Genomic DNA, 288358 nt, shown 5'->3' with positions numbered 1-288358 from the left:
CTGGTTAGATTAGCATCTGTTGTCATGTGCTTACCTGGAAGTAATGCACCAGTCGAGAGAGTGTTCTCCCAAATGAATGATATATGGACAGCAGCAGGAAATAGGTTTACTGTTCCATCCATCAAGGCCATGCTTATTGTGAAGACAAACTTCAACCTCCCCTGCCAGGAGTTCATGGAGAAACTGGCCAAAGACAGCGCAATCCTGAAGAAAATACATTCTTCTGAGAAATATACATATTAGGTTGGTATAAGTATATTATGTAGTTACCAATCTCATCAGCATCTTATTTCTTTATTACGTTGTTAAGTATTTCACAGAGACTATTGTCTGTTTTTTCACGTTCTCTTCTGTTCTTATTCTACCCAGACTACCAGGACCACTGAATGGCTGTCCAGATCAGACAGTTCTGTCTTGTCTGTAGTGTTTCTGTAATATAGTTATTTTCTCTGTCTATCACAGTGTGCCTGTTAGACTAAATACATGAAACTGGAATTGTCCCCCTTTTTTATTTCATGGATAATAACATTGGATATTTCAATTATATATTGACCGCTGAACTGGAAATGTCGCAGGTTTTCATTTCAGAAATCTGGTCACCTTATAATAACATGAGTTGTGATTATGGTCCATTGTTTAGCTAGATAGCTACATGTCTTAACAAAACTCTCCACTCTAATTTTGACAAAGTATTTTCATTTCAAGTTAAACTTTCTAGGGCAGGCGTTCCGCTAGCGGAACCACTCGACAACATTCCGCTGAAAATGCAGCACGCAAAATCTAAAATATTTTGTAGAAATATGTAACTTTCACACATTAACAAGTCCCATACAGCAAATGAAAGATCTTGTTAATCTACCCATCGTGTCCGATTTCAAAAAATACTTTACAGCAAAAGCACAACATATGATTAAGTTAGGTCATAGCCAAGTCCAAAAAAACACACCGCCATTTAAATGACTGATTTGTTCCATAAAGACCATCATTTATGTCCAAATAGCCACTTGTTGTTAGCGTGTCCAGCCCAGTAAATCCATCTTCATGAGACGCAGGCACTTCGTCCAGACAAAAACTCGAAAAGTTCCGTTACAGGTCGTAGAAACAAGTCAAATGATGTATGGAATCAATCTTTAGGATATTTTTCACATAAAACATCAATAATGTTCCAACCGGAGAATTCCTATGTCTGAAGAAAAGCACTGGAACGAGAGGTAACTCTGTCGGGAGCGCGTCACGAGCCTGAGACACTCTGCCAGACCACTGACTCAAACAGGTCTCATGAGCCCCTCCTTTATAGTATAATCCTCATTCAAGTTTCTAAAGACAGTTGACATCAAGTGGAAGCCGTAGGAAGTGCAACTTTATCCATATCCCACTGTGTATTCGGTAGGCTAAGCTTTGAAAAACTACAAACCTCAGATTTCCCACTTCCTGGTTGGATGTTTCTCAGGTTTTTGCCTGCCATATAAGTTCTGTTATACTCAGGCATCATTCAAACACTTTTAGACATTTCAGAGTGTTTTCTATCCAATACTAATATGCATACATTAGCATCTGGGACAGAGTAGGAGGCAGTTAACTCTGGGCACGCTATTCATCCAAAAGTGAAAATGCAGCCCCCTCTCCCAAAAGAGTTTTAAAGTGTACTGTTAGCTAGCTAGCTAACATTAGCTGGCTGGCTCGCTAACTAATGTTACGTCAAGCGTTGGGATTCATTGTTTACCTAGCTAGCTATCTAGCTACATTTCTTAGCAAAAGACTCATCTTAGTGTGCCAGAGCGCAGAATAACTTATTACAAAGTTGCTATATAAGACGAAATCCAGGTGGTGAGTCACAAATCTGGTTACTGTAGATAACACAGCCAGGCACTCACAGTACTTCCATGTTGTTTTTATTCAATGTTCTATAGTCATCAATCAGGATATGGTGGTGTGTTTATGACATTTTCTCATTCCATAGCTTATCTTTGCTGACTTTTTATTTATTTGTTATTTTACTAGGTACATTGACTGAGAACACATTCTCACTTGCAGCAACAACCTGGGGAATAGTTCCAGGGGAGAGGAGGGGGATGAATGAGCCAATTGTAAACTAGGGATTTTTAGGTGACTGTGACAGTTTGAGGGCCAGGGTAATTTAGCCTGGACACCGGGTTAACACCCCTACTCTTACGATAAGTGCCATGGGATCTTTAATGACCTCAGAGAGTCAGGAAACCCATTTAACATCACAGCTGAAAGACAGCACCCTACACAGGGAAGTGTCCCCAATCACTGCCCTGGGGCATTGGGATATTATTTTTAGACCAGAGGAAAGAGTGCATCCTACTGGCCCTCCAACACCTCTTCCAGCAGCATATGGTCTCCCATCCAGGAACTGACCAGTACCAACCCTGCTTAGCTTCAGATGCAAGCCAGCAGTATTATGCAGGGTGGTATGCTGCTGGCTGATAATTAATATGTAACATTTACATATTTTAGGTGAAAGAAATTCACACAGGCTTAATTTAGCCTTGTCACCAGGTTGCTTTTATTCTCTAACTGGTATTGAATTAATTTATAGTTCCTATTTTTTTGTGGGTGAAATGTAACTTTCTCGAATTCTGCCAGGATCATAACCTGCCAAATACTAGGCAGGGCTTTGTGTGAGAGGGCTGGGAATGATTTCCCTACTCTTTCTATTGGCCACGTAAGCAAGGCGAACCCGTGCCTATGGCTGTTAAACAAGGCCCACTTGCTCCCAGCCCGCTCGTAAATAACAAACCTGGACACGCAGAGGAGTTAGTTAGCCACAGAGGAGTCATAGTAGTCTCAGTGCACAGGATCCAGCCTCCTAGAGGAAGTTGCTTCTCTTGAAAAGTGTGTTGACTGGGTCCGTTCATTTCTTGATCGCCCCCCTTATGCTGCTCAAGGCGCTGTTTGTTAAACCATGCATAGGCCCTACGTAAGATCACAGATTCCAGCACTGCTACAGCTTTCTCTTTCCCTATAATAATTCATTATTGGGTTAACAGAATGCACAGATTGTCCTGTTGAAAAATAGTCCCACTAAGTGCAAACCAGATGGGATGGCGTATTGCTGCAGAATTCTGTGGTAGCCATGCTAGTTAAGTGTCCCTTGAATTCTAAATAAATCACTGACAGTGTCAACAGAAAAGCACCCCCAAACCCTCAGACCTCCTCCTCCATGCTTCACGGTGGGAACCACACATGCGGTGATCATCCGTTCTCCTACTCTGCGTCTCACAAAGACACGGCGGTTGGAACCAAAAATCGACTCATCAGACCAAAAGACAGATTTCCACGGGTTGCTCGTGTTTCTTGGCCCAAGCAAGTCTCTTCTTCTTATTGATGTCCGTTAGTAGTGTTTTCTTTGCAGCAATTTGACCATGAAGGCCTAATTCAGACAGTCTCCTCTGTTATTTAAAAACAGATTTAAAAAAACCTTGAGGAACAGCGAGGACTGTGAAGCAACACAAACACTGACACACACACACACACACACGTACTATACATACACGTGGGTTTAGTACTGTTGATATGTGGTAATGGTGGAGTAGGGGCCTGAGGGCACACAGTGTGTTGTGAAATCTGTGAATCTATTGTAATGTTTTTAAAATTGTATAAACTGCCTTAATAATTTTGCTGGACCCCAGGAAGAGTAGCTGCTGATTTGGCAGCAGCTAATGGGGATCCATAATAAACTCTCTGAAGCATTTATTCGGGCTGCATTTTCTGGGGCTGGTAACTGTAATGAACTTATCTTCTGCAGCAGAGGAAACTCTGGTGACTTCCTTTCCTGTGGCGGTCCACATTGAAAGCCAGTTTCATCATAGCGCTTGATGGTTTCTGCGACTGCACTTGATGAAACTTTCAAAGTTCTTTAAATTTTCCGAAATGACTGACCTTCATGTCTTGAAGTAATGATGGACAGTCTTTCTCTTTGCTTATTTGAGCTGTTCTTGCCATGATATAGACTTGGTCTTTTACCAAATAGGGCTAACTTGTCACAACACAACTGGTTGGCTCAAAAGCATTAAGAAGGAAATCATTTCCACAAATTAACTTTTATATGAATACATGTATGTTTTTTCATAGTTTTGATGTATTCTATTATTCTACAATGTAGAAATAAAGAAAAATAAAGAAAAACCCTGGAATGAGTACATTTGTCCAAACTTTTGACCTGTACTGTAATTGCTTAAAATGTTGTCATTCAAATCATTCAATCCACTTTATTATTATGCATTTTATTGTTATGAGAACTATTGTTATGTCTGGGCATCGGCCCTGCAACATGGTGCCATTGCATGATCCTCAACATTCTGTAACTGCCGCTGATTGCTTTTCTTTCCCTGCATGTGTAGATGCCTGACAGAGACTGTCAAGTCTTAAATGTGCTGTTCTTTGTCTGGGAATACGATTTTACTCTCCTATATCCAAAGGAATAAGACAATAAAACAGATCTATTGCTATTGTTGTTCTTACCACCCTACTTTTTTGAGTTGCACATTTGGAAGTATGCATTTAATTCAGTCTAAATCTGTAACTGCACAGTCATTTCCTCCAAGCCAGCATTCAAAACCTTTTATGGAAATTGGATACTATACCAATTGTCCTCTTGCCCTTTGGTTAGAAAGATTCCAGAGTGGCTTAATCTGAAAAGGTTAACTGACTATAGAAAGTGGAAGATGCCATGGCAAAAATAATATTATTGTGGCAGTCAGATCTCATCAACACCTCGGTGGCCTAGTAGGCTTTAGGATAGACTGGATGGACTAGCTGCAGTGCTAAAAAAAACAAATGGGTGAGAAGTAGTCATTTTCAGCATGCTTTGTTTCGGGTGGAACCTAGCTGAATTCAGCTAGGTGAACCAAAGGAGTGTGCCCGCATACTCCCTTAGAAGACCTTCATTTTAAAAACAAGAAAAAGCGTCAATAGTACCATTTGTAAATCTTGAGATGCCGTAGCCAGTATACACTTCCTCAAAATAGTCTGAATGAATCTAAGGTAACTTAAGAAATATGTTATACATTTTTATGTTTTTGCATAGGAGATCTTAGTCGCGCTAATGATGTTTGATGCAGTATTTCTCAAATGAAGAAACATGCATGAAAACGAGTCATCTCTCATTGAATGACAACAAACACTTAATTGAAGAATCCCTACTGTTGACCAATCACTGAAGAAGGGGCTACTGACATCAGGCTTGCTTCGAGAAGATGTTCTGTGTGCACGAACAGCATGTTGTTGTTGCTGGAGACCAAAATCAACAAAAACGTCACAAAATATCGTAACAATATATGCACAAACTGTTCCGAACTGTTTCAGATGTAGACGCCTTTAGCCTACATCTTTGTTTACCTGATGATGTGGTCCCCATGATACATTTCCATAGTAATTTGTCATAAGTGGGCCCCAGTTGCCCCTGCCATGCAGTGACCAATTCAGGCAATCCTCTTGTTAGGCATCACATCTTCTCTCCCTAATCATTAACACCAACATTGAGGAGAAAGACCTGAAATAAATGGTGGGCTCTGATGGTATGACTTAATTAGCGTTCAATGTAAGCTGCCATTCCCTTACCTATGGAAGGCTACCCGTGTTACCAAGGCTATCCATGTTAATGAGCAATATCAGATCCAAGATCCTATAGAAGTGTTTGTGGTGAGAAAACCAAAGCTTTGGGAATGGTCGTCAACCAACAAGCCTAGAGTGCATTGATCTGAGCAGCATAAGATGATATGATTTTCACATTTTCGAGAGGCCTTTCGCTCTTTGCTCAGTATCTTTCATCTCGTCCTGCTCTTTTTAATCAAAGAAAACCACAGTGATTATTGTATTGCCTAGTTTTCATATCTACCTCATTAGAGACCATACAATCACAGTTATGTTGACTGTCTGGAAGTTTGTTATGTGCACCACTTTAGTCTACATTATGTTTTCAGAGCCATTGTTTCATGTCCGTTTGAGTGTGTATTACCATTGAGACTGTTCCAATGTCTCTTATCAACTCAATGACCTTCTCTTTTCATGTAATGATGCTTCTCACTTTAATTCGCAATTCGTATTTGTTAAGATTAGTCTCACATTACTGGTCGGTTGCTTGCTCGTCCCTCTAACCGCTATGCAACCTGTTGCGCTGTGTCCATACTGTAGCAAACAACCAGAAATGGCAGCGTGGTCTTGAGTGCAGTGACTGTGTCCCCCCAGAGCGATATGCACAATATATACCAAACATTTGGAACACCTTCCTATTATTGAGTTGCACTCTCTCCCGCCTCCCCCCCTCTTTTGCCCTCAGAACAGCCTCAATTCGTCGGGGCATTCCACATGGATGCTGGACCATGTTGACTCCAATGCTTCCCACAGTTGTCAAGTTGGCTGGGTGACCATTGGGTGAATGTTGAACGTGAAAACCCCAGCAGCTCTTGGCACAAACCGGTGCGCCTGGCATCTACTACCATACCCCGTTCAAAGTCACTTACATTTTTTGTCTTGCCAATTCACCCTCTGAATGGAACACACACACACACAATCCATGTCTCAATTGTCTCAAGGCTTAGAAATCCTTCTTTAACCTGTCTCCTCCCCTTCATCGACACTGATTTCAAATGGATTTAACAAGTGACATCAATAAGGGATCATAGCTATCACATGGATTCACCTGGTCAGTCTAATTCTAGACATTCAGTTACATAGCATTGCTTAAATACCCCTATTTAATGTTAACGGAGCGCTAACATGGCTGTCATAGAATGTTGAACTGTCATGTAAATGCATCATGAAGCAGAAATCTGTCCCAACTCTAAATTCATGGCTCTGGTTCTCCCCATCACATAGGGATAATAATGGCAACAATTAATGCAATATCTAACAGTGTAATAAGGATCATGCTTCCTCCCACAAGCCGCTTCCCAAGTCCTAAACACACAATGCTTTTTGTGCATTAGCAGTGTATGTGCTTTTCTATAGTGTTAAACTGATACCAATCCCCAGTCACGCTTTAGTCCTAGAGTATTCTATTGTTATGAATAATGTTAGGAGTTCTGAATCGCAACAAATAGCCCATTTCTGTTTTTACATTGGACACACAATGCGAGGCATGCAGCATGCTTTTGTATAAATCCCCTGCTAAACAATATTCAAATGTGGCATCTGCCCTTATCTCTGCTGCAGCGAAACGGTTGCCATGACAGAGACATATTGAGGATAATAACCTTTGTAAAAAAAGCCATTTGGATTGCTCATCCACTTCAGCGACTAGACACCTGGAAATTCTGCTCGGTTAACCCCAACAGTGAACAACAGAAGGGAAAAGGTCATATAAGGGCTGGGCGATATGGCCAAAATATCACATCAAGGTATTTAACATTTTTGAGGACGGTAGTATGACTGTATTTTATGATATTTATGTTTTTGAATATTACAATTTCTTTATTTACTTTTAATTGTGTGTGCCCCTAGGGTGGCAATACTTTGAAAGTATTTCATTGGGTCTTTCTTCATTCTGATTGTTTTATACTGCTCAATTCAACTAAAAATAATTGTGGGGCATTTTTCAGCAATTTCTGCATTTCCTGCAGTCATTTGAGATAATTTCCACACTGCCACGTATTGCTGCACAATATGGGCAAACAATCTAGGACTTATTTTTAACCAAATGTTGCGATTCAGAGCAAAACACTTGGGTGAACTGTTGGAATCAGGAAATATAATGATTATTCTTATATAATAGTGGGCACTTTGAATACAGTGTTTGACATGACAACGAATGAAAATGCCAGAGAGAGGTTATTATGACAGGGTAGGAACCAATGTGTGCATGAGTGTTTCCTATGGAACCCTATAATCTTTGGCTACATTTGTTTTCTCTTAGCTACTTCATGTAGAGAATTTGTGTATTCCTTTTTGATTTAGAAGATACTGTTGCACAAACAACATGCTGATTTAGGTCTATACCATCACTGGTATTATCATGTTGTATAGCTAATTATGTTTGCTCTCACTCAGTACATGTCTTAGCTAGCTAGCCAGCTAACTAGTGATTAGCATTAGCTGCTAACAAGATTTAGTCCCAACTTGCTAAGAGAATACAAACTAACTGTTTGCAGATGTAAGAAACACAAACTAATAGTGTAATTATAGAACACTAGTGTATTTACAGTGCATTCGGAAAGTATTCAGACCCCTTGACTCTTTCCACATTTTGTTATGTTACAGCTTTATTCTGAAATGTATGAAATAAATAAAAATTATAAATCCTTATTTACAAGTTTGTGAGGGTTTTCGGTGCCAAGCCAAATTTCTTCAGCCTCCTGAGGTTGAAGAGGCACTGTTGCACCTTTGTCACCACACTGTCTGTGTGGGTGGACCATTTCAGTTTGTCAGTAATGTGTACACCGAGGAACTTGAAGCTTTCCACCTTCTCCACTGCGATCCTGTCGATGTGGATAGGGGGGAGCTCCCTCTGCTGTTTCCTGAAGTCCACGATCATCTCCTTTGTTTTGTTGACGTTGAGTGAGAGGTTATTTTCCTGGCACGACACTCCCAGAGCCCTCACCTCCTCCCTGTAGGCTATATTGTCATTGTTGGTAATCAAGCCTGCTATTGTGTCATCTGCAAACTTGATGATTGAGTTGGAGGCATGCTTGGCCACACAGTCATGGGTGAACAGGGAGTACAGTACTGTATTTGTGCAGTCTGGTTCAGCCTACACTAAAGTTTAATATTTTCTCAGTATTTTATGCGATTCTGGGGCAGCACATGAGGCCTACAAAGTTACAAGTATAGGCTAGCAAATTGGATTTGAATTTTTAAATATAATAGGGCCTGTTTGTATAATTACTAGGCTGATGCATATATAGGCCTACCTTTCATAATATTTACCTCAGTGTTATTAGATTACCTTCTCTTTCTCTCTATTTTTTTTTTGCTTCATTCCTTCCTCTCAGTTAAATGAAATATGTTTCGTTGTCCTTATCTTAATCATTCCAATGACATCCTTGAGTAATATAGGACTAGAATTAGATGCAGAATAGGGTTGCATATTTTCCCAATATTTTACAAATGTTCTATCACAAGAATAAATCTCTTTTCTCCCGGGTAACCCGATATTTCAACGCCCAAACTGGAAGTATCAATCAAGAGCATTATAAAGTCTCACATCCGGATCTGTTTTACCTGTCCTTTTGTGTGTCTCCACCCCCTCCAGGTGTCACCCATCTTCCCCATTATCCCCTGGGTACCTGTGTTTTCTGTCTGTCTGTGCCAGGTCGTCTTGTTTGCCAAGTCAATCAGCATTTTTCTCTCAGCTCCTGTTTTTTTCCCCAGTCTCTCTTTTTCTCGTCCTCCTGGTTGAGACCCTTGCCTGTCCTGACTCTGAGCCCACCTGCCTGACCACTGCCTGCTCCTGACCTTGAGCCTGCCTGTTGCCCTGTACCGTTTAGGACTCTGCCCTGGCTATGAACTCTTGCCTGTCCCCGACCTGCCTTTTGTCTATCCCTCGGATTATAATAGATACCAGAGCTCAAACCATCTTCCTCCTGTGTTAGCATCTTGGTCTCGCCTTGTGTCATTATAATAAAGCATACAAATATGTCTGGAATTGATTAAAGCTTTGATCAGCATGAAAATTCAAACCTGATGCTACTTGAGCCTGATGAGCCATATATTAAAATACATTTTATGAGCCATACATTATTGACATTCAATGAGCCAAGCCCCAAAAAAACAAATGATTTTGCCTTTATCCAATACATACAGTTGAAGTCGGAAGTTTACCTTAGCCAAATACATTTAAACTCAGTTTTTCACAATTCCTGACATTTAATCCTAGTAAAAATGTCGTGTCTTAGGCCAGTTAAGATCACCACTTTTTCAGAATGTGAAATGTCAGAATAAAAGTAGAGAGAATTATTTATTTCAGCTTTTATTTCTTTCATCACATTCCCAGTGGGTCAGAAGTTTACATACACACAATTAGTATTTGGTAGCATTACCTTTAAATTGTTTAACTTGGGTCAAACGTTTCGGGTTGCCTTCCACAAGCTTCCCATTATAAGTTGTGTGAATTTTTGCCCATTCCTCCTGACAGAGCTGGTGTAACTGAGTCAGGTTTGTAGGCCTTCTTGCTCGCACACACTTTTTCAGTTCTGCCCACAAATCTTCTATGGGATTGAGGTCAGGGCTTTGTGATGGCCACTCCAATACCTTAACTTTGTTGTCCTTAAACCATTTAGCCATTTTGAAGTATGCTTTGGGTCAATGTCCATTTGGAAGACCCATTTGCGACCAAGCTTTAACTTCCTGACTGATGTCTTGAGATGTTGCTTCAATATATCAACATAATTGTCCCACCTCATGAAGCCATCTATTTTGTGAAGTGCACCAGTCCCTCCTGCAGCAAAGCACCACCACAACATGATGCTGCCACCCCCGTGATTCACGGTTGGGATGGTGTTCTTCGGCTTGCAAGCCTCCCCCTTTTTCCTCCAAACATAACGATGTTCATGATGGCCAAAGAGTTCTATTTTTGTTTCACCAGACCTGTAGACATTTCTGCAGAAAGAACGATCTATGTCCCCATGTGCAGTTGCAAACCGTAGTCTGTTTTTTTATGGAGGTTTTGGAGCAGTGGCTTCTTCCTTGCTTAACGGCATTTCAGGTTATGTCGATATACGACTCGTTTTACTGTGGATATAGATACCTTTGTACATGTTCCCTCCAGCATCTTCATACAGTCCTTTGCTGTTGTTCTGGGATTGATTTGCATTTTTCGCACCAAAGTGCGTTCATCTCTAGGAGACAGAACGCGTCTCCTTCCTGAGCAGTATGACGGCTGCATGGTCCCATGCTGTTTATACTTGCGTACTATTGTTTGTACAGATGAATGTGGTACCTTCCGGCGTTTGGGAAATTGCTCCCAAGGATGAACCAGACTTGTGGAGTACTATCATTTTTGTTTCTGAGGTCTTGGCTGATTTCTTTAGGTTTTCCCATGATGTCAAGCAAAAAGCCACTGAGTTTGAAGGTAGGCCTTGAAAAACATCCACAGGTACACCTCCAATTGCCTAAAATTATGTAAATTAGCCTATCAGAAGCTTCTAAATCTATGACATCCTTTTCTGGAATTTTCCAAGCTGTTCAAAGGCACAGTCAACTTAGTGTATGTAAACCTCTGACCCACTGGAATTGTGATACAGTGAATGATAAGTGAAATAATATGTATGTAAACAATTGTTGGAAAAAATACTTGTGTCATGCACATTGTAGATGTCTTAACCGACTTGCCAAGACTATAATTTGTTAACAAGAAATTTGTGGTTGAAAAACTAGTTTTAATGACTCCAACCTAAGTGTATGTAAACCTCCAACTTCAACTGCATATGATACTGGCTACTGCACATTACGCACGACAGAACAACATAGAAGCCAATAGATGTAGCTAGCTGCTCTCTTGGGTAAATAAATGAAACTAGCTCCAGTAGGAAAATCTTTTTGAGTGTGAACTGTACTGTAGCCTATTATACTGTATTATATGGATTGGAATTACACACATTGTTCAAACTATGATAAAGCAGAAGAGAACATGTGATTCTGGTGCAACACATGCGGCCTACAACGTTACAAGTATAGGCTAGCGAATTTGATTTGAATTATTTGTAAATATAATAGGGCCTATTTGCTTTAGTAGGCTGACGCATATATAGGTGTACCTTTCATAATATTTCCCCTAATGTTATTAGCTTGCCTCCTCTTTCTCTCTCTCTCTTGTTGCTTCATTCCTTCCTCGCTTTCAACAGTTAAATGAAATAAGTTTTGTCCTTGTCTTCATCATTCTGTTGACATCCTTAAGTAGGTGCAGATGGCTTTCACTTATCTTCACAAAGATTGAATGGTTATGGGTCAGAATAAATAACTGCTATAGCCTCCCGCCATCGCTTGTACGCTCTTTCAAACTACCCATGGGTTCTATTGGATGCGTCCCTGTTCAATTTGGTTGGTATAAGAAATGCTAAAATGCTATTCTAGTCTAGCTTTTCATGAATGGGACTCCATTTTTTGCCAGGTCGCAATTGTAAATGACAACTTGTTCTCAACTTGCCTACCTGGTTAAATAAAGGTGAAATAACTAAAATAAATAAAGGAGAGAGGATGCAGAGCACAGGTGCGTGCATATTGCGTAAGAGACATAGGCTATAAGTTAGCTTTTTATGCATAACCCATCATTAATTAGCTAAATATAAGGCTAATACTGCATTGAATACAGTGAGGGAAACAAGTATTTGATCCCCTGCTGATTTTGTACGTTTGCCCACTGACAAAGAAATGATCAGTCTGTAATTTTAATGGTGGGTTTATTTGAACAGTGAGAGACAGAATAACAACAACAAAATCCAGAAAAACGCATGTCAAAAATTTTATAAATTGATTTGCATTTTAATGAGGGAAATACGTATCTGACCCCTCCGCAAAACATGACTTAGTACTTGGTGGCAAAACCCTTGTTGGCAATCACAGAGGTCAGATGTTTCTTGTAGTTGGCCACCAGGTTTGCACACATCTCAGGAGGGATTATGTCCCACTCCTCTTTGCAGATCTTCTCCAAGTCATTAAGATTTTGAGGCTGACGTTTGGCAAATCGAACTTTCAGTCCCCTCCACAGCTTTTCAATGGGATTAAGGTCTGGAGACTGGCTAGGCCACTCCAGGACCTGAACTTTTTATGGCTGCAGGGGCAGTATTGAGGAGCTTGGATGAACAGGTGCCCATATCAAACGACCTGCTCCTCGGTCATAGTTGCGAATATTTGCATATTATTCGTAGTAATGGATAGAAAACACTCTGAAGTTTCAAAAACGTTTTGAATGATGTCTGTGAGTATAACAGAACTCATATTGGCAGGCAAAATTCTGAGTTGAAATCAAAACAGGAAGTCAGAAATCTGAGCTTGTATGTATTCACCAGAGTCCCCTATGAAATCCCCTTGAGATATGAATGATGTTGCACTGACTAGGGGTTCCAATAGATGTCAACCATCAATATGAATTATAATGAGGCTTCTATGTTGTTGTGGGAGTGAATGAGAGCAGAATACATCAGCTGTCCATCAAGCAGCCATTTTCTGATCCCAATTTTTCCTCATGGTAGTCACTAGCGTTCCATTGCTCATGAAGACAAGAAAGAATTGGTTGGAACTTTATTGAAGCTATAACAAAAGAAGGTATTTGGACATAAATAACAGACATTTTCGAACAAAACAAACATTTATTGTGGACCTGGGATTCCTCGGGTGCTTTCTGATGTTGATCATCAAAGGTAAGGGAATATTTATCATGTAATTTCTTGTTTATGTTGACGCGATCTTTGTGGCTGTGGTGTTTTTAAATTGAGCGCCTTCTCAGATTATTGCATGCATTTCTTTTTCCGTTAAGTTTTTTAAAAATCTGACACAGCGGTTGCATTAAGGAGAGGTATAACTATAATTCCATGTGTATAAGTATATTATCATCTACATTTATGATGAGTATTTCTGTTGAATGATGTGGCTATGCAAAATCACTTGATGTTTTGGGAACTAGTGAATCTAACACGCCAATGTAAACTCAGATTTTTTAAATATTTTATATAAATATGAACTTTATCAAACAAAAGATGCATGTATTGTGTAACATGAAGTCCTATGAGTGTCATCTGATGAAGATAATTCAAGGTTAGTGATTAATTTTATCTTGATTTCTGTTTTTTTGTGAAGGCTATACTTTGCATACATTCCTCCTCCTCCAAACACGGCGAGTTGAGTTGATGCCAAAGAGTTCCATTTTGGTCTCATCTGACCACAACACTTTCACCCAGTTGTTCTCTGAATCATTCAGATGTTCATTGGCAAACTTCAGACGGCATGTATATGTGCTTTCTTGAGTAGGGGGACCTTGCAGGCGCTGCAGGATTTCAGTCCTTCACAGTGTAATGTGTTACCAATTGTTTTCTTGGTGACTATGGTCCCAGCTGCCTTGAGATCATTGATCATTGACAAGATCCTCCCGTGTTCTGGGCTGATTCTTCACCGTTCTCATGATCATTGCAACTCCACGAGGTGAGATCTTGCATGGTGCCCCATGCCGAGGGAGATTGACAGTTCTTTTGTGTTTCTTCCATTTGCGAATAATCGCACCAACTGTTGTCCCATTCTCACCAAGCTGCTTGGTGATGGTCTTGTAGCCCATTCCAGCTTTGTGTAGGTCTACAATCTTGTCCCTGACATCCTTGGAGAGCTCTTTGGTCTTGGCCATGGTGGAGAGTTTGGAATCGGATTCATTGATTGCTTCTGTGGACAGGTGTCGTTTATACAGGCAACAAACTGAGATTAGAAGCACTCCCTTTAAGAGTGTGCTCCTAATCTCAGCTCGTTACCTCTATAAAAGACACCTGGGAGACAGAAATCTTTCTGATTGAGAGGGGGTCAAATACTTATTTCCCTAATTAAAATGCAAATCAATTTCTAACATTTTTGACATGTGTTTTCCTGGATTGTGTTGTTGTTATTCTGTCTCTCACTGTTCAAATAAACCTACCATTAAAATTATAGACTGATAATTTCTTTGTCAGTGGGAAAACGTACAAAATCAGCAGGGGATCAAATACTTATTTCCCTCACTGGTATATAGCTGAAAGAGGCTAGGACATCTATATATAGGGCTATATATCAATCCAGAACAGGATTATCTTTTTTGGGTGCAATTTGAATGGAGTTGATGGAGAGAGAAAAAGAGAGAGAAAGACTGCAAAAGATTGCTCACTGGTTTAAAGCAACAATATTTAAGTGATAGACTGTTTTAAAACACTGTAACTTCAATTTAAAAAATTATAATCTTTACAATTCAAAAATTTGACATGCATTCAGTCTTTATATTACTGTAGCTTAGGCTATGCTGCAGCAAATGTAGGCCAACCTGTCACAAGAAAAAAAGTTACCATGATGAGATGATAGGTCTACTACATGCATTGTGAACTGCGCTCCATACTGAGATGGGCTGCCTGTCCCCACCCTGAGCATTGATTCATCATGAAGAGGGGGTAGAGAAGCCAGATTTAGACATCTATTAAAATGTACCGTTTTTTCCCAGTTATTCATCCCGGGAAAAGGGAGAGGTTTTTGGCGGTAAATCTCGGTAACCTGGTTCCTGCCATTCAAGCCTAGTTTACCCCGATGCCTCTTGTTTAATTTTGTCCTCGAGCCCAAAATGTATGTTACATTTACATTTACATTTAAGTCATTTAGCAGACGCTCTTATCCAGAGCGACTTACAAATTGGTGCATTCACCTTATGGCATCCAGTAGAATAGTCACTTTACAATAGTGCATCTAAATCTTAAAGGGGGGGGGGGGTGAGAAGGATTACTTATCCTATCCTAGGTATTCCTTAAAGAGGTGGGGTTTCAGGTGTCTCCGGAAGGTGGTGATTGACTCCGCTGTCCTGGCGTCGTGAGGGAGTTTGTTCCACCATTGGGGGGCCAGAGCAGCGAACAGTTTTGACTGGGCTGAGCGGGAACTGTACTTCCTCAGTGGTAGGGAGGCGAGCAGGCCAGAGGTGGATGAACGCAGTGCCCTTGTTTGGGTGTAGGGCCTGATCAGAGCCTGGAGGTACTGAGGTGCCGTTCCCCTCACAGCTCCGTAGGCAAGCACCATGGTCTTGTAGCGGATGCGAGCTTCAACTGGAAGCCAGTGGAGAGAGCGGAGGAGCAGGGTGACGTGAGAGAACTTGGGAAGGTTGAACACCAGACGAGCTGCGGCGTTCTGGATGAGTTGTAGGGGTTTAATGGCACAGGCAGGGAGCCCAGCCAACAGCGAGTTGCAGTAGTCCAGACGGGAGATGACAAGTGCCTGGATTAGGACCTGCGCCGCTTCCTGTGTGAGGCAGGGTCGTACTCTGCAGATGTTGTAGAGCATGAACCTACAGGAACGGGCCACCGCCTTGATGTTAGTTGAGAACGACAGGGTGTTGTCCAGGATCACGCCAAGGTTCTTAGCGCTCTGGGAGGAGGACAAAATGGAGTTGTCAACCGTGATGGCGAGATCATGGAACGGGCAGTCCTTCCCGGGAGGAAGAGCAGCTCCGTCTTGCCGAGGTTCAGCTTGAGGTGGTGATCCGTCATCCACACTGATATGTCTGCCAGACATGCAGAGATGCGATTCGCCACCTGGTCATCAGAAGGGGGAAAGGAGAAGATTAATTGTGTGTCGTCTGCATAGCAATGATAGGAGAGACCATGTGAGGTTATGACAGAGCCAAGTGACTTGGTGTATAGCGAGAATAGGAGAGGGCCTAGAACAGAGCCCTGGGGACACCAGTGGTGAGAGCGCGTGGTGAGGAGACAGATTCTCGCCACGCCACCTGGTAGGAGCGACCTGTCAGGTAGGACGCAATCAAGCGTGGGCCGCGCCGGAGATGCCCAACTCGGAGAGGGTGGAGAGGAGGATCTGATGGTTCACAGTATCGAAGGCAGCCGATAGGTCTAGAAGGATGAGAGCAGAGGAGAGAGAGTTAGCTTTAGCGGTGCGGAGCGCCTCCGTGATACAGAGAAGAGCAGTCTCAGTTGAATGACTAGTCTTGAAACCTGACTGATTTGGATCAAGAAGGTCATTCAGAGAGAGATAGCGGGAGAGCTGGCCAAGGACGGCACGTTCAAGAGTTTTGGAGAGAAAAGAAAGAAGGGATACTGGTCTGTAGTTGTTGACATCGGAGGGATTGAGTGTAGGTTTTTTCAGAAGGGGTGCAACTCTCGCTCTCTTGAGGACGGAAGGGACGTAGCCAGCGGTCAGGGATGAGTTGATGAGCGAGGTGAGGTAAGGGAGAAGGTCTCCGGAAATGGTCTGGAGAAGAGAGGAGGGGATAGGGTCAAGCGGACAGGTTGTTGGGCGGCCGGCCGTCACAAGACGCAAGATTTCATCTGGAGAGAGAGGGGAGAAAGAGGTCAGAGCACAGGGTAGGGCAGTGTGAGCAGAACCAGCGGTGCCGTTTGACTTAGCAAACGAGGATCAGATGTCGTCGACCTTCTTTTCAAAATGGTTGACGAAGTCATCTGCAGAGAGGGAGGAGGGGGAGGGGAGGAGGATTCAGGAGTGAGGAGAAGGTGGCAAAGAGCTTCCTAGGGTTAGAGGCAGATGCTTGGAATTTAGAGTGGTAGAAAATGGCTTTAGCAGCAGAGACAGAGGAGGAAAATGTAGAGAGGAGGGAGTGAAAGGATGCCAGGTCCGCAGGGAGGCGAGTTTTCCTCCATTTCCGCTCAGCTGCCCGGAGCCCTATTCTGTGAGCACGCAATGAGTCGTCGAGCCACGGGGCGGGAGGGGAGGACCGCGCCGGCCTGGAGGATAGGGGACATAGAGAGTCAAAGGATGCAGAAAGGGAGGAGAGGAGGGTTGAGGAGGCAGAATCAGGAGATAGGTTGGAGAAGGTATGAGCAGAGGGAAGAGATGATAGGATGGAAGAGGAGAGAGTAGCGGGGAGAGAGAGCGAAGGTTGGGACGGCGCGATACCATCCGAGTAGGGGCAGCGTGGGAGGTGTTAGATGAGAGCGAGAGGGAAAAGGATACAAGGTAGTGGTCGGAGACTTGGAGGGGAGTTACCATGTTCAGGTGTAGTAGTGTTATCAATTGAAACCACTCTATATTATTAGTCTATATGAATCTGTGTCTAAGTAGCATAGGTCTAGGGAGTATACCAAACCTGTTAGAACTCTAGGGGCAGTATTTCATTTTTGGAAAAAAGACGTGCCCGTTTTTAGCGCGATATTTTGTCAAAAAGATGCTAGACTATGCTTGGAATTGATAGTTTTGGAAAGAAGACACCAGACTTTCCAGAACTGCAAAGATTTTCACTGTGAGTGCCATAGAACAATATCTACAGGCAAAACCAAGATGTTTGAGTGACCAGGAAATCAACAGGATTTCTGAAGGCATGTTTTCCATGATCTCCTTATATGGCTGTGAATGGCACAGGAATCAACGGACACTTCCTATCGTTTCCCCCAGGTGAGGGGAGAAAGAGAGAATGACCACTTGGGAGAGATGAGGATCAGCATTGTGACCATTTGTAGGCATATCATTGGAAGATTGGCCATAAGAGCCTACAATTACGGACGAAGTGTCCCGCATGGTGTCTGCGTGGAAATTTGTGCTGCAAAAGTCAGGTCCCAGTATTTTTCCATCCGAATCAGAGAAGAATGCACGGTCTAGGACTGGCATTTCAATGAAGAGATATATGACCAAACACCTTGAGGATTGATTCAAACAACGTTTTCCATGTTTCAGGCGATATTATGGAGTTAATTGGAAAAAAGTTCGACGTTTAGGTGACTGAATTTTCTGGGACCAGTTTAGGTAGCCAAATGCATAGTAACAAAACGGAACGTTGTGGTCTGTGCAGAAGCATCTTTCAGGAAAAACTGACATCTGCTATGTAACTGAGAGTCTCCTCATTGAAACATCTGAAGTTCTTCAAAGGTAAATTATTTTATTTGATCCCTTTGCTGGTTTTTGTGAATGTTCAGAAATGCTAACGCTAAATGCTACGCTAGCTATCACCACTCTTACACAAATTATTGATTTTCTGGTTCTAAAGCATATTTTGAAAATCTGAGACAGACAGGATTGTTAAGAAAAGGATAAGCTTGAGGACAGGCATATTTATTTCATTTATTTTGCAATTTTCAGAAATCGCTAATGTTATTATGGTAATGAGCTTGAGGCTGTAGTCACAATCCCGGTCCGGGATGGGGCCAACAGGTTAAAACACAAATTAGAGCTGCAAGTGGAGCTACCATGACAATAATATGTTAAAGGCCTTGAACCTGGATATGTTTCTATATTTCAAGGCCAAGGGCGTTGGAGTACAGTTAAGCACTGTTTTACAATGTGCAGGTAAGATAATCAAGATTGCAAATACAGCAAATGGAGGCCTGAGCATGCCCCCATTTACGGGGCTGTAGGGGAGCAGGTTGAGAGCTTCAGATTCCTCAGTGTCCACATCACTAAGGATCATTGTCCACACACACCAACACAGTTGTGAAGAAGGCACGACAATGCCTCTTCCCCGTCAGGAGGCTTAACATTTAGATATGGGCCCTCAGATCCTCAAAAAGTTGTAGCTAGCTGCCCATCAAGCTAGATGCAGCAAGCGACGCAGTTAGCCATAGTGTCTAGGACCACGGATTGTCAAGATCACTGTGGTCTGTTGTTGTTTTCAATATTCCCTGTGACCTGCCCTGTCTGGAACTTTGTGAAGTAACAGCATAACCTCCATTGCTGCCATGACAGACCAAAGCCGGCGGGAGTACCCTTGAGGACAGTGGTGTCACTCTATCACGGATGAAGATTCTTTTTTTTATTTCTTTTATAATTTTACTACCTTTTTCTCTCCAATTTCGTGATATCCAATTGCGATCTTGTCTCCCTAACAGGCTCGGGAGAGGCAAGGGTCGTGTCATGCGTCCGCCAAAACATGACCTACCAGGCTGTTTCTTAACACCCACTCGCTTAACACGGAAGCCAGCTGCACCAATGTGTCGGTGAAAACAATGTTCAACTGATGACCGAAAGTCAGTTTGCAGGCACCAGGCCAGCGACAAAGAGTCGCTAGGCCATGATGAGCCAAGTAAAGCCCCCCAGGCCAGGCCTCCCCGGTGGCGCAGTGGTTAAGGGCGCTGTACTGCAGCGCCAGCTACGTCACCAGAGACTCTGGGTTCATGCACAGGCTCTGTCGTAACCGGCCGCGACCGGGAGGTCCGTGGGGCGACACACAATTGGCCTAGCGTTGTCCGGGTTAGGGAGGGTTTGGCCGGTAAGGAAATCCTTGTCTCATCGCGCACCAGCGACTCCTGTGGCGGGCCGGGCGCAGTGCGTGCTAACCAAGGTTGCCAGGTGCACGGTGTTTCCTCCGACACAGTGGTGCGGCTGGCTTCCGGGTTGGATGGCGCTGTGTTAAGAAGAAGTGCGGCTTGGTTGTGTATCGGAGGACGCATGACTTTCAACCTTCGTCTCTCCCGAGCCCGTACGGGAGTTGTAGCGATGAGACAAGATAGTATCTACAAAAAAAAATGATTGGATACCACAAAATTGGGGAGAAAAATTGGTAAAATTCAAAAGAGAAAGAAAAAAAAGCCCCCCAGGCCAAAGTTACACTCTCAAATGGAACATTTGGATAACGATCAAACAAATGATCTTATCCTATTGATAATTTGTTTTCTCAATCTTGGAACATGACGTGGATGTGGGGAACGCTGCTCCTATTCATCAGAATCCGTACCGGGTTAACGCTATGAGAGGTAATGAAAAGTGAGGTAGCATATTTATTACAGAATGACATGTCAAAACCCAGTAACAGCTCCTGGAGTTCCCCATGTGTTCTCATTCCTAAGCCTGACTGTATGTCCCGGTGACTTACGTACGGACTATCGTCGCAAAAATTCGGTAAAAAATTTGGATTATTTTCTTTTACCTCGCTTAGATGACTGCAATGATAGAATTGTCTCTGCTGCTTAAGTTAGTAAGTTAGATTTGCTAAAAGGTTATTGGTAGGTGCCTCTGACCTCTCTAGCTTCTGATATCTCGGCTTTCGTTACGCCTGATAACTTCGTACAATATACAGATTCACTATGTGAAGGGTTCGGTGAACGTGGTCGCCAATTTCCTAGCATGGGTTTAGTAACTAGGGATGCGTGTTGGTTTTTGTCATTTCAAACTGGGAGTTTGCAGGTTTTGGGGAGGGCGTGTTACGCTCCCCAGTTTCTGTGTTGTGGGTTTGTATGTGTGTGTATTTCAGGAAATGGCTTCCTGGATTCCTGAAGCAGCTGATTGAATGGCCCAATTGAGATTGAAGCTTTGACCCCTCCCCCTCGTCAGGGGATAGGGCTGTTCTTCATTTTCAACTCCTTCTCCAGCTTGATAAAAGCCAGTGTTCCTTTGCCAGAAGAGATCTTCTTTTTATGTCCCGTGTTGGTTATTGGTCAGTGAAAGTTTTGTTGATATTATTTTGTAGCCACTCCTTCCGGGGTATGTGTATGCCAAAAGGACTTAGTGTTTTTGATTATTGAAATTGTTCACTAAAAGTATTAGTAATTATTCCATTTGTTCCCAGGGGTGGAAGGGGAATGCACCTTAGGAGGCAAGAGGCCTGCGGGCATACATAACCATTTAATCTGTCTATCGTCTTACCGTGTTATGGAATAATGAATTCCCTGTAAACTGTATTTTTCTCTGCCTCTGTTGTCCTTCCCTGCACCTACGATCACATGCTTTTTCACTCCACGGGGAGTTGAGATGTAGCAGGGTGTTGCGTTCCCTCCTCCAAGAGGTGTACATAACGCAAACAAAAAGAGTTCTACAAGCAGTTAATAAAACAGGAAAATAGCTTCATGCCGTTTGTCTAAATACCGGTGGAGCCAACTTGTAAAAGAATGCACGACCTGACCGTGACCTCAAGAAAAATGAGCAGTTGCAGCAATTTGCAGATCAATGGGTTTAATCAGGAGAATGGCAAGATGACAGCAATCTGTAAGTAATTGAGGACATCAGTTCTGTATGTGAATTCATAATAACAATGACGGAGAAATCAGATTATCTCGAGGGACAATCAAGGCGGAACAATATGGTTGTGGACAGAATTGAGACCTGGACGGAGTCTAAGGACAAGGTGAGGGAAATGATCTCAGAGAAACTGAGATGGACCACACAAAGATTGAGGTGGAGCGCGCCCACAGAACTGGGAACCCCACCACCAGCCCAGGTGACAGGCCCAGACCGATAGTGGTCAAGTTCCTGAAGTTAGCCATTCTGGAAAAAGCCAAGAACTTGAGAGGCATGTATATATTCCTCAACGAGGACTATCGGAAGCTCTGCGCCGGAAGAGGAAAGAACTGATCCCAGCCAGGAAAGTTGCCAGAGCGTGTGGGGACATTGCTTACATCCACTATGTTAAGCTCATTGTCCTCCCTTCCTCCCAAAAGCCTGGAAGAGATGAGAGAGCCAAACCTATGGGTCCGTTGCTTCAATCCTTCAGCACACACACACACTTACAAACACCAACTGATGAATGGCCTGCTGAATGTATATAAAAAAGTGATCTTGCTTTGTTTGCTCTTTTCCGTATTATGTCTTTCTCTGATAAGCTATCCAGGAAAGGGCTAAATATAGCCCATATTAATATATGTAGCCTTAGAAATAAGGCTAATGAAATCAATAATTTTCTAACATCAGAAAACATTCATATATTCGCAATTTCTGAGACTCACTTAGATAATCCATTTGATGATACAGCAGTAGCAAAACAAGGATATAACATCTATAGAAGAGATAGGAATTCTTATGGTGGAGGTGTTGCTGTATATATTCAGAGGCTTATCAATTTAATGCTTAAAGAATATCTTATGTCAAGTGTTATTGAAGTGTTGTGGTTGCAGGTTCACTTGGCACATCTAAAGCCTTTTCTTTTGGGGGTGTTGCTATAGGCCACAATGTGCTAACAGTCAGTATCTAAATCATATGTGTGAAATGCTTGATAGTAACCATATGTGTGAAATGCTTCCCATAGTAACCAGTGCCTGTAATCTGGTTCAGGGTTTTGATCAAGGGCGTAAACTAACAAGATCTTCGACATGTACTGATCACATTTTTTCTAATACTGTAGAACTTTGTTTTGAAGATGCAGTGATCACAATATATTGGCTATATCCAGGAAAGCCAAAGTTCTGAAAGCTGGGCCTTAAATAGTGTATAAGAGATCATGCAAGATTTTGCTGTGACTCTTATGTGAATGATGTTGAAAGTATTTGTACGTCTGGTGTGATTAATAAGGAGCATCCAGGCGCTGCACTTGATGCATTTATGAAATTGCTGCTTTCAATTATTGATAAACATGCACCTGTTTAGAAACTTACTGTTAGAACCGTTAAGACTTCATGGATTGATGAGGAATAGAAAAACAGTATGGTTGAAAGAGATGGGGAAAGGAGTGGCTAATAAGTCTGACTGCACATCTGACTGGCTTACTTACTGCAAATTGAGAAATTATGTGACTAAACTCAACAAAAAGAAAAAGCTGTATTGTGAAGCCAAGATCAGTGATGGAAAAAACTTTGGAGTACTTTAAATGTAAATTATGGGCAGAAAGAATAATTCAAATATATCTTTCTTCAAATCAGATGGCTTATTCATCACAAAACCATTTGATGTTTGTCACGCCCTGAACTTAGACATCCTTTATATGTCTCTATTTTGGTTTGGTCAAGGCGTGAGTTGGGGTGGGCATTCTATGTTTTGTGTTCTATGGTTTCTATTTCTGTGTGTTTGGCCGGGTGTGGTTCTCAATCAGAGGCAGCTGTCTATCGTTGTCTCTGATTGGTTCTCAAACTTTGGTAGCCTTTTCCCACCTGTGTTTTGTGGGTAGTTATTTTCTGTTTTGTGTGTCTGCACCAGACCGAACCGCTTTGTTATTTTTGTTCTAGTGGTCAGTTTTATTAAAAATCATGAACACGTTGCGCTTTGGTCCTCTTCTTCAAACAGCCGTTACAATGTTGCATATTATTTTAATGATTACTTCATTGACAAAGTGTGCAAATTGTCCAGGTAGCCATTTGATTAATTGTTCAGCAGTTTTATGGTAGCAGCTGCTATGGAGCCTTTTGGACCTAGACTTGGAGCTCCGGTACCACTTGTCATGTGGTATACTTTGACTTGGCTAACTAGAGTTTTTGACAATTATTCGGACCTTCCTCTGACACCACCTAGTATATAGGTCCTGGATGGTAGGAAGCTTGGTGATGTACTGGGCTATACTACCCTCTGTAGTGCTTTACGCTCAGAAGCCGAGCAGTTGCCATACCAGGCGGGGATGCAACCAGTCAGGATGCTCTCGATGGTGCAGCTGTATAACTTTTTGAGGAACTGGGGACCCATTCTAAATCTTTTCAGTCTCCTGAGGGGGAAAGGGTGTTGTCGTGCCCTCTTTGGACCATGATAGCTTGTTGGTGATGTGGATACCAAGGAACTGGAAACTCTAGACCCGCTCCACTACAGCCCCATCGATGTGAATGGGGGCATGCTTGGCCCTCCTTTCCCTATAGTCCACAATCATCTCCTTTGTCTTGGTCACGTTGAGGGAGAGGTTGTCATCCTGGCACCACACAGCCAGGTCTCTGACCCCCTCCTTATAGGCTGTCTCATCATTGTCGGTGATCAGGCCTACCACCGTTGTGTCATCAGCTAACTTAATGATGGTGCTGCAGTTGTGCTTGGCCACACAGTCGAGGATGAACAGGTAGTACAGGAGGGGAGTAAGCACGCACCCCTGAGGGGCCCTCATGTTGAGAATCAGCATGGCAGTTGTGTTGCTGACTTCCCTTACTATCTGGGGGCGGCCCATCAGGAAGTCTACTAATTATATGCATATTCTAGCTGCTGGGCCTGAGTAACAGGCAGTTTACTTTGGGAATGCTTTTCATCCGGATGTGAAAATACTGCCCCCTAGCATGAGGTTTTAAAGGTCTTTTCATATCGGCTACGGAGAGAGTGATCACACAGCCGTCCCAAACTGCTGGGGCTCTCATGCATGCTTCAGTGTTGCTTGCCTAGAAGCAAGCATGAAAGGCATTTAGCCAATCAGTTAGGCTCATATCACTGAGCAGTTCGCAGCTATCTTTCCCTTTGCAGTCCGTAATAGTTTGCATGCCCTGCCAAGCCAATCTGACAAGCGTAAGAGCCGGTGTAGTGGGATTCAATCATAGTCCTGTATTGACGCTTTACCTGTTTGATGGTTTGCCTGAGGGCATAGCGGGATTTCTTATAAGCGTCCGAATTGGTGTCCCGCTACTTGAAAGCAGCAGCTCTAACCTTTAGCTCGGTGTGGATGTGGCCAGTAATCAATGGCTTCTGGTTGGGATATGTACTTACGGTCACTGTTGGGACGACGTCGTCAATGCACTTATTGATGAAGCCAGGGAAGCCAGTATACTCCTCATTGTAATTGGATGAATCCCAGAACATATTCCAGTTTGTGCTAGCAAAACAGTCCTGTAGTGTAGCTACCGCATCATCTGACCGCTTACATATTGAGTGTGTAACTGGTACTTCCTGCTTTAGTTTTTGCTTGTAAGCATGAATCAGGAGGATAGTATTATGGTCAGATTTGACAAACGGAGGGAGAGCTTTGTTTGCGTCTCTGTGTGACTCGGGCAGGGATAAGTTAAAAATGTCAGTGAAGACATTCATGCGCATGCTCTGAGTACACGTCCTGATTATCCGTCTGGCTGTTGCAAAAAATTGTTTGACCAAATACAATGTTATTTCTCTGTAAAGAAATTAACAACAGACTTTCAGCATGCTTAGAAAGGAGGGCACTCAACATGTACTGCTCTGACACAAATATCTGATGATTGGTTGAAAGAAATTGATAATAAGAAGATTGTGGGAGCTGTACTGTTAGATTTCTGTGCAGCCTTTGACATTGTAGACTGTAATCTGTTGTTGAGAAAAGGTAAGTGTTATGGCTTTTCAACCACTGCTATATCATGGATTCGGAGCTATCTATCTAATAGAACTGGGGGGTTTCTTTAATGGAAGAATATCTAATGTCAAATATGTAAAGTGCGGTGTACCTCTTGGCAGCTCTCTAGGCCCTCTCGGCCCCCTTAATGCCACTGGCATTAAACTAAGAATTTGTGTCCATATATGCTGATGATTCAAGCATATAAGCATCAGAAACCACAGCTAATGAAGTCACTGAAACCCTTAAGAGAGTTGCAGTCTGTTTTGGAATGGGTGATGAGTAATAAACTGGTCCTGAACATTTCTTAAACTAAGGGCATTGTATTTGGTACAAATCATTCCCGGAGTTCTAGACCTCAGCTGAATCTGGTAAGGAATGACGTGGCTGTCAAACAAGTTGAGGAGACTGAATTCCTTGGTGATACCTTAGATTGTAAACTGTCATGGTCAAAACCATATAGATTCAATGGTTGTAAAGATGGGGAGAGGTTTGTCCGTAATAAAGAGATGCTCTGCTTTTATGACACCCACTCCAATAAGCAAGTTCTGCAGGCTTTAGTTTTGTCTTATCTTGATTATTGTCCAATCGTGTGGTCGAATGCTGCAAGGAATAAAATACCAAGCATGCTGGAGACAGTTTGGTGCAGTGTGAAGAGAAGACCGTATTTCATCCATGACATTGACATTTATGAGAGGGCATAAAAAGAGAACAACATTCAGGTAGGTGGATGGTGCCAGAAGGAACAGATAAGGTCTTGTGGTTTGTAATTGAGTCAGAGGGTCCTCGGAGGGTTACCAGTGTGTGAAATTAAATTATTGTTAAGGCTCTCAGCAGCACTGTCATATGGTCAACAATGTTATCGCAATACTTCGGTGCCGAACAATATGTATTGCGATTCTCACGATTCTATATTGTTTCACAATCTATTGTGATTTGTTGTTCCAAACATATTGCTCACTATATGTCTGCTGCAGAGACGAGAGAGGTTTGGTTATAAAAAAAAATATTAAAAAATCACAACGGTTTAGAGGGTACAATATAGCTTGTTTTGAAACAGACTGAAATTAGGCAAACTATTCGATTTTTAGCAACTAGGAAATGGAGGAGAGATTTCCGCATATTGTACCTTTTTAAAAAGAAGAGGCTGAACAATATATATTTGAAGCTTATAGGCAAGTCAGTTAGGAACAAATTATTATTTTCAATGACAGCCTAGGAACAGTGGGTTAACTGCCTGTTCAGGGGCAGAAAGACAGATTTGTACCTTGTCAGGTCGGGGATTTGAGGATGCAACCTTCCGGTTGCTAGTCCAATGCTCTAACCACTATAGGCTACCCTGCCACCCCATTTTATATATATATATATATATATATATAGAGAGAGAGATTTGAAACTACCAATTTATTCAAATAAAATAAAATTTTATTGGTCACATAACATTTTTAGCAGATGGTATTGCGGGTGTAGCAGATGTTCTTTCCCGTGTAGCAAAATGATCCCCCCCCTAATCACTAGTCAGCCCTGAACTGACTTTACCTCTTTGCCTCCTTGCAGTGGCTTTTATGAGTACTAATAATAGGCTATTTGCTTGTCTTTACAAAGTGTATGAAGCATACCTCTATCATATCTCTACTACCTCTATCATTGGCGCAGTCAGTAGAGCATGGCTCTTGCAAAGTCCAAGGTTTTGGGTTTGATTCCCGCAAGGGCCACCCATATGTAAAATGGTTGCATGCATGACTAAGTTGCTTTGGATAAAAATGGCTGTCAAATGGCATATGAGCACACGATGTTGCCTTTTACTGTATCTTTTATTAAGTTTGGGTAACTAAAAAAATGGATAAACGAGAACACCTGTTTCTGTCCTGTTGGCTATATTATTCACCATGACACATGAGGTAGTGTTAATGAACAGCTCTGGACCAGTGTTGGAACTGGACGTGGAACTCTCCCGTCTAAAGACGAATAGAGGATAGTTACAAATCAAAGATCCCCATGTCACCAGCTGTCACTGGGTATCAAAGGTAGTGGATGAGCAGATCTCTGAAGCTACGGGGTGGGAAGAGTGATGAAAGGAAGGAGTGGGAAGGGGGACAGAGGGAGCAGGTGAGAAGAATGGAGGGAGGGATGGAGTGGGAGAGGGGAGTGGAATAGGCAGGTAAGAGGGATGAGGGAGGGGATAGAAGAGCTGGTCAGAGAGATAAAGGGTGGGAGGAGTGATGCAGGAGGGAGTGGGAAGAGGAGTGGAGGGAGCAAGAGGTGGAAGGGGTGATGGAAATAGAGGGGTAGAAGGAGCAGGTCAGAAGTGAATTGACAGATGATTGGGTTTCACGCACCTCTGTGTGTTGTATCATCCTGAAGGAAACAAAATGCCTGGTGTTTCAAGTAGCAGGAAAAGAAAAACCAATCTTCCGCAGTCTGGTAACTAGCTGTCAAGATCACATCTAGGTCAAAAGTCCATCACAATACATGGTCACAATACTCGTTAAGACGTCTTAGGTCCAATTTCCATGACTGCACTTGCACTACATTAGATTCAAGCCAAGGGTATGCACAAGCATTCAATATAAAGTCAGACATACACAGAAAAACAAGGGGAACAGGCAGGAGAAATTCACCCAAAGCCTTTGTTTTTGTGTCTTCATGGAGAGTTCAGGAGCAATCGAGAGGAGTAGGGAGCTTTCTTTGACCTTTTACAGTGGCCTGAGTGTGTTGGCATTTTGGCCTGACTGATGCAGACTATCATAGCAGGAGAAAGCCAATTACTCTGGTCATCGCAGCACCCTCAGGGCCTCTTTCAATTTAATATAGTACATCACAGTACTCTGTGCTTCGGTATCTGTGTTTTGTCATTTCCCCCATCTTATTCCCCAAGTCTGAGTGTAAATGATACAGTCAATGGGACCCTCCTGATCCACAAAGCTCTTTTGGGCTGAGATGAGCATCTTCTCCACAAAGCAGGAGGGCCATGCCTCTCAGAGAAGTATAATTACATCATCTTTTTTATTGTGGCCTTCATTACCCAGTTCATTTGGCGTCCTTTTTTATTTAACCTTTATTTAATTAGGCAAGAGTTAAGAAATTCTTATTTACAAGGACGGCCTAACCCGGCCAAACTCGGACGACGCTGGGCCAATTGTGTGCCGACTTATGGGACTCCCAATCACGGTCGGATGTGATGCAGCCTGGATACGAACCAGGTACTGCAGTGACACCTCTTGCACTGAGATTAAACCAGCCATAGAAGTGGTGAGTTGATATCCCAGTATTGCATAGCGGTGTTCTCTTGAACAGCATAGTTCTAAAGAGAAGGAACAGAGAATCATGGGGCCATTGTTGTTGATGCTGTTGCTTCTTCACAGGAGACTTGATGAGAGACCAGTGGGGCTGAGATCAGAGGCAGCGCCACCAATAAATACTCCATAATTTACATGGTAAGAGCTGTTTGTTTGTTTTGTCTGTGTCTGTGTTTTCATGTGGAAAGAGGGTCAGGAGGGATACATACCACAGCCCCGGAGATGTTTTCAGGTGGAATGCTTAGATTTCACGGCACAAAGGGGGATTTAATGTCAGGATTTCTGCTTCACACCTGATAAGGCTGTCTTTGTCCCCTAGAGGAGGTGTTTCCTTCTATCCTATCCAATAGAACCTCCTCTTTTCTGACCAAACACTCCTGGAGCAAACCCTTCTATTACACTGGCATGACACCATCTCAGGGGCTACCATCTTATCTCTTTCATATTTTTTTATGTTTTCCATGTTTCATTTCGTTTGATTGTGTGCAGAGGCGATGGAACCTGCGGTGCTCTTTTTATTTGTTTTGTCAGTCACGGTTTACGATTCGAGCAGCATTCAGCTCATCCAAGCTTACAGGGATAGATGACTCAGACAGCACTAAGACATGGATAGCAGAGACATGCAGACACCTCTACTCAATGACACAAACCTCACTGCAAAGTGAAGGCTCATTTCCTCTGGAAAAGACTATATGCAAATATGTGAAACAGAGCTCTATTGTTTTAGAAAATGCAATCACGAGACAAATATTTTAAGCACAAATGTGGGATGTGAAGTATATATATATAATTATTACTTCACCTACAGGTTTGGAAAAGTTAGTAGTGACACACAATCATGAAGCTGAGGTAGTTGACACGCAATCATGGGCTTTTGTTTCAGAGACTCAGAAGCGTGGGCTCAGGAGAGGGAGACGGAGAGCGAGAAAGTAAGGGATTTACAACCAGGATGGAACATGGGGTGGTGTGTGAGATGGAGGCAGTGTATGGGGGAAAGGGAATGAAAGCATCTCGTCTCTCGCTGGGCTTTGGCAGATGAGAGTGTCCACTTCTATTACAGTCACTTATTGTGGTTCTCAGGTTGGTGAGGTGATAATGAATGTATACTCTGGTGTCTGGCCTCTCTCTCTCTCTCTCTCTCTCTCTCTCTCTCTCTCTCTCTGGCCTCTCCCATCTTATCTATGGCTTTCTCTGGCCTCGAAAGGCTCTCTATCTTTGGCCTCTGGTGGTTTTCTCTTTTGCCTCTTTCTTTCGCTCGCCGTTCTCTACACTGTCTTTGGCGTCTCAGCCTGCAGCAGTCTAGTCTGGTGTCTACTCTCTATTTCCCACTCCCATCCTCTATCCCTCCTTTGCTCTTCTTTCTGTCCTCTCTACACCATTCTATAAGCCTGTACCAGCATGAGGCTTCTTGCCTCCTCTGTCTGTGTGGTAGTATACCTTCCCTCGGCACTGCTACTCTGAGATCTACTTCATCTATAAATGGCCTCTGTCTGTGTGTCTCAAAGTCACGTCTCTCTCTGTGCTGACTAATTGGAGCTTGAGAACCTTGTCCTCTCTGTGGCCTTTGACAGTACGACCACAGACATTAAAGGAAGGAAATAGCATTTATGAAGTTCAGGGCTACCACACCCTCTTAATTGGTGACTGTATGAGATGCAGGACAGGGCAAAGGGTGGTGTGCTGGATCAGAAATTACTGAGTAGTTTCCTCTCAAGTTGTGACTGGAATCGGAATGCTCTGACATGATGATAAGTGATGATAATGAATGTCGTGTGATGCATAACGACTATTAAATTGACAGGCTCAGCTGCAGGCAGAGAAGGTGTTGTGGGTTTCAATGGGTCTCTTATTAAGATGGGTGTGATGTTTCCATCTTGTTAAAGCCTCCGGAACTGTAACCTGAGGGGTTCTGAGGGTGTTTCCTTAACCTGTCAACGCCACATTGACCAGCTTCTGTCATTTCTGCTGAGAGTTTAAGACCTGACCTTGAGTCTGATTCACCAAGCTTGTCAGGCAGGCCTCTGTTAATGTTGAATAGGGGCCAGAGTTTTCGATGCTCACCTGGGAAGATGCCACATTTGGTCCCGATCACAGCTAGCTGCAAAAACGCATTAGAATACCCACTTGCAATGATGGACTACTTGTGATTGTGTAATAGAGGACAGTTTGCATACTGTGTTGAGCAAATACAAACATTTCATTTCCCTTCCCATCCCTTCTCTTTTTGGGGTAATGGTATGTTTGGATGGTGAATTTGAGCACAGTGACCTGTGGGTTCTGACTGATGGTGGGGAGCCCCTGCTGTTAAAACAGGGTTTCAGCTGAAGACTGAGGTTGAGGTATTCTGTACTCCTTATGAGAACCGGTTCATCAATATTCATGCTGGGGGAAAAATCCCTGGAGATCAGCTCGCATTCGTAACTTAATCCAATTTACCGAATGAATCCAAGGCTTCCAGCTCACCCCGAAAAAAAAAGTTAATTCAGTAGAAGGTTCTCGAACACCAAAACACCACAGCCCCAGTTGCTTTTCCATGGTCCCTCTCTACCCCCAGAGCACATATACCAAGTATCCCACCAGGATTAACACAATCTGCCCACTGGGGCAATGGGGAGTTCAGTTAATGAGGTATGACCCTGATAGACTGGGGACCCTGTCCAGATGAGAATGTACTAACCTTCACTCAACGAAAGGGAAAAGGTGAGGTTGGGAAAGAGATGGGGAGGAAAAAGTGAAAGTGTGACATACAGGGTTCGAAGATTTGTACATTTACATTTTTTTTTTTACCTTTATTCAACTGGGCAGCCAGTTAAGAACAAATTCTTATTTACAATGACGGCCTACCTGGACAAACCCGGACGATGCTGGGCCAATTGTGTGCTGCCCTATGGGACTCCCAATCACGGCCAGATGTGATTCAGCCTGGATAAGAGGGATAGTGAAAAAGAAATGCTGGGAGAGAGTAAGCGGTGAAAGGAGGGCTCTCTCCTGAGCTCTGAATCAGATCTACGGGCAGTCTCTTTATCCACAGAGGGCTGTGGAGCTAATGAAACACTATGGACCGTTAGATCTGACATTTTCACCTCCCGGTCTGAGGTACGTTTCATTGATCCCAAAATGGATGACACCAAATACCAGCACCCTCCTTTAAATTCTGACAGGTTTTCCGTTGAGCAGAACCTTTAAATATACGATCTCAAACGCTGAAAGCTTGGCAGAGCAGTGATCTGACACCTCTGTTTGATTGGAAAGGGCATATTTGTATCGCATTCTACACTATATTTACTCTTCTAATCCCAATGTGTGTCAGGGAAATCATACATTTTATAATCTGTAACTGCAGCACAGATAATAGAACGCAATGCATCAATCAATCTACTGAGAAGGGGGTATAAAGGCCTGTAGAAAGACGGACCCATCGCTAATTTACAGCTTATCTTTCAGTGTTATTGTTCAACATTTCCAGAGGGAGCATGTTATATATTGGAGACATATTTGAATCCATTGTCCAGGAACCCTTTTCTCTCAGTAAGTAGCTTTTTTAGAATAAGATGTGTCAAAAGAAGGAAACAGTGAAGATGTTGAATCAGAATACTTGCTCACAACACAAGAACACTGTTAAAAATTCATCACAACCTTTTCAGATGTCAGTGAGGTCTAGTTCCTCTTTATTATGCTATGAATAACTTCAATAATTAACGAGACAAAATATCTCTCCCATAAAATGTTCAGCAGGTGTCTCTTGGACTGGAGGTGATAAACTCTGCCTGATATTTCAGCTCAAAGATGAAGTACAGGAATGGACTGCCTGAAATCCATTTGCACACTCCGATTCCTAATTAAAAAGAATCATGAATTGAAGAGTTGGCTCCCACAATATTTTCTGTGATGGCAGTGAGTATGTTTACATGCACACTAATAATTCAATATTAAACCAATTTATGGCTGTAGGCCGAGTATGGAAATAGTAATATAAATACCTTATTCTGCTTATCTTAATCGGCCGAAGGTCAAAATCGAAGCATAAACTGACTAAAACACCTGTTTTTCTGAGTAATCTTTAAAATTATTAGGACATAAACAAATTAAATCGGCATTCCAGCACTATATCTGAAATGTGGAAATGTTACTAATTTATCATACCCTTTTTTCAAACCTGTCACACCCTGATCTGTTTCACCTATCTTTGTGATTGTCTCCACCTCCCTCCAGGTGTCGCCCATCTTCCCAATTATCCCCTGTGTATTTATACCTGTGTTCTCTGTTTGTCTGTTGCCAGTTCATTTTGTTTCGTCAAATCTACCAGCGGTTTCCCTCTGTTCCTGTCTCTCGATTGTTCCTGTCCTCTAGTTTTCCCGGTGTTGACATTTTCTGCCCACCCTGTCCCTGAACCTGCCGTGCTGTACCTTTGCCCCACCTATCTGGATTACTGACCCCTGCTTGCCCTTGACCTGTCTTTTGCATGGCCCTGTTGGATTAATAAACTGTTGTTAGTTGTCTGCATCTGGGTCTTACCTGAAACATGACAAGCCACCCAGTTCATTTGGCAGAAGAGAACTGCTAATGTATAATGTTAATCAGAAAAAAACAATTAAGGTTTATTTCATCTGTTGTACTACAAAGGCAAATTACTACTTGATTTTAAATGCACTCTTCAAGCAAAAAATCTATAGAAAGAACATCATTGTCTGGGAAAAGGATAAATGCAAACACTGTCCCCTAGGGAGACACAAATTGAATAAGAGCACAGACTCACTTTTATGCATTTTCTATTCAGTGACGGAAGTAATTGAATTTAGTCTGGGAAGCATTGTGTTTATTTATGACCATTCTCTTCTGGCGAGAAACGAGGTACTATATGAAGAAGTGTTTCAGCAGCTCCATCATATGGAACTATTGGATGCCTTTTTTAGTTATCATACTTTGTCCTGCCATAAAACAGTTTCAATGTAACGAATCTCCTCTTCATCTGAGGAAGGGTAAAAAGGATTGGACCAATATGCAGCGTGGTAAGTGTCCGTCATAATTTATTGACTGAACGCACAAAATAACAAAGTGAAATGGATGAAACAAAACAGTTCTGTAAGGTGACACACACTAAACAGAAAACAACCACCCACAAACAGGAGTGGGAAAACAGGCTCCCCAAGTATGGTTCTCAATCAGAGACTGCGATTGACAGCTGCCTCTGATTGGGAACCATACCAGGCCAAACACATCGAAATACCAAACATAGAACAAGAACATCGAATACCCACCCCAACTCATGCCCTGACCAACCTAAAATAGAAACATACAAAAGGAACTAAGGTCAGGACGTGACATTCAATACCACACCTGATGATTGAGTCCAAATAGAGGGCTTCTCTTTGAAGATCCAATGAGGTCCTGGACCATCAGACAAAACTAGTTAATGTCAGCTGTAAAAAAGTGTCTGCTCAACAGATTTGTCTATCCTGAACTCGAAACCAAACATCTTCCTTTGTATTCAACATGCTCCTTACGTCTGAGTGCATAATAAGATCTATTATAGTCATATTACTTTACACCCTCTAATATGGATGAATCAATTGCCATGCACCAATTTGACTCTCCCCAAATGTAACGCTTTTTCTATTTTATACATCAAGTTTCGGTTCTAATCGCTACTTTTTTGTTGTTGCTATGACGTACAACCATACTGAAAGCTCTACAGACCTTAACCATGCAATTTTAATCATATATTTGCATTGTTGGAAACAACCCGTAAGTAAGCATTTCACTGTTAGTATACACCTGTTGTTAGGGTTAGAAGTGCAGACAGTCTGACCCATCAAGCATTTCTCAGTCACTTGTTTTTCGTGTCCAAAACTTCTGGACCAGGATTGTCAAACTAGTTTTGCATAGGGTCCACATTTGTTGTTCACCAAGGGCTGCACTGAAAATTGGATATACAGTATTGCTTCGCCGTCAAAATCTGCAAACAATTGTCCTCTATCCATTTTGGGGGAATTAGCTTTCGTTAGTCAATGTTAGCGAGCCAGTGAAGAGATTATATAAATGTAGGTCCATTATCATTTCGACGTGGATTTAGGCCATGGTTGACACCCCAGTTCTCATATATTGCCTCCACACTCCAATTTTATTTGAGGTGTTGTGATGTTTACTACATTTTGGAAAATGTTGGTAAAAATGAACCAGTTTCACTTTCAGAGGTCATAAGCTGGGCTCTCAGATGTTGGCCAATCAATATGTTCAATTATACTCTCTCTCTGATCCTCTTTACGATCATCACATTCTTTCTGCTGATTTCAGTGGACTTTTATAGAGTGACAGTCACAGAGGGGGCCAGGCTGAGGAGTGTTAACGAGGTCAGAGATAAAAAAAAAGCCCAGCTGCCTCGTGCCATGACACATTCCACAGGCTCCTCATACTCACTCAACATACGTTTACTACAACGTCAAACCATCCATGTCATGACGGAAAAGGCTACGTGTGGAACCCTGATACCTTCACTCTTCACTTTGTCCATCCTACAGTACATCACTAATGAGTTTTTATGGTTTTACTCATGTACAGGAATGGAATATGGGTGTATGATTCCACTCTAGGTTCTGAGGAGAATAGCATTCACAGACATACTAAAGAGGTCTGGCTTATTTTTGAACTGGCTAACTCGATTGAAATGGACTTGAAAAGGGTTGCATTTACTAATTTCCTTCAGTGTACTTAATTTTCCTTTCTGAGTGTAAGGATTTTCAGGCCAGATTAAATCATCATGCTTGCTATAGAAAGAGTGTGCATTTTAGCATTTTAATCAGGCCTTGAGTTCTGCACTGGGAAAGTTCACTGTTATAGGCGCTGCATGGTCAATCAGACGTCCACATTGGCAACACACTCTCACACTCGATTCATGCAAATATGTAAAAAAAAAAACACATTTCAGCAGATTGTGTGTTTTTGTGTGGCTTAATTAGGAAAACACACTCATTTTTGTGCAACTTCCTTATGAGAATACACACTTTTGTGCGACTTCATTTATAGGAAAATACAACTTCGGAACAATATTTTGAAAGTTATTGGAGCAATGCATTTTGGGCAATGGTGTTATACGCTGTCTTTTTGTGTTCCACAATTATCTCTATAAAAAATGCATAATAATCAACCAGGATGTCACCGAAATACTTATAATACAATAGTAGTCTTACGTTTTTTTACGTATCTTAAAAGTGTTATTACAACCGTGGCATTATTTTGTTACTGAAGCTTATATATCAAATAACCCATATCTACCCATATCATATGGGTAGACAAAAATGTGTGTTATGCAGGCAAACACAACGGTCCTTTTTAAGGATGCAAACCGGTAATATGAATCACTGTTCTGATCTAACGAGATGGATGTAGGACTTTCTACGGCCTAGAATCGAGGCCTTTCCTAGTCATGAAGGACCAAGCTAGGCCCCTCTTGGTTCTCATTGGTGAAAACTGAACTCAAGTTTGAGGTTATATGTCAGACTCGCCTATAAAACTATGCCCAACATCTTATACCCTATAGGTTGTAAATAAACCCTTTTTAAGATGATCAGTCGTGTGGTCAGGTGCCACAAAAAAAACATAGGAAAATTGTAAAGGTTGAGAACAGGGCAACACAGCTGGTCCTTGGATGTACACAGAGAGCTAATATTAATAATATGTATGTTCTCTCCTGTGTATCTCTCCTGGCTCAAAGTGGAGGAGAGATCGACTTAATCGCTGCTTGTATTTATGAGAGGCATTGACATGTTGAATGTCTGTCTAAAATACTGGCACACAGCTCTGACACCCATGCATACCACACAAGACATGCCACAAGAGTTCTCTTCACAGTCCCCAAGTTCATAACAGACTATGGAAGGCGCACAGTACTAAATAGAGCCAAGACTACATGAAACTCTATTCCACATCAAGTCACTCATGCCAGCAGTATAATTACATTTAAAAAAACAGATAAAAAAACACCTTATGGAACAGCGGGGACTGTGAAGCAACACACACACATACATACATACATACATACATACATACATACATACATACATACATACATACATACATACATACATACATACATACATACACACACACACACACACACACACACACACACACACACACACACACACACACACACACACACACACAGTACAAGTCAGTTTGTGCTGTTCTGTGAAGGGAGTAGTACAGCGTTGTACGAGATCTTCAGTTTCTTGACAGTTTCTCACATGGAATAGCCTTCATTTCTCAGAACAAGAATAAAATTTGAGGAGGAGAGGCGAAAAGGATCGGAGGACCAATATGCGGCGTGGTAAGTGTCCATGGTTCTTTTAATACGAAAATGTACACATGAACAAACTAACAAAACAAGAAACGTGAAAACCCAAAACAGCCCTATCTGGTGCAAACACAGAGACAGGAACAAACACCTACAAACACACAGTGAAACCCAGGCTACCCAGGCTAAGTATGATTCTCAATCAGAGACAACTAATGACACCTGCCTCTGATTGAGAACCATACTAGGCCGAAACATAGAAATACCCAAATCATAGAAAAACACACATAGACTGCCCACCCCAACTCACGCCCTGACCATACTAAATAATGACAAAACAAAGGAAATAAAGGTCAGAACGTGACAAGTACGAGTCAAAGGTTTGGACACACATACTCATTCAAGGGCTTTTCTTTATTTGTACTATTTTCAACATTGTAAAATAATAGTGAGGACATCAAATTATGAAACAACACAAGGAATCATGTAGTAACCAAAAAAGTGTAAAACAAATCCAAATATATATATTTTTGAGATTCTTCAAAGTAGCCACCCTTTGCCTTGATGACAGCTTTGCACACTTTTGGCATTCTCTCAACCAGCTTCACCTGGAATGCTTTTCCAACAATCTTAAAGGAGTTCCCACATATGCTGAGCACTTGTTGGCTGTTTTTCCTTCACGCTGCGGTCCAACTCATCCCGAACCATCTCAATTGGGTTGAGGTTGCGTCATCTGATGCAGTACACCATCGCTCTCCTTCTTGGTCAAATAGCCCTTATACAGCTTGGTGTGTTGGGTCATTGTCCTGTCGAAAAAAAATTATAGTATCGATAAACGCAAACCAGATGAGATGTGTGAGGGAATGTTATAATACGTTTATTGCATAAAATGGTTGTTTTATGCAACAGAATAGAGGGTTCTTGTAACTCTATTGTGTCAGTGTGAACTGAAAGTGGGCCGATGGGGGATTTAACACTGACAGGTGATTTACAATGTATTTTGGGCGAAAAAAACTAGTGACTGCATTTCATAGCATGAGTCAATGTTTATGTTCTATAAGGTACCAGGGAGAGATGACTTGGTCTCTACATAATGAGAACTGTTTTTACAGCAGATACTGTCTGCTGTGAATTATAAAGTATCTTTCATACAAATCTTAACCTTGTAACCCATTCCATACATCTGTTGTTTGTAATGTAGACTGAAGGGGTTGTAGCTTGGCTATAGATGTACCTTTGTCTCGGGGCTCTCAAATAATCATCTGAGGGTGATTTGTCGACCAGCCATCATTATTGTAGAGCACTCAATCGATTCACTTTATGTGTGTGTGTTGTATTGACCTGCTCCCTTATTAATTTATTATTAATTTATTCACTAATAAAGATTTAGTTTAAGTATAACTCTGACTTGTGTGATAAGTTTATCTCTCCTCATTTGATAGTAAAGAAATTAACCACCCCAGATGGCGTATCGCTGCAGGATGCTGTGGTAGACATGCTGGTTGAGTGTGCCTTGAATTCTAAATAAATCACTGACAGTGTCACTCGCAAAGCACCATCACACCTCATCATCCATGCCTCACAGTGGGAACCATACATGTGGAGATAATCCGTTAACCTACTCTGCGTCTCACAAAGACACTGTTTGGAACCAAAAATCTCGAATTAGGACTCATCAGACCAAAGGAAAGATTTCCACTGGTCTAATGTCCATTGCTCATGTTTTTTGGCCCAAGCAAGTCTCTTTGTCTCTTCTTATTGGTGTCCTTTAGATGTGGTTTCTTTGCAGCAATTCAACAATGAAGGCCTGATTCACACAGTCTCCTCTGAACAGTTGATGTTGAGATGTGTCTGTTACTTGAACTCTGTGAAGGCTGCAATTTCTAAGGCTGGTAACTCTCTTTAGCAGAGGTAACTCTGGGTCTTCCCTTCCTGTGGCAGTCCTCAGGAGAGACAGTTTCATCATAGCGCTTGGTTTTTGCGACTGCACTTGAAGACATTGTTTAAGTTCTTGAAATGTTCCAGATTGACTGACTCATGTCTTAAAGTAATGGACTGTCATTTCTCTTTGCATATTTGAGCTGTTCTTTGAAGAATCTCAAATATAAATTATATTTTCATTTGTTTAATACATTTTTGGTTACTACATGATTTAATGTGTTATTTCATGGTTTTGATGTCTTCACTATTCTACAAAGTATAAAATAGTACACAAAAAAAAGGAAAAACCCTGGAATGAGTAGGTGTCCAAACTATGGACTGGTACTGTACATCAAATTTTAAAAAATTAGTCAGATACATAACCTAACCCTAACCCTAACCCTACATACAGATATTATTGCAGGTGTAGCGAAATGCTTGTGTTCCTAGCTCCAACAGTGCAGTAGTATCTAACAATTCACAACAACACAAATCTAAAAGTAAAATAATGGAATTAAGAAATACATAAATAAAATATATTTCTTGTAAAAACGGTCCGACTCTAAGTCAAAACGTGATTAGGAGTGACAGTGGAATCAAACAAAATTTTCCCAAATACAGCTGAATTGCAGATGCCATTATCTAGCCTATTATGGCATAGGCAATGACTGACTTAACTAGGTAGATTTATCACCACAGCAAATAAAAAACTGAAGAGATTAAATCAGAACATAATTGAAAATAATTATCATTATTGTTATAATCATTATTTTATAAATCCTTAGCCCTTCTCGGAAGGTGTAGAAGGCCCATTGTTGCCCACTGTGTTTGGGCTCATAATCATTTGTAGAGTGTCTTTATTTTACCTCAGCATGCATTGTTTCACTATTTGGAAATACTGGATATTTTGAACTCTTTTTATGGTGGTGATTTGACCAAATTATAATCATAGTCTTGAATTGTACTTGCATGTTTTCAGGTCTTGGTCTTGACTCAGCCTCAATTTGCTCAGTTCTTGGATCAGTCTCTTTTTAGGTGGTCTCGAACACAACACTGTTGGCGAGTAAGATGTCTATTTCACTAGCCACGTTGGCGGGTAGTCAGGGCTCCACAGAGCGAGCATTTCAATCACATTTGTGAATAAAAAGTCAAGTATGATCACATTTATAGTAAAATAAATGCTAGGTGAGTGCCCTGACTTAATGCCCCCGAAAGTGCCCTGAAATAATCACACAAAGTCAAAGAACTATGAATCGTAAATAGCCTATTCCACATTGTGAGGCAACAGTGCCTGGCTGGGGGCTGTGTGCACCTGAAGAGCTGAGTGAAAGATACATTTTTAGATGCACTACTCACAGGCATAAAAGTAGGTCTAATTTACATGAAAGTCGAATGACTTTCTAATGTGTTTCGTGGCTATTTAAAAAAAATATATATATTTTTTTTATTTCACCTTTATTTAACCAGGTAGGCCAATTGAGAACAAGTTGTCACTTACAACTGCATCCTGGCCAAGATAACCTCTTGGAACTACCCATCCCGGATCCAGGAGAATTGTCATCAACTACACTAATTAGCATAGCGCAACGGTCAAAACATTATACTAGAAAGTATTCATATTCATGAAATCACAATTGAAATATAGTGAAACACAGCTTAGCCTTTTGTTAATCACCCTGTCATCTCAGATTTTGAAATTATGCTTTACAGGCAAAGCAAGACGAGCGTTTGTGTAAGTTTATCGATAGCCTAGCATAGCATTATGTCCAGCTAGCAGCAGGAAGCTTGATCACGAAAATCAGAAAAGCAATCAAATTAAATAGTTTACTTTTGATCTTCGGATGTTTTCAATGATGAGACTCCCAGTTAGACAGCAAATGTTCCTTTTGTTCCATAAAGATTATTTTTATACCCAAAATTCCTCTGTTTGCTTGTCACGTTATGTTCAGAAATCCACCAGAAATAGCGGTCACGACAATGCCGAAAAAAACATTCAAATTATGTCCATAATATCGGCAGAAACATGGCAAACGTTTTTTATAATCAACCCTCAAGGTGTTTTTCAAATATCTATTTGATAATATATCAACTGGGACAATTGGCTTTTCAGTAGGAGCGAGAGGAAAAATGACTACCTCTGGCTTTTATGCAAGAATCACTCTGAGAGCCCTCAGCTGGCCACTGATGCAATTTTATTTTTTTACATTTTATTTCTCCTTTATTTAACCAGGTAGGCTAGTTGAGAACAAGTTCTCATTTACAACTGCGACCTGGCCAAGATAAAGCATAGCAGTGTGAACAGACAGCAACACAGAGTTACACATGGAGTAAACAATAAACAAGTCAATAACACAGTAGAATTTATTATTTTTATTTTGTATTTTTTTATTAAAAAAAGAGTCTATATACATTGTGTGCAAAAGGCATGAGGGGGTATGCGGACTTGTAGATGACCTGGAGCCAGTGGATCTGGCGACGAATATGTAGTGAGGGCCAGCCGACTAGAGCATACAGGTCGCAGTGGTGGGTGGTATAAGGTGCTTTAGTAACAAAGCGGATGGCACTGTGATAAACTGCATCCAGTTTGCTAAGTAGAGTATTGGAAGCCATTTTGTAGATGACATCGCCGAAGTCGAGGATCGGTAGGATAGTCAGTTTTACTACGGTAAGTTTGGCGGCGTGAGTGAAGGAGGCTTTGTTGCGACATAGAAAGCCGATTCTAGATTTGATTTTGGATTGGAGATGTTTGATATGAGTCTGGAAGGAGAGTTTACAGTCTAGCCAGACACCTAGGTACGTATAGATGTCCACATATTCTAGGTCGGTACCATCCAGGGTGGTGATGCTAGTCGGGCGTGTGGGTGCAGGCAGCGAACGGTTGAAAAGCATGCATTTGGTTTTACTAGCGTTTAAGAGCAGTTGGAGGCCTTGGAAGAAGTGTTGTATGGCATTGAAGCTCGTTTGGAGGTTAGATAGCACAATGTCCAAGGAAGGGCCAGAAGTATACAGAATGGTGTCGTCTGCGTAGAGGTGGATAAGGGAATCAATCGCCCGCAGCAAGAGCAACATCATTGATATATACAGAGAAAAGAGTCGGCCCGAGAATTGAACCCTGTGTGCCCTCCGATTTGACACACTGAACTCTGTCTGTAAAGTAGTTGGAGAACCAGGCAAGGCAGTCATTAGAAAAACCGAGGCTACTGAGTCTGCCGATAAGAATATGGTGATTGACAGAGTCGAAAGCCTTGGCCAGGTCGATGAAGATGGCTGCACAGTATTGTCTTTTATCGATGGCGGTTGTGATGTCGTTTAGGACCTTGTGCGTGGTTGAGGTACACCCATGACCAGCTTGGAAACCAGATTGCATAGTGGAGAAGGTACGGTGGGATTCGAAATGGTCGGTGATATGTTTGTTAACTTGGCTTTCGAAGATTTTAGAAAAGCAGGGCAGGATGTATATAGGTGCTACAGGATGCACATTTCTGTTTGAAAAAGCTAGCCTTCACTTTCCTAAATGACTGTGTATATTGGTGTCCTTAAAAAGTTGCATATTGTGGGGGCTATTAGATGCTAATGCAGAATGCAACAGGATGTTTTTGTGCTGGTCACATCCAACCTGACAGAGCTTAAGAGGATCTGCACAGAAGAATGGGATAAACTCTACAAATATTGGTCTGCTAAGCTTGTAGCGTCACACCCAAGAAGACTCAATGCTGTAATTGCTGCCAAAGGTGCATCAACAAAGTACTGAGTAAAGGTTCTGAAGTTTTTAAATATAGATTTGCTAAAAAAAAAAAACATTTTTTGTTTTGTCATTATGGGGTGTTGTGTGTAGATTAATAATAATATTTTAATCCATTTTGGAATAAGGCTGTAACAAAATGTGGGAAAAGTCAAGGTGCCCGAAAAATGTATAGTGCATTCAGACAGTTAAATCAAATCAAATCAAATTTTATTTGTCACATGCACATGTTAATGCGAGTGTAGTGAAATGCTTGTGCTTCTAGTTCCGACAATGCAGGAATAACCAACAAGTAATCAAACTAACAATTCCAAAACTACTGTCTTATACACAGTGTAAGGGGATAAAGAATATGTACATAAAGATATATGAATGAGTGATGGTACAGAGCAGCATAGGCAAGATACAGTAGATGGTATCGAGTACAGTATATACATATGAGATGAGTATGTAAACAAAGTGGCATAGTTAAAGTGGCTAGTGATACATGTATTACATAAGGATGCAGTAGATGATATAGAGTACAGTATATACTTATGCATATAAGATGAATAATGTAGGGTATGTAAACATTATATTAGGTAGCATTGTTTAAAGTGGCTAGTGATATATTTTACAACCTAGCTTGTGAACAAAACAATGTTTGCATTTCAACTGCTTGGGAAGAGAAGACACTGCTTCTACTAGTCAGACTCAATCTCACAGGCACAAATGTGACTCGAGTGTCGTTAACACGATAGTGTTTTAAATAAGTTTTGTTTAGCTTCATAACATACAACGTGTGTGAGGAATCGGCACAATAGTCCTTATACACAGAGGATCCTGAAATGATGTTCAGTTCAAAGATTCTTATTAGGAAACAAATACTTGAATAGCCTATGATGCTCAGCAATTATTTGTTTTAGATAACCATACCCTGTGTTAATTCTGGAGAAATCAGAACATTCACAAACTGTAGTAGAAACAGTAGCAGTTGTCGGTATTTATCATCATTCTGAACCAAATCACCAAATATCAATGGCATATTGCAGAGAAGACACCAATATATACAGTCCAAAGCATTGCTTGCATCATCCAAATTGACTGCAAGGTGGACGATTCCTTCTTCCTGTGTAACCATAGTAAATCACTGTGTTCTATCAAAAATGTATTTGGCATTCACAAAGTTAACTTGTTACAGTATGTACAAGCTGTGCAACTCATGCATAATATCAACAGGTCAAATTGTCAACTGTGTTAAAGTACTGCAGAGAGTTTAATAAACAAGAATGTTTCACACCCGAAAACATGATTTGACTGTATTGTTCACAGAACACGGTTTGAAAATCCCCCTTCTCAGTGAGGCAAAATCAACATCAATACCAGGCACCTAAATGATTCTACAAAACCAAAAAGAGGCAATGTATAACGAGATTATCACCAGTAACTTCGACAATACTGCCTTGAACACGACCATTAAACATAGAAACTTAAATTCACTCAGTTTCAAGCACTTTCAGTATGGCATCAAATCTAGCAATGCACAATATAAATCGGTGAACATATCGGAATCGGATGTCTAGTTTAACGCCGATGTGCAAAACCATTGTCAAAGCAGACGTGTATACCTAAATAACGTAGGTACATGACGTAACGACGGCAGGTAAAATTTTGCACAACACGTGTAACACCGCATTCCTAACCTTGCCCATAATATCTGCTGTGTGGATCGAGCAGTCAACAAGTCGAGCAGTCATTTGAAAGTAAGAACATTTCAGCGTGACAACTCAAAGGCGAAATCCATAAACGCCAAGATAATGGAATTCATTGCCCTTGACAGTCAACCGTTCTCTGTCGTGGGTGATGTTGGCTTTCACAACTGGTCGAGCACTGGTACACGCTAACGTTACCAAGTGCGCTATTTTTCAGATGTTGCTCTACCGGAGTTACAAAGTAATAGCATCACTGCTATTAGCTTCATGACATACTATGGAATGCCGTTTGGGTCTTTGCGTGTCAAAAACGATACATACAATAACCACTATTTGACGTGTTAATAACAGTAAGCTTATAATTTCACACATCAAATAACACAGTTCTATTATAGAACGCTGTGTTTTCTGAATTTGCACATGCAAGCCAAGCTCCACCACTACTACCAGTAGCACTGTCAAAGCTGTACAAAAAAAAGTCTGCAAACAAGCAAACACCGGCCACGGACAATGTGTTTACAATACCGCGTTGGTAATAAAGCACTATTTGTTCGACCGCAACTTCTGGGGTAGCTAGTTCATTTTAGCTTGGCATCTAGCTAGCACCAATGCAACCAGCCTGAAAACAATGACCAGTAGAAACTGCAGTCATTTTCATTTTTCTTAGCAATGATTTAGGAATCCTTGTGAGTAAGTATAAGCTAGGTAGGCACTTGTTGTTTGCCTAATGAAATTGAACTTCAGTTCATGAAAATAAATAGCTAGCCAGCTCCTTAACACTGTTACCCTAAGCTAACATTGTAAGGAGCCAGCTGGCTTCATCTGGCTAGTGACGTTCGACCGGACCAGACGATGTGTTGTGAAGCTAGCCATAATAAGGATTAGGCACAATAGTGGAAGTTGCGGTTTGTCTTCAAAATAAAAGTACCTCATTGAAAGTGATGCAATAGGTTACAATTGGTGGAATCATGCCATATTTAGACTAGATAATGTTAAACAAGGTGGGAATGGGAAGCAATGAAATTGGGTATCAGTCTACTCAGTGACACCCACAGAACACAACTGTGAAGAGTTTACGCAAATATTAGATTTGTAGCTCTTATCGCGGGACTGTGACTGTGTGAAATCACCTCCCCAGTCAGTCTGTTGTGTATATTGACATTCATATTGCACTGTACAGCTTTATTTAAGGATTGGGGATCAATGAAATGGGTTATCAGTCTACTCAATACCCAAGATATTTTTTACCAACGTCCTCCTCATGTTTGTCCTCAGACTCAAACATCCACGCAGTATTGTTTTCCTCGCGAATTGTGTTCACTACACATAGGTTGACAATAAATGTGGTTCAATTCAGTTGTTTCAGAGTCCTGCAATAAGAGCTACGACACTAATGTTCTCTGGGTGTCACTGAGTAGACTGATAGCCCATGTCATTGATCCACAATCCATAACGTATGCCCCCGATGCAATTCTAAAGTATAATACATTCAGTGTGATTTTAGAATGGCCTTTTATTGCCCCCAGCACAAGGTGCACCTGTGTAATGACCGTGCTGTTTAATCGGGCTTCTTGATATGCCACACCTGTCAGATGGATGGATTAACTTGGCAAAGGAGAAATTATCACTAACAGGAATGTAAACTAATTTGTGCACAACATTTGTGAGAAATAAGCTTTTTGTGTGTATTAACTGTCACTTCCGAGTTGACACACACACACACACCTATTTCATATCATACCTCTAACAGAGAGGAATAGGCTACAAAATAAAATAAATAATGCATATGAAGTGAAAAATATTGCCACCCTAAATTCAAATGGGTGAAGTTCCCATTTAACATTAACATTAGGATGGCTGTGAAACTCACAATCATATGAAACTGACAAAATCCACTTTAACTGAGAAATTAATATTTTATAACGACAGTGGTAAAAGACAATTCAATTTGAATGTCCAACTTCAAAGCTTACCTTCAGTTTGACATTTTTGTGCACCCTTCAACTTCACTTTGATCAGCATTGTTGGATCTGAGAAGCGATAAAGAAAGATACATTGATTCAATTATTCAAACAAGTCAAGTTCTGGTGATGAGTTTTGGAAGACAGGCTAACATGAACATGTAATCCATAACCATAACTATATGAGATTAACTCTACAGCACAACACTACTCAACCTGATTTTTGATTCACAAATTGGCCTCCCGCCAATTTCACTCAAACAGACAAATTAGTTCAGTACTGTGAACCGAATTAAATTTACAAGAATAACTAAAATAGTCGAAACAACTCATTTCAAATAAAGCAGCAATGAGGGTCCATATATGTGACCTTGTTTCAAAACTCCATCCCCTGGCAGAATCCATCGAACCCCCTTCTAGGAATTAGTCTAGGTCTACCATTAATTTAAATGCTTTGATTCTCGTTGGTGAATTGACTAATGTTTATGTCAGGCTATTACCACCCTACTGCATGACTATAGAAAGTGGACGGATTAAGAACTGATTAAGTAACATAGCTAGGCAACAAATCTTTAAGTCTAACAACTTTATATGAAGGAGCGGAGCAGCTCTGCCAAAGTCTGTTTCCATCCATGCAGCAACACGCACTGATCTACCGCAACAAAGCAATATTGTCAACAAAAGCAGTGGAGAGCTGCCAACTCGGAGCAATACAGTAATTAAACTACGAGGGTGAGGCGGAGAGGAGAAGAGCATCGTTTTTCCCCCCCTCTGCACACGGCTCAAATGATCACATTAGAAAGAAGATATATATTTTTGGGCATGGCTCCATTTCCCTCCAATTGATTTCCTAATGTTTCCTCGTCGCTAGCTAATGGTACAGGTAACGAACGCTAACCCCATTCCGTACAAATGTGCGCAACCGTGACATTCAAACGAGGCTGCAAAGAAAACTAATGGGACTGTGGTGACATCAAAATCTGGGGTGTGAACTAGGTTTCTATTCAAGCGTTGATTGACATGGTAATGGCTCTATAGTATTGGAGAAAGTTGAAAAACCTGACCCCTCCGACACTGTACGTTACATCGTGACGTGTCATGGCATAAAGTACAGCACGCATAAAGCAACTAATTCTGTCTTACTGCCTCTCTCCACCAGGTGCAGCACTTCTCTCACCGTTTAAAAACAAGAGAGGGACAGGGACAGGGTAAGGGGGATACCAAATAATTTTTTGCGTCATCACTGCAAGCTATTATGACTCTCAAAAGCCGCTGTTTTCTTCGGGAGATCACTTTAGCACCGCCCTATAAACCTGATTCAAATTTGACACAAACCTTCAAATAGGTTTGTAATGACACATTATACAAACTCTTTAATGTTTTATTTACATTTTACAGGTGACAAGGTGATATGTTGGACAGATCGAGTGAAAAAAGCAGTTTCCCCACACGACATCTCTCCTTCTCACTATCACGCAATAGGTTTCTCTTCCCCACCCGCCATTTTTAAAAAGACCCGACGGGGCTCATTGCCTTCTTGAATCATGCAGACATGGGCATTATGAAGGTCTTGTCATTGATTTTGTTGGAAAGGGGAGAAATTGTGCTTTACAATGGTATTGATATTACAGTTGATCTCGAAGTATTACGTTTTTGTGTGCGCTCAAATAAGGTCATTTGTACAGACCAGCGTGATGTACAAAAGTTAATTACTTCCCGTTACTGTTATGGCTTTCTCTTCAAACGGGACAGCCACCAACGGCTGTTCCAACACCCCCATGCAATCAATACCCACGAGTTCACCATCAAAGTCCTAACTTTACTGGCTAATGACTAATGACTCAAACAATGAAATGCAAGCAATGTACACTTCCTCACAGCCCCCCACTGAATGATTAGTTAACATTGTAAATGGAACACAAGTATGCCATATGGGTAGGCAATGAAGTCTACCCCATGGCAAGGCACTACAAGTCCTTACACAATGGTAACCCTGCCACCCTACAAGCTATGGGTATTAGAAAAGGGGACCATGACAGTTAAACCAAAGGGAAAGTTTTGGGATTTACAAACTACAGGCGACTACATACCATGGTTTAAATGAAGGTATGGATTTCTCACCCTTCCTGTAGGTTCGTGATAGGTCCATTTGCTGTCATCTAGTGGACAATTTGCTCAATTGTTGTTCATGTTTTGCTGTGTTCTAGTGTACTATGGAATATATAATATGCTTTCTTTTTCTTGACACTTCTCCCAGTCATATTTAAGGTTAGAACTACCTTTCTAAGGGTTATAATATTTCTAGCTTGGAGTTGTATTTTTATGATAACATTGCTACAGTATTTCACTTTTTAATATGTATAGTATTGCTTACTAGGTCTGTCCAATCAATGTTGTAACCACTCCCTCTTCTAATTAGGGCTAATTGGAAAAGCTTTTCAAAAGAGGACATTGTATTATTTCTTTGTACTCCCTGACGAAAGCCATGCAGCCGAAACGTGTCGGATTTTTAAAACTTTCTATTGAACATGCCATACAAATAAAGGCATTTTAATTAATTATATGAAGAGTGCCTTGGTCCTCCATTCTGTTTGATAAAAGGCACGTTTGTTTGAAAATGCAGTAAGATTTGATAAAATAAAAAAATAAGATAATTTTACACCTTATGGGACTCTGAAGGAGCACAGACACATGCGTACACGCTTCTTCTTCTATGAGTTTGCAATTTGTTGCATTACTGCCACCTACTAGACCGGAGTACTACTCCCTTATACTTTACTTGAAAAAGAAAAATTTACTAAATAAATACCCTTCCATCTAATACTAAACTCACTCATTTCAAAATGATATCAAATAAAATTAACACCACCCTACTCCACTAATTAAATATATTTTTTCATACAACATGCCATCACCCTGAAAGGATGGGACATCACCAATTAACACATCCTGTAACTCTTCTGCTGTCAAGTCCCGAACACCCAAATACCTCTCTGCAACTGCCACCAGAACGTCAATCTTCTGACACTTCCATTCCTGCAGTACAATTAATAACCATTTCTATAAATCCAATCTTAGTGAAACTTATTTAACTTTTTGGCCTCTCCCTCAGTACTGGTATGTCTCTACTACTCTCACCACTCCTCCCCCTTAACCCATATTCATCTACTTTCTTCACTGCCTCAGAATATGACAACTTCTGCTCTACACTAACCCAGGAAACCCCAATCTGCCTCTCTCGCAATGGACATTTCTGATCCTCAGCTCCATGGGCACCACTACAATTAGTATTATTATTATACAATTATTATTATTTACATACACTAGGTTGACTGTACCTTTTTTGTGCCTTTTTTGGAAAATTCCAGAAAATGATGTCAGGGCTTTAGAAGCTTCTGATAGGATAATTTAAGTCATTTGAGTCAATTGGAGGTGTACTGTGGATGTATTTCAAGGCCTAACTTCAAACTCAGTGGCTCTTTGTTTTGACATCATGGGAAATCTAAAGTAATGAGTGAAGAACTCAGAAAATAAATTGTAGACCTCCACCTCTGGTTCCTCCTTGGGAGCAATTTCCAAACACCCGAAGGTGCCACGTTCATCTGTACAAACAATTGTACGCAAGTATAAACACCATGGGACCACGCAGCCGTCATACCGCTCAGGAAGGAGACGCGTTTTTTCTCCTAGAAATTGAACGTACTTTGGTGCGAAAAGTGCAAATCAATCCCAGAACAACAGCAAAGGACTTTGTGAAGATGCTGGAGGAAACAGGTACAAAAGTATATATATCAACAGTAAAACGAGTCCTATATTGACATAACCTGAAAGACCGCTCAGCAAGAAAAGGCCGCTCAGTTCTATTTATGCTCCAAAACTGCCATAAAAAAGCCAGACTATGGTTTGCAACTGCACATGGGGGCAAAGATCATACTTTTTGGAGAAATGTCCTCTGGTCTGATGAAGCAAAAATAGAACTGTTTGGCCATAATGACCATCGTTATGTTTGAAGGAAAAAGGGGGAGGCTTGCAAGCCGAAGAACACCATCCCGACCGTGAATCACGGTGGTGGCAGCATCATGTTGCCACCACTTTGGTGCTTTGTTGCAGGAGGGACTGGTGCACTTCACAAAATAGATGGCTTCATGAGGGAGGAAAATTATGTGGATATATTGAAGCAAATCAGTCTCAATACATCAGTCAGGAAGTTACATCTTGGTTGCAAATGGGTCTTCCAAATGGACAATGACCCCAAGCAAACTTCCAAAGTTTTGGCAAAATGGCTTAAGGACAACAAAGTCAAGGTATTGGAGTGGCCATCACAAAGCCCTGACCTCAATCCTATTGAATATTTGTGGGCAGAACTGAAAAAGTGTACGCGAGCATGGAGGCCTTTGGCTGAGACTGCCGAATATCAGCACCACCAGCTTGCACCTACACCGAGGCTGGAATTTTTACTAGGATTAAATGTCAGAAATTGTGAAAAACTGAGTTTAAATGTATTTGGCTAAGGTGTATGTAAACTTCTGACTTCAACTATATATATATATATCCTAACTTCATGCATACACACACGATAACATACGCACTATGTACTCATGTATTAGATATTGTGTAACAGCCTTCATTTTGCTGGACCCCAGGACGAGTAGATGCTGCCTTGGCAGCAGCTGAGGGAAATCCATAATAAATACAAATAGCATCGATGAGAAAGGAAATCTTGAAGGCATCAAATCAAATGTATGGGCGGAGTTATGTTTCTTACACTAATTAAAGTAAAAAATACACCTAGCACTTGACTACAGTAATCAACTGCTACACTAGGGGTCGTTTGGCACTTGCATGTTGTTCCATCAAATCTAAGGTCCTTTGACACTGCACATTTAACACAGGTGATTTTACGGTGAATGCTCATCCGTTGTTTTGTAGGTGTAATTTATTTTATTTTTTTGAATTTTACCCTTTTTACTCCCCAATTTCGTGGTATCCAATTTTTTTGTAGCTACTATTTTGTCTCATCGCTACAACTTCCGTACGGGCTCGGGAGAGACTGAAAGGTTGAAAGTCATGCGTCCTCCGATACACAACCCAACCAAGCCACACTGCTTTTTAACACAGCGCCATCCAACCTGGAAGCCAGCCGCACCAATGTGTCGGAGGAAACACCGTGCACCTTGCAAACTTGATTAGAGTGCACTGCGCCCGGCCCGCCACAGGAGTCGCTGGTGCGCAATGAGACAAGGATTTCCCTACCGGACTAACCCAGACGACACAAGTCCAATTGTGCGAAGCCCCACGGACCTCCCGGTCGCGACAGAGCCTGGGCCCGAAGGGTGGATGGTGGACCAAAAAGTTAATTTTATGTCCTGATCACAACACTCGCATGCACACCTACACCATAATGAAAATGGATCCAACAACAAAACCTATCCATATCAGAACCTATGATGATTATTCAGTGGCCCTGCATAGTCCCTTTCACTGGTTTGCGGACACCGACAAAGTGTACAGTAGTTTGTCAGCTGTGGGTAATCGGGACTGACACATTCTTGAGCAAATCACTGAATTCCGTTGCAACTCTGAGTACTACTTTACTCCCTTGCACGTCGCGACTGGCAGGCTATGCTTTCTTCACTTGTAAACATCGGCTACATGTATTCGGGCATGTAGTTCATGTGAACGCGAGGCTCCTCCAGCTTCAAGACCCTCCTTCATTCTCGCACCGCAGCCCAACCGAGCAGACTGAAGAACAAACTCCCTTTCTCTCAATCCAACGGATTTGTATTCTTTAAATTCGCGTACTGTAGGCGACGAGCGCTCACCATCCTCTGCTGTACGGGACCGTGGACAATGTTTCTCTTGCAGTATAGAGGTAAGGTCTAACTTGTATTGATTTTGTAACAGTATTACATTAAGCTACCTCTTGCCTGCTCTGCTCTCACCGTTATGTACTAGGCTATGTCTGGAGCGTTTTACGACTTTCTGTATTTATGGCTATATTCTCAATAAGAATGAATGAATGCACGTTGTTTCATACTCATTTCGAGGACGACTTGATTACAGCAGGTACAGTATATTACTGACAGAAACAACATGTGAAAATCTCAACGACAGTGACCGACAGTGACCAAGCAGATGTGTCCGCGTCACTTGTATTTTATTCACAAATGTATGTAGATTCAATGGTGTAGCCATTATTGTACAATGACTATTGATATAATGTAGCATATGTTTTACAATGCATTTGAGTACAGTTGACAAGCGTCCTCCCAAACGCCTTATTATATTTGGAACTTTCATGAAATATAATACGGGGTGAGCTTTATCTGCTCGGTTCCGTTATTGTTTTTCCTAATACTATGTTTTCTTGTTTCATTAGTTAATGACCATGGCTGCTTTTTAAATCCTGTAAATAATGTCACCAGTAGCTAACTAAAAATGTGATATTTGGAGAATATTGATGCCATTGCGCACAATGTAGTCGAATCAACGACATTGTGCATGCTATTATGACATTTTCGTCATGAAATCCAATTTGGTAGCTATTTCATCTCATCTGTCACAAAAAAATGGAATGTTCCCCTGTTCTCAGATATGGGGTGTAGGGCTTTCATGAAGGAAATTGGCTCACATCATGTATGCAGTCTGACCTTTCAGATCTTCTTCTCATTTATTCACAAATGTATCTGTGATACATAATGGCTCTGAGTAAAATTGACATTTTCTCACATTCACATTACCGGGCAGGATATTGAGACTTCAAATGAACCTGGTTAATCTGCTTTACTCCTGCACTCTGACTCTGCTGCTCATCTTTTTTTGGGATTTTTTTCAAAACCACTTTTTCTCCCCAGTTTTGTGGTTTCCAATTGGTAGTTACAGTCTTGTCCCATCGTTGCATACTCGGGAGAGGCAAAGGTCGAGAACCGTGCGCCCTCTGAAACACAATCAGCCGAGCCGCACTGCCCGCTTAACCCGAAAGCCAGCTACACCAATGTGTTGGAGGAAACGGCATACACCCACCCCAGGAAACGCTAGAGCGCGATGGGACAAGAACATCCCTGCCGAACAAACCCTCCCCGAACCTGGACAACGCTGGGCCAATTTTCCGCCACCCAATGGGTCTTCTGCTCAGGTGCCGGATGCGATCTCTAGTGGCACAGCTAACACTGCGATGCAGTGCCTTAGACCGCTGCGCCACTTGGGAGGCCTTGCTCTCATCTTCTTAGTGTCTGTTATTTTTGACCATGGAGAATTTGCCCCCAAATCAGAAATGAGTGTTAAGCCTACAGTATGAATTATGAAAAGGAAACACAGCTATGTATTTTCTGTAGGGGAATTTAGTGGACTTATACTGTGCATTAGGTATGAGGTTACCCCCCCCATGATAATGGCAAGATACAAGCATTTAAAAAATTAATAGATTTGGTAAATAGTTTTTCATTATTTTGACCTCCTCACAAGATATACTGAACAGAAATATAAGCTGCTACATACAACAATTTCAAGATTTTACTGAGTTACAGTTCACACAAGAAAATCAGTCAATTGAAATAAATTCATTAGGCCCTAATCTATAGATTTCACATGACTGGGCAGGGGCACACCCACTGGGGAGCCAGGCCCAGCCAATCAGAATGAGTTTTTCCCAACTAAAGGGCTTTATTACAGACCGAAATACTCCTCAGTTTTTCCTCAGAAATTAACATACAATTCTCTATCAACAGCTCTGGTGGACATTCCTGCCATCAGCATGCCAGTTGCATGCTCCCTCAAAACTTGAGACATCTGTGGCATTGTGTTGTGCCTTTTTAGAGTGCCTTTTATTGACCCCAGCACAAGGTGCACCTGTGCAATGATCATGTTGTTTAATCGGTCTTCTTGATATGCCACACCTGTCAGATGGATGCATTATCTGGCAAAGGAGTAATTCTCAATAACAGGAATGTAAACTAATTTGGGCACAAAATTTGAGAGAAATACTATTTTTTTGTGTATTAACTGTCACTTCCGAGTCAATGCACACACACACACCTATTTCATGCCTCACCTCTAACAGCGGTCTTTTATTTTGTATTTTTTGTGCTATCGTATGTCACAGTGCTTCATCAGTACTTTATCTCGATAGGAGAAAGGTTGACATCACCCAACCCTAATTGGAAGAAATGTAAACTCTAACAGAGCCTATTCACTAGAAAGGTAACTCAGAACTAGGACTGTGATGTTGAAAGAATTTTGGGTAAAGATTGTCATTTAAATGGCCACATTTGCTTAATGCTTTGAGTCATCTTGGGGATATCAGTATCAGCTTTGTACATCTGGATTTGGGGATTTTCTCCCATTCTTGCTTTCAGTCTTTACACAGATTTTCAATGGGATTCAAGTCTGGATCACTAGAGGTGGCCCAACCACTAGAGGACTTTCACATTCTTGTTCTGAAGATTTTCCAGCCTTGCTTTGGCTGAATGCTTGTGGTCATTATCCTGTTGGAACGTAAATCTTTGCCCCAGTCTAAGGTCTTTTGCACTCTGAAGCAGGTTGAAATTGAGTGGAAAACATGGTCATTGTGGATATTGTTTCAAAGCCAAAAAAACGAAATTAAAATAATCATTTTGCCGTAAAAAAAAAACAGATTTAAGATGACTTTGGTATAACTTGTTTAGCCTATACTCTACAACTTGAGTGTGGACTGTATTATTATGTATACTGCATGGACAACTAACTATCTGTTACACTCCAAATGTATTATACATTAATCTGGGAGTGAACGTATAGGCCTAGGTGATGCTGTTGGTTTATTGATTGTTCAGGGCGGCTTACAGTTTTTATTTATATATTTTCATAATTATTAAATAGGCCGACGTTACCTTTTTAGCTACAAAATATTTCACCAATGTGCATTTCCATCTCCTCTCTCTCCTTCATTCCTTTCTCAAGTGCGGGTTGGAGAGCCCATGGCATACAGAGTTTGGGTGGAATATCACCTGTTTAGCAGTGAGAGGCTGAAATGCTCCTCAAACAGTGGTTGATGCGTGAAGTGAAACAAGTGCTCTTATAAGCCCAGACATTTTTATATGCAATCCGGTGTGAAAGCTTAGGTTTTGATTGTTGCAACTAAAAAGAAGAGGATCCCAGCTGCTACTATATTTATTTGTCATCTGCTCTGCTATAAAGCCGGAGTAGCCAACCATGCATGATTTAAGAACAAACTGCGGGAAAGAGGCCTCCATTCGCTATTCGAGTGCATAAACGGATGATACAGTTGAAGTCAGAAGTTTACATACACCGAATACATTTATACTCAGTTTATTTTAAGAATGTGAAATGTCAGAATAATAGTAGAGAGAATTATTTATTTCAGCTTTTATTTCTTTCTTCACAATCCCAGTGGGTCAGAAGTTTACATACAACCAATTCGTATTTGGTAGCATTGCCTTTTAAATTGTTTAACTTGGGTCAAACGTTTTGGGTAGCTTTCAACAAGCTTCCCATAATAAGTTGGGTGAATTGGTGCCCATTCCTCCTGAAAGAGCTGGTGTAACTGGTCAGGTTTGTAGGCCTCCTTGCTCGCACACGCTTTTTCAGTTATAGGTTATAGGATTGAGGTCAGGGCTTTGTGATGGTCACTCCAATACCTTGACTTGGTTGTCCTTAAGCCATTTTGCCACAACTTTGGAAGTATGTTTGGGGTCATTATCCATTTGGATGACCCATTTGCGACCAAGCTACAACTTCCTGACTGATGTCTTGAGATGTTGCTTCAAAATAGCCACTTAGTTCTAGTTTGTGAAATGCACCAGTCCCTCCTGCAGCAAAGCACCCCCACAACATGATGAAGCCACTCCGGTGCTTCACGGTTGGGATGGTGTTCTTCGGATTGTTCTCCAAACATAACAATGGTCATTATCGCCAAACAGTTCTATTTTTGTTTCATCTGACCAGAGGACATTTCTCCAAAAAGTACAATCTTTGTACCCATGTGCAGTTGTAAACCGTAGTATGGCTTTTATAGGGCAGTTTTGGAGCAGTGGCTTCTTCCTTGCTGAACTGCCTTTCAGGTTATGTTGATATAGAACTTGTTTTACTGTGGATATAGATAATTTTGTACCTGTTTCCTACAGCATCTTCACAAGGTCCTTTGCTGTTGTTCTGGGATTAATTTTCACTTTCACACCAAAGTACGTTCATCTCTAGGAGACAGAACGTGTCGCCTTCCTGAGCGGTATGACGGCTGTGTGGTCCCATGGTGTTTATACTTGCGTTCTAATGTTTGTACAGATGAAGGTGGTACCTTCAGGTGTTTGGAAATTTCTCCCAAGGTTGAACCAGACTTGTGGAGGTCTACAATTTTTTTTCTGAGTTCTTGACTGATTTCTTTAGATTTCCCATGATATAAAGCAAAGAGGCACTGTGTTTGAAGGTAGGCCTTGAAATGCATCCACAGGTACACCTCCAATTGACTCAAATGATGTCAATTAGCCTATCAGAAGCTTCTAAAGCCATTACATTATTTTCTGGAATTTCCAAGCTGTTTAAAGGCACAGTCAACTTGGTGTATGTAAACTTCTGACCCATTAGAATTGTGATACAGTGAAATAATCTGTCTGTAAACAGTTATTGGACAAATCTCTTGTGTCATGCACAAAGTAGATGTCCTAACCGACTTGTCAAAACTATAGTTTGTTAACAAGAAATTTGTGGAGTGGTTGAAAAAACAGTTTTAATGACTCCACCTTAAGTGTATGTTTTTTCCCCAGTCCTGTTCCTGCCCATTTCATAATGGGACATTATACATCGAAACATATTTGACATTTTATTGAAGACAAAATTAATTTGAGAATAGTCTGATGTGTTTAAATATGATAAGAGTACAGCGTGTGTAGCTTGAAGCAAGGAACAGAGTGCAAGTTTTTTTTAAACTTTCAAATAGCCTATAGTCACATCATGCAGTCCGTAATGGTTTGATTTCTAAGATATTCTAAGGTTTGTATCATTCACAACTAAATTTGCCAAATAACTCTAAATCTAACATATAGAATCTGTTTCAAATGATCACTTTGACGCTCAACATAGCCACTTCATTTGCGGACTCGCTCCAGAGTAGGAAAAAGATGCTTTCTATTTTATTCAGCTAGGTACAATTATATTCTTACTTTAAAATCATATACAATAAAATAATGGCGCAGGATTTATTAGCATATCTTGTCTGCTAAATGAACTAACCTACAACCTAAGGCATGGCGCATAGCCAGATAATATACAGTAGGCCGTTTCATATTCAGTTCTTCTGAAATACATTTTCTTAATGTTTCTTTTGACCTGCCTAAAATAATGGATTTAATGGGATGTAATGGATTTATTAGACTTTTTAAAATGTAGATATTCCAAACGCGCACACCAGAGGCTTTTAGCCTATGCATGGAGGCCTGTAGAAGCTAACATGTTTATGTTAATATAAGGTCAATTACCGTGAGAATGACAAATAACCGGCTGACAAAATGTAATGTCCGCCACATTCCCTCAGAATGGATTGCGCTTTTACATATGACTTGTGTCTGATACAGGTGAGAAAGGTCATTTAAGTTCACACCAATGATCCTGCTAATTTGTTTCACAATGTTACCCAGCCTCTTCTTACTCTTTAAGTTTAGATTTCCAAAACACTGAATGTTAAAATGGATTCAATGTCCACCCTTAAACCGCAGAGTTTCCACAACAAGAACAAGCGCTGATTTCCCTTAGTACAGATAACATACACATAGTCCAAAAAACTCAGTGCCAAGATATTTATATCGATCAGACTGGCTCACCATCTATCAGAGTCTGCATTGTTGGCAGTGAGCCAATCTCAACCTCAAAAACCTTTCCTGCCTGGCTTTATGTTACATTTTTTACTGGACCATGACCACAGTGTGCATAAAGGAGAAACATTTGCTGGTGTCAAATCTCATATGAAAACATTATACACATTTTAAAAGCTGAGAAACAGCTGGGCTCCAGAGTGGCGCTGTGGTCTAAGGCACTTTGTCTCACTGCTAGAGGCGTCTCTACAGACAGCCTGGTTTGCATCCAGGCTTTATCACAACTGGGTGTGATTGGGAGTCCCAAAAGGTAGCGCACAGTAAGCCCAGTGTCATCCGGTGTTGGCCCTCATTGTAAATAATAATTGGTTCATTACTGACTTGCCTCGTTAAGTAATTAAATTCCTGGAACAAAAGGTAACTGTTGACAACTGCATTGTCAACACAGTGGAAAGAAAGTGTTTTCCACCACTTCTAGGTCTTCTGCAAAACATTGTGGGAGTTGATCAACTGATCAGACATGTCAACCACACCCATGTGTCTTTTGTAATCGTGGATTACACCAGGCTGGTTGATCACTTTCCTATTCCAAACACCATCATTTGTGGAATCATTTGCATTGTGTCTCTCCACTGTATGGCCAATACATTGCCCCCTATCCTACACCAACGCATATCCCACTTTTTAAAGTCCTTAAATGCACCAGAAAACTGTTTCCGGCTTACCCTACAAGTTCCACATGCATTGAACCCCTGTTCTCTGTCTACCTACGAACGCACGTGATGTATAAAAGTTGTCAAACCAATATATATATATATATATATATAAGCGTCAAATACAGGGACGTCGCTAGGCCTATTTTAGGGAGGCTTTAGCGATGATGGGAGTTGGCATCCTCTCTCACATAAAAACATATCTGCAGATGAGAGACAGATGGAGAGAGAGAGAGCATGTTTAAGCCTTGTTTCTATTTTTTATTCTAACATTGTTAGTCATCATAATAATCAGGTGAAAAGAAAAACTGACCTTGGATCATTAACTCTGGGACTACTGCATCTCTATCTGTATTTCAATGTAAAGCATCTCTATAATAATACTTCCTGTTGACCTGACCAAGTTCCCTCTGTGTAGCCAGTTCAGATGTGGGAGGGGATGTGTGAGTTCTTGCAGTCAAAACAGGGTGTTTGTGAGAAAGCACCTAAAGGCTAAAAGAGATTCATAGACACAGATCCCTGCAGGGGAGTGAAAGAGATAAGAGACTAGTCAGACATACCATTATAAATCAACTTGGGGAGTGTACATTTACTGCTGAGCCTTTAGATATTGTTTGTATAGCTGTGTATGCATGGGCTTTGTCTCATGAGTAGAAGGTAATGATGTAGGCAGTGACATCACTTGGGGTTGACTGCAAGCATAATGAAATAACTTGGACCCTTTAATATTTTGCAGAACTTACTCGGAAACATTCGTGTTATGTTCCCGTTGTCAACTTCTGTCTGCAATTGCATTAATAAATTAATGATTGATTTACTTAAAGATATTGTCTGAATGCTAATTTCACCAATAAGCAAATGATTGACAAGGAACAAGGAACGAACCCCAACATTAGCTAATAATACTTTTTTTTGTTTTTACATTTTCGAAAGGTATTTACTTACTTGAATAGGTTCTCCCAGCCATGTGGACAATTGGAAACAGGGCAGCAAAGTTTGTTTGTCACCAGAGTGTTTTAGAGTATAGTTAAATAGTTATATGTACCCAATTAATAACCAGACCTTCATACAAACTTGCTATGCTGAATTCTTGACACACAATTGAATGTGATGCTATATGCTGCCATATGTTGCCAGCACGCCCACAAGCGAGTCACAATGGGCGGCCTAAGGGGCACGCAGAAATTTACCGCTATCCTGTGTACATGCACCGTTAGGCCTACTTGAAGCTAATATTTTGGTTCACGTTAGCTAGCAGTCTCAAGCCACAGAAGTAGCCAACAGTAAATGGACAGGAGGGAGTATGCCAGACCCCCCTAAAAGAGGCTTAGCCCCCCTATCCATGAATCTCTAATGACGTCCCTGGTCAAATATATATAAGCTTCAATACAGGATTAAAATTGACACACCAGCTCCGACGCTTGTCAACATAAAGGCGTGAAACTACGTCAAAATGCTGTAGACACCTTACGTAGAAAAAGGAATCTGGTTGATATCCCTTTCAATGGCCAATAGGGGTGCATAGGAACACAACGGTTTCAAAACATGAGTCACTTCCTGATTGGATTTGTTTTAGGCATTTACCTGCAATATCAGTTATGTTATACTCACAGACAATATTTTTACAGTTTTGGAAACTTTAGAGTGTTTTCTAACCTAAGCTGTCAATTATATGCATATTCTAGCATCTGGTCCTGAGAAATAGGCCATTTTACTTTGGGCACGTTATTTTTCCAAAATTGAAAATAGTGCACCCTAGCTTCAAGAGGTTAAAACGGCATTGTTGGTTAAGCGCTTGTAAGCAAGCATTTCACTGTAAGGTCTACACCTGTAAAGTTTGATTTTACTTATGTTATATATAAAACATTAGTCACATCATATATAATATAAGTCAAATCAAACCTTACAGGTGTATATATATAGGTGAAGTCGGAAGTTTACATACACCTTAGCCAAATACATTTAAACTCAGTTTTTCACAATTCCTGACATTTAATCCTAGTAAAACATCCCTGTTTTAGGTCAGTTAGGATCACCACTTTATGTTAAGAATGTGAAATATCAGAATACTAGAAGAGAGAATGATTTATATAAGCTTTTATTTCTTTCATCACATTCCCAGTGGGTCAGAAGTTTACATACAACCATTTAGTATTTGGTAGCATTGCCTTTTAAATTGTTTAACTTGGGTCAAATGTTTTGGGTAGCCTTCCACTAGCTTCCCACAATAAGTTGGGTGAATTGGTGCCCATTCCTCCTGAAAGAGCTGGTGTAACTGGTCAGATTTGTAGGCCTCCTTGCTCGCGAACAGTTTTTTAGTTCTGCCCACAAATGTTCTATAAGCTTGAGGGCAGGGCTTTGTGATGGCCACTCCAATACCTTGACTTTGCTGTCCTTGGAAAATTGTCCATTTGGAAGACCCATTTGCGACCAAGATTTAACTTCCTGACTGATGTCTTGAGATGTTGCTTCATTATATCCATATAATTTTCCTCCCTAATGATGCCATCAATTTTGTGAAGTGCACCAGTCCCTCCTGCAGCAAAGCACTTCCACAACATGATGCTTCCACCCCCGTGCTTCACGGTCGGGATGGTGTTCTTCGGCATTCAAGCCTCTCCCTTTTTCCTCCAAACATAACAATGGTCATTATAGCCAAACAGTTATATTTTTCTCCAAAATGTACGATATTTGTCCACATGTGCAGTTGCACACCGTAGTCTGGCTTTTTTATAGTGGTTTTGGAGCAGTGGCATCTTCCTTGCTGAGCGGCCTTTCAGGTTATGTCGATATAGGACTAGTTTTTACTGTGGATACAGATACTTTTGTACCTGTTTCCTCCAGCATCTTCACAAGGTCCTTTGCTGTTGTTCTGGGATTGATTGGCACTTCTCGCACCAAAGTAAATTCATCTCTAGGAGACAGAGCGCGTCTCCTTCCTGAGCGGTATGACGGCTGCGTGGTCCCATGATATTTATACTTGCGTTCTAATGTTTGTACAGATGAACATGGTACCTTCAGCCGTTTGGAAATTGCTCCCAAGGATGAACTAGACTTGTGGAGGTCTACATGTTTTTTCTGAAGTCTTGGCTGATTTCTTTTGATTTTCCAATGATGTCAAGCAAAGAGGCACTGAGTTTGAAGGTAGGCCTTGAAACACATCCACAGCTACACCTCCAGTTGACTCAAAGGATGTCAATTAGCCTATTAGAAGATTCTGAAGCCATGACATTTTCTGGAACTTAGTGTATGTAAACTTCTGACCCACTGGAATTGTGATTCAGTGAATGATAAGTGGAATAATTACTTGTGTCATGCACAAAGTAGATGTCCTAACCGACTTGCCAAAACTAGTTTGTTAACAAGAAATTTGTGGAGTGGTTGAAAAACGAGTCTTGCTGACTCCAACCTAAGTGTATGTAACCTTCCAACTTCAACTGTATATATATACATGCATATCCAATCAAATGTTATGTATATTCATACTGTGGATTCCACCAAAAGGTGGTCGGAGGCATGCTGAGGCCAAATCGAGCTCTGTTACTGCATCGCCATGCGTCTCCCAAATGTTGTAACAATGCGGAGGGTCTGTATAGCTCCACAATCGCATGATTGGTTGACGGTAGGTGAGGGTGGTACAATCTGTATAAATACAAACTCGCTTCCTTGACATCAACTCTGCATTGCTCCTTGAAGCGCAAGAAGTATGAATGCCCTGACTTCTGCAGAGGCATTTCTTGCCCTAACTTCTGGTGAGGCTTAAATGCTGCATGGCCAGAGGTCGGATTTACCATGCACCCAGATGCACAATGCACTTCTCTTTCCAGAATGCGCTCTTTCCCAGCGCATTCTTGTGTTTACTATTTGCCTTTGATTGTTAGTGTATATCAATTCCCCATTACATATATCACCAGTAATACATTTACCATTAATTCTTACAATTTTTTATCTACATGTTTGTTACTTTGGTTACAGTCATTTCTTTCGTTCAATATTATTATCCCAGTCTTCCTGTTTTCATTGTCGGAGTGGTCACATTGTTTGCAGAGTGCACAGCCTATGCTACACTTGCGAGAAACACGTTTTGGTTAATTGAATTCCATTTACAAGTTCTGTTTAGTCATTATCTTTTGTTTTGAGCGCTCCTGTCAATGTTGAGTAAGGACAAGCACGCATAGAAGTTGGCCTATAGGCTACCTGGATTGTACGCAAATGTAGGAATATACATGTGTTCATTTGGGTGTCTGATAGTATTTATGATTGATTTAATACACCACCACTAATGACCTGTGGAGATTCTCAAAATAATGTTTTCTTGACCTCAAACAGCAAGCAAGTCTTCAAGTCTGTTTTTACGTCCATTGAGAATTACAATAGTTCCTCAATGTATTTTTTAAATCTTTCCAGCTCTCTCCCTTTCGATAACCACTCAGAGTGAAAGGGAAAAATGTCATGCTCTCTTCCAGTGGAAACGTCATAAAATAGGCTTCTTATCAGTGCTAGACTTTGACTGAAATAGGTTCTGGTACTCATTTTGGGTGCAGGTACTGTTTATATTTATTTACAATACTTTTTATCTAATATTCTATAAGAGGAACAGGAGCTCAAGCAGTAGTAAATTTGAGGTGCCGGTACTCAGCTCCGGTGAGCTCCTGCCCAAGTCAAGCACTGTGTCTTATCCCTTATGCAAATAGCCTACAGCTGTGTTTGTCTCACTGGCACGGGAAACTCTGAGGGTCCAGAATATTTTATACAATGTTGCAAGTTTGCTAGGGCAAGCTTCAGGCCAGACCCAAGTTAATTAATAGTTGATATAATGTTCGAAGTCTGTTGCAGACAGGCAATGTGTTATTTTTATCAGGATATTTTCTACCTGCAGGCTGCAATGTTTCTATTTGTTGGCTTTATGTAGGCTATTTTTACATAGTTGGCCATGGCAATTGAAGTTACTTTTTCATTTTGTACCATTTTCATTTAGATTTGGATAGAATTTTGATTTAACCACCTGACAATGATTTTGAGATATGAAGACGTTATAGCCAACAGAGCTTTGAAGTGATTACGTGACATGAAAGCACAAGAACCCTGAAGAGACTTTGTACTCCAGTATCGATGGAGGTCAGGCAGTTCGGTAAATCCCATGTAAATGAGCAGTCCAAGATACCAGTAGGATACTGTAGGTGTAACTTCAAGCCACGCTCTGAGGGAATCACCATACGACGGGCACTCCAAAACAAGACCCCGACCCTGACTGTTTGTGAAATGACAAACCTCTACCACCAATGCTTGCATGAAAAACAAAAATAAGAAGTTTGTCTCCCTTAGTCTTTCCTGTGCGGGCGACCGAACGGCCTGACATGCACTGCCAAGTTCTTGGGCAAAACAGAACGTTTACGCTTACGGGGACGTGGTGCATAAACAGAAAGACTTGGAGACAAGATGAGAAAAAAATTATAATTGTTAGTATATGGTTTAAAAAAACCAAAATGTTTTTACATTACAGCCATTCTAAAATGGATTCAATTGTTTTTTCCCCTCAATCTACACACAATACCTCACAATTACCAATACAAATGTTTTTTCTACCTTTTTAAAAAATGTATTAAAAATATAAAACTGATATCACATTTACATAATTATTCAGACCCTTTACTCAGTACTTTGTTGAAGCACCTTTGGCAGTGATTACAGCCTCGAGTCTTCTTGGGTAGGATACTACAAGCTTGGCACACCAGTATTTGGGGAGTTTCTCCCATTCTTCTCTGCAGATCCTCTCAATCTCTGTCAGGTTGGATGTGGAGCGTTGCTGCATAGTTATTTTCAGGTTTCTCCAGAGATGTTTGATCGGCTTGAAGTCCGGGCTCTGGATGGGCCATTCAAGGACATTCAGAGCCACTCCTGCATTGCCTTGGGTGTGTGCTTTGGGTTGTTGTCCTGTTGGAAGGCACAACTTCGCCCCAGTCTGAGATCCTGAGAACTCTGGAGCAGGCTTTCATCAAGGTTCTCTCTGTACTTTGCTCCATTCATGTGTCCCTCAATCCCGAGTAGTCTCCCAGTCCCTGCTGCTGAAAAATATCAGATCTTGATTTCATCAGACCAGAGAATCTTGTTTCTCATGTGCTGAGTATTCTTTAGGTGCCCTTTGGCAAAATCCAAGCGGGCTGTCATGTGCCATTTACTGAGGAGTGGCTTCCGTCTGGCCACTCTACCATGAAGGCATCGTTGGTGGAGTGCTGCAGAGATGGTCCGTCTCCCCAGATTGCTCAGTTTGGTCAGGCGGCTAGCTCGAGGAAGTGTCTTGGTGGTTCCAAACCTCTTCCATTTAAGAATGATGAAGGCCACTGTGTTCTTGGGGACCTTCAATGCTGCAGACATTTTTTGGTACCCTTCCCCAGATCGAACACAATCCTATCTCGAAGCTCTACGAACAATTCCTTCGACGTCATGACTTGGTTTTTGCTCTGACATGCCATGTCAACTGTGAGAATTTATATCTATAGATAGGTTTGTGCCTTTCCAAAGCATGTCCATCCAATTGAATCTACAACAGGTGTACTCCAATCCAGTTGAAGAAACATCTCAAGGACGATCCGTGGATATAGGATGCACCTGAGTTTAATTTTCAAGTCTCATAGCAAAGCGTCTTTCTGTTTTTATTTATAATGAATTTGAAAAAATGGCAAAAAAATATTTTTTGTTTAGTCATTAAGGGGTATTGTATGTAGATTGATGAAAAATATATATTTGATCTATTTTAGAATAAGGTTCGAAATGCGGAAAAGGGGAAGGGGTCTGAATACTTTGCTAATGCACTGTATATAAAAAGTCCTGATAATACATAACAATAACACATCATTTCCAGTTCAAGAAATTGGCTGAGAGGCCTCAGCTGGTGGCTCCTCAACTTCCTCTGGCTCCTTGATCTCATTCTCTTCATTCTCGTCTTCTCCGATTCTCCCCGAGTAGCTCAGCATCAAGGGCATCTTCCTCGAAGAAAGCAATGCCTTCATGGTCCTCCTCATCCTGCAAGCCTTCTGCAGCAATGTCCCTCAGCTCTTCTGCCGTCAGTGTCCTCCTCCTCATAGACAGGGACTGCATTATGCGCCAGTAATGGTCCTCTATCCATTTCTAAACATATAGACAAACAGTGAAAATTAACATTTAAAATGTAGATACAACCCCTCCAAAGAACACGCTAAGTTTGAAAAACAGTTACGTCCAGAATACACTTCAGTAGATTAATTGCATTTCGATAGCCTAGGTACTGATGCATGCATCTATCTATAGTATTATATCTGCAACATAAATTAATTTACAAGAAAGAATATGTTCATTGTCAACTGGCTACTGTAGGAAAGTCACAAAGTAATTGAACAATTGTTACATATATTAGCCTTTTAGCCCATATGTGGCATCGTATGAAGTGGACATTATGTTGTACAATCACTAGTCTTTCACTCACATTTTATTAGATATATTTTACCATAATGGTCGGATCACATCATGTTACGACTGATGTAGCCTTGACTGTAGGCTACATCAGTGGTAACATGATGTGATCCGACCAGGAAGATGGAAGGAAGATGGACCATGCTGATTGGCAGGTCAAATGATGTCCAATGCGGTTGCAAAGTAAAAGGGTTAGGATTAGGTCAGCTCCTTTTCTCCTTGCTTGTCAGATCTCAGAAAAGGTCAAATTGTGAACCTGCCACATAAATTAATCACAGAAAATGTATATGCCATATCTCACAATCCATTGGACTTCCACAATTTAGTATTTTCACTGTGACATAACCTTTGTTTTTCGTAGATTTACGTTATTACATAATGTTCTATATAGCGCTGCAGTGAATGGGGGGAGGCTGTATAACATTTACATTTAAGTCATTTAGCAGACGCTCTTATCCAGAGCGACTTACAACTTATAACCCTGTGACGTAGCTCTAGCTCTACCTCACGCTCCCTGAGAGAGTTGCGCAGTTTGACAGACAGCCCAACGAGTCAGAGGGGTTTAGGAACAAACACACATTTTTGAATTGTTCCGTTATTCCCCTTTAAGTTTATGATTGCAGTAAAGTTCAATAACTCATCAACCAAATACTGTGTGTGACAAATGAAGAACAGAGGCTGAAACTGCTGCCGGATGCTACAGGTGCCGTGCCCAATATGTCAGATACTCAAGTGAGTGTTATTAGCTCCAATAAGTGTATTTTGCTCAATAGTAGAGAGTGAGATTCAGGTTTGCTAACTATTCATCTGTAAGTGGGCTTGTTGTTGCCATGCCTTTGGGGGAAAAAGAAGCAGCATAATGAAATTAAATCTGAGTCAGAGATAAAGAAAGCTCTTTCTCTGTGGATACCACTAGCAGTGTGGGAATGGGGAATTCATGGGTGTACTCTACTGAAGGGGCGTAAAGCACACTTCTACTAACCTGGTTATGGTTCATTCATAATGAGTTGCTTTGGATGAACATCTCATTCCTTGTCATATTTCAGTCCAGGTTTGTGGCTACCGGCTATTTGCCAGTTTTGCCACCATGTTGCAGAGGCAGTAGTATAATTAATGGTCTTGCCCCACTGTAAGTAGTTCACTAAACTTTTATGTTGTTCCATTACCTCTATTTTGTGGGTTTCCACTCTAGAAAGAACCCCAGCTTTGTTCAGTAATCAAATCAGTGATCATTATTTAAAAATTGATTGTCGGTAGCAATTCCTCCTTTCTCCATCAAAATCTTCATTCTGTCCACCTGTCCACAGAAGCAATCAATCAATCAGATTCCAAACTCTCCACCATGGCCAAGACCAAAGAGCTCTCCAAGGATGTCAGGGACAAGATTGTAGACCTACACAAGGCTGGAATGGGCTACAATACAATCGCCAAGCAGCTTGGTGAGAAGGTGACAACAGTTGGTGCGATTATTCACAAATGGAAGAAACACAAAAGAACTGTCAATCTCCCTCGGCCTGGGGCTCCATGCAAGATCTCACCTCGTGGAGTTGCAATGATCATGAGAACGGTGAGGAATCAGCCCAAAACTACATGGGAGGATCTTGTCAAGGCAGTTGGGACCATAGTCACCAAGAAAACAATTGGTAACACACTACGCCTTGAAGGACTGAAATCCTGCAGCTCCTGCAAGGTCCCCCTGCTCAAGAAAGCACATATACATGCCGTCTGAAGTTTGCCAATGAACATCTGAATGATTCAGAGGACAACTGGGTGAAAGTGTTGTGGTCAGATGAGACCAAAATTGATCTCTTTGGCATCAACTCAAATCGCCGTGTTTGGAGGAGGAATGCTGCCTATGACCCCATGAACACCATCCCCACCGTCAAACATGGAAGTGGAAACATTATGCTTTGGGGGTGTTTTTCTGCTTACGGGACAGGACAACTTCACCGCATCAAAGGGACGATGGACAGGGCCATGTACCATCAGATCTTGGGTATTCTAGCATGACAATGACCCAAAACACACGGCCAAGGCAACAAAGGAGTGGCTCAAGAAGAAGCACTTTAAGGTCCTGGAGTGGAGTAGCCAGTCTCCAAACCTTAATCGCATAGAAAATCTGTGGAGGGAGCTGAAGGGACGAGTTGCCAAACGTCAGCCTCGAAACCTTAATGACTTAGAGAAGAGGAGTGGGACAAAATCCCTCCTGAGATGTGTGCAAATCTGGTGCCCAACTACAATAAACATCTGACTTCTGTGATTGCCAATAAGGGTTTTGCAGAGGGATCAAATACTTATTTCCCCCATTAAAATGCAAATCAATTTATACGAATTTTGACATGCGTTTTTCTGGATTTTTTTGTTGTTATTCCGTCTCTCACTGTTCAAATAATCCTACCATTAAAATTATAGACTGATCATTTCTTCGTCAGTGAGCAAATGTACAACATCAGCAGGGGATCAAATACTTTTCCCCCTCACTGTACCTATATCTCTGCACATGTAAATATGGTATTGGAACTGAGTTTTCAAATATTTCCTCTATATTGTATGCATAATTACTTACCTTACTGTGTATGTCATATTTCGTATTCTTATTGCTATTTTTTTCTAGTAATAGACTGTTATTTATTGTTGCATTGTTGGGTTTTGAGTTTGCAAGAAAGGCATTTCACTGTACTTGTGCATACAACATCAACTGGAGCGTGTTTGAGATTCTCTGGATTGATGTGTATGACAGCATGTTCCAGTGTCTGACTTCTGCAGTTTTCAAATAGCATCACAATCCATCACACAGCAGTTTGAAAGTACCCAATGGGAGTTATGTGTGGTGGGTTCAGTAACACATTTGCTTTTCAAGTTCTTGTCTCACTTGACAGGCGCCAGACCGTATAGTATTGTGGCGATATCACCCCATTGAACCCTTCCCATCTGTTGAGCCAATGTTTTGTTGTAATGGAGTTTGTTGTAATAACGTAATTAAGATTCTGTCAATGTCTCACCACTCTTGATTTAATCTCAGTTGCTGTAATAGTTGTTGTTTTACTTCCTTTGTTCCAATGTCTGTGTCGGGTAGAAAACCAATTTGGGTCGGCCTGATTGTTCCACCGTATGGCCAGGCTATTCCAGATGAGTGATTCAGGAGATAACTGGGTTTTTGTGTGACTGCACTTGGTTCTGTGTGTGTAGGAAGGTGTGGCAGTCAGAGCCCCGAGAGCAGCTTGGCTGCCTGGGGGCGTCAGGATCAACTCCAGGGCTCTGTGGAGCTCAAACCACCTGATTTGAGGGAGGCCTTTGTTCTCAAGCACTTTGAAGATAAGGAGCCATGCAGGATTTGTGCTCAGGTCTCTGTAGGAAACGGTTGGAGGGTTAGAACGACTTATTCCTAGATCTCAATGTAAAAACATTGAATAAGGCAGGATTCATGCTCTGAAAGTGTATAACCTTGATGGTCTCACTGAGGAGAGGAGGATAGAGGAAGCTGGACTTTAAAACCAGGGAGTTCAATCTTCTCTGATGTAATGGAACTGTTCTACTTTCACTCTCAGATTGACAGGAAGGGGCTTTCACTCTTCCACATCAGTCACAGCGTTTTCCTCTGCCTGATATTTTAACCCTCTAGAGGGAGGTGTGACAGGCTCAGCCACAGAAAGATGGATCTGCTCTGTGTTCCAGTGACACCAACATGATACATAAGGAACCCAACAAAACATGAGTGTTCACGATACTGTTTTAGTAATTGTACTCCCATCAAAGCCTACTGTTAACGGTAGTGTGCTCCAGTAAGGGTCTTGTAGCAGCCCCTGTACAGCTTCCCTGCAACACTCTGGATGGAGGAGGAGTGAACTCTCTGGGTGAACCAGTAGCAGTGATCTTGTTTATCACCTTCTCTGCACAGTGGTCTCTCCAGAGATAAAGTGAACTAGAGTTTTTGTTGTTGATCTGGCATTTCTTCCCTTCCCAACACTGCCAGGAAAAACAATTGGAAGGAGCACAGCACATGCCATGATGGATCTCCAGAGGCGTGCAGGACACTACATCTCTGAGTGGGCCTGTGTCTGGCGCTGACTCTAAGAAGAAACCCAAATATATCTGCTGGCTAAGCACAGTAATAAAAACATATATATATATATATATATATACGGTTGAAGTCAGTAGTTTACATATACAGTGCCTTGCAAAAGTATTCGGCCCCCTTGAACTTTGCGACCTTTTGCCACATTTCAGGCTTCAAACATAAAGATATAAAACTGTAGAAAAAAAGAGAGAGAAAGAGAAAATGAAAAAGAAAGAGAAAATCAATCCCAGAACAACAGCAAAGGACCTTGTGAAGATGCTTGAGGAAACACGTACAAAAGTATCTATATTTACATTTACATTTAAGTCATTTAGCAGACGCTCTTATCCAGAGCGACTTACAATATCCACAGTAAAACAAGTCCTATATCGTCGTAACCGCTCAGCAAGGAAGAAGCCACTGCTCCAAAACCGCCATAAAAAAAGCCATACTGTGGTTTGCAACTGTACATGGGGATAAGATCGTACTTTTTGGAGAAATGTCCTCAGGACTGATGAAACAAAAATAGAACTGTTTGGCCATAATGACCATCGTTATGTTTGGAGGAAAAAGGGGAGGCTTGCAAGCCGAAGAACACCATCCCAACCGTGAACTACGGGAGTGGCAGCATCATGTTGTGGGGGTGCTTTGCTGCAGGAGGGACTGGTGCACTTCACAAAATAGATGGCATCATGAGGTAGGAAAATTATGTGGATATATTGAAGCAACATCTCAATATGTCAGTCAGGAAGTTAAATCTTGGTCGCAAATGACCCCATGCACACTTCCAAAATTTTGGCAAAATTACTTAAGGACAACAAAGTCAAGGTATTGGAGTGGCCATCACAAAGCCCTGACCTCAATCGCATAGAATATTTGTGGGCAGAACTGAGAAAGCTTGTGCGAGCAAGGAGGTCTACAAACCTGACTCAGTTACAGCATCTCTGTCAGGAGGAATGGGCCAAAATTCACCCAACTTACTGTGGGAAGCTTTTGGAAGGCTACCCGAAATGTTTGACCCAAGTTAATTTGGCTAAGGTGTATGTAAACGTCCGACTTCAACTGTATATATTTTTTACCAATGTGTTTTTGGAACCAAGTCACATTTTTGCATGTTGCATTTTGCATGAGTTTTTTATCCGTCTGTTTTATAGGAATGAATAAATACCATATTTCATATATTTTTAGTAGTGGGTAATATATTGTGGGGCGTAGCACAGATGTAACCCTCTTGAGCACCACTTGTCTCATCACATTGACAAGTTGAACATGTTCCTGGAGAGGCAGAAAGAGCAGGAAGCTGAGGGTGTGGTTCAGTGATTATGCCCAGAGAGCTGAGTTGTCCATAGAGATTGCTTGTCTGGAAAGCAGCCATCATTCTACAGTAATCAAGATGGAGATCCTAGATCTCTATGGCCCCTGGTTTAGAAGAGAGAAAAATCTCTCAGGAAAAAAAGGAACGTAATGAAAAACAAAATGGCTCTGGAAAAGATGGATGCATCATAAACTATAATGCATTATTAATAGAATAGAAGCAAAGAAGCTCTCAGTATATGTTCAGTCTACAGGGACACTGTGGCATTGAATGAAGGACATATCTCTCTCATTGAAGGAATGTTCATCTTTTTTTTCCTCTGGGAAATCATTTCAATCAAGATGAGCTAAAGTCCACAAGACTTGGAACACATTTACATCAAGAGTTCTGTTTACCTCACTGCTCAGTGAATGTTCAGAGTAGAGTGAACCACAGATCGCCGGTTCCCAGTAGCTTTCAGTTTGCTTCAGAATGTATTTGCTGTGCATCTGATTAGGGTTTTTCAAAATGTTGGGCATAAATACACACCACTACAGACTCACACTGTGAAGAGGCTTTAATGAACCCTGAAAGAGTCCAAATCCAGCAAATCATTTAGAGACGGTATGCAGGCCTTAAAGGCAACAGGAACTCAAAGGAAGGCCTGTATCTGCCTGTATACTGCACCCTGCTTAGTTAATGAACCAAAGTCAGACTTCTTTTGTTTGATAACTGGGCCGCCAGATTCAGCACATTTTACAGACCAACATTTTGTTCAGCTACTTTATTCTCTCATGGAAGAATGAGAGGTCAGCGGCATTTATGGGGAAGTGATACAACACAGGTGTAAGATTTCAAGAGATGAGGGATACAGTGCCTTCAGAAAGTATTCACTTTTTCCACATGTTGTTGTGTTACAGCCTGAATTTAAAATGGATTCAATTGGATATTGTGTCACTGGACTACACACAATGCCCCATAATGTCAAAGTGGAATTATGTTTAAAAAAATGTTTACAAAGTAATTACAAAACATGGATCCTGTTTGCAATAAGGCACTAAAGTAAAACTGCTAAAAATGTGGCAAAGAAATTAACTTTATGGCCTGAATACAAAGCGTTATGTTTGGGTCAAATCACTGAGTACCACTCTTCGAGCATGGACGTGGCTGCATAATGATGTGGGTATGCCTGTCATCTGCAAAATCCCAGAAAAAAACCTGGTTCTGTCTGCTTTCCAACAGACACTGGCAGACAAATTCACCTTTCAGCAAAACTTAAGCACAAGACCAAAGAGTTGCTTACCAAGACGACATTGAACGTTCCTGAGTGGCCTAGTTACTGTTTTGATTTAAATTGGCTTGGAAAGCTATGGCAAGACTTGAAAAGGGCTGTGTAGCAATGATCAACAACCAACTTGACAGAGCTTGAAGAATAAAAAAATAAAAGAAATATCCAAATACTGTACAATCCAGGTGTGCAAAACTCTTACAGACATACCCAGAACGACTCTCAGCTGTAATCGCTGTCAAAAGTGATTCTAACATGTATTGACTCAGGGGTTTAAATACTCATGTCAATTAGATATTTTTGTATTTCATTTTCAATACGTTTGCTACAATTTCTAAAAACATGTTTTCACTTGTGGGATATTGGGATATTCACTTGTGGGATATAATGGGATATTTTGTGTAGGTGGATGAGGGGAAAGAATACATTTTGAAATCAGGCTGTAACGCAACAAAATTAAGGCACTGTGGCTTTCATTTAGATGCCCGATGTAGTTTTTTTTGTTGCCCATATCTCTTTTAGACCAGTGGAATCAAGTTGAGGTCAACTTACAAACTACCCTGGTCTATTGCTGACGGAAGAGTTGAACTGAACACAACTCCTTAGTTCAGAACCAGAGTCTGATCTTGTCTCTTACCATTAATAATCAGTTGCGCAATACATAGATATTATACAGTTAAGATTAGGGACAGCCCATTAATTCAGTTCTAAAATGCCATCGTTGATCTCTCTCTATGTATGTGGTTCAGATGTTATCTGTTCTGCACAATACTTACTATACCAGGGGTATTCAACTCTTACCCGGACAGCGGAGTCAATCACCACCTTCCGGAGACACCTGAAACCCCACCTCTTTAAGGAATACCTAGGATAGGATAAGTAATCCTTCTCACCCCTCCCCCCCTTTAAGATTTAGATGCACTATTGTAAAGTGACTGTTCTACTGGATGTCATAAGGTGAATGCACCAATTTGTAAGTCGCTCTGGATAAGAGCGTCTGCTAAATGACTTAAATGTAAATGTAATGTTACCCTACGAGGTCCGCAGCCTGCTGGTTTTCGTTTCTACTTGATCATTAATGGCACCCACCTGATGTGCCAGGTCTAAATCAGTCCCTGATTTGAAGGGAAGAGTGAAAAAAAGCAATGGATAAATAAAACTGCCAGTGAAGTTCTCATGTTTATCATCGTTAGTGGTTCAATCTCTCCACATAGATTGAATGTTTAGGTCTTGTGTAGACTAGGGCTTTGCATTTTGTTCACCTTGTACACAACTCTCTCGGCTCAGTTGTCATTGCTAATGTCATCATTGGTTTACCTTGTATACAAGTCTCTCAGCACAGTTCACATTGCTATGTCATCATTTGTTTACCTTGTATACAAGTCTCTCAACACAGTTCACATTGCTATGTCATCATTTGTTTACCTTGTATACAACACAGTTCACATTGCTATGTCAACATTTGTTTACCTTGTATACAACTCTCTCAGCACAGTTGTCATTGCGATGTCAACATTTCTTTATCTTGAATTCAACTCTCTCAGCACAGTTGTCATTGCGATGTCAACATTTCTTTACCTTGTATACAACTCTCTCAGGACAGTTGTCATTGCTATGTCAACATTTGTTTACCTTGTATACAAGTCTCTCAGCACAGTTGACATTGCTATGTCATCATTTGTTTACCTTGTATACAAGTCTCTCAGGACAGTTGTCATTGCTATGTCAACATACAGTCTCTCAGCACAGTTGTCATTGCGATGTCAACATTTCTTTACCTTGTATACAACTCTCTCAGGACAGTTGTCATTGCTATGTCAACATTTGTTTACCTTGTATACAAGTCTCTCAGCACAGTTGACATTGCTATGTCATCATTTGTTTACCTTGTATACAAGTCTCTCAGCACAGTTGACATTGCTATGTCATCATTTGTTTACCTTGTATACAAGTCTCTCAGCACAGTTGTCATTGTGATGTCAACATGTGTTCACCTTGTATACAACTCTCTCAGCATAGTTGTCATTGCTATGTCATCATTTGTTTACCTTGTATACAACTCTCTCAGCACAGTTGTCATTGCGATGTCATCATTTGTTTATACAAGTCTCTCAGCACAGTTGACATTGCTATGTCATCATTTGTTTACCTTGTATACAAGTCTCTCAGCACAGTTGTCATTGCTATGTCAACATTTGTTTACCTTGTATACAACTCTCTCAGCACAGTTGTCATTGCGATGTCAACATTTCTTTACCTTGTATACAACTCTCTCAGCACAGTTGTCATTGCTATGTCAACATTTGTTTACCTTGTATACAAGTCTCTCAGCACAGTTGTCATTGCTATGTCATCATTTGTTTACCTTGTATACAAGTCTCTCAGCACAGTTGACATTGCTATGTCATCATTTGTTTCTCTCATTCATTTGTTTAGTATACAAGTCTCTCAGCACAGTCTCTCAGCACAGTTGTCATTGCTTGTCATTGCGATGTCATCATTTGTTTACCTTGTATACAAGTCTCTCAGCACAGTTTGTTTATTGCTATGTCAACATTTCTTTACCTTGTCCTTGTATACAAGTCTCTCAGCACAGTTGTCATTGCTATGTCATCATTTGTTTACCTTGTATACTCTCTCAGCACAGTTGTCATTGCGATGTCAACATGTGTTTATCTTGAATTCAACTCTCTCAGCACAGTTGTCACTGCTATGTCATCATTTGTTTACCTTGTATACAAGTCTCTCAGCACAGTTGTCATTGCTATGTCAACATTTCTTTACCTTGTATACAACTCTCTCAGGACAGTTGTCATTGCCAACATGTGTTTATCTTGAATTCAACTCTCTCAGCACAGTTGTCATTGCTATGTCAAGTGTATACAACTCTCTCAGACAGTTGTCATTGCTATGTCAACATTTGTTTACCTTCTATACAACTCTCTCAGGACAGTTGTCATTGTCATTGCGATGTCAACATTTCTTTACCTTGTATATGTCAAATTTTGTTCATTTGTTGTCATTGCGATGTCAACATTTCTTTACTTGTATACAACTCTCTCAGGACAGTTGTCATTGCGATGTCAACATTTCTTTACCTTGTATACAACTCTCTCAGCACAGTTGTCATTGCGATGTCAACATTTCTTTACCTTGTATACAACTCTCTCAGGACAGTTGTCATTGCATGTCAACATTTCTTTACCTTGTTGGACAGTTGTCATTGCTGTCATCATTAGTTTACCTTGTATCCAAGTCTCTCAGCACAGCTCTTTGTTATGCCATCATTAGTTCAACCTCTCTAGTAGTTGTGGTCCCAGTACTCTTTTAAAATATGTGATATGTCTTTAGAGAGCCTATTCGTTGTGTTCTGTATTGTATCTGTTAGGCTACCATCTGTTGTCAGGGCTAGTCAAATAGTATGACACAGATGTCCACAGTGTTTGGATCTGCACCCACTTAGAGCTAGCTACCTGCATCCTGAGGGTTTAGTACCAAGGCTTTTAGTACCACAGGCAATGAGGAGGTTGAAGGATTGGAGGTGGAGGTTGAATGATGGCTGGAGCAAAACCCATTGAAATCATATTACAGAGCACTGCTTCATTTGTGCTTTTGTCAGATATCAGAAGTACGAAAGCTCTGCCTTCAAATCACTCCCCACAGACTTCAGACACTTTAGAAAATAAGGACTTTGTTGCTGTTATGCAACATCTATGGAGTGATTTCAGTGCCAACAAACTATTTGAAAAACAACATTTTTGCATTTGTATTTAGATATTGAATTTTTATGTAATATTTTTGAATTTTTTTAATTAATATATATTAATTCATCAATTGAACTTGTTTCTATGTTTAGCGGAGATCTCCAGTGTATAAAGGGAGGGCAAAAAAGCACCTAACAACGCACTCAATATCTAAATACGAGTGGTCTGGGGCAGGCGTGGCATTGCGCACATTTTCAGGTGCATTGTTAATAACAGTGGTTTTGGGAAACAGCTCTGAGATTTAACGATGCTCCTATGAAGATTCTAACGAAGAACTTGGCCTTAAGGTGCTTTTGGGAAACCAGGCCCTGGTTCGAATCCAGTAAGTTACAACAGCAAGGTTAAATAGGGAGTGGAAAAGCTATCCTTAGAATGAGTGTGATGGGCTATTCAACTATATTGTTATGTGGGCCAAAATGCTGTTTTTGTCACACTTCTGCGTGACATGTAAACATCATAGAGGTGAACAGAAGGCATGAGCATGTTCCAGAGTCTTTCACAGGAATGGGGTCATAATAGCTTCTAGCCCAAACGATTCAACATGCCACATTGGCTTCAGAAACTGCCAGAAACCTGTTTAACATAGAGTGCATCTGAGAAGTTGAATATATGAAACTTTGGTCAACTTGAAACTATAGTTTGTAAACATGATACAGATACAATGAATTCCAAAAACGACCATATTGAAACTGAATATATAAATATTGAATTTGAATATTCAATTAAATTGAGATTTTATATGAAAACAAATTCATTCAATTCAGTTTCAAATCATTAAATTAAAATGCGTAAAATTGTTACGTGTGCTCCCTCTCCGGCCTCTAGGTCACCAGGCTGCTCTTTATGGCGCACACTTGTCACCATTGTTACGCGCATCAGCGCATTATGACAGTCACACTGACTCCCTCACCTCTTTGATTACCTGCCATATGTCACTCCCTTTGGTTCCTTCCCCAGGCGCCATTCTTTCTGTGTCTTGTCTGTGAGTCATTTGTGTTTTGTATTATGTTACGTTTATTTATTAAAACACTCACTCCCTGAACTTGCTTCCCGACTCTCAGCGCACAACATTACAGAATGACGCCTCACCAAGGGAAGCATCAGAGAGTGTTTTTTTTTGTTGTTTTTGTTTTGGAGGTGATGTCAGGTCCAGGTTTTTAATTTTTTCTTTATTTTACTCGGCAAGTCAGTTAAAAACAAATTCTTATTTTCAATGATGGCCTAGGAACAGTGGGTTAACTGCCTGTTCAAGTGCAGAACGACAGATTTGTACCTTGTCAGCTCGGGGATTCGAACTTGCAACCTTTCAGTTACTAGTCCAACGCTCTAACCACTAGGCTACCCTGCCGCCCCAGAACCGGAGCTACCTGGGAGGCCTGAGCGGGTTTGTCCCATGCCTTGGCGGGTTCAACGGGTTCCCCTGCTTCAGCTGGCTCAACGGGTTCCCAAACCTCGACCGAGGCAACCGGGGAGGTCTCAGCTGGCTCATCAGGCTCTCACTCCTCAGCTGGTTCATTAGGTTTAAGCGCCTCAGCGGAGACGACCGGTCCACTCCTGATCCCCGGGATCGTCCCTGTGGTTGGCGTCCTGCGGCTGGGGCCGAACGCACCGGGGAGGGGGTACTGTCACATATGCACTCTCTCCGGTGCTCTAGGTCGCCATGCACCCGCGCCTCAGCTGGATCAACAGGTTCCAGGCGCCTTAGCAGAGGGGACCAGTCCACTCCTGATCCCCGGGATCGTCATCCTGGTCAGCGTCCTGTGGCTGGAGCCGTGTGTCTGGGAGGGGGTACTGTCATGTGTGCTCCCTCTCCGGCCTCTAGGTCACCAGGCTGCTTGTTATGGTGCATACCTGTCAGCATCGTTACACGGAACCCAAACCGGCAGTATTATGTTATGTTTATTTATTAAAAAACACTCCCTGAACTTGCTTCCCGACTCTCAGCGCACAACGTTACAAAATGTATGAATTCAGTTATTCAATATCTGAATACAAATGCAAAAATATTGAATTAAATATTGGTTTGCAATTTTCCCACGTATGGAAATAGAGCCTGCAAATAGAGCCTGCAAGAAGAGCTTGGAGAGTGGAAAATTGTGGAGGTAGTCTACGCGTACAGTACCAGTCAAAATTCTGGACACACCTACTCATTCAAGGGTTTTTCTTTATTTTTACTATTTAGTTAATATTTTTGATTATTCAAAGTAGCCACCCTTTGCCTTGATGACAGCTTTGCACACTCCACTGACATTACAAAAAATGTATTCCATTGCATGAGCCACACCAGGTGGTGTACATTACCATGGAAATTATTGCATCACAATATCAAGCAGCCATTGCGAGTGTAACCATGAGTCTACCAGTCAAATTGCCAGGGTTAGAGATTCCAAGCCCATTCTATTTGTTTGCTACAACAGCTTACTTGTTCCAGCAATGGGGAAACAGTTTCACATTGTTAAGAGTCCATGTTATTGCAGAAAATGTCTCAACCACACAAGTACCAGGCCGTCCCTTCTTTAGTCAGATATTTTATTTTCATGCCAGCCCTACCTCAGACTGCATAGAGCAGAACGTGCTGAAGTTCAGAACACTTCAGCACGTGCTCTTCTGTCAGTTAGCCCTCCACACAGGCTCTAAAAGGTCCCTCAGCGTCACTCCATCTGTCCTGTAGTTTTCGATGTGAAGAGCTTCTCTCTCTGTGTTGATGGGCTGTTGGTAGTTGTTATGGGTGTAATGGTCCTCCCCTGGGGTGCTGTACTGTACAGAGGGGTTGTAATAGGAACGTCCTGGATCCTGCTGTTCTCTGTGGAGGTGAAAGTTTGTGGGACAGATGCTCACAACAGCTGACTTAACAGCATTGCACTGAACACAGCCATAAAGTAATTGGATCCACAAATCAGCTGACGGCTCCTGGTTTATAGTGGCCCATGGCTTTTTGGGCCGTATTTCATGGCCGAGTGGGAAGGCTGTCAGGGGCATTTTGAGGTAGCAAGGGTCCTCAGAAGTGCTGGTAGAGAGGAAACGCTGCTGGTTATGAATGAACCTCACTGGAACCCAACCCAACGTATCAATCTCTACTCTTCAGCTGTCAATAATGACTGCACATGACCTCAGTAAACTAAGTCTTCCTATTAGAAGTGTTTGGCTCATCTGGAATTAGGAGACACAGTCATTTTCAGTAGTTCCTGAATTGTATTTCTGTCAGATTCTCTAGGTTGTAGGCCCACTTCAAACGCTAGTTCATTTTGGATCACCTCGTCACTTCATTTGAGCTGAAAGTCATTCATGACAGTGACAAGAAGTACAGACATGTATTGCAAGCTTGTAACAAAGAGATGGAAAGGACAGGACCCTGCTGTTCTAGTTATCTGTTACACCCTGCTTCCTTATGGACTGAATTAATAGGTCAGAGTGTCTGAGGCAGCTCAGTGGGAGAGAATCAGCTCTCTTGACCTCTGCCCCTCCTCTTCTCTTCTTTTCCTGGAAACAGACAACACTAGCATGCACCACTCTCCTTTGTGAACTCTGTATTTTCTCCATTCTCTCTTTCCTTACCTTCTCTCTTTTCCACTTTGTGTGCATCTCATGTCTCTCTCTCTATAACCACCGATGCTGTGTCTGTCCTCTTTTTATAACAGTATGCTTTGTGATTCCCACCAAATAGAAACAAATCTTCCAGGGTCATGAACAGGTCACTGGAGAATAGTGCGGGGACAGGGTGAAAAGCCAAAAAACATAGCTTTTTCTTTTCAGTTGTACATAACTCCTCCCTCTCTCTGGTAAGAGCAACATCAAATTAAACTGTATTTGTCAACAAGTGTAGACAATAAGAAGTAACACAATAAGAATAAAAATAGCGAGGCTATATACAGGGAGCACTGGTACCGAGTCAGTGTGCAGGGGTACGGGTTAGTTGAGGTAATTTGTACATGTAGGTGAGGGTGAAGTGACTATACATAGATAATAAACAGTGAGTAGCAGCAGTGTACAATGTTAACATTGACAAAGCAAGTGAAGTAGATAATATACAAAGTAAGTAAAATAACAGTAACCATTACACTCACAGAAGTTCCAAAAGAATAAAGACATTACAAATGTCATATTATGTATATATACAGTTTTGTAACAATGTACAAATGGTTAAAGTACAAAAGGGAAAATAAATAGGTTATATTGGGTTATATTTACAATGTGTTTGTTCTTCACTGGTTGACCTTTTCTTGTGGCAACAGGTCACAAATCTTGCTGCTGTGTTGGCACACTGGTATTTCACCCAGTAGATATCGTATTTGTTTTCTAATTCCTTGTGGATCTGTGTAATCTGAGGGCAATATGTGTCTCCAATATGGTCATACATTGGGTAGGAGATTAGGAAGTGCAGCTCAGTTTCCACCTCATTTTGTGGGCAGTGTGCACATAGCCTGTCTTCTCTTGAGAGCCAGGTCTGCCTTCAGCGGCCTTTCTCAATAGCAAGGCTATGCTCACTGAGTCTGTACATCGTCAAAGCTTTCCATAAGTTTGGGTCAGTCACAGTGGTCAGGTATTCTGCCACGGTGTACTCTCTGTTTAGTGCCAAATAGCATTCTAGTTTGCTCAGTTTTTTTGTTAATTCTTTCCAATGTGTCAAGTAATTATCTTTTTGTTTTCTCATAATTTGATTGGGTCTAATTGTGTTGCTGTCCTAGGGCTCTTTTTGAAATCAACAATGCATGAGAAGATTTTGCCTTTGTTTTGGTTTGTTTGTTTGTCAATTAGGGTGTGCAGGGTGAATACGTGGTCTGTCGTACGATAATTTGGTAAAAAGCCAATTTGACATTTGCTCAGTACATTGTTTTCACTGAGTAAATGTACTAGTCTGCTGTTAATGATCATGCAGAGGATTTTCCCAAGGTTTCTGTTGACACATACCCCATGGTAGCTTTCCTCTGACATCGCCAATTGTATAGGTCCTGGATGGCAGGAAGCTTGGCCCCAGTGATGTACTGGGTCGTTCGCACTACCCTCTGTAGCGCCTTATGGTCAGATGCCGAACAGTTGACATACCAGGCAGTGATGCAACCGGTCAGGATGCTCTCAATGGTGCAGCTATAGAACCTTCTGAGGATCTGGGGACCCATGCCAAATCTTTTCGGTCTCCTGAGGGGGAAAAAGTTTTGTCCTGCCCTCTTCACGACTATTTTGGTATGTTTGGACTATGATGTGATGTGACACCAAGGAACTTGAAACTCTCGACCCGCTCCACTACAGCCCTGTCGATGTTCTTGGCGGCCTGTTTGGCCCGCCTTTTCCTGTAGTCCATGATCAGCTCCTTTGTCTTGCTCACATTGAGGGAGAGGTTTTTTCCATTAGACTACTAAATCTCTCCAATCAGATGTCTCTGTTCCCCCCAGAGTGCACCAAACAGCACCAAACATCTGTCTGCGCCGCCCGTCTCCAGTCTGAAGACTCCATCCTGCCCCCACTCGTACCAGACAGTAATCAGTGAGGCAGAGAACCGTAAGGATTCATTGTTCTCTGCCGGTACAGAGGGCACAAGCAGCGGCCTGCTTAATTTGAGCCTCCATATGCTGGGTGAAATTTGTTCCTCCTCTCCTGGTGTGTTATTTTTAGTGTGTTAGCATGTGCGCTGGCCCGCAACAGCAGTGAGACTGACCGGACTGGGCCAGGCTCCAGGACTACCACAGAGCGATGCAGTTAAGCTCTGTTCAGCCCAGCCAGCAGAACCAACAGGCAACCCCCTGTTCCCATACCACACCCCCACAACCTAACGAAATATTCTGGGAACCTTTAGCGGAGCCCATTCTGTTTGCATGGAAGCAGCAGCGCCACCAGGCAGCCCTTCAGCATTCAGGGCCATTATAGTCTTGGCTTTGGTGCCGTTGTTTGAAATTGCCTCTGACTCTCTGAGAAACACAGCCCTGCAGGGTCCTCTCCTCTTATCATTAAAGGAGTCCCCAGACCCTTGTGTTTTAAAATGATTCCTTGAGGTCTTTATACAGTGCTGGCACTTCTCTTAACATCTAAGATGTAAAGTTGCCTGTATGACATGTCCCCCTGCTCTTGATAGAATCACTGCTCTTTAATAAACTTTACGTGTCAGCCTCAAGGCCTTCGTCAGAGCTTTTAGATATGTCCTCTTAAAACTGCTTATAACACATTCTGTTAAATTCTAACAACATATGTGTGTTTAGGCTTATTTCGTTAAAGCCAAGGACTGAGAGGGGCATAACTTTATAAAAATAGTGGCGATATTTCAATTTAGAATAATTATATACAACTATGCAGTCAAAATGACAGAGTGCCTCATCGTGTCTAGTGTTAAACTTACCAATACACCGTAATCAGAGAAATGGCTTTTTCTAAGAGCTCTTTCTAAATTCTTTCGAAGAGCTTTGTGTCTAATAAGTTAATGTTTTCAGATTTCAGATACAGTTGAAGTCGGAAGTTTACATACACTTAGGTTGGAGTCATTAAAACTTGTTTTTCAACCAACCACAAATTTCTTACTATAGTTTTGGCAAGTCGGTTAGGACATCTATTTTGTGCATGACACAAGTAATTTTTCCAACAATTGTTTACAGACAGATTATTTCACTTATAATTCACTATTAGCTATTTTGTTTTTCCTTTGTGTCCAGCGCATTAGTTTAACCAGGGGACATGAGAACTCAACTAAAAGTACTACTAAAATAAAAGGCCTATTTACTAGTGTGTCCTCTGCATCATTTGCACACTAAAGATAGGCTTCAAGATATGGACTCCTGTAAAACTGAGTGATATACTTGATTTTGGTACCTCCAGTAAATCTTCCTAATAATGTGTGGAGCCTGCAGGTGTGTGTCTGCGATTACCTCACATACTCTACTATCTTTGCTGGACCAGATTTGGGGGGGGGGGCAGAGGAAGAGTCTTCTGACTGGAGACGGACGGCGCAGACAGATGTTTGGTGCTGTTTGGTGCACTCTGGGAGGAACAGAGACATCTGATTGGAGAGATTTAGTAGTTTAATGGAAAAAACATTCAGAGTCGGCAGAAAACAAAGCCACGCCCGAATTGGACACTCTAGGAGGATTTGATACTCCTTGCAAAACTGTCATAGTCCATAAAGAGGGTCAAACAATCTTGCTAATCATACAAACTTATTCTCCACCTCACTCATCCTCACTGTTTCATAACAGTACTTATTCCTGGATTAAATCCCTCAGCCATGGTTGAACATTGAACATGTATGAAATTACAACATTCATACAGTAGGCCTCATGGGAATAGTACTCAGAGTTACTCTAGTCTTAACAAGAGCCATAGAGATCTCTAGCCTATATATTAATGGTACAGACACACTGAGAAATCTGACTGCCACAAATTAAAGTAGTGGTTTTGACACCTGACATGGACAAATGTGGATTGGCAGCGATTTTATCAGGCGGACATGTAGCCTGTAGGTATAAAGACCAGTGTGGAGATGTGAGTGACGTTACAGGGCAGTACTGCTCCTCTGGGCAGCCTGCTGTTCAAATACCCCGTTGGGCCAAAACATGACACGGCCTTTGAATAGCAGGCATTCTCAGGCACAGAGCCAGGCCATTAGCCCACAACAGAGCAGAGAGAAGAGGTTCACACCTCTCACAGAAAGTGTATGAGAAATGCAGTGACAAGCACAAAAAAAGTATAGTGGAGTGTTCAAATGTGTGTCTATGGAAGAGAGGCAATAGCATGACAATTCTGATCTTTACCTGGGGGAGGATCCATTTAAGATGCATTAGCCTATTGTGCTTTCCCTCCCTATCTTGCCCTGGGCTAAACTACATGTTTGGTTCTCTTGTGTCAGCCAACTGCACTGGAGTCTTAATGAGTAGAGAGCAAAGCCTCATTGATTGGCTGATATTTAAGACCTGACACAGTGATTGGCTGATGTGACTTCTGGGTAATGGGCTCCCCGGGGCACTGCTGCTGTTCGGTCCTGGGGATCTTCAGAGCTTCAAACATCTGAATCAGACAGTTTGCCAGTTTTCCTCCACCCTATTGAAAGCATAGCCTTGGCAACAGCTCTGCTGCAATCATCGGTCTTATTCATCCAGACTTTAGCCTCTATATCACTTTAAATGTGTTTTGTCGCTGGTCAGAGAACATGGCCTTGATGCCTCTTGCACTGGCTTGATGTGAGTGGCTCTGTCTGTGTTTGGCCTGGTATGGTTCTCAATCAGAGGCAGCTGTCAATCATTGTCCCTGATTGAGAACCATATTCAGGTAGCCTGTTTTCCATTGTGTTTTGTGGGTGGGTGTTTTCAGTCTTTGTGTGTCTGCACCAGACAGAACTGTTCCGGTTGTTTCTTTGTTGTTTTGTTATTCAGTGTTCAGTTTTCATTAAATAAGATGAACACTTACCACGCTGCGCTTTGGTCCTCTCCTTCTTCCCACGACAGCCGTTACAGGCTCATCAAGGGGGTAAGCAGGCTTTGGAGAATATAACTCTATGAGGTAAAGTCTGTGCAGACCTGACAGCCCTTCGTGCCATCTCCTTATTTAGCAGTGTTTTTGTCACTATTAATTATCTTTAGTTTTTACCTCAGTGCCACTTGCTAAAAACAACAAGAGCTTGATTCCAACTGCCACTGTTCCTTTCTTTTCTTGAGGCAGCCTGAAGGGCCAAAGGCAGACTTTTGTCAACTGAGTTTACCCTCAAAGTGAGTTATCTCAAACAAACCAGGCCACTGAGTAGTCAAGAAGATAATGGCAAAACTTCATAGGCTTGAAGGTCTTTAATCTATTCAGCCCTTGTTAACCAAAGTCAACAAGACTGTTTTCATATTATTTTGTTATTACGTCAAACATTTTGCATCACTTTTGTTCAGCGACAGCATTATCAATATTCAATTTCCTTTGCTTCAGAACTCTGTGTAGCCTAGGTTTCAAATGGCCTATGTTTCAATCAAGTCTTCAATCAAATCAAATGACTGGAACAAATGGCAAAAATCACTGAAGTTGGAGACATATCTCCCTCACTAACTTTAAGCATCAGCTATCTGAGCAGCTTATCGATCGCTGAAGATTTACACAGCCCCTCTAAATAGCCCATCCAACTGCCTACCTCATCCCCATATTGTTTTTATTTACTTTTTTTTGCTCTTTTGCACACCAGCATTTCTACTTGCACATCTTCATCTGCATATCTATCACTCCAGTGTTAATTTCGGAAGCATCTTATTCGGTGCACTTCATGTCTGTAGGTGTAGCCTTCATGCGCCAGGATATTTTTTTACACAAACCGAGGATAAAATCTGGTTCCATTGCAGTTCGTTCTGACCTCCTCTAAGAATAATGAATGATGAGGGTAACTGTGCAAAATATTTTTAAGCAGAATATTTGGATTATTAGCATATGAACGACTTGCAATCCATCCATCCCAATCCATTTATTCAGATCTGGCAGTTCAAAGAGGATAGTTTCAAAGATAATCAATTGGGCCTGCTTCTTGTTTATTAGCATCTTACATTTACCCTTTTTGTTCCTTGTATCAGTACCAGTGTTTGCCTATTAATATAATAAGCGTTTGTCTGTGAAATTAGACATTGAACTTGAACCCTGTTTCAACAATCAGCTGACATGTTTTTTCTCAAATCAACATGAAGTGAACAGCTCTTGTGACATATAGCATTGTTAAGGGGTGGCAGGTAGCCTAGTGGTTTCAGCGATCGACTTGTAACCCGAAAGGTTGCAAGATCGAAGCCCCGAGCTGACAAGGTAAAAATCTGTCGTTCTGCCCCTGAACAAGGCAGTTAACCACCTGTTCCTAGGCCGTCATTGAAAATAAGAATTTGTTCTTAACTGACTTGCCTAGTTAAAAAAAGAAGTAATTGTTAGGTTATGGATATCAGAGTAAGAACTTGATGGACACTGTAAAAGCTTCAACCAAGTTTATTCAACCCAATGGATCAAACAGCTGAACAGACAAAGACATGGTTCCACCAGTGGTAGTAAATATACCCCAATTTAGGGTGGAATCTCTTCCTTCTCTCTAAGTGACTCTAATAAACTGTTCCTTCTCCTTTAACGTGACCTGCCCTCTGCCCCCTTTCTCACCAATCCACAGCTCTCAACCCTTATCAGTGCCTGCCAAGATGTGGTCGTCTTTCCTTCACTCAGTACATTCCAAGCTTAATTGCCTGTACCATATACGTCCCTCCTACAGATAACCATTAACTTCTGGTGTAGACCCTAGACTATGGCACCCCTCATGTCTCTTATATAACTAATGACTAATAATATTCAAAGTTTAGAAATCCGAACCCATTAGCACGCAAGGTATTCTGTTCTTTTTAAATAGCTCACATTTTTTTGTTCACACTAAATAAAATGGCATATGCCATATGGATTTTGTGATGTTGTTGTCCTTATTAGACTTGTAAAAATGTAGCATAAAAAGCAGAAATATAAACATTGGATTTCAGTGGTCCGAATTTGATTTAAAAAAACAAAAATCAGACTGTTTCCATTGTTAGGCCTACCCATGTGTCTCCTCATTCAGAAAGCCTGCTCACTGATGGCAATACCCAAGCGGATAATCTTGACTTGATTGAGTTGGAATGATGTGAATAAAGTTAAATATGATAATGGGGGATTTTGGTGATCAGCATTGAGCATTCTCTATGCCTTTTATCCTTTGTTTTCATCCATTTGATGAACTTTGCCAATGGCTTGTGTGTGAATACTACATATCCAACGGTAGGTACCATAATGGGTGTCCAGCAATAATTTGCATACATTTAGAATCACCCATGGGCTCAAACCACCCAGTTTATAATGTCACATGAATTGCCCACTGCATTAATTTGCAAGGAATGGGCTAGAAAGCATATTTAATTACAGGTAAGAATGTCATCCCCTCCCCATAGAAATTATTAGAAGTGAGTTCTCGAGATAATCTAGTATCTGAATTTCCTATCTAAAAAACAAGAAAGGGACTTGCGGTAAGTATCCATGGTTCTAAATCAATAGTTTAGTAGTCTGGAGATGTCTGAAACATTACTTTGCTTGACCATGATGTAGGTCATGTTAACTGTTTGTAACATGCAATATGTTTTGTGGACTTCACCGGACAGATGTTGCTCTCCGGTTTTGTAATCAAACAAATGTGTTTATTTTGCCACTGCGTTTTCTGATTGTCTCAGCCTTAGGCCTATATATCACGGTGTCAAGGCATACGAACTAACAGGTTATAGGGCAAACAATGCCATTTTCACAACACATAGGTTGTAATGTGCCTTTTTGGGGGGAGGGAGATTGGCTTCTCCGGTGATTTTACCCCCACACCGCTACTGATAGCTAGACTGTTGTTTTATTTTTCAATTTCAGAAATTAGTTTGTGTTTCTTAACCCGGCTACAGATACAGTAAATAGTAGGCTGGTGACTGATGTGTAGCCTATGATTGGATGCGGAGCCATAACGGAGTCTGCCTTTCTGTCTGCCCACACTCATCGCTTCTTTCACCGCTGTTCACCAACTGATAGGCTTTGTGTGCCGGTGTGGCGCTTCCTTCCCACTACTAGCTTGAGAACAGAAACATTGCTGCTCTGTGCACCCAGTGCTGCTAATGTTCTGCTTATCTGCTTATCATGGAAGCCTATCCAGTCCAAGTGAAAATACAAGTCACGGAAAGGCGAGTCCGAGTCACCAATGGTCGAGAAGGTGAGTCCAAATTAGTCGCTAATGGCTGAGTCCTGGATTAGAGTATTACAGCACTGCTCATGTAGGCCATGATGAAAAAGTACCAAATAATACCACAGTGCAGTCATAATCATATGATTTCTTACAATTCTATTGTGGAATAGTTATAAAATATAATATATTACCTACTTCTTCAAAATCTGTGTTAAATATAGCTGGAAAGTGTGGTTGTGGGGTTGGGTTGTAATTCAGACAGGATTACCATTCCCCAATGGTCAAACACATAAATAGCACAGGACATCTATAATAGTATTGTGGAGCTACATAGGGACTTTAAGGAATTTTAGAAGCCTGTCTTTCAGAGGAGTCTTCCCCTTATATACCCCCTCTCCCCCTCTCTGTAATGTCTTATCATAATGCCTACACAAACTCAGCAATTCTGTTCTGTTGCACAACTTCATTAGCCTTTGTAGTTTGGCAGGTCATAATCTTAATCCACAGTACACTCACAATCAGCATTGCTTAAAAATGTCTTCAAAGTGTGTGTGTTTGCGTCTGGCTTGCCGTCTAGCTGTCTCCGTGTATCTTTGTCTATTTTCACCAGTAAACACCGCCTAGATCTGTCTTTAGATATTTTTCCTTCCCGACCCCTTTCCTTTTGAGATCGTCTGACAATAATCAGCATCAGACACCGGTGACCATCCTCTGTTTGGATTCAAACAGAAAAAAACTGTCCGAGATCAAAATATTCACAGTTTCTAGCATCTGGTATTTTACTTCCATCTTTTGACCACTTCATTCTGAATTCAAGGCTTTCAGCTCTTGTTATACAGTCCACTGTAATAAACCATAAATGTGACTCATCACCTGGATTCGGTCTTATGTAGCAAAATTTGAAATGGTGTTTTTTACATGATATAGAAGTAGACACAGAGCTACAAAATCGTATTTCATACACTGCATTTGAGGAACAATGGGGAGGTAATTCTGCTTTGAAAGTTGATCAACTTGTAAACTCACTTGAGAGGAAATGGCCTTTGAATGTTTTGCTATCTAGTGAAGAGCTCTTCGTCTACACCCATTCAGCATCATTCACACCCTCACCCTAAGCTTTAGCCCCACCCATCTCGTTTCGCTCTCAAAGCGCAAACTTGGCGCTCTGGCCGATGGTTTGTTTACCTCTGAATAACATGAAACAGCTCTGCTGGCAACAATTTCATTACACTTTTTTGCAAATCTTTACTGACAACCGCCATATTCAATGAGTCGGCAGGCCAGCCAACGTTAGCTAGTTATACAATAAACAGTGCCAGCAATGCCACAGTGCTGGGAGCTAACCAACCATGTTCAATGTTAGATCAACTGTAATGTCAATACCATTGTAAAGCACAATTTCTCCCCTTTCCAACAAAATCCATGCCGAGACCTCCACACTGCCCGTTTCTGCATGATTCAAGGAGGCAATGAGCTCCGTCTGGTCTTTTTTTAAATGGCGTGTGGGGAAGCGAAATTAATGCGTGATAGTGAGAAGGAGAGATGTCATGTGGGGAAACTGCTTTTTTTCACTCGATCTGTCCAATTTATCGCCTTATCGCCTCTAAAATGTAAATAAAACACTATAAAGAGTTTATATAATGTGTCATTACATACGTATTTGAAGGTTTGTGTCGAATTTGAATCGGGTTTTAGGGCGGTGCTAAAGCAGTCAACACAGTCACTACAGTCCCATTAGTTTTCTTTGCAGCCTCGTTTGAATGTCATGGTTGCACACATTAGTACGGAATGGGTTGAGTTTACATTAATAATAAAATCAGTTAGGGAGCCAGCTAACTTTAGCTTGAAATGAAACCACTTTCTGTCAAAATTTGAAAACGTGTAATATCTGGAAATGTAACGTTAGTCTAGCGTCAGCTAGCTATCTTACATCATCATGCATGGATGCTTCTCCTTGTCAGGAATGCCATGCCACGGTTGCCCTTAGTTTGAAGATGAAATCCGGAGACAGGTGTTTTCTCCATCTCTTTAGCTATCATACTCTAATTCCACTGATTCCAATTCCAATTTCTTGATCCTCCAGAAAGTGGCGAGCCACACTTATGTAGCTCCACTACACAATACATTTTTTTAAAGGCTGCGTTCGACAGGATTACCAACACAGACTGGCGAGCTTCTATGGCAGACCAATCCGAACTCCTCTCTACATGTCCAACCCACTCATTATCTCAGCCAATCATGGCTAGTGGGAAGGTTGCTCACTTTTTCTGTGGCTTAACCAACAAGGCTCATAATTTTAGCAATGTTATTCGTATTTTCAGATGGCATACAAGTTTGTTATTATGGCACATGAAAGTTCACATGTTCAAGAAGGCATTTCTGCCAAAAAGGCTCTCCTGTTTAATCATGACTTGCCACATCCCTGAATCAGGTCACAAATCTTCACCTCTATTAAAAATGCTTAATCAATCTCTTGTTTTTGGTACTATCCATGTGCTTCTTGTAAAACCCTGTGCATGGCTTGATCAAAATGGGACTGAGGATTTATTTGAGTACTGTACTATTGTTATTATTATTATTATTATAGAATCATACAGTTTGTTCAAGAGTTCTGTTAACATTCCTGGAAACTTGATTTAAGCATCTTACTTTGAGCGCAAATGAGCAAATCATGAGGTGCAGCAGTGCTCTCATCAACTCCTCTTTGTTGGGTTTCTGTCCTATGATGATGTTTATATCAGAAGAGCACAACATAGTTCAGTCTATATCACTCTATATTATGTGGGCTGAATGGGCTCTGCTGGCTTGGTTCCTCCTCACAGAGCTGCTACATTGTGATCTATGAACAGGCTAATTGTCATTGATCTTTACTACTGTAATGGCCTCTGTGACCTGTCCGTTTCCTGTCTCTAAAGATTGTTTCCCGTCCTGGTTCAATCGTTTCCATCATCACGACTCATAAACCCAATGAGAGGAGCTGGTGGGAAAATATTTAATGTGTTTCACTGTGTTATTTGTTTGAATTATTTTCCTCTCTTTAACCAGACTCTCTAGCAGAAACAAGAAAGTGCAAACAGCTGTGAATGCATAACTTGCTTCATTCAAGCCTTCAGATGGTTATCTGACCTCCCAATGCTGTCAGGCCACATTTTTAGAATGGACTGGTCAAGCTGAAAGATCTGAGAATCCATCCTCTTGTGTGTTTGTTGGTGTTCACTGCAGCACTGCAGGGTCCCTGTGTTTTGGATCTCATTTAGGACCTCAGTAGTCTAGCTCTGCTTTCAGAACAAGTGACTTTTGGGTTCTCTGTAGGGTGACTGGATATTTTTGTGTAGCGATGGAATCTCTCTCTGAATTATTGAAGTTCAAATGGGCAAAGAACTGCTACTGCTTCTTTGTTCTGCTACAGAGCTGAGTCACCATCTCAAACCTGACACAAGACTCCCTTGCAGTTCCTGTCAGGTTGGCACCAGGGGTCACATTAGAATGAGGATTCAATCTGCCTGTTCTTCTTACTCTCTCTCTCTCTCCCAGATGCCTCAGAGCTTTGTTTCTTCCGGAAGCTTTGGTGGAAGCCCAAGACCTCTGAATAAATCGTCATCATCATTGAGTGTTCAGTGTGGTATCCACTTGACTAAAGGCCAATCTGCCATGACCTCTACAGCTCTTCCATTTCCCATTTCCCAACCCGCCTGAAATGGAGAGAAGATGTTGCTCTTCACTTGCCCTACTCTGAAACATTTGCTTAATTGATGCCCTGGATATCAAAGTGGCAGTCTTGGAAACGGTACTGTGATTTCATCTTTGGGTCGTTCCTTGTCATTTCAGCAAGCCATGACACACACCATTTCAGATTCTTCTGAAATAGTTTCTGTAGTTAGAAACAGATAAGATGAGCATTCCTGCAACATTATTGGATCTCTGAGAAATAAAGCATTAGGATTCCCCCAAAAATGTTCAAAAGCTATCAACGGACCCCTCACACACCACTCCAATCCCAACCCAACAACTACATTTACATTACATTTAAGTCATTTAGCAGACGCTCTTATCCAGAGTATACAGTATCAGTTCTCTATTGACAAGTAGGATGGCGCTGTGACTCAGAATATTGTTTCTTTATCCCGTGTAATGCATTTTCAGTGATTTTTTTTTGTTTGTTTTTTTCCCTCATTCAGACAAATTCATCATTGAAGTTGTAAGGTTTATGTCCCATCCTACATCTTGATATTACCATTTTCTGGCCACTAGGTTCGTGCTATTAGGTGATTAAACCAAAAAAAGTAAGCCCCTCCCCTGAATGTTAGAGATTGGTTTCCTTACACTTTAAGCAGTCTATGCCCAATGTTTCAAATGCTAGCTTTTTTGTATTTGTTGCACACATACAATGCAAATCAATGGTGCCTACAGTGCTTCCGGAAAGTATTCAGACCCCTTGACTTTTTCCACATTTTGTTACATTACAGCCTTATTCTAAAATCGAATTTAAAAAAACATCCTCAGCAATCTACACACAATACCCCATAATGACAAAGCGAAAACAGGTTTTTGAGCTGAGGTGCACCCTGTTTCCATTGATCATCCGTGAGCTGTTTCTACAAGTTGATTGGAGTCCACCTGTGGTAAATTCAATTGATTGGACATTTTTGAAAGGCACACAGTTTATATAAGTCTCGACACAGTCTATATAAGGTCCCATAGTTGACAGTGCATGTCAGAGCAAAAACCAAGCCCCAGGTCGAAGGAATTGTATGTAGAGATCCGAGACAGGATTGTGTCGAGGCACAGATCTGGGGAAAGGTACCAAAAAATGTCTGCAGCATTGAAGGTCCCCAAGAACACAGTAGCCTCCATCATTATGAAATGGAAGATGTTTGGAACCACAAAGACTCTTCCTAGAGCTGGCTGCCTGGCAAAACTGAGCAATCGGGGGAGAAGGGCCTTGGTTAAGGAGGTGACCAAGAACCTGATGGTCACTCTGACAGAGCTCTAGAGTTCCTCTATGGAGATGGGAGAACCTTCCAGAAGAACAGCCATCTCTGCAGCATGACAGCCCACTTGGAGTTTGCCAAAAGGTACCTAAACATGTGTACATGATATAGAGATCTCTGAATCTTTTAATACCGAGACTAGACCAGGTTGAGAAAGCACCATCAACCATAGATGGGGGGGGGAACTGGGTTTGAGGCTTCCCGGAGCAAAATAAGAGGTTTTCTGAAACCCAAGGTGGCGCCTAAATTGATTCCAGATCTTCAATGTTGTTTTGACACATATTTTTGGTGAAGGAGGAGTAAGGGCCTGTAACGGAGGAGTGACGGACGGAAGACAATGATGCCGGTATAGATGAGGCAGCCTCCATCTCTAGCCAAATTGGGGGTGGGAATATCTGAATGATCCTTAGGTTAGCAACCCAGTAATAGAATCTGAAATCCGGTAGAGCTAGACCGCCGTCTGGTTTGGGCCTCTTCAAAAAATGTTTTTGAATCCTTGGGGGCTTTTTGTCCCATTTATAAAGTAGAATTAGGCCATCGATCTTTTTGAAAAATGTATTGGGAAGAAAAATCAGTAGGCACTGATAGAGATATAGGAATTTAGGTTAGAGAGTATTCATTTGAATAGAATTAATTATTGCGACTAAGCAGAGGTGTAGCAAAGACCAGAGTTCCAAATTGTCCTTAGTACGGGTTAAAAGAGTAGCAAAGTTAGCTTGAAAAGGGGTTTCAAGTCTGATTGTGACATGTACCCCGAGATAAATAAAACTACTGTGAGCAATTTTAAATGGCAAGTTATGTAAAGGGGATTTTTTTGCGGCATCAATTCGCTTTTACTGAGACTCGGTTTATACCCTGATAAGTGACCGAAGAATGTGAAAGTGGCAAGGGCAGCAGGAATAGAAACAGAAAGGTTGGATGTGTATAATAATAAATCTGCATATAAAGACAGTTTGTCTTCGTATCTGACTATTCCTTTGATGAGGGGGTTGGAGCGAAGTGCTATTGCAAGGGGATCTATGGCGAGGGCAAAGAGTAAGGGACTTCTGGAAACCCTGGTGTGTCGATCGTTACAAAGGGAGGAAATCTGATCGAGTGTTATTAGTCCTGACAGAGGCTTGAGGGGATGAGTACAGAAGTCTTATCCAAGTCATGAATTTGGAGCCAAATCCAAATGTATTTAGAGTGTAAAAAATGTATTTTCATTCCACCCGGTCAAATATTTTCAATCCGGGAGAAGCTCAGAGCCTGACGGTTACTCAGCAGAGTTTTATAAAAAGTTTAGAGATATAGGATTTGTTTTAATGTGTATATAGATACTTTTGCACCTGTTTCCTCCAGCATCTTCACAAGGTCCTTTGCTGTTGTTCTGGGATTGATTTAAATATTTTTCACACCAAAGTACGTTCATCTCTAGGAGACAGAACGCGTCTCCTTCCTGAGCGGTATGACGCCTGCATGGTCCCATGGTGTTTATACTTGCGTATATTGTTTGTAGAGATGAACGTGGCACCTTCAGGCTTTTTTAAATTTCTCGCATGGATGAACCAGACTTGTGGAGGTCTACAATTATTCTAAGGTCTTGGCTGATTTCTTTAGATTTTCCCATGATATCAAGCAATAAGGCAATGAGTTTCAAGGTAGGCCTTGAAAAACTTCCACAGGTGCACCTCCAATTGACTCACATTTTGTAAATTAGCCTATCAGAAGCTTCTAAAGCTTTGACAATTTTCTGGAATTTTCCAAGCTGTTTAAAGGCACAGTCAATTTTGTGTATGGAAACTTCTGACCCACTGGAATTGTGATACAGTGAATTATAAGTGAATTAATCTGTCTGTAAACAATTGTTGCAAAAATCACTTGTGTCATGCACAAATTAGATGTCCCAACCGACTTGCCAAAACTATAGTTTATTAAGAAGACATTTGTGGAGTGGTTGAAAAACGAGTTTTAATGACTCCAACCTAAGTGTATGTAAACCTCCGACTTAAACTGTATATGTATTTATATATATACACACACACATGCATATTTGCATTGTATCACATTATATCGGGGAGTCAACTGTATACTCACCAACATGGGTTGGAAATTTAAAAAAATAATAATAATAATAATGATTCAAGTGTCGATGAACCCAGCAAAGTTGGCTTTGTATGCCAACCTGCTAACTAGCCTGCTAAGAAGACCAGCTAACCTACCATTTGTTCCACACCATGCGATACAAGAGCTTCGTTCACGTTTTTGTTAATGAAATTGTCCGCTAAAGCCGGCTCCCCGAATCTGTGCGTGGAGACGTCTGGTAAAGTCAGTCTCAGAACCGCAGGGTAGATGAGGCCGAACTTCACGCCCGGGCAGGTGCGTAGCTGGCGCTTCACAGCTCCAAAGCTAGCCCGCTTCTTTGCCACAGCTGTGGTGTAGTACGCAAATATCGAGACTCGTTTACTCTTGTAGAGGAGAGGAGATGCTTCTCCCGATCTCATCAGTAACTCATTGCGGACGTGAAAGAAATGCACCCTGAGTCTCAGTCAATTTTGTGGGGTCAGCTACACAGGGTGCAGTGGGCCCGGTCTAGCAGCGGCTTCTCCTCCAGACTAAGCAGCTCCTGAAGCAGCTGGGCCGTGAACTCCCATCGGTCTTGGGCCCTCCACTTCCTCCTGCATACCCAGTAGACTAATGTTGTTCCTCCGCATTCTACTTTCCATATCTTTACATCTATTGACGAGGTATGCCACCCTAGTTGTTAATGAGACAACTTTAGCCTCTAGCTCGCTAATGCGAGTACTGTGGTATGTAGCACTGTGCTCCAGCTCCGATAAGAGCTTCTTCTGCATACTCTCAATATATTTTTTTAAGCTCGTCTTTGACTATGGGATATCTCTGACCTGAGATTGGTAGAGAGAATAGAGTGAATTTCACAGAAAATATAAGTTTTGAGGGTGCCCATCACGTAGTGTAGTAACTCCACAGTCAGTGTTCCCATGGGGCCGGCATTAGCAGCATGCGGTGGCGGGGGTGAATCAAGAGAGGGCGCAGGCTTGCCTGCTCTTGCAGACTCCGATTTTGGCCAGGTAGACGACATTACAAAGTTACATTTCTCAAACTTGATCTGAATTGTTTAGGGGTCTCTTCAGACGCCTGGCCTAACGGAAATGCATACAATTTTACAAGGTTAAATATATACATTTCGTCACTAACTCAGGAGCGATAGGGAAACGCGTTCTACATCATTGGCTTCCAACACCTCCGCCCCAGTGACCCCAAACTTTTGAACGGTAGTGTAGGTCTTTTGTCCAGGTGGGAGAGGGAACTGTGGAGTGAGATTGAGATTGCGTCATCTGTGGATCTGTTGGGGTGGTATGCAAATTGGAGTGGTTCTAGGGTATCCAGGAGGTTGCTGTTGATGTGAGCCATGACCAGCCTTTCAAAGCACTTCATGGCTACCAACGTGAGTGCTACGGGGCGGTATTCATTTAGGCAGGTTAACTTTGCCTTCCTTGGACACAGGGACTATGGTGGTCTCTTGAAACATGTAGTTATTAAAGACTCAGTCAGATAGGTTGAAAATATCAGTGAAGACACTTGCCAGTGTCCATTCTGGAATGTTCTCACAGAATAGATGTTTCGGCTGTTGTCTGTATTCTCGTCATAGGTTTACGAAATTTCTAGCTGCAGACTAGTAATTTGTGTCTAAGATTTTATATTATTCTGCAAGACTCGATAGTCTCAGAGTCTAACCATTTCCAGCCAACACTCTGAGTACACTTCCTGGTAATCCATCTGGCTCCGCGGCTTTGTGAAAGTTGACCTGTTTAAAGGTGTTGCTCACATTGGCTAAAGAGCGTTATCACACAGTCATCCAGAACAGCTGGTGCTCTCGTGCATGCTTCAGTGTTGCTTGCCTCGAAGCGAACATAAAAGGCATTTAGCTCGTCTGGTAGGCTTGCGTCACTGGGCAGCTCGCGTCTGGGTTTCCCTTTGTAGTCTGTAATGGTTTTCAAGCCCTGCCTCAGGTAGCCAGAGAGCCACTATTTCAAAGTATTCATGAACTCACTGGTGAGTATGGCTTTTCAGCAGATCCTCTTTTTAAAATATTTGAATATATGACAACTAGTGGGACATAACAAGAGCAACTGCAGTTTGTATCATGTTGTAGGTGTTATCTGAGTAAATTATGTGTGGTTGACTGATGTTTTTAGCTTTAGATTGTTTGAGTTTGTATTTTTTAGTCCTCTCCAATCTGACATCTTTAGACTATGCAATCAATATTGTGTCAGGGTTCAGGTTACCTAATTAATTGGTTGTTTTTCTGAAGGTGAAACCTCCTTGCCTGTCTCCCTGATTTGTTTTGAGGTAAGTAATTTAATTGTTTTAAACTCTCATTCAATCCTCTTAGAGCTACCCCCCCTACTTTTTTTCAATTTCCGCCTTGAGACATACCCAAATCTAAAAGCCTGTAGCTCAGGCACAGAACCATGGATATGTATATTCTTGGTACCATTTGAAAGAAAACACTCTGAAGTTTGTGTAAATGTGAATTGAATGTAGGAGAATACAACACAATAGATCTGGTTTAGATAATACAATGAAAAAAAAAACATACATTTATTTTTTATTGTTGTATCTTTAAAATGAACAAGATAAAAGAAACATTCAGATAAGATGATGGGGACAATTTCAGTGAAAAACATAAGAGGGCAACAGTACAAAGTGTCAGAATGAAAACTTCCAAAATGAGTGTTCTACATGACATTTATCATGAAGTGGCCAAATTGGTGAAGTTATACATTTTGAATGGAATAACTATATACAAAATGGTATTCTAACACCCCCCGCCCCACAAAAAAAAAAAAAAATGGAGAAGAAAACATGAAGAAAAAAATATATACATTTACAAAATAACACTTTCAATATTTGGAAGACTGTCAGTCCTCGACACAATATTATGCTGCTGATGCCAGGTGCCATAGCACATCCATGCCTGCAGAAATACATTTGGGCAGATGAACAAAATCTTGTAGCAGGAGCTGGATGAACCAGCTTCAGTGGGGGATGGACACCTTGGGACTGGGGACTCCCATTCGGAGTCAGTGTCACTGTGAAAGAAAATGTTCAGTTAGAATAGTTTCACATATGAGCCCTGTATCAATAGGTATAATAAACAGATATATATAGAGTACAGGGAACATAAGGTTGAATATATTATTATAGACCTGCTAGATCTACTGTCTCATTTATATTATGACATTTCAGCTAGAGCTACAGTCTTTATTATATTACAACAGACCAGCTGTATCTACTGTCTCCGTTTCACTTTGGCCATTGTTGTGGGCCTGCCCTCCCCTCAACAGCCTCAAATAGGCTATTTCATTTCACAAATAATATTTTATATTATTAATTTCAAACAACGGCATTAGCATGAGAAGAACTCCATTTGGGAATCGCTAAATGAATCGTCCTCGATCAATTTCTTCTAAAATTATGTGTACATCTATATATCTAGATTGCAATGAAACCAAACATGACTGGAAAAGTCACGTTCTGTGTGTGTATTTACCTCGAGTGTGTCGTCGAAAATGGAATGAGACGGAATTGTTTCGTGTTAGGCTATAAAAATGGATTTTATCAAACAATAGACCATTCATTGTGTAACAATGAGCATTGGGATTGCAGACAGAGGAAGATCGTCAAAGGTAAACTATTTATTTTATTGCAGTTTGTGATTTTGTTACACCTGTGCTGGTTGAAATAGGTGTTTTTTATGGGTCTCTATCCTCATATAATCACATTGTATTATTTCCCAGTAAATCCTTTTAAATCTGACACAGTTGGATTAGCAAGATTCTATGCTTTCAAAGCATGTGAGGCACTTGTATTTTCATGAATATTTAACATGACTATTTATGTAGCGATCACCGTATGTTGTCGAATTTCATCCCGCCACCGGGTTCCATGCGCAGAGAGGTTAAACAATATAGTCCCTTACAATCTCTTACATATGCACACATGCATTCACACACGCACACCCTTCTGTGGGATAAGCACCCACACTGTGTAACTGGAAACAAGATAGTCACTTGAATTACTTCTCTCACTTTTTGAAACCATGGGTTCAGTCCAGTCAACCAGCTTCCTTTACGACACATCCGCCCGTCTTCCCACTCACGTGGATTACATGGAGATTACTTTGAATTAGAATAGATGCTAATCATTTTCCACCGGCAATGGGGAAACAACATCACAGATGTGGAGGAAATCTAGGGTAGGCATTAGCTTTTCAAGCCTTCGTCAAAGGCAAAAAACATGCATTTTGTAAACAAATCAATGGAGTAAATAGACTGTGAAATCTACAGAGCAAAAAAAAACTGTTTCTTTCTGTGTGTGTGTGTGTGTTGACTTCTTCGATGAGCAGTAAACAGGTTAAGGCAAAAGCGATGCAACATAATGGATTAGAGGCTGGAAAAGGAGAGGGTGTATAGAAAAAAGTCTAGGGCGATGAAAAATTGAGAACTCTGAAATTGTGTTACATATGAAAAGCTGGTTTTATGTGCCAGCTAGGCCTAAGCGTTATGCAATCTTGGAAGCTGTGTATTGGAAAGGAAGTTCCTCATCTTAAATGTTGAATGCAAATGGCTCCGTTAGTATATATTTTCTACTACTAATGCCAGTCTATTTTTGAGTGTGTAATGTTCTAGTAACAGTTTTGACAATACACGGCATTGTGCTAGCTGGGCTGCAAGCCAGGATACCTGTTGACTATTGAACTTCTCTAAATTAGTCTGGCAGCTTTTAATCAAAAACTGTCATAGCTTATATGTCTTTCTGGCCTCCTCCACTACTATGATTTGAGAAAGCAATACCACCGAATGTGCCTAAAGCAAAAAATGTAGGAACATTACTCTGAGAGCTGTGTTTACCTCTGGATCTTCTCCAAAGACACATTTCTTACCAGCTGAGGGAAAGCGAGATGAATGAGAGAGAGTGTTGGGTCTGTCTCTAAAAGGCTCACAGTTCAGCTCGGTCTAAATCAGGATAGCATTTCCTGACCCAACAAAGCACTTGGCACTTCCAGCACCCACCTTTCCCTTAAATACTGTCCGTCACAGGCTATAGAGCGCCATGCCTCAATCCCCCAGCTGTTTTTGGACTGCTCATCGTAAATTACCGCACCATCTGCCAAGGGACGTTTGTGGCTGGCAATGCTCAAATTGACCGTAAATATCACAGTAGCCAGTAAGTACACTGAACATAAATATAAATACAACAATTTCAAAGATTTTATTGAGTTACAGTCCATGTAAGGAAATCAGTCAGTTGAAATGAATTAATTAGGCCCTAATCTATGGATTTCTGTGTAATGGCCATGCTGTTTAATCAGCTTCTTGATATGCCACACCTGTCAGGTGGATGGATTATCTTGGCGAAGGATAAATACTCACTAACGGGGATGTTTGATTTGAGAGAGATATGTGTTTCGTGCCCCTAGAACATTTCTTGAATATTTTGTTTCTGCTCATGAAACTTACACTTTACAATCCTAGCAACGTTTCTTCTAAAACATATTACAATATTGAATAATGCAACCAAACCATATTACACTCTTAAATAATGCAACAATCCACAAGCATGTGCAGGCAATTAATGGTTTATTTCCTTGTCTGTTGTCATTAAATAAGCTGACAATACACTGCTAACTAACTAACACCATGCTTCATGATCAGGTAGCAGTAGCATATCTAACAAATCTAAAACATGAGGAAATGTCTAATTTCAGCTGTTTCAAAAACACTACTAAGATATTAAATGTTTTACTGTAAGATTGTTGGCTCAATGAGACAATTCTGTTTACACTGCCCTGCTTAGAGATGGGCAACTGTCAGGCGTGTCTTGCGCCACCTCCAGAGGGAGCGGTTGAGATGTGACAAGTTTGCACGTTTACATTGCAGTATACGTTAGCCAAGGGTATATTTGTGAAAAGTCTAGTAAGTGTGAAGACCCTCTTATTAGCTATGGGTTCTGTGGGAGCGCTATCAAACTCCACACACACCTACAGTGTTCCTGGTGAGCTGATGCAGGCCTTTTGACAGTAAAAGCTGATTAGACCGCAAAGCAAAGATTCATTAGTTTAGTTTAATGGAATTGAGACGAGTGGATGGGAGATTTAAATAAATTAACCTTCAGCGAATCCCTAGGCCATGTAGAAATGACAGAGGGATCTGAGGTTGAATTCTCCCCTTGTCACTGATATAATTAATACTGATTACATTATTTTGGCACAGAGTCTGTTGTCATTTAACCCTGGACACCAACCTGAGCATGTTGGAGAAACAGCAGGAGAGAGAGCTGGCGGAATGAACTGGCTTTAATGTTTTCCTCAGGAACCAACACGAGATAAGCGAGTTTCTGACAGCTTAACAGTGACAACTTGCTCTCAGTCTGCTAACTGTGTCTTCGCTTGTCGATTAGTTTACTTACTTTGCCTTCATTCCTCATTTTCCTCTCCTTCTTCTACCATTTCAGTCACCCACCATTCGTGTGTGTGTGTGTGTGTGTGTGTGTTTTTGTTTGTGTGTGTGTGTGTGTGTGTGTGTGTGTGTGTGTGTGTGTGTGTGTGTGTGTGTGTGTGTGTGTGTGTGTGTGTGTGTGTGTGTGTGTGTGTGTGTGTGTGTGTGTGTGTGTGTGTGTGTGTTGACTTAGAACGTTAAGCAGAAGGGGGTTTAGAAAAATGCACAAAGATGTTCAAAGAATTTAGCATAATTTGAAAATGTCACATCTTCAGCCGTGAATAGATTACATTTTACCAGACCCCAGCAGGGGACATTTTTTGTCATGTTTACTCCTCACTGCATAAATGTAACCTTCATTAGTGTCTTCTTGTGAAATGTGGTTAATACCCTCTGTGGTTTGAGTTCAGGCTATTAGTCATCTTTATTTTACATATTTGAGTTGTTGGCAAATATTTTAAATTTGACTTCCCACCTGATAGAACACATTCTGAAGATGTTCTGTTTTTTATTTATTTTACATTTCTCCGAAGTATCTGAGCAGAGGGCTACATTTGGCTTTATACCTAAAGTGAGAAGTATTTTTTTCTTGAGTGACTTGTGCGTCTCTCTTGTGCGTCTCTTGTGCGTCTCTACAAAGAGACAGTCTCACCCCAGCAATCACATTCATCACGCCCTATATGTATTTAACATGTGTGTATTTGTGCCTATGTCTGTAACCAACAGATACCTGTCGCCACGGACTACAGTGACGCCACAGATTCAAGCGACCAACTTAGTCAGTCCTCTCAAAGCCTAGGTGTCACACACACTTAACCGCGCTCCGCATAGTGACCCACTTTAACAGCTCACAATAAACACTCGCACAGTTTGCCAATCACTACATCTCACATCACTTACAGATGTTAATTATCACCCTGTTCTTGCAGGATATGCAAACGTGTAGTGTATTCAAGGCTTAAAAAGGCTTCTTAGTTTAACATTTCACACTTGATTTGCCCTAACTAAAAATGTATCAACCCCTACAAAAAATGTCCCTTAATTATAATATACACAATAATTCAGATTTCCTGTTGCTGCATGATTATTTTCCTGCTGTGAGAAACTGCTTACATTTCTTTCATCAAGGCTGTAATCAAAGAAGCCTGTGCTTTCTTAGTCAGTGGAATGCATGAAGTCAGAAGGAGAAACCCTGTAATCAGACCGGAGTCAGGCCATCTTACATTGGATCCTGGTTGTTTAATACTTCTCAGTCAACACACAGGCCCCTACTTGCATCGTTTCTCTTTATAGTACAGTATATAGGCCTTGTCTTTGCGAGTGTGGGTGTGTGCATATTTGTGGTTTGTGTAGTCTGGACTAGTAGCTCCTTTCATGTCCTCACCGGACCAGAGGCAGGTGTAGACAGAGAGCCATTGATTGCTTTTTTCTTTTAGGTTCCTATTCTATTTTTTCTTTCTTTTTTTTTCATCCATAAAGAGACTGCTGGGATTGACCAAAGGAAGCTGTGCCATCCCATCAACCAACAGTGTTTGTGCATCTGGGGCCAAAAGGCCTGATTCATTAGAGGTTTTTCTCTGAAACAGAGCTCATGCGTTAATGCTTCACCGGCTTGAGGCCTTTTGAAGCCTGCAGCTCAGGAACCAAAAACAATCCTTCAAACCCGCCTTTAAGTTTTCCCTTGGAAAACAGGGCCAATTAGAAAAAAGCACCATTAAGTTTGTTCAACCATTTACAGTATTTATGATTTGTGAAAAGAGAAGGAGGAATAACCTCTGAGAAAGAGGCTGAGATAATGACATCTTGGTGACTTTCACTTTTGATTCCCTGCCTGTCTCTCTCTAGTCTCAAGTGCTATAAATACACTTCTCGCTGTTTGTTATCTATGCATAGTCACTTTACCCCGACCTACAGTTGAAGTCCGAAGTTTACATACACCTAAGACAAATATATTTAAACTCAGTTTTTCACAATTCCTGACATTTAATCCTAGTAAAAATTCCCTGTCTAAGGTCAGTTAGGATCACAACTTTATTTTAAGAATGTGAAATGTCAGAATAATAGTAGAGAGAATGATTAATTTCAGCTTTTATTTCTTCCATCACATTCCCAGTGGGTCAGAAGTTTACATACACTCAATTTGTATTTGGTAGCGTTGCCTTTAAATTGTTTAACTTGGGTCAATCGTTTCTTCAACCAGATTCCAACAATAAGTTGGGTGAATTTTGGCCATTGCTCCTGACAGAGCTGGTGTAACTGAGTTAGGTTTGTAAGCCTCCTTGCTCGCACACGTTTTTTCAGATCTGCCCACAAATACTCTATAGGATTGAGGTCAGGGCTTTGTGATGGCCACTCCAATACCTTGATCTGCTCCCCTCTCCCTCCCCCTTTTCCTTGACTTTGTTGTCCTTAAGCCGTTTTGCCACAACTTTAGAGTTTGGGGTCATTGTCCATTTGGAAGACCCATTTGCGACCAAGCTTTAACTTCCTGGCTGAAATCTTGAGATTTTGCTTGAATATATTCACAGAATATTCCATAATGATGCCATCTATTTTGTGTTCACCGGTCCAATTGCACCAGTCCCTCCTGCAGCAAAGCACCCCCACAACATGATGCTGCCACCCCCTTTCTTCACGGTTTGGATGGTGATCTTCGGCATGCAAGCGTCCCCCTTTTTCCTCCAAACATAACGATGGTCATTATGGCCAAACAGTTCTATTTTTGTTTCATCAGACCTGAGGACATTTCTCCAAAGTACCATCTTTGTCCCCATGTGCAGTTAAAAACCTTCATCTGACTTTTTTATGGCAGTTTTGGAGCAATGGCTTCTTCCTTGCTGAGCGGCCTTTCAGGTTATGTCGATATATAGGACTCGTTTTACTGTGGACATAGATACTTGTGTTCCTGTTTCCTCCAGCATCTTCACAAGGTCCTTTGCTGTTGTTCAGGGATTGGTTTGCACTTTTCTCACCGAAGTATGTTTATCTCTAGGAGACAGAACACATCTCCTTCCTGAGCAGTATGATCCCCCCCAAGATGTTTATACTTGCGTACTATTGTTTGTACATATGAACATGGTACCTTCAGGCATTTGGAAATTGTCTATGGGTATCTGTGTTGGTCCGAATGTGACCTTGGTCCAACATCAGTAAAGAGCTTCTGGGTAGAGACTGTGACCCTTATCAGAAAGGAAGAGGCAATGCGAGAGCATTTACACTGCCCAAAATCTGTCTGCGTTTGCATGGAGGTCTATGAGATAGTGTCAAATTACGTGAGGCTTATTTTGATCAAGAGTACGTTTTGTGATGTTTAGGCTGTTACACACATATATAAGTGGATATAAGTGATATAAGTGGATGCATGTGGCATTCTGGCAACTTTTGATAAAAACAACTTAGTTGTGTATTTACCCTCTCATTTGCAATGGTCCCACCTGATCTCACATCCTCCCACCTGCCTTCCATCTTTGAGGAAATGACTTTACATTGTTAGAGCATTCACTTGACTATTTTGTCAATATAATAGAACATCTTTGTCCTTATTTACTATCTGACAATCAGACAGGAAATCACTGTTCTCTGAGCAGGGGCCAGCTGACTCAAATGTGACATTTTACATGACATAGTCAAACAGGGCAGTGTTGTAATCCACAATCATAGAAGTCACAGTGTGCTGGGACTTTGGTTTTGCTTTCACTGGTAAAAGGAATGATCCCAAAAAGGTAGACTATTCTTCTAAATACTGTTGGTTTAGTTCAATCCTGTGGTCGACAGGACAAATCTGTTGTGTTGCTGGTCATCATCAATTTTTTTATTTTTTATTTAACTAGGCAAGTCAGTTAAGAACAAATTCTTATTTACAATGATGGCCTACTCCGGCAAAACTCTAATCCAGATAACGCTGGGCCAATTGTGCACCGCCCTATGCGACTCCCAATCACGACCGGATGTGCTACAGCCTGGATTTGAACCAGGGACTGTAGTGATGCCTCTTGCACTGATATGCAGTGCCTAAGACCGCTGCGCCAATCGGGAGCAGCATCTTATAAGCAATCTCTTGCCAATGTGACCTTTAGCAAGGCATTTAACCGCCAAGTAATAATTGAATGAAAACTGAAAACGTTGAGGGACCGTGTGTTTTGTCATAGTGGAATGTACTTGAACTTCCACTCAGAGACTAATGTTCTTCTGGTCCGAGGTGGAGAGTCGGAGCCCCCCTTCCTCTTGTCTCCTAATTGGACAACAGAAAATGGATTTTCTGCACCCTGGTCACCCTTTACGAAGCTTTCACTAATAATAGCAGCCTGAATGTTTTCATTTGCCAACATTAATTCATTAGAAATGGGGAAATGGCTCTTCCGAGAATAAGAGTTAGAAGTAGAATGAGGCATGTTTGTGTGACTTTTTACACCTATCAATGTGCTATACGGAAGGAAAATATGAAACTTAGTTCAGAGCAGATTTGCTTTGACTGTTCTTCTTCTTAATGCAATTTCTGGGAAATATTTGATTTCTTCCTGAATTGTTTTCATATTAAACCATCTTAGTCCCAACTTCCGTTGTCAAATCAGACATTATTTATTAGATAAGGTTATAGAATGTGTTTCAGAGTTTGTCTTTCAGAGTTTGAGGGAGCGGAAACCTCTACAGACATAATTGTTCTGATAAGTGGCTCTGTCAACCAGCCACAGCGTTTGGTAAGACGAACCCATGGAGCTAAATATGCAGAACACAGGTCTTTGGGGACAGACAGCTTTGACTTGGTAATGGAGTGTAAAACCTAAAAGAAAAGCAGAATAGTATTCATGAGGTCACGTGTTCCTTTCTCTCTCTCATATGGATGAACAGGCTTTAAACCTTCCTGTTCACTTGTTCTTCATGCAGTAGTAAGATGGATGGTCTGCTCCCTCACCTCATGCCACCCACATTGTTACCACACAAAAACACACACAGACAAATGGTCAGCAATATGTTTGGAACATCGATTCGCAATAAAATTCCAGAGTCTAATCGCAATACATAGAATCGCAATTACATATCTTATTGACCCCAGCGCATCGTGATAATATCATATCGTGAGGTCCCTTGGAATTCTCAGCCCTAGAAACCACCTATATATCTCAGCCAGTTCAGTTCTGTATTTAATAGGAAAATACTGGTCTTGTCTATTTGTCTCTGTGGGTTTACAGCCTTTCTTATCTGGTTTTAGCTGTAAAGGCTCAGGTTTGATCTAACATTCCTCTCAAACATGGGAAATTTCACAGTGGTCTGTCTGTCCCCTCAGGTGTTTCTGGGTGTTAACTCAATTTAGCTGGATGTCGTGTTGACCAGAGTGACAAATACGAACACACTCTACCTGTCTGCCACACACACTCTAGCTGGCAGACACAACCTGCCACACACACTCTTCCTACCACACATACAGTATTAGCCTGTCTGCTATCTCTCTCCTAAGCGCTCTTTTTTCCTCTCTGTGACAGTGTCACGCTCTACCTTTCTCTCCCTCTTTCTCTCTCTCTCTGTCTCGGTCAGCATCTCTCACTCTCTCTGCCTCTCTTTGTCTCGGTCAGCATCTCTCACTCTCTTTGCCTCTCTTTTTCTTTATCTCTCCTGCTGGTATTTGTCAGTGCTATTATCCTGTCTCATTTCTCCAGCTGAGAGTGCTTCAGCCTTTTTCCTCAGGCTGTCATCACGGAGCAGCTCTGAACCGTCTCAGAGACACGGCCTGCAGCCCTCCACCCCGCCCCTCACAGGGTCCTCTGTGCAGGGAGGAACCTGCAGAATGACACTGAAGGAGAGAGAAGCGAAAAACCTTACCTGCTCTCAGTTAGCTCTTTGATATTTGTGTGTGTGCAGGGAAGCAGTGTTCTTCCCAGCATCCCAAATGCTCTCATGTAGTTACAGATAGTCGTAGCAGATTATTGACCGTGTTAGAAATAGCATTGGGTATCATTTTCACGAGGGACATTAGCGATAGCATCAGTTTTTCTAAAATTGTGTTTGCATCAGTAGTTCAGAGATGTTGGGCTATTAGATGGCCTTTTAATGTTTTACAGCTTTGCTGCTGGTCTACTCTCTACCATCTCACGTCACTCCTTCCCCCAAACTGGTTGTGTCTGCATTATGTATCTTGTACATTGTGTCCTATTAATACCACATTCATATTTGTCCTCTACGTATATCCTCTCTATATCCTGTGTAGCCTATCCTTCCTGTCTGTGTATCCTTTGCCTGCTCACTGTACTCCTCTTAAATCAGATTTTAATTCCTGGTTCCTCCCTCCAGCCCCCCATATTTTTATTTATTTAACCTTTATTTATTTTCTTTTTTTTTACCCCTTTTTCTCCCCAATTTTGTGGTAGTAGTAGTTACTGTCTTGTCTCATCGCTGCAACTCCCGTATGGACTGGGAGAGGCGAAGGTCGAGAGCCATAAGTCCTCCGAAACACAACCCAACCAAGTCGCACTACTTCTTGACACAGTGCACATCCAACCCAGAAGCCAGCCGCACCAATGTGTCAGAGGAAACACCGTACACCTAATGACCTGCCTGGTCAGCATGCACTGCGCCCAGCCCGCCACAGGAGGCTAAACCCTTCCTAACCTGTGCGTCTCCCAATAATGCGGCAGAGCCTGGGCTCGAACCCAGAATCTCTAGACCACTGTGCCACCCGGGAGGCCCCAATTTCACCTTTATTTAACCAGGTAGGCCAGTTAAGAACAAGTTCTCATTTTCAACTGCGACCTGGCCAAGATAAAGCAAAGACGCTCCTCTCATTCCTGCTGCCCAGACCCACATCCCCTGACTTCCTATTTACCTTGTGTTATTTATTGTCTCCGTTGGCCTTGGGACTGATACTTCCCCCTCTTCTCCTTGTAGCGTGAGCTGTGGTTATGGCCAGATAGTTTTTCCCAAACAGACCATCCACCAGTGTCCCTGTGGGGTAGAGGGTAGTGACTCAGCAGTTCTCCAGGGTCACTAGAGCACAACGAGGCTGTGTGTGTGTGCATGTGCGCATGCATGTGTGGTAGAGGCGCGTGTGTGCCTGTGTGGTGGCCACGTGTTTCCACAACACAGAGAGAGATCTACAGCACATTAGAGAGAGAGAGACCAGGCAGTGACTCAGCCTCAATAGCCAATTTACAGTGAATTCAGTGTAGGCCATCATTCTAAATAAGAATTTGTTCTTAACTGACTTAAATAAAGGTTAAATAAAATAACCCCTTTGCTTTTTCCACATTTTGCCATATTCTAAAAATGATTAAATGACCTTTTTCCCTCATCAATCTACACACGATACCCCATAATGAAAAAGTGAGAACCAGTTTTTAAAAATGTTAGAAAATGTATTAAAAATAAATAAGTAATCAGACCCTTCGCTATGAGATTCGAAATTGAGCTCAGGTTCATACTGTTTATCCATTGATCAGGCGCATCCATTGATCATCCTTGAGATATTTATACAACTTGATTGGAGTCCAGCTGTGGTAAATGCAATTAATTGGACATGATTTTGAAATGCACACACCTGTCTACAGTGCTTTTGGAAAGTATTCAGACTTTTTCCACATTTTGTTACGGCCTTATTTTAAAATAGTTTTTTCCCCTCATCAATCTACGCACAATGCCCCATAATTACAAAGCAAAAACCTTTCTTTTTTTTTAAATGGAAGAATTTTGGAACCTAGAGCTGGCTGCCAGGCCAGACTGAGGGAGAAGGGCTTTGGTCAGGGAGGTTATCAAGAAACCGATGGTAACTTTGACAGAGCTCCAGAGTTCCTCTGAGGAGATGGGAGAACCTTCCAGAAGGACAACCATTTCTGCAGCACTCCACCAATCAGGCCATTATGGTAGAGTGGCCAGATGAAAGCCACTCCTCAGTAAAAGGCACATGACAGCCCGCTTGGAGTTTGCCAAAAGGCACCTAAAGGACTCTCCGACCATGAGAAACAAGATTCTCTGGTCTGATGAAACCAAGATTGAATACTTTGGCCTGAATGCCAAGTGTCATGTCTGGAGGAAATTTGGTGAAGCATGGTGTTTGCAGCATCATGCTGTGTGGATGTTTTTCAGCAGCAGGGATTGGGAATCTATTCAGGATCAAGGGAAAGATGAACAGAGCAAAGTACAGAGAGATCCTTGATGAAAACCTGCTCCAGAGTGCTCAGGACTTCAGACCGGGGCGACGGTTCACCTTCAAACAGGACAACGACCCAAAGCACACAGCCAAGACAACACAGGAGTGGCTTCAGGACAAGTCTCTGAATGGTCCTTTAGTGGCCCAGCCAGAGCCCGTACTTGAACCCGATCTCTGGAGAGACCTGCAAATAGCTGTGCAGCGACGCTCCCCATCCAACCTGACAGAGCTTGGGAGGATCTACAGAAAATAATGGGAGAAACTCCCCAAGTACAGATGTGCCAAGCTTGTAGCGTCATACCCAAGAAGACTCAGGGCTGTAATTGCTGCCAAAGGTGCTTCAACAAAGTACTGAGTAAAGGGTCAGAATACTTGTGAAATTGTGATATTTCAGATTTTTTTAAATTCATTTGTTTAAATAAAATAATAAAATGGGTTTTGCTTTGTCATTATGGGGTATTGTGTGTAGATTGATCATGGAAAAAACGATTGAATCATTTTTGAGAATTAGGCTGTAAACGTTACAAAATGTGGAATCAAGGGGTCTGAATACTTTTCAAATGCAATATACCCCAAAGAGGCCATCAATGTATCTGGTTGGCCACTTTCCTTCAATTGTTCTGTTTATCCTGTCTCTCTCTCTATCTAGCTCTCTTTCTCTCTGTATTTCCCCTTTTATCTCCTGTTATTTCCTCTTGAACCTCTTAATAAACTCTGAGAATGAAAAGCTGGCTTTATTAAACTTTTACACTTACAGTGAAACTCTAGTGTGTTTATAAGATGAACTGAAGCATTTGACATCTGAGAGAATTTTGTGGACTGTTTTTTTTTTCTGGGAAAAGAGCGAGAGGAAGAGAGAGGCTGCCAGATGGAGGTTGACAGACAGACAGAGCAGAGAGAGGTAGGGAGATGGAGGGTGCGTGGGTGGATTTGTAAGCAGTGAGCACTAGGTGTACCGTGTGATGTCCCACAAACAGACAAACAGACAGCCAGTCAGTCGAGAGGAGTTCCATCACTGATGGAGCCCACTTCCTTTTCATTCGATAAAACATTTGACTTTCTACATAATGTTTACAGGGCAGATTTCCCTGCTCGTTTCTCTTGGTTTGAGGGAAGGCAATTCTGCTCTTTTCTTCAACAGATTGTTGTCTGTTTATTAGCCTGTTGTTTACCCATCTTCTCTCTTCATGTGGAAAGCCCTGATGACACAGAGAGAGAACAGGATGGTTGGTTCTCATTGTGATGGAAATGTGGTTAAATAAAGAACACAAAACAGAGAGAGCGAAACAGGAAGGAGAGACTGAGAAGAAAAAAAAGAGAGGGAGAGAAGTAAACAGATTGGAGAAGGGCCTGATGTGGAGAGGTTCTATCAAGCTCTCTCTAATAGAAAATGGGGTAGAAGGTGCAACATTTGAACGGAGTGTGACCTTTAAAATCCCCCTTTTTTTCACCTTTATTTAACCAGGTAGGCAAGTTGAGAACAAGTTCTCATTTACAATTGCGACCTGGCCAAGATAAAGCAAAGCAGTTCGACAGATACAACGACACAGAGTTACACATGGAGTAAAACAAACATACAGTATAAACAAGTCTATATACAATGTGAGCAAATGAGGTGAGAAGGGAGGTAAAGGCAAAAAAGGCCGTGGTGGCAAAGTAAATACAATATAGCATTAAGGATGGTTTTGTGTTGTGGAGAAGAGCTCGAGAAACTTCCATAAAAATCCTGCTACCCATAATTGTATGAGGGTGTTGGAGTCCATTGCTAACTTTCTGAGCCCCCGATGCAGATCGGAAAGAGAGAAATACATAGATGGAGAGAAAGAGAGCTTTCTATTTCCATGCTGAAAGAATGCCTGATCAGTCACACTCACTTCACGGCTCCAAGTGATGTGATCTACGTGCTTCACTACTTCACCAGTCTGTACTTAATTGGTACTCAACTTATGGCCATCAAAAATGTATGTGATGCAACACATAGGCCTGCTGTACTTCCGTTTTCAGGGGTTGAGCAGAGGTTCAGCAAATCACTTTACCACAGGTTTTCAGGACTTCAACAGTATGGGGCTGTGGTTTGTATTTTGTCTGTAGCTTGTCCCTCCCTGTATGTCCTGCTTACAGCTGCGGTCACTTGCTTGTCCCGAGCACTTAAAAACACACAAAGATGAATAGTAATACCTAATTCTTCATATGGTTGGAAGCCAGTGACCAATTCTCCACCTCAGCTCATCCTCCGTACCCTCAAATATGTTTTTGTTTCAAAGACCATATAAGGCCTCCTTTCACCATAACATAAGCTTTGGGCATGAGCGTTCACACGCATACAACTGCTTTTAATCAATAACCGTAGCAGAGTGGAAATTCTCTAGAAATGATTCTAGTAAATGATGCACATGAACACACACACATCAAGTAATTGAAGGATATAAGGGATCTGATGGTGTCCTGCGATATATGTCTGTCTTCTGAGCCCTGTGTGTTTCTACTCAGGGGTTGCAACCGGTTCAGGGAATAGAACTGAAAACGGAACTAAACAGAAACGGAACCGAAAACGAAAGTGATCCATACTGTTCCGGAACAAAACCGTTATATTAAATGCATGGAAAACCTGTCCCACAAAAAAATGCAATAGAGTGCCTGTGCAAAGCCCTCACTCTGTCACTCAGAAATGTATCCCAGCATCTGCCTGCAAGCTGAAAATATTTGCCAGTGCGTGTTTAGGCTATCTGATAAGGAGAGAGGTTTTTAATTAGCTAGCAAAGAATAGATCAACTTTTTCAATGATCGTTAATGATACGATAGGCCTAGTTATTCTGGTGGCGCTCTGAACACACAAGCTTGTTAGCTAGCTCGCTCAAAGGACATTTAAGCTGCTCCTCCTAGGTATAATTCTGTGGACCTAATTCAGATAATGCATGTCATAACAAAATGCCTAGCGCTTTAAGCCTGTTCCTCAACCGTCTCTCGCTCTCTCCACACATAGGCTACACTTTTCTGTCCATCACGCATGTAAACAACAAGCTTTCCTGCTCTAAGCGCACTGATTGGGGAAGTAATTTAATGAACTAAATGTAAAAAACTGTTCACAGGTCGAAAAAGGAACGAAAAGGAATGATATAAACGGATACTTATTTGGGGGTTCGAACCAGTTCAGAACTTTATTTTAACTGTTGGAATTCATTTAGGTTCCAACCCGTTTCTACTGCAGAGCAGATATGGACTCTCTGTTAAAGACACGTTTGCTATTCTCCATCTTCAGAGATTCCGTTTTCTGACTACAACAAGGCCTAGCAAAACAAGTGTAAACCGAGAGAAGTGATACATTTTTCATGAGCATAGGCCTTGTCTCTCCCAGACCCTGTTCTGAATTATAAATAACACAAATCCAATTTTGGAACAGGAAATCACTGATATCTTAGGGTCGGAACACAAGTTAACGTGTTTGTTTCCTGGGATTTTGGGGCAATATTCACATTATTATTGTTTCCATAATTTATCAGCCTCTACTCTCCTTATTGCTTTTATCCTTTGGAAGACGTTATCGGTCAGAAAAGTAGAAGGACTGGTTTTGGAAAATAATTGTCTGCTTGTAGCTGTTGGACAGATTGGCCCATTTCTATATCGGCGCCTGCACTCACTTTAGATAATTTAATATAATTATGTGTGTGTCTTAGGTTCTTAACTAATGGTGGTCTTTGTGTTTTAATCCTGTCGTTGTTACTCTCAGGACAGAAATATGCTGGAATGGAAATTAAACTTCTGGATTAGTTTGGAGATGCTACCTAGTGTCCTCACTGTCTTAAGACCAGTGGCTTCAATTATAAACTGTGCATACGTACAGTACCCCAAAATGTGCGTGCACCAGTTTTCATGCAAAAGTGAGCATTTTTTTGTATTTTTATATTTGAGTTGAGAAGGCTCACATCCCCACAAACTTTAGACTATAAGTACGCACATCTGCTGAAATATTGAAATATTGTATTGCAAGCTGGCAAGTAAACATTTTGTGCAAATTATGACTCGCTTATTCATTAAAACTGAAAACATAAACAAAAATGCAGCCATTTGCCATAATGAAAAGAGTAAAAACCTATGCATTTTAATTTTAGAATCTAAAATAGTTAGACATAGGAATCTATTTCCTATTTATTTTATTTTCCTAACCATTACAGAATACATTCTTCACCTTTTCTGGCTGTGATGGGTGCATATTCCCAAAATAGCCATACAACAAATTACCATGTGCATCTCTCATTTAATTGTACCTATAGCCAAATCAATCTGAGAGAGTTCTAGAGTGCCTCCGGAAAGTAATTCAGACCGCTTAACTTTTTCCAAATTTTGTTACAATACACCCTTTAAAAAAATACATTTTAGAATAAAAAATGCTCAGCTATCTACACACAATACCCCATAATGACACAGCTAAAACAACCTAATTGGAGTCCACCTGTGGTAAATTCAATTGATTAGACATTATTTGGAAAGGCACACACCTGTCTATATAAGGTCCCACAGTTGCCAGTGCATGTTAGACAAAAACCAAACCATCAGGTGGAAGGAATTGTCCAGAGAGCTCTGAGACAGGATTGTGTCAATGCACAGATCTGGAGAATGGTACCAAAACATTTCTGCAGCATTGAAGGTCCCCAAGAACACAGTGGCCTCCATCATTCTTAAATGGAAGAAGTGTGGAACCACCAATACTCTTCCTAGAGCTGGCTTCCCAGGCAAGCTGAGCAATTGGGGGAGAAGGGACTTGGTCAGGGAGGTGACCAAGAACCCGATGGTCACTCTGACAGAGCTCCGGAGTTGCTCTGTGGAGATGGGAGAACCTTCCAGAAGGACATCCGTCTCTGCAGCATTCTACCAATCAGGCCTTTATAGTAAAGTCGCCAGACGGAAGCCACTCCTCAGTCAAATGCACATGATAGCACCTAAAGGACTAAAAGGCACCTAAAGGACTCTCTGACAATGAGAAATAGTCTGATGAAACCAAGATTGAACTCTTTGGTCTGAATGCCTAGCGTCACATCTGGAGGAAACCTGGCCCTTCTGGGAGGATGTTTTTCAGTGGCAGGGACTGGGAGACTATTCAAGATCGAGGGAAAGATGAACAGAGCAAAGTACGTAGACATCCTTGATGAAAACCTGCTGCAGAGTGCTCCAGACCTCAGACTGAGGAGAAGGTTCACATTCCAACAGGACAATAACCCTAAGCATACAACCACGACAAAGCAGAAGTGGCTTCTTGAGTGGTCCTTGAGTGGCCCAGCTTGTAAGCGTCATATCCAAAAATAATCAATACTGTATTCGCTGCCAAAGGTGCTTCAACTAAGTACTGAGTAAATGCTCTGAATACTTATGTAAATGTGATATTTCAGTGGTTTACTTTTTATAAATTAGCAAACATTTCTAACATTTCTGTTTTTGCTTTGTCACTATGGGGTATTGTGTGTAGATTGATGAGGGGTGAAAAAACAATTTGAGCAATTTTAGAATAAGGCTGTAATGTAACAAAATGTGGAAAAAGTAATGTGGTCTGAATACTTTCCCGAAGGTATTTAAGGTTTTTTAATCCCATTGGCAGTATGGTTTGTAATATTCAGTCAAATTTAACAGGTGAACAGTTGATATGTGATGTTGCGGTAGGCCTGTGCTACTGTAAGTAGGCCTACTGTAATAATACAACAAAAAAATAGTAGCATGGCCTAGACAATCCAGCATATTTGGGTTGGGGGAAAAGTCAATGCAAAGCATTGCTGAATTTAAATTTTCTGCTGACAGCTCCACAACACTTTCAAAAACTGACACAGTCCTTTGCTAGATACAACATAAATTACTGCAAAAGATTATAACATTCTGCCAACTACAGTAAATTGACAGTATGGGTAGGCTACAGTATTGCTGTTTAATATGAGCGTGACATCATTGCCTAGTTTTAATCTCAGAGCCTATACCAAAGCAGGAGATAGAAACACAATCATTTATTGATTTAACGAAAGATTGAACCACAATTCATATTTTGCATAGATGTGTGGGTTGTAGCATTTCGTCTACTTTTAAATTGTTTCGAATATACAATCAATCTTGCTATAGGCAGAATGCACGTTTAGTTTGAGAAAATCACTGCCAAATATTCTGCTCGCGGCTATACAGAAATGTGATCAAATTTGCCATTGCTCTTTCATATAAAAACTGATGAAACCTATTTCGAATAGTTCCAAATTATACATCAAATAAAATACATTATTGTCACCATAAATGGTGAATGGAGGGCGTTTTCCAAATGGAGTTATAATGCTTGTTCACATGAACACAATTTAAGGGCAGGTCTAATTTATAATGGGAAACATGTGTACATGACGTGTGGCAAGTTCAGAAATCTCTATGTTTTTGCCTGTGCAGTTTTCAAAAATGGCGCACACAGACAATTCATTTGAAACGCACCAGTTATAAATTGGGCCCCTGAACAGAAAGACACAACAATCTGTAGATTCTGACATACACTTGAAGTCGGAAGTTTACATACACTTAGGTTGGACTGTTTACAGACAGATTATTTCACTGTATCACAATTCCAGTGGGTCAGAAGTGTACATACAAGCTGACTTGTGCCCTTAAACAGCTTTGAAAATGCCATAAAATGATATGGCTTTAGAAGTTTCTGATAGGCTAATTGACATCATTTGAGTCAATTGGCGGTACCTGTGGATGTATTTCAAGGCCTACCTTCAAACTCAGTGCCTCATTGCTTGACATCATGGGAAAATCTAAAGAAATCAGGCAAAAATTGTATACCTCCACAAGTCAGGTTCATCCTTGGGAGCAATTTCCAAATGCCTGAAGGTACCAAGTTCATCTGTACAAACAATAGGAAGCAAGTATAAACACCATGGGACCACGCAGCCATCATACCGCTAAGGAAGGAAGCGCGTTCTGTCTTCTAGAGATTAACGTACTTTGGTGTGAAAAGTGCAAATCAATCCCAGAACAACAGCAAAGGACCTTGTGAAGATGTGGAGGAAACCGGTACAAAATAAACTGTATCCACAGTAAAACGAGTCCTATATCGACATAACCTGAAAGGCCGCTCAACAAGGAAGAAGACACTGCTCCAAAACCGCCATAAAAAAGCCAGACTATGATTTGCAACTGCACATGGGGACAAAGATCATTATTTTGGAGAAATGTCCTCATCAGGTCTGATGAAACAAAAATGGAACTGTTTGGCCATAATAAGAATCATTATGTTTGGAGGAAAAAGGCTTGCAAGCCGAAGAACACCATCCCAACCGAGAAGCACGGGTGTGGCAGCATCGTGTTGTGGGGGTGCTTTGCTGCAGGAGGGACTGGTGCATTTCACAAAATGGATGGCATCATGAGGTAGGAAAAGTATGTGGATATTTTGAAGCAACATCTCAAGACATCAGTTAAAGTGGGAAGCGTGTGGAAGGCTACCCAAATGTTTGAAGCAAGTCAAACAATTTTAAGGCAATGCTACCAAATACTAATTGAGTGAATGTAAACTAATTGAGTGAATGTAAACTTCAGACCCACTGGGAATGTGATGAAAGAAATAAAAGCTGAAATGAATCATTCTCTCTACTATTATTCTGACATTTCACATGCTTAAAATAAATTGGTGATCCTAACTGACCTAAAACAGGGATTTTTTACTAGAAGTAAATGTCAGGAATTGTGAAAAACTGATTATAAATGTATTTGGCTAAGGTGTATGTAAACTTCCAACTTCAACTGTAGTACTGTCACTTGTAGGGGTCTCTAATGTGTGTCCTTGAAGAAGTGAAACAACGTTAAAAGGGGATAATTATTATTCTTTAGTTTGAACTCCTGGCTGTTAAATAGGCAACATTTGTTTTACTTATGGTTGAATATAATTGTATTTCCACTGTCTTTGGGGGTCTTGCCTGTTTTTATTTAGTTTAGACTTCCCCAGTGGAAGTCAAACACTGTATGGTATACATTTTTCTCTCCTTGTGCTCTCTCCTTCACATATTAAATAGTTTGTAGCCAACATGTACTCTGCACTGAATTGGATATATTGTGAATGAGTTACACAATAGTATCTATAACTGATGGCCCATCAGGTCTAACATGGCTGCTTGTTGTGTTTCTGTCGTGGTTTGTAGAGCTATGGTCCATCTGGTTTAACATGGCTGCTTGTTGTGTTTCTGTGTGTTTCAGGACTGAATCCGCTATCCTTTGACCCGTCCTCCAACAACGAGCCCCTGCAGTTCAGCAACTCCAACGGGCCACTGGTGTCAGACTGTCCTCTGGAAAACGGAGCTGAGAACCGCAATAAGAGGAAGAGACCCAGCCTACCTCCAGGTACAATAAACTATGATAATTGACATGGTGTACATCAGTAGTACCAATACATTTTATACTGTGAGCCTGTGACTGGGGGAGTAATTTAAAGTGAGGTAGAGACTTGGTAGAGGCACTTGGTAGAGGCACTTGGTAGAGGCGCTTTCATGTTTTCCATCCTGAGGGGCTTATTGCCAGTTCGTCCTGTGGAGGTCAGGGCCATCTGTCTAAAGCCACAGGATTCTGCGCTGCTATGATTGCCGCTCTCACACCTTAGGCTGGCTGCTACCATGCCACAGCACCTGCCAATCAAAGCACAGAAGTGCCTTCAGCTTTCTGTCACGGAGTGAGTGACCTGTCGCACGGAAAACAATGTTCTGTGTGTGTGTGTGTGTGTGTGTGTGTGTGTGTGTGTGTGTGTGTGTGTGTGTGTGTGTGTGTGTGTGTGTGTGTGTGTGTGTGTGTGTGTGTGCGTGTGCGCGCGCGTGCCCTCATTCGCTTGTTGACTTCTCATTACTAAATGACACTTCATTTTAAATCTGTGACTGTGTGCATTCTAATTAAGGAACGCATCTCTAATTAATGGCATTAGGCCACTTAGAATGAAGAGGGCCTTAAGACAGAGGTGTTGCTGTATGTGCTCTGCTGTCTTGAATGACCTTAATTAGTCGGGATTAATTGTCAGTGTTATGAACCACTCTTTTTACCATTCGTCTTTGTGCACAATTTTAAACAAATGACCTTAGTGAGTTTGAGTTCTCACTCATTCATGTCTGTTCATTTCATCTCATTATTATGTCATTACCAACTCAGAACTAGACCTGAAGACCTTGAGGAGGTTTAGATTGCAGGTACAACGGACATGTTAGATGTGTACATAATAGACGTTGAGTGTTAATGCAGAACAATGTTACAATGTCGATTAACAGATGCACTTAAATTGAATAGAGCCACAGAGCAAATACCCTGAGTAGAAGGAATACACTTCAATGATCTTTTATTTAATTTTACCTTTATTTTACCAGGTTAGTCTCATTGAGATTAACACTCTCTTTTACGAGAGCTGGCCAAAATAGCAGCACACAAAGTTGCAGACATTTGCAATTTAAAATCAAAGCAAAAAAGTTTAAAAACATTTTCACTCTTGCCTCAGTATATGCTCTTTAGTGTGCTGCATGTCAATGCATGTTTAGGTCTTAATTGTGTAATTCATAGACCGGTTGACCCGACCATAGAAATATCATTTATTTCTATGGACTGGACATTGTGTGAGTCCCCATAAATTGGTAATTTTGAGATTTTGAAGCGGTAAGTTTATCCGAAGTTCACTTACAAAGAATCAGATGTTATGGTTATGTATCTAAGGTCTAACAGACCTTGAAGACCTCCGTTGGATTTCAGTGGGATTTCAGTGGGTGTACTGTATAGGCTATAGGCCTATTGAGTGAGGGAATAACAGAGAGTGTTAGTATTGTCCTGTATATATACCCAAACCAGAGAGAGAGACACAATACAATATCAGCTCACATTAAGTACTGGTCATAGTGAAAACCTGTGTGAATGGTCGTTTCCAAATACCGGTAATTGCGTTTTAAATAGTAGGCTGATTGGCTATGCTAAAAATAGAATGTAAACCTGTCTGACTGTTTGAGTACAGCCAGTCAGAGATTTAGATCAAAGACTCTGCACACAAATCTAAAATGACCACTCATTCTTTTACAGAATCTTAGCAGTAGAGAGAGTCATATACGGAGAGTGACTAATCAGAGTATGGTGTTTTTAAGAACAGACTTATCACACTAAAACCTTGCGCTGTGTGCTGGTTTAGACAGCAGTCACACCTCACTAAACCTCAGAAGTGGCTCTATGTGCCCCTGCTTAGCAACAGAACATTAAATAATGATGACATACAATTAACGACAGCTCTAGTCTTCAACAGCCTTTCATAACATTGGCATTATGTATATTATTGCGGTGTGACATGATTCTGCTCTCTGATGGAAAACCTGCACAATGGTGACAATCTGCAGCATCTGGAGCTGGGTATATTTTGTGGCGTTAATGTTCACTAGCATCACGAGACACAGTCAAGTCTTCCAGCTCTCTGAGGAGAGAAGATGCAGCTCGGAAAAGTTACCAGCCATGTGGGTTTACAGTCGTTAATGGCAATTCATTAGACCCAGAAACACATACATTCAGGAACACTGTTCCTCTGGTGATGGGGGGGAGGGAGGGGGGTGTGTGGTGATCATTTAGGGAGCAAGAAGTTCCCAACACTCAAACAGTGTTGATAAGAGAATGTTTACTCCATGTGTTGGTTTAAACCACACAACTTCTAAATGGCTCAAACAGGCAGCAGAATGGCTCAAACAGGCAGCAGAATGGCTATCTCAGAGCGCTAATGGGGGTCCATTTGACTTAACAGATACTGCAACTGTTTATCAAAGTAAATGAATAATGAAGTCTTTAGTTTGAATGGCTTTGCCACTGTATTAGTAGCCACAGCTAGAAAGAAAACTGAATTCATGTCCATTCAACACCTTGTAATTAATGTAATTTAACCAAATACTTTTAGTTGTTATGATGACGATATTAATAAGTCAGCCCTCGAAACGTCTGGAAAGTTAAAGTGCAAAGGGGAGTCTGCCCACTCAGCACTTTGTTAGAGAACACCCAGCACAGCGTTGGCTTATTGTGACCTATTTAGGAAGGTATAAAAGGAAATGCAGTGAATTCAGTATTATGTCTTTGCCTTGGGCCAGGTAGAATGGAGTCACTGAATATTTCAGCACATTAGCTTGCTTTCATTAGCAAACACGCTAAGATTAGTTTTACAGTCCTCCATACACGCACCATGACTATTCTTAATGCTGTCTTTTATATAACCAACCAGCCCACAAAAGACCAAAATAACATACTTATATTGTATAGCTGTTGGGGATGCAGAGGATAAGCTAGAATGGTGTTGGTTAATTGTGAAGCATTCTTTTCATACAATCAAAATGAACAGTAGTTCACTGCATTTTATTGTAGCTGGGGATTTTAACAAAGCAAATTTGAGAACAAGGCTACCTAAATTCTATCAGCATATTGATTGCACTACGCACATGGGCAATACCCTCGACCACTACTACTCTAACTTCCGCGATGCATGCAAAGCCCTCCCAGACCCTTCCTTCGGCAAGTCCTACCACAACGCCATCTTGCTCCTACCGTCTTATAGGCAGAAACTCTAACAGGATGTACAAGTGACGAGAACCATTCAATGCTGGTCTAACCAATCGGAATCCACACGTCAAGATTGTTTTGATCATGCGGACTGGGATATGTTCCGGTCAGGCTCAGAGAATAACATTGACCCATACGCTGACTCGGTGAGTGAATTTAAAAAGAAGTGCATTGAAGATGCCGCAGATGGATGGCGGCATTCGCGCAAAACTCAATGCGCGAGCCACCGCATATAACCAAGGAAAGAGATCTGGGAATATGGATCAATATGAACAATGTAGTTATTCCCTCCGCAAGGCAATCAAACAAGCAAAATGCCGCTATAGGGACAAAGTGGAGTTGCAATTCAACGGCTCAGACATGAGACATATGAGGCAGGGTCTACAGGGAATCACAGACTACAAAAAGAAAATCAGCCACGTCAAGGACATCGACTTCACGCTTCCAGACAAACTAAACACCTTCTTTGCCCGCTTTGATAATAATACAGTGCCACCGTCGCGGCCCGCTAACAAGACCTGCTCCCCCCCAACCTCCATCTCCGTGGCCGATGTGAGTAAAACATTTGAACCTTTCTAACCCTCGCAAGGCTACTGCCCCAGACACCATCCCTAGCCGCATCCTCAGAGTATGCGCAAATCAGCTGGCTGGTATGTTTATGGACAAATTCAATCACTCCCTATCCCAGTCTGCTGTCCCCACATGCTTCAAGATGGCCACCATTGTTCCTGTACCTAAAGAAGGCAAATATAACTGAACTAAATGACTACCGCCCCATAGCACTCACTTCTGTCATCATGAAGTGCGTTGAGAGGCTAGTCAAGTATCATATCACCTCTACCTTACCTGACACCCTAGGCCCACTTCAGTTTGCATACCGCCCTAACAGGTCCACAGAGATGCAATCGCCATCACACTACACACTGCCTTATCCCATCTGGACAAGAGACAAGAGAATGCTGTTCATTGACTACACCTCAGCATTCAACACCATAGTACCCTCCAAGCTCGTCATCAAGCTGTAGGCCCTGGGCCTCAACCCCGCCCTATGCAATTGGGTCCTGGACTTTCTGATGGGTCAACACCTCCACCTCGAGGACCCGCAACACTGGGGCCCCACAACCCCCTCTTGTACTCCCTGTTCACCCACGACTGCGTGGCCATGCACGCCTCCCAACTCAATCATCAAGTTTGCAGGCGACACAACAGTAGTGGGCTTGATTACCAACAACTACAAGACAGCCTACAGGGAGGAGGTGAGGGCACTGGGTGTGTTATGTCAGTAAAATAACCTCACTCAACGTCAACAAAAAAAAGGAGATGATCGTGGACTTCAGGAAACAGCAGAGGGAGCATCCCCCTATCCACATCGAAGAGACAGCAGTGGAGAAAGTGGAAAGAGTTAAGTTCCTCGGCGTACACATCAACGACCAACTGAAATGGTCCACCCACACAGACAGCATGGTGAAGAAGGTGCAACCGTGCCTCTTCAACCTCAGGAGGCTAAAGAAATTGGCTTGTCACCCAAAACCCTGACTAACTTTTACAGATGCACAATTGAGAGTATCCTATATCATAGCCTGGTATGGCAACTGCTCCACCCTCAACTGCAAGGCTATCCAGAGGGTGGTGCGGTCTGCACAACGCCTCACCGAGGGCAAATTACCTGCCCTCCGTGACACCTATAGCACCAGATGTCACAGGAAGGCAAAAAAAGATCATCAAAGGCAACAAGCACCTGAGCCACTGCCTGTTAACCCCGCTATCATCCAGAAGGCGTAGTCAGCACAGGTGCATCAAAGCTTGGACCGAGAGACTGAAAATCGGCTTCTATCTCAAGGCCATCAGACTGCTAAACAGCAATCACTAACTCAGTGAGCCTGCTGCCTACATTGAGACCCAATCACTGGCTACTTTAACAAAGGGATGACTAGTCACTTTATACAATGCCACTAAATAATGTTTACATATCTTACATTACTCATTATTTGTATTTGTTTTTATTATGGGTCCCCATGCTGCCAACGCAGCAGCTACTCTGCCTGGGGTCCAACAAAATTAAGGCACTTTATACAATTCTAAAAACATTACAATACATTCACAGATTACACAACACACCGTGTGCCCTCAGGCCCCTACTCCACCATTACCACATATCTATAATTGTGTGTGTGTGTGTGTGTGTGTGTGTGTGTGTGTGTGTGTGTGTGTGTGTGTGTGTGTGTGTGTGTGTGTGTGTGTGTGTGTGTGTGTGCCAATATTTGTGTTGCTTCACATTCTCCGCTGTTCCATAAGGTGTTTTTTTTTATCTGTTTTTAAAAATCTAATTTTACTTGCTTGCGTCAGTTACTTGATGTGGAATAAAGTTCCATGTAGTCATGGCTCTATGTAGTACTGTGTGCCTCCCATAGTCTGTTCTGGACTTGGGGACTGTGAAGAGACCTCTTGTGGCATGTCTTGTGGGGTATGCATGGGTGTCCGAGCTGTGTGCCTGTAGTTTATACAGACAGCTCTGTGTATTCAACATGCATTCAACCTCTCATAAATTAAAGTAGTGATGAAGTTAATCTCTCCTCCACTTTCTGCCAGGAGAGATTGACATGCATATTATTAATTTTAGCTCTCTGTTTACATCCAAGGGTCAGCTGTGCTGCCCTGTTCTAAGCCAATTGCAATTTCCTAAGTCCTTTTTTGTGGCACCTGACCACACGACTGAACAGTAGTCAAGGTGTAACAAAACTAGGGCCTGTAGGACCTGCCTTGTTGATAGTGCTGTTAAGAAGACAGACCTCTCCCAATCTTAGCTAGTACGGCATCAATGTTTTGACCATGACAGTTTACAATCTAGGGTTACTCCAAGAAGTAGTCATCTCAACTTGCTCGATTTCCACATTATTTATTACAAGATTTAGTTGAGGTTTAGGGTTTAGTGAGTGTTTTGTTCCAAATACTATGCTTTTAGTTTTAGAAATATTTAGGACTAACTTATTCCTTGCCACCCACTCTGAAAGTTACTGCAGCTCTTTGTTGAGTGTTGCAGTCATTTCAGTCGCTGTAGTAGCTGATGTGTAAAGTGATTAGTCATCCACATACATAGACACTGTGGCTTTACTCAAAGTCAGTGGCATGTTGTTAGTAAAACATTTAAAAACCAAGGGGCCTAGGGAATTCCTGATTGTAACTGGATTACATTTGAGGCTTCCATGAAAGAACACCCTCTGTGTTCTGTTAGACAAGTAACTCTTTATTCACATTATAGCAGGGGGTGTAAAGCCATGAAACATAATTTTTTCCAGCAGACTATGATCGATAATGTCAAAAGCTGCACTGTAGTCTAACAAGACAGCCCCCACAATCAATTTCTCTCAGCCAATCATCAGTCATTTGAGTAAGTGCTGTGCTAGTTGAGTGTCCTTCCCTATAAGCATGCTGAAATTCTGTTGTCATTTTGTTTACTGTGAAACAGCATTGTATCTGGTCGAACACCATTTTTTCCAGAAGTTTCCTAAGGGTTGGTAACAGGCTGATTGGTCGGCTATTTGTGCCAGTAAAGGGGGCTTTACTATTCTTGGGTAGTGCAATGACTTTAGCTTCCCTCCAGACCTGAGGGAACACTTTCTCTTGTAGGCTTAAATTGAAAATGTGGCAAATAGGAGTGGCAATATCTTCTGCTATTATCCTCAGTCATTTTCCAACCAGATTGTCAGACCCCTGTGGCTTGTCATTGTTGATGGACAACAATATTTATTTCACCTCTTCCACACTGACTTTACAGAATTCAAAAGTACAATTATTGTCCTTCATAATTTTGTCCGATATACAGTACTTGGATGTGTAGAGTAGTGTAAGCGTTTGTTGCGTTTGTTATCTTGCCAATGAAAAAGTAATTAAAGTAGTTTGCAATCAGTGAGCCATCTGATTCTATGAATGAAGGAGCCATGTTGGCTTTTTTTTCCTCAAATTTTATTTATGGTGCCCCAGAGCTTTTGACTATTTTACGAGGCAAGTCAGTTAAGAACAAATTCCTATTTTCAATGACAGCTGAGGAACAGTGGGTTAACTTCCTTGTTCAGGGGCAGAACAACATATTTGTATCTTGTCAGCTCAGTGATGAGCTCAGGGATGGACTAGTAATCTTCCGGTTACTCTAACCACTAGGCTACGCTGCCGCCCCTGTCATTCTTAATATCATTCATCTTTGTTTCTTTTTCTTTTCATTTTTTGTTTAGTCACTTTGATTTCTTAATTTGCAGTGCATTTGCCAATCGGTTGTGCAGCCAGACTTATTTGCCATACCTTTTGCCTCATCCCTCTCAACCATACCATTTTTCAATTCCTCATCAATCTGAGGGGATTTCATGAATCGATCAAGTGCAGCGTCTGGTTGCTCCTCATTACACACCACAGACCAGCAAATATTCTTTACATCATCAACATATGAATCACTTCAAAACTTATTGTATGACCTCTCATACACTATTAGGCCCAGCCTTTGGAACTTTGGTTTTCCTATATATGGCTATTATATTGTGATCACTAACATCCTATGGATTTGGATACTATTTTAAAGCAAATATCTGCAGCGTTAGTAAAGATGTGATCAATACATGTTGATGATTTAAAATTGTGTGCTGTTTGTAACTACCCTGGTAGGTTGACTGACAACCTGATCCAGGTTGCAGGCACTGGTTACAGTTTGATGTTTATTCCTGAGTGGGCAGCTTGATGATAGCCAGTCAATATTTAAATCACCCAGTAAATATACTTCTCTGTTGATATCGCATACATTATCAAGCATTTCACACATACAGCATTATCCAGATACTGACTGTTAGCACTTGGTCTATAGCAGCTTCCCCCAAAAATGGGCTTTAGGTGAGGCAGATGAACCTGTAGCTATATTACTTCGTAAGTATTTAACATTAGATCGTCTCTAAGCTTCACAGGAATGTGGTTCTGAATATAGACATTAACACCGCCTCCGTTGGCATTTCTGTCTTTTCGGTAGATGTTATAACCATGTATTGCTACCACTATACCATCGAAGGTATTATCTAGGTGAGTTTCAGAGAATATGCATGTCATCTCTTACAAGCAAGTTACTGACTTCATGAACCTTGTTTATTAGGCTACATATGTTAATATGGGCTATTTTTAGCACTTTTCTGGGTTGCTTGATTGTTTTTAACGCTTTATTGGGAAGCTTATTATTGGGAAGCTTATCAGGGGTAGACTTACTCATGTTATTTACATTGGAGCTGGTTGCAGGGTGAGCTGGTGCATTGGAGCTGGTGCAGGGTGAGCTGCATAAAGTGGTCTTCCTACTATTGCACACCGCCTCAGTGCCATGAGTGTAACTCTGGTTTATTGGCTCATGATTACTGCTTACAATAGCTGTAGGATAAACAGATGTATTCGGTGCAATTAGGGGTACATAAATTAAATGACATACATTGTGTTTGCCAATGCCCCTAAGATCATGTATATTTGATGCAGCATTGTGACGACTCATTGTAACAATGTTAGGGATTAACTGAGCTGGTCTTGGTTCATTTACCAGTCATTGTTTCAACGCAGCCTTGAAATGTGTGGACAGAGTCCAGGAGCCAAGATGATTTGGATGGACTCCATCAGTATCTTCTGTTTCAGAAGGTGTCAAAGTTATCCATAAAAATGACTCCAGCAGAGCTGCAGTAGTCTTTTAGCCAGATGTGTAATGCCAGCAGTCTGCTGAATCTTTTACGCCCGCAGCCCAACGATGGTACTGGACCTGAAATTATCGGCTGTTTTTTGGAGTCTTTTAATGCTAATATCTATTTTCATAGACTACGGCAGTGTCAGCTCCCGGCATCTGTGGTAGAACAGTTGGAAGCAGCCTTGTTATGTCATGTCCTCATGTTCCTGGGTAGCACAGGGTTTTTGACTTGGGGACCGAGATGTTTCTTACCATAGAGCTGCCTATGATGACAGCTGGTGATGTTGAATGGGCCGGTGTCTCAGGCAGCCTCACGGTCTGGTGAGGCTGGGAGCTCCGAGGAGCTGAACCCGAGGTAGAAGCCACCGGAGAGGGAGACCGAACCGAGGACGAAGACGCACGTACCTCCGGATCCGATCTTAATTGGGAAGCCACCAAGGACAAAGGCGCCGGAACCTCTGGATCCAGGGCGGCAAAGCTGTTTCTGGTCTGTCAGTTCCAGGCTCAACATCTCCATGGAGAACCCCGCTGCCAGAATATGCCTTCTTCGACTTCCACGGCGAGTGACGTACCTCCATTCATAATCAAATAAAAGCCTGAATACAGTATATACTGTATTTTGTACCATCTATTGCACCTTGCCTAGGCCTCTCGGCCATCGCTCATCCATATATTTATATGTACATATTCTCATTCAACCCTTTTTAGAATTGTGTGTATTAGGTAGTTGTTGGGGAATTGTTAGATCACTTGTTAGATATTACTGCACTGTCGGAACCAGAAGCACAAGCATTTCGCTACACTCGCATTAACATCTGCTAGCCATGTGTATGTGACCAATAAAATTTGATTTGACACCTACTGTATTTTCATCATCAATGAGCTTCGCTCCTTCACAGGTACACTCAGGCTTCCTGTAACTTTTGGGAGTAACTTTTGACATGGGATAAATCAAACTGTTGGTGACTTTTGTTGATTGTGTTTCAACCACCTTCTATATCAAGGCTTTTGCCCTGACAACAGTATTGAATTGAATCAAAAAACATCTGTGTGGTCCTTCTGTAGCTCAGTTGGTAGAGCATGGCGCTTGTAACGCCAGGGTAGTGGGTTCGATTCCCGGGACCACCCATACGTAGAATGTATGCACACATGACTGTAAGTCGCTTTGGATAAAAGCGTCTGCTAAATGGCATATTTTTTATTTTTATTTTATCTGCTCCTCAAAGGCCATGTCTCTGTCAGGCCTTTTACAACAGCAATAAATCACATTACTATCATATTTGTGGAATGAATTGAATCCATAAAATGTTAATGTGTGAAAAAAGGCACTGATACTGCAAATAGCAGATGTGAATTTAGCCTTCTCCAATCCAATCCCGTGTGCATTAACCTTTATCGAGTATTAGCAGAGCAGTGCTGAATACATTTGGATTCCCAGGGTGTGGAAGGTACGTGCAGAGGAGCTGAGCAGTAGAATGATACAGCAGCAGGGTGGTCCTCTCCTCCTGGTATTGAGGCAGCTCACAACAGACTGGTGTTGGTGTGAAGGGTAGCAAGGAGCAAAGGATCACAGCGGTGTCTGCATGGATGACAATAGTTTGGGAGATTTAACAGAAAAAAGTTGTTTGTTTGGGTGGTCTATTTTATGTACACAATATTGCATGTGTGTGGCTATGAATTTGTGTTTGAATGAGTGCTTCCATCCTTGTTGTCTGTGGAAACATTGTTGCTTGAATACATTAGTGTTTGTCAGTGCTGCAAACACATGTTCCGTGTGTGTCCCTGTCTGCTGTGCTCTAATGTGAGACCTCGAGTGGCTGAGCTGCTGTGTAAAGCTGCTATTTTCTTTAAAAGATCACCTGTTTTCGCTTAAATGGCCAATGTAGATGTTTTTATATCAATCTCAAATCATTTCTGGATAACAATTGAAGTAGCTTTTTAGAAAAAACTATTTATTAAACAAGAATTTTGATAGGACTGTCTGGGAGTGAGTGGTCTGAGTGGGGAGGGGAGAACTAGGTGTTCTTAGAAGAGAGGCTTGGAACTCTCTTTGTTATTGATCTATTAAGCAATTCACTTCATAGTGATTGATGTCTGTCGATATGATGTCTGTCCTGCGTAGATAGTTTCTGATTGAAAATACAATCTGCAAATAACACTTCTTTTTTTTTCTCAAACATTTACAATGTTGGTTTCATGTTGCAATAAAACACGGGGAAAACTGCATTTTGACTGCGCTGGGCCTTTATGTACATTCTCTAAAGATCAGTAGCCTGCTTCTCCATACAATCTTCACACAGTGTCATGGATCTGCTGAGGGCTGTCTGCCATTGTTCGTTGGGGTGTGTGAGACCCAGGTCCCGTTCTCTCCGCTTGCCTCCCTGTGACCGATCTCCTCTGCTCCAGTTCTGCTGACACACTGGTCACTATGCCATAGCCTTAAGAAACTTAAGATCCTCTGTGTTACTCAGACCTCCACGCACTCATGTTAGAGGCATTTGCATGAACTTTCGAGTTACGGCTCTGTGTTCACTTGGGTCACTCTCTTTATACGAATGTTGGCAGGGGATGTGCTGTTTTTAAAAGGAGATACATAAGGTGTGGCTACCTTCCCTGTCAGAGCTGATCTGTGTTTAAAGTAGGCCTACACGAAGATACATTGCTATGTAAAGATAATAGAGAATGATATGGCTGGCTTAGCTAAAGCCAGGCCCTAAGCACTTCTCTCAGATCTACAGCAGGATATCATTTACATTTACATTTACATTTAAGTCATTTAGCAGACGCTCTTATCCAGAGCGACTTACAAATTGGTGCATTCACCTTATGACATCCAGTAGAACAGTCACTTTACAATAGTGCATCTAAATCTTAAAGGGGGGGAGGGGGGTGAGAAGGATTACTTATCCTATCCTAGGTATTCCTTAAAGAGGTGGGGTTTCAGGTGTCTCCGGAAGGTGGTGATTGACTCCGCTGTCCTGGCGTCGTGAGGGAGTTTGTTCCACCATTGGGGGGCCAATGGTGGAACATGGTCTCTGTGACAGTGAAGGCTTCGAGTCACATTCAGGATTATTGGACTAACACTGGCTGATGGCTGGAGATAAGACATGGTTCTGTTTAGCCTACATGGTATATACTCAGACACACACCAGGGTACTACTTTATAGTCTGACACAGTCTCTTTATTGAAATAACCTACCCAGCCACAGTGGGCACCATTGTATGTGACAGCATAAACCAATGTCTTTCATGGCCCGTAATCGAGAGACTGTATGTGGAACTAATATATGACACCTTGTAAATCCAGTTCAATGATCCAGTTCGGATTGATGTCATCTGCACCCTATTCCCTTTAGTGCACTACTTTTGATTTAGCCCATAGGGCTCGTGTCAAAGTTAGTGCACTAAATAGGGAATAGGATGCCATTTGGGACGGACACATTCAGTACTGGCGAGTAAACTAACGTGTTTCTACAGAGGAAGACTAAGCCTGTCCTGGTCAATGCCCTTTCATATTCAATACTGCAGCTTAACATTCCCCCCTCATTTATAAAACATTCAAACAACATTTGCAACAGAAAGGTAATTCCTTTGATCGGGGAACTCTCCAACACCAGCCTTCTTCTCCTCCACCTGTACCAGTGATGGATTCATTAGAGGAGGAGGGAACCAGGTCTCCTTCCCCCTCCTCTTTTATCTTTCTCTCTCCTTCCATCTCCTGTCCAAGTCCCATCAGTGCTTTCTTCTTCCTCTCAGCACATGCCATCCCTCCTCTGGACTGCCAGGGCTCGGTGCAGCATGCAGCATTTCTCTCCGTCCTGAATACATAAAGTATGGGACCTGAGGAAGTGGAATTGCCAGAGGATACGGACTTCAGTCTAAATGAACAAAATGGCTTCTGTCCTTTCTAAAGGTAGCAGTCATTTCAGTACTTTGTGTACAGAATGTCTTTCTAAAGATTGAGGCTAACGCTAGCTGCTGTGCGTTGTCACCTATCTGAAGGTAAAGGGAGAGTCTCGTATCCCAACTTGTTTTCTACTAGAACAGAGGAAACAGCTGCCAGTGTTTTCAGCCAACCAGACACAACACACTTGAGGGAAGATGAACAATTAGCTCTTTGTGATGAGTTTCTCCTCGATTTATCAGCCTGGGGAACATAGCAGCCCCACAGGAATAGACTGGATTCTAGTAGCTCAGATAGAGTTCATGCTGTCTCCCTGCAGTTCTGTTGTAGGAGAGACATGTTATTTTTGATTTGATTCAAAACTTTTTTTAGTTTGTACATGCTGCACCACTTTGCGCTAAGTGAAGTTATTTAATCATTTCACATGCCTCTGTATGGAAGACCATATCTGTCACAGATTAAAAGATATGTTTCTTACTTGAGGCAGCTCATGCTTTTAGCTTTACGGAAGTGGTAAAATGGGTTGTACTTAAATCATAATTGCATAACAAGCAAAACATTTTGAACCATTGAAGAAGTCTGTTGGAAGGCAATTTGAGTTACAAATCAAATCAATGTTTCATTGTCACATACACATGGTTAGCAGATGTTAATGTGGGTGTAGCAAAATGCTTGTGTTTCTAGTTCTGACAGTGCAGTAATATCCCCAACAACTACCTAATACACACAAATCTAAAGGAGTGAAAGAATATGTACATGTAAGTATATGGATGAGCGATGGCCAAGCAGCATAGGCAAGGTAGATGGTTTAAATAAATGGTATAAAATACAGTATATCCATGTGATATGAGTAATGTAAGATATGTAAACATCATTACTAAACATTAATTAGAGTGGCATTGTATAAAGTGACTAGTGATCAATTTATTAAGTGGCCAGTGATTGGGTCTCAATGTAGGCAGCAGCCTTTATGAGTTAGTGATTGCTGTTTAGCAGTCTGATGGCCTTGAGATAGAAGCTGTTTTTCAGTCTCTCGGTCCCAGCGTTGATGCACCTGTACTGACCTCACCTTCTGGATGGTAGCGCTGTGAACAGGCAGTGGCTCGGGTGGTTGATGTCCTTGATGATCTTTTGGGCCTTCCTGTGACAATGGGTTTTGTAGGTGTCATGGAGGGCAGGTAGTTTGCCACCGGTGATGCATTGTGCAGGCTGTTTTTGGTTTAAAAAGAGTAAAGAAAGGAAGAGAAAAAAGGGAGCTGTAAGCAAGAAGCAAGAAACTGAGCTGAAAGAAACTGAGAAATGCTATAGTCTGACTGTAATGAAAGGTTTATAATGTTTATCCACATCCTTCTGTCAGTGGGCTTTCATTTTATCATAATATCTAATTCCCTCTCTGCTCTCCAGCAATAATTCAGACCCCCTCCTTTGGGGTGAAATGCAATCTGCCACTTCCTCCTAGCGAGGGACTATTCCTGTTACCCAGAAAGCAGTCTGAGATTTGAGGGATCACAGAGTTCAATTTACAAACAAAAGGTTGTTGAGGTGTTTTATCCCAACCTTCTTCATTAAAGACAGCCGATGTAGGATTTACACCTCTGTCTGAGACGCCATCCAAATACAAGAGGAATAACAGTCTCTCTGATAAGCCAGCTGGTAATAACACTCTCTGATAGGCCGCCTGGCCAGCCTGTTGAATAATGCATCTCCCGTCTCTCGCTTTGTGCCTAAGTGGGCCAAACTATGGCTCCAGAGTCTCAGTACAACAGGAAGGACCCCAGGCTTTCTGTGGCCTCGTTTAATCAAAGTCCAGAGCTATCTGAGGTCCAGCGCTGGCTCCATTGTCACCTCCACTATGATATCAGCTCTTGTTGGAGACATTTAAAAAAGGAAGCCTTTAACTGGTACAGGAAAAAGGCAGGGCTACACTGAACTATAGACTGTGTCTGGCGGATGAAGACATGTGGAAGACCTGACTCAGGAATATTTCAACATCTCTTTCTTACGCTATCTCATTCTGCCCTCCCCTCTCTCCCACCACATCAATCATCTCCGTAATATGTGATATAGGAAATATAATATAGGAAATAATAATAAATAATCAAAATAATAAAGGCATTACAAATGTCATATTATGTATGTATATATATATATATATATATATATATATATATATATATATATATACAGTGTTGTAACAATGTATAAATGGTTAAAGTACACAAGGGAAAATAAATAAGCATAAATATGGGTTACAATGGTGTTTGTTCTTCACTGGTTGCACAATTCTTTCTGCTGTGATGGCACACTGGAATTTCACCCAGTAGATATGGGAGTTTATCAAAATTGGGTTTGTTTTCAAATTCTTTGTGGGTCTGTGTAACCTGAGGGAAAGATGTGTCTCTAATATGGTCATACATTGGTCAGGAGGTTAGGAAGTGCAGCTCAGTTTCCACCTCATTTTGTGGGCAGTGTGCACATAGCCTGTCTTCTCTTGAGAGCCATGTCTGCCTGCGGTGGCCTTTCTCAATAGCAAGGCTATGCTCACTGAGTCTGTACATAGTCAAAGCTTTCCTTACATTTGGGTCAGTCACAGTGGTCAGTCTGCCACTGTGTACTCTCTGTTTAGGGCCAAATAGCGTTCTAGTTTGCTCTGTTTCTTTGTTAATTATTTCCAATGTGTCAAGTAATTATCTTTTTGTTTTCTCATGATTTGGTTGGGTCTAATTGTGTTGCTCTCCTGGGGCTCTGTGGGGTCTGGTTGTGAACAGAGCCCCAGGACCAGCTTGCTTAGGGGACTCTTCTCCAGGTTCATCTCCCTGTAGGTGATGGCTTTGTTATGGAAGGTTTGGGAATCGTTTCTTTTTAGGTGGTTGTATAATTTAACGGCTCTTTTCTAGATTTTGATCATTAGTGGGTATCGGCCTAATTCTGCTCTGCGTGCATTATTTGGTCTTCTGCGTCGTACGCGAAGGATCTTTTTGCAGAATTCTGCATGTAGAGTCTCAATTTGGTTGATTGAGTCTGAGGCTTTTTTGAAATCAACAAAGCATGAGAAGACTTTGGTTTGTTTTGATTTGTTTGTTTGTCCTTTAGGGTGTGCAGGGTGAATACGTGGTCTGTTGCACGGTAATTTGGTAGAAAGCCAATTTGACATTTGCTCAGTACATTGAGGAAATGTACAAGTCTGCTGTTAATGATAATGCAGAGGATTTTCCCACGGTTGCTGTTGACGCATATACCACGGTAGTTATTGGGGTCAAATTTGTCTCCATTTTTGTGGATTGGGGTGATCAGTCCTTGGTTCCAAATATTGGGGAAGATGCCAGAGCTAAGAATGATGTGAAAGAGTTTTGGTATAGCCATTTGGAATTTGTTGTCTGTATATTTGATGATTTCATTGAGGATACCATCAACTCCACATGCTTTTCTGGGTTGGAGGGTTTTTTATTTTGTCCTGTAGCTCATTCAAGGTAATTGCAGAATCTAGTGGGTTCTTGTAGTCTTTAATAGTTGATTGTAAGATGTGTATTTTATCATGCATATTTTTTTGTTATATAGCCAAAAAGATTGGAGAAATTGTTTACCCATACATCTCCATTTTGGATAGATAATTCTTTGTGTTGTTTAGTGTTTTCCTATTTTCCCAGAAGTGGTTAGAGTCTATGGATTCTTCAATTACATTGAGCTGATTTCTGACGTGCTGTTCATTTACATTTAAATGTTCCTTCTTTTTCCGTATTTTTCCATGTATTTCTGTATTGTTTTAGTGACTCACCATAGCGAAGGCGTAGACTCAGGTTTTCCGGGTCTCTATGTTTTTGGTTGGACACGTTTCTCAATTTCTTTCTTAGATTTTTGCATTCTTCATCAAACCATTTGTCATTGTTAATTTTCTTCGGGTTTTCTATTTGAGATTTTTAGATTTGATAGAGAAGCTGAGAGGTCAAATATACTGTTAAGATGTTCTACTGCCAAGGTTCACCTTCACTATTACAGTGGAACATTTTACCCAGGAAATTGTCTAAAAGGGAGAATTGGAGTTTTTTGTTGTTGAATTCGTTGCCTAATTGTTTTTTGGTAGGTTTCCAAACTGCATTCATTCCATATATAGCATTTCTTAATGCTACTCAGTTCCTTTGGCTTTGATGCCTCATGATTGAGTATTGCTCTGTTCAAGTAGACTGTGATTTTGCTGTGGTCTGATAGGGGTGTCAGTGGGCTGACTGTTAACTGTGGTCTGATAGGGGTGTCAGTGGGCTGACTGTTAACTGTGGTCTGATAGGGGTGTCAGTGGACTGACTGAACGCTCTGAGAGACTCTGGGTTGAGGTCAGTGATAAAGTGGTCTACAGTACTACTGCCAAGAGATGAGCTATAGGTGTACCTACCATAGGAGTCCCCTCGAAGCCTACCATTGACTATGTACATACCCAGTATGCGACAGAGCTGCAGGAGTTGTGACCCGTTTTTGTTGTCATAGTTGTGCCTAGGGGGGCATATGGGGGAGGGAATGCTGTCACCTGCAGGCAGGTGTTTGTCCCCCTGTGTGCTGAGGGTGTCAGGTTCTTGTCCTGTAATGGCATTTAGGTCGCCACAGACTAGTACATGTCCCTGGGCCTGGAAATGATTGATTTCCCCCTCCAGGATGGAGAAGCTGTCTTCATTAAAGTATGGGGATTCTAGTGGGGGGGGATATAGGTAGCACACAGGAGGACATTTCTCTGTTATTAAGATAATTTCCTTTTGAATTTCTAGCCAAATCTCTCTCTCTCTCTGTCTCTCTCTCTGTCATCTTCCACCTACAGCCATCTTCACTGACCCACAGCATCTCTCTCTGTCACAGCGAGGCTTTTAACGAGGTGCTGCACTCCTCCACCCCTCCTTATCACACCATTGAGGCTTTTAAATAACTTTTAAAAACCCACATTTTTAGCTAGGCTTTTTAGAAGTGATTGTTTTACATTTCCTCTGTTTTTTGTTATTTTCTTGTTGTTCCAATGTAAATTTGATTTCATCACAATCATCCTTCATCCCTCTTTTCTTCCCCTCTCTATATCTTTCCTCCTCTCTTTCTCAATGAGGAATGACTGCACAGCCACCACAGGAAAGGAGGGGAAAGTGATTAAAGATGGAGGCCACCATAGTGTGAAGTCCTCAGTCATCTATTGGCCATCTTCACCTCAGACACACACAAACCAGGGTTTCTGTAAGGAAAATGTGGTCGCCGCGCATGTGGACGTTTGACCGGCAGCATTTATAATTTACCAGACATCTGAGAAATTTACCAGACCCATAAGCATTGGGTGCGTAACCTGATTATGGCGTCCACCCACGGTGCTCAGATTGACAGAAATCACATTTAGATTAAAGTCATTCATCTTAACACAACATGCAACTCGACGATGCAACGGTGTATGTCCTTACCGAATTAAGACGCACACTTTGTATGTAACAGCTGTCGTCTGTGGAAGAAGGAGAGGACCAAAGCGCAGAGTGGTTAGTGTTCATCTTTTTAATAAGAAACTGAACACTTCAAAAATACAAAACAACAAAGTGACAACCGAAACAGTTCTATCTAGTGCAGGCACACAAAGACTGAAAATAACCACCCGCAAAACACAAAGGAAAACAGGCTACCTAAATATGGTTCTCAATCAGGGACAACGATAGACAGCTGCCTCTGATTGGGAACCATATCAGGCCAAACACAGAAATAGAAAAATAGAAAAATTAACAGACTGCCCACAACAACTCACGCCCTGACCATACCATATAACTTTTCACATTTACTTTTCCTCAGCCAACATGACGAGTAAGGAATAGCGAACACATCACTGACATACTGAAATGGACCACCCACACAGACAGTGTGGTGAAGAAGGCGCAACAGAGTCTCTTTAACCTCAAGACGCTAAAGAAATTTGGCTTGGCAACTAAAACCCTCACAAACTTTTACAGATGCACAATTGAAAGCATCCTGTCTGGCTGTATCAAACTACCTGCCCTCCAGGACACCTACAGCACCCGATGTCACCGGAAGGCCAAAAAGATCATAAAGGACATGAACCACCCGAGCCACTGCCTGTTCACCCCCCTATCATCCAGAAGGTGAAGTCAGTACAGGTGCATCAAAGCTGGGACAGAGAGATTGAAAAACAGCTTCTATCTCAAAGCCATCAGACTATTAAACAGCACATTAGAGGCTGTAGGCATAGACTAGAAATCACTGGCCACTAGAATGGGGACACGAGTCACTTAAATAATGTTTACATATCTGGCATTACTCATCTCATATGTATATACTGTTTTCTATACTATTCTACTGTATCTTAGTCCGTTCCTCTCTGACATCGCTCGTCCATATGTACAGTATATAGTCTTAATTCATTCTGACTTAGATTTGTGTGTATTTGGTATATGCTTTGTAATTTGTTAGATATTACTTGTTAGATATTACTGCACTGCCGGAGCTAGAAGCATAAGCATTTCGCTACACCCGCAATAACATCTAATCACGTGTATGTGACCAATAAAATTTGATTTGAATATCCCTAGCCTATGTCAATCTTCTATCCCCATAATAGAAAAGTTAACCTACTATATTCTATTGGTCAGCTTGTCATTCTGTGTGAGAAAGAAAGTGCCCATTCTAAACAGACTCTGGGACAGTTTGTGGATCCCAAATTCATACAACCAGTACATCAAAAATAGTTGTAAAAAGCATTGAGGCTGATGCAACAGATCACATTATAGCTGCGCAGCAATGCCCACACGCAGTAGGCTATGAGCAAATGTTTATTCCATTATGCAATTAGCAGGAAAACACCATTGTCAAAAGCGCACTGCACATGCAAGCGGTTTCATGTGACAGAGATGAAAATATCCATTAGAAATGTAAAGATGAGAGATCTAAAGATGCAACAAATAGCATGGATGACTAGGATTGTGCCTTTGGTTACTGGAAAATGAAAGAAAGTTGATCTGAAAAATAAAATGAGAGATATATGCTACTTGTTTCAATGGCACGTGAAAGTCTATTACATATTTGCCTCCACATTTATAGAAACAGATTTTGGCTCTGCTAATTCGAAGCAAGGTAAGTATATGTTTTCAAAATGCATATTGCAAAATGCTTACATTTCAAAGTGGCGTGTGTGACACGCTGAAGCCTGCCTACTGCTTCCTAAGCACTTGAATGGGAAGTGCGCTTTAATTACCACTTGAGAAAAAAAAAGTTATTTTTAATCGTGGCCATCAAAGCTATTGGTTGCATGTTTCATGAGCTGAAATAAAATATCCCAAAAATATTCCATACGCACAAAAATAAATGTATTTCTCTCAAATGTTGTGCACAAATTTATATACATCCTGTTATTTTTATTTATTTCACCTTTATTTAACCAGGTAGGCCAGTTGAGAACAAGTTGATAATGCACAGCATGATAATGCACAGCCCCGTGTCGCAAGGATATGTACACAATTGTTTCTGTTCTTCCATGGCCTGCATACTCACCAGCCATGTCACCCATTGAGCATGTTTGGGATGCGTATAATATATAATATAATATAATATATGCCATTTAGCTGACGCTTTTATCCAAAGCGACTTACAGTCATGTGTGCATACATTCTACGTATGGGTGGTCCTGGGAATTGAACCCACTACCCTGGCGTTACAAGCACCATGCTCTACCAACTGAGCCACAGAAGGACCACACCTACATGACAGTGTATGACATGTACAGCAGTGTATTCTAGTTCCCGCCAATATCCAGCCAATATCCAGCAACTTAAAACAGACATTGAAGAGGACTGGGACAACATTCCACAGGCCAAAATCAACTGCCTGATCAACTCTATGCGAAGGAGATGTCATGCTGCATGAGCCCCTACCTTTTTTTAAGCTATCTGTGATATACAGTATATCTGTATTCCCAGTCATGTAAAATCTATAGATTCGGGCCTAATTTATTTATTTAAATTGTTTGATATCTTTATATGAACTGTAACTCAGTACAATCTTATTAATTGTTGCATGTTACGTTTTATATTTTTGTTCAGTGTAGAATTGTTATAAAAACACATTTCCCTTCAGCAGCAATGGGAGCTGGAGCTCTGTATCTGTGTGCTGTGCACGTGTGATAAATAAAAATCATAATAAAAATACACACACACACACACACAATTCAACTAAATGATGCTAATTAACCTATAAAACGATAAGCATGACCGGTCACATGTATTTCCATCGACTGGTATTATTAATACAGAGGTGGCAGAGTAGCCTAGTGGTTAGAGCATTGGACTAGTAACCAAAAGGTTGCAAGATCAAATCCCCAAGATGACAAGGTGAAAATATGTTGTTCTGCCCCTGAACAGGGCTGTTAATTCACTGTTCCCAGGCCATCATTAAAAATAAGGATTTGTTCTTAATTGACTTGCCTAGTTAAATAAAGGTTAAAAAAAAAGAATAATTAATGAATAGGCTAAAATGCATTGTACTGTTATAATCTCCACCTGGCACAGCCAGAAGAGGACTGGCTACCCCTCAGAGCCTGGTTCCTCTCTAGGTTTCTTCCTTTTTTTTTTTTTTTTAGGCTGGGTTTCTGTATAGTTCTTCGTGACATTGGCTGATGTAACAAGGGCTTTCATATTTTGTAATGGGATTTTTTTTTTTGACAATTGGCCGTTGCCAATTTTATTTATCTTCTTTTCCTTTATTTATCGGCCAAAACCCGACTACTACCGGCTAAATAAAACCCTGACACGCACATACAGTACATGCATTCACTGCTGTCCTCCTAATTGAATTCCCTACCTTGGTGATTCGTGAGTGTGTGGGGCTTGTTTTTATGATTTAGTTGCATATTGATAATGGAACAGGAATAAAAGCCATCTAAATCAGCTGTGGCTCCCAGCAGATTTATTGAACTTAGTGTAAAGGAGATATTGTGTTTTAGCGAAGGAGATAGAGAGAGCGGTACAGAGAGGCAGAGATCCTTTTTGACTCATCATTCCCCTCCTTAAATTTGATTTTTAAATTGTGTTCTATAATTGATTTCAGAGGGTAGCAAAAGCCTTTGAAGTTTTACAGATGCGAAAAAGGTGGTGTAGGTGGCTTGACTGGTGTGTGTAGGTGTCTGTACGTGACATTATTCAGCAATTTGTACTCCTTTCTGTTACTCCTAAATTACATTTAGCAGAGAACCAATGTTTCTATGGCTTCCCATAGATCCCTATGGCCTCTGCTATTCCATAATCTCTACATTGCATAGTGGAACAGGGGTCTGTTTGGGTTCTGGCTCACAATGATAAGTGTGTGGAAGCCACAGTTCAAACCTTTCCCAGAGCAACTCTTCCTCCTCTCCACCTATTTATCTCTCTCTCCTTTTCTCTCTCCCTCCTTCCCTTCCTCTCTCTCTCCTGGCAGCCCTTGCCCCAGTTTCCTCTGTGTTCGGTCAGCCAGACAGTGTTGAGGCCAGCTAGTCAATCAATTAAATGCATTTATAAAGCCCTTTTTACATGAGCAGATGTCACAAAGTGTTTATACAGAAACCCAGCCCAAAACCCCAAAGAGCAAGCAATGCAGATATAGAAGCACGGTGGCTAGGAGAAACTGCCTAGAAAGGCAGGAACCTAGGATGAAACCTAGAGAGGAACCATACTCTGAGGGTTGGCCAGTGCCAATTATAAGAGTACATGGCCATTAAGGCTAGATCCTTCTTCAAGATGTTCAAACGTAATAGAAGACCCGCAAGGTCAAATAATAATCCGTGGTTATACAGGGTGCAACAGGTCAGCATCTCAGGGGAAAATAAAGTAGCAGGTCCAGTGAACAGGTCCAGGGTTCCATAGCCGCAGACAGAACAGCAGAAACTGGATCAGCAGCACGACCAGTTGGACTTGGGACGGGGACAGCCCGGAGTCGTCAGGCCAGGTATTACTGAGGCATGGTCCTAGGGCTTAGGTCCTCCGAGAGGGGAGCGAGAGAGATGGGAGAATTAGAGGGAGCATACTCAAGATCACATAGGACACCAGATAAGACAGGAGAAATACACCAGATAGGACAGACTGACATAGACTATTGCAGCATAGATACTGGACACTCAATGTCCGCTCCCACAGTGCTGCAGTAAAGGGGCGTGGTTGCTGTCTGTTTCTGCAGATTGAAACCGGCTGCAGCCGACCTTATCCCTCCCCTCCTACTAGTTTTATTTCCAGCCTCGTCTCCTCTCCCCTCTGATGCTGACGCCCTCCAATGCTGCTAATGGTCAGATCGCAGAGTATCTCTGTCCATATTCTCCTCTATCCTCCATCTATCTCTCTCTCTCTCTCTGTCTGACAATGAAACCTTTTATAACTGCTGTCAGGGAACCCACTCTGGTTCCATGGTCACTCTGTTCTCTCCTTCTCTCTTTCTGCACTTCTACTGATGCTGTCAGCCCCACTTGGTCATATCTCTAAAGATGATCCTCCAGTGCTATCATATTCCACATTAGGTCTTAGAATGCCCTGTGGTTTTTTTATTTGCGAGTTTTCTCATACAGTAGGACATGTGGTCTCACCTATCATTAGGTTACACTGTATCACAGATGGTATCTAGATCACTGTTCATCTCTGTTGGTCCTACTACACTAACAACCTCCGACAAATGACATTTACTCTAGTTTGAGTATTCATCTTGAAATTTGAGGTCATTGTGCAGCTCACACGGTGCTTGCACAACCAGTATTGTGGGTTGGATTCCCACTGTCCATAAGAAAACGTATGCTTGCATAACTGTAAATCACTTTGGATAAAATCGTCTGGTAGAAACCATATATTATCATAAACACTGAATGTACAAAACTTTAAGAACACCTGCTCTTTCCGAGACAGACTGACCAGTTGAATCCAGATGAAAGCTATGATCCCTTATTGATTTAATTTGTTAAATCCACTTCAATCAGTGTAGATGAAGGGGAGGAGACAGGTTAAAGAAGGATTTTTAAGCCTTGATAAAATGGAGACATGGATTGTGTATATGTGACATTGAGGGTGAATGGGCAAGACAAAATATTGAATATTCCAGCATCCCCGTCAACACCTTGTAGTCCATATACCTAAGGAAGGTGTTGATGTTCTGTAAATGTCTCATTCCTTGAGCAAGTCATTTAATAAAAGCTGACTGAAACTCAAAGACTTCTTTGCCCTCCAAAAACATGATTCTTCAAGTCCTTGGCGACACCTACTCAGACAAACTTTATCAAGGCTTTTGTGTAGCCTGAATAAATGTAAAGATCCCCTCTTTTTAGAATTTTATCATTTGCTTGGCAACCTCCTTTCGAACAATGACTTAACACCTCCGGATTTGGGATTTCCTCTCTAACCTATCCCCTCCCTCTATACAATATAGTATATCATTCCCTTGAGTGTGTGGAGGAGCAGGGGATGGCAGCGCTTCATATTTCATAAGAGCTCCTGCACTTAGTTGCTACAACACAGTGTCATGCACTTGTGGCTTCTTGACAAGGAATGATGGTATTAGTGATATTATAACGTCACATTAAAAAGTTCTACATAACAGTCCAGATACTGAGCTGATTCAGTGTTCAGGAGCTTAGAACTGGGAGGAACTGTCACGTTTGTCACAGATTACGATGATACACTGGGACATACAAGGGAATAATGCAGGAGTCAATGCTGATTCTTTACGTGACATATCTAAATGAGCAACAGGGATATATATGAATGATGAACTCATTAACTCAGTACAAATGGACACCTCAAGTGGTTTTATACCCGAGTGTGTGTATAGAAAATGGATTCTTATTAGAATTGTAGTAAAAGTATATAAACTGCATGGTAATTGAATGAGATAAATTGCCTTGTATTGCACATATCGTTGTTCATCTTGCTGCATTGAACAGACTGATATCCAACAGTTCTGAAGTGAGAACAAGCTCTCTCCCTTTGATGTTCATGAACAGTGTGGTCCAAAATGTTTGACCCCCATGATAAAGATAAGCAATAATGACTGTATAAAATACTAACTTCAAAAGTCAACTGACAAGTTAACTAATGGCTCCAGGTTCTTGGGTGAGAACATGGTCTTTTTCTAAATGAAATCTGCAGAATACAAAACAAAATATGGACTAAATATATATTTACAACACAAACTGATTTTCAATATCCATCCTCTGTGAAGATAATCTGTTCTTGTTTTCATGGTGTGTTTCTGAGTCTTTCACCATAGAAATGGCCCTTCTCAACTTAGATTGATTTCCAATGGATGCCAAGGATCTGGAAATTAAAATTACGAGGGTGTCAAGAAATGTTGATTGGTCCAAAATCTCCAAATGTTACCACCTCCCAACGCCAAATATTGAAGATATGCAACCAAGAGTTGTGCAGTCCAAATGCAAATGAACGTTCTTATTCATTTCATCAACACTGTTAAGGTTATAGTATTGTAGAGAGCCATCAATCTTTTTTATTTTTTATTTTATTTCACCTTTATGTAACCAGGTAGGCAAGTTGAGAACAAGTTCTCATTTACAATTGCGACCTGGCCAAGATAAAGCAAAGCAGCAGAGAACTGGAAGGAGAGGCGGCCAAAGAAAGAATTGGTTTTGGGGGTGACTAGAGAGATATACCTGCTGGAGCGTGTGCTACAGGTGGGGGATGCTATGGTGACCAGCGAGCTGAGATAAGGGGGGACTTTACCTAGCAGGGTCTTGTAGATGACATGGAGCCAGTGGGTTTGGCGACGAGTATGGAGCGAGGGCCAGCCAACGAGAGCGTACAGGTCGCAATGGTGGGTAGTATATGGGGCTTTGGTGACAAAACCGATTGCACTGTGATAGACTGCATCCGATTTGTTGAGTAGGGTATTGGAGGCTATTTTGTAAATGACATCGCCAAAGTCGAGGATTGGAAGTATGGTCAGTTTTACAAGGGTATGTTTGGCAGCATGAGTGAAGGATGCTTTGTTGCGAAATAGGAAGCAAATTCTAGATTTAACTTTGGATTGGAGATGTTTGATATATATCTGGAAGGAGTTTACAGTCTAACCAGACACCTAAGTATTTGTAATTGTCCACGTATTCTAAGTCAGAGCCGTCCAGAGTAGTGATGTTGGACAGGCGGGTAGGTGCAGGTAGCGATCGGTTCAAGAGCATGCATTTAGTTTTACTTGTATTTAAGAGCAATTGGAGGCCACGGAAGGAGAGTTGTATGGCATTGAAGCTTGCCTGGAGGGTTGTTAACACAGTGTCCAAAGAAGGGCCAGAAGTATACAGAATAGTGTCATCTGCGTAGAGGTGGATCAGAGACTCACCAGCAGCAAGAGCGACCTCATTGATGTATACAGAGAAGAGAGTCGGTCCAAGAATTGAACCCTGTGGCACCCCCATAGAGACTGCCAGAGGTCCGGACAGCAGACCCTCCGATTTGACCCACTGAACTCTATCAGAGAAGTAGTTGGTGAACCAGGCGAGGCAATCATTTGAGAAACCAAGGCTGTCGAGTCTGCCGATGATGATGTGGTGATTGACAGAGTCGAAAGCCTTGGCCAGATCAATGAATATGGCCGCACAGTAATGTTTCTTATCGATGGCGGTTAAGATATCGTTTAGGACCTTGAGCGTGGCTGAGGTGCACCCATGACCAGCTCTGAAAACAGATTGCATAGCAGAGAAGGTATGGTGAGATTCGAAATGGTCGGTAATCTGTTTGTTGACTTGGCTTTCGAAGACCTTAGAAAGGCATGGTAGGATAGATATAGGTCTATAGCAGTTTGGAGGGGGATGACTGCAGCTGCTTTACAATCTTTGGGAATATCAGACGACACGAAAGAGAGGTTGAACAGGCTAGTAATAGGGGTGGCAACAATTTCGGCAGATAATTTTAGAAAGAAAGGGTCCAGATTGTCTAGCCTGGCTGATTTGTAGGGGTCCAGATTTTGCAGCTCTTTCAGAACATCAGCTGAACGGATTTGGGAGAAGGAGAAATGGGGAAGGCTTGGGCGAGTTGCTGTTGGGGGTGCAGTGCTGTTGACCGGGGTAGGAGTAGCCAGGTGGAAAGCATGACCAGCCGTAGATAAATGCTTATTGAAATTCTAGTGGAGTGATCTAAAGGGTCCAGTGAGTGGAGAGGTTGGTTGGGGGTCACGGCGATTTAGACAGCTAGCCAGGCCATCGGTAGCAAGCTAGCATAGGATGGAGGTCTGTTATTAGCTACCTCTTGCGTTCCGTCAGTAGATTAGTGGGGCTCCGTGTGGTAGAGGGGATTAATCCAAATCACACAACAACAACAAAAATAAAAACAATTGATATAGTTATAGAGGCCCAAGAAGAAAACATAATAATAATACAAATAAATAAATTGTCCGATTGTCTATTCAGATAGCAGCCGGTAAGACAGCTAACGGTTAGCAGGCCGCAGATGGGCGTTCAGGTAACGTCGCGACGGAGGAGCCAGCCGGATAACTCCTTCGGGTAGATAACGTCGGCAGTCCAGTTGTGAACGCCCGGTGGGGCTCCGCGTAGGTAGTAAAACGGGTCCGGATAGGTGACTGCAGCCCAGGAGTGATTGATGGAACTCAGGAGTGATTGACGGAGCTGGCTAGCTCCGGAATAATTGATGTTTTCTCCGGAATCGACGAAAGCCGATAGTCACACGGATAGCAGCTAGCTAGCTGTGAGATCCAGGTATGAATGTCCAGAGAGCAGTTGAAATCCAGGGACATGGAGAGAAAAATTGGTCCGGTATGTTCCGTTCTGAGCCGCGCTGCGCTGCGCCGTACAAAACTGGCGATAGATTTTCGAGCTAAAGGATAGCTGATGACCACAAACTGTGGTTAGCTGAATACTAACGATTTGCCAGTGAAGAAGCTAACTAGCTTCTGAACTAGCTTCTGATTAGCTTCTGGATTAGCTTCTGGCTAGTTTCTGGCTAGCTTCTTGGAGGATTACAGATTTGAGGTAAATAATACTTTTTTATAAATATAAATTGGTGAGGCGGGTTGCAGGAGAGTGTTTTGAAGATGAGTTGATGGAAAATAAAAAGAAAATGTACGTGAAAAAAGTTGTATATATATATATATATATATATATATATATATATATATATATATATATATATATATATATATATATATATATATACGGGACACGACAAGACGAGGACAAAAGACGTCTGAACTGCTATGCCATCTTGGAATCAATGTCAATCTAATGATTCATTCTATGTGATTTATAATGACATCGGACAAATAACTGTTTTTACATTAAATTCGTAGCACCCACTTGAAATGCCCCATTTCTCAAATGTTTCAAAATGTTCTTATTCTAGAGCAGTGATTGAATGCCCTACACCCTATCAGAGTTGCCCTAGTGTTGATGCTCTGCATGGAGATTGATGGACTGATAGAGGAGCGTTGGAGAGCATAATTCATCCTTCATGGTATTCTTGTCAAGGAGAATAAGCCGAACGGGAAGTCATCTTTGCATCTCCTCTCCTGTAATCAATCTGAAAAGCCTGCTTTATCAAGATGCACACGTGGTGAGCGCTACAGGCTTGTCTGCTCCTTCATTGTCTGCTCCTTCCTCTGGTGATTTAGTTTTAATCCTATGTGTTTTAGCTTTGTTCTCTGGGAGGGTCAAACACGCATCAGAGCAGCTGGAGCAGCCTTTTCATCATCTGGAGATAGGCCCACTGAATAAAATATCACCGGAGTCCAGTTATCAAGAGCATGTTGACATTGTTTGGGATTTTAAACAGAGTGAGAGTGTCTAGGATTTTTGTCCTTTTTGAAGCGAAGCGAGAGGTCACGGAGTTGTTGACATTTCCTCTGCTTCAACAGACTGCTACTGGATTACAGTCACTGGACCACTCTGATGCAGGACATTGGAGCACTGTAATGATGTGATATACACTGAGTATACCAAACATTAGGAACACCTTCCTAATATTGAGATGCACACCACTTTTTCACTCAGAACAGCCTCAATTCATCTGGGCACGGACTCTACAAGGTGTCGAAAGCATTTCCCATGTTGACTCCATTGCTTTCCACAAGGAGCAGATGTCCTTTGGGTGGTAGACATTTCTTGATACACACAAGAAACTGTTGAGTGTGAGCAGCGTTGCAGTTCTTGACATAAACCGGTGTGCCTGGCAGCTACTGCCATTACCCCGTTGAAAGGCACTTAAACCTTTTGTCTTGCCCGTTCACCCTCTGAATGGCACACATACACAATCCATGCGTCAAAAGTCTCAAGGCATAAACATCTTTCTTTATCCCCTTCATCTACACTGATTGAAGTCGATTTAACAAGTGACATCAAATAAAGCATCACGGCTTTCACCTGGTCAGTCTGTCATCGAAAGAGCATGTGTCCTTAATGTTTTGTATAGTCAGTGTATTGTACTGGGTGACTGGGCCACTATGCCACTGGGAGAGTGCTATAGGATTGTCTTACTGGCATCATGCGTTCTCAGTTTTCACGCTAGCCAGCTTTAGCAAGCATCTGGTCAGCAGACTGTGGTAAAACCAGAGGACAGGTTTTAGGCTATATGGCATCGGAGACCTACTACATTGTGCTTGTTATACGCTGTTAAGCCACGCTCACATCAGATTTGAATAATGGTTGAACAAAGGTTCTGTCTTTTGATATTGAATTTGATATTGCGGGACTTTTTCTTCTCCTCTACTCTTTAGCTACAGCTACTCCCAATGTGTCATGCACTGAAGAGGATCCTCTGCAGTGAAATCAGATTGTGTGCATGTCCAAGCATGAGGTGACTGGATAATATGTTCATCTGTCTCCGACTAGCCTGTGGCCTTCTGTTATTGGCTAATGGTGCACGGAACACCCATTAGCTATGAGACCATAGACAGTGCACTTTCATCCCAACTACCTGCACACAATGTACCATATAGCCCATCTAATATATGTTTATGGTATCTTGTAAAGTAGTCTAAGTGTGATGCAGGAAATTAAGTCATGACCCCCCCACTGTGTTCCCCACCCAGGAGACACACTGGCCTCTAATGCATCATATCTACACACACTTAGAGATGCTTCATAGATCTGCAATGCATCTCAAGTAGACCACAGTGTTGCATGCAGTGAATCAATGTCTTAGACAGGATCACATTTCTCATGCCTGTTTTTCAATATGTATTTTCCCTCCCAACTCCAGTGGACTGGAGGAGAGCCGAGAAACAGTCACTCGGTATGAGGTGAATGTATCAGATAGAAACTCAATCTGTACTGTAGCAGGCTAGCAGACATGTAACCATGTAATGGTAGAAAAGTGTGGCAGACAAGGGCAGTGGAAGCGCTGTAGGACTAAACTTTATTCACATTCACCTCAAATCCCCCTCTGCAAAGAGATGTTGTAAAGAGCTGTCTAGCAACGCTTTCTAACTTTTCTCTTCATCTTTGAGTTGCTGGAGGCTTCCTGTTTAACTGGCCAAAGACTCCAGCTTTAAAAAATGTGTTAGAAAATGTGTTATCAACTATTTGAATTCTTTGATCATTGAATTTGATCAAGCTGTGTTAGTCTTTTGGTGTTGTGAAATATCAATGGATCTGTTTACTCTCTATGCACCAATTTGGAGACAATAAGTGATACACTATACAGTTCAAGTCGGAAGTTTACATACTTAGGTTGGAGTCATTAAAACTGTTTTTTCATCCACTCCACACATTTCTTGTTAACAAACTATAGTTTTGCCAAGTCGTTTAGGACATCTAATGTGGGCATGACGTAAGTAATTTGTCCAACAGATTATTTCACTTATAATTCACTGTATCACAATTCCAGCGGGTCAGAAGTTTACATAACTAAATTGACTGTGCCTTTAAACAGCTTGGAAATTTCCAGAAAATGATGTCATGGCTTTAGAAGCTTCTGATTTACATCCTTTGATTCAATTGGAGGTGTACCTGTGGATGTATTTCAAGGCCTACCTTCAAACTCAGTGCCTCTTTGTTTGACATCATGGGAAAATTTGGTTCAAAAGTCTGGTTCATCCTTGGGAGCAATTTCCAAACGCCTGAATGTACAACGCTTATCTATACAAACAATAGTGCGCAAGTATAAACACCATTGGACCACGTAGCTGTCACACCGCTCAGGAAGGAGACGCATTCTGTCTCCTAGAGATGAACGTACTTTGGTGCGAAAAGTGCAAATCAATCCCAGAACAACAGCAAAGGACCTTGTGAAGATGCCTGAGGAAACAGGTACAAACGTATCTAAACTGAAAGGCCACCCAGCACATATTTGTGTTGTTACACTCTTATTTAGTCACTGCTATTGAATTAACACCATCAAAGGCGTGTTCTACTGTCAGCCTTGCCATGAGATAACAAGTCATTGGGAGCTTCGACACTCATCCTGGCATTCCCTTTATTAATAAGAACAAAGCACCAGAGAGCATCATCTTTCTCCTCTTCAGCACTGGTCTATTCTATCATGCACCACTTCAAAAGAAAAACTCATGTGCCTCAAGTTCTCCTTTAGGCAACAATCAAAAATAAATGTTCTGTGCTTCTCTTTGACTGACCCAGAGTTAGCCTGTGTAGTGAACGTGTGTGTTTGAGCAGCAGAGGTGCTGGTGCTGAGCTGGACACAGTGACTTGTCCGTCTAGGTCAGTCGTTTGACCATATAATTAGAATACTAGAATGGAGATGAACATTCTTATTATGGGATAATAAACTTTCCATCAATGTCAGCAAAATGAAGGAGCTGATCGTGGACTTCGGCGACCGCAGATAGAGCACGCTTCATCTTCAAGTTCCCCGGTGTGCACATCACTGATAACTTGAGATGGTCCATCCACGCATACACTGTGGTGAAGAAGGTGAAATAGCGCCTCTTCAACTTCAGGAAGCTGAAGAAATTCAGCTTGGCCCCTAAGACCCTCACGAACTTCTACAGATGCACCATTGAGAGCATCCTGTTGGGCTGTGTCACCGCCTGGTACAGCAACTGCAAGGCTCTCCAGACGGTGGTGCAGTCAACCCAACTCATCACCAGCGTTCACACTGCCTGCCCTCCAGGACATCTACAGCACCCGGTGTCACAGGAAGGCCAAGAAGATCATCAAGGACCTCAGCCACCCAAGCCATGACCTGTTCGCCCGGCTACCAACTATAAACAACTATATTGTTTTGTATTACTGCACTGGACCAATAAGACATGATAAAGGTTGGCCATTTTGGTCAGGAAGTTGGAAAACTATGGTTTGCCAGTGATGTGATAAGTCATTGTTTAAAATCTATGAATTTGAATAATTTATCTGCTAGCTAGCCAAACCGTTTTAGATTTTACATTTTTCAAATTAACTGCCAATATGACAGCATTCCATTCAAACAATGATGTCAGTCCACAGCCATACCACTGGCTGACGTCAGTTGATGATAGGACCTAAACAAGTACTGATATTGTATTATATAATCGCACTCATAGCTTTCCAATAGATGTATTTTATATAGTGCTTTTCATTACAAAGACAATCTCAAAGACAGAACACAAACAGAACAAAAACAAATGTAGGGATCTGGTGGTGGCAGGTCTTGAGTTGGAAATGGTCTTCCATAGCTGATAGTGCCGTTAGTAATAGCTGATAAGTGTTGAGGCAGTTCAGAAAGGCAGTTATTGTGGAAGGAGTGTCTTGTCTTTGGCATGATTGAATGGAAGACTGTTATTTTATCAAATCAAATTTCTGTAATTATTTTTACGTGATTAAACTAATCATGTAAATGTAGTTAACTAGGAAGTCGGGGGACCAAGGATAATCTTCAGATTACAAAGTTATAATTTTCCAAATATAACTTTTCAGATATTTTAATATCTCCCCAGCTCCGCTAAAACCATTGACAGCGGTGTGACGTTTTCAAGGGATTATTAAATAAATGTTAACTATTTGGTTGTAATATCATCACTTCTTGAAGAGCATAGTCAGAACTACACATTCCTGAGTAGTCCATGAAAAACAATTGTGCACATTTAGCTCTATCACTTGAGTTATACAGCAAGTAAATGCATGCATTTCATGATCATCAGTGGCAGAACAACAGATTTTTACCTTGTCAGCTTGGGGATTCGAACTTGCAACCTTTCAGTTACTGGCCCAACGCTCTAACCACTAGTCTACCTGCCACCCCGATTTTGCAAACTTTCAACGCTCGACCAACGCTCTAACCACTAGGCTACCTGCCACTCCATCATTGATTGATGGACCACGTCAAATTGGCTAGCTAGCTAACCACAGATCACTTCAATAGAGCTAGTTAACAAGCTAACTTTCAAGAGATAAACAACAATAGATTACTATTTCAAAATAAAGTTTTATTTGATCGCCATCTATAGTCGTATCAGTAGTCCGACTGACATCTTTACTTGATTGCCATCTATAGTCGTGTCAGTAGTCCGACTGACATCTTTACTTGCTTGCCGATGTTGAGCTCTTTCCTAAAGCCTCATCTCTGAGGAAGCAAGCTAAATTACACATGTTGTTTGCTTAGCTACATAGCTAGCTACATGCCAAATGGATAAGCTACTCTCACATATCTGAAATTACATGATCAATTGATGTTTATGGATCATGAAAAGCATGCAGGTACTTGCTGTACAACTCTGTTGATGGAGCTAAATGTGGAATAATCGGAAATGTGTAGTTCTGAATACCTTCTTCAAGAGTGATATTAAAACCAACTAGATATAACACGTATTTAACAATCCCATAAAAAATGGCACATACTGTAGTTGTTAATTGTTTAGCGGAGCTGGTGGTCTCCTTGCCCCCCAGCAGCCAAATTAAATGCTCTGCACCATGTTGTGACGTTTTATTGTTAATGACCTATAGGATCTCCATGAGTTTGGCTGAGTAGTTATTGTTCTGTCTGATATTAGAAAAAAAGGGTGTTACACTTTCAGTCCTAGAACATAAAAAAAAATTAAGGAGTACAGGGCAACATTTCAAGATTCTCTCCCTGAAGTGCACAAGGCAGACTGGACCTGAATGGAACTAAAATACAAAATACTATATCATGTTTTTCCTAGTTGAGAACTTTTGGTTTTGCAGGATGGTTTGGAGATCTCCTCCTGGGACATGTAGAGGATGTTGCAAGTGTTTTCTCAGGCTTTCAGGGCTGCCACTCTTGGGAGTCGCATGTTTGTTAAAAACATGTAAAAAAAATATATATATATATATATATATATATATACTCTAGTTTTGGTTCAGCCCTCTTTTGAGCTCTTGATACATTTGGGCCAAGGTTTATAAAGGTCCACTGCAGTCAGTTTCCCACAGAAACGTATGACTTAAAAGCTGGCTTCTCTCTGAAAGTCTATACTGCTCTGTATGCACTGAGCAAACATAGGCTGCACTGCACTAATCTAGTTACACATGTATGCAAACAGCAAAGAAACAAGCACATTAGAAGTAATTTACTCCCCTTCCAGCTCAGTAAAGAAACCTTCATATTTATTCTGTGTGAAGTTCATGTTTGACTTGCCTATTTAATGGTTTTGATGAACACCCTATGTTTCTGTTTAATGCACTTTATTGAAAGACACCCTCCTGAAATGATTGAAACACCTAGAATTATTAATGAGAGTTCACACAAGCTCATTGTTCGCTCTCAATGGGATTTGAGTAACATGCTAATGCCTTGACATCTGCATGAATTTGCTGTGGTAAACTTTGTTGACATGGAGGTTCTCTGCACATTTGGGAGTGACAAGCATTGCCAACAGAAGCCAAACGTCGACAACATGGTGGTGGAGCCTGGCTTTAAAATGTATTGATTATTTAATTGAGAGAACTAAGGCCCATATTCAGGACACTCATAATATTCAGTAGGCCTATATAGGCCTATTAGCGGATGATCCCTACATGGTGGATGGTACTAGGCCCTATATGTTTGCTGTGATCAATGAGATAAGTAATTCTACTTAAGGTTCAAATCATTGGTTTCATTCCACATTTTCCAGGGATTCAAACAGACTTCAGGCAAGAACTTGAAGTTTAACGGCCAGGTGTTCCCTTTTCAAAGCATCTCCTTTGTTCTGTAATTAAGGTCTGTTAACGAAGCTATTTTGATTAATGACAGTTAATGTGGGGGAAAGCGTGCAAAGAGTACCCCGAGGCACGAAACCAAACTGCTCCAGTATCTAAGAGGGAACTAGCAGCTCAGCCTACACCCTTTTCATTTGTACATAACTGAACAATTAACCACAGTCATCTGTCTGTGTTGATTTAGATCCAGGGGAGCTGAGATAGACACATCAGAGATAGAGACGAGGTTCACTCATATCTATCTTCATGTGTGTATGTCTTTCTGGTTCTGTGTGCGTGTGTGCCCTGTGCGTGTGTGTGTGTCTGTCAATCCATGCATGCATGTTGTTCTTTCAAATATGGAACCGGACTGAGGGATAAGGAGATAAAGGACTGAAAAGAAGTGACACTTGGATCAATTATTCAGTGTGTGCTTGTCTCTTTGAAGCAGGGGTGTCAAACTCAAATACCCAGTGGGCCAAAATGTAAAACCTGAACAAAGTCACGGGCCAACATTGAACAAATTAACCTTTTAATATGGACCCAAACAAGTTTTGCTTTAACATTGAATATGGAACAAGCATCGCTTATTACCATACAATATATAATTTAATAGTGGAGACATGCAAAATCGAATTTCAAATGAAAAAACACATCAATGGCATTCATTTATTAAATAAATAAAATTTAAATAAAAATTGTATGCCTCTTTTCTGTTTGCAGCCTTCTGATTCAAATACCAAAATCAACTTTTTCCACTGGCTAATAATTTTACAAATAAAATGATAATAAATCAATCAACCATTCAAGCCCATGCCTTGTAGCAAGAAAAAGTGCATAAAGAAAACGTTAATTATTGCACACTGGTCTAATCTGATGTGCCCAAGCCAGATACCTGGCATCTCTTCTTGGATGCTAGTTCATCAATGTCTGGGCTCAAGCTCTGAGCTGAAGAAATCCTCAGTATCGAGCGAAGATGTTCATCAGTCAGACGTCTCCTGTGAGTTGTTTTGGTCATCTTCATCGAGGAGAAAAGTTGCTCGCAAGTGCTGCCGAACATGGAGAGCATCTGAGCAGCTTGGGTGCGGAGCTGAGGCATTGTGTCAGGGATGAACCGTGGAAACTGTGCGGTGCCCACAGCATCATACTTTGACTTCAGCGTGTCGTTGCACTGGAGTTCAATCAGCTCCATTTGGATGTTGGTTGGTGCATTTTCCACATCAACTGCGAAGGGATTACTAAGCAGTTCAAACTTGCATTTCTGGGCATCGAAGTCGGCAAATCGCCGGCTAAACTCAGCGGCGAACACTGAGTTTTTCAGCAAACTGTGCGCATGGGAACACGGCGGTAGAGATCTGCGCTTTTATGGATTGGCAGCAGGGAAAATGGCAAGGGTTTCCTTGCAGCATCTGATTCTCCCACAGGCACAGTTTAGTTTTGAAGGCCCTCACTGCAGCGTACATGTCTGTGATGATGCGCCCCCGCCCCTGAAGCTGCAGGTTCAGCGCATCGAGATGGCTCGAGATGTCACAGAGAAAGGCCAGCTCACACAGGAAATTTTGCTCCCGGAGCTCTGCTGTATCCTTCCCCACGCAGCTCGAAACATCTGTTCAGTACTTTTCCTCTGCTTAGCCATCTCACCTCTGTGTGATACCACACTCCTGCAGTAAAAGATTTAAACCTGTGACTTCCTTTGGCTCTTATAAAGTTAACTACCTGTGTTACTGTGGTCATAACATGTTCCATCTTTAGGGCTTTGGCACACAGTGCTTCCTGATGTATGATGCAGTGGTAAACAGTTAGCTCACCTGCACAGTTCTCTTCCCGCATCTTCTCCCAAACCATGCCCACCAGTCCACTCTTTTTACCGCACATCGCTGGCGCACCATCTGTCGTTAATCCAACGAGTTTATCCCACGGCAGCTTTATTTCAGTTACACATTTGGAAACCTCCTCAAAGATTTCCTTTCCTGTGGTTGTGCCATGCATTGATTTGAATCCTAATAGCTCCTCCGTAACACACAGATTTGAGTCCACTCCACGGATGAAGACTGACAGCTGAGCAGTATCAGATGCGTCGCAGCTCTCATCCACAGCGAGGGAGAACGCAACAAAATCTTTTCCCTTTTCCATCAGCCGGTCATACAGATTGGTGGCAAGATCACATGTGCGATCAGCTACTGTGTTCCTGCTCAGGCTCACGTTTGAAAATGCTTGTTTTTTCTCTGGGCATACGAGGTCACAAACCTTCATCATGCACTTTTTCATGAACTCTCCCTCATTAAAGGGCCGGGCTGATTTTGCGATCTCTGCTGCCACTATATAACTAGCCTTTACAGCAGCCTTGCTTTGTGATGTGGCTTTTTTAAACATATTCTGTTGTGAAACCAAACTTCTTTTCATCTCCTCTACTTTCTGGCTCCTTTGAGTCATGTCCAGGTCCTTGTATTTGTCATGGTGTTTCGTTTCATAGTGTCGTCTAATGTTGTACTCCTTACTTACAGCCACGTTGACTCCACAAACAAGACAAACAGGTTTGTCTTTTACATATGTAAACAGATATTCTGCCTCCCACTTGTCCAGAAAGCTCCTGTTTTCTGCCTTTCTTTTCGCCATTTTTGGGAAGGGTTAGCTCGCTGACAGTTGTAGCATCTATGTTGCTATGACTACTGTCACAGAGGAGAGAGCGTTTCTGGGTCCTGTCCTGATTAGCGCGCGAAAACAGCAGAGCATTATGGGATTCGTAGTATTAGTGGTGAATGCGCTGTATGATACCGGCGGGCCAGCTCTAGTAGTAATTTGGTATTGTCTCGCGGGCCAAATATAATTACCCCGCGGGCCAAATTTGGCCCACGGGCCAGAGTTTGACACCCATGCTTTGAAGTCTCTCTATTCCCCGAGAGTTAGTTACCCTGACCATGTGACGGTCTCAACAGAGAGTCTTTACACTCCTCCCTATTCCCTGAGGATACCGAAGGACAGAGGATAAAATGCCCCCACTTGGGGAAATGATTGGGTACTAGTGCATCATAATGCATTAATAAAGTGTACGAGATGATGAGGAGTGGGTGAAAGGTGTGGGTGTTTTAGAACATCACAAATGACCCTGTCCTCTAATAAGTGGCCCCTGAGCTGTTGCGGAAGTGACATTTTTATTGATGTTAATGTCGGATAGTTTTATTGATGTAAATGTAGATCCAGTGATCTATGGAGGTAATGACAACCACAGTGCTAATTACAGTCACCTCCAGGAGCCAGTTCAAAGCTATTTATCTCCCACACTTGTCATATCTCTCTTTCAATGACCCAACTGAAGGTCAGCTTGTTAATGAATTTTCAGACACTCTGGATCTGTCAGAGTGATAAGACATACAGGACCTCTGTACCAGGCGGTGTCAGAGGAAGGCCCTAAAAATGGTCAGACTCCAGCCACCCAAGTCATAGACTGTTCTTTCTGCTACCGCACGGCAAGCAGTACCGGAGCGCCAAGTCTGGGACCAAAAGGCTCCTGAACACCTTCTACCCCCAAGCCATTACCCCCAAGCCATAACAGTTAATCAAATGGCTACCCAGACAATTTAAATTGACCCCCTTGATTACTTATTTACCTTAATTGTTTTGCGCTGTGACTCCCTTGCACTGACTGCAAACTCACTATACTCTAGCCACACACTCACACATACTACACTGACACTCCAGCACGCACACACACACCACATACGCTCACACACACAAAACACACACTCACACACTCACACATATACACACTTTCACACGTCACATACGCTGCTGCTACTCTGTTTATTATATATCCTGATTGCCTAGTCACTTTTACCCCTAACAACATGTAGATACTGTATTACCTCAATTACCTCACTTCGTACCCCTGCACATTGACTCGGCACTGGTCCTCCTTATATGTACCCTCATTGTTGTTTTTATTGTGTTACTATTTCCTTTCTTATTTAGCAAATACTTGTATTCATTTTTAACTCTACGTTGTTGGGAGCGGGCTTGTAAGTAATCATGTCGCTCTCAAGTCTCCAGCTGTTGTACTTGGCTCATGTGACCAATACAATTTGATTTGATTTGAAGACTAAGTAGCAGTGTGGATTACCTGTGGTAAATCTGCTCTCTCTGTAGGATTGTTATGACTGGCAAACTTGTGCACATACCATCAAAAGCTTTAATACTGTATTTTCATTATATAGGCCTAGATGTGTTTTGACTATTATAGGTTTGTTATGACTGGCCGGTTTGTTTTGGTTATTATAAGCTTGTTGCGGCTGGCAGGTTAAAGTTGCTATGCAGGAGAGATGAATGTGGATTCAATTGGCTACGTACATCGCATGGCTCTAATGAATCCATCAAGTCTCCTCCTCACTGTAGTCTTCTGACACACTGCATAATGGATGAACCATTTGAATCAGTTGAATGTATGTAGGCCTGCGTGTTTGTGAACTGCCTGATTTGATTTAATTGAAAGTTCCTCTAAATTCCCTGTCATGGCGTTTCTGCTCCAGCGTTGAGGCTTGAAGTCTTAATACATTGGCGCACATGAAGGCAAGCAACCCCTGAATAGTAATGTTTAATGATGAATCTAAGTTTATGCTCCCAACTGCATTTTCCCCTTAAACCATTCACTTTAATTATGAAATCGTAAAACATACTTTTTCAATTACTTTTTTCGGTGGGGTTTCTCTCCACTAATTACCAATATGCTCATCACTTCACCATTAATTTGGTGGTGTATGTGTCAGGTCTGTTGCGATTCCATTAGTTTGTTACAAAATGAGATTACTGGTATTACTTGATGCCTACTGTATTTTGAGACCCACTCTTCCATTAAGGTTTACTAAGCTAGGGCTCAATATGCTTTCCATTCCCCTCTCACTTCATTCCCCCTGTGTGCCTGAATTGTCAGGTCTATGTAATGTGCTGTACTTGACCCTAGCTTTGCCTCTCTTCTCTGTACTGTAAAGAGTGGAGGAGAAGAGAAGAGAGTGGAGGAGAGGAAAATTGGGAGGAGGATTCAGTGGAGGGGTTGGGGTGATAACCTAAGGACTAGTGTTGAGTGACTACTGTCCCTGTGTGTGTCCCTGTGGCCCCTGAAACAGCCCTGATTAACTGGAATATAGCGTTGGGCCCCTGGACCCCCCTAATGGCCCCTGAAAGGGACACTTTTCATCCCAAGCAACTCAAATCAAATCAAAATGATTTATATAGCACTTCATACATCAGCTGATATCTCCAAGTGCTGTACAGAAACCCAGCCTAAAACCCCAAACAGCAAGCAATGCAGGTGTAGAAGCACGGTGGCGAGCAAAAACTCCCTAGAAAGGTGAAAACCTAGGAAGAAACCTAGAGAGGAACCAGGCTATGTGGGGTGGCCAGTCCTCTTCTGGCTGTGCCGGGTGGAGATTATAACAGAACATGGTCAAGATGTTTAAATGTTCATAAATGACCAGCATGGTCAAATAATAATAATCACAGGCAGAACAGTTTAAACCGGAGCAGCAGCACGGCCAGGTGGAATGGGGACAGCAAGGAGTCATCATGCCAGGTAGTCCTGAGGAATGTTCCTAGGGCTCAGGTCCTCCAAGAGAGAGAAAAAAGAGAGAAAGAGAGAATTAGAGAGAGCATACTTAAATTCACACAGGACAAGAGATAGGACAGGAGAAGTACTCCAGATATAACAAACTGACCATAACCCCAGACACAAACTACTGCAGCATGAATACTGGAGGCTGAGACAGGAGGGGTCAGGAGACACTGTGTCCCCATCCTATGATACCCCCGGACAGGGCCAAACAGGAAGCAGTGTTGTCTGTCTCTGTAAACACACACAAAAAACACTTCCCATTCCTCTCACTAAAGCATTTTCATCTTCATAGTGCACAGATATTTATAACAGTCAAAGTGTCTATGAGTAATCACTAATTAATCCTGCTTTTATCTGTTAGTAATGTCTCAGTGATTGCTTGTTTTAGAAATGGTGATTGGCTTTAATTGAGGACAGAGAGAACACCTTTGCTGACAATGACCCTCCAGGGTTATATGGACAAAGCGCAGTCTCTCTCTCTTCTTTAATTAAAAAAAAATGTAACCAGGAAGGCTAGTTGAGAACAAGTTCTCATTTACAACTGCGACCTGGCCAAGATAAAGCAGAGCAGTGCTACACAAACAACAACTTAGTTACACATGGAATAAACAAGAGTACAGTCAATAACACAATAGAAAAAAAGAAAGTCTATATACAGTGTGTGCAAATGGCGTGAGGAGGTAAGGCAATAAATAGGCCATAGTAGTGGAGTAATTACAATTTAGCAAATTAACACTGGAGTGATAGATGAGCAGATGATGATGTGCAAGTAGAAGTACTGGTGTTCAAAAGAGCAGAAAAGTACATAAACACAATATGAGGATGAGGTTGATAGATTGGTTGGGCTATTTACAGCTGCAGCTATCAGTTAGCTGCTCAGATAGCTGATGTTTAAAGTTAGTCAGGGAACTATAATTCTCCAGCTTCAGTGATTTTTGCAATTCGTCATTTACATTTACATTTAAGTCATTTAGCAGACGCTCTTATCCACAGCGACTTACAAATTGGTGCATTCACCTTATGACATCCAGTAGAACAGTCACTTTACAATAGTGCATCTAAATCTTAAAGGGGGGGGGGGTGAGAAGGATTACTTATCCTATCCTAGGTATTCCTTAAAGAGGTGGGGTTTCAGGTGTCTCCGGAAGGTGGTGATTGACTCCGCTGTCCTGGCGTCGTGAGGAGTTTGTTCCACCATTGGGGGCCAGAGCAGCGAACAGTTTTGACTGGGCTGAGCGGGAACTGTACTTCCTCAGTGGTAGGGAGGCGAGCAGGCCAGAGGTGGATGAACGCAGTGCCCTTGTTTGGGTGTAGGGCCTGATCAGAGCCTGGAGGTACTGAGGTGCCGTTCCCCTCACAGCTCCGTAGGCAAGCACCATGGTCTTGTAGCGGATGCGAGCTTCAACTGGAAGCCAGTGGAGAGAGCGGAGGAGCGGGGTGACGTGAGAGAACTTGGGAAGGTTGAACACCAGACGGGCTGCGGCGTTCTGGATGAGTTGTAGGGGTTTAATGGCACAGGCAGGGAGCCCAGCCAACAGCGAGTTGCAGTAATCCAGACGGGAGATGACAAGTGCCTGGATTAGGACCTGCGCCGCTTCCTGTGTGAGGCAGGGTCGTACTCTGCGGATGTTGTAGAGCATGAACCTACAGGAACGGGCCACCGCCTTGATGTTAGTTGAGAACGACAGGGTGTTGTCCAGGATCACGCCAAGGTTCTTAGCGCTCTGGGAGGAGGACACAATGGAGTTGTCAACCGTGATGGCGAGATCATGGAACGGGCAGTCCTTCCCGGGAGGAAGAGCAGCTCCGTCTTGCCGAGGTTCAGCTTGAGGTGGTGATTCGTCATCCACACTGATATGTCTGCCAGACATGCAGAGATGCGATTCGCCACCTGGTCATCAGAAGGGGGAAAGGAGAAGATTAATTGTGTGTCGTCTGCATAGCAATGATAGGAGAGACCATGTGAGGTTATGACAGAGCCAAGTGACTTGGTGTATAGCGAGAATAGGAGAGGGCCTAGAACAGAGCCCTGGGGGACACCAGTGGTGAGAGCGCGTGGTGAGGAGACAGATTCTCGCCACGCCACCTGGTAGGAGCGACCTGTCAGGTAGGACGCAATCCAAGCGTGGGCCGCGCCGGAGATGCCCTACTCGGAGAGGGTGGTCTGATGGTTCACAGTATCGAAGGCAGCCGATAGGTCTAGAAGGATGAGAGCAGAGGAGAGAGAGTTAGCTTTAGCAGTGCGGAGCGCCTCCGTGATACAAAGAAGAGCAGTCTCAGTTGAATGACTAGTCTTGAAACCTGACTGATTTGGATCAAGAAGGTCATTCAGAGAGAGATAGCGGGAGAGCTGGCCAAGGACGGCACGTTCAAGAGTTTTGGAGAGAAAAGAAAGAAGGGATACTGGTCTGTAGTTGTTGACATCGGAGGGATCGAGTGTAGGTTTTTTCAGAAGGGGTGCAACTCTCGCTCTCTTGAAGACGGAAGGGGCGTAGCCAGCGGTCAGGGATGAGTTGATGAGCGAGGTGAGGTAAGGGAGAAGGTCTCCGGAAATGGTCTGAAGAAGAGAGGAGGGGATAGGGTCAAGCGGGCAGGTTGTTGGGCGGCCGGCCGTCACAAGATGCGAGATTTCATCTGGAGAGAGAGGGAGAAAGAGGTCAGAGCACAGGGTAGGGCAGTGTGAGCAGAACCAGCGGTGCCGTTTGACTTAGCAAACGAGGATCGGATGTCGTCGACCTTCTTTTCAAAATGGTTGACGAAGTCATCTGCAGAGAGGGGAGGGGGGGAGGGGGAGGAGGATTCAGGAGGGAGGAGAAGGTGGCAAAGAGCTTCCTAGGGTTAGAGGCAGATGCTTGGAATTTAGAGTGGTAGAAAATGGCTTTAGCAGCAGAGACAGAGGAGGAAAATGTAGAGAGGAGGGAGTGAAAGGATGCCAGGTCCGCAGGGAGGCGAGTTTTCCTCCATTTCCGCTCGGCTGCCCGGAGCCCTGTTCTGTGAGCTCGCAATGAGTCGTCGAGCCACAGAGCGGGAGGGGAGGACCGAGCCGGCCTGGAGGATAGGGGACATAGAGAGTCAAAGGATGCAGAAAGGGAGGAGAGGAGGGTTGAGGAGGCAGAATCAGGAGATAGGTTGGAGAAGGTTTGAGCAGAGGGAAGAGATGATAGGATGGAAGAGCAGAGAGCACAGCCACCCGGCACAGCCAGAAGAGGACTGGCCACCCCACATATGCTCTCTCTAGAGGACCTGAGCAATGGCTCCTTGCTGTCCCCAGGTTGTTCTGCCTTATTATTATTTGACCATGCTGGTCATTTATGAACATTTGAACATCTTGGTCATGTTCTGTTATAATCTCTACCCGCATACCAGCCCGGTTCCTCTCTAGGTTTGTTCCTAGGTTTTGGCCTTTCTAGGGAGTTTTTCCTAGCCACCGTGCTTTTACACCTGCATTGTTTGCTGTTTGGGGTTTTAGGCTGGGTTTCTGTAGCACTTTGAGATATCAGCTGATGTAGGTGTTGATTTGATTTGATTTGATTTGAGTGAGAGCGAGAGGGAAAATCCGGATAGGGGCAAGGTAGAGGTCGGAGACTTGGAGGGGAGTTGCAATGAGGTTAGTGGAAGAACAGCATCTAGTAAAGATGAGGTCGAGCGTATTGCCTGCCTTGTGAGTAGGGGGGGGAAGGTGAGAGGGTGAGGTCAAAAGAGGAGAGGAGTGGAAAGAAGGAGGCAGAGAGGAATGAGTCAAAGGTAGACGTGGGGAGGTTAAAGTCGCCCAGCACTGTGAGAGGTGAGCTGTCGTCAGGAAAGGAGCTTATCAAGGTATCAAGCTCATTGATGAACTCTCCGAGGGAACCTGGAGGGCGATAAATGATAAGGATGTTAAGCTTGAAAGGGCTGGTAACTGTGACAGCATGGAATTCAAAGGAGGCGATAGACAGATGGGTAAGGGGAGAAAGAGAGAATGACCACTTGGGAGAGATGAGGATCCCGGTGCCACCACCCCGCTGACCAGAAGCTCTCGGGGTGTGCGAGAACACGTGGGCGGACGAAGAGAGAGCAGTAGGAGTAGCAGTGTTGTCTGTGGTGATCCATGTTTCCGTCAGTGCCAAGAAGTCGAGGGACTGGAGGGAGGCATAGGCTGAGATGAACTCTGCCTTGTTGGCCGCAGATCGGCAGTTCCAGAGGCTACCGGAGACCTGGAACTCCACATGGGTCGTGCGCGCTGGGACCACCAGATTAGGGTGGCGCGGCCACGCGGTGGGAGCGTTTGTATGGTCTGTGCAGAGAGGAGAGAACAGGGATAGACAGACACATAGTTGACAGGCTACAGAAGAGGCTACGCTAATGCAAAGGAGATTGGAATGACAAGTGGACTACACGTCTCGAATGTTCAGAAAGTTAAGCTTACGTAGCAAGAATCTTATTGACTAAAATGATTAAAATGATACAGTACTGCTGAAGTAGGCTAGCTGGCAGTGGCTGCGTTGTTGACACTACACTAATCAAGTCGTTCCGTTGAGTGTAATAGTTTCTGCAGTGCTGCTATTCGGGGGCTAGCTGGCTAGCTAGCAGTGTTGTTTACGTTACGTTGCGTTAAAGAACGACAATAGCTGGCTAGCTAACCTAGAAAATCGCTCTAGACTACACAATTATCTTTGATACAAAGACGGCTATGTAGCTAGCTGTGTAGCTAGCTACGATCAAACAAATCAAACCGTTGTACTGTAATGAAATGAAATGAAAATGTGATACTACCTGTGAATGCGACCGGGTTGTTGAGTCCTATTCGGTAGACGTTGGCTAGCTGTCGGCTAGCTGTTGGCTAGCTGTTGGCTAGCTGTTGGCTAGCTAGCAGAGTCTCCTACGTTAAGGACGACAAATAGCTGGCTAGCTAACCTCGGTAAATTAAGATAATCACTCTAAGAGTACACACTCTAAACTACACAATTATCTTGGATACGAAGACAGCAAAGACAGCTATGTAGCTAGCTAACACTACACTAATCAAGTCGTTCAGTTGAGTGTAATAGTTACTACAGTGCTGCTAATCGGTGGGCATTTGCTAGCTGGCTAGCTGGCTAGCTGCTGGGCAAATAGCAGTGAAGACTACGTTAGGACGACGAAATACGATAATTATGCAATTATCTTTGATACAAAGACGGCTATGTAGCTAGCTAAGAAGAAATTGCTAAGATTAGACAAATCAAACCGTTGTACTATAATGAAATGTAATGAAATGTAATGAAAAAGTTATACTACCTGCGGAGCGAAGTGCCGATGCGACCGCTCGCTCCAACCCGGAAGTCCGCCTTACAGTCACTGGCAGCAGAGAACTGGAAGGAAAGGCGGCCAAAGTAGGTGTTGGCTTTGGGGATGACCAGTGAGAAATACCTGCTGGAGCGTGTGCTACAGGTGGGTGTTGTTATCGTGACCAGTGAGCTGAGATAAGGCGGGGCTTTACCTAGCATAGACTTATAGATGACGTGGAGCCAGTGGGTCTGGCGACGAATATGGAGTGAGGGCCAGCCAACTAGACCATACAGGTTGCAGTGGTGGGTGGTATAAGGGGCTTGGGTGACAAAAAGGATTGGCACTGTGCTAGACTTTATCCAGTTTGCTGATACATTGGAAGCTATTTTGTAAATGACATCGCCAAAGTCGAGGATCGGTAGGATGGTCAGTTTTACGAGGGTATGTTTGGCAAATCAAATCAAATCAAATCAAAATCAAATTTTATTTGTCACATACACATGGTTAGCAGATGTTAAATGCGAGTGTAGCGAAATGCTTGTGCTTCTAGTTCCGACAATGCAGTGATAACCAACAAGTAATCTAACTAACAATTCCAAAACTACTGTCTTATACACAGTGTAAGGGGATAAGGAATATGTACATAAGGATATATGAATGAGTGATGGTACAGAGCAGCATACAGTAGATGGTATCGAGTACAGTATATACATATGAGATGAGTGTGTAGACAAAGTAAACAAAGTGGCATAGTTAAAGTGGCTAGTGATACATGTGTTACATAAGGATGCAGTCGATGATGTAGAGTACAGTATATACATATGCATATGAGATGAATAATGTAGGGTAAGTAACATTATATAAGGTAGCATTGTTTAAAGTGGCTAGTGATATATTTACATAATTCCCATCAATTCCCATTATTAAAATGGCTGGAGTTGGGTCAGTGTCAATGACAGTGTGTTGGCAGCAGCCACTCACTGTTAGTGGTGGCTGTTTAACAGTCTGATGGCCTTGAGATAGAAGCTGTTTTCAGTCTCTCGGTCCCAGCTTTGATGCACCTGTACTGACCTCGCCTTCTGGATGATAGCGGGGTGAACAGGCAGTGGTTCAGGTGGTTGATGTCCTTGATGATCTTTATGGCCTTCCTGTAACAACGGGTGGTGTAGGTGTCCTGGAGGGCAGGTAGTTTGCCCCCGGTGATGCGTTGTGCAGTCCTCACTACCCTCTGGAGAGCCTTACGGTTGAGGCGGAGCAGTTGCCGTACCAGGCGGTGATACAGCCCGCCAGGATGCTCTCGATTGTGCATCTGTAGAAGTTTGTGAGTGCTTTTGGTGACAAGCCGAATTTCTTCAGCCTCCTGAGGTTGAATAGGCGCTGCTGCGCCTTCTTCACAACGCTGTCAGTGTGAGTGGACCAATTCAGTTTGTCTGTGATGTGTATGCCGAGGAACTTAAAACTAGCTACCCTCTCCACTACTGTTCCATCGATGTGGATAGGGGGGTGTTCCCTCTGCTGTTTCCTGAAGTCCACAATCATCTCCTTAGTTTTGTTGACGTTGAGTGTGAGGTTATTTTCCTGGCAGCATGCTTTGTTGCGAAATAGGAAGCCAATTCTAGATTTAACTTTGGATTGGAGATGTTTGATGTGAGTCTGGAAGGAGAGTTTGCAGTCTAACCAGACACCTAGATATTTATAGTTGTCCACATATTCTAAGTCAGAACCGTCCAGAGTAGTGATGCTAGTCGGACGGGCAGGTGCGGGCAGCGAACGGTTGAAAAGCATGCATTTGGTTTTACTAGCATTTAAGAGCAGTTGGAGGCCACGGAAGGAGCGTTGTATGTCATTGAAGCTCATCTGGAGGTTAGTTGACACAGTGTCCAAAGAAGGGCCAGATGTATACAGAATGGTGTTGTGTGCGTAGAGGTGGATCAGGGAATCACCCGCAGCAAGAGCGACATCGTTGATATATACGGAGAAAAGAGTCGGGCCGGGAATTTAAGCCTGCCAGAGGTCTGGACAACAGGCCCTCCGATTTGACAAACTGAACTCTGTCTGAGAAGTAGTTGGTGAACAAGGCGAGGCAGTCATTTGAGAAACCAAAGCTGTCGATAAGAATACGGTGATTGACAGAGTGGAAAGCCTTGGCCAGGACGATGAAGACGGCTGAACAGTACTGTCTTTTATCGATGGTGGTTATGATATCGTTTAGTACCTTGAGCGTGGCTGAGGTGCACCCGTGACCAGCTCTGAAACCGGATTGCACAGCAAAGAAGGTACGGTGGGATTCGAAATGGTCAGTGATCTGTTTATTAACTTGGCTTTCGAAGACTTTAGAAAGGCAGGACAGGATGCATATAGGTCTATAACAGTTTGGGTCCCTTTGAAGAGGGGGATGACCGCGGCAGCTTTCCAATCTTTATGGACCTCGGACGATACGAACAGACTGGTAATAGAGGTTGCAACAATGGCGGTGGATCATTTTAGAAAGAGGCTCCAGATTGTCTAGCCCAGCTGATTTGTACGGGTCCAGGTTTTGCAGCTCTTTCAGAACATCTGCTATCTCGATTTTGGTGAAGGAGAAGCTGGGGAGGCTTGGGCAAGTAGCTGCGGGGAGTGCAGAGCTGTTGGCCGAGGTTGGGGTAGCCAGGAGGAAAGCATGACCAGCCGTAGAGAAATGCTTCTTGAAATTCTCAATTATCGTGGATTTATCGGTGGTGACAGTGTTACCTAGCCTCAGTGCAGTGGGCAGCTGGGAGGAGGTGCTCTTATTCTCCATGGACTTTACAGTGTCCCAGAATAAAACTTTTTGGAGTTAGAGATACAGGATGCAAATTTCTGTTTGAAAAACCGAGTCTTTGCTTTGTTGACTGCGTGTATTGGTTCCTGACTTCCCTGAAAAGTTGCATATCGCGGGGACTATGCTAGTGCAGTCCGCCACAGGATGTTTAATGTGCTGGTCGAGGGCAGTCAGGTCTGGAGTGAACCAAGGGCTATATCTGTTCTTAGTTCTATATTTTTTGAAAGGGGCATGCTTATTTAAGATGTTGAGGAAATTACTTTTGAAGAACAACCAGGCATCTTCGACTGACAGGATGGGGTCAATATCCTTCCAGGATACCCGGGCCAGGTCGATTAGAAAGACTGGCTTGCAGAAGTGTCTTAGGGAGCGTTTGACAGTGATGAGGGGTGGTCGTTTGACCGCGGACCCATAGCGGATGTAGGCAATGAGGCAGTGATCGCTGAGATCCTGATTGAAAACAGCAGAGGTGTATTTGGAGGGCAAGTTGGTCAGGATAATATCTTTGAGGGTGCCCATGTTTTCGGATTTAGGGTTGTACCTGGTGGGTTCCTTGATAATTTGTGTGAGATTGAGGGCATCTAGCTTAGATGTTAAGCATGTCCTAGTTTAGGTCACCTAGCAGAACGAACTCTGAAGATAGATGGGGGCAATCAATTCACATATGGTATCCAGGGCACAGCTGGGAGCTAAGGGGTCCTATAACAGGTGGCAACAGTGAGACTTATTTCTGGAGAGATTACGTTTTTTAATTAGAAGCTTGAAGTGTTTGGGTATAGACCTAGAAAGTATGACAGAACTTTGTAGGCTATCTCTGGAGTAGATTGCAACTCCTCCTCCTTTCACAGTTCTATCTTCACAGAAAATGTTGTAGTTGGGTATGGAAATCTCTGAATTTGTGGTGGCCTTCTAAACCAGGATTCAGACATGGCAAGGACATCAGGGTTGGCGGAGTGTGCTAAAGCAGTGAGTAAAACAAACTTAGGGAGGAGGCTTCTGATGTTAACATGCATGAAACCAATGCTTTTTCGGTTACAGAAGTCAACAAATGAGAGTGCCTGGGGACACGCAGGGCCTGGGTTAACCTCCACATCACCTAAGGAACAGAGGAGTAGGATGAGGGTACGGCTAAATGCTATCAAATCTGGTTGTCTAGTGCGTTGGGGACAGAGAATAAAAAGAGCAGATTTCTGGTCGTGGTAGAATAGATTCAGGGCATAATGAACAGACAGGGATATGGTGGGGTGCGGGTACAGTGGAGGTAAACCCAGGCACTGAGTGATGATAAGAGAGATTGCATCTCTGGACGCTCTAGTTATGCTGGGTGAGGTCACCGCATGTGTAGGAGATTGGACAAAGGAGGTATCTGAGGCATGTTGAGTGGGACTCGGTGCTCCGCAGTAAACTAAAACAATGATAACTATCCTAAACAACAGTATACAAGGCATATTGACATTTGAGAGTGACATAAAGCGAGGCATAAAGCAATCACAACAATTTGTAATACAACAACAGCTAATCAGCTAAGACGACAACAACAGGTAAAATGGCGATGCATGGGCAGAGAGGGTCGGTTAACTAAAAACAGGGCCTGAGATTGAGGCTGGGGCCGACAGATAAACAAAAAACTAAACAAAATGGAGTACTGTGATTAATGAACAGTCCAGCAGGCATCAGCTATGTAGCCAAGCGATCATAGGGTCCAGTGAACAGCAATAGATGGAACAGGGAAACCGCGGGGTAGTCGTTACTACGCTAGCACGTGGGAGACATTGCGATTAAAGTTAGCAGGCTGGGGTTAGGAGAAGTGTCTGCTCCGTCGTCCGACAAAGGCCGGTTGAGGGCACAGTAGATGGAGTTCCGTCGGCAGACCAGTCGTGGTGGTACGGAGAGGCGCCGTGTCGACAAAGGGTCCAGGCCAGATGGCAAAAAGAGGTATTGTAGTTGTAGTAATTTCGTTTGCTAGCCGGGAGATGTGCCTGGCTCACGGCTAACTGGTGCTAGCTTCGAGGCAGGGGCATTAGCCACTATAGCCACTCGGTAGCAGCTAGCTAGCAGCGATGATCCGCTACAAAGGTCAGAGCTCCAGAGCTTACGGTAAGTATCAGGTGGAGTAGTGGATTCTAGCCATGTTGGAGTAGAGTCCTGGAGGCATCTTCTGTGTAGCCGAGTGATCACTGAGTGGACCAGGAGGTCGGCCTGGCTCAGATACTGGCAGGCTGGCAAGTATTATCCAGGCAAAAAAAAACGTCTGGTGTCTGTGCGGAAGGTATAGGCCACTAGCAGTGGCTGACAATGACTAAATAGCTAGTAGCTAATTAGCTACTGATGGCTAGCTACTGATGGAGGTTCTGGCTATAAGGTCTAAAACACATAGCAGATCCGTATCACATTGGGTGAGGCGGGTTACCGGAAGTTATATTTAATTTAAAAATGGAAAAGAGATAGAAAATAAGTAGAAATATATATATATATACGAAAAATACAAAAAGTACACGAAAGAACGACAAACCACTGCTACGCCATCTTGGTTACACATAGGATTCATTGTAAGGGTTTTCTGGTGAAAGAGAGTCAGACCAAAATGCAGCGTGTAGATTGCAATCCATGTTTTAATAAACAAACATAACACGAATCTAAATACAAACACTACAAAAAAAACAATAAACGTAACGAAAACCGAAACAGCCTATACTTGTGTACACTAACACATAGACAGGAACAAGGATACTAAGGACAATCAAATTCAAAGAATATGGCTGCCTAAATATGGTTCCCAATCAGAGACAACGATAAACACCTGCCTCTGATTGAGAACCACTCCAGACAGCTATAGACTTTGCTAGATCACCCCACTAGCTACAACCCCAATATATACACACCACATACAAAAACCCATGCCACACCCTGGCCTGACCCAATACATGAAGATAAACACAAAATACTTCGACCAGGGCGTGACATTCATGGTATGTTGCCTGTAAAAACAATTAGGCTCCTGCTCCATTTGTCTAAAAATGGATCCTGAATAGACTATAGAAACAGAGGTTGTTTATCAAAAAGCACTCCTTCCTGGAAGTCCTCAGCAAAAATACTTCAAAGACAAAAATCACAGTCTATGGTGGCTGAGGTGGGGTTTTTCCTCTTCATCTTCAAGGTGAAGTTCTAAAAGAGGAAGTCAAGCCCGGGTGCTTTAATGTGGTGTCTTTCATTAGCTGCACACATTAGCTGAGCTCAGCTCTTCTCCAAGTGTCATCATCCTCCAAAAATATCTGATCTCCCCCATTAAAGTGAAGGATTTGAGAGAGTGATACACGCACAAGAAACACTCACCTATGAGGGGTAGAGAATGTCAAGAAAGACACACTGGACAAAACATAAACACTAAGACCACATTAGAGAGTAGTGCTTCCTCTCCATTGTATTATGTCATTGCACAGCACTCTGATGAAGCCAATTTTGTTCCACATTATTCTGAATAAATGGCATTTCACTCCTCAACTCCTACCAAACCACTGAGTGATGAATCAGTCCTTGCTTCCGAGTTTAATCACACAGCTCTTCAAGAGGGATCCATTGGTTTAAGACTAAATGGTGATCTCATTCAAGATACAGTATTATAAGGAAAGCTAATTTAGCTAATCAGGCAGTTAGCCTGTGCACATGCAGTAATCAGATGGAGTGCATGGCTTTGATTTATGTGCCCACTGCTCATGTCAATATCATTATGCTGTCAGAGTTCAGACCTGTATGATTTGTCCAGTTTGGAGGGAATATATGTGTGGATGATTCATTCAGCTCAAAGGTAAAGCAAGTAGCACCAGAGTGGTGTTGTATATGATAAAGATAATCTCTGATGTGCCTGAACAATCAACAAGTGCCTTGTCTCAGGTGGAAGTAAATAGTAATAAAAAATGTGAATAAAAATATGTTTACCTCTTATTGCAAAAGAGGAAAAACTATTAGTAAAGTTAAAAACAATATTTATCAGCCAAATTGTTGCAGCTGGATTTGATTAAGTATGCTATTCTAGCCTGTCTTCCAAACCTTTTGGAGGGTTGAACTACTGTAACAGTAGGACCTGTAGTTTGATGAAGAAGATAGATAGGGGAGACCTTTGATGAGGGAGATGAGGCCAACCATTCCCCTCTGAAAGCTTGGCAGGATTAGGCTGATGGAATCCCGGGTGCAGAGAGATGTGTCTTCAGGCTGCTTCTATCAGCTACTTCTGTCTGAACTCTAAATGAACAGATCTGTTATCTAGACCCCACTCTGAGCTCTCTCTCCCAGCTCCACTGTTAATGAGAAGTGTACATTATTAATAGATGAAAGGAGGGAAGAGAAGGCCACTCATACATCATTAAACATAAACACGCACACACTCATGTCTTTAGGTGGATGTGGATGCACACAGTAATGTATCCTATTCCTTACTTGGAATCAATACTCTCCACTTTTTAGTGTACTTCTAGTTGTGCTGATCTGGATTGAGGTGGAAGGAATCCCTGCTGACACACGAACAGAAGCACAGAGCTGAACACACAGATCTGCATCCACTAGATTAAGGTCAAACAAGCATCCATCCACTCCAAGAAAGCTGTTTTGCGATGCATGCATTTTATTCTGCCTGGTGAGGATGGACTGGCATCACTACTCTGAGGATTGTTTTTTTGGCATTTGCCTCCTATTTTAGGATCATGCTGTGAGGAAATCCGAGACATTTAATGTCATGGATGTTTTTACTTTTGATATCGATACATGCAGTGTAAATTAATTAGATTCTGCACCATTTCACCCACCAATTTTCTGTTCAGCAAGGACACATTTATAGGCTATTTGATAATTTTATGTTGATAAACCCCTAATTATTTCTTACCAGGCATTACACTTTTCTGACAAACTCTCATTAGACCTAATTTTCTTTATGTGGATGGTCCAGATTGCGATAGAAAATGCCTGCAATTTGCCATTAGTTAGACCGTTCTCTCTCTTTCCCAACCTCTACTTCTCTTTCTCTCTCGCTCTTTTTCTCTCCCTCTCTCTCTACCTCTCTACCTCTCTCCCTCTCTCTCTAAATCTCAATGTCTGTCTGTCTGTCTGTCTGTCTGTCTGTCTGTCTGTCTGTCTGTCTGTCTGTCTGTCTGTCTGTCTGTCTGTCTGTCTGTCTGTCTGTCTGTCTGTCTGTCTGTCTGTCTGTCTGTCTGTCTCCGTACAGTCTTCCTTCACTGTTCTGGGAGTATATGACCATGATAGTGTTCCAGGAGACCTTTCTTTGTTAGAGGCTGTAATTGGCCTGTTAGCTGTTAAGGCCTTGTCCGTTGTAAACTAGATGTCCCTGAGCTTTTCTTGGCCTGTTTGGAGGCCTCCGGCCAATGGGCCTTAAAACTGATACATTTCCCATCAGCACCCTGGGGGAGCCTGTACTGCAGTTCAAAATCCTGTACTGCAGCTCATAGGCAAGTAAGGCTGAGATCAGGCCTGTGGCAGTGTTTCTCATGCCATTACTTTGTCACGGTGGGAGTCCAGGTAGAGATTTGTCACTTCAATTATTTTCAATTGAAAATGTGTTTTTTTTGCAGCTGGTTCATTTTTGGCTTTTTTCCAACTAAAACAGAATCAGATCGATCAAGGGCTCAATGTGAATTGATTCTATTAAATCAATAATGACTATAATTAAACTGCAAAATGATCAATTGTTTAGAACAACTCCTCACTAATCAGATTACAGCAAGGTTTTCATAGCATAACCTACACTATAGCTCCAGACTAAGCATAGTAACCCAATAGTAACCCAACCTAATCCACATTGATTTTCATCTACCTCTTTGACCAGTTAAATGTTGAAATAGAGGTTACACATTGAATCGATCCCTGCCAAACTTTTAGGCAGTGCATTTCTTTTGTTAAATGGTAGAACAGGTTCAGTCTTAGACATATTTGTTTTCAATGCTTCCTCTTGATGACAGATGTGTATTTTCAATGGCTGACGTTTCTTCTGGTTGGGCCAGCAAGCGTGTGCACTAGTGTTGATCTTTCCACTGCTGCTTGCTATTCAGACACACTCCCTCGGCTCTCAAGTGAAAGAGAGCTGAGGGAACCATGCCAGACCTCTGTCCTCAAGGTCACTCTGTTAAAGCCCTAAATCCCAGAGGTCAGTGCCTGGGGAGGGAAGGAAGTGATGGGTGAATGGAGAGAGGGAGGGAGCTAGCAAAGAGCAGACTGGAGGACAGAGAGACTCCGTGTGTGACGTGGTGAGGTTGAACTCAGGTGCAGAGAATGGACTAGACGAGGAATCAATGGTTTAGGATAAAGTAAATACTTTACTGAGAAACAAGGGAACAGAAGAATCACAGTAACACCGGAACAAAGCAACAAACACTACAGTGGTTCCTCCTTTAAAGTTGTGAGTTTACACCGTGGGACTTACAGGTCATTTGTGGTTTAGCACGGTACCCTGCGCCACCACTTCACTGCTCTAGACCAGCGCAAGGGCGAGTTAGAGCACTGATTATGCTTTTGGGTCCTACTGTGTCTCTGACAATGAATGGGCGACATAAACCTAAATAGACACGGATAATTATGCACGACTTCAGTATTGCTTCTAAAACTGTTGTTACACTAAGGTTTTTATTATTTTTATTATTTTGTTTTTATTATTTTATTAGGATTATTTTGCTCTTACTGTAGTGCTGTAAACCACATCTGACCGGTCTCGTTGTACAGCGACTGAGTGGTGCAAAGTCTAAGCCACTGCAAAGCAGTGCAAGCTGTGTTGCTACAGATGCTGGTTCACCCCATGTTTACCCCATGTTTACCCCATGTTCAAGAGTGCCATTTTTCTCGCTCATTTTATATTATTTGAAAATGAAATCATCTCCAAAATATTGTTATTTTTAAAACCAAGTGATTATTATTATTATTGACACTAATAAAGGCATCTTTATGCTTTTATTAATAAAATAATGGTAAAAATACTCTTTCAAAAATACCGATGTTTATTTAGTCATGGATCCATAAGGAATTACTATGGGAATAAATATCACTGAATTACAGAAATATCCTCCAATACTCGATATGTAATTATTGAGTCACACATTTGAGTGTAGAAATGTTATGCTCCTAGTGTAACCTTTATTTAACGAGGCAAGTCAGTTAAGAACAAAGTCTTATTTACAAGGACAGCCTACTCCTTCCTCCCCGTCAGGAACCCCGGTCTCCCGCGTGCCCGCCGGACGCTGTGTTCATTAGCTAAATAGCCCAGTACTGTACTCCCGATAACATGCCAATGTATGTTATGTTGTGATTTTGAATATCAATTATGCCCCTATTTCAGATTACTCTGACGTTTTTCTTACGTTGTACCCAATGATTTATGAAAACTTGCTCGGTAGGTCGATATCCTCATTGTGTGTTTTACATACGTGTTTAATACGTCTTCACACACTTTATTCTAATGATTATGATATGCATATTGTTATATTTGGCAGCACTTATTTGTTTTTCCTTCGCCTCCAACCCCATTCGATGCGTGGAACGGATGTGGGTGGGGCCAGGTCTAAATAAGGTGGATAATTTTTTTTTAACTCCCAAAAGCTCTGATGAAGGCCGTGAGGCCGATACGTAAGCTTATTAAAGATCAATGATACTATCAAAAGCAGTGTGCGGTTTCCTTTTCCCTTTATCTTGTCCAATTGTTACCATACACCTGCAAAAAGATTGCTCAGATGTGCGAGTGTTTTATTTTTATTTTTATTTTCAATGCAACCAAATCTCCATTTGGAGAAATGTTATGCTCTTAGTGCAGCCTTTATTTAACTAGGCAAGTCAGTTAAGAACAAATTCTTATTTACAAGGACAGCCTACTCCTTCATCCCAGACGAGGAAGTGAAACCCGGTCTCCCGTTTTACCGGATTCTCTCGTTCAGTCATTATTGAAGGCTATCAAATGCTTCTCGAAGATGCCCTCTGGTGGTTAAACTAGCACTAACTAGCATTAATGGTACCAGTGGTTGGCACTGAAATAACGTGCCATGGAATTCTACGGCACCATGCAAGCTGCGCCGCAGTACGCTGCAACTTTTAATGGAGGAACCACTGTATGATTAGGAAACTTACTCAGGGGACAGACACGCATGGCAACGGAAAATCAAGCTCCCGCAAAACAGAGACAGAAACACACCTCTTTTAAAAGGGGAAATCATAATGGCAAATAGATAACACCTGAGTGTTCTAATTGTCTCTAAGATAGTCTCTGGTGACCGGTGGAACCATGATACTTTGGACAATTCGTCTACAGCGTCTTACCATTTCAGGGCGTGAGGCCAGCAGCACTAACCTTGACCTCGACCAGCACTCTACCAATCTCTCAAAGCCTTCAACTCTTAGATTACTATAAACCTCATGATAAGATCAGTTCTAAGATCTCCTATGACAACACAGTTAGTTGTTGAGTGATGAGCTAAATCCTGTGGAGGTATCTGGATCCTATCGGAAACTGAGACTTATACGGTTGTCACCGATTCGAAACCATCTCGTTGCATTTATGCCCTTTTTGTTTTGACTGGTCAGTGAGACTAGTCCGTTTTGTTATAACTGATGAGTGAGGCTGTTTACATGACTCCTGTTTGACCTGCTGTAAAACAGCTCCAACTCCCCCTTCTGCAATTAGAGCTCCTTTAGTTGTTGTTGCAGTGGAACCTCTAAGGAGGGTATCAACGGTTAACAAGCCTCTGAGCCTCAACTATGCCTTGACTATTTGGTCAGTGACAACATGATGACTGGTGTATAACTGCAGTAAAATGCAACACCTCTCTCTCCTCCGTTATACAACAGTTTTAACAGCCTTTGCCATGGCAACCCAAGGATGGGAGTATAATGAGAGTATCTGAGATGCAGGAGACAGAGAAAGCAGAATTAGTCCATTATCATATTAGACAGAGGAAGTAAGCCGGTGACGTCGACCGCCGAACGCCGCCTGAACAAGGAGAGGGACCGGCTTCGGCGGAAGTTGTGACAGATGTATCAGCATGAGTCCTGTATTATACCAGACAGAGGTAACATCATTAGTCCTGTATTATACCAGACAGAGGTATCATCATTAGTCCTGTATTATACCAGACAGAGGTATCATCATTAGTCCTGTAATATACCAGACAGAGGTATCATCATTAGTCCTGTATTATACCAGACAGAGGTATCATCATTAGTCCTGTAATATACCAGACAGAGGTATCATCATTAGTCCTGTATTATACCAGACAGAGGTATCATCATTAGTCCTGTATTATACCAGACAGAGGTATCATCATTAGTCCTGTATTATACCAGACAGAGGTATCATCATTAGTCCTGTATTATACCAGACAGAGGTATCATCATTAGTCCTGTAATATACCAGACAGAGGTATCATCATTAGTCCTGTATTATACCAGACAGAGGTATCATCATTAGTCCTGTATTATACCAGACAGAGGTATCATCATTAGTCCTGTATTATACCAGACAGAGGTATCATCATTAGTCCTGTATTATACCAGACAGAGGTATCATCATTAGTCCTGTATTATACCAGACAGAGGTATCATCATTAGTCCTGTATTATACCAGACAGAGGTATCATCATTAGTCCTGTATTATACCAGACAGAGGTATCATCATTAGTCCTGTATTATACCAGACAGAGGTATCATCATTAGTCCTGTATTATACCAGACAGAGGTATCATCATTAGTCCTGTATTATACCAGACAGAGGTATCATCATTAGTCCTGTATTATACCAGACAGAGGTATCATCATTAGTCCTGTATTATACCAGACAGAGGTATCATCATTAGTCCTGTATTATACCAGACAGAGGTATCATCATTAGTCCTGTATTATACCAGACAGAGGTATCATCATTAGTCCTGTATTATACCAGACAGAGGTATCATCATTAGTCCTGTAATATACCAGACAGAGGTATCATCATTAGTCCTGTATTATACCAGACAGAGGTATCATCATTAGTCCTGTAATATACCAGACAGAGGTATCATCATTAGTCCTGTATTATACCAGACAGAGGTATCATCATTAGTCCTGTATTATACCAGACAGAGGTATCATCATTAGTCCTGTATTATACCAGACAGAGGTATCATCATTAGTCCTGTAATATACCAGACAGAGGTATCATCATTAGTCCTGTATTATACCAGACAGAGGTATCATCATTAGTCCTGTATTATACCAGACAGAGGTATCATCATTAGTCCTGTATTATACCAGACAGAGGTATCATCATTAGTCCTGTAATATACCAGACAGAGGTATCATCATTAGTCCTGTATTATACCAGACAGAGGTATCATCATTAGTCCTGTATTATACCAGACAGAGGTATCATCATTAGTCCTGTATTATACCAGACAGAGGTATCATCATTAGTCCTGTATTATACCAGACAGAGGTATCATCATTAGTCCTGTATTATACCAGACAGAGGACCATATCATCATTAGTCCTGTAATATACCAGACAGAGGTATCATCATTAGTCCTGTATTATACCAGACAGAGGTATCATCATTAGTCCTGTATTATACCAGACAGAGGTATCATCATTAGTCCTGTATTATACCAGACAGAGGTATCATCATTAGTCCTGTAATATACCAGACAGAGGTATCATCATTAGTCCTGTATTATACCAGACAGAGGTATCATCATTAGTCCTGTATTATACCAGACAGAGGTATCATCATTAGTCCTGTATTATACCAGACAGAGGTATCATCATTAGTCCTGTATTATACCAGATAGAGGTATCATCATTAGTCCTGTAATATACCAGACAGAGGTATCATCATTAGTCCTGTATTATACCAGACAGAGGTATCATCATTAGTCCTGTATTATACCAGACAGAGGTATCATCATTAGTCCTGTATTATACCAGACAGAGGTATCATCATTAGTCCTGTAATATACCAGACAGAGGTATCATCATTAGTCCTGTATTATACCAGACAGAGGTATCATCATTAGTCCTGTATTATACCAGACAGAGGTATCATCATTAGTCCTGTATTATACCAGACAGAGGTATCATCATTAGTCCTGTAATATACCAGACAGAGGTATCATCATTAGTCCTGTAATATACCAGACAGAGGTATCATCATTAGTCCTGTATTATACCAGACAGAGGTATCATCATTAGTCCTGTATTATACCAGACAGAGGTATCATCATTAGTCCTGTAATATACCAGACAGAGGTATCATCATTAGTCCTGTATTATACCAGACAGAGGTATCATCATTAGTCCTGTAATATACCAGACAGAGGTATCATCATTAGTCCTGTATTATACCAGACAGAGGTATCATCATTAGTCCTGTAATATACCAGACAGAGGTATCATCATTAGTCCTGTATTATACCAGACAGAGGTATCATCATTAGTCCTGTATTATACCAGACAGAGGTATCATCATTAGTCCTGTAATATACCATATACCAGACAGAGGTATCATCATTAGTCCTGTATTATACCAGACAGAGGTATCATCATTAGTCCTGTAATATACCAGACAGAGGTATCATCATTAGTCCTGTAATATACCAGACAGAGGTATCATCATTAGTCCTGTATTATACCAGACAGAGGTATCATCATTAGTCCTGTAATATACCAGACAGAGGTATCATCATTAGTCCTGTATTATACCAGACAGAGGTATCATCATTAGTCCTGTATTATACCAGACAGAGGTATCATCATTAGTCCTGTAATATACCAGACAGAGGTATCATCATTAGTCCTGTATTATACCAGACAGAGGTATCATCATTAGTCCTGTAATATACCAGACAGAGGTATCATCATTAGTCCTGTATTATACCAGACAGAGGTATCATCATTAGTCCTGTATTATACCAGACAGAGGTATCATCATTAGTCCTGTAATATACCAGACAGAGGTATCATCATTAGTCCTGTATTATACCAGACAGAGGTATCATCATTAGTCCTGTATTATACCAGACAGAGGTATCATCATTAGTCCTGTATTATACCAGACAGAGGTATCATCATTAGTCCTGTATTATACCAGACAGAGGTATCATCATTAGTCCTGTATTATACCAGACAGAGGTATCATCATTAGTCCTGTAATATACCAGACAGAGGTATCATCATTAGTCCTGTAATATACCAGACAGAGGTATCATCATTAGTCCTGTATTATACCAGACAGAGGTATCATCATTAGTCCTGTATTATACCAGACAGAGGTATCATCATTAGTCCTGTAATATACCAGACAGAGGTATCATTTACTTTTTGAAGTATGAAGTGTTGTCTTCAGCCCTCCTCCTTATTAGCACCCACTGTTTATTTTGGCACCATGAGAGCAGTTTAGTCCCACTGCCAGCCGTCACACTTTTCCCTGTCCGTCAGAGGGGGAGGTCAAATAAAGTAGAGACAGAAAGCCCATTTAGGGTTGTTAAATTGTTTGGTTTGTCAGAAAACGGTGGTCTTTGAATTTCGTGATGTGTTCTTATTTACTCTGAGCCTTTTACTCTAGGGATCTGTATGTGTTGGATTTACTGTGTAAGACGTTACACTTGGCAGAAAACCAGACCGCCGTGGGCTGTATGAATAGATGTGTGTTGGTAGCATTTGGCCAGAGATGTTTTAGTTTCAGAAGCCCTAATGCCTTATAAATTCCCTTCAGTGTCTGGATTTCAGTTTTTATTATCACCGTAATGTTTTGTGTTTGCTGGAGAATTATTATTATTTACAGTGACAGTCAAACATAAACCAGCTTTTCTCTTTCACTGGCGTTTTATTGGGTAGATTCTAGTTTGTGTGTGTGTGTGTGTGTGTGTGTGTGTGTGTGTGTGTGTGTGTGTGTGTGTGTGTGTGTGTGTGTGTGTGTGTGTGTGTGTGTGTGTGTGTGTGTGTGTGTGTGTGTGGTGTTAGTCCTCTTGTTCCTTCTGAGAGTGTGTGGTGTCGGTCAGGGAGGAGAAGCAGCATCATCAGGAGGCTCTCTTAGTAGAGATCAGAGACCAGAGGATTCAGCTTGGAGGGGATTGAACCTCTGAATCAAATGTAAAGGGCGTGTCACTGTACTGACACTGTCTCTCACCACTCCGAGAGCACAGAGATGAAGTATACCTCTCTGCTATTGCCAGACATGAGTAAAGACTATTTCATTTCCTTTGTAACGCCTCACAGGTTTATGGAAGATATTAAATAGGAAATGTGAGGAAATCGAACAAAGCAGACAAAATGATTTGAGACCATATCTGATTGTACCATCTTCTGACTGACTCTCGCTCTCTTTTGCAGAAGGGATTCATAACATGTCCATGGACTCCAGCCCAATGACAATGCCTATGTCAGACCCCAACGCCTGGGCCACAGCTATGAATAACCTGGGCATGGCTCCCATGGGCATGACAGGACAACCCCTTATGTCAGGTACAGCTACAGTATTATAACCATAATCCAGTTATAATCCTAACCATACGTCTACTGTAGTTATAACCCTAACCATACCTCTACCATAGTTATAATCCTAACCATACCTCTACTATAGTTATAATCCTAACCATACCTCTACTGTAGTTATAACCCTAACCATACCTCTACTATAGTTATAACCCTAACCATACCTCTACTATAGTTATAACCCTAACCATACCTTTACTATAGTTATAATCCTAACCATACCTCTACTGTAGTTATAACCCTACTTCTACTGTAGTTATAACTCTAACCATACCTCTACTGTAGTTATAATCCTAACCATACCTCTACTGTAGTTATAATCCTAACCATACCTCTACTGTAGTTATAACCCTACTTCTACTGTAGTTATCACTCTAACCATACCTCTACTGTAGTTATAATCCTAACCATACCTCTACTGTAGTTATAATCCTAACCATACCTCTACTGTAGTTATAATCCTAACCATACCTCTACTGTAGTTATAACCCTAACCATACCTCTACTGTAGTTATAATCCTAACCATACCTCTACTGTAGTTATAATCCTAACTATACCTCTACTGTAGTTATAACCCTAACCATACCTCTACTGTAGTTATAACCCTAACCATACCTCTACTGTAGTTATAATCCTAACCATACCTCTACTGTAGTTATAATCCTAACCATACCTCTACTGTAGTTATCACTCTAACCATACCTCTACTGTAGTTATAATCCTAACCATACCTCTACTGTAGTTATTATTCTTCTTATTATTATTATTCGCTCTTGCTGCTGGTGAGTCTCTGATCCACCTCTACGCAGACGACACCATTCTGTATACTTCTGGCCCTTCTTTGGACACTTTGTTAACAACCCTCCAGGCAAGCTTCAATGCCATACAACTCTCCTTCCTTGGCCTCCAATTGCTCTTAAATACAAGTAAAACTAAATGCATGCTCTTCAACCGATCGCTGCCTGCACCTGCCCGCCTGTCCAACATCACTACTCTGGATGGCTCTGACTTAGAATACGTGGACAATTACAAAAACCTAGGTGTCTGGTTAGACTGTAAACTCTCCTTCCAGACTCACATCAAACATCTCCAATCCAAAGTTAAATCTAGAATTGGTTTCCTATTTCGCAACAAAGCATCCTTCATTCATGCTGCCAAACATACCCTTGTAAAACTGACCATCCTACCGATCCTTGACTTCGGCGATGTCATTTACAAAATAGCCTCCAATACCCTACTCAACAAATTGGATGCAGTCTATCACAGTGCCATCCGTTTTGTCACCAAAGCCCCATATACTACCCACCACTGCGACCTGTACGCTCTCGTTGGCTGGCCCTCGCTTCATACTCGTCGCCAAACCCACTGGCTCCATGTCATCTACAAGATCCTGCTAGGTAAAGTCCCCCCTTATCTCAGCTCGCTGGTCACCATAGCAACACCCACCTGTAGCACGCGCTCCAGCAGGTATATCTCTCTGGTCACCCCAAAACCAATTCTTTCTTTGGCCGTCTCTCCTTCCAGTTCTCTGCTGCCAATGACTGGAACGAACTACGAAAATCTCTGAAACTGGAAACACTTATCTCCCTCACTAGCTTTAAGCACCAACTGTCAGAGCAGCTCACAGATTACTGCACCTGTACATAGCCCATCTATAATTTAGCCCAAACAACTACCTCTTTCCCTACTGTATTTATTTGATTCATTTATTTATTTATTTAGCTCCTTTGTACCCCATTATTTTAATTTCTACTTTGCACATTCTTCCACTGCAAATCTACCATTCCAGTGTTTTACTTGCTATATTGTATTTATATAGACTTGTTTATACTGTATTATTGACTGTATGTTTGTGTTATTCCATGTGTAACTCTGTGTCGTTGTATGTGTTGAACTGCTTTGCTTTATCTTGGCCAGGTCGCATTTGTAAATGAGAACTTGTTCTCAACTTGTCTACCTGGTTAAATAAAGGTGAAATTAAAAATTTAAAAATTAAATTCTAACCATACCTTTACTGTAGTTATAACCATACTTCTACTGTAGTTATAACCCTAACCATACCTCTACTGTAGTTATAACCCTAACCTTTCCTCTACTGTAGTTATAATCCTAACCATACCTCTACTGTAGTTATAATCCTAACCATACCTCCACTGTAGTTATAATCCTAACCATACCTCTACTGTAGTTATAATCCTAACCATACCTCTACTGTAGTTATAACCCTAACCATACTCTACTGTAGTTATAATCCTCTAACCATACCTCTACTGTAGTTATAATCCTAACCATACCTCTACTGTAGTTATAATCCTAACCTTTCCTCTACTGTAGTTATAATCCTAACCATACCTCTACTGTAGTTATAATCCTAACCATACCTCTACTGTAGTTATAACCCTACCTCTACTGTAGTTATAATCCTAACCATACCTCTACTGTAGTTATAACCCTAACCATACCTCTACTGTAGTTATAACCCTAACCTTTCCTCTACTGTAGTTATAATCCTAACCATACCTCTACTGTAGTTATAATCCTAACCCTACCTCCACTGTAGTTATAATCCTAACCATACCTCTACTGTAGTTATAATCCTAACCATACCTCTACTGTAGTTATAACCCTACCTCTACTGTAGTTATAATCCTAACCATACCTCTACTGTAGTTATAACCCTAACCATACCTCTACTGTAGTTATAACCCTAACCTTTCCTCTACTGTAGTTATAATCCTAACCATACCTCTACTGTAGTTATAATCCTAACCATACCTCTACTGTAGTTATAACCCTAACCTTTCCTCTACTGTAGTTATAATCCTAACCATACCTCTACTGTAGTTATAACCCTAACCTTTCCTCTACTGTAGTTATAATCCTAACCATACCTCTACTGTAGTTATAATCCTAACCATACCTCTACTGTAGTTATAACCCTAACTCTACTGTAGTTATAATCCTAACCATACCTCTACTGTAGTTATAATCCTAACCATACCGCTACTGTAGTTATAATCCTAACCCTACCTCTACTGTAGTTATAACCCTACCTCTACTGTAGTTATAACCCTACCTCTACTGTAGTTATAACCCTACCTCTACTGTAGTTATAACCCTAACCATACCTCTACTGTAGTTATAACCCTAACCATATCTCTACTGTAGTTATAACCCTAACCATCCCTCTACTGTAGTTATAACCCGAACCATTCCTCTACTGTATTTATAACCCTAACCATTCCTCTACTGTATTTATAACCCTAACCATTCCTCTACTGTATTTATAACACTAACCATACCTCTACTGTAGTTATACACCTAACCATACCTCTACTGTAGTTATAAACCTAACCATTCCTCTGCTGTCGTTATAACCCTAACCATACCTCTACTATAGTTATAACCCTAACCATTCCTCTACTGAGTTAGTTAGTGTTATAACTACAGTAGAAGTATGGTTAGAATAATAACTATAGTAGAGGTAGGATTATGGTTATAACTACAGTAAAGGAATGGTTAGGGTTATAACTACAGTAGAGGTATGGTTAGGGTTATAACACTAACATACCATACCTAACCCAATCATAGACTGGTTTCTGTAGTCTGTGAATCCTGCAGCCCTCACGTTTGTCTCCGTAGACCATTTGTTGTGTCTATTAAAATGGGCATGCAGAGCTGAGTCAGCCAGATAGAGTTATGACTCTATTATCAGTCTGAGGACTTGAGAGCAACACAGCTCAGTTCCAGACAGTTGGGAGGAGCTTTGGCAGTATCATCCCTTATTTGCAAAATGCTCATGCAACTCAATTTGTTCCTGTCTGCCATCCACACCACTACTTTATTGATTTATACAAAACTTGTTGAATTTTGCATAGCATACTAGCTATGATTAAACCCTAAACTGTTAACCAAAGGATCCTTCTAATTTACAAAAAGGGCGGAATCATCCTCTGCCTACTGTCATATGTCATCATGTGTCACTCGGACAGGTGAACCATGGAAACATGGCATTAGACTGTAGCGGTCACTGTCGGTCGCCATCTTGGCTCTACCGAAGACTGTTTGCCTAGTGGCACAGATACGGTATGTTATCATGTGCATCTCAGACAGTTGAAATTACAGTGGCAGAGCTAACAGAAATGTCATCATCATGAATCACACTGTCAGTTCAACCATTTAGGGGGGTCATTGAACAGTATCCACAAAGCGACTCATTGTAGAATACTGGTGGTAAGTGCTGAGTATAGAGACTTTTTACTCCTACTCTTATGGGCAAAAAAATCTAATCTATGCATGAAGCCACTTTCGTCAAGAATCACATCTCGTCGACAGATATTTAGAACGCATCATGAGCTGTCCTAACCCGTTAAGTTACCAGCGGATGTCTTCATAATTGAACAATGTGGTGAGTCAGTGGTTCCTGCGCCACGTGCACTATTTGATCAATCCATAGATAATCTAGATCTACGTGGAACCATACATCTGATGCCTTTGACAATGATTTACAAGGCTTATTTCACATGACATGCCTAAATAGTTATAACAAATAGGCTAATAAATAAACTTGTTTTTGTTTTGATTATTTAATCGACCTAAATCATGCTATTTCAAGATATACATTTGGAGCACAATATCTCTTTGTTAAAAAATACAGTGCCTTGCGAAAGTATTCGGCCTCCTTGAACTTTGCGGCCTTTTGCCACATTTCAGGCTTCAAACATAAAGATATAAAACTGTATTTTTTTGTGAAGAATCAACAACAAGTGGGACACAATCATGAAGTGGAACGTCATTTATTGGATATTTCAAACTTTTTTAACAAATCAAAGACTGAAAAATTGGTAATCAATTGTGTAATCAATTGCGTGTCCTTACTCAAGATTGACAGGAGCGTGCCAAACAAAAGATAATGAATAAATTGACAACTCGTAAATGGAATGAAATAAATCAAAAGTGTAGCTAGCCTAGGTGGTGTGCTCTACAAACAATGTGTCCACTCCTACAATGACAACGGTAAGTCTCTAATAATAATATATTGACTGCATTAACAGAAATGACCACAATAAAACAAGCATTGTAGATGAGAATTTATGTGACTTAAAGGTACATGTACTACTGGTCATACTGGTGTGCCATCTGCAATGTATTAGTCTACTCAGACAGGCGTGAATGAGTGTGCCAAAAATAGTTTTGTATATACAGTGCATTTGGAAGGTATTCAGACCCCTGGACTTTTTCCACATTTTGTTAGCCTTATTATAAAAATAGATTCAATGAATTTGTTTCCCTCATCAATTTACACACAATACTCCATAATAACAAAGCGAAAATTGTTTTTTTGAAATGTTTGCAAATTGAAATATCACATTTACATACGTTTTCAGACCCTTTGCTATGAGACTCGAAATTTCGGTTTCCATTGACCATCCTTGGTAAATTCAATTGAATGGACATGATTTGGAAAGGCACACACCTGTTTATATAAGGTACCACAGTTTACGGTGCATGTCAGAGCAAAAACCAAGCCATGAGGTCAAAGAAATTGTCCGTAGAGCTCTGAGACAGGATTGTGTCGAGGCACAGATCTGGGAAAGGGTACCAAAAAATGTCTGCACCATTGAATGTCCCCAAGAACACAGTGGCCTCCGTCATTCCTAAATGGAAGTAGTTTGGAACCACCAAGACTCTTCCTAGAGCTGGGCGCCCGGCCAAACTTAGCAATCAAATAACATTTGATTTGATTTGATCAAGGGAGAAGGGCCTCGGTCATGGAGGTGACCAAGAACCCGGTGGTCACTCTGAAAGACCTCCAGAGTTCCTCTGTGGAGATAGAAAAACCTTCCAGAAGGACAACCATCTTTGCAGCACTTCACCAATCAGGCCTTTATGGTAGAATACCAGTCCTCAGTAAAAATGCACGACAGCCCGCAAAAGGCACCTAAAGAACTCTCGGACCATGAAAAACAAGATTCTCTGGTGTGATGTAACCAAGATTGAACTCTTTGGCCTGAATGGAGGAAACGGGCACTATTCGTATGGTGAAGCATGGTGGTGGCAGCATCATGCTGTGGCATGTGGGGATATTTGTCAGTGTCAGGTACTGGTCGACTAGTCATGATCGAGGGAAAGATGAACCGTGCAAAGTACAGAGAGATCCTTGATGAAAACTTGCTCCAGAGCGCTCAGGACCTCAGACTGGGGTGAAGGTTCACCTTTCAACAGGACAACGACCCTAAGCACAAAACCAAGACAACGCAGGAGTAGCTTCAGGACAAGTCTCTGAATGTCCTTGAGTGGCCCAGCCAGAGCCCAGACTGGAACCCAATCGAACATCTCTGGAGAGACCTGAAAATAGCTTTGCTGCGATGCTCCCCATCCAACCTGACAGAGCTTGAGAGGATCTGCAGAGAAGAATGCTGGTGTGCCAAGCTAATTGCATCATACGAAAGAAGACTCAAAGTTGTAATCGCTGCCAAATGTGCTACAACAAAGTACTTAGTAAAGGGTCTGAATACTTATGTAAATGTAATATATCTGTTTTTATTTTCAATAAATTGACAAAAATTAATACAAATGTGTTTTTGCTTTGTCATTATGGGGTATTATGTGTAGATTGATAGGGGGGGGGGTATTTTAATCAATTTTAGAATAAGGCTGTAACATAACAAAATGTGAAAAAAGGCTAGGGGTATGAATACTTTCCAAATGCACTGTATATTTGCCTCTGCACTACAAAAAAAACTTTCAGTCAACCATCAGCCTATCAACCAAACAATGGGGTCAGCCCTACAGGATTCCTAGGACCTTTTCTGAGATGCTTTGTGTATACGGGCCCAGAGGATCTTCTAGACTGATGACGTTCCATTAGCGTTTGTTTAATGCTTTGGTACCAAGAGGTTGAGATGAATGATGTGGTCTGGTGTTTATTATTTTTTAAATATCATTAAAAGAACTGCGGAGCATTTATCACTTTACCATTACATTTCTACTTCACCATTTCACCCCATCATCTCCACTGATTTATGCAGCCATGTGTCTATTTTCTGTCCTTATTATACATCTTCTTTCCCAAAGCTTTTTATAAACCACATCCTTCAGCTTGTTTAAAAGCACATTCATGTCAACAGAGCTACTGAATTATAGGCCTCACGGCAACTTCACTCCGCCACATATTTCAAATGAAGTGGGCATGGAGAATGCTATTCCCACCTACTGAGTTTTCCCTATTTCATTTCAATTGTACAGTTTACGGAACTTCTTCCAGACTTAGCAAACTCTCTGTCCTAGTTTACTGTGCTGCCTACGCAAAATAAAATTATATTTTGTTGAGCGAGGTATCGTCTTAGTGTTGGAGAGGAAAACTCTGGTGTGCGTGCGCGTGTGTGTTTTGTCACTGAGCGCCTTGAGCCATTGAACAGCATAATGCTCTTAGTGCTGTTACCTTATTAGAGGACTCTCTCTCCCACAGCTGCATTGGTATCATACCAACATTGCCAGCAGGTAGGGCTGTAGTCAGGTTGGCTGTGTAGTAGTGGGATTGGGGTTTCGGGGTGAGAGGGCTGTAGTCCTACTTATGAATCACCTGGAGAAACATCTGTTCCGTAGCATGTTATCTCTTTCTCCCACCTCTCTCTCCATCTCTCTATTCCTCTACTCTGTCCCCGTTGTCTCTCTCTCTCCACTTTCCCTCTCCTCTCTCTACTCTCCACCCCTCTCTCTCATTCTCCACCCCTCTGCTCTGAAACTCAAATTATCCAAAAGCTTCATTACGGCCATCTCTATACTGAGTTACCACTCTGCTCCACTGCTACAAAACTCTGAACCAAAGTAAAGTAGGACAAATAATACTAATATATATCACACTGAACAGTTACTTATACATTTATACAGTTGAAGTCAGAAGTTCACATACACCAAATACATTTAAACTCAGTTTTTCACAATTCCTGACATTTAATCCTATTAACAAAATCCTTGTTTTAGGTCAGTTAGGTTCACCACTTTATTTTAAGAATATGAAATGTCAGAATAATAGCAGAAAATTATTTATTTCAGCTTTTATTTCTTTCATCACATTCCCAGTGGGTCAGAAGTATTTCTCCTGACAGAGGTGTTGTAACTGAGTCAGGTTTGTAGGCTTCCTTGCTCGCACGAGCTTTTTCAGTTCTGCCCACAAAGTTTCTATTGGATTGAGATCAGGGCTCTGTGATGGCCACTCCAATACCTTGACATTGTTGTTCTTAAGCCATTTTGCCACAACTTTGGAAGTATGCTTGGGATCATTATCCATTAGGAAGACCCATTTGCGACCAAGCTTTAACTTCCTGACTGATGTCTTGAGATTTTGCTTCAATATATCCACATAATTTTCCTCCCTCGTGATGCCATCTATTTTGTGAAGTGCACCAGTCCCTCCTGCAGCAAAGCACCCATACAACATGATGCTGCCACCCCCGTGCTTCACGGTTTGGATGGTGTTCTTCGGCTTGCAAGCCTCCCCCTTTTTCCTACAAACATAAGAATGGTCATTATGGCCAAACAGTTCTATTTCTATTTCATCAGACCAGAGGACATTTCTCCAAAATGTACAATCTTTGTCCCCATGTGCAGTTGCAAACCGTAGTCTGGCTTTTTTACAGCGGATTTTGGAGCAGTGGCTTCTTCCTTGCTGAGCGGCCATTCAGGTTATTTCAATATAGGACTCGTTTTAATGTGGATATAGATACTTTTGTACCTGTTTCCTCCAGAATCTTCACAAGGTCCTTGCTGTTGTTCTGGGATTGATTTGCACTTTTCACGCCGAAGTACATTAATCTCTAGGAGACAGAACGCGTCTCCTTCCTGAGCGGTATGAATGCTGGGTGGTCCCATAGTGTTTATACTTGCGTACTATTGTTTGTACAGATGAATGTGGTACCTCCAGGAGTTTGGAAATTGCTCCCAAGGATGAATCAGACTTGTGGAGGTCGACAATTTTTTTTTCTGAAGTCTTGGCTGATTTCCTTTGATTTTCCGATGATGTCAAGGAAAGAGTCAATGAGTTTGAGGGTAGACCTTGAAATGCTTCCACAGGTACACCTCCAATTGACTCATTATGTCAATTAGCCTATCAGAAGCTTCTAAAGCCATGACATAATTTCTGGAATTTTCCAAGCTGTTTAAAGGCACAGTCAACTTAGTGTACTTCTGATCCATTGGAATTGTGATAAAGTGAATTATAAGTGAAATAATCTGTCTGTAAACAATTATTGGAAAAATGACTTGTGTCATGCACAAAGTAGATGTCCTAACCGACTTGCCAAAACTATAGTTTGTGAACAAGAAATTTGTGGAGTGGTTGAAAAACAAGTTTTGATGACTCCAATCTAAGTGTATGTAACTTCTGACTTCAAATGTATTTAATCAAGTGTTGGCTTGGTACCGCTTCTGAAGGACCTATCCCTTGGAACACAGGACAACCACAACTGGACACTTTCTGGGCCTCTGTCTCAATTTGAGTCCCCATCTGCTCTCAATGGCCCAGAAAGGAAGAGACTAACATTGCAATACAGTAGCATTTGTCATGGCTTTTATAAAACCTGATTGAAGAGAAACCAATCCAGACTATAATTATGACCATATGAAATCTTGTATGGCTTTCTTATCTCTGTTTCTGCCTCGTCTTTTCCTCCACTCTCGCTCTGTCTTGTTTTCAAAGTGGGGACCTCTCCAGAAACCATCTATTATCCAAGACACTTGACACATTAAAGGGGAATGGAAACACTTTAGGAAGTAAATCTAAGCAAAGAGATGTATTCGATCCACTAATACTAAACATGTGTATTTAGCATAAAAACATCTCTATATTTTGTATTTTGATCGTCAACCAGGTTTATTTGATCTATGGTCAGCGGAATGTTTTATTGCCAAAGTAACGACTGACGCCAAGTGCTTCACTGGCAGGAATCAAGTGGTATTGAGTTTTCGCGAGGAGATTGAATCGAAGAGAGTTAAGTTAGGAGCGGACAACGAAGATGGCAAATAACAAGTAGTAATTCAAACATGAACTGTATGAATTGGCAACAAAAAAATCCCTCGGTAAACTACCATCCTGCCCAAGGACCCACAACTTTTGAAGAAGTGGCTCCATGTCCTGAAGAGGAAGGACGTGCCAGCTCGAGCTAGCAGGATCTGCAGACAGCACTTCGCAGAGGCAGACCTTTGCGATGAAGGGCACTTTCAGTCAGGCAACTGGGAGTTTCCGAATGGAAAGGAGTCATGCGCCTACGTTGAAGCCCACCTGCTAGTGCCTCTGTGTGTTATGGTGTAGCGGTTACCGACCAAACATCATCAACATCGCTGACTTTGGAGTCAAGCAAAAGCGACTGAACGCGAGCCAATGCAATGAAGTCTGAGGTAACGTTAACCGGTCATGACTGTTGTTGACTAGGCTAGCGTTTAGACAACTTTGTTGCAACTCTAGTTGAAGGTAACCAGCTAATTGCATCCGAAGTGTTGTGTAACACCCCCAGCAAATAACTTTAGCAAGCAACTCAACTGCAACTAAAATTGCAACAGTTTATCCGTGTACCCCTGTTATTAGGTAGTTACTGTAGCTAGCTTCCACCTCAGATAGTCAAGTACTGTAATACATTTCGTGGACAGATTTGTTTTTGTATTGTTTTGTTAGCTCCACCTCATTTCAGCTAGACTGAAGTTGACATAGCTAATGTTTGCTGAAAAATAAATGTCCCTGTATTTGCTGTGTGTGTGTGTGTGTGTGTGTGTGTTGACAAAGCATTCGAGACAGGAAGCTTGTTAATGCCAACTGGGTTCAGTTGTCTTAACAAAAGTGTTTTTTGTTTTTTTAGGATGACATCATCCCTGAAAATGTTTATCATCCTAGAGGAGACTGTGCAGGAGGCAGAGGAGGTACATGCAAATCCATGTTTTTTCAAGTATTTGCAGTGATTATTGAATATAACTATAGCCTAATAGATGCCCTAATTGTTTCCTAGCACCAGGGAAGAAGGGTTAGTACAGCATGCCAAACTGACTCCTGGGTGCCAGAGTGTACCTGTGCTGCGGTGGAGAGAAGAGGTCCACCGGGACCATCACTCAAGAGCTCGGGGCCCAGCTAGATTGAGCTCACAACCGTCAGTATATAACTGAGTCCTGAGTCCGACCACTTTGGGGGAGCGGGATGGGGTTCCGAAAATGGAGAAGGAGCAGGCCATTCAACAACGAATTAAAAGATACACACATCCACGAAGGAAATCTGGGTGGAATTGTTTTTCAGCTGATTTTGTTTTAAACCCGTTTCAACCCGTTTTTAACCTTGTCCCAATGGATGTGCTACCTCGTCCGGGTCCTGCTGTTTCGACTCTCTCTCTCAACCTATGAATGCTCAGCTATGAAAGCCAACACCTCAGGAGCAAATGTCAGTTGAACTGTTGCACCCTCTATAACCACTGTGGTTCTTGTTTTGATGTAAAAAGGGCTTTTATAAAATACATTTGAGTGATTGATTGTTTGCTGTGCTGGATGCTGTGTATTCACTAACTGTCTGAGTGATGGGACATTGTTATAGTATCTGTAACATACTGACAGGAACCTCTGACTGGATGTAATACATCACCATCCAGACAGACTGACAGGAACCCCTGACTGGATGTAATACATCACCATCCAGACAGACTGACAGGAACCTCTGACTGGATGTAATACATCACCATCTAGACAGACTGACAGAAACCTCTGACTGGATGTAATACATCACCATCTAGACTGACAGAAACCTCTGACAGACAGACAGAAATCTCTGACTGGATGTAATACATCACCATCCAGACAGACTGACGGGAACCTCTGACTGGATGTAATACATCACCATCCAGACAGACTGACAGGAACCTCTGACTGGATGTAATACATCACCATCCAGACAGACTGACTGGAGGAACCTCTGACTGGATGTAATACAGTCACCAGACAGACTGACAGGAACCTCTGACTGGATGTAATACAGTCACCAGACAGACTGACAGGAACCTCTGACTGGATGTAATACAGTCACCAGACAGACTGACAGGAACCTCTGACTGGATGTAATACAGTCACCAGACAGACTGACAGGAACCTCTGACTGGATGTAATACAGTCACCAGACAGACTGACAGGAACCTCTGACTGGATGTAATACAGTCACCAGACAGACTGACAGGAACCTCTGACCTGGATGTAATACATCACCATCCAGACAGACTGACAGAAATCTCTGACTGGATGTAATACATCCACCATCCAGACAGACTGACAGGAACCTCTGACTGGATGTAATACATCACCATCTAGACAGACTGACGGGAACCTCTGACTGGATGTAATACAGTCACCATCTAGACAGACTGACGGGAACCTCTGACTGGATGTAATACATCACCATCCAGACAGACTGACAGAAATCTCTGACTGGATGTAATACATCACCATCTAGACAGACTGACAGAAATCTCTGACTGGATGTAATACATCACCATCTAGACAGACTGACAGAAATCTCTGACTGGGTGTAATACATCACCATCCAGACAGACTGACAGGAACCTCTGACTGGATGTAATACATCACCATCCAGACAGACTGACAGGAACCTCTGACTGGATGTAATACATCACCATCTAGACAGACTGACGGGAACCTCTGACTGGATGTAATACAGTCATCCAGACAGACAGACTGACAGAAACCTCTGACTGGATGTAATACATCACCATCCAGACAGACTGACAGGAACCTCTGACTGGATGTAACCTCTGACTGGATGTAATACATCACCATCCAGACAGACTGACAGGATCCTCTGACTGGGTGTAATACATCACCATCTAGACAGACTGACAGAAACCTCTGACTGGGTGTAATACATCACCATCTAGACAGACTGACAGAAACCTCTGACTGGGTGTAATACATCACCATCCAGACAGACTGACGGGAACCTCTGACTGGATGTAATACATCACCATCTCGACAGACTGACAGGAACCTCTGACTGGATGTAATACATCACCATCTAGACAGACTGACAGAAACCTCTGACTGGGTGTAATACATCACCATCCAGACAGACTGACAGGAAACCTCTGACTGGATGTAATACATCACCATCTAGACAGACTGACAGGAACCTCTGACTGGATGTAATACATCACCATCCAGACAGACTGACAGGAACCTCTGACTGGAAACCTGTAATACATCACCATCTAGACAGAACCTCTGACTGACAGGATCCTCTGACTGGATGTAATACATCACATCACCATCCAGACAGACTGACAGGAACCTCTGACTGGATGTAATACATCACCATCCAGACAGACTGACAGAAACCTCTGACTGGATGTAATACATCACCATCTAGACAGACTGACAGAAACCTCTGACTGGATGTAATACATCACCATCCAGACAGACTGACAGAAATCTCTGACTGGGTGTAATACATCACCATCCAGACAGACTGACGGGAACCTCTGACTGGATGTAATACATCACCATCCAGACAGACTGACAGAAATCTCTGACTGGATGTAATACATCACCATCCAGACAGACTGACAGGAACCTCTGACTGGGTGTAATACATCACCATCTAGACAGACTGACAGGAACCTCTGACTGGATGTAATACATCACCATCCAGACAGACTGACAGGAACCTCTGACTGGATGTAATACAGTCACCATCCAGACAGACTGACAGGAACCTCTGACTGGATGTAATACAGTCACCAGACAGACTGACAGCAACCTCTGACCTGGATGTAATACATCACCATCCAGACAGACTGACGGGAACCTCTGACTGGATGTAATACAGCCACCATCCAGACAGACTGACAGAAGCCTCTGACTGGATGTAATAGTCACCATCCAGACAGACTGACAGGAACCTCTGACTGGATGTAATACAGTCACCAGACAGACTGACAGGAACCCCTGACTGGATGTAATACATCACCATCCAGACAGACTGACGGGAACCCCTGACTGGATGTAATACATCACCATCCAGACAGACTGACGGGAACCTCTGACTGGATGTAATACAGTCACCAGACAGACTGACAGGAACCTCTGACTGGATGTAATACAGTCACCAGACAGACTGACAGGAACCTCTGACTGGATGTAATACAGTCACCAGACAGACTGACAGGAACCTCTGACTGGATGTAATACAGTCACCAGACAGACTGACAGGAACCTCTGACTGGATGTAATACAGTCACCATCAAGACAGACTGACGGGATCCTCTGACTGGGTGTAATACATCACCATCCAGACTGTTACGCACGCCTCTATGAAGAGGGAACGCAACACCCTGCTACAACTAAACTCTCCGTGAAGTGAAAAAGGTATGGACTGTAGGTGCAAGTAAGAATGACGACAGGCAGAATGTGGTACCGTTTACAAGGACTTTATTCCTTTACACGGTAATATGGGGAAAAGGGGCTGGACGGAACCAAAGCAAAGAAAGTAAATCTCAAAGCCCCCCCCTCTCCTATCTTACCTGCCTACCCACTACTTACCTAATTTAGCACCACCTGGTGCCCTAACCAAAATACAGGGGGTGGTCCGCCCAGGTCTTACCTAGTGTGCCTAGACAGCGAATATGCTACGGGTATATGTATGCCCGCGGGCCTCTTGCCTAAGCACTCCCTTGGTGCCTTCCCCTTCTCCCCTGGAAACAAATGAAACAGAATATTAAACACTTTCACCAACAAACAAAGAAACAAAGGACATCAAATAAGCTCTATCTGAGCAACAAACTCACAAAACATACCAACTGCTGCCAACAACTAACATAATGAATTATCCACAGCCATCAGCCTCCTCTCTCAGCAATGCCTCCCAGCAAAATCAACCTCTAGCAAAATCTCTAGCAAAATCTCTTCAATGACATCCCAGCAAATCTCTCTAGCAAAATCTCTGCAATGACCTACCAGAAAAAAAACTCTCCTGAACAGAACACTGGCATTTATATAGCTTCAGAATGAATGGGTAATTGGAGACAGCTGGGTCTTGACGAGGGGGCGGGGTCAGCTCTCCAATTAGCCAAGGAGTCGACCAATCAGCTGCTTTAGGGATTTCAGGAAGCCATTTCCTGAAATAAACACATGCAAATACACAAACTACAACACATAAACTGGGGAACGTAACACAGACAGACTGACAGGATCCTCTGACTGGGTGTAATACATCACCATCCAGACAGACTGACGGGAACCTCTGACTGGATGTAATCCAGCCACAATCCGCTGGGATTTTGGGCTGTATCGCCACCACCTCTCTATAACACACACACACTCTTACTCTAGCAGACCCTCTAGTTGAGGTGTTTCGGGCATCATGTCTGTGTTGTTACTGCTACGAGAACAAATTATTTGATCTGGGACAACGATCAGCTCAAACATGAATGGCTTCCGTAGGTTTATTGGCACCCTAACTAACATTTCATTCTCTGTATTAAACTAATTCTCAGACTCGGAGCTACTCTGTAAATTCAGCCATTTTTGGGAGTTACAAAATTTTCTCTCCTGCCAGTGACGCAACAATGCCAATATGGCAATTTACAATTACAGTAGGCTGCCGTTCTAAATCCTAGTGTTTCCATTCCCCTTTCAACTGCACTTTTTATTAGATGTATTGGCTCTCTGGTAAGCAACACCACCTGCCACCAAGTCATTGCATCATCAGTCTTTCTAGAGCCAAGTATACTGAACAAAAATATAAATGCAACATGTAAAGTGAAATAAAAGATGGCAGAAATGTTCCATATGTACAAAAATTGTATTTCTCTGAAATTGTGTGCACAAATTTGTTTACATCCCTGTTAGTGAGCATTTCTCCTTTGCCAAGATAATCCATCTACCTGACAGGTGTGGCATATCAAGAAGCTGATTAAACAGCATGATCATTACACAGGTGCAACTTGTGCTGGGGACAATAAAGGGCCATTCTAATTGTCCAGTTTTCTCATACAACACAATGCCACAGATGTCTCAAGTTTTGAGTGAATTTGCAATTTACATGCTGACTGTAGACATGTCCAACAGAGCTGTTGTCAGAGAATTGAAAGTTAATTTATCTACCATAAGCCGGCTCCAACGTCATTTTTTCCACTATGGGGGCATGGTACGTTGCGAGGACAGGCTACTGTAGAGACTCCACTATGGGGGCATGGTACGTTGCGGGGACAGGCTACTGTAGAGACTCCACTATGGGGGCATGGTACGTTGCAGGGACAGGCTACTGTAGAAACTCCACTATGGTGCCATGGTGCCTTGTGGGCACATGGTACCGTAAACCCTCCACTGTGGGAACATTGTGCCTTTTGGGGACATAGCGTGCCTTGTGGAAATAATTGTGTTAGGGCCTCTTCTAGTCCTTACAGGAGAGAGCATGCTGGCTTATAGGGACCAGGCTTCCATAGAGTCCCCACTCAAAGGACATGTTGTCTTTCCAACTCCAGAATCGCTTCAATATAAGACTTGATGTTCTATATTCACAGCGATGATGTCATTGATTTGTTTGTTTGGATTTTGATTAGAGTTGTGAGTTCTCCAGACACACTACTGTGTATGAGGAAGATGTGTGGACAGACCAAGCTAGTTGTCAAGCCTGATGCATGTTAAACACCCACAGGGAAGCATTTAGTCTGCAACACACACACACTCCTACACACCCACACACTCTTCTCTGAATTGATTTAGCCTGACAAACACACCCCTCTGAACACATAAACAGGCTCTAGGGAGGGTTCCCTGGGGACTCATACAGTTCTGTTATATCCTCAACAGCCCCTTCTAACACACACACACACACACACACACACACACACACACTGGGTGTATAGTCTTACCCTTTTAACTATTTATACAATATACTAACTAATAGAAGCAGCAGGCAGTGAAATTAGCAAGCAAATGTTTTGGTCTCATAGGTTTGTAGCTGATAATATATATGAACTATTCATATTATACTAGTAGAAGCAGTGGATATAAGGAGCTTCTTGTACTCCTGGCTTAAACATTTATTTACCTAAATAAATAACTAAGAAAAAGAAAACCCTTCCAATTGCATTTGACTCTTGGCCCTCTGTGTCTCCGTAACTGCTGACTTAGTGTTAAGGAGCTGTAGGTGGTTCCAAGGTGTGCAGCCAGTGCTGTTGGCAGAACGAGGACTGATAGAGACACAGAGAGTGAAATCTGTAGCTGCACATTCATAGGCTGAGAGAAGTAGGCTAGTGTTCTGACAGAGGTACAGAAGTATGCTGCGCATTCAGGCTGGAGAGGACTAAGAGAGAGTCAGATCTTTGGCAGAGATGAAGATAGAGGGATATCTGTTTCAAAAGTGTGGAGGAGATTGAAAGAGCATCTCTGATAGTGATTTAAAGAGATACATTATGTTAAGTAGAGATGATGTCTGGCAGCACATTGAGACTGGAGCCTCTATTCGTGTTCTAGGTGCTCCGACCTGGTCTCCTCATCAGAAACTATTACCCAGCATGCCTCATTGCATTCCTTCCTCCCTCCACCCAGTACCTACTCTGCTGGAGGGGTGGTTTACCCTGTAAAATAGGGGGAGGAAGGGGGGACAGGAGGAGGATAAAGGGAGGACTAATGTGATGTGTTGGATGGCCAGGAGGTATCTCGAGTCAAATGCCAAATTTTTTCTTCTGGCTGGTCTTTTGATTGACGGGCAGCATGAAATGTAATGACCTGAACAAACCTCTTGGAAGTCGATTGTTTAACATGGAAGGATGTGTGTGTAAAGATGGAGGGAGAGGGAAGAGATGGCGAGAGAGACCTTGTGTGGGTGGAGAGAATAAAGTTCTCCACTGATGTTTCTGTTCAAGAGGAGATCCCTGCTCTCTGTGTCTCTACAGAGTTTTACCTCTGACTGAAAGAGGCCTGTTTCACACTGACGATAGTGTTTTTGTTAGTGTGTGGGTGTTTTCAACCGAAGATGTTGAAAGATGTGAAACTTGAATCCGGGGGTTGAGTCTCCATTGTTCTGTCTGTACAGAGAATCCTACTGTAGCTACTGTAGCTGAATATCCCTGAGAAGAACAGCTCTACTGCATGCCTCTGTCCTCTGGCTCTCAATGGAATTGGACACACACACACACACACACACACACCACACGCACGCACATACACACGCACACACACACTGGAAGGAATAAGGAGAAGGCAGCAGCGAAATGGAAACAGCTTTGTCTTGATCAAACCAGATGTTCTCTGTGCTCAGAATGGGTGTATGAGTGTGCCAGCTAGGAGTGTTTTCTTCAGCACTGTTCCCATTTCCTCAGTGTCAGGGTACTAAGGGGCAGTTATGAATCAGCTCACACCTGCCACAGTATGGCCCATGACAGAGCTCTGCAGTGGGCCTCACTGCATCATTCAGAAAAGGACCACTTCCACTTCTTTCTGAGACACACCAGAGAGCTCCTCTGTGGGCCTCTCAGCCAGCCCGGAGACCAGAGCTGCCACTGAGACTGGCCTTGGTATTCAGCAGACACAGAGTCTGCTGTACCGCTCCCTCCTCTATTTCTACTCCGGCCATCACTTCACCTCTCCTCTGTCTCGCTGGTCTGGGGAAGTCATCACCCGGGCATGAATATAAGATATGAGGTCATCAATAACAGCCACAGAGAGGGATTAAGCAGACCTAGACATCCAGTTACTGTCTTCCCCTCTGATTGGTCCAGCTACATGTCCGGCTTGTGACCCCCCCACTTCCTCATCCTTCATCCTCATTTATACCTTCCTCACTCACACACAAAAAGCTGAAATGATTGAAAAGCGTCCTTGTCTCTCTCACAAAGTGGGATTTAAACATAATTTACATAGAGGTTAAAAAGTGGTACTTTGTTATACTCTTTTCAGTTTTGTCACAGTCAGGCCTCACATTGTGGTCCACCACACACACACACACACACACACACACACACACACACACACACACACACACACACACACACACACACACACACACACACACACACACACACACACACACACACACACACACACACACACACACACTAAAACCCTCTGCAGATACAGTGTGTCTGTGCGTGCAGAGTGTATCCAGCTGCAGTCTAAATCAATAGTCCCCTACCTGTGAAGGAAGGCTGGTAGTTCGATCCATCTCGCTCTCTCTACAGACAGAACATTAAAGGTCAGCCAATCAGCAACAGACATGAGAGTCAGTAGAATCTCATGTAGCCGTAGCTCCACTTTAAATATGCAGGATGTCTGAATGTTCTTTTATTCATGAGAGCATGGATTCAGTTATTTATAAACTGTTTGTGTTTCACCAGTGTTGACAGAACCTCCACAAAGTGCTCGAGGAGAAATGTATAATGTCACATGAAACATGAGAATGGAAAAACACACATAGAAAAACACACATTTCCACAGGTTCATCCCACATTGAGATTTTCATGTGTGTGTGCATCTCCTTCAGATTTTGACTCAGGCCTTGGCATGATGACGGGCATCGCTCCCATGAACCCCATGATGCCTGGCCTTGGTTACGTACCCCCGCCCCCCCTTCCCCAAGATCTGCCCATCGTCAAGGAGATCATCCACTGCCAAAGCTGCACCCTCTTCCCCCCCAACCCACGTAAGTCCATTTCCCTCTTTTTACCTTTAGCCGAAACACGCTACAAATCTATGGAAGTGATTGGGACAACCAAGCGCTGTTAATTTTATTATGGCCAAATCACCTTTAGATAATATCAAACCAAATAATTAACTTTACAAATTGCACAGTTGCCCCTATCACTCCCATGGGTTTTTAGCCAGTGGCGGCTAAAATTAGCTGAAGTTTGTAGTGGCTGTTTAAAGAAAACCGAACCATGCATTCCAGTTTCTCCTAGCCCATAGACTACTTTCAGGGTGAAAAACCATCTTCATTGTAAAGGGTTTAAACACTATTTCCCATGCTTGTTCAATGAACCATAAACAATTAATGAACATGCACCTGTGGAACGGCTGTTAAGACAGCTTACAGATGGTTGGCAATTAAGGTCACAGTCATGAAAACTTAGGACACTAAAGAGGTTTTTCTACTGACTCTAAAAAACACCAAAAGAAAAGTGCCCATGGTCCCTGCTCATCTGCGTGAACGTGCTTTATGCATGCTGCAAGGAGGCATAAGGACTACAGATGTGGCCAGGGCAATAAATTGCAATGTCCGTACTGTGAGACGCCTAAGACAGCGCTACAGGGAGACAGGACGGACAGCTGATCGTTCTCGCAGTGGCAGACCACGTGTAACAACACCTGCACAGGATCGGTACATCCAAACGTCACACATGTGTGACAGGTACAGTATGGCAACAACAACTGCCCGAGTTATACCAGGAACGCACAATCCCTCCATCAGTGCTCAGACTGTCCACAATAGGCTGAGAGAGGCTGGACTGAGGGCTTGTAGGCCTGTTGTAAGGCAGGTCCTCACCAGACATCACCGGCAACAACGTCACCAATTGGCAGAAACCCACTGTCGCTGGACCAGACAGGACTCGCAAAAAGTGCTCTTCACTGACAAGTCGAGTTCCGATTATCATCGAAGGAATGAGCGTTACATCGAGGCCTGTACTCTGAAGCAGGATCGATTTGGAGGTGGAGGGTCCTTCATGGTCTGGGGCTGTGTGTCACAGCATCATCGGACTGAGCTTGTTGTCATTGCAGGCAATCTCAATGCTGTGCGTTATTGGGAAGACATCCTCCTCCCTCATGTGGTACCCTTCCTGCAGGCTCATCCTGACATGACCCTCCAGCATGACAATGCCACCAGCCATACTGCTCGTTCTGTGCGTGATTTCATGTAAGACAGGAATGTCAGTGTTCTGCCATGGCCAGCGAAGAGCCCGGATCTCAATCCCATTGAGCACGTCTGGGACCTGTTGGATCGGAGGGCGAGGGCTAGAGCCTTTCCCTCCAGAAATGTCCGGGAACTTGCCTTGGTGGAAGACTGGGGTAACATCTCAAAGCAAGAACTGGCAAATCTGGTGCAGTCCATGAGGAGGAGATGCACTGCAGTACTTAATGCAGCTGGTGGCCACACCAGATACTGACTGTAACTTTTGATTTTTATCCCCCTTTGTTCAGGGACACATTATTCCATTTCTGTTAGTCACAGTGTCTGTGGAACTTGTTCAGTTTATGTCTCAACTGTCGAATCTTGTTATGTTCATACAAATATTTACAAATGTTAAGTTTGCTGAAAATAAACACAGTTGACAGCGAGAGGACGTTACTGTTTTTGCTGACTTTTTGTCCCTTTTCTTACCATGTACCTTCTCTATTACCTGAGTGCTGACTATGACTGAGACCACCTCAGGGTTCATCTCTCTCCTCACAGTTCATTTATGCAACCATAAGCATTATCTTCTCCCCTCATGCATTGTAAATGGCACTAGACTCCAGCGGTCTGATCTAAAATGCAGACAAATGAAATGATTTCAATGTTTCCCTGAACTGACCCATACTAGGGCTGTCTCCGAATACAACAAATCTTGGTCGACCGAAAGTCGTATATTTACATTTACATTTAAGTCATTTAGCAGACGCTCTTATCCAGAGCGACTTACAAATTGGTGCATTCACCTTATGACATCCAGTGGAACAGCCACTTTACAATAGTGCATCTAAATCTTTTAAGGGGGGTGAGAAGGATTACTTTATCCTATCCTAGGTATTCCTTAAAGAGGTGGGGTTTCAGGTGTGTCCGGAAGGTGGTGATTGACTCCGCTGTCCTGGCGTCGTGAGGGAGTGTGTTCCACCATTGGGGAGCCAGAGCAGCGAACAGTTTTGACTGGGCTGAGCGGGAACTGTACTTCCTCAGTGGTAGGGAGGCGAGCAGGCCAGAGGTGGATGAACGCAGTGCCATTGTTTGGGTGTAGGGCCTGATCAGAGCCTGGAGGTACTGAGGTGCCGTTCCCCTCACAGCTCCGTAGGCAAGCACCATGGTCTTGTAGCGGATGCGAGCTTCAACTGGAAGCCAGTGGAGAGAGCGGAGGAGCGGGGTGACGTGAGAGAACTTGGGAAGGTTGAACACCAGACGGGCTGCGGCGTTCTGGATGAGTTGTAGGGGTTTAATGGCACAGGCAGGGAGCCCAGCCAACAGCGAGTTGCAGTAATCCAGACGGGAGATGACAAGTGCCTGGATTAGGACCTGCGCCGCTTCCTGTGTGAGGCAGGGTCGCACTCTGCGGATGTTGTAGAGCATGAACCTACAGGAACGGGCCACCGCCTTGATGTTAGTTGAGAACGACAGGGTGTTGTCCAGGATCACGCCAAGGTTCTTAGCGCTCTGGGAGGAGGACACAATGGAGTTGTCAACCGTGATGGCGAGATCATGGCACGGGCAGTCCTTCCCCGGGAGGAAGAGCAGCTCCGTCTTGCCGAGGTTCAGCTTGAGGTGGTGATCCGTCATCCACACTGATATGTCTGCCAGACATGCAGAGATGCGATTCGCCACCTGGTCATCAGAAGGGGGAAAGGAGAAGATTAATTGTGTGTCGTCTGCATAGCAATGATAGGAGAGACCATGTGAGGTTATGACAGAGCCAAGTGACTTGGTGTATAGCGAGAATAGGAGAGGGCCTAGAACAGAGCCCTGGGGGACACCAGTGGTGAGAGCGCGTGGTGAGGAGACAGATTCTCGCCACGCCACCTGGTAGGAGCGACCTGTCAGATAGGACGCAATCCAAGCGTGGGCCGCGCCGGGAGATGCCCAACTCGGAGAGGGTGGAGAGGAGGATCTGATGGTTCACAGTATCGAAGGCAGCCGATAGGTCTAGAAGGATGAGAGCAGAGGAGAGAGAGTTAGCTTTAGCAGTGCGGAGCGCCTCCGTGATACAGAGAAGAGCAGTCTCAGTTGAATGACTAGTCTTGAAACCTGACTGATTTGGATCAAGAAGGTCATTCTGAGAGAGATAGCGGGAGAGCTGGCCAAGGACGGCACGTTCAAGAGTTTTGGAGAGAAAAGAAAGAAGGGATACTGGTCTGTAGTTGTTGACATCGGAGGGATCGAGTGTAGGTTTTTTCAGAAGGGGTGCTACTCTAAGCTCTCTTGAAGACGGAAGGGACGTAGCCAGCGGTCAGGGATGAGTTGATGAGCGAGGTGAGGTAAGGGAGAAGGTCTCCGGAAATGGTCTGGAGAAGAGAGGAGGGGATAGGGTCGAGCGGGCAGGTTGTTGGGCGGCCGGCCGTCACAAGACGCGAGATTTCATCTGGAGAGAGAGGGGAGAAAGAGGTCAGAGCACAGGGTAGGGCAGTGTGAGCAGAACCAGCGGTGTCGTTTGACTTAGCAAACGAGGATCGGATGTCGTCGACCTTCTTTTCAAAATGGTTGACGAAGTCATCTGCAGAGAGGGAGGAGGGGGAGGAGGATTCAGGAGGGAGGAGAAGGTGGCAAAGAGCTTCCTAGGGTTAGAGGCAGATGCTTGGAATTTAGAGTGGTAGAAAGTGGCTTTAGCAGCAGAGACAGAGGAGGAAAATGTAGAGAGGAGGGAGCGAAAGGATGCCAGGTCCGCAGGGAGGCGGGTTTTCCCCATTTCCGCTCGGCTGCCCGGAGCCCTGTTCTGTGAGCTCGCAATGAGTCGTCGAGCCACGGAGCGGGAGGGGGACCGAGCCGGCCTGGAAGATAGGGGACATAGAGAGTCAAAGGATGCAGAAAGGGAAGAGAGGAGGGTTGAGGAGGCAGAATCAGGAGATAGGTTGGAGAAGGTTTGAGCAGAGGGAAGAGATGATAGGATGGAAGAGGAGAGAGTAGCGGGGGAGAGAGAGCGAAGGTTGGGACGGCGCGATACCATCCGAGTAGGGGCAGTGTGGGAAGTGTTGGATGAGAGCGAGAGGGAAAAGGATACAAGGTAGTGGTCGGAGACTTGGAGGGGAGTTGCAATGAGGTTAGTGGAAGAACAGCATCTAGTAAAGATGAGGTCGAGCGTATTGCCTGCCTTGTGAGTAGGGGGGAAGGTGAGAGGGTGAGGTCAAAAGAGGAAAGGAGTGGAAAGAAGGAGGCAGAGAGGAATGAGTCAAAGGTAGACGTGGGGAGGTTAAAGTCGCCCAGAACTGTGAGAGGTGAGCCGTCCTCAGGAAAGGAGCTTATCAAGACATCAAGCTCATTGATGAACTCTCCGAGGGGACCTGGAGGGCGATAAATGATAAGGATGTTAAGCTTGAAAGGGCTGGTAACTGTGACAGCATGAAATTCAAAGGAGGCGATAGACAGATGGGTAAGGGGAGAAAGAGAGAATGACCACTTGGGAGAGATGAGGATCCCGGTGCCACCACCCCGCTGACCAGAAGCTCTCGGGGTGTGCGAGAACACGTGGGCGGACGAAGAGAGAGCAGTAGGAGTAGCAGTGTTATCTGTGGTGATCCATGTTTCCGTCAGTGCCAAGAAGTCGAGGGACTGGAGGGAGGCATAGGCTGAGATGAACTCTGCCTTGTTGGCCGCAGATCGGCAGTTCCAGAGGCTACCGGAGACCTGGAACTCCACGTGGGTCGTGCGCGCTGGGACCACCAGATTAGAGTGGCCGCGGCCACGCGGTGTGGAGCGTTTGTATGGTCTGTGCAGAGAGGAGATAACAGGGATAGACAGACACATAGTTGACAGGCTACAGAAGAGGCTACGCTAATGCAAGGAGATTGGAATGACAAGTGGACTACACGTCTCGAATGTTCAGAAAGTTAAGCTTACGTAGCAAGAATCTTATTGACTAAAATGATTAAAATGATACAGTACTGCTGAAGTAGGCTAGCTGGCAGTGGCTGCGTTGTTGACTTTGTAGGCTAGCTGGCAGTGGCTGCGTTGTTGACACTACACTAATCAAGTCGTTCCGTTGAGTGTAATAGTTTCTACAGTGCTGCTATTCGGGGTCTAGCTGGCTAGCTAGCAGTGTTGATTACGTTACGTTGCGTTAAAAGAACGACAATAGCTGGCTAGCTAACCTAGAAAATCGCTATAGACTACACAATTATCTTTGATACACAGACGGCTATGTAGCTAGCTATGTAGCTAGCTACGATCAAACAAATCAAACCGTTGTGCTGTAATGAAATGAAATGAAAATGTGATACTACCTGTGGAGCGAAGCGGAATGCGACCGGGTTGTTGAGTGCGGAAGTTCTATTCAGTAGACGTTGGCTAGCTGTTGGCTAGCTAGCAGTGTCTCCTACGTTAAGGACGACAAATAGCTGGCTAGCTAACCTCGGTAAATTAAGATAATCACTCTAAGACTACACGCTCTAAACTACACAATTATCTTGGATACGAAGACAGCAAAGACAACTATGTAGCTAGCTAACACTACACTAATCAAGTCGTTCAGTTGAGTGTAATAGTTTCTACAGTGCTGCTATTCGGTAGACGGTGGACGTTTGCTAGCTGGCTAGCTGCTGGGCAGATAGCAGTGTAGACTACGTTAGGACGACGAAATACGAAGTTGCAATAGAAGTGCTGACTGTTTCACTTTGTTGTCCTCTTTCTTTTCCTTTTCTTCTGTCCTTCTTTTGTCCTTATTTTGTCTTCCTTTCTTCTGTTAACTAGATATTTTTGTTGTTATTCTTTGTAAGCTAGCTAGCTTCTTCCAGGAGAGTCCCTAGCAACTGCTTAGCAACAAGTAAACAATTCTGCTAGCAATTCAGATAGCTAAGATAACTGTACAATTTTATGAAAAATAGTTAATTTTTCAAAAGCCTGTCTTTTTTGGTTTGTTCCTTGTTTTGTCTTCTATTGAGTCTTGCAGTTCTCTCTTGATTTTTTCGATGTACTTCACTCTAAAAAACCATTTAAATCTCAATATATACAGGAGCTCATTTTTCAGCAGCTGCTCAATTTAGAACTCCGGAACACAGTTATATATATATATATATATATATATATGTATATACCTGTATATAGACACACCATGTGTTTTATAAAATCAACAATATGCATTGAGCTTGTCTGATGCTTTACACTTACTGTTTGATGAAATAAGACACAAATAACTCAAGAGGGAACCAGACATCTAGAGGAAGAAAAAAACCTTAGCCTGACCCCACTATTTTTGCCATTACTCTCCTGAAGTTGCCGGTAATAGGCTACAGGAGGAGTTGGCAACCTTTCTAAAGTGGAATGACAATTTATTTGACCATTTATACCGATCTGTGTGCCAGTTACGGTTGTCATGTGCTCATTTTCGTGGAGCAGTTTAATTTTATATACAGTTGAAGTCGGAAGTTTACATACACTTAGGTTGGAGTCATTAAAACTGGGCTTTCAACCACTCCACAAATTTCTTGTTAACAAACTATAGTTTTGGCAAGTCAGTTAGGACTACTTTGTGCATGACACAAGTAATTGTTCCAACAATTGTTTTCAGACAGATTATTTCACTTATCATTCACTGTATCACAATTCCAGTGGGTCAGAAGTTTACATATACTAAGTTGACTTTGCCTTTAATAAACAGCTTGGAAAATTCCTTAAAATGATGTCATGGTTTTAGAAGCTTCTGATAGGCTAATTGACATAATTTGAGTCAATTGGAGGTGTACCTGTGGATGTATTTCAAGGCCGACCTTCAAACTCAGTGCCTCTTTGCTTGACATCATGGGAATATCAAAAGAAAATCAGCCAAAACATCAGAAAAAAATGGTAGACCTCCACAAGTCTGGGTCATCCTTGGGAGCAATTTCCAAATGTCTGAAGGTGCCACGTTCATCTGTACAAACAATAGTATGCAAGTATGAACACCATGGGACCACACAACCGTCATATCGCTCAGGAAGGAGACGCATTCTGTTTCCAAGAGATTAATGTACTTTGGTGGGAAAAGTGTAAATCAACCCCAGAACAACAGCAACGGACCTTGTGAAGATGCTGAAGGAAACAGGTACAAAATAAGCTATATCCACAGTAAAACAAGTCCTATATTGACATAACCTGAAAGGCCGCTCAGCAAGGAAGAAGACACTTCTCCAAAACCACCATAAAAAAGCCAGACTATGGTTTGCAACTGCACATGGGGACAAAGATCATACTTTTTGAAGAAACGTCCTCTAGTCTGATGAAACAAAAATAGGACTGTTTGGCCATAATGACCTTTGTTATGTTGGGAGGAAAAAGGGGGAAGCTTTGCAGGCTGAAGAACACCATCCCAACCGTGAGGCACGCCCTAACCTCAATCCTGTAGAAAATGTGTGGGCAGAACTGAAAAAGTGTGTGTGAGCAGGGAGGCCTACAACCTGACTCCGTTACACCAGCTCTGTCAGGAGGAATGGGCCAGAATTCACACAACTTATTGTGGGAAGCTTGTGGAAGGCTGCCCGAAACATTTGACCCAAGTGAAGCAATTTAAAGGCAATGCTACCAAATAAAATTGAGTATGTAAACTTCTGACCCACGAGGAATGTGATGAAAGAAATTAAAGCTGAAATAAATCATTCTCTCTACTATTATTCTGACATTTCACATTCTTGAAATTAAGTGGTGATCCTAACTGACCTAAATCAGGGAATTTTTACTGGGATTAAATGTCAGGAATTGTGAAAATCTGAGTTTAAATGTATTTGTCTAAGGTGTATGTAAACTTCTGACTACAACTGTATAGGTAGGGGTATAGTGACTAGCAACAGTGTGTGTGCGGCGTCAGTATGCGTGTGTGTGTTGGCATATTTAGTGTGTGTTTTGGGATGGAAGTGTGTGTGGGTAGAATCCCCAAAAGGGATCAATGCAGGTAGCAATTTGATTTGCTATTTAGTAGTCTTGTTTTGAAGTCTTATGACTTTGGTGTAGAAGCTGTTCAGGGTCCTGTTGGTTCTAAACTTGGTGTGTTGGTATCGCTTACCGTGCGGTAGCAGAGAGAACAGTCTGTGGCTGGAATCTTTGACAAATTTGTTGCCCTTTCTCTGACATCGCCTGGTATAAAGGTCCAGAATGGCAGGAAGCTCGGCCCCAGTGATGTACTGAGCAGTACGCACTACCTTGCAGTCGGATGCCAAGCAGTTACGATACCAAGCGGTGATACAGCCTGTCAAGATGCTCTCGATGGTGCAGCTGTATTACTTTTTGATGATCTGAGGGCCCGTACCACATATTTTCAGAGGTATTGTTATGCCCTCATCACATCTGTGTTGGTGTGTTTGGACCATGATAATGATGTGGCCATCGAGGAACCTGAAACTCTCGACCTGCTCCACTATAGCCCCATCGATGTAAATGGGGGGTGTGCTCGGCTCTCCGTTCCTTGTAGTCCACGATCAGCTCCTTTTTTATCTTACTGATGTTGAGTAAGAGGTTGTTGTCCTTTCACCACACCTCCGTAAAGGCTGTTTCATTGTTGCCGGTGATCATGCCTACCACCATCGTGTGGTAGGTGTTGGAGTCGTGTGCGGCCACACAGTCGTGGGTGAACAGGGAGTACAGGAGGGGATTAAGCACGCACCCCCTTAGGGGCCCCCATGTTAAGGGTCAGTGTGGCAGATGTGTTGTTGCCTACTCTCACTGCCTGGGGGCGGTCCGTCAGGAAGTCCAGGATCCAGTTGCAGAGGGAGAGGTTAAGTCCCAGGAACCTTAGCTTACTGATGAGCTTCGGGGTGCTATGGTGTTGAACTCTAAGCTGTAGTCAATGAATAGCATTCTCACGTAGGTGTCCCTTTTGTCCATGTGGGAAAGGGCAGTGTGGAGTGCAATAGAGATTGCATCATCTGTGGATCTGTTGGGGTGGTCCAGGGTGTCTGGGATGATGGTGTTGATGTGAGCAATGACCAGCCTTTCAAAGCATTTCATGGCTACAGATGTGAGTGCTACGTGGCGATAATCATTTAGACAGGTTGCCTTGGTGGTCTGCTTGAAACATGTAGTTATTACAGACGGGGTCAGGGAGAGGTTGAAAATGTCAGTGAAGACACTTGCCAGCTGGTCAGGGCATGCCCTGAGTATGCATCCTGGGAATATGTCTGGCCCTGCAGCCTTGTGAATGTTAACTTGTTTAAAGGTCTTACTCATATCTGCTATGAAGAGCGTGATCATACAGTCGCCGAGAACAGCTGGTGCTCTCACGCGTGTTGCTTGCCTCGAAGTGAGCATTGAAGGTATTTAGCTCGTCTGGCAGTGTGTGACTTGGTTTCTCTTTGTAATCTGTGATAGTTTGCAAGCCCTGCCACATTTGACAAGCGTCAGAGCCGGGGTAGTAGCATTTGATCTTATTGATGCTGTATTGATGCTTTGCCTGTTTGATGGTTCGTTGGGGGGCGTAGCGGGATTTCTTTTAAGCGTCAGCTGTCAGAGCAGCTTACCGATCGCTGCAGCTGTACACAGGCCATCTGTAAATAGCCCATCCAACCAACTACCTACCTCATCCCCATATTTGTTTTAGTTTTTCTACTCTTTTGCACACCAGTATTTCTACTTGCACATCCTCATCTGGACATATATCACTCCAGTGTAAATTGCTAAATTGTAATTACTTCAACACTATTGGCCTATTTATTGCCGTACCTTCCTTCATTTGCACATAATGTATACCGATTTTTCTATTGTGTTATTGATTGTACGTTTGTTTATCCCATGTGTAACTCAGTGTTGTTTATGTCGCAATGCTTTGCTTTATCTTGGCCAGGTCGCAGTTTTAAATGAGAAGTTGTTCTCAACTGTCCTACCTGGTTAAATAAAGATGAAATAAAAGAAATATTTCAAAAAACTCAGGTCCAATTAATACTTTGTCATTCTTTGTTTCCAAGTTTACAGTTAGTTCTCTGTTTTGATGACTCTCTCTCTTCTCATCTACAGACCTTCCCTCTCCGGCCATGAGGGAGCGCCCTCCAGGTTGTAAAACGGTGTTTGTGGGCGGTCTGCCAGAGAATGCCACCGAGGCACTCATCGTGGAGGTGTTTGGCCAGTGTGGTGACATCATCGCCATCCGCAAGAGCAAGAAGAACTTCTGCCACATCCGATTCACTGAAGAGTTCACTGTAGACAGAGCCCTCTTCTTGTCTGGTACGCTTCCTATGTTTCCTATTAAACATCATGAAATTAATGCAACCTGTTTCCAGTCAGAGACCTTAACGATGCTGGTCAATGAGAAAACGACTAGGTGTGTTGTGGAATAAATGTTCCCTCTCTTGACTCAAGACCATCACTATGCAGGTCAATGAGAAGACAACTAGAGGTGTAGTGGAATAAATGTCTTCGATACCCTTACTATTGAGGTGACAATAGCAGATGTGTAGTTAAATAAATAGAGTTTTGAATGGAGGAAATTAATCACCAGTCCCAGTCCCATTAGTCATGTGACACCAGAGAGTGTTTTGTTATCTTATCTCCTTTTTCCAGCTACTAGATTCCAGCCACATCTTAAATCTCTTTCTTTTCTAAAGCTACTAGACTCCAGCCACATCTTAAATCTCTTTCTTTTCTAAAGCTACTAGACTCCAGCCACGTATTAAATCTCTCTCTGTATGCAAACTGAAGGACATATATCACAGCCCCACAAAACTCAGAGGCAGAAGTAAACTGGAAGCCCACGCAAATTTCTCCCTTTTGGTAGAGACTGGAGAGAGAGAAACAGAGAGTGAGAGCAACAGAATGAGCGAGCGGGAGAGACACCAGCAAGAGAGAAAGAGAAACAGATAGGAGTGGCAGAGAGAGAGAGGAAAGAAGAATGAGAGGAGGAAAGGAGAGAAAAGGAAAGGGGAGCAATTAGCCGTTTCTACCATGTCACTAGAGGAGCAATTCGTCTCTCTTAAGGTCTCCTCTATAAATTAGTATAGAGAGAACAGAGTCGTTTCCTACTCCAACCGAGAAAAGCTACTTTAGCTGGGATACAGCTGTGACCGAGGATTAAACAGATTAAAAATAGGGAGAGAGCCTCAGAGGGATGGAGAGACAGGTGGATGGACAGATCATTTTAACCCAAATAGAGGATGTCAGGCATCAAGATAGAGATGCAGGTGGCTGACAGAGAGTGGTGTGTGTATTTCCCGCATTCTACTGCCCTGCACCTGTTCGATGAACAGAGTGAAATGTCACTGTGATGTTACCACCTGGTTCTAACTCTCTCCCCTCCTCCCTCACCCTTTGCTCTCGCTCCGCCCTCTTCCCCAGGCTACCGTATGCGTCTGGGCTCCAGTACAGACAAAAAGGACACAGGGCGACTCCATGTGGATTTTGCCCAAGCCAGAGATGACCTGTATGAGTGGGAGTGTCGTCAGCGCATGTTTGCCAGAGAGGAGAGGCACCGCAGGAGGATGGAGGAGGACCGTTTCAGACCCCCCTCTCCTCCACTCATCGTGCATTACACAGACCACGAGTGTAGTCAGCTGGGAGACAAGATTAAAGGTGGGGCTCCACGACTTATCGAAGAGTATCCCTTTAATGTGTTTGATTGATGTGTGCATGCATGCATTTGTGCGTTTGTATTTATAGACTTAAAGATGGTGAAAGGAAAGCATATAGGCTTCCCCGCTACTGGAATCTTCTGTAGTACAAAAATATCCCCTCCCACAACTTGTACTACTTAAAGATGTCCGAATGTGAGGATTCCAGTGGAAAGTAAGTCAACATCATGTTTTGTGAATAACCGGTAGTGATGAGGTTAGCAAAACCATTAGCCTCGCTGCTGTCTTAGCCCAAACACCTTGACATGTTCTCCATTGACTGTTTCACAGAGAGAGCAGTAACAGTTATGAATGTGGCTTCTCTACTTTCAGTTGAGCTGCTAGATATGAACATTTGTGACAGCCAGGCAGCAGTCGGATGATTTTTCAGCGCCGATGCCGATTATTGAAGGACCAAAAAAGCCGATACCGATTAATCGGCCGATTAATATTTTATTTTATTTGGAATAATGACAATTACAACAGTACTGAATGAACACTTATTTTAACTTAATATAATACATCAATAAAATCAATTTAGCCTCAGATAAATAATGAAACATGTTCAATTGGCTTTAAATAATGCAAAAACAAAGTGTTGGAGAAGAAAGTAAAAGTGCAATGTGTGCTATGTAAGTAAGCTAACGTTTACGCTCCTTGCTCAGAACATGAGAACAAATATAAGCTGGTGGTTCATTTTAACAGGAGTCTTCAATATTCCCAGGTAAGTAGTTTTAGGTTGTAGTTATTGTAGGAATTATAGGACTATTTCCCTCTATTCCATTTGTATTTCATTAACCTTTGATTAGTGGATGTTCTTATAGGCACTTTAGTATTGCCAGTGTAACAGTATAGTATATATATTATTATATTATTGTATTATTATTATTATAGTATAGCTTCCGTCCCTCTCCTCGCTCCTCCCTGGGCTCGAACCAGCAACACAACGACAACAGCTACCATCGAAGCAGCGTTACTCCATGCAGAGCAAGGGGAACAACTACTAGAAGGCTCAGAGCGAGTGACGTTTGAAACACTATTAGCGTGTGCTAACTAGCTAGCCATTTCACTTCGGTTACACCAGCCTCATCTCTGGAGTTGATAGGCTTGAAGTCATAAACAGCGCAATGCTTGACCCACAACGAAGAGCTGCTGGCAAAACGCACGAAAGTGCCGTTTAAATGAATGTTTACGCGCCTGCTTCTGCCTACCACCGCTCAATCATACTTAGATACTTGTATTCTTGTATGCTCAGTCAGATTATATGCAACGCAGGACACGCTAGATAATATCTAGTAATATCACTAGTTAACTAGTGATTAGGATTGATTGTTTTTTAGAAGATAAGTTTAATGCTAGCTAGCAACTTACCTTAGCTTACTGCATTCGCGTAACAGGCAGGCTCCTTGTGGAGTGCAACGAGAGAGAGTCAGGTCGTTATTGCGTTGGACAAGTTAACTGTAAGGTTGCAAGATTGGATCCCCCGAGCTGACAAGGTGAAAATCTGTCATTCTGCCCCTGAACAAGGCAGTTAACCCACCGTTCCTAGGCCGTCACTGAAAATAAGAATGTGTTCTTAACTGACTTGCCTAGTTAAATAAAAGTATTAAAAATATATATTATAATTTTTTAAAAAAAATAAAAAAAATGGAAAATTGGCAAATCGGTGCCCAAAAATACCGATTTCCGATTGTTATGAAAGCTTGAAATCGGCCCTAATTAACCGTCCATTTAGATTAATCGGTCGATCTCTAGTATCTACACATCTCTTCAACACATCCCGCTGCTCTTACTGTATTTGTGCATTGACTCTTAGGGACCTCGTCAAAGTGTGTTATTTTGATAAGCCTCTTAGCTCCCTAGATGTGTAGATGCATTGTATGACATTGAAGGTGATAATTATGTTCATCAGATGCCACAGCCTCACAGTTAAACACTCATTCAGTCCAACTATGAATAATCTATGGGCCCTGGTCATTGTCAGTGATTGACTAGTATTGATACCTACTGAGAATGTGTATTAATAATGGAACTGTAGTTACCAGGAAGGACTAGTGACTGTCGAGGGCCTGGAAATCTAAATCATTCTATAATATAGAGTAACACCTCAGCGAGTTCTAGTTATGACACATTCATTTCTGACACCTTGATTCAATATCGAAAGCAGTGATGGATTTATGTGTGCGGGGGAGGCTTCTGTGGGCTTCATCTTAAATCAACTGAAAAGACTTCCAGCTGCTCAATCCGTGTTAGTATGTGTGTGTTAGAGCGTGTGAGTGTGTGTGTCGAGTTAGAGGATTTATGAGGAAACCAATAAGCACTAACCAAATGTAATGTAATGAGCAACCAGTGTCATTAGTGGTACCTGGAGAAATGGCTATACGCAGAAAAAGAAGAGTGATCAAATTAAGATCTTACATCTGTACACTCCAGATGACATGAAATGATCAATCCCATATTGGTCTTTCACAGTCAGGCCAGCCCAAGCTGCACTGTGCAAGTAGGCCTACTAACTGAGTACGACATTCACAGGTTTCAGATGTTCAACTAATCAAATTAGTTTTCGCTCTCAAGTCACACTTTATTCATAGAAAAACAACAATTGGATGTTCTAAGCCCACAACCATGCTTAAACCATATCAGGAGACCACTTGAGGCCTGGGAAAATTATAATTTTCAATTCATCTGAGCAGGCACCTGACACTGTTGCTTGGTTAGCAGTGTTTCTGTAGCGTTTGCAAAAACAAATGCCCACTGGATTGACGCAAATAATCATGATATCAGTCTGCCAGGTAGGTATCGGTTAATTTTTAGCTAGTTAACATTTCATTTTTGGGAAAGCCTTTCCATTTACCAGAAGACGGTTAGGCCTGTCATTAACGTCACTATATTTTTTCTTGTTTGTTTGAAACCTGGACTTTTTACTTCATATTATGAGGAATGTCTGACCTTGCTTCAAAGTAGCCTGTAGCCAAAATCCCACCATAGAAACGCGGAGGCAATTATTTTATAAAGACTTTTTCATTTGCGCTTTCCTGTTCTATTGGTTTTCAAACTTTCTTTGTCGAGCAGCCAAAGGCATTATCCTAGTCATATTAACAACCCATGATTTCCATTTTGTAGCATTTGAGCGTAGGCCTACCGCTGTGTGCGCATTGCAGCGCTTAAAATGTGAAGAAATAATAGTTTATCAACATTTTAAGCTAAACAATATGTTCTGTTCCATCAGCCTTATTAAATGATACGGCATATACCTCCAGTACGCTACTTTGATACGCATCGTGGGGATTCAAATGTGAGTATATGCAAATCCCACTGAAAACAAAGTGAGTATACGGTGTATTCCGGCGTATACCCTCCATTACACCACTGAGTGTCATTAACAATGAAAATCAATAACTCTCTTGTCTCTTGACATCACCTTATCAGTCTACGACCCAAAAATGAATAATGAAAACCAGCCACTGTTCTTCATACAAAAGGCATTTGAAACATTATATTTATTCCATTCATTCACTGCCCTCTAGTTCACATTCAGAGCAGTACTGGAGAAAAGCCAGAAGCTGTGGTGCCATTTAGAATGAATTTGAGGGATTTCATTAAAGATATCACTATTCTTTCTCCTACTCTTTCTCCTCTCCTGTCTCCCCTCCTTCCCTATTCTCCCCTCCGTTCCTCTCCTCTCCTGCTATCAGCTTTGGGATGAATTAATACACTTTTTTTCTCTAATGAACTGTGACACAGCAAGGTCTCCACAGAAATGGTTTGGTCTACAAACACTGTGACTTCCTGCTTCTCTGCTCTCTCTGTGGCGCCTCTCTTCTCAGTTCACAATCAGGCCTTGATACATAGGACAGAATAACTTTCAAAGCATCCGATTGAATTATTTGTTATTTAATGCAGAAATTCATGTTCTAATTCTGAATTCTATGTTTCAAACCACAAATGGATTCTTACCCCTAACCCTAACATTACATCTTTTTTTTGACCCCTAACAAATCTAGCTACTGACCCTCACCTCAAGTTTGACTTTAATAACCCTATCCTCTCCTCAGATGAGGCAGCGTTTGCAGAGGCGGTGCGCGTGCTGCTGACGTGGGTGGAACGCGGCGAGGTGAACCGTCGTAACGCCAACAACTTCTATTCCATGATCCAGTCGTCCAACAGCCACATCCGCCAGCTGATGTGTCAAAAGGCCACCCACGAGAAGGAGATGGAGGAAGCCAAGGACAAGTTCAAGAGCGCTCTATCTGGCATCCTGGCACAATGTGAGTACACACTAGACTGACATCACACACCCACATACAGAGGGAAAGAGAACCATGTCTCACGCCAGGGTCAACATCAAACCACTCCTTGCGTTCTCTTGAGGCAACGTCAACATTGTCCCTGTAAAAGTTTAGTAACAGGTTAGTGCTCCATACATGATGGAACAAATACTCGGGACATTAAACAGAAATGGTATTTTCTGAAAACACACACACAGCAGGGCACAAACCCCTTTATGGGAATACTCTTTGAAGGAGCAGTTTGGCTGCTAAAGGCCAGTGATGGCAGCAATAACACTGAACAGGTTATTTAGGGAGCTGTTAGCTATCTTACTTAGCACATCATCATTAAACCCAGAGTGGCCATCTCTCTAGCTCCAATCTCTCTCTCCATCTTTATTGTCTTTCTCCCAGCTTCCCTCTCCCTCACTCTCTCTTTCTCTCTCTGTCTCTCTATCTCTCCATCTCCTAGTGATTGACACCTTGAACACCTCTGTTCTGAGGAAAGCAGCTGTATGGCAGATTCACTAATGAGGCTTTTAGGTGCTAATCTCACTGTCGACTCCTGTAGAGCTGACCCTGGGTCAGTCAGAACCATTCGACTACCCAGGTCAGCCAGAGACATTCAGATAGTTCCTGGGTCAGTCAGACATTCAGGTAGTACCAGTACCTGGGTCAGTCAGAACTATTAGACTACCTGGGTCAGCCAGAAACATTCAGATATTACCAGTACCTGGGTCAGCCAAAGACATTCCGATATTACCAGTACCTGGGTCAGCCAGAGACATTCAGATAATACCAGTACCTGGGTCAGCCAGAAACATTCAGGTAGTACCAGTGCCTGAGTCAGCCAGAGACATTCAGGTAGCACCAGTACCTGGATCAGCAAGAGCAAATTCATATAGTATCATCCAGAGGTGGGACCAAGTCACTCAAGTCAAGACCGTCAAGTATCAGGTCAAGTCTCAAGTCTTTAACTTTGAGTTTTTTTGAGTCCTAAACAAGTCATAATGTGCTCTTTTTTTCACCTTTATTTAACCAGGTAGGCCAGTTGAGAACACGTTCTCATTTACAACTGTGACCTGGCCAAGATAAAGCAAAGCAGTTCGACAGATACAACAACACAGAGTTACACATGGAGTAAAACAAACATACAGTCAATAATACAGTGTGTGCAAATGTGATCGACTATCGAGGGTCGCTATGGGGCGCAAGCGGGCGATGTAGGCTCGTACACAATTGCCCAACCTAGTTTTAGGAACGTCATGTAGGATTTAGGCTACCAACTGCCTAGCTAGTTGTAGCTCAGTCTTGGGTGCAATGATCATGTTCCCGCGCTGACTGACTGTGTGGATGCTCATTGATTTAACTTTACGCTAGCTTACATGATACACTAGTAAAGTAATAAAATATATAGCTCTCTGTCGAACAAAGTTAGAAGTTGTTGCGCCTCCGTCTGCAATTTTCTTCCCGCATGTTCTGGAAGTTCCAATCCATTTTTTTGTCGATACAGCGTCGTCTTTATATCATCTTTCCAAGGGCTAAATCTGAATTTAGCCGCCAACGTTCCTCTGCACTGCCACGCACAATTTGATTGGCTGCTGTCCGATTCCAACTTTAATCAAATGAAGAGTTGATGCGCTGCACACTTTTTTTTAATAGCATCGTTTTTCATATTTGGGCTTGGGGAGGGTATCGAGTCAGAAGGCTCAAGGTCAAGTCAAGTCATTAGTCATTGGTGTTAAAGTCAAAGTCGAGTCCAAGTCATCATATTTGTGACTCCAAACCCTTCGAATCCAAGTCATGTGACTCGAGCCCACACCTCTGGTATCATCATCCCATCCATATTATCATTCTGAGCGCCAACTGGGGAACTCATTAAGCTTGAGGCGGGACTACCCTGGGGCATGTTGGTAGTCTACAGATGTAACACTTGTTTGTCAGCCGTTCAGCTGTAACTCCTGTGCTTCAATAGACAACATCCCAAAGGGAGCAGACATAGTTTTCTGAAACCTGCTTTAACCTTCCCTGTGCCAGTCTCTCTGTATCCCACAGCTGTGACAGGCGTGACACTAAGAACCAAGGATATAACACACTCCCATACCTGCAGGGGGGGGATTAGAGATATCCATGTCTGAGGTTGCAGGAGACCTGTGATGGGCGGAGAGCTACCTCGCACAAGGACTATATGAACGCGCTCGAGTGATCATTGAATGGCGATGATCTGTCATTGGGCCTGTGAAATATTGATATCACATACAGTAACTTATGTACTAAGTACTCTTTCTATTGTGGGATTCATGAAACCTCCGCTTCAATGGCTCTCGTTTTTGAGTATGATTGACACCAACACAATCGCCACAGATAGACATAACAATCATCACAGACAGACGTATAAACAAAGCAATCATCAGAGATAATAAAATGCGTAGCAAAGAAACACCAACTCTGTAGCCACTCAATGCACTCTAAATTCTTACAAAAAAGCATGCTGTTGTATACCTCTTGTGTGTTAAACTAGTATTCAGGAGCAGTGTTTATTTGATGATAAAGAAGGTACGTTTGTTTTTTTTGGCCCCGCAAGTACAGAATCTAGTGCTGCGTGTAGAAATATTCCAGTGAAATCCCCCCCAGAGGTCTGACACAAACTCCTCTAGTGGACGTTAGCCTGCGTTAGCCAATGGTCGGCTGATATGAAGGAACCCATAGCCATATAGTCAAAGTAAGTAACACCTCTCTACATGAAAACAAATGGAAGCAATTAAATGAGTCATATCGATGATTGAAAAGGTCAAAAGTGAAAAATGTATAGCTGACCTGATTCCCAACTGCCAATGCTAAGAGCATGCAGGAGTTCAGATGTCTTTGGTGATACACCACCTACAGTAGTGGGTTAGCATGGACATTGAGATGGAGCGCATAATTGGTTTTCTTTATACAGCGACGCATTTGAAAGGACGACGTGGGTCTCTCTCTTGTTCCCTTTTAAAGTCCACCCTCCTCCGTCACAATAATCCATACAAACATGTATTTCTATTCAGGAGTTTGTCTGCGGTTTCACACCTTACAAATGTCAACACAGACTTTGGTGTCCTGGGAGGCAGGGATACACTGTCGTTCCGTGAACAAAGCCACATCCATATTTACCAGGATTTCTCACAGCTGCACATTTGAATACATAGACATGTTGTTTCCAAATGTAATATAATTCAATATCACATATCCCTCCATTTGGCATTTGGTTGTTGTCACCTTGAATGGAATGGTTCCTTTAAAAAGCCTGCTCTGAAGCAGGTTATTTAAACAGGGGATGTGTCCAAAATGGCACCCTATTCCCTGTACAGTGCACTGCTTTTGACCAGAGTCCTGCTTCGTATTTCACTCAGGATGATCTTTATCGAAGATCACAGCTAGATTTGGATCTGTGTCCTTCATGTTTGGTGGATTTTAGTTTGTCTTTTTGCCACTGCATATTTCATCTACAAGATAAACCTGGTTGACAGATGGTTAATGGCCTCATTTAGAAATGCGGGCACAACTCTAGCTGGAGTTCTACAAATAACAACAACGAACATACACTTATCCATCAGCTATCTCTCGGACTCAGACACACACACACATAAAAGGCGAGGCCACAACCTATACTTTGCTCTCCCCTTCCTTCCCCATCAATCTCTTCCATCAAATGAAGGATTCTGAGAAGCCACTACTGATCTAGACATATACCTCTCACTCCACCATTTCTTCCCTCTCTACCTCCCTCCCTGTCAAGGCTACAACTGTGGTGGCCCTATTTACTCCCCCCTTAGATCATTAAGACCCCTTTGGCAAAAAGAGAAACCCTCGAACATGACCTGTTCCGATGTAAAGCTGTGGTAAAACTGTGGGAGTGTTCATGCTTCCACAATGGACTTCACAGAATGGAAAGCTGACCAGTTCTTAAATATTGTATATTATGAGTTGTTGAACATTTATTGAACTATGTCTTGTGTGAGTACTCTGTCTGGACAATCTGTGACTATGCTGCATTATATCAGCAGGTGAGTAAATGGGTCATTCTGACACGCACACACTCAACCATACACATATACACTACACTCACACACATTCATTATGAGAAAGAAGAGTGTTATGACAATTAGTACAGTCTCACAATCTCTAGCTTGATCTATTTTCACCCATTGAGTCATTTTCTTCATTGCTCTGGGTTCACACACTGAGTGTGTTCTTGTAACTAATCTGAGGCTGGTTGTTAATACCAGGCCCAGCTGTCAATCACAGGAGTGATTAGGAGGGTGTGATGAACAGACATGTGTCTTACACCAGCCCTGAATCAAAGCTGTCATCTTACTCAGGCTCAGGGATATGACCACTCAGCCCTTCTATCAAACCCACGATAAGAACAGTAATGAGGAGAGCCAAGTTGTATCCCAAATTGCACCTTGTTCCGGGGGCACTACATTTGACCAGAGGCCTATGGGCACTGCATAGGGAATAGGTTGCCATTTGACACACAGCCCCAGTCTCAGAAACAGGCTTTAGACACAGAGACAGCCTTTGATTGTGGCCTTCAGAGCGTCTGAGAGTCGTCGAAGATGAGATGTGTTGTAATTAAAAACAGGAGAGGCTTTAGACGAAAAGAGGGTTTCAGTTAGTGGTAGAGACTTTACTTTGATCTCTTGATAAGATCTCTGTCCTTCAGAGAATTCCCTTGTTCTACAGTCAATCTCTACTGAGTCTGTATCACTGTGGAGGAGAGGAGAGAAAGAGGAGCAGGTAGTGTGCGTGGGCATGTGCGTGTGTGTGCAAGCAAGTGTGTGAGGCCATGGTCAGGGCAGCGGTGTGTGTGAATAGAGCAGGAGCCTGCTGCTAGCCGTCTGATCTTCCTGTTGCGTTTTTAGGACGGGCTCTCTGTGATCACCTCGAGGCGGGGTGACTCACGACTCTGACCCAGAGCTGTACTAGACTGTATAGAACAGAAAATGACAGTAAAAACACATCAACATGCAGCAAGGTGTCTTCCTACCTGATTCCACTTTCTCACTCCTCTGCTCCTTCCCACCCGCCCTCTCTCTCTCTCTGGATGGTAACTGGCCCCTGCATCCCCTGCTACAGTTGAGCAGATTGTGTCTGTATTCCACGCTGCTTCCAAACAAAAGGCATGGGACCATTTCTCCAAAGCTCAACGCAAGAACCTGGACGTGTGGCGCAAGCAAGCAGAGGTTGGTCCTTTTACTTTTTCTACAATTATTTAAGCATTCTATTCATTTGGTGAAGTGCAGTATAGTCTCCATATTATTGTGTCCTTTATGTGAACAATATGTAAACATCTCTCCAGTATTCCAGCCTCCAACTACTTTTTGTGAAATTCATGGTGTTGTCTTGGCAGGATGATTTGTGTTGGAGTAGTAAAAGCAAACACTCGCTTTAAAACAAGGCTTAACATTAGCCTTATATTAATTTAAATGGTAAAAAGAACTGGTCCTAAAATGGAACCTTGTGGTATTCTTTAAGTATTATAAAGGAACTGAGATTGTAGAACATCAACATTAAGTACTAGCCTAAGAGGTAAATACTAGAGCTAGCCTAATAAACACAGGATGAAGGCTCGGCTACACCCTTTCCCTCTACTTAGTTCAGTCCCAGAGTAGGAGCTCCGGTCAGGACCAGGTACAGGCTACTTACCCCTCTCTCCTCTGAAGGGAGTCCAGTCCGGTGAGTGCTCAGTCTCACTGCCAGGAACAGGTAACGGTAGACTCACCCTTTAACTCAACCAGAGTACACTGGATCTCTTTTTACATAACACCTCAAAACACACTTATGTTTTCTTTATTTTATGACCCTCTGATTTGTGCTTTCTTCCAGTAGGTGAATGTTGAAGGAATTCTAAATTCCTCTGTATTATATCCCAATCAGAATTGAATACTCTGTCAATGCATTCGAAGGGTTTGTAAGACCCTTAATTTATAAGAATGGACAGAGCCCCGGTCTTAAGTCAGGTAACAGTGTTTAATTCAAGAGAGTACTGGGTACATACACATTTTTCCACAGGTTATAAACTGAAAATGGCGTCAGCGTTTGCTAAATGTTCTATCTCTTCATGACACTAGTAGAGAGGCCCTATAGTTCTCGAGCCTTCCCTCCTCGCCTGAAGCCAAGGTCAGTCAGAGTAGATAAGCGTTCTAGACAGTCTGGAGATAGTCCGTCCCTGCCATCTGGAGATATTTCATTCATTTGTACCAAGGCACTGTTCTAAACTCCTGACTATATTATATACAATTGGGAATGGGAGCAAGAGAGAAAATTCATACATTTACAGTACATAATAGCATTTGGACTAGTCAGTCCTGATTGAAATATATACATAATTAGTCATCATTGATAAAAATTCCCTTAACAGTGAACAAATAACCTACTTTAATGTTTTGTTTCGTGTAAAATGTAGGTCATGCTCAGATTTGTTCTCTATTTTCTTCGTTGTTTCCAACAAATGCTGCATTAATTACCACAAACACGTTTCCCTCTTTAATGGAGGGTGTTCAAGTGTGGCGCTGCTGTCATTTTAGGGCCAAACGGGTAAGTTTGATCTGGGTATAAATCTCTGAGGCCACCAATGTGTAAACAGCAGATATGGTGTGTAATTAACAGCCTAATCTCTATCTCACAGTAACACTGACACGGTCACCGTGGATCACAGGCTGGAGACGGTGTAGCTCTTCTATGGAGATCCTAGTGCAGGACATATATTACAAACTAGTTGAGCAGACTCATTACAAACTGTTGATGCACGGTGGCAGTGTATAGGTGTTCTGTAAAGTGAGAATCATTTTCATGTGCAGGTCATGTGTAACTGACGGTATACAGTTTGATGGGTTGGTAGCTGTGTGTTTGGGTGACTGTATATCATGATGGACTCAATCAGAGGTATAGCTGGTATGTCTTGATCTCAGACTGTAGAGATTCTTATGCTCTAAAGGTAGGTGTGAGGTGGTGTGTGTAGACTAGTGACATCACTCCTCACTAAGAAGAAAATTACAATCATGCCTAATTTACCCCTTGCGTGTATATACGCAACACAAGAACCCAAATGTGTTATTGCAGGGTTGCACTTGTCTGTGTACGTTTGCTACGTAACTATGCAGGACCACGGTTTTGCATAGGTCATTGTAGTTCTTGTGTTGGGTAAAAAGGTAAAAATAAGGCTTAATACACATAAACATGACATTGCATGTTTATTTTTCACAGCATGGAGCTAAAACATCCCTACACACATCTCAATGAAGCTCTATGTGAATATTAATGCATTAAAATCACAGTTGCAATATAATACAGTACAATCCTAATGACACCAGGAATAGAACTCTGGAGAGTTAACAACTCATACTGAGAACTGGAAGTGCCTCTTTGTGTATAGATGCATATTAACACTCTACTGTTGGCTGTGAATATTCAGTTATTGTGATCCAGCAACACTATTCCCTGCAGAATTATAAGCATGCGTATGGTGATACCTGGAACTGAGCTTTTAACACAGATGTATCACCTTCTGTTGTAAGTGTAGATGGCTTAATGACGCAGCTTTACCCTGTCATATACTACTGTCAATGGACATCTCTGTCGTCACAAGGGCCACTCTTTTACTGTTCTACTGGACATAATCTCTGTCGTCACAAGGGCCAATCTTCTACTGTTCTACTGGACATAATCTCTGTCGTCACAAGGGCCAATCTTCTACTGTTGAACTGGACATAATCTCTGTCGTCACAAGGGCCAATCTTCTACTGTTCTACTGGACATAATCTCTGTCGTCACAAGGGCCAATCTTCTACTGTTGTACTGGACATAATCTCTGTCGTCACCAGGGCCAATCTTCTATTGTTCTACTGGACATAATCTCTGTCGTCACAAGGGCCAATCTTCTATTGTTCTACTGATTTTGTCAGACCTTGAGTCTCAGGGATCAAGTCCTTAGAGGAATATTAGAGCTCTCTTATTGGGAGTTTATTTATTGATAGACAATGTCTTTCAATGCAGAAAGACTGTTGTGGCGTGTGTGTCACTGTGCTGTAAATGGAGAACAGTGATGTAGCAGTCACACAGTAATCCAGCAAAAATATTCCAACATTTCCCCAAAATTCCTAGGTTTTCCAGAAGTCCTAGTTGGACGATTCCAGATTTCCTGTTTATTCCATACTGATTCCAGAAATCTTCCAACCAGGAAGAATTTTCCCACCCTACAGCAGTATCTTTATTGAAGGTATGTTCTGTATTTGTCAGACAACAGGATGCACAGAATAGCAGGACTGAAAGAGTGCAGAAGTTTCACTGTCAGTCTGAAACAATCACAACAAACATCTGCTACCTTCCATCCATTCATTTATGCATTTGCCTCCTCACACAGTCACTCATCCATTTACCTATTCAGATCCAGCCATCTATCCATTCCACGAAATGGGTGCCTTTTGCTTCCCTTTGATATTTTAAGTAGAAATTATGCACTGATACTGAATTTTAAAAGCTTGTTATTTTAAATGAAGTGCACGGTAATATATACCACATGGATCATTTAATAAATCAGATTTTTCTTTACACGAATAAGGGATTAAGTAAGGGTGCTCTCTCTTTTTGGTCTATTTACACCTCAACCCTCTTCGCCCAATTAATTTGAGGAAAATTTGACTTTCTTAAACTTTCATTATGTGTGAAACATGTATCATTCTTAATTTCGTGAACACCATATGGTCCAGTGCTCTCCACCGCATGAGGAGTAATGGCCGAGGAGTAATGGCCCCACAGTAACTTAATAGGTTTGATATTATATATCAGTGTATTTGTACAAGAGATACTTGATCAATGAGAAAATGTTGGATTCATCGCAAACACGCCTTTAAATAATATACTGAAAGAAATATGAATGCAACATGCAACAATTTCAACGATTTCTTTGAGTTACAGCTCATACGGAGATCAGTCCATTTGATATAAATTAATTAGGCCCTAATCTATGGATTTTACATGACTGAGAATACAGATATACATCTGTTGGTCACATATACACTGTACATACAAACGTATGTGGACACCCCTTCAAATTAGTGGATTCGGCTATTTCAGCCACACCCGTTGCTGACAGGTGTATAAAACACAGCCTTGCAATCGCCACAGACAAACATTGGCGGTATAATGGCCTTACTGAAGAGCTCAGTGACTTTCAATGTGGCACTGTCATAGGATGCCACCTTTCCAAGAAATCAGTTAGTCAAATCTCTGCCCTGCTAGAGCTGCCCCGGTCAACTACGTGCTGCTATTGTGAAATCTTTATTTGCCACATGCGCCGAATACAAGTGTATACTTCACCATGAAATGCTTTCTTGCAATACAAGCCCTTAACCAACAGTGCAGTTCAACATTTTACATGTTGGGTTTCTTTTTTTATTTAGTGTAGTTATGCAGTTGCATAAGTGTCTGTGACAGGGTTGACAGTGTGCAGATAACATGCTCTTAGTTCATAGGATTTTAATGCATGTGATGGGGAAAAGTTTTTTTTTTCCATAGGCTAAACATATCCTACATGCAATAGAAAGTTGAACGAAAATATATTTGAAAGTTAATGTCTTTAGAATGTGCATGTCCAAAATATGTGGAACAACCCAACACATCTATCCATCTCTCAACTTCACATATTTTGTCTTCTGGTACAGGGTTTCTCAACTGTACCAGAAGACAGCCAGTTATTGTCATACATAAGACTGCCGGTCTCGTCGTATCTCCAGGCCTCCGCTCATACAAGCAGATGTGTAGCTTTGTAATATGTATAAAAGTCTAAATAAATTGAATACACACCATCACAATGAATCCAATATTTATTTTTTGTCACGTCTGAAGAAACATGATATGAAAATGTTGTATTACAGAAAAAGGGAATATGAGTTGGCCTACTGTACGTTATCTGGCTATGCTCCATGTCGGTTCGTTTAGCGGACAACATATGCTTATAAGTCCCACAACATTATTTTATATTATATGATTTTATATTAAGAAGAATGTAATTGAATTTAGCTGACTAAAATAGAAGTGTCAATGTCGAGCATAAAAGTGATCATTTGAAACAGGTCCTATACTCGAGATTTAGAGTTATTTGGCAACTTTAGTTGTGAATGACACAATCCTTAGAATGTCTTATAAAATCAAAACGTATATGGGCTACATGATTCTATTGATGATTTGAAAAAGTAGCAAAAAAAAGCTTTCTCTCTGTTCCTTGACTTCTTGTCCTCTGCACAGCTGACCCAACCCCCACCCCTTCCATTTGTTGCTACTTGCTGTTTATTATCTATGCATAGTCACTTCACCCCTACCTTCATGTACAAATGACTTCTAACCTGTACCCCCGCACACTGACTCTGTACTGGTACCCCCTGTATATAGCCTCATTATTGTTATGTTATTCTGTTATTCTGTTATACTTTTTTACTTTAGTTTATTTGGTAAATATTTTCTTAACTCCTCTTGAACTGCACTGTTGGTTAAGGGCATGTAAGTAAGCATTTCACTGTGAGGTCTACACTGTTGGTTAAGGGCGTGTAAAGTAAGCATTTCACTGTGAGGTCTACACTGTTGGTTAAGGGCGTGTAAGTAAGCATTTCACTGTGAGGTCTACACTGTTGGTTAAGGGTGTGTAAGTAAGCATTTCACGGTAAGGTCAACACTTGTACTCGGTGCATGTGACAAATAAAGTTTGATTTTATCAAGTGATCATATTTTCACCCATCAGAATATTCTCAGTTTATTATTTTTATTTACTAGTATGTAAAATTAGTTTTGATTATGAATGGTCCAATCCACCTTCAGCTCCAATCCACTGTGACTCTGCCCAGGAAATAGACCCAAACAAAAAGCTTATTTCTCTCAAATGTTGTGCACAAATATGTTTACATCCCTGTCAGTGAACATGTCTCCTTTACCAAGGTAATACATCCACCTGACAGGTTTGGCAAATGAAGAAGCTGATTAAACAGCATGATCATTACACAGGTGCACCTTGTGCTGGGGACAATAAAAGGCCATTCTAAAATGTGCAGTTTTGTCACACAACACAATGCCACAGATGTCTCAAGTTTTGAAGGAGCAGGCAATTGGCTTGCTGACTGCAGGAACGTCCACCAGAGCTGTTGCCAGATCATTTAAAATACATTTCTCTAAGCCCCCTCCAACATTGTTTTAGAGAATTTGGCAGTACGTTCAACTGGCCTCACAACCTCGGACCACATGTCACCACACCAGCCCAGGACCTCTACATCCAGCCACCCGGACAGCTGATGAAACTGTGGGTTTGCACAACCGAAGAATATCTGCACAAACTGTCAGAATGCTTCTCAGGGAAGGTCATCTGCATGCACGTAGTCCTCACCAGGGTCTTGACCTGACAGCAGTTCCTCGTCGTAACCGACTTCAGTGGGCAAATGCTAACCTTCGATGGACCACTGGCATGCTGGAGAAGTATGCTCTTCATGGATGAATGCCGGTTTCAACTTTATCGAGCAGATGGCAGACAGTGTTTATGGCATCGTATGGGCAAGCGGTTTGCTGATGTCAACGTTGTGAACGAAGTGGTGGTGGTGGGGTTATGGTATGGGCATGCATAAGCTGTGGACAACGAACACAATTGAATTTTATTGATGTCAATTTGAATGCACAGAGATACTGTGATTAGATTATTCCGCAGCCATCACCTCATAATTTCAGCATTACGGTGTATGGACAACATTGCAAGAATCTCTACACAATTCTTGGAAGCTGTAAATGTCCCAGTTCTTCCATGGCCTGCCTACTCAGACATTTCACCTATTGAACACGTTTGGGATGCTCTGGATCGGTGTGTACGACAACGTGTTCCAGGTCCTGCCAATATCCAGCAACTTCGCACAGCCATTGAAGTGGAGTGGGACAACTTTCCACAGGCCACATTCAACAGCCTGATCAACTCTATGTGAAGGAGATGTGTCACGCTGCATCAGGCAAAAGGTGGTCACACCAGATGCTAACAGGTTTTCTGATCCACGGCCCTACTTGTTTTTAACGTATAATATCTGTGACCAAAAGATGCATATCTGTATTCTCAGTCATGAAATCCATAGATTGTAGCAGTGTAACTTGATCTGATGGAATGGCTTTTCCGGCACTTTGTAAAAACCAAGAGTGCATTGAGTGAATGTTGGAAGGAGATCCTGGTTCCTTTCTAAACATAGCAATGTGAATACACAGGATTCGGACCACAAAATAGGTGAAGCGTATGAAAAAGAGTTGAGTCCACATTCAAAGGCAAAGGATTGAGATCAGTTATTTTAAAGAGGACTATGTGTGAACACACCCTAAGGGGAAGTTCACTCTACTCTGAGCTAGACACAGGCAACAGCACAGTGGCTACTGCTTATAGGACAATTATATCAGTACAGTTCTACTCAAAACAGTATAGGACATACATTACATGCAGGCTTGCTGCTCTCTGCTATCTGCTGTCCCATCAGTGCAGCAGAGGGAGAACTCAGTCCTGCTCTGAGACCTGCCATCATGTCTTATCTCATCTCCACTCCTCATGCTCTCTGTGTATCGCTCTGGGTAGAAGCTGCCTTTAGGTACAGCTCTAGGATCAGCTCACCCTCTCAATATCCTAAACGTACCGATATAGATGGAAAGCAAATCTGAACCTTAAATCACACCACTGTGTGTGTGTGTGTGTGTGTGTGTGTTGTGTGTGTGTGCATGAGTGTCTGTGAGCTCAAGTGTATGTACTGTATGTATCTATCTGAATGTGTGTGTGTGTTTGAGCCATGTCTGCAGCCAGGCTACCCAGGAGGAGTTTGTTCAGAAGGAACATTGTCATAATCCTGTTCTGTTGTGTTTCCCTCCAGGAGATCAGAAACATGCAGAATGAAGAGCTGATGGGGATCAGACGAGAGGAGGAAATGGAGATGTCTGACGATGACATGGAGGATACACACAACCCTGACGAATCAGGTACACACACACACACTACACACACACCTGATAGAAAAACTAACACTAACTACACACACACCACACACACTATCGGGATATGGTTGCTTCCTTTTCTTCTTAGTTGGAGAATAGATCTGTCTCAGTGTCATCAGCTCATTCACTCTCTAAATGGACAAATTAAGTTGGAGAGGAGACCATGCAGAGACAATATAGCGGGCTTCTCCAGGCTGAGTGTGTACGTACGCGTGTGTACTTGTAGAACGGTGTGTGCGTGCGTGCCACTCTAATTGGGGATGCTCACAGCTGGAACTGTGTGTGTGTGTGTGTGCGCATACTTGTACACTCAAGTGTGTGTGTGTGTGTGAGAGAGAGTCAGAGAGAGAGAGAGTGTGTGTGTGCACGGCTGGTAGACACTCTGAGACAACTATCAATCATCTAGTAAGCCCTTCTCTAAAGCACCTTTATGGCAAAATAACAGGTCATATATCAATATGGAGCAGGGGTGACAAACATATGGCCTACGGGTCCAATACAGTGGGGGATTAGCTCATATAGCCTAAAACCAAATCGAAACTGTGTAGAAATGATAATGGACCTACATTTATACTGTTTATTGACTATGCCCAGCTCACTAATACAGTGTTTCCTCTGCAGTCATTTAGCTGTGGCGCTGCGCCACGGCAAAATCATTGCCGCCACGGCAAGAAAGTATAAACAAATCTTTCTGCTGAGGTGTACTTTGAAGATACTGGAACAGTCCACAATTAATTTTCCTTTGCAAACAAAATAAGTAATGACCTATCCGGCTTGTTGTGATTGTTGTGTGAGAGAAATATTCCAAATCAAATCAAAATTGTATTTGTCACATACACATGGTTAGCAGATGTTAATGCGAGTGTAGCGAAATGCTTGTGCTTCTAGTTCTGACAATTCAGTAATAACCAACAAGTAATCTAGCTAACAATTCCAAAACTACTACCTTATAGACACAAGTGTAAGGGGGATAAAGAATATGTACATAAGATATATGAATGAGTGATGGTACAGAGCGGCATAGGCAAGATATAGTAGATGGTATTGAGTGCAGTATATACATATGAGATAAGTATGTAAACAAAGTGGCATAGTTAAAGTGGCTAGTGATACATGTATTACATAAGGATGCAGTAGATGATATAGAGTACAGTATATACATATACATGTGAGATGAATAATGTAGGGTATGTAAACATTATATTAGGTAGCATTGTTTAAAGTGGCTAGTGATATATTTTACATCATTTCCCATCAATTCCCATTATTAAAGTGGCTGGAGTTGGGTCGGTGTCAATGACAGTGTGTTGGCAGCAGCCACTCAATGTTAGTGGTGGCTGTTTAACAGTCTGATGGCCTTGAGATAGAAGCTGCCAAAAGCTTCTGGATGATAGCGGGGTGAACAGGCAGTGGCTCGGGTGGTTGTTGTCCTTGATGATCTTTATGGCCTTCGTGTGACATCGGGTGGTGTAGGTGTCCTGGAGGGCAGGTAGTTTGCCCCCGGTGATGCGTTGTGCAGACCTCACTACCCTCTGGAGAGCCTTGCGGTTGTGGGCGGAGCAGTTGCCGTACCAGGCGGTGATACAGCCCGACAGGATGCTCTCGATTGTGCATCTGTAGAAGTTTGTGAGTGCTTTTGGTGACAAGCCAAATTTCTTCAGCCTCCTGAGGTTGAAGAGGCGCTGCTGCGCCTTCTTCACGATGCTGTCTGTGTGGGTGGACCAATTCAGTTGGTCTGTGATGTGTACGCCGAGGAACTTAAAACATAGATGTGGATAGGGGGTGTTCCCCTCTGGTTTCCTGAAGTCCACAATCATCTCCTTAGTTTTGTTGACGTTGAGTGTGAGGTTATTTTGCTGACACCACACTGGGGCCCTCACCTCCTCCCTGTAGGCCGTCTCGTCGTTGTTGGTAATCAAGCCTACCACTGTTGTGTCGTCCGCAAACATGACAATTGAGTTGGAGGCGTGCGTGGCCACGCAGTCCAGGGAGTGGAGGGCTCAGAACCCGCAGGATCAGCGGGGTGGTTGCCTACCATCACAGGGCGGGGTCGAGACCCAGGGTCTCGAGCTTGATGAACAGCATTCTCACATAGGTATTCCTCTTGTCCAGATGGGTTAGGCAGTGTGCAGTGTGGTCGAGATTGCCCTAGGGTGTGAGGTAGGGTGAAGGTGATATGGTCATGACTAGTTCATGATGACGGAAGTGAGTGCTACGTTTTAGCTCAGTTACCTTAGCTTTCTTGGGAACAGGAACAATGGTGGCCCTTTGAAGCATGTGGGAACAACAGACCACACCAGCCAGCTGGTCTGCGAATGCTCTGACTAGCCAGTGCGTTTAAATGTTTTCCTCACGTCTGCTGAAGGAGAGCTGCTTTTTAGTTGCGGTTGGGGTCAGTGTCAGTGGCACTGTATTGTCCTCAAAGCGGGCAAAACAGTTATTTAGTCTGCCTGGGAGCAAGGCATCCTGGTCCGTGACAGTGCTGGTTTTCTTTTTGTAATCCGTGATTGACTGTAGACCCTGCCACATACGTCTTGTGTCTGAGCGTTGAATTGAGATTCTACTTCGTCTCTATACTGACTAGGCTTGTTGATTGTTTCCAGTCACCTTGCCTGATTAAAAGCAGTGGTTCGCGCTTTCAATAGGTTTCTGGTTTGGGACACTGGCAGTCTTGGAGTGTGGAATCAGATGGTCGGATTGAACAGACCTCAGCAGTTCTTGTTTTAGTTTCTGCCGAGCTTTTCAGGAATGCGTGCTTTTCCAGCCCTGGTTGCGTATAAAATTGGGAGTCTTGTTTTCAGATTAGCCTTTTAAAATCCCCAGCTGAATGCAGCCTATATATGGATTCCAGTTTGCAAGATGTGTCTGCTTTGTGAAATCAGGTGAACAGAAGGACTGCAACACCACGTCACGTTTCTTCTTACCAGAAAGATGTTTGTTTCTGACAAAACCAGCTGGCTGCACCGATAGCGTCTCTCCGTTGAAATTCTCTGATGTCCCTCTGGAATCTGTCAAAAGACTGGACAGCGAAGAGAATCTTGGTGCACGATGTGTTGAAGAGGGGTCGCCATTCCGTTGTCCTGTTGAAAGGCAGAACTGCGTTCAGTAGTTCTTCTCTGTAGTTTAATGAAAAATAACCTTCTTCACGATGCTGTCTGTCAAAACTAGGGATTTCACTCTAGCAGCACTTAAAAGTTAGTCATTTTCATAGCTAAGAGGGAAAGTTGTTCTCACTTGGGGAGAGGGAAATAAATCTCAGGAATATTAGAACGTTTTAGCACCACACAAGTAAGGGGACAGTTCCCAGGTCCAACCCACTCATGGATGAGTGGCTGGTAGCCTTATGTCTTATGACCTTCCAATGTAAGGAAATAACACGCAAAAAACTGCATAGACCAATTCAGTTGGTCTGTGATGTGTTTGTGCAGGCTGTGTACGCACTCTAGCAGCACCTGTTTCCACGATAGTGTCGTATTCCCTTATTATAACCGTTCTTTTTTTACCGGTTAGGCCAACATTAGTCATTTTCGAGGAACTTAAAACATAAAGCTTTGTATTCAGGACAAAAGTAAATTGATTTGCTACATTTTTTTGCAGTATTACCTTAGTGCCCTGTTGCACACAGTGTCATGACGTGACAGTTATTTATCGAATAATTACTTACTATGTTTGTTCGTGGATTAAATTAATTATGTAACATTTAACTCATTAGGAATATGGGGCACCACAGGAGAAGTTGTTTACCGAGTTACCGTCTCCCGAAATAACTCAAGAATATACAATTGAAGTCAAAAGTTTACATACACTTAGGTTGGAGTCATTAAAACTGGGTTTTCAACCACTCCACACATTTCTTGTTAACAAACCATAGTTTTGGCAAGTCGGTTAGGTAACCTACTTTGTGAATGACACAAGTAATTTTTCCAACAATTGTTTACAGGATAATTATTTCACATAATTCACTGTATCACATTTCCAGTGGGTCAGAAGTGTACATACACTAAATTGACTGTGCCTTTAAACAGCTTGGAAAATTCCAGAAAATGATGTCATGGCTTTAGAAGCTTCTACATAATTTACATAATTTGAGTCAATTGGAGGTGTACCTGTGGATGTATTTCAAGGGCTACCTTCAAACCCAGTGCCTCTTTGCTTGACATCATGGGAAAATCTAAAGAAATCAGACCTCTGGTCTGGTTCATCCTTGGGAGCAATTTCCAAATGCCTGAAGGTGCCACGTTCATCTGTACAAACAATAGTACATTTCACATAAACACTATGGGACCACGCAGCTGTTATATCACTCAGGAAGAAGCCATGTTCTGTCTCCTAAAGATAAACTTACTTTGGTGCGAAAAGTGCAAATCAATCCCAAAACAACAGCAAATGACCTTGTGAAGATGCTGAAGGAAACAGGTACAAAAGTATCTATATCCACAGCAAAACAGTCAACTGTCCTCTGGTCTGATGAAACAAAAATGGAACTGTTTGGCTATAATGACCATTGTTATGTTTAGAGGAAAAAGGGGGAAGCTTGCAAGGTGAAGAACACCATCCCAACCGTGAAGCACGGGGGTGTCGGCATCATGTTGTCGGGATGCTTTGCTTCAGGAGGGACTGGTGCACTTTACAAAATAGATGGCATCATGAGGCGGGAAAATGACGTGGATATATTGAAGCAACATCTCAAGACATCAGTCAGGAAGTTAAAAACTTGGTCGCAAATGGGACTTCCAAATGGACAATGACCCTAAAGTTGCGGCAAAATGGCTTAAGGACAACAAAGTCAACGTTTTGGAGTGGCCATCACAAAGCCCTGACCCCAGTCCTATAGAAAATTTGTGGGCAAAACTGAAAAAGCGTGTACGAGTAAGGAGGCCTACAAACCTGACTCAGTTACACCAGCTCTGTCAGGAGAAATGGGCCAAAATTCACCCAACTTATTGTGGGACGCTTGTGGAAGGCTACCCAAAATACTAATTGAGTGTATGTAAACATCTGACCCACTGGGAATGTGATGAAATAAATAAAATATTAAATAAATCACTCTCTCTGCTATTATTCTGACATTTCACATTCTTAAAATAAAGTGGTGATCCTAACTGACCTAAGACAGGGGATTTTTACAAGTACTAAATGTCAGGAATTGTGAAAAACTGAGTTTAAATGTATTCGGCTAAGGTGTATGTAAACTTCTGACTACAGCTGTATGTGTATCGATAACAGTCAGTAATTGATAATTTCCTCATATCAGTATCATTCTGAATGTCGCAGACTTCATAAATCTGCACAAACCCGAGTCTTTCTAATCATTCCATACCACACAAATTGATTTTATTATTTATTTACTAACAAACTAAATGATAACACAAGATACACACACGGTATAGGTTATTGATTAGAAACTTAATAAGGTTAGACAACAATATGACACTTGTTACACAAGATGGAGAGTTAAAGAGAGAGAGAAAGCAAGACTTGTATACACTTACTTGTATACACTCACAGTAACCCTAATACCTGCCCCGAATGCCGCTCTTTTGTGTAAGAAGTAATGCATGTATTTACGTGTTGAATGTCTTTGTCTGGTATCTCTGTTGGGCCCAGGCCTTCGTGGAAAGGCTTTGTGAGAAGGGTTTCGATTGGGCCTTCTTCTTCGGATGGCCTTCTCCTTCGTTCTCGGGTGTAAATCTCTGATTGTTCACAATGTCACAATGTCCTTCTTATTAGTTGTCTGTTTACTTGCACTCATTCTGGAAGAGTGGTCTTCTGAGGACGGCTAATCAACCGTGTCGATGATCCCCAGACAGGTGATGAGAGCAGTGAGGATTTGAAGAGAATAACCGGATGGTCCTACTTAAATTCACTTTCTTAGATACAGTACTTAGAACAGCTACTCTTCATCCTTGATATTTTCTACACCACGTAAAGGTATTAAACCTGATATACACCGCGTAAAAGCTCCAGTTACAATGTTTTTGTTTTAACGTCTTTATATAATTTTTAATGACATCATAAAATAGACGTTCATTTTCCATATTCCATCTCTCATCATTCCCAACATTTAGGTGATGAAATGTATTGTCCAGGGTTCATTGTTTGATGTTGAAGTTTTGGGCGGCAAACTCTTCTGTAACAAAAAGACATTTCCATTCATCCATACTAAAGACCAGAATGGAGTCATCTGCTGCATTACAATATTCAATTGACGTGAGGTGTCATAAAACCACCATATTAATCCCCCCCTCTGCGGGTGAGAGGGTTCTGTAGACGCTGATCCCTGATCTTTGGAAATGATCACACAGAAGCGCCGCTCCTAGTGGCTGGGGACTTTAATGCAGGCAAGCTTAAATCAGTTTTTCCAAATTCTTACCAGCATGTCACTGTGGCTTCTGTGCAACCAGGGGGAAAAAAATCCTAGACCACCTTTACTCCACACAGAGATGCATAAAAAGCTCTCCCCCGCCCTCCATTTGGCAAATCTGACCATAATTCTATCCTCCTGATTCCTGCTTACAAAGCAAAAACTAAAGCAGGAAGTACCAGTGACTCGCTCAATACGGAAGTGGTAAGATGACGTGGATGCTACACTACAGGCCTGTTTTGCAAGCACAGGCTGAAATATGTTCTGGGATTCATTTAGAATGTTTTTATTTTTTATTTAACCTTTATTTAACCAGGAAGAGCTCATTGGTATTAAAATCTCTTTTTCAAGAGCGCCCTGGCCAAGATAGGCAGTACCAAGTCATTACAAAAAAAAAATACAGACAGACATGACAAAACTACAAGTAATCTAGTAAAAACCATTGAATTCACAAGAGTATAAAACAGCTAATTAAAAGCATTGACACGTCAGGGAATCAGCCTCAAAATCCTTCATCAGTGATTTACAAACACCAATCGGAAACAAGTTCTTCCAGTTTAAAAGTATTTTGTAAGGTGTTCCAAGACGATGGCGCAGAGTACATAAAAGCCCTTTTACCAAATTCAGTTCAGACATTTGGAACAGTTAGCAGGATAAAGTCCAGCGAACGAAGAAAGTACCCACCACATTTCTGAACAATAAAAATGCACAAATAAAAAGGAAGTAAACCCAAAATGGCTTTGTAAATAAAAGAATACCAGTGACTGAGCCTATGAGTGACTATTGAAGGCCAGCCAACCCTGGTATACAAAGTGCAGTGGTGCGTAAGGGTTTTGCAGTTTAAAATAAATCTCAAAGTGCCATGGTAAATAGTGTCAATTGATCTCAAACACTGAGCGGAAGCATTCATATATAAAATATCCCCATCCAATGGCATTGAGGAATACGCCACCTCAGTCATCGGCTTCATCAAGAAGTGCATCCCCACTGTGACTGTACCTGCATATCCTGACCACAAGCCAGGGATTACAGGCAACAACCGCATCGAGCTAAAGGCTAGAGCTGCCGCTTTCAATGAGCGGGAGACTGATCCGGACGCTCATAAGAAATCCCGCTATCCCCTCAGATGAACCATCAAACAAGCAAAGCGTCAATACAGGATTAAGATTGAATACTGCTACACCAGCTCTGACGCTCGTCGGATATGGCAGGGCTTGAAAACTAAGGACTACAAAGGGAAACTCAGACGTGAGCTGCCCAGTGACGCGAGCCTACCAGACGAGCTAAATGCCAATCATGCTCGCTTCGAGGCAAGCAACACTGAAGCATGCACGAGAGCACCAGCTGTTCTGGATGACTGTGTAATAACGCTCTCCGTAGCCGATGTGAACAAAACCTTTAAACAGGTCAACATTCACAAAGCTGCTGGGCCAGACGGATTACCAGGACATGGACTCAAAGCATGCGTGGACCAACTGTCAAGTGTCTTCACTGACATTTTCAACCTCTCCCTGACCGAGTCTGTAATACCTACATGTTTCAAGCAGACCACCATAGTCCCTGTGCCCAAGGAAGCGAAGCTAACCTGCCTAAATGATTATCGCCTGTGGTACTCATGTCGGTAGCCATGAAGTGCTTTGAAAGGCTGGTCATGGCTTACATCAACACCATCCTCCCGTACCGCCCCAAAAGATCCACAGATGACACAATCTCAATCGCACTCCACACTGCCCTTTCTCACCTGGATAAAAGGAACACCTATTTGAGAATGCTGTTCATTGACTACAGCTCAGCGTTCAACACCATAGTGCCCACGAAGCTACTCACTAAGCTAAGGACTCTGGGACAAAACACCTCCCTCTGCAACTGGATCCTGGACTTCCTGACGAGCTGGCCCCAGGCTGATCCAGCTGATCCTTAACACTGGGGCCCCTCAGGGGTGTGTACTTAGCCCCCTCCTGTATTCCCTGTTCACCCACGACTGTGTGGCCAAACACAACTCCAACACCATCATTAAGTTTGCTGATGACACAACAGTGTCGACAACGATGAGGCGGCCTATAGGGAGTTCAGAGAACTGGCAGCGTGGTGCCAGGACAACAGCCTCTCCCTCAATGTGAGCAACATAAAGGAGCTGATCGTGGACTACAGGAAAAGGCGGGCAGAACAGGCCCCCATTAACATCGACGGGGCTGTGTCCACACCAACAACTAACTATAATGGTCCAATACATACCAAGACAGTCATGAAGAGGGCACACCAAAACATTTTCCCCCTCAGGAGACTGAAAAGATTTGGCATGGGTCCCCAGATCCTCAAAAGGTTCTACAGCTTCACCTGACCAGTTGCATCAGTAGGGCATCCTGACCAGTTGCATCACCGCCTGGTATAACAACTGCTAGTCATCTGACCGTAAGGTGCTACAGAGGGTAGTGCAAACGGCCCAGTACATCACTGGGGCCAAGCTTCCTGCCATCCAGGATCTATATACAGTGGCTTACAAAAGTATTCACCCCCATTTGTCCTATGTTGTTGCCTTACAACCGGAAATTATTATTATTGTTTTTTAGGGGGGTTGTAATCATTTGATTTACACAACATGCCACTTTGAAGATGCAAAATATTTTTTTCGTGTGAAACAAAAAAGAAATAAGACAACAAAAAAAACAGAACTTGAGGGTACATAACTATTCAACCCCCACCCCCCTCTGTCAATACTTTGTAGAGCCACCTTTTGCAGAAATTACAGCTACAAGTCTCTTGGGGTATGTATCTATAAGCTTGGCACATCCAGCCATGGATTTTTGCCCATTCTTCAAAACTGCTCCAGCTCCTTCAAGTTGGAAGGGTTCCGCAGGTGTACAGTAATCTTTAAGTCACACAACAGATTCTCAATTGGATTGAGGTCTGGGCTTTGACTAGACTATTCCAAGACATTTAAATGTTTCCCCTTAAACCACTTGAGTGTTCCTTTAGCAGAATGCTTAGGGTCATTGTCCTGCTGGAAGGTGAACCTCTGTCCCAGTCTCAACTCTCTGAAAGACTGAAACAGGTTTCCTTCAATAATTTCCCTGTATTTAGCTCCATCTATCATTCCTTCAATTCTGACCAGTTTCCCAGTCCCTGCCGATGACAAACATCCCCACAGATGCTGCCACCACCACACTTTACTATGGGGAGAGTGTTCTTGGGGTGATGAGAGGTGGAGGTTTGTGCCAGACATAGCGTTTTCCTTGATGGCCAAAAAGGTCAATTATAGGGGCGGCAGCGTAGCCTAGTGGTTAGAGCGTTGGACTAGTAACCGGAAGGTTGCGAGTTCAAACCCCCGAGCTGACAAGGTACAAATCTGTCGTTCTGCCCCTGAACAGGCAGTTAACCCACTGTTCCCAGGCCGTCATTGAAAATAAGAATATGTTCTTAACTGACTTGCCTGGTTAAATAAGGGTAAAAAAAAAAATTAAAAATAGTCTGATCTGACCAGAGTACCTTCTACCATATGTTTGGGGAGTCTCCCACATGCCTTTTGGCGAACACCAAACGTGTTTGCTTATTTATTAGCATCCCACCTGGCCAACATCCAGTGAGATTGCAGAGTGCCAAATTCAAATACAGAAATACTCATTATAACAATTCAGAAAAGATAAAACTATTAAACATAGGTTTAAAGATTAACTTCTTGTGAATCCAACCACGGTGTCAGATTTTTTAAAATGCTTTATGGCAAAAGCATACCTTACAATTATTTGAGAACATAGCCCAGCAGACAAATCATTACAAACAGTAACCAGCCAAGTAGAAGAATTACACAAGTCAGAAATAGAGATAAAATTAAGCCCTTACCTTTGATGATCTTCATATGTTTGCACTCAGAAGACATTCATTTATTCAATAAATGTTTCTTTTGTTTGATAAAGTCTCTCTTTATATCTGAAAACCTCCGTTTTGTTTGTGCGTTTTCTTCAGTAATCCACAGGTTCAAACACAGTCACAATAGGCAGACAAAACAAATCCAAATTGTATCCATAAAGTTCATAGAAACATGTTAAACAATGATTATATAAAATGTTCAGGTTATTTTTAGCCTAAATGATCTATAATATTTCAATAACATCGTCAATATAAACTAGGCACTCTCTCTGGTCGCGCGCATGAAAAAGCTCTGTGACACGGCAGGGTCCACTCATTCAGACTGATCTTACTCTCTCATTTTTCCCAATACAAGCATGAAACAATTTCTAAAAACTGTTGACTTCTGGTGGAGGCGTAGGAACTGCAATTTCAGTCTGAAGTCAATGGATACTGTAATGGCATTGAATAGAAAACGAATGGATTTCGCACCATACTTCCTGAATGGATTTTTCTCAGGTTTTCGCCTGCCAAATCAGTTCTGTTATACTCATCAGACATTATTTGAAAAGTTTTGGAAAGTTTAGTGTTTTCTATCCAAATCTACTAATTATATGCATATTATATCTTCTGGGCTCGAGTAGAAGGCAGTTTAATTTGGGCATGCTTTTCATCCAAAATTCCAAATGCTGCCCCCTACCCTAGAGAAGTTAAGCAATGGCTTTTTTCTGGCCACTCTTCTGTAAAGCCTATCTCTGTGGCTTAAAATGGTCCTATGGACAGATACTCCAATCTCCATTGTGGGGCTTTGCATCTTTGGTCTCTGTTTTGCCTCTCTGATTAATGCCCTCCTTGCCTGGTCTGTCAGTTTTGGTGGGCAGCCCTCTCTTGGCAGGTTTGTTGTGGTGCCATATTCTTTCTATTTTTTATAATGGATTTAATGGTGCTCCGTGGAATGTTCAAAGTTTCTGATATTTTTTTATATCCCAACCGTGATCTGTACTTCTCCACAACTTTGTCCCAGAACTGTTTGGAGAGCTCCTTGGTCTTCATGGTGCCGCTTGCTTGGTTGTGCCCCTTAGTGGTGTTGCAGACTCTTTCAGAACAGATATATATATATATATATATATATACTGAGATATATATATACTGAGATCATGTGACAGATCATGTGAAACTTCGATTGCACACAGATGGACTTTATTTAACTAATTATGTGACTTCTGAAGGTAATTGGTTGCACCAGATCTTATTTAGAGGCTTCATAGCAAAGGGGGTGAATACATATGCACGCACGACTTACATTTTTTTAATAAAAATATTTATTTTTACTTCTTATGGCTAGCGGAACCCCTCGACAACATTCCGCTTTAAAGGCAGCGTGCGAAATTCAAAAATATATTTTTTAAATATGTAACTTTCATACATTCACAAGTGCAATACACCAAATGAAAGATAAACGTATTGTTAATCTACCCATCGTGTCCGATTTCAAAAAGGCTTTACAGCGAAAGCACAACATATGATTATGTTATGTCAGAGCCTAGTCACAAAAACACACACAGCCATTATCCAGCCAAAGAGAGGAGTCACAAAAAGCAGAAATAGAGATAAAATTAATCAGTAACCTTTGATGATCTTCATCAGATGACACTCATAGGACTTCATGTTACACAATACATGTATGTTTTGTGCATATTTATATTAAAAAATCTCAGTTTACATTGGCGTGTTATGTTCAGTCATTTTTTGCTTCCAAAACATCCGGTGATTTTGCAGAGAGCCACATCAATTTACAGAAATAGTCATCATAAACTTTAATATAAGATACAAGTGTTACGCACAGAATTATAGATATACTTCTCCTTAATGCAACCGCTGTGTCAGATTTTTTAAAAACTTTACGGAAGAAGCAAACCATGCAATAATCTGAGTACGGCTCTCAGGCAACAAATCAAGCCATACAGATATCCGCCATGTTGGAGTGAACAGAAGTCAGAAATAGTGTTATAAATATTCACTTACCTTTGATGATCTTCATCAGAATGCACTCCCAGGAATCCCAGTTCCACAAAAAAAAAATATTTGTTCAATAAAGTCCAACATTTATGTCCAAATACTTCCTTTTGTTAGCACTTTCAGTTAACATATCCAAACTCACGATGCGCGGGCAGGTCCAGGCGAAAGTTCAGATGAAAAGTCATATTACAGTTCGTAGAAACATGTCAAACGGTGTATAGGATCAATCTTTAGGATGTTTTTATCACAAATTTTCAATAATGTTCCAACCGGAGAATTCCTTTGTCTTCAGAAATGCAATGGAATGCAAGCTAACTCTCACGTGAACGAGCATGACCAGCTCATGGCACTCTGACAGACCACTGACTCATTCAGCTCCCATTCCCCCCTCCTTTACAGTAGAAGCATAAAGACTGTTGACTTCTAGTGGAAGCCTTAGGAAGTGCAATTTGACCCCATAGACACTGTATATTCGATAGGCAAATAGTTAAAAAACTACAAACATCAGATTTCCCACTTCCTGGTTGGATTTTTCTCAGGTTTTTGCCTGCCATATGAGTTATGTTATACTCAGACATCATTCAAACAGTTTTAGAAACTTCAGAGTGTTTTCTATCCAAATCTACCAATAATATGCATATATTAGCAACTGGGACTGAGTAGCAGGCAGTTTACTCTGGGCACGCTTTTCATCCAAACGTGAAAATGCTGCCCCCTATCCCAAACAGATTTTAAACAAGTAATTTTTTACATTTCACTTCACCAACTATTTTGTGTATGTCCATTACATGAAATCCAAATAAAAACCTATTTAAATTACCGGCAGTAAAAATGCCAAGGGGGATGAATACTTTTGCAAGGCACTCTAATAGGCGTTGTCAGAGCAAAGACCATAAACTTGTTAGACTCCAGTCACCCAAGTTAAAGACTGTTTTCTCTTCTACCGCACGGCAAGCGGCACCGGAGTGCCGAGTCAAGGACTAAGAGGCTCCTCAACAGCTTCTACCCCCAAGCCATTAGACTGCTAAACAATTCATAAAAATCGCCACCAGACAATTTACATTGAACCCCCCCTCTTGTATAGTGCTGCTCCTTGCTGTTTCTTTGTTAGAAAAAAATAATTTATTTCACTAGGCAGGTCAGTTAAGAACAAATTCTTATTTTCAATGATGGCCTAGGAACAGTGGGTTAACTGCCTTGTTCAGGGGCAGAACAACAGATTTTTACCTTGTCAGCTCCGGGATTCAATCTTGCAACCTTTCGGTTACTTGTCCAACACTCTAACCACTAAGCTACCTGCCGCCCCACCTAGACATAATCACTTCGCCACCACCTACATGTACAGATTACCTCAACTAGCCTGTACCGGTGCACACTGACTCGGTACCGGTGCCCCCTGTATATAGCCTCATTATTGTTATTCTTATTGTGTAACTTTTTATTGTTACTTTTTATTTTAGCCTACTTGGTAAATATTTTATTTTTCTTGAACTGCACTGTTGGTTAAGGGCTTGTAAGTAAGCATTTCACGGTAAAGTCTACACTTGTTGTATTTGGCGCATGTGGCAAATAAAGTTTGATGACAACATGGTGCATGTTTTGAAATATTTTTTATTCTGTACTGGCTTCTTTCTTTTCATTCTGTCAATTAGGTTAGTATTGTGGAGTAACTACAATGTTGTTTATCCATTTTCTCCTATTACAGCCATTAAACTCTAACTGTTTAAAGTCAACATTGGCTTCATGGTGAAATCCATGGGCTGTTTCCCTCCTCTCCGGCAACTGAGTTAGGAAGGATGCCTGTATCTTTGTGGTGACTGGGCGTATTTATACACCATCCAAAGTGTTATTTAATTTTTTACCCATCTACCAATCGGTGCCCTTCTTTGCAAGGCTAAAACCTCCCTGTTTTTTGGGGTTGAATCTGTTTGAAATTCGCTTGAGCGACCTTGGGGTACAGAGATGAGGTAGTCATTAAAAAATTATGTTAAACACTATTGCACACAGAGTGAGTCCAGGCAACTTATGTGACCTGTTAAGCATAAGTTTACTCCCGAACTTATTTAGGCTTGCCATAAGAAAGTGGTTTAATACTTATTGACTGTGGACATTTCAGCTTTTCATTTTTAATCAAGAACCTAATTCCAACTTTGACATTATGGGTTATTGTGTGTAGTAGGCCAGTGACAAAAAAAATCTACATTTAATCCATTTTAAATTCAGGCTATAATACAACAAAATGTAGAAAAATATAAATTCCTTGCTCAATGGAACATCGGCGGAAGGTGGCACCGGAGATATTGGTGCCAGAAACCCTCTGGTTGCCCCCCCACCCCTTCATGTCTTTTAGTTTCTGCTTGTTAATCGTTGTGATCTCTGCCAGTTGCCAATATGACGGCCTCCCTCGTTATTATGCAGATATATGCAAACGTTATCATCAGCCTACCAGTTTCGGATTCCCACCTCGTTTCATGTGCGTCTTTGCTTATTAGAAAACACAGATAACAATCGTTGTCAAAGGCTGTCACATTGTTGGATGGGAACGCTGTGGAGAAGGGCACAGGATGTGCTGAGGGGACAGGTGTTGTAAAACCCCTTCATATTTACAGCATTAGCTCACACCTGCTAAGGATCCTTGTAACCCAGGAACACAGGAGGAGCCCACCCAGTCTGTTTCTTGTTTCTTTCTTCTAATCGATGCTAATGGTTAAGTGTCCTATTGATACATAGTGCAGAGTGTGAATGGCTTGGTGCTTCTATATTCATGCAGTATAGAGTGGGAATATGCTGGTGCTTCTCTGTCAGCAGCCCTGTGCTGAGCTGCTGGAGTCGATGCTAAAGCCTGCCACGTTGTGGAGGGGGAATCGGCTGGCTACCCCAGACAGCAACTTGATGAGGCTCCCTGATTAATACACACCTCACTCAAAACCTCCCTGCTGCTAGCTCTCACACACACACACACACACACACACACACACACACACACACACACACACACACACACACACACACACACACACACACACACACACACACACACACACACACACACACACACACACACACACACACACACACAGATGACTCAGAGGTCTCTGTGTCTTAGAAGTCTGTATCTCTTGGTTCAAACACACCCTATGCCTGATTCAAAGAAGCCAGCATGAGTCTCTATGCTCATTCTAACACGAGCACACACTGTGCTAGGCCTCTCTTACACAATCACCCTCAGGTCTTATCTCTCCAGCTCAGCTACACAAACACACCCTCTCATTACATCGCACATGTCCCCTCAGACAGCATTGGAGAATGAAGACTCTCCTTTCAAAGCCCAAAGGAACAGGGGCTGAGTAGTTTTCATCAGTGTCTCATCCTGTCTGTTCAATAGGACAGGTTAGGATTTCATGAGTAGTTCTCATCACATTGTCTTTCCTGTCTGTTCAATATAGGACAGGTTAGGATTTCATGAGTAGTTCTCATCACACTGTCTCTCCTGTTTGTTCAAAATAGGACAGGTAAGGATTTCATGAGTAGTTCTCATCACACTGTCTCTCCCGACTTAAATATAGGACAGTTTAGGATTTCATGAGAATTTCTCATCACACTGTTTCTCCTGTCTGTTCAATATAGGACGGGTTAGGATTTCATGAGTATTTCTCGACACACTGTTTCTCCTGTCTGTTCAATATAGGACTGGTTAGGATTTCATGAGAATGTCTCATCACACTGTCTCTCCTGTCTGTTTAATATAGGACAGGTTAGGATTTCTTGAGTATTTCTCATCACACGGTCTCTCCTGTCTGTTCATTATAGGACAGGTTAGGATTTCAAAGCCTATCCTGTAGAGTTGCAGTATGTCCTCAGATCATCAATAGACATTTGAAGGCTGTTTACACAGTATAATGTTGATACTGCAGTTGTGATGTTCTATGTCTCGTGTGTGTGTGTGTGTGTGTGTGTGTGTGTGTGTGTGTGTGTGTGTGTGTGTGTGTGTGTGTGTGTGTGTGTGTGTGTGTGTGTGTGTGTGTGTGTGTGTGTGTGTGTGTAGGCCCTGTGTCCCAGGCGGAGGCTCTAAAGGAGGAGAATGACTCTCTGCGCTGTCAGCTGGATGCCTACAGAAACGAGGTGGAGCTGCTGAAGCAGGAGCAGGGCAAGAACCAAGAACACACACCTCCACAACACAGTGAAGAGGACGCCTGCAGGCAGCAACAACTAACCTTTCTACAACAGGCACTACAGGGCATGCAGAAGGTATACTTCAACCACACCCACTATAGCTTAACTTTTTGCAGCAAGTCCTGCAGATTCTAGCTGGTGAGAATCATAATCCGTTGGTTTTGCTTTCTAGGGTGACAAGTGGTTTTGATGAAAAGTCACTTTTAATGGAGGTGGATAGAGAACTGCCCTCTCAATCACACACAGGCACGTGCACACCTACACACAGCACTAATAAAGAGATGAGAGAGTGGTAGGGAGAGATGCAAGCTGAAAACAATGCACTCGGAGTTAGATGGATGGTTAGAGAGAAAAAGAAAGAACAATAGAAAGACGTCAGAGGGAGTGAGTCATTCTAGAATCTGATCACTCTGCTGTCCTCGACGCTCTACAGAAACCAATACCAACCAGCTCGAAGGGTTTTCTATTAAAATCTCCCTCTCAGAGAAAACAACCATCATACTATTGGTAAGGTAAACAACCCTCTGAGGCAGGAAAATCTGTTGCTCCCATCACCTGCTGGGTCATCAAATATCCTTAAGTTGTCAGCGGTCATAGTTAATAGAAGTATTTTTTTTTAAATGTTGGTTTTGAGCATAAATAATGTGTCGTCCTCCTGCTCATTTGAATAGACAGATGGTAATTACATTTCTAACACGCACGTTTGAACATTTCCATGGAAAGATTAAATGAATGGATTAAAATGAGGAGGAAGAGGCCAATTGGATGCTTCTTATTGCTCCATGCTAAATTGCTTTGTCATGCAGGCTTTGGCAAATTACCATCAAATATTATCAGCAGGTGACTTGAGTGTGCCCAGGTTCTATGAATTTCTTCCACTTGTGAGTCATGTTATACTTCTGTATTTCAGCATGAACCCAACTGAGACTGTGATGGATAAGCTGAAATGGATAAGGAGAAAGGACTTTTCAGCTCCTACGTGGTTCTAACTTGCAGCACCAGAGAGACTAGATAGATAAGCTATGAGCTAAAAGTTCCTACTCAATAGCAAACCCTGAAACATAAGAGCTAACTTGGTTTCCTCTCAAAAGCTGTTGCAAAAAAGGTTAATAACTAGCATGCGGCATATGCCTGTTGTAAGCAGGCATCTGTGGCTAACTGTGCCTCCTCTGTCTTAAGGGGGCTAGTTAACATCTGTGTCTTTAAAAATTAGTTAGCATCTGTAGCTAACTGTGCCTTCTCTCTGTAGCAGACCCTTAGTTAGTATCTGTGGCTAACTGTGCCTCCTCTGTCTTAAGGGTTAGTTAACATTTGTGTCTTTAAAGATTAGTTAGCATCTGTAGCTAACTGTACCTTCTCTCTGTAGCAAACCCTTAATTAGCATCTGTGGCTAGCTGTGCCACCTCTGTAGCAGAAAAGTACGGGTTAAATAGTATATGTGGCTAACTGTATCTCCTCTCTGTTTGCAGCAACTGCTGAAGATGTGTGAAGAAATGAAACAGCGGGAGGCAGAGATGGAGAAGACTGTGGAGGACAAACATCAGCTGGAGAGTGAAGTAAAGAGCCTCAAGGAAGGACTGCAGAGCCTGAAAGCACTGACAACAAACACACCGCAGGTCAGTAACACACACACACAACACATGCACACTTTACAGCTTGTTCAGGAAAACTCCTGGGGTTTGAAAAGGAATTACAATATCGGATTTGTGCTGTAATTATAATGAAATTAGTTCAAAATGAGTTTCAATACATGAGAAATATTTCTGAAATAATCGGTCTGCTGCTGGAACCCAGGCTGTGGTAGACTTGAATTACAGTGTATTTAATTTAATTCCAAATGGTATTGCATTTCTTCAATATCCCAGTGTCAGCTGATCTACCCCTAATATATATATATATATATATGGGGTAGATCAGCTGACACTGGGATATTGAAGAAATGCAATTATATATATTCTAGTGTCCCCACTAGACATTGATTTAAAATGGTTAATTTGGAATCCCATAGAGAGAGGGTCAAATAGAATGCCATATACAGTAGTGAGAGAGCGGGAGAGACGGGTCATTTAGAATGGATAGAAAGAAGAGGGACAGGTCATTTAGTGTTATAAACCGTGTAATTTGGGTCCTGGATGCAGATTGGCTAAAACGGTCTTTCAGTCATGTGTACTGTATATCAGACAATATACCACGAGTATGACACAAAAATACAGTTCTATTTATGGTGGTAACCATCTTATAATAGCAATAAGGCACTTCTGGGGTTTGTGGTATATGGCCAATACACACGGCTAATGGCTGTATCCAGGCACTCTGCTTCGGGACTTGCCGAAGAACAGCACTTAGACGTGGTATATTGGCCAATACACCACATCCCCTCGCGCCTTATTGCTGAAGTATGCCATATATATAGAGAGAGACGGGTCAATCCTCTTTACATCAAACTGGCCTATTCAAACTAACTACTAGTTTCACCACCACTTTATCAGAGGCGGATGAGCTGGCCAATCAGCGGTGTACTTGCGTGCATATTTGGAATGTCCGGTACATGCCCACACCATCACAACACAGAAAGCTGCTTTTTAACATACTTAATTACCATTTTTTTGGGAAGGAAAACTATTTCACAAGTAAATATAGGTCCATTTTCATAGAAATATGGAAACACTGGACAGTTACTTTAACATTAGCCATGTATCACCACTGCTTTTTAAAGCACAGCACCACACCTCCAACTACTCCTAGCTGACTAACGTCTTTACACTAAACCAGCCTGTGTAAACTGAAACCGCATTTTACATTCACCATGTGTCAACACCACTGTTTATGGCCATATACTGTATCTAGATAGTAGGGATGTAACCATTCACAGCCAGGCATCGGCCCCTGATTCAAATACAAATGTGTCGGTCTGCGAACCCCAAACTGATCCAAATGTAACATGCATCGGTCAGACTGCATGTTATGTTTGTTAAAGTAACTGTCCAGTGCTTCCAGATGCAAATGTTTTCTCATATCATACTTTCTACCTTCCAAAAATACCTCTTCTTTTGTGACAAATGATGCATCCTTTCCTTCAGTGTCAAACTGCATTTAACTGTGGTGACAGTCATTGATCTCTTAGTCGTGGCCAAAAGTTTTGAGAATGATACAAATATTAATTTTCAAAGTCTGCTGCCTCAGTTTGTATGATGGCAATTTGCATATAATCCAGAATGTTATGAAGAGTGATCATATGAATTGCAAAGTCCCTCTTTGCCATGAAAATTAACTGAATCCCCAAAAGACATTTCCACTGCATTTCAGCCCTGCCACAGAAGGACCAGCTGACATCATGTCAGTGATTCTCTAGTTAACACAGGTGTGAGTGTTGATGAGGACAAGGCTGGAGATCACTCTGTCATGCTGATTGAGTTTGAATAACAGACTGGAAGCTTCAAAAGGAGGGTGGTGCTTGGAATCATTGTTCTTCCTCTGTCAACCATGGTTACCTGCTAGGAACACGTGCTGTCATCATTTATTTGCACAAAAAGGGCTTCACATGCAAGGATATTGCTGTCAGTAAGATTGCACCCTAAATCAAACATTTATCGGACCATCAAGAACTTCAAGGAGAGCGGTTCAATTGTTGTGAAGAAGGCCTCAGGGCGCCCAAGAAAGTCCAGCAAGTGCCAGGACCGTTTCCTAAACTTAATTCAGCTGTGGGGATCGGGGCACCGCCAGTACAGAGCTTGCTCAGGAATGGCAGCAGGCACAGTGAGGTGAAGACTTATGGAGGATGGCCTGGTGTCAAGAAGGGCAGCAAAGAAGCCACTTCTTTCCAGGAAAAACATCAGGGACAGACTGATATTCTGCAAAAGGTACAGGGATTGGACTGCTGAGGACTGGGGTAAAGTAATTTTCTCTGATGAATCCCCTTTCTGATTGTTTGGGGCATGTGGAAAAAAGCTTGTCCGGAAAAGACAAGGTGAGCACTACCATCAGTACTGTGTCATGCCAGGATGTAAAGCATCCTGAGACCATTCATGTGTGGGGTTGCTTCACAGCCAAGGGAGTGGGCTCACTCAGAATTTTGCCTAAGAACACAGCCATGAATAAAGAATGGTACCAACACAGCCTCTGAAAGCAACTTCTCCCAACCATCCAGGAACAGTTTGGTGATGAACAATGCCTTTTTCAACATGATAGAGCACCTTGCCATGAGGCAAAAGTGATAACTAAGTGGCTTAGGGGAACAAAACATTGATATTTTCGGTCCATGGAAACTCCCCAGACCTTAATCCCGTTGAGAACTCGTGGTCAATGCTCAAGAGGCAGGTGGACAAACAAAACCCCACAAATTCTGACAAACTCCAAGCAGTAATTATGCAATAATGGGCTGCCATCAGTCAGGAGGTGGCCCAGAAGTTAATTGACAGCATGCCAAGGCGGATTGCAGAGGTCTTGAAAAAGAAGGGTCAACACTGCAAATATTGACTGTAATTGTCAATAAAAGCCTTTGACACACACTGAAATGCTTGTAATTATACTTTACTATTCCATAGTAACATCTGACAAAAATATCTAAAGACACTGAAGCAGCAAACTTTGTGGAAATTAGTATTTGTGTCATTCTCAAAACTTTTGGCCATGACTAAGTCAATTTGCATGCCGAACAACCCCAGACACTATCAGTAGCCTAGTCAAACTGCGCACTGTGCCCAGCTTCGTGCGCTGACCAACGCAAGTTAGGTTCCTGATCTTGCACATCTACGCAGCACCTTCAGCATTTAAATAGTAATTTGGCTTGCGTGATATTAGGCTTTGTCATTGAACTAATAATCTATGTAGTTTGATTTTTATTTAGAATGGAAAGTGTTTATGCAACAAATGTTAGTGCATCACATCGAAACGAATCGCATCGAATCATTCTCTAATTAAACCGAATCATTTCAAACTAAAACATATCGTTCCTGGATTGTATTGGAGCCCTTGACTAGAGATGGGTATCTTTAAGATTTTAGCGGTATTACTACTCTTACTGATACTGTTTATCGATCTGGTACTTCATCGTTTTGTTTTTTTTAATTATGAAAAAAACAAAAGACATTAAGGACAGAATTAACATTGCTTTATTTTCTGAAATGTTAAATAAAAATCAACTATTATTTTACAGCAAAAGAAACAGCAATGTTTTGAACAAATCACTATTATCGGCTCTAATGTTGTGATGGTGAAAATGTAAAATCTTTTTTTTTTATTCCTGCAAAAGAACATACACAGTGGTATAGAGCAACACGGGTGGGGCACGCAGGTAGGACGCAAAAGGACTAACAGTTCTTATCAGTTCTTCTGGAGAAAGATCAATATATTTGCCTTCTCTGGCAGAAGTCAGGACCTCTCCTAGCTTATTGTGTTCCCTGCAATCGGAAATACCCTCTCGCTAGGGGTGGAGGAGACTTGAGCACAGAGGTAGCTTGTTGCAATGTTTGTGAGGAGGGGCAGAGTAGCTCACTTCTCCCACCACCACATCACAGGATCTTCAGCAATGGGGATGGGAGGCAGGCCTTTGTAGAGCTCGACCTCTAGGTCAACACAATCGCTGAGGGTGAGGGACGAGGTGTTCTTTTGGATCGTCAACCTCAACTCCCTGTCCTCCTCTGAGAACAGCTCCTCCAAGGCACCCCTTGTTTTGTACAATGGAGGGACTGCCTCCTCTATTTCTTTCTCCTTCAGACTCCTCCTCCTGTTGCTGGTACTCTGTGTCTGTCTTCTCCGGCTCCTTTGACAGCCTTGGTGTTGCTCCTGTCACATTGACCTCAACAGTTGCCTTCCTCAGCCTGTCTCAGGTGGCGTCACTCACCGGCCTCCCTTTAAATCTGGGGTCCATTGCTGAATGAATGTCCTTATCCTGATAGCGCTCGGAGAGATTTTCCCACACCTTCTCTTTGATGGTTGCCACAAACGTTGTATCTTCATGCTCCACAGTTTAGTGCTCTAGCAGTTGTTGGAGGATGGGTATGATCTGTCCACAGGTGGCATTATTTTCACATGACACACATTGTGGATGTATAGAGGATTCTCATGAGCTGGACATACTCCTCAGCCTTACGGAAGTCCTCGTCCTTCAGACGGTCCAGGTTGTCGTTGGTCAATGCTTTTCGCAGCCGTGGGTCCAAGGCTGCTGCTTGGATCGCTGGATTCCATCTTGTCTTGACATCAAGTATGAGTGAGGAAGACCTGAAAAAAAAACAACATACATTTAATTACAGCACCCTTGAATATTTAATTAAATTGTTAAATGAGGGAATTTCAAAATAATACTTTAACAGGGTGAACTGGCTTCTTACTAAGTAAGGCGCTGCTCCTTTTCCCTCAAGATTGTTTTGGACATTGAGGATCTCTTGAACCCCACGACCACTGCTCTGATTCGGGCTGCCCATTTATCAATGGAAGTCATTTTGTAGATTTTCTGCGATGCCAGATTCAATGTGTGCACAAAGCATCCTATTTTTAGGATGTTTAGCCTCTTGATGGCAACATCCATATAGCCAGCATTATCAACAGTCACAGCTACAATCTTGCTTGCCTCTATCTCAAACTCTTCCAGAATGTCTGAGATCTCCTCTGCCACTACTTCGCCTGTTTGCGATTTGTATACTGCCCTGGTGTGGAGGACCTTCTGTTTTACACTGCCCTGGCTTGTGTAGGGCACTGTAACAGTGAGATAGTGGTCCTGACAGAGGCTGGTCCACCCATCTGATGTGATGGCCAGCTTTGGCATGTCCTTCAGCTCAGTGATCACATTGGCATTTTCTACACCATACCAGGTAGGAATTAACTCCTGGAGGGAGTGGTATATTTGGGGTTTAGTGCCTTGCTCATCTCACTACAGTAAAACAAATATTGTTTTCATGTGTTGAATTGTTGTGTTTTCATCTCTTCTGGATTGGGAATAGCGAAAATGCATCATAGACGAATGGCTTAATCTTATTGCAAATGAGAAATGGTTGGTGAGATAAAATGTGCAAGATAATGTTTATGTAGCAACAATAAATAGGAAATGTATGTTCTTAATTTCTCCAGTATCGAAAGCAGAACTGATAACGTTGGAGCTTATCGATACTACGGTCTTTCATAATATAGCCCCAGGGCCCGTTTAATACCGGGTTTCGGTACCCATCGCTACCCTTGTCAGTACCAGTCAATGGTTTGGACACACCTACTCATTCAATGGTTTTTCTTTATTTTTTACTATTTTTTACATTGTAGAATAATAGTGAAGACATCAAAACTATTAAATAATATTTGAAAACATGTAGTGGAATGGTGCAAAGCTTGCCGCCCTTAGACTCTGGGCAGTGGAAACGCGTTCTCTGGAGGGATGAATCACATTTCACCATCTGGCAGTCTGACGGACAAATCTGAGTTTGGCGGATGCCAGGAGAACGCTACCTGCCCAAATGCATAGTGCCAAATGTGAAGTTTGGTGGAGGAGGAATAATGGTCTGGGGCTGTTTTAGTGCCAGTGAAGGGAATTCTTAACGCTACAGCATACAATGACATTCTAGCTGATTCTGTCTTTCCTGTTTCAGCATGACAATGCCACCATGCACAAAGCGAGGTCCATACAGAAATGTTTTGTCGATATCGGTGTGGAAGAGCTTGACTGGCCTGCACAGAGCCCTGACATCAACCCAATCGAACACCTTTGGGATGAATGCGAGCCAGGCCTAATCGCCCAACATCAATGGAAAGCCTTCCCAGAAGAGTGGAGGCTGTTATAGCAGCATAGTGGGGACCAACTACATATTAATTCCCATGATTTTGGAAATAGATGTTCGGGGAGCAGGTGTTCACATATTTTTGGTCATGTATTGTACCTTACTTAGATTAGATTACCACTAGGCGCTGAAAATGTGTCCCCAAGCAGTGATCCATGGAAAATATGATCATTATAGCATGCGTACGTACAGAGATGAATCATTGGAAGGAAGATAAATCCATTTGCAGAGGGCGTTGCTCTCTATATTTGTGGTCAGTGTGAGTGTTTGTGTGTGTGTACACTCATGTCTGCTTACATAAGAATCTGGCATGTTAGACAGTGTTGGCTTTTCTCATTTTTATAATTGACTCTAGCTGGAGATTTCCCTACAAGATGACAGAGGGAGCAATGAGAGGGCTAATCAGGTCAATGTAAGTGGAAAAGGGCTGTGACACTTGCTCTACTTTTTCTCTTTCTCTTTCCCTCTCTCTCCCTTTTCCTCTATTGCCCTCTCTGTTTTTGTCTGTATCCTCCCTATTTCTCCTCTCCTCTCTCTTCTCTTCCAGTGACATGACAAATCATTACAGGCCAATCCAGTGCAGAATGACTTTATTTGTTGCCAGATAAATCAACCTTACACAACTGGGTTAGGAAGTCAAGGGCTTGTCCAATCACACACACATAATAGCATAGTGAGGAGTATTAGCCCACCACGACTGGGTCAGACAGGGCAGCGCCCACACACACAAACACATCAGTCATACAGACACAAACACCATTCCGTCCCTCCCTCCCCCTTCCAGCCTGTCAGAAACCCACAGTAACCAACAGCTTGATCATTAGTATCGCTAAGACTCTCAGCTCTGTCTCTCTCTCTCTCTCTCTCTCTCTCTCTCTCTCTCTCTCTCTCTGTTTCCTCCCTCTGTTAGAACTATTGCCATCGGCTCCCTCTGTATTTTCTCCCCTCTCTCTGCCTCCTGTGTGTGTGTGTGTGTGTGTGTGTGTGTGTGTGTGTGTGTGTGTGTGTGTGTGTGTGTGTGTGTGTGTGTGTGTGTGTGTGTGTGTGTGTGTGTGTGTGTGTGTGTGTGTGTGTGTGTGTGTGTGTGTGTGTGTGTGTGTGTGTGTGTGTGTGTGTGTACATAAGAATCTGACATGTTAGACAGTGACGGCTTTTCTAATTTTCATAATTGACTCTAGCTGGAGATGTCCCTGCAAGAGGACAGAACGAGCGAGGAGAGAGCTAATCAAGTCAATGTAAGTAGAAAAGGGCTGTAAAATCTCTCTGTTCCTCTTTTTCTCTATTCCACTATATTTCTCTTTCTATCCTCGCTCTTTCTCCTCTTTTCTCCTTAGATCATTACATGACAGATCATTACAAGTGAATCTTATGCAGGAGGACTTTATTTGTTGCAGGATAAATCACCCAACACAACTGGTTTAGGAAATCAAGGTCCTGTCCCATAATATAGTGGTTCCCAAACAGTGTGCCTTGAGGAACTCTCAGGTGTGCCATGAAACCTTTCCTAATTTAGATAACTTAAATATTTTTACATTTACATATAAATGTGACCTCTGAAATGCACATGGAATTTGGACTTGCGAGCACTAGTACCGATCAGATAATACATTAAATGGCACATGGTTACATCTGTATCGTTGGTTCAAGTACAGTACATTGCAGGCTGATCTTACATTTGCATCATTTGATGTGTGCCCATCACAAGCATTAATTTGGTTAATTACGCTTTGTCTGTAATAATTTATCACAGGCAAATTTAACACGCATGGTTTAGTTTTTTTAGGATAAACATAATACAACTAACTATAAGCACAGGTAAAATCCTATAGAAGAACTTGGTTCAGTCTGTTTTCCAACAGAAACTGGGAGATTAATTCACCTTTCAGCAGGACAATAACCTAAAACACAAGGTCAAATCTACACTGGAGTTGCTTACCGAGACACACATTGAATGCTTCCGAGTGGCCAAGTTACAGTTTTGACTTAAATTGGTTTGAAAATCTATGGCAAGACTTGAAAATTGCTGTCTAGCAATGATCAACAATCAACCGAGCTTGAATAACTTTTAAAGAATAAAGGGCAAATATTGTACAATACAGGTGTTTAAAGCTCTTAAACTTATCGCCGCCAAAGGTGCTTCTACAAAGTATTTACTCGGGGTGTGAATATTTATGTCAATTTTATATTTCTGTATTTAATTTTCAATAAATTCGCAAAAAAGTCTAAAAACATGTTTTTACTTTGCCGTTATCGGGTATTGTGTTTAGATGGGTGAGGATTTTTTTTTAATTAATTTGAATTCAGGCTGTAACACCCCAAAATGTAGAATAAGTCAAGGGGAATACTTTCTGAAGGCACTGTACATCAGTCACAAACACACATACCGGACCCTCCCTCTGCCAGCCTGTCAGAAATCCACAGTAAACAAAAGCTTGATCATTAGCATCGCTAACACTCTCAGCTTTCTCTCTCTATCTCTGTTTCCACCCTCTGGTAGAACTATTGCTGTCGGCTCCCTCTGAATTATTTTCCTGCATTTGTCTCCCCTGATCTTCCACTGCATCTGTCTGATGTGAGTGTGTGTGGTGTGTTTTCAGGTGCTGCTGGGTACTGATTGTGTGTGTATGTATGTATGTGCTGTCAAACAATTAAAATAATTAATCTCATAATTTTCTGTAGTTAATTGTGATTAACAGCAATTTTTGAATTTGCTCAAATTTGACCATAAAGAAAGATGTTTCCATTTAAAAAGCAGTGCATTGAGTTACAGGCATACTATGCTGTGGGATGAAAACACAAAATAATCTGTATCAGAAACTAAATGCTTCCAATATTTAAGTAGGCCTCCCTCAATGTTCTTAAAGTTTAACACTTGAGCGCTCACTAATACACACACACTCAAGTACTATTAAAGTGACAGCCAGGCATTCTAAATGAGTGTTCTCCCAATTTCAGATTGTATGGTTGACTACAGGAAAAAATAACTGGCTCTACAAAGAACAAAGAGCATTTAAACTTGCCCAACAGTGTTATGAATTCCACAGAAAACAATGACAACAGGTCAGCCCGGTCTGAATTAATGTAGGCTAAAACAATCATTAGATCTAGCCTAGGCGACTTCAACATGCACTAGTCCACAAGCTACTACAACTAGAACTGGGACAATTGCGATAAATCTTTTGACCTGAGACCTATAACAAAAACGGTAGCTAAATGGAATGGATGTCCTGTTCTGATTAAAATAGTTGTGGGAAGTGTAACGGCGTTCTTCGTTTGTAGAATGAGAGTCGGACCGAAATGCAGCGTAGTGGTTACTCATGACTTTAATAGGAAAAGTGACACATGAAATAACGATACAAAATACAAAACAACAAACGGAACGTGAAACCTAATTACAGCCTATCTGGTGAAACTACACAGAGACAGGAACAATCACCCACAAAATCCAAAGCGAAACCCAGGCTACCTAAATACGGTTCCCAATCAGAGACAACGAGAATCACCTGACTCTGATTGAGAACCGCCTCAGGCAGCCAAGCCTATACAACACCCCTAATCAGCCGCGATCCCAAATACTACAAACCCCAATACGAACATACAATATAACATAAACCCATGTCACACCCTGGCCTGATCAAATAATTAAAGAAAACACAAAATACTAAGACCAAGGCGTGACAGGAAGTTAGTTATATCAAGAGGCATTCAGCCAAATGGCATTGTAAACATTAGTTTGGTTAGCTAGTGAGCTAACGTTATTATAATTAGCTAGCTATTCTGGACAAATGATCTTGTGGCTGTTATCTAAAGAAATGTCTGGGAATGTGTTTGATTGAGCTCTCTGTAAGTCGAACCTGTGAGCATAGTGGATTCTTCAAACAGACAGCGCTACATAACAGCAGTTGCCACCGAGTGCAGTGTCTGTGAGGAAACACATACGCTTAAAAGGGCCCGTTCGGTGAAAAAAAGGAGATTCGATTAATGACATCAATAAAATCATTAACGGCATTAACTTTGTGTGTATGTCGAGGTTATTATCGTCAACAAAAACTGAAACTAAAATAAAAACAACAATTAGAAAATATATTTAGTAACCTGAAATTAAACTAAAACTACTAAAACTATGTAAAGAAAATACTAAAAAATAAAGATTATGTTAAATTGTCGTTTTTTCTTCTAATATTTGGATAAAAATCAAGTGGTATTCAAGTTTTTTTTTTCAAACTTTTACCAACTTGCCGACCAATGACTGGGCCAAGCTAGAGCAGCTTGTGAAGTTCCTGGATCTGTTCGCAATTCACACCGACAAACTTCAAACTGATAGACAGTTGCTGTCTGATCTGGTGCCGTGCATTCTCCACCTTGAGGCACAGTTGCAGTCAACTACTGTGGTAAAACAGTTGGCACAGGTCCTCCTGAAGTCACTGCATCAGCGCTCGCATTCATACTGAATCCTATGGCAGCCAACCTTGTGCCAACCCCTGCAGCATGTTGCCTGATGGACGTAAAGATGTGACTGCCACTTTACCCACTGATGAGGGAAGCAGAGCCTTTTGTACTTCAGTAATTAGAGCCTAGAACAGCCGTGGGGCAGCAGGACCCCAGGAAGATGCCAGCACGATGAATCATCTCGACCAAAGTGCTTCAGAAATATAGCTTCCTCGCATCAAAGATTGTGTTTGATGTCACTGTCCAGCTGGATGGTCAACCTGGCAGAGCATTTAGTGTCACCTGTGAGCTGTGGAAATACCAGTACAAAAGGCTCTGCTTCCCTCATCAGTGGCTCCATCTCCATTGAGCAAAGTTGTATGGAGTCCTCTAGTGGCCAAAAGCCTGTGTTAGCATGGGCAACGCCATTCAGGGCTTTTGCTGTTTAGATTTAGTCAACTGGGCGGGACTTCCAACTTCATTGGCTGATCCTCCTGATAACATGGTTGGCATGACCCAATGACCCAGATGGAGTTGTACTATTTTAAGATGGAGATGGCCTCAATGCACACAGACGCCGTCATGACACCGATACAGAGATGTTATGTCTATCCAAGTCTATGGTCCTCGCCCATCACATTTACATACATTTACATTTAAGTCATTTAGCAGACGCTCTTATCCAGAGCGACTTACAAATTGGTGCATACACCTTATGACAACCAGTGGAACAGCCACTTGCATCTAAATCTTGTTGGGGGAGAAGGGGGGTGAGAAGGATTACTTACCCTTACACCCTATCCTAGGTATTCCTTGAAGAGGTGGGGTTTCAGGTGTCTCCGGAAGGTGGTGATTGACTCCGCTGTCCTGGCGTCGTGAGGGAGTTTGTTCCACCATTGGGGGCCAGAGCAGCGAACAGTTTTGACTGGGCTGAGCGGGAACTGTACTTCCTCAGTGGTAGGGAGGCGAGCAGGCCAGAGGTGGATGAACGCAGTGCCCTTGTTTGGGTGTAGGGCCTGATCAGAGCCTGGAGGTACTGAGGTGCCGTTCCCCTCACAGCTCCGTAGGCGAGCACCATGGTCTTGTAGCGGATGCGAGCTTCAACTGGAAGCCAGTGGAGAGAGCGGAGGAGCGGGGTGACGTGAGAGAACTTGGGAAGGTTGAACACCAGACGGGCTGCGGCGTTCTGGATGAGTTGTAGGGTTTAATGGCACAGGCAGGGAGCCCAGCCAACAGCGAGTTGCAGTAATCAAGACGGGAGATGACAAGTGCCTGGATTAGGACCTGCGCCGCTTCCTGTGTGAGGCAGGGTCGTACTCTGCGGATGTTGTAGAGCATGAACCTACAGGAACGGGACACCGCCTTGATGTTAGTTGAGAACGTCAGGGTGTTGTCCAGGATCACGCCAAGGTTCTTAGCGCTCTGGGAGGAGGACAGGAGGACCTTATGTATTACTTCCCCCCAGGGTCAAGAAGTTACAAAAAAACGGACTATAGGCCTACAACACATAAATGGCTCCTAGCCTCCCACGCAAAGGCTACTTTCTGTCGCGAACACTAAAACTCAAACTAAATCATATAAATTAAGTCTAAAAACTAACTGAAACTAAGCTGAATGTCATATAAAATTACTAAACTATATTAACTGTGTGTGTGGACGTGTTTAACTCTACCAGAAGTCCCCACAAGAATAGTAAACGAACAAAAAATGCTATTTCTATGGAGTTAGGATTAGGTTTGGGTTTAGGGTTAGGGTTAAATAAAATAAATACATAGGAGCTAGGGTTAGTTTTAGGGTTAGGAGCTACGGTTAGGTTTAGGGTTAAGGTTAGGTTTTTTGGTTACGGTTAGGGTAAGGGTTTAGGATTAGGGGTTAGGGAAAGTAGGATTTTGAATGGGACTGAATTGTGTGTCCCCACAAGGTTATATAAACAAGAATGTGTGTGTGTGTGTGTTCCCCATATTATAATTGTATTTATTGAATGTTTGTTTCTATATAATCCAGGTACCAGCTGAGTTATTCCAGTTACAAACTTTTAAAATAATTATATTCTTTGGTTGTTTCATGTGTGTTTGGATGGGCTAGGCTAATGGTGTTAATTGAAAGCCCTCCCACCAAGTTAGCCTGCTTATTAGATACAGGTGCATAAAGGTTTGGTAGTATCACAGATTATCCATAATATTGACCACATACTCTATGAAAATAAATGTCTTAAAACATGTCAGGCAGTTTGGAGGAGGCATGATCTGCTGGGACCATTCTAGCCAATGAGAGGGCAGATACCCGTGTGAACAACCGGCACAACGGTTTCCACTAGTTACCACAGCCGCAGAAAGTGGCTCTATCATAGATAATCATGAAAACTAAAATGTACTTTTTGGTCATAATTTAAGGTTAGGGTTACGGTTAGCAGTGTGGTAAATCACATTTTAATGATTGAAATTGGAGAAATAGGCGGATCTTATGACTGTGGCAACTAGTGATGACCAGGCACAACTCCGATATTAAGTGTTTTTCTCAAAGTTGCCAGCATACCACATGTCCTACTTATATCAGTACACTCGTAAAAAAAACAAATCATTACGAAACTTATATTCGATCAAATAAGCCACACATAGCAAAGTAAGCCATTACAATTTTTGTTAACCAAATTCGACACACTCTTCTTTTATTTTCAGCAGCAAACCACCCTGCATCCCACTGCTGGCTTGCCTCTGAAGCTAAGTAGGGTTGGTCCTGCTCGGGTCCCTGGATGGGAGACCAGATGCTGCTGGAAGTGGTGTTGGAGGCTCTCTTTCCTCTTGTCTAAAAAAAAATATCCCAATGCCCCAGGGCAGTGATTGGGGATATTGCCCTGTCTAAGGTGCCGTCTTTCGGATGGGATGTTAAACGGGTGTCCTTACTGTCTGTGGTCACTAAAGATCACATGGCACTTATCGTAACAGTACGGTTTTAACCCCGGTGTCCTGGCTAAATTCCCAATCCAGCCCTCATACCATCATGGCCACCTTTACTATCCCCTTTAACTATCTCTCAGATCGTTGTTGTAAATGCAAATGTGTTCTGTCAATTTATCTGGTAAAATAAGGGTAAATAAATAAAATCCTGGCTTGGTGAGTGAAAATAAACAAAAAACCGCCACCTGCTGGAGAAGACAGATTTGGGACTTAGTTATCCCTATCGCGTTACTTTTTCCTCTCTGAGAGAATGCAAGGATGAGTAAGGAGTATTTGCACATTGTTAGACCTAATAATACAACTCAAGATTTTGAGGAAGTCTGTTCCAGTCATATTTTTAAAAAAAATGTATGTGACATGCAACAGCCAGATTCGTCACAGTGTGTTTGTGTGTCCTCTACCAGTCTAACAGTGTTTTCAACTCCTTTACTGTAGGAGGCTTCAGCGTTAGAAGTGGTGTCCTGCAGTCAGGAGAAGGAGAGTCTGCCCCCGGAGAAGAGTCCCTCCAATCCTGTTCACTCTGAGAGAGAAGCCTTGCTAGTTGGTATGTTCACCTAACAACATTACTATAATGTTATATTAACCGAGTTGGAGGAGAAGATTCCCCCAATTCCTGTCCACTCAGAGAAGCCCTGCGACACATTCACCAAACATTATTGCAACCTTAGTCCGGTAAACTCTGAGGAAGAAGCCTTGCTTGTTGGAATGTTCAGACAACATTACTACAACCTTCTAACAACATTTGTACGTACAATGGAGAACATTCCCCTAGCGCTATCCACTCTAGGAAAAAGACCCTGCTTGTTCATACACTGCTTGTTCATTTAACTGGTTATTGTTAGCGAAACTATCCACAATCATCAAAGCTGTTTTCTTGTGGAAAGCCTGGTTTTCCTCCCCTGGTTATTCCCAGTTCTCTGGGCTGGTTCACATGTTTTCAATGTCTGGTTTACTGAGGCCTTAAGCATAGTTTTATGGCACATTCTCCACTTCAGTGGAGGGTTCTTTCCATGGGGAATGGTTGGTCCTGGATCAAATTGGTTTTACGAAAGTAAGGTCTTGCTGAGATACAAGGGAAAGTTATTAGTGGCATTACGATTAGGCCTGTGCCAGATGGCAGGATGCACACTATTGTGTGGTAGTGGGAGTTACCTGTCCTGTCCCACAGTGGTGTTATTCTGGAATGATCATATATTTGGCATAGTTGGTTAGGTAGTCAATGAGGCGCTCCTTCCCTCCATGCCGGCCCACTTTGGCTGCTCAGTGAAGTAGATGGCTGCTGAGGATTCTGGGTGTTCTCTGTCAGAATTGTTCTAAATTACATCTTGTTTGAAGATGAAGTGAGCACCGCAGAGAAAAAAGGACATTGGCTCAAAAGTGAACTCATCTTTAACGGCTTTGTCTGTCCTTCTAGATGGCAAAATGTGTATATATATATATATATATATATATATATATATATATTGTATATGTGCATCTGTATGTGCATCTCTGGGCAATGTTTTTATCGATTTCCGGGGTCATTTCATGTTTTATGTGTATCTGACCTATTCAGCGTTTAAGCAGGCAGAAAAACAGCCAGAATGATGCAGTTTGTATGCATAACATTGTCTTTAAAAAGAAGAGAAAACGGATGACTAAACTCTGATCAAAACAAAGACATAGAGAAGGAAAGAGCAGATGCAAGGCCTTTTCCAAGACTTGAAGTTTGATAATAACAAAGCACTTTCTATTGAACTTCCATGTTTCTCGGGGAGTGGCTGAATATCTAGGCTAGGCTATAATTACACATTCATTTAGAAAATGATACTGTAGACATCACCAACTACAACGTTAGCATTGTCAATTAGCATCAATATGAACTTTAGATAACTAGGCTTTGGAACAGAGCGGCTACTGCTTTCTCCACAAGTCCCTTTACAACTAAACATACAGTTCTGATTCATTTGCTATAAATTATTTGGACATTTTGAAGGCTTTTGGACCCATTCAAAGTATATAGACTGATTTCAAGATATGCTTTTCTCTATATCATTGGTCCAAGCCCAGGCATTAAAACACACATCTGATCACAGTTGTTCTCCTCCAGTGTCTCACCTGGTGTGTCTGTTTTCTGAGCTGGCTCCTCAGTGGGCTCATGTTATTACACAGAGGTTTAGGACTATCAGTAGTGCATCATCATATCAATTAGCTGATAGCAGATGTTAGTGTTGGGATGAGCGAAACGCCTTTGTGTGTGTGCGTGAGTGCGGGCGTGAAGCCCCATGCTGCTCTGATCAGAGAAGCTTTAATGTGCAGAGCAGCATCAAAGTCTTCATTAAACCCTTCTCTTGATCTGGACGGTTTAAACACAGGTCTTCCACAGAGCTGGGAGTGTTTTGGGGAAGACAGACACACTTGAAGAGTACAGATAGATTTTCACTTCAGTCAGACAAGATGAGTTAAGTAGAGTGGTCTCTTGAATGTGAGGTTCTCGCTGGCTGTCATGTTGGACAGACCGGTGAATGAATCAACATTCAAACGTAATGTTATTAGTTAGCTGTAGATTAGCTTTACGTTAATGGTCTACAGTTTGATACTTTGGATGGCATGTTCTCATTGGCTTTCATGTTGGACAAATGGGTTAATGAACACTCAGACTGAATGGGATCATACCGTAGTATAACTTTAGTGTTTGAGTTATAGTTCTAAAGTAATAGCCTATACTACTGTGTGATAAGATGGGTGAATCAACCATTATATATATAATGGTTATAGAGTTATAAGTATACAGTAATGCTAATGCCAGTTTAATTGATACTTTATTGAGGTATCTCTTTCTCCTTCCTCAGGGATCATCTCTGCATTCCTCCATGTCCATCCGTTTGGAGCCAGCATCGAGTACATCTGCTCCTACCTACAGCAGCTGAACACCAAGGTACTGCTGGCACAGGCTGACACACACACACACACACACACACACACACACACACACACACACACACACACACACACACACACACACACACACACACACACACACACACACACACACACACACACACTGACACTAACCAGGTTTCCATCCAACCATCTCATGTGGATGAATTTCCTGACACATGGAAAAGGTCACGCCTGGGCTGCAATAGGAAATGCCGGTACAATTGTATAAATGTCGACAGACAATGTGTTAGTTCGACGTGGTGGGATCATTTTGTGTTGGTAAAATGTACACTGCTCAAAAAAATAAAGGGAACACTTTAACAACACAATGTAACTCCAAGTCAATCACACTTCTGTGAAATCAAACTGTCCACTTAGGAAGCAACACTGATTGACAATACATTTTGCATGTTGTTGTGCAAATGGAACAGGTGGAAATTATAAGCAAATATCAAGACACCCCCCCAATAAAGAAGTGGTTCTGCAGGTGGGGACCACAGACCACTTCTCAGTTCCTATGCTTCTGCTGGCTGATTTTTTTGGTCACTTTTGAATGCTGGTGGGGCTTTCACTCTAGTGGTAGCATGAGACGGAGTCTACAACCCACACATGTGGCTCAGGTAGTGCAGCTCATCCAGGATGGCACATCAATGCGAGCTGTGGCAAGAAGGTTTGCTGTGTCTGTCAGCGTAGTGTCCAGAGCATGGAGGCGCTACCAGGAGAAAGGCCAGTACATCAGGAGACGTGGAGGAGGCCGTAGGAGGGCAACAACCCAGCAGCAGGACCGCTACCTCCGCCTTTGTGCAAGGAGGAGCAGGAGGTGCACTGCCAGAGCCCTGCAAAATGACCTCCAGCAGGCCACAAATGCGCATGTGTCTGCTCAAACAGTCAGAAACAGACTCCATGAGGGTGGTATGAGGGCCCGACGTCCACAGGTGGGGGTTGTGCTTACAGCCCAACACCGTGCAGGACGTTTATCATTTGCCAGAAAACACCAAGGTTGGCAAATTCGCCACTGGTGCCCTGTGCTCTTCACAGATGAAAGCAGGTTCACACTGAGCACATGTGACAGTCTGGAGACGCCGTGGAGAACGTTCTGCTGCCTGCAACATCCTCCAGCATGACCGTTTTGGTGGTGGGTTAGTCATGGTGTGGTGTGATTTTGATTTTTGTGTGATTTTGTTGTCAACACATTCAACTATGTAAAGAAAAAAGTATTTAATAAGAATATTTCATTCATTCAGATCTAGGGATGTGTTATTTTAGTGTTCCCTATATTTTTGTTGGGTAGTGTATTATGCGAGAAATGGAGTTATATTCTTGTGTTGGTAAAATGTATTAAGTGAGAAATGGCGGTGGAAACGCCTTCATGCGGAAATATTGATATGATAACCATCACATGGAAGTAAACTTGGAGTGATGTGATAATATGTTGTGTGGTCCTCCCACTATGACTTGGGAAAGCATGCAGTTTATTAGGCTACAGATGAAATAAGTTATGATGAACTTTACAGGGTGGTGAAAATGCAAGGGTGTATCAAGGGTCTTATTCTGGTGACATGATGATCGATGCTTGGCTGCCGTTTGGCAAATACAAATGATCTCATCCATAATAATCTTATTGTGTAGATAGCATACCCACTCTGCGGGCTGTTGGCTAGAGCACACGTGCCAAGACCAGAGTGGGCACATTTGCTATTTTACATAACAGCTTTTGTGACAAAACCATCAGTAGAGTTGAAAATGCGATGGATACCCATTTAACTTGTGTTTTTTTATTCAGTACATGGGAATTTAACCACAAAATTGTCTTAATGTGCACTACGTCATCAATCACAGCCTTTTATACGCAAAAAGTCTGTTTGATGGAAACACATCTCTGGTGGGGAAAATGCAAAAAAAAAATAATATTATGCCGATTTTTGAACATTCGTAGAAAAATCTAGCTACTGACACACACGCAGCATGTCATGATGAGCAGCAGGAGCCATCCTGGCGCACATTCCAGCATGCACATGCAAGCACACACACAGTCATCCTGGCACCACACAGACACACAGACACACACAGACACACACACACAGACACACACAGACACACACAGACACACACAGACACACACAGACACACACAGACACACACAGACACAGCAAGCTGAGCAATAGAGCCATCCTGGCACAACACAGCACCGGTCAGCTAAATGGCATATATTATTATTATTATATTAACACACACACAGAGCACAAACTTGGAATAAACACCCCTACTGGGCTGTCATACAGTATTGTCCTGATGTATTCCAGGGCCACACGGTGCAGTTGGAGCACCCTGGTGCAGTCAGCCTCCCCCAAATGAAATGTGAATCATCCCCTTTTGACAGCAGAGCCCCATCGTGCAGCAAGAGTTTCCTCACATAGCCAGATCCTTCTCATCAAATTTGATCCCCCTGGTGCAGGAAGGCCCCTCTCATTGATGCTGATCCCCAGGTTAGAGTTGGGGTTGAAGCAAAGGCAAGTCCCACTGCCTCCAATCTCTGTAGCTACCATATACATGAATATAGGACATTTCCTTGTATCCCCAGTGTTCTTGAGGAAGTGTCTGCGTGTAATTTCCCTGGACACTGAGACCTGTTAGATCTGGATCATTCCTGTCTCTCCCTGACAGAGCTGAGCTTTTTCATTTATTCTGACGCTTCGCTTAAACACCCATCTCCACATGTCGGGCTCCTCAGGGGCCTTCCTTGGCTCTCACACCTCTGTTGTCGTCTGCCAGAGAGATTATTTTCCTTTCTCTCAACCACATACACTGAGTGTTCAAAACATTCCATGACATAGATTGACCAGGTGAAATGTTTGGACCCGTTATTGATTTCACTTGTTAAATCCACTTCAATCAATGTAGACGAAGGGGAGGAGACAGGTTAAACAAGGATTTTTAATCCTTGAGACATGAATTGTGTATGTGCCATTCAGAGGGTGAATGGGCAAGACAAAAGATTGAAGTGCCTTTGAACGGGGTATGATAGTATGTGCCAGGAGCACCGGTTTGTGTGTGTCAAGAACTCGAGCTTAGCAATTTCCTGTGTGTATTCAGAAGGGAAAGCATTGGAGTCAACATGAAGCTTCGACACCTCGTAGAGTCCATGCCCCAATGAAAGGTGTTCCTAAAGATTCGTACACTCAGTGTATGAATAACGTCTCTTTTCGATCTATCGTGCCGTCCCAAACCTCTATCCGATAACATGGCTGGTGGAAACCCAGAGGGGCAAAGTAGCCATGCCTTGCCTAAATCAGGCTGGACAAAATAATGTTTTGTACACGGTGTATATGACCACTACACTCACTGCCACCACCGCAAGGAGGCCTTCAGATATAATATATGGCCACTCTCACTCTACCTCCATGATGAGGCCATCAGATGAAGGACTATGGGACCACCAGCCCACCTCCACCCTGAGGTCTTTAGACATGACTACTCTTACTGCTACCTCCATGAGGAGGCCCTCGTGAATATATTGTATGACCACTCCCCCCGCCAACTCATTAAAACCTCTGCGCCTTCACCACACTGACTCATTCCTTCTCTATCCTTTTGGCTTTTCCACTCTGTCTGAGGATGTTTTTGTTCCCACGCTACCTCTCTGTAACACCACACAACAAGCCCACAGGGCTTTGTCAACAGTACTGGCTGAATTCACCAATAACAACATTACTCTCTACTTATCTACTGTGTTCATGATGCACTGCTACATTGTTAATGGTGATACACACATATCTACGCTAATGCTTAATGCATACTGACAGGTTTACCAATCTGGTTCTTACAAATGTGTTTTTTCTCTGCATAAAATTATACAGTGCCTCCTGCTGTCATTGTTTTGTGTAATCTCACCTTTTTAAAGTGATGCTATATGCCAATGTGGTGCTATTGCATATGTAGGTGTGGGTTTGTGATGTGTGTGTGTGTGTGTGTGTGTGTGTGTGTGTGTGTGTGTGTGTGTGTGTGTGTGTGTGTGTGTGTGTGTGTGTGTGTGTGTGTGTGTGTGTGTGTGTGTGTGTGTGGGTGCGTTTATTGTTTGTCAATCAGATCCATTTTTCAGAGATGTGTGGCTCTTTTTGAGTTTGTAGGAGTGTGTGTCAGATCTGTGTGTTAACGTTGTGTTGTGTTTGTACATGTGGGAGTGTATTTATCAAATTTGTGTATTTACATTGTGTGTGTGTGTGTGTGTGTGTGTGTGTGTGTGTGTTTTCAGATAAATACAGGGGAGGTGGATGCTCTACTGGGTCGGCTGCCCTGTACCTTCAGACAGGAGTTGACGGGAGTAGGCGCCAGCCTGGAGAAACGCTGGAAGTTCTGTGGCTTCGAAGGCATCATGATCACATAGAGCATTACGGGGACACGGGGGAGGACATCACAGGGACACAGAAGAAACAGCATTGAGCTCAGGCTGAATTATTAGGACACTGTATTATGGAGACCGGTACTGGTCCCTGAGACGTTGCTCACCGGTCCCTGCGATGGTTAACTGGCCTTGGTTTAGTCCGTTCTTAAGAGCTAGTTATAATGTAAACAGTTTGCTGGTCCCAGGTATAAATAAGGTTGAGAAACACTGGCATAGAGCCCTGGCTGTATTATTAGGACACAGAAGTAAAATCATAGAGCTCAGGCTGCAGAGCAGGCTGTGACACTGAGGAAACAGCCTCTCTGTATGGATGACAGAGAGGGTGACTCGTCTCCAGGGTGATGGAGATCTCTATAACACCACCAAATCCACGATGCTCTTCTCTGTGCCCAATTTTGCAAAGCCTCATGGGATAGAACACCACATTGGGAGTCCCAAAGGAGTATCAGTCCGAAGGCGCCAGGGCATTGGCTGTTTGTCCTTCACATGGGCGGACCAGACCAGTCCCAGAGCCTCTAATTGGTTAACTCTGCTGTCACTCAGCTAGGAATGCTACCAAAGGGGGTTATCAGGATCTGCTGAACATTTTCCACCTCCCACCCCTCTGGCCTCTCTCGCTCTCTCTTTTTTTGTTTTTATAATTCTATGAATAAAAATCAATATATTTCTTAATTTTCTGTAAAGGCTGTTAACAGTTGCATAGATTGATTTGTTTTACTACTCTGTAAATGCTTGGATGATATTTTTAAATAAAAAATAAAAGTAATCTGAATAATTGAGAATAGAGTTTTATTGAATAGAGTTCTTCTCACTGGCGCTTCAAGGCTATATACCGGTAAGCTGCTTGTATATGCAATGTGTGTAGATGTGGTATGTAGCATGAGTGTGAGTGTGAGTAAACTGCTAATCAAAGTCCCCAGCCACATGAGGAACCTTCAGCCTGCCAGCCTCCGGACATGAAGTCTCAGAGGTACACACTCTCTCTCTCTCTCTCGCTCGCTCTCTCCTTTTCTCACATACATACACACACACTCTATCACGCACACACACACACAGAGCAAAACGCAACTGCTACACTCCATTATGCCTGTGGCCAGCCATAACTGGAGAGATGCCTGACACCGTAAGTGACTTGAGGCCACCTTTTGTGATGCTGGTTGTCTTCCCTCTTAGCCCTGGCCAAGGCAAATCATCAGACTTACAGAGATACACACTCTTGGGATCATCTTAATGAGGTATACAGACTTAATGAAGGCTGTATCACAACCAGCCGTGATTGGGAGTGCCATAGGGCAGCGCATAATTGGCTCAGGTTCGTCCGGGTTTGGCCGGCGTAGGCCGCCATTGTAAATAAGAATTTGTTCTTAACTGGCTTGCCTAGTGAAATACAGGTTAAATAAAACAGTTTATTTTTATTTTTACTAATCTAATTATAGAGGCAGGTGTATGTGTGTCTGCATGTGTGAGAATGTGTGCTTGTCTGGGTGAGCATACATACGTGTGTGTGTGTGTGTGTGTCTATAGAAGCCATTTTTATAACAAAATAGAGGTTGCCCCTCCAGGTTGAATCCTAGCAGCGAGGACCTGGAAGTTCTTCCCAAAAGCCAGTTAGAGCGTTCCAAATGCAATTTGTCTGCATGCTCTCTTCCCCTGTTTTGCTCGGGGAAACCAAATGTTACAACACACGATTTGCGCTCATGAGCCTCCACCTTCTCCTAAGGCCTTGTGTATAGAACATCAAGTCCACGAGCTTGTCAGAACACCATCCATCCTACCTGAATTAATAATAGGTATTGAGTTGGTTTTCCCCCTGCAAGACTCCTTTCTATACATATTAATTTGTCTTGGCATGTATTATTAAGATGGTTCCAAAAGGGAAGAGTGAACACGCATATGGCAGAACCATAGAGCAGAGTGGATATGTGTGTAGTGTAATATATATGGATCTATATAGTATTCTTCTAATCCCTAGGTATATATTTAAAAAAATGTTTGTTTTTTTAGCCCTTTTTTCTCCCCAATTTTGTGGTATCCAATTTGTAGTAGTTACAGTCTTGTCTAATCGCTGCAACTCCCGTACGGACTCGGGAGAGGCGAAGGTCGAGAGCCATGCATCCTCCGAAACACAACCCAACCAAGCCGCACTGCTTCTTGACACAATGCCCATCCAACCCGGAAGCCAGCCACACCAATGTGCCAGAGGAAACACCGGAGGAAGCCCGCCACCGGAGTTGCTAGTGCGCGATGAGACAAAGATATCCCTGCCGGCCAAACATTCCCTAACACGGACGGCCCTGGGCCAATTGTGAGCCACCCCGTGGGCCTCCGGGTCGCGGCCGGCTGCGACAGATTCTGGGCTCGAACCCAGAGTTGTCCGGGTTAGAGAGGGTTTGGCCGGCAGGGATATCTTTGTCTCAGGAACTTGTTCAGTTTGTCTCAGTTGTTGAAACTTGTTATGTTCATACAAATATTTACACACAGTGAGAGGACGTTTATTCTTTTGCTGAGTTTATGTAGCTTAAGAAACAAGGTTCATGAAATCAATAATTTGCTAGTAACAGATGACATTCATATTCTGACAATCTCTGAAACAAACTTAGATAATACATTTGATGATAGTGGTAGCAATATATGGTTATGAGATATACAGAAAAGACAAATGCCAGAGGTGGAGGGGTGGTCGTTTATATTCAGAACCACATTCCTGTAAAGTTTAGAGAGGATCTCATGTTAAATACTGCTGAAGTAATATGGCTACAGGTTCATCTGCCTCACCTAAAGCCCTTTCTGGTGGGAAGCTGCTGTAAACCACCAAGTGCTAACAGTCAGTATCTGGATAACGTGTGAAATGGTTGATAATGTATGTGATATCACCAGAGAAGTACATTTTCTGGATTGCTCACTAAAGAGAAAGCTTCAAACTGTAACTAGTGCCTGCAACCTGGTTCAGGTTATCAGTCAACCTACTCATGGTAGTTAAACAGCACAGGAATGAAATCATCTACATGTATTGATCACATTTGTTATGACTTCTATGAATGGCAGGTGGAGAAGTCGAGTGCAGAGAGCAGGTAGTTCCATAGGTGGATCTTTTATTGCAATGACAGCGGAAAAACGGACATGCAAAACCCAAGGGCGCATGAAACAACCCGTCCAAATAAACAGGACAAAACTGTCCGGAAAAATAGAGATCACAATAATCAACCAACACCATAAAACAGAGAACAAGCCTGCACATTAACCAGTGCCCTTAAATAGCCTACAAACAAAACTCAACTCAAAACAGGTGTAACCAATTAGACCCAACTAACAGAAACAAAAGGAAAGGGTATCGATGGCAGCTAGTAGGCCGGCGACGACGACCGCCGAGCGCCGCCCGAACAGGAAGAGGCACCATCTTCGGCGGGATTTGTGACAACATCTTTACTAAATGCTGCAGAAATTAGCTTGAACGCAGTATCCAAATCCATTGGGTGTGGTGATCACAATATATTAGCCGTATCTAGGAAAACCAAAGTTCCAAACGCTGGGCCTAATAGAGTGTATAAGAGGTGATTCCAATGTCGTTGAAGCAAATAATATTTGTTGGTCCGTGGTGTGTAATAAGAACCAACCAGATGTTGCACTTGAGACATTTATGAAATTGCTCATCCCAGTTACTAATACCCATTAAAAAAATAACTGTAAAAACATGTAAACATTTAAATTGGTGAGGAATTGAAACATGTTATGGTTGAGAGGGATGAGGCTAAAGAAATGGCAAATAAGTCTGACTGCACAACAGATTGGCAAACGTACTGCAAATTGAGAAATCATGTGACTAAACTGAATAAAAAGAAGAAACTACACTATGAAACAAAAATAAATGACCAAGAATGATAGTAAAAAGCTTTGGAGCAACTGAAAAGAAATCTTGGGAAAAACGTAAACTCCACTCCATCATTCAATGAATCAGATGGCTCATTCATCACAAAACCTACTTTTCCAACTACTTAAATTATTTTTTAATTTGTAAGATTAGCAAATTTAGGCATGACATGCCAGCAACAAACGCTGACACTACACACCCAAGTATATCTGACCAAATTGTGAAAGATAAGCATTGTAATTTTGAATTCCGTAAAGAGTGTGGAAGAGGTGAAACAATTGTTGTTGTCTCAACAATGACAAGCCACCAGGGCCTGACAACTTGGATGGAAAATTACTGAGAAGAACAGTGGACAATATTGCCATATCTTCCATTTGCTTTTTGAGTAAAGCAAGTTTGTCTAGAAATGCTGATGACTCAACACTATACACGTAGTTTCAGAATGGGTGACAAGGAAAAAGTTAGTCCTAAATATTTCAAAAACTAAAATCATTGTATTTGGGACTAAACCCTAAACCTCAACTAAATCTTGTATGGAACCATGTGGAAATTGAGAAAGTTGAGGTGACTAAACTGCTTGGAGTAACCCTGGATTGTAAACTGTCATGGTCAAAACATATTGATACAACAGTAGCGAAGATGAGGAAAAGTCTGTCCATAATAAAGCTTTAGGCACTGCATCTCAGTGCTGAAGGTGTCACTACAGACCCTGGTTCGATTCCAGGCTGCATCACAACTGGCCACGATTGGGAGTCCCATAGAGCGCCGCACAATTGTCCTTGCGTCATCCGGTTTAGGGTTTGGCCAGGGTAGGCCATCATCAGGGTAGGCCATCAAATAAATTGTTCTTAACTGACGTGCCTGGTTAAATAAAAGTGAAATGAAAATAAATAGTTTTGTTGCACCTGGACTGCTGTTCAGTCGTTTGGTCAGGTGCCATAAGGCGGGACTAAGGAAAGTTGCAATTGGCTCAGAACAGGGCAGCACGGCTTGCCCTTAGATGTACACAGAAAGCTAACATAAATAATATGCATGTCAATCTCTCCTGGCTCAAAGTGGAGGAGAGATGGACTTCATCACTGCATGTATTTGTGAGAATGCATCAAGCTTTCTGTTTGAACTCCTGGCACACAGCTCAGTCCCCAAATCCAAAACAGACTATGGGAGGAGCACAGTACTACATAGAGCCATGGAACTCCATTCCACATCAAGTAAATCATGCAAGCAGTAAAATTCCATTTAACAAAACAGATAAAAACACATCTTATGGAACATCAGGGACTGAAGCAACACAAACATAGGCACAGACAAACACAACATACTCACTGCACAAACGTACACATTGATTTTATGTTGTAGAGTAGGGGCCTGAGGGCACACCTTAATGCGTTTTGAAATCTGTTGTGAATGTATTGTAACGCTGGATGCCAGGAACGGAGTAGCTGCAGCAGCTAATGGGATCCATAATAAATATAAATAAAAATACCATACAAAACATACAGGTGAGCATAGATTGTTTTGGAAACAAAAGCATTCATTTAATTTCTGTTTTGCAGGAGCTGAAGTTGCAGGCTCTCGGTGCCCTTTAGATAGAGAGATGCAGACAGACAGGCACTGATCTGTGCCTCACTCCACTGGGCTTTCTGCTTCCCCTTCAAGCACTATAAAGTATACATTACATTACCGACAGTATGGGGACAACTACTCGTCGAACATCGTCGAAGGCTGTCCACTAGATGTTTGAACATTGCTTCGGTAACTTGCTTCCGTTTAGCCACAAAAGCATTAGTGAAGTCGGGCACTGATGTTGGGCGATTAGTCTGTGTTTCAATTCATCCCAAAGGTGTTCGATAGGGTTGAGGTCAGATTTCAGTGCAGGCCGGTTGTCACGGCTCCTCCTCTGCATTGCAGGGGCGGTTCCTCCTGCAGGCAGAGGAGGGTCGTTAGTGATTGGAGTCACCTGGGATCAGAGTCTTTAAACTGTCACTAATCACCTCTCTCTGCTCCTCCAGGTATGATCCTGTTTTGTTTGTGCCGTTGTAGTTTTGCATAGTTTTCACTCAGTCATTCACACACACAGATTCATGCACTTTACATACACCTTACGTTATGACACTTCCACACCTCATTCCTTTTTCTCAGTTTAAAGTTAATAGTTTTGTTTACAATAAAGAACATTTTTTTAATTGGCCTATACCTGTTGTTCGCGTCCCCACACCGATCTCAACAAACCATTTGTGTATGGACCTCGCTTTGTGCGCGGGGTCATTGTCATGCTGAAACAGGAAAGGGCCTTCCCTAAACTGTTTCCACAAAATTGTAAGCACAGAATTATGTAGAATGTCATTGTATGCTACAGCGTTAAGATTTCCCTTCACTGTAACTAAGGGGCCTTGCCCGAACCATGAAAAACAGCCCCAGACCATTATTCCTTCTCCACCGTTATTGCTTCTAGACGTTTCCACTTCACAATAACAGCACTTACAGTTGATCGGGGCAGCTCTAGCATGGCAGAAATTTGATGAACTGACTTGTTGGAAAGGTGGCATCCTATGACGGTGCCACGTTGAAAGTCACATTCTACTGCTATGTTTTCTAGGGAGATTGCATGACTGTGTGCTCAATTTTATACACCTGTCAGCAACATGTGTGGCTAAAATAGCCAATTGCACTGATTTGAAGTGGTGTCCACATACCTTTGTATAAATAGTGTATCTTGTCATAGTGGGCGAATGACGGTGCAGTTGACAGATGCTTCAGTCCTCGCCCACAACAGGGTTTCCCAACCTCGGTCCTGGGGTCTCCCCTGGGGTCTCCCCTGGGTTCAGGTTTGGTTTTTGCCCTAGCACTGCATAGCTGATTCAAATATCCAACTCCTTATCAAGCTTTCATTATTTGAATAATTTGTCTAGGGCAAAAAACAAAATGTGCACCCAGAGTGGGCCCCAGCACCGAGTTTAGGAAACCCTGTCCTACAACAACAGGCTCCGATGATAATACTGACCGTTTCTATCCTCACTGGAGTTGCAGTGTTCTGTCAAGCCCAATCTCCCTGTAGACTTGATGCCTCTGTTAGACAGGAGACATTAATAATGAATATTTTCAGACTTGAGTGACATTTTCGGGGAACCCCAGCCTAATTATGGGATCTCGGCCTAAATCGCCTCGCGGTCACCGGTCAATGTGTTTTCCATTTGGGGTTGCCTTATCACCGTACCAGAGAGAGTTTATCATTAATTAAATCCAAGGGGGATTCTAGATTCAACCAAAAGCTATTCAAGGGTGCCAGCGAGCCTGGGCAGCCACTAGTGGACTTCATGGATCTCTATTATCGTCTGGACTTGAGGTGCACAGCAGGTAATACACTCCTATCCCCTGGCGACTGGTGCTTACATAAAACATACTTCCTGATGTTGCACCACACATTCAGCCAGGGGTTAACAACAGACTGCTGCAATCTGATTGGCTGAACATCAGGAAGTAGCATTCCTAGACATTGGAAAATGGTGTTTAATAAAGAAAGTATGCATATTTGCCCAGTTTTATCCCGTCTTCTTGCCATTAAATGTAGTTAAGGAGGAAATTGAAGCCTTTGCTGCCTGAATGTTTTATGTGCGAACCGGTCGCCAGGGGACGCGAGGGGATTACAGGCTACAAAAGCTGATGCGCACATTTCCCCTCTTTGGATGATGAATCTACAGAAGGTGATGTTCGGAAGATGTCCTTGAGCAGCTTCCCTCATTCTGCTCGAGTTGTTTTGAATAACAAATACAGGAGCCTTTATCTCAGAGGCTGTGGTGTCAAACAATGAATACCCCAGTGTGTCATAAAATAGTTTAAATCCCTTTTAAGACATTCAAGTTGTGTGCGATAGGAGATATTGGATGTGAGATGATAAGGTTATTTTGGGAGATATGACATGCTTGAGATAATGCTAATTACTCCAGTCGCTATGACACTTCCTCAAGCCATCGAGATCCAGATCATTATAAACATGGTCTCCCCTGAGTGTGTGTGTATGGTGTGTGTGTTTGCATATTTGTGGTTGCAGCTTATAATCCTATGTCTGTTTAGGGGCGTGAAACTTGAGGGTACTTCAGAAAAGTCGGAAAACTGTTCGAAGGGCATGGCTCAATTTTTCCCCGTGACCCCTAACCTGACTTTCCAGGCTGAGCAGGGTTGGCAGAAACAGAAAGCATCACATTTTCAGGCTTTGCATCTTCTTAGCTTTTCCCCTAAAAAGCGAAAGTTTTTTTACAACCCGCTGAGGGTGCGTGGCCCATCAAGGCCGCTACACACAGTGTTATTTTCTACATAGTTCTACATACTTTAGTGCGGCTCAAATTTTGGGACGGACCATACACGACTCTCCGTCACTCTCTTTGTGTAGGGTGTGTAGTGCCCTTAACAAAGCCCATCTGTAAACAACTCTGAGACGGAAGTTGCCAGTGACCCTACTGCACACAAAATGCTATACAATATAGAATTCAGATAACCCACTGAAAAGCCCTCACATGAGATGGTGAGTCAATAGCACCCCCCATGGGCCACAAATGCATCTACATAACAATATAATATATTCCACAGCTGTGATGGTGATTTGCTATGGCAGATGGTATAGTGCCTTCAGAAACTATTCACACCCTTTCATTTTGTTGTGTTACAGCATGAATGTAAAATGCATTAAATGTAGATTATTTTGTCACTAGCCTACATGCAATAGCCCATAATGTCAAAGTGGAATTATGTTTTTCAAAATGTTTACAAATTCATTTAAAATGAAAAGCTGAAATGACTAGTCAATAAGTATTCAACCCCTTTGTTATGGTAAGCCTAAATAACTTCAGGAGTACACATGTTCTTAACAAGTCACATAAGTTGCATGGACCCACTCTGTGTGCAATAATAGTATTTACCGGGATTTTTTGAACGACTACCTCATCTCTGTATCCCACGCATACATTTGTCTGTAAGGTCCCTCAGTCGAGCAGTGAATTTCAAACACAGATTCAACCACAAAGACCAGGGAGGTTTTCCAATACCTTGCAAAAAAGGGCACTTATTGGTAGAGGGGTAAACATTTTTAAAAGGTAGACATGGGATATTACTTTAAGCATGCGGAAGTTATTTGATTTTGATTTGATTTATTGGATACCCATTCGCCCATCCCAGTGGTGACAGCTAGTCTTGCTGGGGTCCAACATATAAAATAAATAAAAAGATAGACGAAAGACTTTACAATTTACATGCATTTAAAAACATGAACATGTAGTGTGCTTGCATGTGCATCGAACAGTTATACATATTGTACATGCCAGTGTTTCTTTAGCTATTTTTTTTTAGATTGAATGGAGTTCCATGCACTCATGGCTCTGTGTAATACTGTACGTTTCCTTGAATTTGTTCTGGACCTGGGGATTGTGAAAAGACCCCCTGGTGGCATGTCTGGTGGGGTCAGTGTGTGTGTCAGTGCTGTGTGTATGTTGACTATGCAAACAATTTGGTTTCTTCTAAAAACATGAAGTGATGCTGTTAGTCTTCCCTCCACTCTTAGCCAAAAGAGACTGGCATCCATAGTATTAATATTAGCACTCTGATTACAATGACTAGCAAGACGTGCTGCTCTGTTCTGGGCCAGCTGTAGCTTATCTAGGTCTTACTTTACAGTACTTACTTTGCAGACCATTTGATTGGACAATAACCAATATAAGATAAAACTATAGCCTGCAGAACTTGCTTTGTGGAGTGTGGTGTAAAAGCTGTGCACCAATTAATTTTGTCTCCTCCACTTGTTCAACAGCATTACCATGCTCAGTTGAGGTCTAGAACTTAGGGAATGATTTGTACCAAATACTATGCAGTTTATTACTGACCACCCATTCCAAAACTGACTTTAACTCTTTAAGGGCTTCAGTGACTTCATTAGCTGTGGTGGCTGACATACAGTACCAGTCAAAAGTTTAGACACACCTACTCATTCAAGGGTTTTTCTTTATTTTTACTATTTTCTACATTGTACAATAATAGTGAAGACATCAAAACTATGAAATAACACATGGAATCATGTAGTAACCCAAAAAATGTTAAACAAATCAAAATATATTTTAGATTCTTCAAAGTAGCCACCCTTTGCCTTGATGACAGTGCTGCACACTCTTGACAGACCGAGTGAAGGAAGAGCAATACCTTTTAATCAAACGGGTCTGGCAGCGCTTCGGGATGCCCCACACACGGAGACAGAACCGACCTGGACACAACATAACACATAGCATAAAATAATGCACTGTTTACACAACCTATGGTAGCCAGGACCACTATCACACTATCACCAATAGTGACAACCACAGTGTCACATCAAAAGTGACAGGCTCATGGTGCTGAAAGGACAGCGACTGTAATACCTGTGCACTCCATGACACTGATTGAGAGACCATTTTGGTCAAACATAGACATGGCTGATAGACAGGCAACAGCAGTCACACACGGCATCAAATAGAGTTAAAGAGTAAGCAACCCATTCACTCCAGTAGGCCCAGTAGAATCATAATACAAAAACACAACCATTTCATGTCCAAAATGAAATGAACAAACCAGCTATTAATTCCCATTGCAAATATATTTTGTCATGCTCATCACATGACCTGGTGATCTACAGTTTAAATGCAACAATGTTCTCCTGAATCGGGTCACATTTATGCTTGCTCTGGAAATGCGATCCGGAGCCACCGGAGGCTTGCAGAGGCTAAATTGAGGTCTGTACCACATTGACATGCATTATTTTCTCTTGCGTGCTCTTCTTCTTCTTTAAGGTTTTATGGCAGACTACAAGCTATTTATGTATTGCCACCACCTATTGTATTGGCTGGTTATTAGCCTACTATTCTGTATTATAAATTCAGTATCTCAGTAGTATCTCAGCCTTCGAAGGAGAAAATAAACGGTGATTGGTTCATTTCTCATTTATCATCAGCATACATGGACACACATGCTCTGTTTAATACCAGTGGCAAGTCATTTGTAAAAATACAAAAAGATTAGAGGGCCGAGAGAGCTGGCTTGCATAACACCACACTTTACATGTTTGACATTAGAGAAGCTTCCATTAAAGAAAACCCTTTGAGTTATGTTCGATAGATAGCTCTGAATCCATGATATGGCAGAGGTTGAAAAGCCATAACAGATACGTTTTCTCAACAACAGTTTATGTTCAATAATATCAAAAGGCTGCACTGAAATCAGTACAGCTCCCACAATCTTCTTATTATCAATTTATTTCAACCAATCGTCAGTAATTTGTCAGTGCAGTACATATTGAGTGCCCTTCTCTATAAGCAAGCTGAAAGTCTATTGATAATTTGACGGGCAGCCGCCAGGTGGTAAGGGTAGGTAACAACACATCTGCCACACTGATCCTCAACACGGGGGCCCCTCAGGGGTGTGTGCTCAGTCCCCTCCTGTACTCCCTGTTCACTCAGGACTGCATGGGCAGGCACACATCCAACACCATCATTAAGTTTGCCGATGACACAAAAGCGGTAGGCCTGATTACCGACAACGATGAGAGACAGCCTATAGGGAGGAGGTCAGAGACCTGGCCGTGTTGTGCCAGGACAACAACCTCTCCCTTAACATGATCAAGACAAAGGAGATAATTGTGGACTGAGCACGCCCCCATTCTCATCGACAGGGCTGTAGAGGAGCAGGTTGAGAGCTTCAAGTTCCTTGGTGTCCACATCACCAACAAACAAACATGGTCCAAGCACACCAAAACAGTTGTGAAGAGGGCATGACAAAACCTATTCCCCCTCAAGAGACTGAAAAGATTTGGCATGAGTCCTCAGATCCTCAAAAGATTCTACAGCTGCACCATCGAGAGCACTAGTTGCACTACTGCCTTGTATGGCAACTGCAAGGCCTCTGACTGCAAGGCACAACAAAGAGTAGTGCGTACGGCCCAGTACATCCTGCCATCCAGGACCTCTATACCAGGCGGTGTCAGAGGAAGGCCCTAAAAATTGTTAAAGATTCCAGCCACCTTAGTCATAGACTGTTCTCTTAGCTACCACATAGCAAGCAGTACCGGAATGCCAAGTCTGGGTCCAAGAGGCTTCTAAACAGCTTCTACCCCCAAGCCATAAGACTCCTGAACATCTAATCAAACGGCTTCCCAGACTATTTGCATTACCCCCCCCCTCTTTACGCTGCTGCTACTCTCTGTTTATTATCTATGCATAGTTACTTTAATAACTCTAACTACATGTACAAATTGCCTCCATTACCTTGACTAACTTGTGCCCCCGCACGTTGACTCTGTACCGGTAACCCTTGTATATAGCCTCACTATCGTTATTTTACTAATGCTCTTGAATTATTTGTTACTTCTATTTCTTTTTTTTCATTCTTTTTTTCTTAAAACAGCATTGTTGGTTAATGGCTTGTAAGTCAGCATTTCACTGTAAAGTCGACACCTGTTGTATTCGGCGCATGTGACAAATAAAACTTGATATATTTGTATTTGGTCAAACACTTTTTTCAACAGCTTCCCTCCAGAACTGAGGACAAACACTTTCCTCTTGGCTCAGATTAAAGATATGACAGATAGGAGTGGCTATAGACAGTGGCAACCTGTCATTCAGGGCAATGTTTGGTTTTTTTGTGCCTTTTTTGCATGTTATTTTGCATGTTAATACATGTCACATATCAGTTTGCAAACAATCATTGAGTTAATAAAGCTGCATACAAACATGGTCTCTTTTTTACTTTCTTGAGTAAGGCAGCTCCAAAATGCAGGTGTTTCAGCCTAGCTCAGTGCTTTCTGTGGTGGTAGGGCAGCCATTGGAAATACGGGGCGTAGGAGCTCGTAATGTTCTCTAGTTGCGCCATGATTGGCTCAGTGTTCTGTCCCTCATAGAGACACTACGTCACCGCAAAATCTACAGGGAGAGCTCTACAATTCAAGCCCCTTGGGTGCTGCCATAGTGTTACATTAGAAGTGCCCATCCAAGAAGGCTCAAGGTCATTTGCCAGAGATAAAATGTCAAATCAAGTTATATCTACAGTAGCTTTGATTGGACTGATCATGTCAATATCATACTTTCGAAATCTTACCTAGCAGTCATCTTGAATCAAGTCGACAATCTACTGGCAAATCCTTTTCAACCCTTGTCATTTGAATAAAAATTATGAAGAGAAATTATAGATAAAAAGTATTGGTACTCATAGGCCACTGGACATAAACATTACACAACAAGTTGGAAATCACAAATTCAACAATGAGTGGTTTGGAAGGAATCAGTGACTAACTGCAAGCATTGCAAAGCAATCACTAGCCTGCTATTCAGTGGAGTGGGTGTGTGGACCAAGTCTGGGTATAAGGTTCTCATTTCCAAGTTTAAAAGGACAAACATTAAACACCATAGGCCAGAAAAGTTTGAATACATTGGCCATGCTGTCAGTCCAACATGACTTCTGCCGCATTCAAAACAATTGGAAACTCGGAACTGGGAAATCACAGACTTCAATGAGTTCAAGACAACTGGGAACTCCGACTGAGAAAACACATTTTGAATTCAGAATTCTAAGTCGGGAACTCGGCCTCTTTCTAGAGCTCCGACCTGAAGATCACTGACGTCATGATTCAACGTTGTTTTCTTCCCCAGAGTTTCCAGTTGGCCTGAAAGCACTATAAATCCAGAGAACCCAGACTTTGATGACAAAGTTTGATGATAAAATTTGCCCTCGAAGGACCACCGCGCCACCTTCCTGTTCAAGTGAGCACAGCACAACAAGTTGAGTCAAAAATGTCTTGTATGCTGCTGCATAAATTATGTAATATGCCAGGGAGACATGCATACTGTAGCTAATAAAGTAATACTAAGGTGTATGTTGTGTAGTAAGCTGTTAGTAGCCCATGTGCCTCACCCTAATAATTCGGTCCCTTTTCCCCTCATAATTTAGCCTACTGTTCTGACTTGGTAGTGCACATGTAGCCTATGTTTTTAGAGAAATGTCATCCTTGACTATTGTAAGAGCTTTCATTGTCTGATTATATGCCCCCTTTATTTAGCCTACAGTTCTGACTTGTACAGGGAGAATACTGTAAGGATGGCCCATGTTCTGAATTCTGTCGCTGTACATTTCAAAAGTCCTGAACAAATCGCTATATTGACTATATCCGTCCTAGCTCGCTCATTAATGTCTTAATCGAAATGACGGATTGCCTCTTACATTGTCCCCTTATGCCATAGTTTGTACATCTCAATTGTCCGTAAAAAACACATTTGTTTAAGCAAGTCAGCTCTGTTTTTTTTAAGGCAGGAAATGAGGCTTAATTAACTGTTTCACTGCCAGACAAGGCTCCACTGATAGTCAGGTGGTAATGATTCACTCCATCGTGCTGAAAATAATGTTCTGCTGTTGGGACAGCTTCATGTAGGACCTAACAGTTTGTGGGCACCGTTTGTCACTGTTATAGTGCCATTAATGTATTGTTTAGCGATGTGTTGTGTAGTGGCTTTGCTGGCATGCGTCTAAACGTCTAAAACGTTGTTGTTTTTTGCCCCACCAAGATTTACATGCTAAAATTGCCACTGGCCATAGACAGCTAACAGCTTTCTATCTAAGCTACCAATTCCAGGAGGTTCAAACTTACAATGCTTTTTTTCAGTATTTGTTTTTTGTTATGCATGAATAAGATGCATTGTTCGTTGTTGGCATTTCCTGCCTAAGTTGAACCACTTTTCCAATGAAGTAATCATTAAAATAATTGCCAACGTCAAATGGTCTTGTGACGAATAAGACATCTGATTCGATGAAAGATGGAGTTGAATGTCTTTCTGCCCATAATTTCATTTAAAGTACTAGTTCTTTATATCATTGATCTCGGCTCATAATATAGTTTCTTGTTTTTGTTAAGTTTAGTCACATTCATTTCTCAATTTGCAGTAAGTCAGCCAGTCAAATGTGCAGCCAGACTTATTAGCCAATCCTTTTTTCCCCCAAGAAGTTATTAATTTCACGTTGCTACAAAGAGTAACCCAGTTACTACAAAGATACTGGCATCCTTCCTAACTCAGTTGCTGGACAGGAAGGAAACCGCTCAGGGATGTCACCGTGACTTTAAACAGTTAGTGTTCAATGGCTGTGATAGGAGAAAACTGAGGACATATCAACAACACTGTAGTTACTCCACAATACTATCCTAATTGACAGAGGGAAAAGAAGGAACCCTGTACAGAATAAACTATTCCAAAACATGCATCCTGTTTGCAACAAGGCACTAAAGTAATACTGCAAAACATGTGGCAACGCAATAAACGTTTAGTCCTGAATACAAAGTTTTACCTTTTGGGCAATTCGAAAACAACAAATTGCTGTGTACCACTCTCCATATTTTCAAGTATAGTGGTGGCTGCATCATGTTATGGACATACTTGTAATCGTTAATTAAGGACTGTGGAGTTGTTTAGGATAAATAATAAACGGAATGGACCTAAGCACAGGCAAAATCCTAGAGGAAACACTGGTTCAGTCTGATTTGAACCAGACAATGGGAGATTAACTCACCTTTCAGCAGGAATAACACAAGGCCAAATCTACACTGGAGTTGCTTACCAAGAAGACCGTGAATGTAACTGAGGGGCCAAGTCACAGTTTTGCTCCTTTCCTGAGGACGGCTCACCTCTCACAGTTCTGGGCGACTTTAACCTCCCCACGTCTACCTTTGACTCATTCCTCTCTGCCTCCTTCTTTCCACTCCTCTCCTCTTTTGACCTCACCCTCTCACCTTCCCCCCATACTCACAAGGCAGGCAATACGCTCGACCTCATCTTTACTAGATGCTGTTCTTCCACTAACCTCATTGCAACTCCCCTCCAAGTCTCCGACCACTACCTTGTATCCTTTTCCCTCTCGCTCTCATCCAACACTTCCCACACTGCCCCTACTCGGATGGTATCGCGCCGTCCCAACCTTCGCTCTCTCTCCCCCGCTACTCTCTCCTCTTCCATCCTATCATCTCTTCCCTCTGCTCAAACCTTCTCCAACCTATCTCTTGATTCTGCCTCCTCAACCCTCCTCTCCTCCCTTTCTGCATCCTTTGACTCTCTATGTCCCCTATCCTCCAGGCCGGCTCGGTCCTCCCTCCCCGCTCCGTGGCTCGACGACTCATTGCGAGCTCACAGAACAGGGCTCCGGGCAGCTGAGCGGAAATGGAGGAAAACTCGCCTCCCTGCGGACCTGGCATCATTTCACTCCCTCCTCTCTACATTTTCCTCCTCTGTCTCTGCTGCTAAAGCCACTTTCTACCACTCTAAATTCCAAGCATCTGCCTCTAACCCTAGGAAGCTCTTTGCCACCTTCTCCCTCCCTCCTGAATCCTCCCCCCCCCTCCCCTCTCTCTGCAGATGACTTCGTCAACCATTTTGAAAAGAAGGTCGACGACATCCGATCCTCATTTGCTAAGTCAAACGACACCGCTGGTTCTGCTCACACTGCCCTACCCTGTGCTCTGACCTCTTTCTCCCCTCTCTCTCAGATGAAATCTCGCGTCTTGTGACGGCCGGCCGCCCAACAACCTGCCCGCTCGACCCTATTCCCTCCTCTCTTCTCCAGACCATTTCCGGAGACCTTCTCCCTTACCTCACCTCGCTCATCAACTCATCCCTGACCGCTGGCTACGTCCCTTCCGTCTTCAAGAGAGCGAGAGTTGCACCCCTTCTGAAAAAACCTACACTCAATCCCTCCGATGTCAACAACTACAGACCAGTATCCCTTCTTTCTTTTCTCTCCAAAACTCTTGAACGTGCCGTCCTTGGCCAGCTCTCCCGCTATCTCTCTCAGAATGACCTTCTTGATCCAAATCAGTCAGGTTTCAAGACTAGTCATTCAACTGAGACTGCTCTTCTCTGTATCACGGAGGCGCTCCGCACCGCTAAAGCTAACTCTCTCCCTCTGCTCTCATCCTTCTAGACCTATCAGCTGCCTTCGATACTGTGAACCATCAGATCCTCCTCTCCACCCTCTCCGAGTTGGGCATCTCCGGCGCGGCCCACGCTTGGATTGCGTCCTACCTGACAGGTCGCTCCTACCAGGTGGCGTGGCGAGAATCTGTCTCCTCACCACGCGCTCTCACCACTGGTGTCCCCCAGGGCTCTGTTCTAGGCCCTCTCCTATTCTCGCTATACACCAAGTCACTTGGCTCTGTCATAACCTCACATGGTCTCTCCTATCATTGCTATGCAGACGACACACAATTAATCTTCTCCTTTCCCCCCTTCTGATGACCAGGTGGCGAATCGCATCTCTGCATGTCTGGCAGACATATCAGTGTGGATGACGGATCACCACCTCAAGCTGAACCTCGGCAAGACGGAGCTGCTCTTCCTCCCGGGAAGGACTGCCCGTTCCATGATCTCGCCATCACGGTTGACAACTCCATTGTGTCCTCCTCCCAGAGCGCTAAGAACCTTGGCGTGATCCTGGACAACACCCTGTCGTTCTCAACTAACATCAAGGCGGTGGCCCGTTCCTGTAGGTTCATGCTCTACAACATCCGCAGAGTACGACCCTGCCTCACACAGGAAGCGGCGCAGGTCCTAATCCAGGCACTTGTCATCTCCCGTCTGGATTACTGCAACTCGCTGTTGGCTGGGCTCCCTGCCTGTGCCATTAAACCCTACAACTCATCCAGAACGCCGCAGCCCGTCTGGTGTTCAACCTTCCCAAGTTCTCTCACGTCACCCCGCTCCTCCGCTCTCTCCACTGGCTTCCAGTTGAAGCTCGCATCCGCTACAAGACCATGGTGCTTGCCTACGGAGCTGTGAGGGGAACGGCACCTCAGTACCTCCAGGCTCTGATCAGGCCCTACACCCAAACAAGGGCACTGCGTTCATCCACCTCTGGCCTGCTTGCCTCCCTACCACTGAGGAAGTACAGTTCCCGCTCAGCCCAGTCAAAACTGTTCGCTGCTCTGGCTCCCCAATGGTGGAACAAACTCCCTCACGACGCCAGGACAGCGGAGTCAATCACCACCTTCCGGAGACACCTGAAACCCCACCTCTTTAAGGAATACCTAGGATAGGATAAAGTAATCCTTCTCACCCCCCTTAAAAGATTTAGATGCACTATTGTAAAGTGTCTGTTCCACTGGATGTCATAAGGTGAATGCACCAATTTGTAAGTCGCTCTGGATAAGAGCGTCTGCTAAATGACTTAAATGTAAATGTAAAATGTCTTCAATCTAATTGAAAATCTATGGCAAAACCTGGTTGTCTAACAATGATCAGCAACCCATTTGACAGACTTTGAAGAATTTGGGGCAAATGTGGAATAAGGGTATGAATACTTTCTGAATGAAAACTTTTAGAGAGCTGCTCACATGGACTCATGTCTCAATAAACCCTGCACAGAGCTCATGAATTTATGTATGCGCAGAAAGGGACTTTAAAAATCACAGTGTTCTCCAAGAGCCGGTGCTGCTGCAGAGACAGAGCACAGCCAGCACAACGAGCACCACTCCAGAAACCCATGCCCACGGCGGGCAAAAAGAAATTGCAGACTATTGAATATTAAAGCTTGGACTGTATATTTCTTTGAGGATACTAGTGGGAGAGAGCAGCCAATCTGTGCTTTGCACAAAGATCTTCTTGAATTATTTATATTCGGTTGAATAATTATTATCAACTCCAGACTTTGAATGACAGGTACGTTTTTGGCCGCTGTGCTTTCTTAGCTGGCACATAATACAGTATAATGTAGGCTACAAGCTTGGTGAAAGGGCGCATGTCAATAGTCTAAAGTGGCTTTCTCTCCTTGTCTTTATTCCTTCAATCTATAACATAGAATAAGTGGAATGTCCATCAGTTATCCACTCTCACCAGTCCAGGTTCTTCACATCAGTGCAGAGGACGGAAATGAGACAACTAGAGAAAGCCACTTAAGACTACTGAGATGTACACATGGAGGGAGAATCTGTCAAAAACCATATTGAAGATTCCCAGGGAGAGAGTTGTATTGTCAGTTGTCTCTGTGTGTGCAATCGTGTTATTTTTTCTTACCCATTAATCAGTGTAATGACCACCCTGCACTGCACCTAAGGTGTGTTTGATGTTAAATGCCATCCCATTGGTGCCAGCCCCTAATGCCAGGGAGATGGCATAATGTAGCATGGCACAGTGCCTAACTGCACCTAATGAGTGATGTCAATACGCATATTAGAATTGTCTGATCTTTTGCAGAAGAAGGGGAAACTGTTTGTACAGGAGGCAATTATGTGCACCAAAAGAAATATGCTCGGGGTCCCAGCTCATCTGCGTGAACGTGCCTTAAGCATCCTGCAAGGAGGGATGAGGACCACAGATGTGGCTCGAGCAATAAATTGCAATGTCCGTACTGTGAGACGCCTAAGACAGCGCTACAGTGAGACAGGATGGACAGCTGATCGTCCTCACAGTGGCAGACCACGTGTAACAACACCTGCACAGGATTGGTACATCTGAACATCACACCTGCGGGACAGGTACAGGATGGCAACAACAACTGCCCGAGTTACACCAGGGATGCACAATCCCTCCATCCGTGCTCAGACTGTCCGCAATAGGCTGAGAGAGGCTGGACTGAGGGCTTGTAGGCCTGTTGTAAGGCAGGTCCTCTCCAGACATCACCGGCAACAACGTTGCCGATGGGTACACAACCTCCGTCGCTGGACCAGACAGGACTGGCAAAAAGTGAAAGGCCGCTCAGCAAGGAAGAAGCCACTGCTCCAAGACCGCCATAGAAAATCCAGACTATGGTTTGCAACTGCACATGGGGACAAAGATCGTACTTTTTGGAGAAATGTCCTCTGGTTTGATAAAACAAAAATAGAACTGTTTGGCCAAAATTACCATCGTTATGTTTGGAGGAAAAGGGGGAGGCTTGCAAGTCGAAGAACACCATCCAAACTGTGAAGCACGGGGTGGCAGCATCATATTGTGGGGGTGCTTTGCTTCAGGAGGGACTGGTGCACTTAACAAAATTGATGGCATCATGAGGATGGAACATTATGTGGATATATTGAAGCAAAATCTCAAGACATCCCGTCAGGAAGTTAAAGCTTGGTCGCAAATGGGTCTTCCAAATGGACAATGACCCCTAGCATACTTCCAAAGTTGTGGCAAAATACCTTAAGTACAACAAAGTCAAGGTATTGGAGTGGCCATCACAAAGCCCTGACCTCAATCCTATAGAAAAGTTGTGGGCAGAACTAAATAAGCGTGTGTGAGAAAGGAGGCCTACAAACAAACCTGACTCAGTTACACCAGCTCTGTCAGGAGGAATGTGCCAAAATTCACCCAACTTATTGTGGGACTCTTGTGGAAGGCTACCTGAAACGTTTGACCAAAGTTAAACAATTTAAAGGCAATGCTAC

The 288358-nt window shown here is 42.3% G+C and overlaps 1 protein-coding gene and 2 long non-coding RNA genes across 5 annotated transcripts; 2 read left to right on the top strand and 1 right to left on the bottom strand.

Moving 5' to 3' along the window:
- The first annotated feature begins 51813 nt into the window (after positions 1-51813).
- Positions 51814-268738, top strand: LOC118363653 (ecto-NOX disulfide-thiol exchanger 2-like). 3 transcript variants are annotated; one of them, XM_052488471.1, is made up of 16 exons: positions 51964-52315; positions 118309-118452; positions 180309-180440; positions 199997-200155; positions 210323-210529; positions 211637-211870; positions 215964-216176; positions 221292-221398; positions 229088-229193; positions 245483-245685; positions 247080-247226; positions 253729-253785; positions 254552-254608; positions 261194-261302; positions 263590-263675; positions 267933-268738. In XM_052488471.1, exons 1-16 carry the CDS (start codon positions 52294-52296, stop codon positions 268062-268064), a joined length of 2115 nt encoding a protein of 704 aa, XP_052344431.1. In that variant the 5' UTR covers positions 51964-52293; the 3' UTR covers positions 268065-268738. The 3 variants fall into 3 exon arrangements, with proteins under 3 accessions (XP_052344435.1, XP_052344434.1, XP_052344431.1); XM_052488474.1 differs by lacking the exons at positions 253729-253785; positions 254552-254608 and having other exon boundaries at positions 51836-52315; XM_052488475.1 differs by lacking the exons at positions 253729-253785; positions 254552-254608; positions 261194-261302; positions 263590-263675; positions 267933-268738 and adding an exon at positions 253185-253722 and having other exon boundaries at positions 51814-52315.
- Positions 190235-191982, top strand: LOC118363654 (uncharacterized). The gene is made up of 3 exons (XR_004821439.2): positions 190235-190869; positions 191325-191385; positions 191472-191982. It is a non-coding gene; the product is annotated as an uncharacterized LOC118363654 (long non-coding RNA).
- Positions 192417-197212, bottom strand: LOC127914012 (uncharacterized). The gene is made up of 3 exons (XR_008087597.1): positions 194412-197212; positions 193067-193106; positions 192417-192687 (listed from the first exon to the last, which is right to left on the bottom strand). It is a non-coding gene; the product is annotated as an uncharacterized LOC127914012 (long non-coding RNA).
- Positions 268739-288358: the final 19620 nt, after the last annotated feature.

Source organism: Oncorhynchus keta, chromosome 30 (genome assembly GCF_023373465.1).
Source record: "Oncorhynchus keta strain PuntledgeMale-10-30-2019 chromosome 30, Oket_V2, whole genome shotgun sequence".
Taxonomy (NCBI): Eukaryota; Metazoa; Chordata; class Actinopteri; order Salmoniformes; family Salmonidae; genus Oncorhynchus; species Oncorhynchus keta.
This window is presented reverse-complemented; position numbering and strand designations above follow the sequence as displayed.

Bases quoted from the DNA above. Each gene is read 5' to 3' on its own strand.
- LOC118363653 (XM_052488471.1), top strand. From the start codon at position 52,294: ATGTTTCTCTTGCAGTATAGAG. The intron at 211,871-215,963 runs GTGGGGCTCCAC...TCCTCTCCTCAG, and splicing joins GCTGGGAGACAAGATTAAAG to ATGAGGCAGCGTTTGCAGAG. The intron at 253,786-254,551 runs GTAAGTGGAAAA...AATTGACTCTAG, and splicing joins AGAGGGCTAATCAGGTCAAT to CTGGAGATGTCCCTGCAAGA.